Here is a 244620-nt window from a genome sequence, read left to right as displayed (position 1 = left end):
TTGCCCTGTCCATCATTCCTGATGACAGCTTCACATATTAAGTGTACACAAAGGTGTGATACTGTGTACTGTAAAGCCTGGCCCACGGCCATGGCCATCATGCCCACCCACAGCAGCTGTGCCTCTGGAGGTGATCTACACACTGGACAGTGTTTTCTGACACAATACTGACAGGCAACTTTTTACAAGCCACCTGTTTCCAGGAGTGTTGCCCTTGATCAAGACTTGATGAGTTTATTGGGAGCTGGGAGTGCTCCATGCTAAAGCAAACCACTCCACTTTGGGGGGGGGTACCAGTTCTAATGTTCTGTTAGTCATTTTGCTGGGGAGACTCAGCTAAGCTAACAGAGATGAAAATTAGAGCCTGGATCCCTGCAGCTTTGCACTCTGTCTTGCATGCCTCTGAATCCAATGGCTGTAACTCATCTGTAAGGCCAAGAAACAGGTGCTCCTAGGACATGACCTTGCTTAGCCCCAAGTAAAAGGCTGTAATGGGATGAGGAGTTGACAGCAGCTGCTCAGGTATCTCTATCCCACCCTTGCAGAGGCCCTGGCAGGGCGGCATGAGCACATGAGCTCTGCCTCTTGACAAATTCTAGCCATGGTCCCTGTATTACAGTAGCAGCAGAGACCAGGTTTTTAAGATGGGCACCAGTTCCCAAGCTGGTTCACGGGGCAGTACTCCTTTGCCTCCATGTTCTCTGCCCACCACCATCCATCCATCACTGGCAGATCCTGTGCTCCCCACTGTCCTTGCCATGGGCATGCTGGGGCCACCAGGATTCCATCACCAGGGCAGCTGGCACTGGCACTGGCACTGGAACAGGCCAGACACCCAGCTGGGCTTCCTGCCATGTGCCTGTGTGGAACGCAGCCCTGTGGCCTTTCTGAGAGCACAGCAGTGTCTCCCAAACCCCTTGGGAGGCAGGGAGCCCTATAACAGCCTCAAGCCACTGCTCATGCCCCTCACCCAAACACTTCCTTTTAATAGCTGATGTAGTGGGATTTGAGCTAAAATCGTAGTGGCCAAAGGCAGGGGTAAACTCACGAGCAAGTGACCAAGTGATGGAGACCAGAAAACACAGCCAGAGTGGCAGCACTCCGGGACAAGTCACCAGCAGCCCTACAAGGAGCTCTTTTACTCAACCAGGCAGCACCATCAACAACCCTGCCATGTTCCACACTCTCTGAAAAACAAACCTCTGCCAGGTGTCACAGCTCTGGGCTTTATTGGAGCATGCTGGTGCTGCCATGGGGGTTTCCCTTCCCTCGCCCCTCCCATGTCTCTGTGTCTGTCCCTCCCCAGCACCGCACACACCTGATCAGCACAGCAGCCCCAGTAGCCCCACCAGCCAGTCCAGCAGGTACCCACTGACTTCCCAGGCTGTTTGCAGCTTATCAGCAGCATGGCTCCTCACTTTTGGTAATTTCCAGCCTTTCAGCTTTGCAACATTATAAGCTGAGTCTGCCAGAGAGGCTGGTGATCAGTAAAAAGGACAGCTTTTATTGCATTTCTTCATCCTTTACTCATAAACACACTGCCTTTTCATCTTCTTGATGCACTGCTTGTCAAGTTGCTGGGGAAATGCCTTCTTAGATGTCAGAGATGGTGACATGTCTGTCAAACATGCAGTCAATTCAACATCACTGAGAATGTAGGCTGGCTGCAAAGACAGAGGGAAGTGTGGATGCATTGTGATAAAGGTAATATTTCATTAGTTTGGAGGGAAATGTTACATTGATTTAAATTATATTGAGTTGTGGAGGTGGTCTGTTGCCACTTATACTCACCATTCCTCATACTTTGTTCCAGTCCTTACCCCTTGCTGCAGCACTGAGGATCTCTGGTGGGGTCAGTGATTTCCCAGACAGGAATACAGATTTGCAAAGCATCTGTGCGGAGCCTGATCCGCTAACTTGCAGCAACACTTACTTGCTCTGTGTAGAGTCATAGAATGGTTTGGGTTGGAAGGTCACCTAGATCCCAAACCCCCAACTACACCTGGTTGCTCTGAGTTCCAGTTCTCCAGCCTGGCCTTCAACATTTCCAGGGATAGGGCATCCAGTTTTGCTGGGAAACCTGTTACCATGCTACATCACTTTAACTGTAAAGTATTATTTCCTAATATCTAATCTAAACCTACTCTCTTTTAGTTTGAATCCACTTCTCCTCATCCTGTAACTACATGCTGCTCTTGTAAAAAGGTCCCTGTATCCTTCCTTGTAGGCTTCCTTCATATCCACATCTGTAGGCTATCATAATCACATAGCCCATGAAGTATGAAGGGATCCAGGGGAGGAAATATGAGAAAACTGTACATGCTTTAAGGTTCCTTTTCTCTTCTTTGACAGTGTATAAAGTCATTAGTGTAAACACAAACCAGGCCAGCAGAAATTTCCTCAGCAGAAGTCTAATAGAACACTTCAATCAGACCCAGAAGAATATTTCAATCAGACCCAGAGCTACTCCTGAGCAATGGCTTCATGCCTTAGCTAACATGTGGCACTAAGCTAATGCAAGGTGTGCAATTACCCTCCAGATGGTTGCCACTGAACTGAGGGATTGTACAGTGATACCTTTCATGGCTAATAACTGAGAATAGAATCAAACCTCACATGAACTGTGTAAATGTACACTATTTAAAATTAACTTCTATTACATGGTAGGATGGGTTATATTTACACCACAGAAGCAGACACCAAGCATAATTATTACTGTAATTATTTAGATTACATTGCCTAGAAAATGATGTTTTAATTCTTTCTTCTTCTAATTCTTTTTGAAATACATAAGGATACAGAAAAAATGCATAAAAAGAAGAAATGTGCCTTTTTAAATGAATGCACATTGACCATCATGAATGCTCAGTAAGATTCTTACCATGTAATGTCGGACATGAAAGTTAGTTATCAATTTGCAGCCTCTTAAACATGTCTGTAATATTCAGACAGCCAAGATACAGCAATCTCTATGTATGATAGCATAGTGTAGATGATCCTCTCCCATGTCTTTCCACATGCTGATCAAATGATGTTCACTGTCCTGGAACTAGATTTCATCCCCATGTTCCCTCCATCCATACCCACTTTTTCCAAGAAAAACAACAGAGAGCTCCACGTGGCTATATTAACAGTGAGAAAGTGATGACTGGCTACATGAGTCTGGACTTGCACTGGCTCACAGCTGGCCAAACAAACCTCCCTGCATGCTGTAGCCCGCTCTCCTATTGATGAATCACAAGCAGAAGTTGAAGCACTTAAAACCAATAAACCAGTTTCTACTAGCCTTCATTTCAACCTGCGATTTTAAGGGGAATATGTTGGAATGGGTAAAGTAGCTTGTGCCCTCCTTCTCCTTTCATTAACTCTGGCTAGTATCAGGTGATTTGTCCATGGCTTCAGGGCTGACAAGCTTTTCTATTTCTGTCTGAACTGCATCCTGAATGTATTTTCCCCTTCAGTAGTCACAGAACTTGTTGGCTGATTTGAACGAAATTTGACAACCTTTGGATATATTGTTCCTGCAAAGTTCCTGCAAGGGTCACAAGAATAGAGCTGGAGGGGCCTATGAGTGAGGCTCAGACCTTCAGAAACTCTTGAGTATTAGCTGTAGAAAGGAAGAGAAAGTCAGACAAAAGAAATGAGTACAGAACATCAAGTCAGTCTTCTTACAGAGATGAATCTCTTGGCTGATTTAAAAAAAACAATATTAAGATTTTCTGTCCCCTCTCCTTGTACTTTTTAACCTTTCAGTTCACCTCCAGAATAATGTCCTACCAGTAAAAACCTTTGAGGATTTCATTCATGTCTTGAATTCGCTTCAAATCAAGGAGAAGGTTCAAAAGACAGAGTATATGCATACAGCTCAGTTAGATACAGCCCACATTAAAAAAAAAAAAGGCTAAAAATGTGACTGACAGAAACATGCCAGTAGTTTTTGGATAACTCCCAAGGGTTTGGGTTGGGGTTTTTTTCTTCTCACTGAATAACTTCATTTGCAATTTTGTCAAAACTTAGGTATTTCTCATGGGCAGCTTATAGAAGTGACCATATACTGAACATAATTTTAGGTTTCTTCTTCTGACATGGCCTTTCTCTGTTTCTTTCTTACCCAGCTGTAAATTTCTGAAAACTTTAATCTCCAAGTTCACAGAAAGACTACCATGCATAAACTCATAGTTGTTTGCTAGTCCTGGGATAGGCTCCTCACACGGTGCAAAGGGGAGCCCTGCGAACAACAGTGGATTACAGCAGAAGGGAAGAAATTGATGGAGTGCTATGACAACCAGGCCAGAACTGTATTCCAAATCTATTTACAGACAGGAATCTGAGTACTTTCACTTAGTATTCCCAGGCTTTCATTTACATTAGAAAGGCTGTCAGTGCTCTTCCTTCAAACATACTGAGTGGACATTAAACTTTTCTTCAATACCATGACTGATGCTGGCATTTATCTGGCTGTAAAATGCTTTTTTAACTAGTGCTCAGAGGAGTGCCTGAAGCAAAGAGTTCTTCCTCTGAAGTTTAAATTCCCCCAGGCAAAGAAAGGACAGTTGAACCTTTGTCAACTGACCACAACTCAAAAGGACATTTTAACCCTTTACCAGAAACATAAAGTTGTTTTTCTCATCCAGCTATGTTTCAAATTACATTTTGAATTCAGTGTGGTCACATTGGGATATTTTTGGAATTCCAGCTGGATTAAGTTATTAAAGGGAGATGAGCAGAAAGAGTTCAATTTTCTTGACTCTGATAGGGAAGAGAAATGAGATGGGCTTTAAGTTGCTCATCTCTACCAGGGGACTAGCATGAGGAGTTTGGGCATTGTCAGGGTGGGCTAATGGCTGAGAAATACTTCGTGTGACTTTGTTTTCAAAGTTTATTGAGGTAGTGATGTTCCCTTAGTGGCCAAGAGAATGGTTTGAATTTCTGCATGACCCAAAGGCTATAGTTATAATAAGTGTTGGTTATAAGTGCTTCAGATGTTTGGAGAAAAAGCTCTGTACCAGGTGCAAAAAAAAAACTCCACCAAGTACTGAACCCTGAAGACCCTTGACAGTGAGGAATTCCAGCCTGCAAACTACAATCTTTGCTGAAGATAAAGGAAAAAAAAAAACTAGAAAACCTCAAGATCCTGCTTGACTATCTTTAGGAGAAAAACTTTTCCCACCCCAAATCTGGTTATTGCTGTGACCCTGAGCACCAGGGAAAGATACACAGATTGCTGAGAATGTTTAGCACCTTCTGCCAGTGGTCTACCCTGTCATTGTCCTGCTTCTAACTGGTGACCGGTTCTGACACCTCAGAAAGTGGTAGGTGGATAGAAAAATAATCAAAATATATCTTGGAGGCCGGGAGAAGGAATCCTTTCATAGCCTGAAGGCAATCATGTGAGGTACTCACTACTGATTGCAGGCTTCTATTTGGAATTTCTTCCACTAAAGGACATTTATCAGTGATTGGATCTTGTCACAGTCTTTGTCAGTAAAAGTTTAAAAGCTCTCTATTCTCAGATATTCAGCCTGTGGGCTAACACTTGTACAAAACACCCAAACCACTTCATATTTCTTTTTTTGGAATAAATTTTGGTCATTATGTTTCCCCTCCTACAGTCTGTTTGGCAACCCACAATCCAGCTTTGTGGCTCCCCTTTGAAACCTCTGCACTCTTTACTCAGCCTCCCTTGACAGCAGGGACCAGAAGGGCAGCCCAGCACACAGCAGTGGTTAACTAATGCCATACTCCTCTGCTTCTGCTTTCTAAATAGCTGTTCAGCACTTTTGACAGAGCACTTAAAGCACTTACTGAAGGTAGCAGCAATAGTGTTCCTGAAGGTAAAACTTCACTGCACTCCCAGCTGCTCACTCAGAATTCAGGAGGTATCAGGGTTTAGACACTGTGTTTGGCACCAGCCCTTTGGGCAATCTTAAGAAATTAATTTGACCTTCCTGTGCTGCCGTCATTGTTACCTCATTCCCATTTCTGTAGGACATGTGCAATTCTTGCACTGCACCTTTCCCACCTGGTGTATCTGCAGGCTCATCTGCTCAGGTAGCTCTGCCTTCCCTGAGTCACAGGAGTGAAAGCCTTCTCAGGCTGGAAGCTGTTAGGACCTGTTGCTGAGGCTGTGCCCATGCTAGTTTTTCCTGCTTCCCTATGGAGAAAAGAGGCATGTCAAGGAGTTGAATCTACTGTTGTAAATATGGAGTCCTGGTGCTGAAGCAGTCTCAAGTCTCACATTTTTCCTGTCCAGGATCTGATTCTGTCCCAGCTACAGTGAAGCACCAGACCTCTCATATGCCATCCCTTGCCCTACAGTTGCAAGCTTTTAGCTTGCAGTGAGTTTAATCTGAAGTACTGTATAGAGTGAGACTTTAAACTTACTATTAATTTTATGAGCAATTGGTAGTGTTGTGGATTTTTTATAGCTGGGTAATAAAATTATTATTGCCAGATTGAAAATCCTAAAGCCTTTGTCTTTAATAAAAATAATAAAAAATTACATAGTGAGCTACAAGTCCCCTTTCTCCCTATCACCATTAAAGGTGAGCAGTGCTAAATTTATGACTGTAACTTCACAAATGTTAAAATGATAGCTAATCCTCTTGACACATATGATATAAATTAGCCATTTGAGATTCGCAATATTTTTTCAAAGTATGGGCAAATCCAGACACTTTTGCTGGAATCATGTAATGCTCCCTATGGCTTGCTGTGAGTTCCCTATAGGCTTGCTGTGTGGGCTTTTGTGGTAGCATTCCAGCAGTGTTGCATCCCTACAGCAAAGGGGATGATAATTAAAATGGTAAACTGGTGAAGGAATGTGTAAACTAGTAACATTCTAGGGAGAAGGTTTTGGTATTGTTTCTGAAGCAGGACCTAAGCTCGTTTATTCCTTTGTTTATCAATTTAACAATTTATTTTTTAACATTTAAGCCTGGGGTTTTCTTGTTTAATTCCTCTGAATAGTCAGCCACCAAACAGTCTCTGTGATGCTTGTTCTTGCAAATATATGTCTAGACATAATTTAGATTAATTCTCCATAATGAAGCTGTCAGTTTGAATATATTACAATGTAAGTGCTTAATGTGCAGCTGAAATGAGAACTCCAAACAAGCTTTGCTCTGGCTTACCTGGTGTGTCTTAATATACTGCAATTATTCTAGTAGGACAAAAAACAGGGAACATGTCTCTTCCTCAGTAAAAAGGGGAAGTTTTACAAAGTTGTGTGGAATTCAATGAATTCAGATTGCATATATTCCCCTCTGAAGACAATTTACTTGCCATACAGCTAGAGAATGTGTTCCTCCCCGCTACATGTGCAAGACACATTTATTGAAGAGACAATGACAGTCCTTTGTAGGAAGAGAAAATGGGACTTTCTAGAACTTGCTGCCCCAGGCAATTCATCACATGTCAAACACTGTCCACAACAAAGATTCATGGTCCTTGCACCTCTTGAAAGCTGTGAGAGAAGGAAACAGATATTAAGAAGAGCACAGTCACCTTCAACTGGGGTGGAAAGTCAGACCTTATTGCAAGAATTCAGGAAAGCTGTCCTGGAAATGGAGGGCAGGGAAAGGGCTGGCTGCTCTTTACTCCTACTGTACTTAAGAGGATAAACTCCAGATACCTTCACTGACAGTGGCTGGGATTGCAAAGGGAAATGTCTGATTTACATAGCCATTTTAACCCATAGCTAAAACCATTCTGCCCCAATTTTATATTGTAGAATCACAGAATGATTTGGGTTTATCAGGCTAATTGACTTATATCTGTGTATATGTATATATGTATGTGTGCATATGCATCTACACTGACTCTGCGCTATAGTATGATTTAATTCTCTAGGTTTCATGAGAGATTTTCAGTTCTCTCTACTGGCACTTCAGTTACTTGGAATATGTGGCTTGGCAGCTCCCAGAGCTGTGTCATCTCAACCTACACCTTAGGAACTGATAATTTGAAAGTGTGATAGAAGCAGAGATTAAATGAAACTCCCAGCCACCTTTTGTCCATCCTATGTGCCATGTCCTAGAGTAAAAATAAGTTTTCATATCAGCTACCTATTTGGGAGATGGACAAATTTCAGAATTTCAGAGAAAATTAATTCAAGGCACATAAAAAATGAGATGACAAGCCCCAGGCCCCATAGGATGTCTGTACTGTTTACAAAGAATCTAGGATTTAGGAATCTGGTCTTGCACTTTGACCAAAGTCCTTCAATGTCTTTATATCATCCTCCTCAGAAGCATATGGTTCAAAAGGTATGAAGGTCAAAGAAAGAACAAGTATAACCTGCACCAGGGGGGCTTCTCAAAATTTCTCTCTCTATTTTTCCTCCTTGGAAAAAGCAATGAATTCTGTTTCAAATTCATTCTGATGGCATGAAATCACTACCGGCTTTGCAGGTATGAATCTAAATAAGCAATGCATGCCAACCCTGCAGTACTGCAGCCTTCTCACATGCCTGTCTACGTAAAACCCTGCAGGTAAAAGAACTACATTACCCAGAACATTTTTTAAGCCATTAATCTAACTTATCCTTGCAAGAGAGGTTAATCTTACAAATACTTTTCCCCTCAGCTTCCAACAATGAGCAAATCACCCTAATAAGTAGCTTGCTTTCAGGTTTTCATAGATCCCTTAAACATTTTAATTGAACATCTCAAAAATACTGCCTAGTGTTTGATCAGTTGTCTTCAGCTTTTTGCTCCAAGTATTCCAGTAATTGTGGAATCACAGTAACATGAGTGCATTAGAAATTCTACAGGAAATCAAAGAGCTGTGTTATATTAGACATAAAGTGAAGGTCTAATCAGATTACCACAGAGACATTTATTTATAAGTTTTTTGGTGTTTTTTTTGAGACAGAGCGCTATCACTGTCTAAATCATACAGAATACTCCTAAGCAGTCGAAATTCTAATCCTGTAGATCACTTCTGAGAAATTATTTTAGTTAAGTACATTTTAACATGAAATGTCATAAAAGCCTTCTTTGGTTCGAAATGAGAAATAGGGAATTTTTTAGAGGTGCTTACTGACATGAGGAGGTACGGGTATCCATGAGGTCCAGGGATGGATCTGTAGTCGACTAATGCATTATGTAAATGTGCAGCCCTCTCTTATCAAATTCGAGTTTGCAGAGAAAAAAAAAAAAATGAATAAATGGCATTAAAAGAGTTTTTGGGATTTTTATTTTTAGTCTATTCTTTTTAAGTTCTCAGATACCTGGCAAGCAACATCAGAAGTTAAATTTTCGCACAATTCCTTTTCTAGGCATTTCCTTCACCAGGCCAATTTTACACTCAAAATGAAATATATCATATCAACTCTGGTCCTTTCTACAGCTATGCAATTACTGAACAACAAGCTCAAAGATTATTTGCAAGAACAACAGTCCTTGCCTGGTTTTCCACAGCTGTTCTGCTCTTGCCTCCCATAAGACACTTGGCAGAATAATTACCAAGCATGACAGTATATCAGCTTGATATTCAGACGACTTTTACATCTCTTGGCATGCCAATTCAAGACAAGATGCACTGGTAGCCAGAGCGGGACCTCCCATAGACAGAGTTTGTCCCAGGACACTGAAAGAGTTAAAAACCACATGGTAATCTTTCCATACTATCACAGGCAGTTAATCTTGAAGGAACACATTTTGCCTGTAGACATCATAGCCCCGGGGTGTGAGCAGGAGAGGGGTGAGGGGGCAGAACAGGGCTGGCCGAAGGGCACAAGGAAAATGGCTGGGAGAGAGCTGCCAGCTGCCTCCCCAGGCACCCAGCCCACGTGTGACCTCCTTTTCCAGGTAAGGACAGGAGCGCCTGACTCTGTCCCCGCATACCTCTCCCCCACCCCTGCACAATGCAAATGAAGCCATTCCCCAGCTGGATTGCTGCGGGAACAGCTGTCAAAATGCCCAGCGGCTTCAGTGAGACCAATATTCACTAGTATTTCTCAAAGAGGAGAGATGTCGTCCACTGCAGTGAAACGATGTTGATCCCTCCTGGCAATTGTTTAAAGCCCCCTCCCCCGGTCCTGCCCTGCAACCTTTCTTTGCTGATACAAGAACTATGTATGTATGCTTCGATGCCTTCAAAGCACACACGAGTATTACAGAGAGATTTAATTCTGTAGAAGGTGATTGTGAAGTACTTGCTAATTATAGGAACTGCATTAAAACGTTCCCAAAGAATATATCAGCCTAAGGGCAGACAGAACTATTCCCAAGAAATAACATATTAGGCTACTGGTTTTTTTTTTCTGCTCACTGAACATCCTCCAGCAATATGCATTTACTTTAAAATTATTTATCTGAATGCATTTGAATTGATTATTGTCACTATCCTTCCATCACAGGGAATTATGGTGCATAATTGTAACTGAAGATGTGCTGTCTGGTTGGAAGTGGTCACACAAGATGCAGATTTTATTCCCTGAGTGAAGAATGCAAGTATTTCCACAGCAAAGTATTCATGTTTAAAGTCTCCTTGAGTGTGGGTGTTTATAATTCCAGATTCCTTTAGAGCAAATATTTGTGTCTATAAAATTCATTTGGAAAAGATTTGACAGGATGTGTGGATGTGTACAGAAAATAAAGGTCAAAACCATAAAAGTGTACTGAAAAGGATGAAAGCAAAGTCCTTGAAGTATGGTGTGTGTCGGTATGCATGTGCTAAAGGTAAGAGCCATTTTAAACAAAATATCCATACCTGTGTAGATGTAAATGTGCAGTTAAAAAATACATGCATTGTAGGTTGCTGTTTCTGTACCCCACAAAGAGATTGTGTGTGTGTGTGTGTGTGTGTGTGTGTGTGTGTGTGTGTGTGTGCGTGAAGGAAAGGGAGAAAGAAAATGAGGGGGAGAGTGGGAGAAAGATAGGTACGGAGCCAGAATTATTTTTCTTTCCTCCCATCAAGATGATTATAGTGTCTTTAGAAATGAGAGTGCTATACCAAAGATTTTCAACTTCAAAGAAAAGTTCTCAATGAAAGCTCATCCTCTCCATCTCTCATTATTAGTCAGAAAAGCCTTTAACATAATCTAACATAGAAAAGCAGAAGAGTGTATTTCCTTCCCAAGTCAAGCAAAACATTTCACAGACATGTGATTGTCTGAAGTTAAAGAAGTAAAAGAAGCAGTAAGATTTTTAGATGACTATGAATACAAATTTGAAACTATTAATGCAACTTGGAGCTATTTAGGGGTAACCTTTGATATAAACTCCTGTGGTAGCTTCATTTCTCATGTCAGTGTTCTATTTTTTCTATCAAATTTGGGTTGGATTTTTTTTTTAATCTGCATTTTATTTCCCCAAATAGACTGTGTGTGTGTGCAAGAGGGAAAAATCTCTTTTACTTGCCTGTGTCTAGTTGTGGACAATGGCTCCATGTGTTCTGTCATGCCCCAGAAGCTCCCAGCCATCTGCTGAACATGCCTGCAGCTTTGGCACGAAGTCGGCAGTTGCAGGTGTGCACTGAGGCAGATCTCATGGCTGCCCACTGTTATCTGTGCAATCTGGCTTGAATCCATCCTGCACACCCAGTGTGCAGCGAGGAGGAGGATGAATGTCTTAGCAGCTGAAAAGAAACACAAAAATCACTAAGCTCCAGCTTATCAAATCACATCCAGCAGCTCTCAATTCACAGTATTTATGAATGGGTCCTGTTTCAAATTAAATTAACCATGTTGAATAATATTACCATAATTTAAAAATTCCTATGCATTTAGGGCCAAACCATAACTTAAGAAGTTTACTTTGTTCAGTACATCAGATCCTAGAGAATTTCCATGGCATCTTGCATCATAGAACATCTTGGGTTGGTAGAGACTTTTATAGGTTACCTAGTTCCAACACCCCTGCAATGTGCAGGGACATCTTCAGCTGGATCAGGTTGCTCTATGCCCCATCCAGTCTGGCTTTGCACCAGGGATGAGTCATGAACATCTTCTCTGTGCAGTATGTTCCAGTGTGCCATCACCCTCTCCTAGTGAAGCATTTTTTCCTACTCTCTAACCTAAACTTAAGCTCTTGGAGTTTAAAGCCATTTCCCCTAGTTCTGTCACTTCATGTCCTTGTGAAAAGTCCCTCTCCAGCCTTCTTGTAGGCCCTCTTTAGGTATCAGAAGGCCACAATGAGGTCTTGTTGGAGCCTTCTCTTCTCCAGGCTGAGCAAACCCGTCTCTCCCCTTTCCTCAAAGGAGAGCTACTCCATCCCCCAGTTATCATCATGGCCCTCCTTTGCTCCTGCATCAACAAATCCATGTTCTTCTTATATTGGTGGCTCCAGTGCTGGACACAGCACTCCATGTGGGGTCTCACCAGAGTGGAGCAGAGGTGAAGAATCCCCTCCCTCACCCTGATGGCCACACAGTTTTTAAAGCAGCCCAGGACAGGGTTGCCCTTCCGGGCTGCAAGTGCACATTGCCAGCTCATGTGTACCTCTTCAAACAGCAGTACTCCTAATCCTTTTCATCAGGGCTACTCTCAATTGCTTCATATCCCACATATGTGATACTGGAGGTTGCCCTGACCCATTTGCAGGGCCCTTACTTGGCTTTGTTGAGCCTCATGAGATCCATGAGGACCCACTTCTCAAGGGTCTTCTCTAAGAGATTCCAGTGGTCAAGTTTTATTAATTTCTCCAGTTGCACTTTTATTTTTCTTTCCATATGCTGTTCAAATGGATTTTGTGGCAGCTTTCTTTTCAGCACTGAGTATTTTACAATCCTTTGATTTAATTACCTGCATTCCCATATTATTATCTGGAGGTAGAAGCTACTATTTAATGACATCAAAAATAAAGGCTAAAGGAAGTAAAAAAACCCCAAACCTTCCATATTCTTCTCCTCCTTCAAGGAAGACTCATCTAGCACAAATGGAATTTGGAGGTCTATTTGCTGCCAGAGCCAAAAGCACAAATCAGACACTGATGCTGTCATAATGAGCAATTCTGTATGCCTGGGAAACTATCATAAAACTAGTTTGCCTTACAAAAGATTCAAAGATATTTAATGGACAAATACAGGTCTAGAGATACTAGGTCTAAGGCACTACTAATCTGTGTCAAGTATGAAATCGACTGTCTAATATTAGATGGCAAGTCTTCTGGCTTAAAGCAGTGTGCATATGAATAAATTCTTTTCCCTGTTTTTCAATATCATCCTTGTGATTGCCAAAATATATAGGAACTCAAGAAAATTTGTGCCAGAAAAAAAGAATGAGGAGTGGCAGGCTGATATACTGTTTGTAGTAAGTTAGCAGCTCTATAGAATAAACTTTTTATGAAATATAACCAGAAAAATACATGATGTAATTTTTACAAAGACATGTGCTTAGTAAGCATGCTAGGACTTCCAGTCTATACTGCTCCAGCTTTTGCAGCACTTTTGCCAATCACCTCACAAATATAAGCTGCATAATTACTTGCTTTTAGTAGTTAGTATCTGAAATGCTGTGAGAGTAGAACAGTAGCAATTTACATCTCTTTTAGCTCAAATACAAAACTATAAGGACCAAAAAACTAAAACCAAAACCAAACCCTCTGACCTGAACACCTTAAATACTATATAAGACCTTTACTGCATTTGCAGTTTGTATAAAAATGCAACTTTTTCTTGTAAGGCCATAAAGAAACAATATTTTCTTTGATTTCACTGTGGTACATGAGAACTCCTCAGTGTCAGTCATACCCAGAGTGAGATTGTCCATAGGTAAATTGTTGAGTATTCTGTCACTCACCATTAGCAATTATCTCAGTATGTTTACAGTATAGTAATACAGCAATTCTGCTGTAGGCTAGAAGAGATAAATGCAGCTCATTCAACAGTTCTTTCTTGTAATAAATTACTGGCACTTAACACTTCCCAAAATATTCCTTAAAGGCTGATGAAATAAATTTTTAAAAAATATAAGTCATCCTAATTCTTCAGAAGTCATCACTCAGGACTGATAGGACACTATACATCTATTTAATTTCAAGTCTACAAATTGAATAGTAGGGCTGGCAGAATGGAAAAGGATTTTTTTGAAAAACATTCCATAACAAAGGTATTCATTTGAAATTAATCAATTACTGCAGCACTGCAATGTCCTGTTTCACTTGTTATCATTGGGCAACTTTTCAAAAAATAGTGGAAAAATTTAAAGTTATGGTGTATAAAGCCAAAAAGAAAACACAATAAAATACAAACAAGTTTTTTTTTTCTTTTTAATGTGTACTTTTTTATTTCACTTGGTGCTACATAAGATGGCGTAAAATAGGAGGAGGAGAGGCATTAAGTTCTTTCCTGCCAAAATAATTCAATATGACATAAGCACTGAAATTAGGATTTTTTAAATTGCAACCAAAGATCCCTCAGAAAAGGTAACCCTAGCCCAAACCTTTCAAAAGCTGGGCAGTGGCTAGGGGAGGGGATCCTGGAGGTAAGGGGATGCTTGGTACCAGGCCAGCATGCACCATGGAGGCAGTGAGCACCCGGAGCACACCTACCCTTCCTTTCAGCTGTGCTGCTCAGTACTCTGAGCACTCACTCTCACAAGCTCCTTCATTCCCTCTTGTGTGACCTTCTCCGGGTTCAGCTCATGTTTGCTTGCGAATTTCCATGTAGCTCCAGGGGGAGTGTCTGAAATTGACATTGAAGCTAAATACATGAGATTAAAAGGAACAGCTGTATGTAATAAGTCCCGAGTCACATTGTTGTATCATCAGAAGAACATTCTGAAAACAAGAAATCTCTTCTGAACTCTGAAGAGTTTTGTGGCTCAGTATTTATCATCACTAAGTCAAATTTCCATGCATAATGACAGGAAACAGTCAAATCAGCCTATTTCACCCAGTCACAGATAGAATTTGGATTCTACTAAACATTACGCAGCATAACATAATGTCTGTTCTGGAGGCTGTATCTGAAGCCTGAAGAGATACTGACATTACTGATATATACTGCTATTGCTTTTGTGATCTTTATGGTTTCTGCTTGTCCTCACATCTAGATCTGTATCGGGTGGAAAACTCCTTTTTAATTTCAAAGTTGGTCTGGCTTTAACTGATCCAAAATTTGAATTCATGGTCCTGAGGTGGGTGGCATAAGGTTTTACCTTTTAACAGTGAGCACCGTCTAATGCTAGAGGGTCATACAGCATTAACCTCAAATACACCAAACCTTCTTACCTCTTGACTCTGTATGTCAGAGGAGGCAGTACTGAGAAAAGATGAAGCCAATCTGTGTCAAAATTGGGGGGTAGAAAGTGGATGACAACTTCCAGTCAGAATTCACCCTCTCTGCTTCAACATGTTTCAAGTGGGCAATCTTGGATAGTGATGCAGAGATGTGCATGCTAAGCCTCTAACATGCTACACCTCCTGTTATGCTATATGCTTGATACAATTTTCTCCTATTTAACATAACCTCAGAGGTTATGTTAAAGGCAAAACCCTTGTAAGAGAGGAATCTGTGTTGACAGCAATTTGAGTGTAAGGGTGCAAAATCTCATCTCCTGTAATAGCACGTTGCCTGCGAGGTGAGCCACGGTATGTGCTAAGGCTACAAAGCTGAAGACGTCTGCCTTTGGATTTAGTTGTTAATGTGTTGCTGCTGACTGAGCTGCTAAATTATTGTTGTCTTTAAATCTGTCATGAAGATGCCTTTGTAGCTATGTGTTCTTCTTTAAATGCGGTTCCATACCATTAAAATGTTCCAATAAGGTAAGAATCAATGTATTTTGCTTTTATTTTTTGCCTTATTTCCGAGGTGGTTAGACAGGGAATATTAAAAGCAGCAATTACAGAGATGAAGAAGGCATTAGAATATTTTTGGCCACAAAGTGGATGCTTGCCATCTGAAGGAAGCTTTTGTGGTGCCCTTCTCTAGGAAACAGCAGACTGAAAGTGTGAGTCTTTTTAGATAGAGCCATTCCTTTTCTGAAGAATTAAGTTAAGAATATGGTGTATTAAGAGTCCAGGTGGTATTCAGGACAGTTCAGGGTCCCGCTACAGGTTATCAGATAATGAAGTGGATGGCTGTTCTTTTAATGACAGATTAAACAACTGTTCCATTTCCTTCTTGCATATGCTACACAATCTATGGGTTGTAGTTGGCTTATATCTAGTTTCTTTTTCAGAAAAGTGAAGCAAGGTAGGGGCTGACTGGGTTTTGGTTTATCCTGTGTGCTGGCTGCCAGAGTCTGAGCACCTGCATTAACTTGGACATGAACATCCCCCACAGTTATACCTCATCCCATGTCCTAACTACCCTTCCCTTGTCCATCCACACTCAGAAGAGATGAAAGTCATCAGTAACTGATTTTGCTAATAGTTCCCATCAGTTCTCACAGTGCTAAGAGAGCATTTCTCTCCCTCAGAAGAGCCTTGAAGGGAGATTTGAAAGGTTATTTAGTGTGGTGGAATATTTTCTATGCCACCCTAACTCAAGCCTGCCCAGATCCTGCAGAAAACTCTATCAATTTGCTTATTTGGAGATAAAGTCCGAAGTTTCCGATTTGTGTCATTGAAACAGACCTTGGTCCAAGTCAAAGGTTAATTCAGCTAAGTGTAGACATCAGCAGAATTTGTCAGCAACTGACAAGGTGACCCTAACTGGTTCTTTGATGATTTGAAGCCTTTGTTCCTTTCCTTGCTAGATGCCTGAGAGGATCAGAGTTTGCCCTAAAAGCATAATTGTGTGGCATTGTGACCTCTTAACTGTCCTGTTGAAAATGCATAAGAGTCTTACTCATTAATAAGTGATAGATATGTATCAGTATGTTAATGATTCCTGGCTCCATGTCCATCTGCTCTGAGCCATGCTATACACCAAAACTGAGTGACTGGTACCTGCACAGATTCAGTGACTGTCCTGCCAGCAATAATTAGCTGATAAACAGATTAAGATGGAGTTACATTACAACTGTCAAGAGTTTCACTGTGCCACTGGCCCAGAGGCACCAGCCATTTGAATCTGGTTCTCTTATGACAGGGAGTGCTTGTCTGGAGTAAAACAAATGTGGAACATCCATCCATGGAGCCCAAAACCAAGATGTAGCATTGGATAACAGTACTAGTCCAGGGCCTCCGAGTGGTTGTGTCTTGCCTCAACACACAGCACAGCTGTTGCCTCACTCTTGGTCAAAAATCTTAGTCACTTTGGGAACAGGCAGCTCTCCTGCTCATGACAAAATCCTGCAAAATTGTAGCTGATACAGCAGATGGCTGCCTCTGATTCTAGTGTCAGTCGTGCGTTGAAGAGTGCTTTTATGCTTAGGTTTGGTTTATAATAAGGATCTGTGTGAAGGTCAAAGTTTTGCTTTCATCATGTAGTCCCTGCACTGATTCCAGAGCTGTTACTGAAGAGGCAGTTTCTTTTTGGCCATGCCAACAGTGTAGTCTTAACTAAAAGCATCCAGTTAAGCACTGAGTAGGTGAGAAGCCCAGATTTGCTGTTCTGCTAAACGTGATATGAATTTTAACATTCCTCCTAGCATGTGAGGGAGAAGAGGTCAAAAAGTAATATATTTAATGGTTTTTTTTTGGTAGGAAAATCAGTCAATTACTTGTGGTTCTAAATTAATTTATTTAAGATCAAAGGAATGACATTTAAAAAAACATGGAACCAGCAACAGAACTGTATAACAGAAAATCAAAGGATTTGCACATGAAATACACACTCATGGACCCCTCGTCTATTGCTGGATGATAAAGAAAAGCCTCACATCACACAATAACTGTTTTCATAATGTAATAAAGTCTAAGGAGAAAAAAAAAGTGTGAAATGTTAACCATTTTAAACTAACATCTGCCTGAAAAGAAATTCTAAAAAAAATATGCCCTCAAATAAAGAATTTGTAAGTTTGGATTGGTTTCACAACACTGACATTGTCTTATGACTCCTAACTTAAATGAATGGTACAGTATGCTGAGATAATCAAATGTTGACATCGGTGCATGAAAAGCAGGTCTCTGATCTATAGAAATTCTTGAGATTTCAAAGTTCAGTCAGGACAAAAAGAAATGGAAAACAAATTCTGAGTGATGCTATAATAATGAAAGAGACTGTTTTAATCAAAACATTATTTTTTCCTGATAACTGACTTTTATTTTTTGAACTTTTTCATGATACAATAATGAAAATTGCTGCAGAAAAAAAAATAATCTAATGTCAGAAGAGAAGACTTTTGCTTTAAAGAACCAAAAAAAGGTATTTTGACAACTTCAAATTTAAATTATCCTGGGATTTACTAAAACCAACCATCTTCTGTGAATAGCTTCAGTTTTGACATATGGAACTTTGTAATGAAAAGTGCTTTTTACTGGAAATGTTCTAATTAGTTTTATCTTTCTTTCTTTTCATGGCAATGTCTGACATATGACATTGTAATATAATAAGAATTCTCTTTAGATTCCTGAAGTATAATCTGAATAATTTTCCACATGTTAGTTTTGTTTATGATATATTAAAATCAAATTTACTAATTATATTTTTCCAGCATCATTAGATGTCTCTACATTTGATCAAGAATGCAGTTGGACGTAATCCATTATGGTATGTATTTCAGCACTAATGTTATTTGTTAATGGATATTTTTGACATTATCTGAACCAAGACATTTATTATAACTGATAAAGGATTTCTTTAGCCTACCTGGTACTTCAAGACACACTGAAAGATGCTGATGTATTTTCTCTAAATTCAGCCTCTACATATGCTCAATTACTGAAATTTCAAGGTGATAAATATAAGACTAATGAAGAACCTTCAGAGTAAAACACAAATCACAAGAAGAAATATGAAGACAGATTTTTAATGACATCAGACTTCCATCATTGATATTTTCAAAAGATTGCAAGTCCTATGTAAGGATGAACAGACTTTTAGAAGTACCAGTTTCTCTAGTTGAGAACACTGAGATCTAAAATAGAGACATATTTTGTTCAGCACAGAACTCAAATATTTAGAAGTGAATGCCTGTGTCACATGGACAATTTATAACACCAGTAGCAGAACATGTCTTTAGTATCTATAAAATGGAAGCACAGGGAAAGCCTCTACATAATCCAGGTTAAAATGGTTCCACTTTTCAATGGTTCATATAGTAGCTTTCCCACCCAGAGATATGTCACACCTAAAAATTCATTAGTAATGCCAGCTAAGTGCTAAAGGACATTACTGCTGAGGCCCACAACTGTTACTCAAAAGAATTCAAGCCTTACTTGAAAGAATGTTTAATATGAAAAGGCTGAAGTCATCTGGCAAAACAGCTTTATCTAGGGTGTTAATTTGCTCATATCTTGAAAACCTGTTTCATTTTCAGAAAAGGATGCCCTGAAAGTAGCCTGACACATTTTCTTCACGCTTTCAGACTACAGAGAGTTTATCTTGAGGAAATTGAATACTTCTCACTCCAGTGATGTGAATATTCACTACACAGTTCAATCCTGATATCAGTGACATGGAAACAACACCCTTGTCTCAGCTGCCAGTCCCCTGCTTTGGGCCTCAATTGCACATTGTTGTCAGTCATTTCATGCCCATATCTGTTGACATCAATTACAAATACTTTTTCCTTCACTGTAAAATATGTTATTACCCTAGGGTTTCTAAGGAACTAAAGGGGTAGAATTGCTCCCCTCCTATTCCACCTGATAGCTACAATATGCCTTTGTAATAGGAGAGGACACTGGAAAACTGTAAAGGAAGCAGAAGTGATAAACATCAGCTCATTACTATGTATTATTCTATGAAGCTTTCAGACCTGTAGGCACTGGACATAGAAATGCAAGAAAACTGGATTTCTACAAACAATTCAGAGTCCTAAACCACTCTTTCACCAGTACAAACGTAGGAGAAATATCAACAACTATAACATTCAAAGTTATGCCAATAACCACCTGGAGGTGATCTTCATGGATGAGCGTGAAGCAAAATATATTACAGTGGGGAGAAGGTCATGAAGAGTGTCATTCATGTATTTAATTACCTTGGGAACAAGTTTGTGAAGGTCTTTTCAATGATGCTTTCTCATTTCAAATGCTCAGTGCAGGGATGCTCACACTTTGTAGGCAATTACTAAATAAACTCCAGTAGGAAGTCATGGAAACAATTTCTGGAAGGGAAGAGTGGCTTTCTGTTACAGGAAAAGCACTAGAGGACATGTCAAGTGCAGAATACTTTCAAGTAAAGTAAAAAGTATGAGTTGGTGTTTCCCTTGGGATTCTGCACAGAGCAGTCAGGACTTACCAGGCTATCCAAAACACTGCATTTCTGTTAGTTTTCCCCACTAAAGAAGAGTGTTTCCATTGAGTTTGCCCAAAATTTCAGAATTAGGCAATATGAACCACAGTTCTGGAAGCCTAAAGATGTGTGATTACACAATGCTAGTCAAGAAATATGAAAATTACTGCAGACACAGACAGTATGAAAATACTGCAGAAGCCTCAGAAAATGGAAAAAATTTTCTGCTAGAACAATTACAGTGTAATCAAAGTTTCATTATAAATGAAACTGCAATTCCCACATTGAACATATGAAACAATTAGTGACTTTAATTTTCCTTGCTCTAAAGGGAGTTTTGCTATAGCAGAGTTTACTGTGAAAATAGAATTGAGTAATTCAGTCATAACATTATCTGAATGTTTTCAAATGGCCTGTACACAAATATTTTCTGATACAAGCCTCTTTTGTCTTCAAACCACCAAAAGCACAGTTTTCTGGATGGGCAACTTGTCTCCCTTCCTCCTGAGAATGTGTCACATGCTCTTTTTGACCCTGCTGCTTCTTAGCCCAGGTCTTACAAGCAGGCAGAGATTGTTTGGCAGCTCTGGAGCTATAATGCAAAAATCAGACATCCTCAGTTGCCCTTTTGCAGGGATGGATGATGATGTGTCTTATCAGAATGTGTCAGTGTTACACTGCCTTGGAGAAATAGCACTTGCAAACACTCCTACACAGACAGCTCATACCTTGGGTTTGATGGGAAATGGTGGAGCTGCAAGTTTGGGACAGAAGCAATAGAGACTGAGTGGATCTTGGCTCTGTCTCCCCTGCATGACAGCTACTGTAACTGTACCACATGTGGGTTGCTGAAATTGTTAGATATTATGAGCCAGCATTAATAAGCTTTTTCTCTGAGTCCCTCTCCCCAACCAACTGAAGGAGAGAATGAGTAATTGTGACTCATCTGATACTTTTGAGAGATCAGGTTTCTTCAGAATATTTCTATGTTGATGTTGGTAACATCAGAATCTTTTTCTCATCTCTGTGCCAGAGAGTCATAAGCCAGCCCCTTTTAGATGGACTATATACTATTGTCTACAAAATGTTGATTTTGTACCATCATGTCTTCTGCTTCTACCTGGCAAGGCAGAGTGAAATAAAGGAATTTCAGGTGCCAAATTAAATGCAGTTATTTACTGGACTGAAATAGCTGAAAAACTTCCATTCTACTGGATTGATTTCTTAAAGAAACAGAGGGAAATTGCTATCGTTTAGGGAGCGTGGAGGCCCTGACCTACAATAGGTGAAGAGGAATAAAAAAGGGGACATCTAGAGGTACTCCAACAAGGGCCAGCTGGCTAGGGAGAGGGAGAAAAAGCTGAGGGTGGCAATCACTTGGTTTCCTTAGGCAATCCAGTACAATTTGTGTCTAATGGCTCTGTGATATGAGTGAAAAAGGCAGCTGAGATAAAACAACATCCTGGAAAGTATGTAGATATTAATAGTAGCTGATCTGCAGACAAAAAGAATTCCTCCAAAAGTGAAGGACAATGAAATCTCACACCTAACTGCTGTGACAACAAATAGATTTTTTTTTTTTTTTTTTTTTTTTGCCTGGAGGGATGGTAGCTGTAATTCATTTCCTCACCTGCTAGTCAGAGAGAGCAGATTTCCACAGCATGAGAACTCAAGCGCACATGCTGAGCCTGCTGAGGAAAATGAACAGTATCTCCACCCTGACAGCAGTGGCAAATGTCCTAGAGAAGTGTGTGTCCTAGATGTGATTGTTTTTACTTTTTTTTTTTTAAATGTGCGTATTTGAATGAACCTGCAGTAGGAACCTTAGACTACCAAATCCTTACAAAATGATGACATCCTCCACAAAGCATGCTTATTTGTAATGTCATCTAAACCCAATAATGAGTTGTCAGTGGTGGAGGATTGAGTTGAAGCCTTCTGTGGGTAGCTAGGTATTATTAGTGATTTTCAGTCCTGGATTTTGGTCCACGGCAGCTGCTAACCCACTCTCAAAACACCATGGATTTGTTTAAATCTGTCCCAGCTTGGACCTTTACCAATTTCTGTCTGCTCAGAAGCTGTATGGTTCAAAAATCCCCATCCCTGTAAATATTATGCCACAGCCCTATCTTGGTGGATAGCAAGAGAAGTACGTGTAGGTGAAATATTCTCATGGTAAGATCTTTTTTCAGTTTTAATGGTTTTTATATTTGTCATTTGTGAAGGTATTTTGCAGGGGATTTACTTCCCTGCAGGCTTCCTTCTACCCGACAAGCTCTGCCTGTTGCCCAGGATAGCACACGCAGCAGCAGCTTGCGGGCAGCTGGGAAAATCCCAGTGCTGCTGGGCTGTGGCACAGGAGTGCTGTGCTGAGCCTGGGTGCCCTGGCTGAAGCAGGGAGAGCTGCAGGGGCACAGAGAGCTCACTCAGCCTTGGCTCCAGCTCTGGGAGACACTGCCATGAGGGCACTGCTGGGCTTGGAGGGATGTTTTACTTTGTGAATGGCTTCAAGCAGAAGCAAAAGAAGCCAGGGAAAATTATTATCTTGATAGGGTTTCCATAAAATTCGATTTTCCCCCTAATGTTTTTGGCTCCCTATCTCTAAAAACCTTACAGATCAATCAAGATACAGTTAGGAAATCTAATTTAGGATCTACAGTAATAATGATGACCTTCCTCTATCCTGTTTTCTTTTTTTTCTATATTGGACTTCTCTGGGAAAAACAGAGTCCTGGCATAAACAAAAGCATCTCTGTCTATTCCAGTGAAATTTTGCTTGCTTTGGAACCAGCTCTCCTCTCTCTCTCTTTTGTGAATGTTAGTTCTATTTCATTTCACGGTTTCATGTATCATTTTATTTTCATTCCTCCTCTAAGTAATACTCGAGAAAATGAGATGCCTGAAATAATCAAATAGTGAAAGTCAAGTCTGCAAAAATTAAACTCACTTAGGCACTTTAGCTAAGCTGACTGATCTTGGACATGGAAATTTTCACAGTTTGAATTCTGCTCAGGTCAGCAGCAAGCAAAGTTCATTATTTTCTGGTGATTGTTTTGTGGCCTATAGGATGTAGAATGATGTTTTCTTCCTGTGGAATAGGCTTTATATCCCCATCTCTCTGTAGGCTAAAAATGGGAACTACATATAGCTGGACAGAAGGGGATTTCAGCTCCCCTATGAAATATGGAACAATTGCTTCCAGGCCTGGAAGGATTTCAGACCATCAGATATTGTGTATGAATAGAAAGTGTTGTAAGCCATTTTTAAGAAGTTTGAAATGCTGGGGAGGAGTTAGATTTCCTTTTCTATTCAACCAGCACAAGCTGTGAAAGACTGGCATAATCAACTGGGTCAGGTGAAGGAAGGACTGGAGTGCTCTGGCAGGGCCCAACTCAGGACCTCTGGCTGTGCCATATTTCTGGACAGGACTGTACAGAAGGATCTTCATCCTTCATTTCTCCCAGCTGAGGAAACACCCCCACCCATTTTCTTCAGTCTTCCTTGAATACCATGAGTGTTATCTTACTGCAGAAAAGTACCATGACTTCCCTAGGATCCTAACCTTAGTTTTTCCCTAAAAAAAACTAGTACTAATTTTGAGCAATCTTCCAAAGTGCTTAAATGCTTTTCTTTCTTCCCAACAATTTTATTGATGTTAGTCTTTTATTGCTAGGCATTGTATCTCCAGCTTTAACTTCTGGTGTGTGAATGTGGAGGCTCTTTGTTGGGGTTGTTGCCGTGTCACTCAGTGCCCCATTCCTCACAGTGACTGGGAGAGCATATGGAGCAAGCACAGAGGAAGAATGGTGGGAAAATTTGCCTGACAAGCTGCACCATGCACTCCATGAGGTCTTGAGCTGCATATGATCAGGGGCAGGGATGTCAAATACAAGTAGAAACTGGGGAACAAGTGATGCTTGTGAGCAATACAAGATGAAGAACACGTGAGAGCTGGCCTAAGAGCAGCGTCCACACAACAAGACCAAAGCTAGAGGAGCAACCACAGAAGTGTCAAGAGCTGCTCTAAGGCAGAGCTGAGATGAAAGCCATATGGACATTCAACTAGACATTTCTGGACATAGAAGATGTTCAAACACCCATTCTGCTCTCTTCAGTTGTTGTTCTTACTTTCTGAGCTGGTCCTGGTGTACTCTGATAAACGAGCTGTGCCTTTCTTTATCATTGCATACCAGAGTAAAATATCAGTCATGGGTGCTGGAAACTATCCACCTTTCCCTGCCCACAAAGGAAGTGAAGGAAGCAGCACTCACAGACTTAGCAGCTGTGTAAGAACCCATAACATTCTAGAGATGATTTGCCACATGTGGTTTTGGCCCCTGCCAGAGATGTAAGCAACTTTGAAAGCACAGCAAAGGGAACTGCAAAAAAGGGCTGTGATACTAAAAACTGTGACTTCATACTGAGCATTCTTCTCAGTCAGTGGGAGAAAAAGATTTAGTCTGTTAAGGTCGTAGCTAATTAAACTTGTCAATGTAATCTACTTGTTCTATGATAAACCCTGGATTGATTTACCACCTGTTATCTGTGACATTGCACTTGTAAGCATTTAAAAGCAAGGCAAATTATTGGTATCTGTGTTCATAAGAGGCACAACAAGAGAATGAGAATTCTGGCCCAGGCTTAGTGCCCCTTGCATACTACGTCAGTCAAAAGTTATGTTATTTCTTCAAGAAGATCTTCAAGAAAAACACCTTCATGCTCTCCCTGCAGGGCTGTCTCACAGGAATTCAAATGCTACCATGTGTTTTGCAGCTCTCTGAAATTCTGTAGCTATGATACATGTGTATTTCTCTCCTGACTGCCCTAATGAAAAACTTATTTTATCATTGCGGAGTATATGACAATTTAATGGGAACCGCTAAAGGGTGTTAAAGCATGCAGTACCTGTAGGACTTGTTTAAAGTGTTTGGTATATCTGGCAGTCCACCAGGCTGATGAAAGCCCTTGATGTTTTGTGACAATCACAATAAAGCACAGCTGAGTGTGTTGTCCTGGCTGAAATTCTTATTTTCCTACTCAATTTTTATGCCTTTTTACTGAAGTTAAATGCAGTGAACATGGATTTTTATGCTCATTTAAGGTTTAATTATGAAGCCATGCTTTTGGCATCATAAAAAAAAGTGAAACATTTTTTCTAGTAAAAATATCTCTGGCTTTAAATATTTGGCTTCTGGTGTAAAAACAAATATGTGGTGTTCCCTTTTTCCTCCTATTTTATATTTTTGATCTCCAATGCTAGATATAAGCTCTGCAGGCACTGAGTTGCACTCTGATTGATACTGTATTAAAAAAAAAAAAAATGTTTGGAAATAAACTCCTTGGAGGCCACAGAGTCAATGAGATTCCAGCTGAGAAGAATTCCAGTCAAAATATAGATATCCTGAGGAGGCCAAGGAGAGCTCTGTGTGATTCAGGGATAGTGTCCTAGGCCATTCCCCTTGCAGCAATGCACCTGCATCAAAAAATAACTCCTACAGTACTTTAAAACTATCACTATCAGGCTACTTAAAAAGCAGCTGGAGTTTTTTCTCTCTAATGGAAATTAACTTAAGGGCATAGTTTGTTCAGCTGAAAAGAGGCAAGCACCCAAACAAAGTAAACAGCCAAAAAGGTCTGGGGCCAAGGCCCTTGCACCAGGACTCATGAGATATCTTCGCAGCAGCAGTCTCCACCCCCAGCAGCCTACAGGGTGCTGGGTTTAGGAGGCTTGAAGGAGAATGGTGTTTCAATCAGCAGGCTGGAAATCTTATGGAGAAGGTAGAGACAACACAAATGCTTTTGTGAAAGAGAAGGCAGTGCCTGCAGGAGAAATATCTGAGGCTGAGAGACAGATCAAAGCTGTGGCTGAATAGATCAAAGATCTCAAAAATAAATGTACGTGCATAGCAAGCTGCCTGGTTTGCCCGAGAGAAAGTCATTCTTTTGACAATCATTTTCTTGCATTTCAGATTAGCCAACAAAGCACGTGGTGCTCAGAATAGTGAGAGACACCACCAGTAGAAATTGGGCACTCGCCATTGTCTACAGCTCTATCTGTAAGCACCAGAATATAGCTCTGACAGCTCTAAAGCACAGCAAAAGATTATGAGAGATCAATAAGACTGAGGGATTGGCTGCAAGGTGGAGGAGGGTGGTGCTCACTTCAGGGAAGACTTGCTGATGCATATTGAGAATTCCGTATTTTCTAAAAACCTCCCCAATGTCCCTCTAGCTGGGCACTCTGAATTTCTGATCAGTTTTTAAGGGCCGGGCTGAATTGCTCCTTGGCAAAATCCACTAGCCCCAGACAGAGCAGCAGAGTGGAAAATTCCCTCTGTCCTTGCTTCAGTGACAATTAGTTATATAAAGTGAAACAATTCTGATGAGATATTGGCTTTTAATCTCCTTGCTTCAGACAGTCCTGTAAGAACATCCAAAATCAAGATTATGTCTTTTGTGCTGCTTGGACATTGAACTGTAGCTTCCCAATGAGTGTTCTCATTTGTGACCTGGGATCAGGCTGTACCTTCCCCTCATAATTTTGACCAGAATTTTTAACCTGAGCTCAAGAAATATTTCTCAGAGTATTATCGTGACTACTGAAATTAAATACAAAGAGGAAAGACAGGAAAAGGATGGGAAAGGATGGGAAAAGAAAAGGGAAAAAATGGCGAAATAGGTATGAGGAAAAGAGGTTTTGAATGAATGTTGTGGTACTACATCCTTAAGAAATTTGAAGTCTAGGATGAGTGCAGCCAAATTGTTTATAAACAGTGATGGAGAGCTAAAGGTACAAAGTTGGGAAATACATGTTGTTGACTTGTAAAAAAGGTCATAGCCTACAATCTGCTCAGCCTGGAGTCTCCAGTGAGTTGCGCAGGTCCAAAGACCTGTGGGATTCTCTATGTTCATAGTTTTACCTCTCTACATGCAATAAGGGGAACCTTGCACTTGAATAGGATATACAGCTCTTATTATCAAAGGATCTTCAAAAGAGGGGATAAAAGGGGCAAGGAAGAGTGACACAATATCTTCAAAGACTACTTAAAATTACTTCCACTGAAAAATGTGAAATGCTCAGTTTATTTACCTAAACATAGATATGATTTAAATTAGACAAGTATCCTCATATCCTCATATATATATATATATATATATAAAAAATACTTTATATTACAGGGCTGACCAATCTTGGAAGTTTTGGCTCGAGCGAGAAGCCAGATCAGTATTAGAAATTAGAAATTAGGTCCTTTCTTGAAACTGAGGTTTATTAACCTGGAACATAGGCTGATAGGAGGTCATGAAAACCCTATTTTATTTTCCAAACCTTTCTGGAAAATGTAACTTAATTAAGGTAGACTTTACAGTTCAGTTAAACACATATTATTGGATTCACTGGACTTGGTGACATTTAACTCAATTGAATTTAATAAAAAGGAAGTTTAAAAAGGTGCCTTTTCAAGATTCTTTCAGTCCTATTTCTAATGAAAAACCCTTTGGGTTTCAAAGATATATATCTATGTTTCTATGGAAATATCTGGACAAATGTGTCTGTGTCTGCTTGGGTCACATTTATCTGCACCACATATAAGAAATGTACTTTATAGGAACTGTGGGTTTCCTTTAAACTCATTGAACTATCTACAGCATGTCCTGTCACGTAACCCAGTATGACATTGATCATTGGATGGGCTTTTTTCCAAAGTAACACTGTTTAAATCAGAACATAAGAAAAACATTTTTTTTAATTGACCTGTGTTTCTTTTCTTCTTACTCAAAGACTGTTCACCTATAAAATGACAGCTACCTCTGTCACTATCCCAGGGGAAAGATATTGCCTTTCAGCACTTCTTTCCCTGAGCCTTCCTACTATCCTTTGTATGGTTGTGTTTGGCTGCTCTGCCTGTGCATCTCTCCCTCGCTCTCTCTCTCCTTCCCCCCCTTCCCTTCCCTTCCCTTCCCTCCCTCCCTCCCTCCCTGTCTCCCTCCCTCTCTCTCTCTCTGCTATTACTGAACTGCAGCTCCCACTGAAATTTGCACAATCAAAACCAGCTCTCATCTCAAACAGCAGTGAATTGCACCACCTGAAGAAGGAAAATAGCAAATTAAGCACGGTATCCTCTATGCTTATACAGCATGTGGTACCAGTAAATCTCACAGGATGGATGGACCCGGGTTTATGTGAGACCCACTTAGCCTGAGGTCTGCTGCCTCTGATCTGAGAGCTGTCACAGGATTTTACAGGAGGACATGTATTTAGGGGATGGTTTTAAGAAGCTAATAGAGAGCTGCATGTGAGAGCTGCTGCTGCCACTGTGCTGCTGCTGCAGTAGCTGGTGCAGCAGGATGAATGTGTAAAGGACAGCTGCCTGAGCCATGCCGGTGAGTCTCCTGCCCTGCTCTGTCTTCATTAGCTGAAAGAATACAGAGGAAAACAGATGCACTAACAAGTGCCACACTGGCACACTGGATCTATCACTGTGTACCCTTCACTGTGGAAAATGGTCAACAAAGACATGAATGGATTTCCAGTCAAGAAGTGCTCAGCCTTTCAGTTTTTTAAAAAGAGGGTAAGATTTTCCAGATTTTCCTTTAATTCTTTTTTTCTTTTTTTCTTTTCTTTTATTATTGCTGCATTTCTTACTCAGCCAGAGTAGAGAGAAAGTCATTGAAGAATGAAAGTGCTTTATGTTGGTCTTCTACTTTATGGAGCCCATGGCATGGGCAGTTCTACTGAACACCAAGGGTAATAGCAGTGTAGGTGAAGAGGAGCAGGGCAGGGGGACAAGGCTGGGGGCTCCAAAGGCATTACATCAGCACTCTTTGCTGTGGAATGTGTATCTCTGTCACGGCTGACCCCAGGGCTTGACGCAATACAGGCAGCTATTCTGGCTGGGATAATGCACTCCAAAGCAGAGTGCAGGGATGTTGCAGCTTGCCTCTGACTCGCTGCTCCACATCCACCTAGGGTTATGACTCCCTCCACACCTTCCATTTACTTTCCTGAAGTGTAGCATTACCCTCATCCATTCATCATCTCACAAAGTAGGGGGAAAAAGAGAACAAAGAAGCATTTGTAAGCTCAGGAAAATACTTCACAGTTTCTAATTTGACTGTAATCATAATTCATGCAGGAGAAAAGAGTAAGACTGAGCTACACCTGGATTTGATTTTCTTTTATATTCTTTAACATAGATACATCAGGATTCAGAAAATATTTGCTATGCATTTTATTCTGTTTTTCTCCAAGAAATGCAGGTGTAACTCTATCTCGTTGCTTTAGCTAAGTCCTTTCTGTTTCTTTGACTCTTTTCTAGTGACAATACTGCACACTCTTTATTTACTTGAGAAGCAGTCATTTCCATGTGGCATCAGGACAGGTATTCTGAATAAATCTGGGTAGACCCAGACAGCAGAAGCAAAGCATCAGAAAGAGATTGTTAGCAGGGACTACACTGTGGAAAGGATTTCCTGAGTGATTAAAACGACAACCCTCTCTTTAAACAGACTGGAGTAGGAGCAGATAAGCTGCTCCATTCACTCATTAGTTCATTCATTCATTCATCCTCATTCATTCACTCTCCCTCCATTATGCCAAGAATATGGTCAGTTCTTTTAACCCTTCAGGCAAAAAAAATGAAGCCTACACCAGTAACTAATTTGTAAGCTGGGGTCAAACCCTTTCAGGCACCAAGATGCCACATTTAAGGGCAGATATAGAAAATACTAGCTGGGTCACTCAGAGGAAAAAAATGCAGTGTTAGCCAACAATTGTTGTTTCCAAGGCAGTTTGTAGAAGCCTCAGACTGATAACTCAAACAGCACATAAATTCAGCCCCTAAAAATGGTTGTCATCCCAACATGCTTCTCATTTAAGTACATTACTATTGGCACATGTTTACCTGATACTCAGCTTACCAGCAAGGTTATCTGTTGTTTTTCTTTTAACTGCTTGAAGATTTTAATATAATTGTATTATTAAAGAGGAAAGTAACTGTCTTGCAATTCCTGTATAAGGTTCCTGTATTGTCAACTGTCTTCTATCTGTTTAGAGCCACTGAGAAGTTATCACTGGAAACCTCTACCTAATTTTGTTCTATAAGAAGGGAAAATTGTGATTTCTGGGTTTTTTCAGACCTACACTGGTAATCCATGAATTTACAGTTGAAAGAGATTGTTAATTGTAGTCATAATTGAGGAAACTGTCATACTGATACAGTCCTGGACAGTGGAACAGGACAAATAGCTGCCTTTGGTTTCTGAATGTTTTCATTTTAACAGATGCTGCCTTTTTGCTATTGTGATGAAGATAGATGAAATCAGTAAAACCAATTTAGAGACACAAAGAAGGGAATTCTCTCCCTATACTTTTCTGTTAATAGATATATGTGTTCATTGATGTTTCTCTTACCCCTCTTACCTTCCTTGCAGAAAATCCCCATTGTCCAATGCCAGTGTTTGAAACACACACAAACAAAAATAGCTATATGCTCATAATGTGTTGCTGGCTCCCAGAAATATATCTTGCATTTGCTGGACTGGTGATGTGTCACATGTTAACTACTGTGAGAACAAGGAGAGATGGTTCAAGAGTTTATTTGGTCTCCTGCCAGTGATCTGGACACTCTGGCTGAACCACCAGAATCCTGGTGTATAGAAGCACATTTGTGAGCTTTCTTGGTCTGAGTGTAGTGTGTGGTAGAGCTGTTTGACAGTTTGCATCCCCACAGCACCAGTGCACCATAACCAGCAACCCAGGGGATGCATCCTCCATCCAGAGTGGGAGGCAGGAATTGCACTGCAGAGCCTGGCACTCCTGGCTGCTCGGTGAGGTTACTGCTATCCCTCTTTACTGAAAGATGCCTGACACACAGAGAAGGTCATTTGTTATCTGGGTACTGAGCAGGCTTGTCCAGATCACCAGCAGGGTCTATGATGAAACAAGGGCTGGGGCTTCAATCTCTCCAGTTTGAAATCACTGCGTCTATCTCCTCAAAAGCACATATTTCTAGTAGAGGTGCTTTCCAAGTCTAATTCTAGAAAATCCAAATCAATGTAGAGTAAAACACATTAAATTTTTGAAATGCTGCTATTTTTTCAACACGGATTTTTTTTATGGAAGAAAGTGCCAGATGTATTTTCATTGTTATCATTTCTCCTTGAGCCTTATGCTCTCATTAAATTGAAACCCTGTTTGTTGCTGCGTCCAAGAGTACAGAAAGGGCTGGCAGAGCTCTGTGAATTTAGACCCATCTGAAAGTGCATTCAAACATTGACTTGAATTTGAGGAACAGATTTTTTTTAAGCCTGGCTTATTCTCTGATGACAAAGTACTGACCCTCTGGGATGCTGCCTGCTGTTGTCAGATGATTCAGGGTATGGGCTAATCATATCCAGAGGTCAGAGAACAGGAAGAAAAGGCTGAAATTAAAGGGCAGGACACTTAATTAAAATAAAGGGGGAAATAGAAACTATTTGTTTTGCAGAATAGAAAATATTTTTTTTGCAGAATAGCCTGCAGCACTCATTTCTGGTGGGATTAGAACAACAAAATAGGGACTTCATCCACTTAAAATGGGTGCAGCTTGGAGAAAACCAATTGATTTACAATGCCTATATTTTTTTCATTGCAAGAGATGTAACAAGTAATTGTGCTTAGAATCCGAGGTTTTAATGGTTAAATATTGGGTTTTAATTAAAGATGACTCAAATCTAAAAAGATAAGGGGAAAGAAGAAAGTGGGTCATATATAGGTACAAGGGGAAAATCTGAAGTCAATCCAATGAAGATAAATTATAACAACATACCTCCTGACAAGGCTGGGAATTTAAAATATATTGTCATCTGATGGCACACAATTACCTTCATTTTGGCTACTATCCTTTTCCTTATCCACTGATATTGCATACTGGATACCGATATAAATAGCCCATTAAACAGCTTTGGCTATAAATGGATGGGAAATCTCTCTTTTTCACATACCAGCAGAAGTTTGACTTTCCCAAAGTTAAATAAAAATGGTTTGTTAATTGGCAGAAGTCACATCCATCTGTTGTGAGGGGTTTGCAGGCCTCATCCTTCAGAGCTGTGCAGGACACTCCCAATTCAAAAGATCATTGAATGTGGAAAACCTACAAATTCCTCTTTGGCCAATGAATAGGATATCCCAGGGCAGAGGAGCCTTTCATTTTCACCTACTGCCATCCCTGCCAGATGTTTTTTTGGCAAGTGGATGTTTGTGGTACTTGCACTGCCTCTTCTGTTGCATTGGCCTACCTTATGAAGATTTTGGATAATATTTTACAGTATACGACCTCCTTCATATCAAAATAACATGTCATGTCATATATCACAGCACAAACCAACACAGCTAAACCAGGGTGAGAGATGATGAACTGTCCCTGCCACTTAAATACTGTTCTTGTGATATGGTAACCTCAGTGAATATGAAAATTCATTATCCGCTTAGGTCTGGACCAAGACCAAATACAAATTTATTCAGAATGTGAAGAAGATATGATAAATGGGAAAATAAATAGCTGTGTTCCATAAAAGGAAAAAAAAAAAGAAACAGGGCATGTCTTAGAGAAGAAGTTTGTTGCAGGGATTAAGGACTTGCTTGTCTGAAACCTGATAAGGGAAAGAATATCCATAATCCTTTTTCTCTGAGAAAATTTACATTAATTAGCAATTTAGGTCAAGCCAAAGTGAATGCGCAAGTATGAAGAGGAAATAGCAGCCTTTGTTTCTGTGCAGTTTTTCAAACAAGCAGTTTGTGGAAGCCATGTCCTTCTCCTTTCTATGTTGATATTTTACGGCACTATATACCAGCAGTTTTCTCCATATATGAGCTGAAAGGACTAACCCGTAAACATCATCATGCATGAAGATGACAGCTCAGGCTGCATTAGAGCTCAAGGCGATATATGGCTGAGGGGACTGCAGAAATACCTGAATGACATTTTTAGGACTACAGTAATTTAGTAATACAGAAAGCCCTTGAACACAGTACTTCCAGCTGAGTTCCTACAGATTATGGTCCCTCTGGTAGATTGTGCTGTGGGAGGATTGCTCTCTGCTCTGCCACTTTTACAAGTCTAGAAATTAATTTCAGGGCTGGAGATACCTTTTATTTAGGGTAACTGGGAACTTACCTAGAAGAAAATGAGAGACAAGACATCTATAAAATGGGAAAATCTCATCTTTATATGGGATGACTGATTATACTGCTGCTTTTCTTTCCTGCTTGGGCCAATGTCACAAAAGTACATAAATTTTAAAGCTGATTTCCAGACACAAGGACCCTGGGTCATTGCAAGTAAGGCAAAGACTTGCAGCAGAGAATTTTTTCCCATCTCACTTGTTCTGTGTAAAGAGGTGCTGGGCATCTGTGGCTCTTCTTAGCATTAGCCAAAGCTGTAAGCACTCAGCCTTGCCCACCACAGCCCCAAATACCTTCATCAGTTTATAACCTGAGCATTGCAGACCACAACTACATGGGGCTTTAAGGTAACTGAAATGAACCTGGTCCTATATCTCTATCAGGCTTCAAACCTGCTGCAAACAGTCAATGAGCTGAACAATAGTTCTCTCATCTTCTGCCTATCAACTGTTTCCTGAAAAAGCCTATTAAGTAAACACATGGGATGAAACATGAGAATGGGTGAGAAACCATGTAAGGCCCCAGTACAAGTTTTCCATAAAAAAAAAAAAAACAACTTTGTCTTGTTCTGTCTTCCCATTAAACCAAGATGAGCTTTGGGTTGGGTTCACTGCTAATATTTTGTTTTTTAGCTAGCATACATGAAAAGATTTATAAGACAAAACTGGCATCATCTAAGAAAGTACCTATGAGTCCCTTGTTCAAAACCAAAATATGAAAGTATTGTTAAAACTAAAGTATAATACCTTGGGATTAAATTAATAAAAGGAAAAAGAAATAGGGAAGCATAGAAGAAGGACAGCAGAATGAGAGAAAAGGAAAGAAAGAAAAAAGATCAAGAGAGAGGAGTCTTATTATTTCTTATTCTGTTCTCCTTCCTCTAACCTCTTCAATTCTCTTTCATAAAAAAAATAATACTAGAAAACACCTCCATATTCCTTAATTATTGAACTTTCCTAAACACATCTCATAATTCCTACCAGAAATTTGTCAAGCTAGTGCTTGAAGCTGCCCAGTTCTTTTCCAGTTTTGGAATAATCCCCCTGCTTGAAAATTTAGAAATCCTCCTTTCATTTTCAGCCTAGTTTTACGCATGACCAATTTATTCCCATTTAGTCTTTTACTAACACAAAGCAATAACTTATATAAATCATGCCCTTCCCTCATATATACAACTACTGATGTATTTATAGAGAGCAGTCATTTCTTTCAGCTGTATTTGTCTAGGCTAAAGAAGACAACTTCCTTTAGACACTTCCTTTAGAGTAGACTTTCCATTGCCCAGTAACTCCAGCAGACAGAGTCAGCTGTCATATTTGCAGGCCATGAGATCTCTTTGGGGTTACCAAAACATCCATATAGTCCTCTTTCAAGGTTCTTTCTCATGGACTCTGTTACACACTTCTAACCTCCACCCCACTCTTCTCCCCCACTCTAGTCCTCTTTTGCTAAGTAGATCTGTGTGTCACTGGCAAATTTTCTGAACACAAGCCTAGGTTCTGTATCAAACCCATCTCCAGTAGCAACATTCCTCTTGACAGCACACTTTTTGCTTGCTCCTTTATCTCATGATTATATTTGTAAGACTATTCTTATTCTCCATTTTAACTTATTTCCCCTGTGTTATCTCTGTTACTGAGTTACCAAAGACCGTATGGATTAGATTATCCACATTTGCCTCATCAAAGGAAGACATCAGGCAAGTTTGGCATATTGGTAAATGCATGTTGCATGTTATCTCATTTTCTACTGAACTCTTTGAAATTTGCTCTCCCTTCAGATGTGATAGTTTTGTTTCTGTTCACATAGTGCCGTAAGTTTTTTTCTTCTATGCTGTACAACACTGTCCTGGAAAACTCAGAGCACAGAATTAATCTAAATATTTACTTTTTATCTCATCTCACTCTTTCTGAGAAATGGACTTTATTTTTTTTAATTTCAGATTCTGACTGGATTTTCCCAAACATGCTCTCAGCCCTTTTACCACTTTCAGGTCCTCATTACCCACCATCACTAAAATCAAATAGCAGTGGGGGGAGGTTCCTTTGAGAGCCTGCTCTGGCTCATTCCTTTCAAGATCAGATTAGATATTGCTTGAGCCTGGAGAGTGCTTTGGTCTGCCTTCATTACATACCTTCAGAGCTGAGCATGGCTTCTGTTTGGGGAAGGGCCAGCTGTGAGATCTCCCAGTCTTCTGCCAAGTGCATATTAACTATGTTTTAAATGCCACAGAGTGTGGAGTCAAAATTTTAGAGCAATTCTACCCCAGACACAATGTTGTCACTGCTATCGTAACTCAGCTCAGCAGCCTCAGTATCATTTACCCTTAGTCTAAACATCCAAATTGTCTGAAAAAACATTGTGATGCAAGAAAATGTCAGCAAGAAGAATAGCACAGAGGGTTTTGGACACCCTTAGCTGTGTGGTAACTGGTGATGCAAACTGAGATACTAAGAAAGCACACAGCTGTGTCTGCCAAAAAATCAATGTGATTCCTCTGCCAAATGGGGAGATTGATAAATATGATCTGCAGGGAGTGGGAAGGACTGTGAGTTTGGAGCAACTCTGGGGATACGTTACCCTATCTGTTAATTAAAACAAGGCTTTGATGAAGGTTACAGGCTCAGGGGAGGTCAAGGGTTGTGTCCATAGAAAAAGGAATCAGAGAATTGAAAGCAAGGAGAAAGCTTATATCTCTCTAACAAATTGGCTGATGTGAAGGAGAAGCAAACAGGACAGGAACTATCGCTGCAGAGAAACATGTAAATGGAGATGCTAAAGCAGTGGAAAACCAAGCAAAACCTAAGCCCATGAAACAGTGTTGCAAAATCAAATCAATAACACAGAATGGAGTTTTTTCTGAACAGCATATTATCACAAACTAGTGGTTGTTATTTGCAACAGTCACTTTTATAGCAAGACGATTAAAAACAGGGAGTTTGAAAACAATAGCTCCAAAAGCTATAAATCTTAATGTTTATTGAAGACTGCACTGAAGAGATTTCCAGATCAGCTCACAAGCAATTAACCAAGACTCAAAATATCCTTACAAGGTAGAATAATCATACCCATTTCACAGACAAGTGCACAAAGAGAAAATAGGTAACTCAGTCAGTTAGACAAATTCATATACAAGACAGTAGTTATTCTTTCTTTCCTGACCCTTACTCTAAGTTTCCACCACTAAAATAAAAAATTCCTTTGCTTGAAAGAGCAGCAGCAGACATCTGCTTGGGTTTGTGTGGCTGAAATTTATGCAGGCATTTTAAGCAGCTTAACAGCAGCAGCACCAAAATAATTTTTTTTCAAGTGGTCAGAAGTGTTTAATACAGTCTTGCTGACATGGCAGTGGCATCAGAAGATGCTAGATACTGTGTAAAGTTGAAAAGCTATTATTTCCAGTCTACTCAGCTCATTAAAAGATTGCAAAAGTAAAAAGCACAAATTGAGATTCTGCTGCCGTGCAATGTCAAGAGTGCCAAGGGGCATGTTTGTCTTGTAAGTGTCTTCCAGCGTGACCCAGCCTGTTCCCGTACTGTGGCACATCAGGAAATGGCTGAAGAGGTGTCAGCCTGAGACTGGAGCCTGCTGTGCTCCATAATCCAGTGCTTATTTCATTCACTGCTTTTGTGTCTCCCACAAGCAAAGCCCAATAACCAAGTTTCTGTATAACATCAGTAACACGGATGGTGAGCTGTGCAAGGCACGGGACAGCCTCTTTTTGCTGTAGGTGTGCACAGATGTTGGTTTGGTGTCCACCACCAGCAGCAGCAAACCTTTAATGTCCCAGCTCCAGTGAAGGAGGAGCTGTGTGTACAGTCAGACGCTGCAGCTCAGTTGTCAAGGGGCTGCTTTTTCAGATGCCAACAATATGTCTGCTTGTTCTCTTCAGGGCCATGCACATATCTGTACACTGTACAAACCATGCCATGGGTGTTCAGCTGTCTTCTGAAAAGATCCAGAGGACTACACAGGGAAAAAATCCCTATCAGTCAGGCAGTACACATTAGGACTTTTCTGAAAACAGTCAATATTCAAAAGAAAGAATGGGAACCCTGCATCCACTGCCCCACTGCAAGCTGACTACAGGTGTGTTATGGGGATGTTCCTATTCTGGGGTTCCTATTCTGGAAAGGCTCAATTCATACCTATCCACATCAACACTCTTTCAGCATCCCTGTGGGGTGGGACTTTTTCAGAAGGTGTTTTAAGGAGCTACCTTGCAACAGTACTGGGTGCTAAAAGAGTATGCAGGAAAACAAACTCATTGCAACTCAGACTCCTGTGTAATATTTGACCCTGGGAATTTACGTCAACTCTCCTAAGAAGCATTGTTTGGCCAGCTGTCCAGATTGCAAGCACTTCAGGGTAGAGAAAAAGAGAATGACAGCACCTAAATAGTTCAGGTTCAAATATCAATTGAGACTTCATGGACACAAATAATATAATCAAAATCACTAGCTACTGTTGCCAACAAAATTATTTTTATATGACTGATGGGGATTTTTATACTTGTATATGAGAAATATATATTTTATTTTATTTTGTGTTCTGTTTTTATTAGATATTTGTCTTGCTTCAGTCAGTTCATATGTATGCTTTTTACTGGGGCTGTGAAAAGTTTTCAAGTATATAGCAGAAATAATGCAAAAAGTTACGAAGAAAAATGCTTGAACTGTAGGTCAATACAAATTTAGATGCATTGCAAAAATTTACCCAAGAATAGGTCCATAAAATTGCTTGAAATTCTTTCCATGCTAATTAAGATTAGTGAAAGAAATATACCGTTCTTTCAGTATATTTTGTTTTCTGAAAAGATCCCTGCATTATTCTAATGGAAGACTGTTAAGCTTTGATGGCCTAAACTGTAGGTAGGTTGGAATTTGAATAATGATAATTTATTTATATTTATTAAAATTAATGACATTTTGAAGCACATTGACATTGTTTGACACATGCAGATTCACGCAAAACTTTGGATCCCACATTCCTTAAGGGTCAACTCAAAGGAGGGCTCCATGGCTCAATGCAAGGACAGGCATTGTAACATCAACTCTTTTGGTTGGAGTGTGGGATTAAATCTCTGTGCTCTGGGAACAAAGTGACTGTGGGAATCCTCTGTGTAAAACCTTTCTGACTGTTTGGCTGAGATACAAAGAATAACTGTAAGAAAATTCATGTGCAGAGAAGATAAGGGAAGGTAATGTTGGAGGAGGACAGCCGTGAAACACAAACCAAAGCAACCTTTAGCTCTGTAGTGTGACCTTTTCTTCTTATGCCAACAGACTGGAGGTGTGATTAAAACCACAGCTGCTGCGCCTCCAGGTTTTGTGTTCAGTTTACATCCTGGCTCCATATTATCTTCTCTTCTGCTCCATGGGCACCCTAACTCTTTATACAGTGATATCACTGACTTCAGGCTGATTTCTTGTTCATGTCAGAAACTGGTAGACAAAGTTAATTAATAACCAAGCCTTTTTATTTAGCACTACTAGTCAGGGATGGTCTTGAACTCCAAAAAAAAAAAGATGAACATAAATGCTGTTTAATGCTTAGCAGCTCTGTAGATGGTCATCCTAAAGCTGCAGCCACCATCCAGGGGTATCTTTAACACTATCGAGACCTTTAGAGAGGTGGAGAGGCAAGAAGAAACACAGTCATCAGGATGGAATCTAGAGTGTATCTTCATTATCTTGGCCCTGACACTTCTCTTTTAATTCCTGCATTTCAGTTTGACAGTGTGTAACATCAAGACTTATGATGTACATGCTAGAGATGGGAGATGCAAATTTTTGATAAGGAAATTGTGAGATTTGATTCACCCTGTCAGAAAGTAGCATTCATTAGTATCCATTCTTTCCTAAGCCTATGGTGTCCATGCATGCACCTTCCATCAATTCCCTGTGAGAGGAAGAGGTCTCATTTCAGATTCAAAAGTTCCTTTAGTTTTTATTTCTCTTTTTTTGTGCTGCCTTTTTTTTTTTTTTTTTTTTTTTGGTACAGTGATAAGAGAACAAAGGTGACTGCTCTGGGATATCTTGATTGGACTAAATAAATTATTTCCTTCTCTATTTAAGATTAATTAAGAAATGTTGAAGGGAAAAAAGGTCAGAGCTCTGAGATTGTTCATTCCATTCCCCAATTATTCCATATATACTAAGCCTGAAAGAGCTGTAATTAGATATGAGACAAGCCTCATGAGGTTCTCTTTCTGTGCAGTTCCAAGCACACTGGCAGTCATCCAGAAGTTAAATATGTAAATAAATCATCTTCTTTTCAACAAATTTCTTCTGTTCATCATACTTCTCTCTTTTTTCTCTCCAAGGGCTAACCAGCCTGGACCTCTCCCATATAGCAGCCTGCATACTGAATAGGCCCATACAGAGCTGAAGGGAAAGTGCTGCTTCTCCATTGCAAGCTGCTAGAGAGTCCAGCCTAGCTGTCTGCTTTATGAAGCTCTTGGAGTAACTTGTGTGAGCCTTGGAAAACTCCAGCAGCTTCTGCACCCTAATATCTTTGCACATTTGTGTGTTTATAGGGGATCCAGACAACCTGACTGGGTTTCTCCAGTGTATGTGTGCCACCTAAAAACTGGTTCACTTGCCCTAGCAGGTGAATCAAAAGCTGGTGTGCCATATGCCCAGGTACTCTGTCAGTGAGAGATATTATTTGCAAGGATGGAAAGGAGCTGAGATTGGTGCATTTGCTGTTTTTCCAAATGTTGTCTTTAGTGAATAAGTTACCAGCCAAGTCCAAAATGCTAAACCATCATTTGATTTCCCTTATTTCATGGTCACAGTACTAGGAAAACTATTTAGTCCATTTAAAACCTAGCTGTCTCAGGTATTATCTCCTTCTACTTGCCTTCTTCAATTTCTGATTGCTTTCTCCATTTCACTTATTCTCTGACACAATGATTTATATTGGTGACTAGCAGTCCTGTAAAAGGATTTGCACACCAAATTGAAACCATGTCATTATCCTACCTGCAGGGTATTTTTAATATTTTCTCTGATGTCATAATTATTTAACCTCTTTGGCATTGAAACCTCAAAAAATGTTGGCATTCTCAGTGGAAAAATATGTTAGCTTTCAGTAGCTTTTGCCCAAAATAACTTCAGAATATTTATGTTTTATTTGTAAGAGTTAAGCAAATGAAAATCCACACATAACAAACCATATGGAAGAAGAGACTGAGGACAAGCTGCCTCAGTCAGTCTTCCCAAAACCAACAACCTACACATGTGGGAGACTCCAACCCACAACCTGATAAGTCAGCATTGGTGACTTACACTTCAGCTCGTGTTTCTAAAACAAAGCTCTTTATTGCTGTCATCTTGTAAATAAAGTGAAGACCACAAGGAATAAATGCTTGGTAATATATTTCTGGTGTGTGTGAATGTGGCCCTGGAAAAATACTAAGCTAAGAAAGGAAATAATTTAAACGGCAGAAAGAAAGCCTCCCTTGTTTCATACTTCTTGAGTGTGTCTGGTTTGCATCTGTTACTATGTTTTTTTCACTTAAGAACACATTTCTTTAATACATATGAATAACTGGTTTTGACTGGCAGTTTGAAAATGTGGTTTTTCTCTGATTAACTGTACTTTTTGTCTGTACTTAGCCCCTTTTTAAAACCATATTTCTCAAGCTATATTAAAACAGGAGTAAAAACAACACATGGAACAATTTATTGAAATGCCAGGCAGGTTTGACAGGTGCAGGAGAAATTGCTTAGTTTCACAAATTGAAACAGCTGCAGTTTTATAGGTGATGAAATTGCATTGGGATGGGGTTTCAGATTTGTTAGTTCATCTTGTGTTTGCTGTTTTGTTTGTGAAGCATTGAGTCATTTACCCCTCTCCAAGGAGGACTCATTTCTCAAAAGGAGGAGGCATCTAGTCATCACAGAGGGATGAGAAGCTTTGTGAAATTCAAGCAGATTTCAGAGTAGATTGAAATGCAACTAGAAAATAATAGTTTTCTCCTCATGGGATTACAAATAAACATTGCTGGCAGCTTTTGGAGCAGGAAATGCTATAAACATTTGGTCTACCTTTCAGATAGTTGGAGCTAAGATTTTATTACATATCTCTAAAGAATATCATGCACAGAAAATTTTGAATCATTAATCAACAAATTTTAACCTCAAGAGTCTCTTGTATCAAGGACGTTTGCTTTCAGTCTGTGCAATTGCTAGACAACGATGTATACTTTATTTGCAAATTATTCAGGACCATATGTTCTCCTACAGTGACAGAGTATGTATCAAGTGGTCTGCTTTCCATAAGTTCATTTTCTCATCCTAGTGGGGAAAAAAAGCAGTGATGAAAATCAGTGAATGATCTTATAAGAATTGGTCACATTTGACAATGAATTAATTTGTCAAAACACTTAAATCCTCCTCCTAGTTTAAATCCCTGCTGATGATGGTGTTTTAAGTCATAAGTTCTTGTATAGTTTGGAATAAAATAATTTTTTAGATCCTGATGGAAATTTATTGGTGTTTTGCACACTGCATCTCAGCTGGGATGTCGTTTAGAAATGTTAAATTTGAGTGCTGTGAAATTTCTGCTTCTTCTCAAACACTGTTCTTAGCAAAGGCAAATTGGTCACTAGAAAAAGCTAGGAGAAGAAATGGTGGCTATTTTCCTGAAAGATATGCTTTTGAGAAACACTTTGCAAGGGTCTTCAAGCAACCTAGTCAAGTGGAGGGTGTCCCTGCCCATGGCAGAGGGCTGAGAAGTAGAGGATCTTTAAATTTTGTTCCAACCCAAACCTATTCTATGATTCTATTATTCAATATCTCCTTTGACTTGGAACAAAAAGGCAGAGACATTTGCCTTGTCTGTGTTACCCAGTCTGATAGATTACAGGACCACCCCAGAGCACTCAGGTGGGGCTTGACCAAGACTGTGGCAGCCTCCCTCATGGCACTGCCATGCCACTCTACACATGGTTCTGCACAAGCTGCTGGAGTCTCTGCTGCCAGATCCCAGCCCAGCCTTGTCTGGCAAAGGAGCTGATCTGTAAAAAATTACTGTCATCTTTCACCAGGAGCCCCTCTGGGAATACTGCAGCTTTCTAAGGTGTATGGTCCATCCCACAGCTCTGTTAATGTTTTGGTATGTCTCTCTCACAGGGCCAGAAAGACCAGGCACCCTAAATCAGCTTGTCTAGTGGTCCTGGTCACTTTAAAGATTGACAAAGAATTAGGATGCTGTGCAAAGTTATACAACAAATTAGAAGGGTGACCTTCTGCCAAATGTAAAGCAGATTAGTGAAGTGTAGATCTAGGCTCAAATTTGAAACAGGAAAGTTATTAATTTCAGGCCACACAAAATATGCTTCCCTTCTCTGACAGTGTGAAGCTTTTGAATAGTTAAGGATAACTATTGAATGGGACTTGGTGCTGTAATCAGTCATCCATAATGTTCTGCCACTGCAGTAATTTTTCTTTCACTGCAGTTAAACTCTATAATGCTGGGCTACTTCAGCCCAGATTACTGAAGGATGCAAAATAACTGTTGCATCAGGAAACTGAGATGGACAAAATGTACACTGAGGTATCTTTGTTTTGCCTGGATTTTTTTTCATTCACCTACCTTTGCTGCCATTCACATCCAAGCATGAATTCCCTGGCTCCCTTGCCTGGATCAGATGCTCACAGTATCCTGCTGACTGATTTGAAGCTTTAACTAATAGATATGGGATGTGGTGTTTATTAAATCAGGAGTTAAAATAAATGTTGCCTAGGTTTACTGACACTGGCATTGCTCACATAAAACAGAATAAAGAAGATAAGGTACTGGTGAGCACCCTCAGACTATTTGGATAGGATTTCGGGTTGTATTGTTCATGTTGTTTTTATTTTATCTAGATGAAAAGCACTTTTAACTTGGTAGCCTGGAAAGATTACACTTGCACATACACAATAAACCCCATTTTGTTTTGTTTTCCTCTTTGACATAATATGCAGAGGGTGTTTATACACCAGAATGGACAATGAATCTGTTGTCCCATCTCGTGTAGTAACAAGTCCCATCAGTGCTTGCAATTGATCCAAGAGCGTTTACCTGATTCCAACACATCAGTTATTTATTTATTCACAGAGAAAAGAATCCCATGACACTAACAATTGTTATCAAGGACAACATGGGAGGAAGCAAGAGAGGAAAATCCTAAGTGGTGCCTATTCACTTTAGATTTTTTTGATGCCACATTACAAAAAATCAGTGTGAGGGCATAGCAAAAGTTAATTTAGCTATTAATGTGAGATGTAGGTTTTACAAACTTTCTCCTGCACTATTTGAGTTGGCAAGAGCTTTCCCATTTACTGGAACAGGAAAATCAACCAGGCAGTTTGCTGTGTGCCCATTAACACTAGTTATTTGCAATACTGGTGTGCCTAAATTTTTTGCTGCTCTTCATGCCTTGACTTACATGATTTACAACTTCTTCAGCAGAAATATTTAAACTCATATTTAGAGGATTCCAGATTCCTCGAGTCATTTTTGTACCCATCAGCTTTTGGGATTAGTGCCTGAACGCAGTCATATGTTGACATATTTTTTTTTTAAGAATATGCCTTTGCTAACTTTCTTCTGTGGCCTAGAGACATGTCATTCACACTTAAGATCATAAAAATCTGCCTTATTTACTTGATGTGTTAACATTGCAAGCGATGACAACAATAAGTACTGAAAAATTTGCCATGCCTTCCCTCGCATAGATCCCATTTCTGCTAGATGCTGCATATTCCCCTGCAATACCGAAGTGTGATGGGGCTCCTGTGAAGAACTCCCTGCATTTCTCCACCCCAAGTTGTGGCCTATTTGTCCTTCCCCAGATCCCCCTCACATGCAGGTAACCTTTCTCCTGGCACAGCTGGAGGACTAAATTCTCCATGAATCTGGGGCATGTACATCCAGACTTGAACAGAAATAAGGTGTTCTGCTACTTGGCCTCCATCTGCTTTTTCGTGAGCAGCTTCTCAGCTTTGCAGGGAAAGAAACAAGTGATGACTATGCAGCGAATTGCCCTTCACGTTCCCTTTTAAAATAAAACGTGGTTATTAATCAACAAAGTGGCATGTTTCAGGGATTTGCAGGGGAAAAAAAACCTCGAGGTGATTTGACAAACTGATTCTTTTGCTGTGCCGCATTTCCCATGGGACATGACAAATTAAATGTCAGAGTCAGCTAGAGAGTAGTGCTAGATCTCAGTCGGGGCTTTAATCAGCCTGCCTCTCCTTTACCACTTTCCACTTAAGTAGATGGCTGTGTACAGTTTGAACAATGGAGCTTTTCATTTCCTAATCCACCTAATTGTAATTTAAATAGGTTTCCTGACAGTCGTCCTCAAGACTGCAGGGGAGATGATTCCAAGAGCTCCGTGTCCACCTCGGGTTTACATAATGGATGAAAATTCAAATCCTTGTCCAGGGTGCAATTAGATAATGTCAGGAAAAGGAAAGAAGGGATCAGATAAACAGCAACTGGAAAAGGAGGAATGTACATTTGATATCAGAAGGAGGCAGAACTCAAACACAGGCACATACACTGACCTAGATCACACTCGAGGTGTTTGGTACTGGCCGGTAGGGAAAATAATACCCAGAGACTTTGAAATTCAACATGCAGAGTAAAGGAGCTGACTAAGAGCCAAAATAACCCATAACTGATGCAAACAAATTTTCATGAAGAATTGACATTTAAGTGCGGAAAAGTTCAAGGGCACAGAGTGGCTTATTCCCACTTCCCACAAAAAATATGAAAAAAAAGCCTGTCCAAAGTTTTGGAGGGAGAAAATGCTGCTGTAGAGAGCACAGGGTTGTGCAGGCTGTCAGTTTACATTTGATACTATCGTGTTGATGGGTGTGATGTTTCATTGAGAACTGCATGATAATACTGGACCTCCAAGCAGTTTTTTTCCACAGTTTTTCTCAAGCCATTCCATCATCCAGTTTATGCTCAGTCCTCAGCAAATGTCTGCAATTTTAAACATCTAATGACCTATCAAATTTGTCTACAATCTTATGCCATTTTTCTTTTGCACAAGTATTACTCCAGGATGTGTATCCTCCACCCTATTGCCAAATCCTACTAAAATCCATGGTCAAAATCCATATCAGATGCTGGGGCTTAGTGCAGTGAACTGTCACACCCACAAAGGGCCTAATCTTGCAAGACATTATGTCCCTGCATAACCTTCCTTTTCTTTTCCTGTGTATTCCTAAGTTTTGAAGGTCAAGTGATCAGCTGTGAAGCCAGGAAAGAAGCTCATCTTGTCCTGAGAGGCACCAAGTTTATCAGAGCCTTCACAGATAGGGAGGATGCTCCAGGATGGTCACAGGTGCCACTGGCACCTTTTTTCCTCTGAGCAAGAGCCACAGCTGCATTGGTAGAGACTCCAGAGAACAGGCTGGTGTTTCTCTCATGGAAAATATTCCTCATGATTGCAGTGATGGGGACTGACATATGGATGACCAATTTAAGTGTAAAATGTGCTGACTGAGTGGACTGATGCCACTGACAACTGAGCCATATGAAATTAAAAGCTTTATCTGTTTGCTATTGCATAACAGGAAAAGCTAGGAGTGAAAAAAGCCCTGGAACTCGGCAAATCTCATTTAATCACATCTGGCAATTTTCAAGTCTAAGATTATCACTGTTGGATATCATGTTTTTAGAAAGTAAAGCAAATAAGGAAACTTGAGAAAACAAGGCTCAGAAAATGAAGAATCTTTAAAAAATACTTATGCACCTTTCAGCAATGCTATAGGCCATGCTTGGGAAAATGCTATTTAGAGCTGTTCTCTAACAACAGTTACATTTCAGTTTCTTTTGGGATTAGTGAAACATGTCTACATATTAGGAGGGTGCTCCTTTGAACTCACTTTTCTTGAAATAATTAATTTTTCTTGAAAATTTTCATCAATTTTGTTTGCTGTCATTGCAAGAAATGCCAGAAATGCCAAACAACTTCGACTAGTTCCAGAGCTCCTTTGGTGGTCCAACAAAACCACTAATAGAAAAAAATATTAAAATGTTGCAGCGTGGAGAAGTGTTTACTCCCAGTCATGAAAGTCTGTGAGTATGAAGCTGCCTATATTTGTTCCAAATAATTTGTTCTATCTCAAATAATAGTAAAAAGAAAGTAAAAATGTCATTTGACTTGAAAATGGGAAATTTTTTATTTTGGAAAAGTTGAAATTATTTACTTTGACAACCACAAAACTCATAATTTTTAGAAATTATTCAGATGAGTAGTTATATTAAAGCTGATTATCTCAGTCTGCTGTTTATACTCTATAATGGTGGATGAAATTGCTGGACAAAATTAAGGGGGCTTGCCTTGGAAACAAAAGTATAGAAGCTGTCAGAGGAAGTTTAGAGAAGGATTGCTTCCCACAGTTAGGAGCAGGCTTTAGGTTATTAATGGTAGTGGATATCTTGATAAGAATAAAAAATAATAATGTGTTTGAATAATAAAATACTCCTTACAGTGCCACAAAGAATTATGCACCTAGCACATTGGTATTTGAGCTCTGGGTAGACCTTAGAGCATCTTCAAGCACCTGAAGGGGCCTTACAGGAAGTCTAAGGAAAGACTTACAAGGGCATGTAGTGACAGGAGAAGGAGCGAATTTGAGCAGCAAGATGTTTAAATTAGGTATTAGCAAGAAAATTTTCAGCATGACAGTGGTGAAGCTCTGGAACAGATTGTCCAGAGAAGTTATGAATGCCCCATCCCTGGAAGTGTTCAAGGCCAGGCTGGATGGGGCCTGGAGCAACCTTGTCTTACAGAAGGTGTCCCTGCTCACAGCAGGGTGATTGGGACTAGATGACCTTTAAGGTCCCTTCCAATCCATATTGTTCCATGATTCTATGATCACATAATGCCCTAAATAGCAAACTATCATCTGTTGCTATTGGACATGAAATGAGTATACAGAAGCTTGGTAAGTTCAAAAAAATAAAAGCCCCTGTTCTATTCAAACATCTGGTATTTATAGAATTCTAAAGGTAACCATGGATTGGAGAATGGAATTACCACCTCTCCAACCACACTGATTTTAAATCAATCCATCATTTCTCTCCACCTACAGAGAAATATGTAAACTATTCTATTTATACATGAAATTGTGTGGAACTCTGACTCTCAAATATGTAAACATTATTAGAAGGCTAAAGAAGTTTTATGAAGACTTTAAAACTTTCAAAAGAACTATAGAAGAAAACATAACACTTTTTAAAATTAAAACAACAATCATCTGCTACTTGTTAATCTTAATTCGTCAAATCAGGGGAGAAACTCTGAGAAATTTCTTTAAATTTCTTTTTAGTTTTGTGCAATCCAGTGTAGGAGTTTTTTTGGTGGAAGTGAATTAAAAAGAAATGAAACTTTGCACTTTGAATCCCTTAGTGACATTTAAGATAGCCCAAGTCAAACAGAGCTATAGATCTAAGGCACTTGTCTAATGTAAATGCAAATATTAAAACCTCAAAAAGTCTTTGAAGTCTATTAAGGTTAAAGCTTAAAGACAAAAGCCTATAGTGGAGACTTAAAATTCAGTGACTAATGCATATACATAACATTTCAATAAACTTAACAGAGGGTCTCTGAAAAGTAATATATAATCTACAAGCATCAGTAGAAACCCAAGACCTGAATAGCAATGGCCAGGGAAATTGGTTTTCTTCCACAGTCTGATCTTTACCTTGCTGCTATGAAGTTGCTGCCAGTTTCTATTTTCAATTACTTTGAACATGGATATATGTTGAAAGTCAGTGGTGAATCATTGGATTTTCTACACTCTTCTGTGCATTTTACTCAGTGTTTCCTATGATTTTCAAAATTAAATGTAGGGTTGGTCTGCAAAGGGATTCTGAGGGTCATTAGTCTGAATTAGCTGAAGAAGTGAAATTAGAGGAGTTTAGAGTCAAGTCCTCCTGAACCTCTTAATTCAGAATAAAACCTGAAATTTTAACTCCGATAAATGGAGTAAACAGCTGCAGAATGTACTAAACCCAGCACAAATCTGAACCAAGCTGTCCACGCAAGGGCTGGATGTGCGTGACCGTACCTTGTGACCGGAGAGCAGACTTTAGCACACCCATGAAGGCAAGCCCTAGAAGCAGCCCGGCGTGCCAGGCGTTGGCAGAGCTCCTTGGCAGCCGGCGCAGCCCAGCCCCGGCGCGGCTCCCGCGGGCGGCTGCCGGGCAGGTCTGGGCGCGTGGGCAGCACCAAGCACCCGGCTCGGAAAGAAAAACAACTTCCCCAGGCTCAGCTATGCGGGCCTTGGGTTTCTATTGACGTTTGTGGATTATATATTACTTTTCAGAGTGACTCAGTTAAGTTTATTGAAATGTTACATGACTCTTGCTGAGTCAGCACGGCGTTCTGGACAGGATGTACATGAACCTGGACTTTGTCCGACCTAATGAAGAAAAACTACTTTTAAACCTCTCCCCTGACAGCGCATTTGTGGGTGTGCTAACCTATTGGAACTTTTTACAACCATTAAAAAAAAACAAAAAACAAACCAACAATCGTGTTGGTTCATTCAATCTCAAAGCTGGATTCTCCTGAAATTTTTATGCTTTAGTTTCCCCAAAACTCTGCTTCATTTAACAGAATAACAGTATGACCAGAGCAGTGTTAATGATCATGCTTGTTTTTTATCTCTCAGTACAGGCTATAGTGTATAAATAATATGGAGTTATCATGTGGAAACTTTGGTTTAGCCCAACATTTTAAAAAAGCAATAAGTATCCATAAAAAAAGATGTGTATCTGGCTTAAAATCAGGAGTCATCTTGGAATAAATAGTAAATAAAGAAAAATTATTCAGAATTTAATGTGAACTAAGGAACCACTTGCTGATGCTAGAGAGAGAAATGCCATCTACATTCTGCTGCGTGCAGCTTCATAAAATGCATTCAATCTGTCTTACTTTCCCTCATCATTAAAACACAATTTTTAATTTATGATCATTATACTGCAGAATGTATATTTCATTGCCATTAAAAAGTACAGCTACAAGATCATTCAATACCAACAGATTTCAGTGTATCAGAAGAACCCAGGTCATATTTTGAATGCTTTTTCATATACAGGAAGGCTAGAGATATGTAAATGGAAAGACAAGAGAGTGAAAAAAACAGGTGAAGTTACAATAGAAATGATTGTTTAACTGTATCACTGCACATGTAATGAATTTGATATCACAAAACCAAATATCATAGGGTCTTAATGAAAACTTAGATCCACATTTACATGTGAATTCCATATGCAATTGAGAAGTCTCAAGCAAAAGACTGGCCTATGATTCCTGAATTCTTAAGGAAGACTGAACCTGCAGCTCATTGCTGCCCCGGTCCTTTTCTGCTGTCAGTTTGGTTCTTTATTCATGCACATTTCTACACACTGTGTGCACCCATAGTGAAATGCCTGAAGCTGCAGGATGTTGAGGAAGAAAGCCAGAACCAGGTCAGAAAATACTTGACTGACTACCAGGAATATCTTAAAAAGGACAAATTCAACAGACATTTACTTCTTTCAGAATCACATTAAATATATTGAATGTTTCTTGTAATAAAACTACACTGGGAAATCAAGCATGGGTTGGTTTTTTTTTTTTCCACTTATACAATTGTTATTTTTAACACGCCAAAATCTGAAATTAGATCAAGACAAATAACATTGTATTTATTTGGAGAGAATAATATATTTAATGATGTTCTTAACAATCATAGAATCAATTATGCTTAGCAAAAATATTTTTTTTAAATCTGCCTGAGTTAAAAGATTAGTTTCAATATATATTTGTTGAAATTAAATCTGAAAAAAAAAATAAGCCCTCCCCCCTACAACTTCAACCCATCAACCTGAAGCTAAAGCAGTCTGGATATTTTGTGGGGATGCTCCAGAGCATGGACGTAGAGGGTAATATTATCCATGTGAACTGACACTAAAAAATATATGGGCAATGCACTGGAAAGTGGCTCATTTGCCCACAGAAGGAAATCTATTTGCTTGGTTTCTATAGAGAGGAAAGAGAAATTTTCCTAATCTTGAGATTTCCAGCAGGTCAGCAGAGCAGGCTCTTTGTTCATGGAGGAGTCACCAGCAGAAGGCCAGTTAGAGATGTCTCATTCTGTTTGTTTATCATACACGATCCTGGTTACCAGTTGCTGTGATATAAGATTTCCACTGTTAATCAGGCTCTTGCTATCCTGCTCATGGCTATAGTGAGATAAAATGGTTTTTTTTTCTTGATGTAAAGAATCCTCTAATGACAAATATCTCCTAATGAAGAATGGAGATGCTGAGGCCAGGGACACAAAGATCACAGAGCAAAGATACAGCATCCTGTCAATAGTGCTGTCAGCCCTGGTTGTCTCAGCCTTCTCCCTCCAGGCTGAAAGAGTTTGTCCTGAGACATCCATCCTTTGCATCCAAACGACAGAGTTCTGATCAGATTCAGTGTAAATATACCACAGCTCACATAGTGGTCTATTTGATTTTGCAGTGGAAAGTAACTTGGAAAAGAGCTCAGAAGGTCTCTCACTCCTCACTTAATGCCTCAGAAAATCCAATACAGTTGATTCACATCAAAGAGACAGTCACAGAAGTGAAAGGAAGAGCAAACAAAGTGCACAAGGCTGACACCATGCCCTGCCAGCACAGTGCATTATGCTCGTAACCAGTGTCCTTCCTACTGCAGTGCACTGGTTCCTAGCTGGGAAGCTGCAGAGATGAGAAGGCAGGGGAAGGCTAGAGGGGTCAGGGTCAAAATTTGGGGCAGGTCAGCAAGAGAAACTGACTCTTGAATGGAGTGATAGGAGGCACAGAAAAGGCAGAGGTAGTTTATAAAGTCAGAGATGATACAGGAGATACTGCTGTTGAAAGAAAGGACTGCAGAAAGCAAGTCTTACAATTCTATTCCTGCAAAACCAGTCTGCTTTTTCTCATGGTGAAATTGAGCTGTTTAGACTGGAAGTACTTGCTTTGGGTAGTTATCGCTCGCTTTTCAGCAGTCTACCATGTACTTCAATATATTTATAAAGCCTTTATTTTGTAGATAAACTTACGTCAGACTTGCACAAAACAGCAAATAATTCTCAGCATTAAGAGCCTGGCTATGATGATGTGTGTTCACCCTGACTTCGCCTGGTATTTTTTCCTTCAGAAAATTGATTCTGATTATTTTCCCCAATCTGTGCTACTGTCCTAATAGGAAACTGTGTTGTACCATCCCAACTGCTATAGAGCAAAGAGAATCCATAATCTGCTTATGTGTTGGCAGGTACGAAGGTGGATTAAGAGCCCGATGGTGAACGTTGAAAAGCATCCGCATGCCAGCATCAAATACCCGGGGTCCACTGTGATGAGTTTACCTGCAGGGGATTCAGAGCTCGAGCCTCCCTTCTGCCAGACCTGCCTGAGTGATCATCCTTTCCAGCGAGGGATTGCTCCTCAGGAGGCCGAGTCCTGCTCCTGGGAGAGCCAGAGAAACAGCAAAGTAAGCCACTCTTTCCTCCCCACAAACTTTGTTTACATGTTTTTTACTGATAACAGGTCTGTACTTACAATGGACCTGTATTTAAGAGATTGTGTGCCCCCGGAAGGGAACGCATGTTTCAAAACCTTTAACTCTACTGACCAAGGCTGTTGTGTACATCTGAGCTCTGCTTTCTACCTTGAAATTTGGTACGCATGGAAAACAAAAGAATATTCACTAAAATGCTGTGATGTACTCTCCTAGTATTTGAGCAGATTAGCAGTAATAATAAATATTATTTCCCCGTTTCACAGAAACTAAGGTGAGGGGGATATGTGATACTATCTTTCCAAGATAATGAAAAATACACAGACTTGCTTATTTTTTCCCTTCTGTCCAACAAGTACAAACCCACCCTTCATCCCCTCTACCCTCCAAACCATATCTAGCTTTCTTTTTAGAAATCAGAATTTGGCTCAGGAAGTTTTCCCAAACAGGAGATGAGCTATTCAGGGGGTCTTCTAGGAGGAGAAGGGAAACCCTGTTTTGCCTCAAGTCATGTTAGTATGTTATAGATTACACCACTCCTCATCTAGTGCTGGGCAGGTGCACACAGATGCGCAGATGGCAAAACTGAGAGGGCTGAGATGAAATGGTTGAGAAGGGGCTTTTCTGAGGCAGACTTTGGACCTTTTTTTTCATTGTTCAGCTCCATATTATCCCTGTGGAGAAAAGCCAAATGCAGAGCAGAAAGTTTTCCACAGAGTCTGGCATCCCTGACAGAATAATCTCTTGACTGGAAATGGTGTGCAAAAAAGAGAGAGAGTTGTAGAAACATAAAAGCAAACAAATAAGAATCTTTCCAAGTACAAAGCAGAGCAAATGTGACAAGGCATTTATCAGAGCCTTAGCATACAGCTCACAGCAGAAACATTTTTTTCAAATACATTTGCTGCATTTTTAAACAGGGAAATCCATGCAGCAGGTAAAAAAGGAAGTCCTGTACACTTTTGAAACCCAGCAAAGGCATTGTGGTTAAACATGTGCAAGTGAAGGAGCTAATTACTCCTCCATTTTACTTCATTAAGAAGATTAATTTTGCTCAGGCTGAAGTATTAAAAAAATGAAAGCACCAAAGATGCAGGATTCTGCAAATCCTTTGCCTTGGTGTAATCACATGTACTCCTGTAGAGCTGTAGGGCCTCACAACTGATTTCCATTAGGTTTCACATGCATATGGGGTAGATTTGGCTGAATGCAGATTCCCCTGGACCTCTCTCGCTGCCTCCTTTCTGCAGGCAGTGGAGAAGCTGCTTACTCAGCATCTGGAGTCTGCAGCAAGGGAGATATTTTGCACGCTGCTTTAAAAACATCATTATCTGGTAAAAGACTTCTTGGATAAAGCTATCCTGCATAAGGACTCTTTTAAGTAAGTTAAAGCACAGAGTCCTTGATGTGATTAAATGTAAGGTCACTGCCTTTTTCTCTACAGTAGAAGCAGGCAGGAAGCTTTTAATAATAAAGGGTGAAGGAGTTCTGTGTGTGACCTTTTCCAGGTTTAAAGAGAGTTTCTGGGTGAGATTCTCTTCGAGGGTTACAAGTGTCACAAGCTGCATTAAGTGTGAAATAACTCCCCTCACTTTAAACCAATGAACTCGAACAGACAGTTCTGTATTTCAAGGAGAAGACAACGTGATCTCTGTTAAATCAGCAGGGAGCTTTGATTGTTCCAGTCATCTCTTCTGGATAACTCTTGGTTCTTTTTCTCCACTTCTCTTCCTTCACTGTTTTTCAGTACTCAACCAGGTACTGGTATCATGATGATAGCTCCTTTGTGCTGTGCTCAACACCAACTCATACAGGGGTCCTCCTGACCCTGTTCTTTTGTTCAAGGGCAAATTAACTCAAAAACAAATCAGCTGTGAAATATTATTAAAGACTTACTTATTCTAGGCAACATGTTTTCTTCTGACAGGCTTCAGGCTATTCTGATCAGTTTGAAAAAAGCCTTATAAAAACCAACCTGATTAAAACACATCATCCGAGGGAACACGTGTCTGTATTCCTATTCTTATTTCCAGTACAGAACAAGGAAAAAAAAAATCATTACTGCTTGTTTACTGTGATTGTAATTATGTAGTGGGGTCTTTAAAAATTGACTTAGGGTAAATAATATTATTTTGAAACTAAAATTATTTTAAATAATGATGGCTTTTTCTTAATACATGCCCACATTTCCACTTCCCCAGACTTTTCTTTTAAGGCATATGTCAGCTGGAATTGATAAAAATTATTTCTGATGTAACCTCTATTAAGTCTCCTCTGTTATTTGTACAATAGTGTATAATCTCTGCATTTTTATTACTTTTTTTTCTGCTTTACTTACAGTGGACTAGATAATTATCAAGCATTGCCAGAAAATCATGCTAATTTTCACATGACTGGCTTACACAGGTATACTATTGTTTTTTGTAACTGATATGAATTAGTTATATGGGAGCTTATATCTGCTGTACCAGTGTAACAGCTGAAGCCCTGAGAGCTTGGACCACTGCCAGGGTAGTGATTTACAAAAACCAAACTTCGGTTTTCCATGTCTATCTGCATAGTTCAGGTTGCACATAACTCACTGGCTTGATGAGGAGGGTAAATTTGCTTTCAAAACAAATTACCGTGCTGTGTAATGAATACCTCCTGTGAATAAGCTAGTTTTGAAAGAGCAGGCAACCCACCTCTTAGAGTTGCATTGCAGTTTGCTAAATAGGGAGAGGCAAACATGGTGAAAATTGGGTGTGATTTAAATCTCTCAGGTGAGGGTTTACCAAACTGGGTTATAAGAAGCAAATCATACTCACGTGCACACACACACACACACATATAAAATTCTTTCATGCTCTGCATGACCTGTGTATTCCTCTTGCACTGTATTGTTATGTCCTTGTTTCAAACCTTTCTCTAAATATATGCAAAAGATAGGACCTTGTTAGTGAGCTCAAAATATCTATCTTTTTTTTCTTTTTTTTTTTTTTTCTCAGAGCCAAGAGCTAGGTTCAAGGCTTGTTCTGTTCTTTCCACTTTGTCTAAAAAAACTCCTGCTGCCCTCTCCATCTGCTGGCATCTGTCCTGAAGCACCACAGACACATCTCTATCTAGTAGACCAAAGCCTTAAATGTCTAGAGCTCTTTTCTTTCCACAGCTAAACAAAAGCCCTGTGCAGCCCCTAGCTAAGGGGTGGGAGGAGTGAAAGGGCGAGCTAAGCCTTTACTCCACTTCCATTTCAAGACAAGGTGCCTTCAGCTGGCTGGGAGCGTGTCCAGCACAGCCACACTGCGTGGTGGGGCACTGGGGGTGCCGAGCAAGATGCTCAGCCCCAGCAACCCCAGGAGGGGCCTGTCCCCACATCAGGGGTCCATCCTCACATCAGGGGCCACATGGCACATTTGGATCTCTTCACCCTCTCCTATCACGTCTGTGGGGCAGGTGATGGGAAAGAGATGGAGGCTTCTGAGGCAGTTGCCTTGTCTTCTTCCACCCATGGCAGTCCATCCAAGCCCAGTGTCTTCTGTGAAGGAGCACCAGGGAAATCTTAATTAGGGCTGCAGGGAATTCAGTGCTGCCACCTTTTTGGATAAGTCCTTTGCAGCTTAGTGGAAGATAATTGCTCTCACAGACACTTTTGGATCTTGTTATTACATTCATAGCAAGAAATTTTTTTGCTATTGAAGGTCTTTCAAGGCTCCTGTGTATAGAAGAGCTCTTGAATTCAGTCAGATTTCATTACTTTACCATATTTCAAGTCTTGCTTCAGAGAGGAGGAATGCTGAAAGAAATGTACCAAAGGGCAATTATTTGAGATAGTTCTACTTACAAATCTCTCCTACAAATAACTTACAGCTTCTAGAAATTTACATTTGAGATGGGGTAAGAATATGCTTCGGATTAAATATTTTGCAAAAAGGGGCATCATAAAAATTAATGCCTTTTAATGTGGAGATGAAAAAAATCAGACTAGCTCTCCATAATGAAAGAGTTTGGTGACAGATCTGAGTGGGATTTTTAGGGAAATATGGTTTTCTCACACATTTTAGATAAATAACCCTCCTACATTTAATGATCCAGTTTGGTAATGAGGCACCCTGTGATTTACACCCTGGTAAGTGCTAGATAATACACTAACATATGCACATACACAACAGAGGAAATGAAAATCCTGAAAACCCAGTACAGGACAAAAACATTCCTAGAACCAATATATGTAAAAAGTGCTGCAATAAAAGACAATTTGGAAAAGTAGACTAAAAAAAAGGAAGTTTGGATAACAGAATTACAGAATTGTTCAGTGAAATCAAGTCTGGAGAGGACTGTGAGAAGCTCTAGCAAATTCAGGCAAATTAATAACCTGATGGCAGATTACACTTGATAGAGACAAAAACACAGTAATACACTTTGATGGAATAATTATAACTACTCAGTACACCCTGTAGGGTCTTGAATTAAGTGTGATTATTCTAGAAGGCAGCCTGGATGCCACAGAAAGTAGCTTGGCTCAGGTCAGTTCCACACTCAGCAAAGCAGATGCTCTGTGCTTACATTTAGGAGTACAGCCCTCCATCCACTGAGTCTACTTCTGTCCCATGTGGAGTGACATGGGGAAGGATGTGAAATAGATATATCAACTGTGGGTGAGAGCAGCAGTACCAGGGCAACACATGGCTCTGAGAGGCTTTGCAGAGCAAATTGTATCTTTTGTTTCTTCATTTATATAATGAAATCCACTTTGGAGTGTCAGTCAGAGACCAGTGTAAGTAGGATCCTTTTGAAAGTTGGGGAGCAAAGGACAGATAAAGAGGCAAATGGTCCCTCAACCTATAGCTCAGACTGACATTGGTGTGAGCTTTGTTGTCTTGATGGCATGCCCCATGCAGGGATTTAGAAAAGACTTATGAAGATTATCTCAATGAATTTTGGTTTCTCTTTTGTCCCTTCTTGTTCTTCTTCCAGGAAAAGGAGCTGGCAGAAAAAAAAATATTGTTAACATAATTCCAGAAAAATTATGGTGCTTTATTTTCCAGCTCCATGGTAATATTGAAAAGTAGAAATGGGTCTGGAAAGAGAAAATTAAAAACAATGGAAAAATTCCCATTTAAGCAGAGAAACAAGAAGAAAACCTTGTATAAAAAGATTGTGCTATAAAAGACAACATTATAAGCAGACTTTAAATATAAGAGCTACAAGGATATGCAACTGTCTTTCAAAACAGAAGAGTTAAACTTAGTGACATCTGGCTGAAGTTTAATATATTCATGCATAGAATATTCCTGCCCTTACAGTGGGTTACTCCAGATGCCAGGGTATGTTTTACTATGGCCCCTAGGACTTGAAGGTGGAAGCTTATCTCACTGAGCTGGGAAACTTCCCCTTGTGTTCATAAAAGTGACATACAGAGAGATAATCTATCAGATAACCCTTTTTCAGTGCTCCATGTTATACTGAGGATACTTGCAACATAATCCTAAGGAAGAAAATGTTAAAACAAGTAAATAGTTCTATACTGCATGTAATTTAACTTCAGAATCCACAACCACTGTAACTCCACAGATTCTCTCACCATATTTCATTTACAAGTAAATCCAGACATGATACACTGCTCCAGTAATGTATTACAGCACTGTCTGAAGATTAAAGAGAGTTTTAGAGAAGAAAGTGATTCAAGATGAGCAATTAGAACAGTAAAGAAGGTATTTTGTATCTCTCTTCATTCTGCAGTTTCTGCTTGTAGAAAGTCTGTCTTTTCTGGATCATCACAACTCAAAGCTGTAGCTTAATCCTGTGAGTTGACAGTCTCTAATGAAAAAGCCATTTTTCATCAGCAGAGCTTATAGCTATTTCCTAAATAGTTGTTTCTAGCTGACTACACTAAAGCTCTTTCAGCTAATGACATAAATGTGTCGCTAATGAGGTTTTGATGGAATTTGGAACTGAGTACGTTTGAACACTTACCTCCACCCATAAGTACAGGCTTATTTACCTGCCAGTAGGTCTCTGTGCTTTTGGAATTTGATTGTCTATACATATGAAGACCAGGCACTCAAACATTATTTTATTGCAGATCCTATAGCTTTAGCAAAATGAAACAATCACAGATTTCTCTGTTGCTCAGATTTCTCTGCAGCTGTGAGTATCAGCTGTGAAAGCAACACATGAGTGAGGTGGGAACAGGCTTTGTTTCAGGGATTAAATCTAAATGCAGTACATAGTTACATGGGTTTGTAATGGATTGATATAGGGTTATTATGGATAATATTTATTTAGACAAGTCAAAAATGTTTAACACAAAGGCATTTTCAAATGGAAATGGCAAAGCATAGTTTGCAAATGCACAGGCTAAAATTATGTGTAATTTCAGTGAATGGGAAAGACTGAATAGCAGACAATTGCCTGTGGGGGGTTTTACAGTCCCAATTGACAAAGAGAATGTCTATACAGCACAGAGCATATAAATCAGCTCCATGGCTCAAAGAAATTATGGGATACATCAATCATCTGCTTTACAAATATGCAGTGAGGCACTCAGTCATTTGTACATCCATCACAGGTCTGCTCAAGTGCCACAGACTTAGTAAATTAATTGGAGAAGTCAATATCAAATCTAAAAACATGTTCTCCTCCTTTTTGAATGCTGGTTCAACACTACTGAAGATAATTAAAATATTTCATATTTTAAAGAAACTGTCAAGTGTTTTCCCTGAGGATAGCTAAAGCTGGAAAATGATTTATTATTCATTCCATGGGGTTTCCATAATACCTGAACTGGCAATGACATACTTTTCTCTCTCTTTCTAAAGTTATTTTTTCTTTTAATATGGTTTTTATATAGCACCTTTTTGAGTCAGAGATTCAAATGGCTTTGCTGACAGTCAACGAGATGAAATAAAAGTATTCCTTCCTCCATTGGTGGTAGTAACCCAAAAATACACAGCAGAGTGGGTATGAGGAATCTGGGCCAAACACAATAGACCAAATTTCTGTTTAATTTTGTTCTGTCCAAGACAGACAAAAAGCTCATTTTTTTTTTTGAATATAAAAATAATTGACCATATCAATTGATCAGCCACATGAGGCCAAGAGATTTTCCCCACTAGAATAGCAGAATGTTCTGCATTTCTCCAGAATCCAGTTTCTGGTAATATTTAGTACCTGATATCAAAGAATACAGTGAACAAGACCAGTAAAAAAAGCTGTTAGTTTGAAAGAAGTTTTGTTGTTGTTATTTTTTTTTTTTCCTCAGTCAAATGCTGTGCTAGATTCCTTTGGTCTACAAAGGTTCTATTTAGCTGGAGCAACTGGAGTTGGTCTCCTCAACTACAGTTTGATTTTAATCTGTTTATTGCCCGTTTTATAATCATTGCTTCAGCTCATTTTGAAGATAATTCCCTGCTTCACAGTAGATAAGCAAAGGGGTCTGTTGCATTGTGTGACAAGGTCATAAAAACAATGTGACAGGCAATTGATACTTCCCTCTTAAAGAGTAACAGCATACAGATAAAACAACCTCTTTCATATATGTGTTGTTAAGACCACATAAAGACAGCTAAAGATTAGATCTGCAATGTAGCTGAGTGCATCCTCTGACCAGTTTGTGCCCACCACTCCCCACCATAAGACATTGCACAGCCTGCCTAGACTGTGCTTTTGAGTATTGACAAGGGCTGGTCTCGCATGTCCTTTCTCTCTAGAGAAATTAATCCCTGACCCCAAAACATATTTCTTTAAAAAACTTTGTTTCTTCCTCTGGCTACTCTGTATGCGCTGTGTGTCTACCCCTGGAAGTCTCAGACCAGACAAGACACCCAAAGTGCCTTGGTCAGTGCTAGTAACACAGTGGACAATTTTTTTTCCTCATCTTAGCACTGGAGATGTTGCATTCCTTTGCAGTTTATAAATAGATATCACTATTTTTCTGGCTAGAAGTTCCAGATAGCCTCTTATGTACAATTTTCCTCTTTGCACAAAGAGCTTATAATTGGCAAAAAACTCCATTGTAAACTCATGTATTCTGTAAATCATATTATATTAGTCAATACAGTGCCTGCTGCTCATTTAAGGTAGTTTAATGGAATCCACACCCCAGGACTCCTCAGTGTCTCTTCTCTTAATACAGTGTTCTTGCTATATGTCTAATTATAGAGTTTCCATTTTGTGAAATCTTTTCATCCTTCTGAACAGTTAGCTCAGGATCTTCTAGAAGATTTTCTGTGATGCACTCTCTAGATTTGACAGATGCATGATAAATCATCTTTTCCAACATTTGCATTAATGGAAATATAATTATTTCCAAAGCAGCAGTGCAGCTGCACAAAGTCTTTGTTTGGCCTATACTGTATGACACCATATTAACATTTACCTTTAAAACAAAAAGAAACTCTGCTCAGGCTCAAAACAGTCACTATCTCTCTAAATTATTTTGGAGTCTTACTGGAAAAGGCATTCTTGTTTTTAACAACCTGTGGTAGTTTTGCATAAGTTGAAGAATTAATTTCATGGGCAAAAAAAGTCAAATTTTCCTGAGACAGAGCTCAATGGGATTGTGGGGTGGGTGTCATCTCATCTAATGCCTATAAAAGGCAAATTAGTCTGGAAGAAGGAGTCAGGCCCATGGGACTTCCATTGATTAGAAATGCCAGTTTAAAATAACTTAAAATTAATCTAACCCTTCTAATTAAGAAATCCTTAAGTGTGAGCTGTCACGTGAAACCATGTGGGGTTTTGTTTTCCTGAGAAACTAAGAATTTCTTTGCAGATAAGTGGACTTACAGTCAGAAGTAAAACCAAAACAACATACAAATGTTTAAATTCCAATAAACATTTACAAATGTTTAAATTCCAATAAACATTTGACAAGTGGTGTGGTAGCACCTGATAACCTCTTCCTTCTGGAGCAGAATCTATTGCCTGTAGTTACATGATTAAATTCTGCACAGACACAAGTGTTTCAGGATAGTGCTAAGCAAGCAAATAGAAAAGACAAAAAAGAGGTTAGATTTAATTCTCTAAGTCATGAAGAAGGATTAAGAATGGTCTTGAAGAGGATGTGGTAGGATCCATTCTTGCCCTTGAAGGATAAGACAAGCTGATGAGAGGGGATACCTCCCACGTATTATTACTGCAAGTGTGAAGATATGAGGATACGATTTAGATAACTGCCAAATCTGCTAGGTGGGGAAGACAAACACCTCTCTACTCCCAAAGCATCTTCTAACTACTCGTCGGTAATAATCTGTCCGGGTGAAAATGGAGGATGCTGTGAATGCCTCCTTTTGAAGCTGCAACACCTTGTAAGAGCACACACAAAAACTTGTAGCTTGCTTGAACCCTGGGCAGCCTTCCTGAAACCCCTTCTTTGGGTATTAAGGGGTTGCGGGATGAAGTGCAGGTGGGAAGGAAAGCTACGGTTCCTGCCCGCTTCCTAAAGGTCTCATTCTTGAGAGGCCAAGTTTTGCCATCAGCGATTCAGCTCTATTTCAAGCAGATTCACGGAAAGCAGGAGAAACAGATCTGATTTCTATAGGTTGGAAGGACCTGTCAAAACTGGAGCATTTGTTGACAGGCTTGGTCTATTAGATAGAAACAAGGATTGATGCTCTTGAGAAGTTTTTCAAAAGCCACTCTTAAAAGTGGAGTTAGATAGCTGATGCTAACATTTCTCCCTCGATTGTCAAGATATTGGTTATTGTTACTGTGAAGCACCTAGTGCTGCTGAAGAGGTACCTGCAGAGGTTCTATACACCTAGAGTTACAGATTATGTCCTAGAAGGTTGATGTCTAAAAGCTAGCTTTCACTAAGAGTATGATTTTGGTTTCTTAAGGATTTTTGGGGGTTTTTTTTGGGTTGTTTTTGTTGTTGTTTTTTTTTTTTTTTGGTTTGGGTTTTTGTTTAGGTTTTTTTTTTTTTTTTTTTAATCTAGCCCGCAGGAATTTAAGCTCTTTGAAAGATAAATATATTTTGGCTTAAAAAGCTGTCCTTTCATCAAAACAATTCCCCAAGCCTCAAGATACACTTACTGAAAGAAAAGCATAGCTACATGCAAAGCCAAATGCATACAGATGCATGCAACACAATCCCTTTTTTTTACGTAATAAATGACAGCTACTGAGGGAATGGCTACAGATGAAAAGGACAAACTAGCTTTCTTTTCAAAGCACCAAAGGGAAACACATGGAACAATGAAACTGTTGAGTAAACTCTGTCAAGATAAATATCGTATATCTGTAAAGAAAAGTACCTTTAAAATCCGATTACTTTAACTGGAAGAATTTCAGACATCTGTGTACTTCAATCACCAGGATTTTTTTTGTCAAATTTGGAAGTTCAGGGTTTTTCTGTTTAGTTTTGCTTTCATATGCATCACTGAAATCTTATTAGGTTTTTTAGTTCCAGCTGTCTCTGAGGATGGCTTTTGTTTTTCAAATTCAGCATGTCAGCTAACTATGCTTATTATATTCCTAATGTGTCAAACCAGCATTTAATATCAATCTTTGGATTGATTCTGAACATTGATACTGCCGAAGTTCCACCCTGATAAAGCACTGCTTAATACTTTCCACACTCTATAGCGTTGAGTGGACTTTGAAGATCAGGATGTGGGAATTCATCCCTAGAAGGCGTAGATACACTGTAAAAGATTTTTATGCTCAGGTAGTTCCTCCATCACAATGTGCCTCTTCTAGGTCTTGCATTATAGGCACATCTGGAAGACAAAACTCAACTGCAAATCTGCCATTTCCTGCACTAGGTACAGCCACTGCCACCGTTCAGTCCAAGGCTTTGTATTTGTTGGGGCATTTCACACCCAATTCAGAAGACAATCTAATCACAGATCTGACTCCTCCTTGTCCTCTCAGGCTTGCCTGTGGTGGCAATGTTTGAAATCTTTGGCCCCTTTGTCCTGTTAAAGCTATGGAATTGCTGCAGTAGACTGTGAATCTGTGTTTTTACCACATTAGCATATGCTGAAATCTGTACTGAACCTATGCTTACCCCAGTCTATAAGTGCAGAAGCACAGGAAAAAGGCAATTTGGACACTCTCCAAGCATATTGCTGTAAAACTCAGATTGTATCACTGCCATGGATGCCATTAGCAGCCTGATTCTTCCTTATGTTTCATTCCAGCAATACTGAGAAGAGTGGAAATAAGACCTGTAGGAATATTTGTGGATATATAAGTCTATACAACTTCCTTTATGAACTGCCAGCAGATCTTCAGAGGACATTGTTCCTTTAAGTTTTGTAAAGAGTTTTAGTGGGGGAAAAAAGGTCTGGTGCCTTCATAGAACATTTGTCAATATTATTTTTCTTCCGGTGAAACTGCTGTGTATGGTTAGTTTTGAACTTTCAGTGTCTTGGCAGCAGTCTTGTGGTGAGGCTGATAGTAACAGACTTGCTCAATTCTGTCACAGCCTCAAAATCTGTTTGGCTCTAACGTGATTGTTGCCAGTTTTGGGTGGGTTGGAATCATTTGCTATCATTTCAATAAGAATGCTGCTTCAATTTATTTGAGGGAGAACCATAGGTTCTTCTTGGACCAAAGCCACAATTCAATCCTGCAGATGGTCTTAATGATAAAGATGGACCACTGCTTATGTTACATCTGCTTTAAAGTTTTGTGGGCAGCTGGAAAGGAAAAGACCTACATACTGAATAAATCTTTTGGAGGAATGGAAAAACTGAACCTCTGATTCTTCTAACAAGTAGGAATTTTCTTCAGAGAGATCTGTAGCTATAAGCCAGCATTCCCACATCTCATAAGGTAACGGCATGCAAGCAAATACTTGTAGTTTGAAAGTAGGAACAACTATTTTTCAGAGTTACAGTGACTGATGATGCTTAGAGGTGTGTTAAATATTTTCCTATTTAACAAATCCCATTTTTCTTGATGCTATAATTAAAGTGAATCGGAAGAGGAAGTATTAACACATCCAGAAATCCTCTTTTGGTGCCTTTATGATTAGAAATTAGCAGTGAAATAAACCTTGTTCTTTCCTTACTCCTCAAAACACATGGCTAGAGACAGTTCACAGCAGCAGAGGCTAAGGACCAACCACATGCTTAGTGGACATGCAAGTAGTTGAATGTCTTACGTTGAAATTTTGGCCAAACCTTTTGTGCACAATCAAGTCTTGTTAATGATGACAGCATCAAATATCAAACTGTCAAATGTTCAGAAAAAACACTGTCAGCAATTGCACAGCCAGACTGCAAGGACCATGCAGGCTCTATTCATTTCTTCCTTAGAACCTGTATTGTGAATTGCAAAATTTGGTTTAAATCTGATTTAAGCCAGGCTTCAGCCAAACTGGATATTGCTACATGGCTGACCAGTGTAAAATGCATCCATCCAGATAAGAATGATGTTCATACAGAACTTTATGGCTTAAGTCCCTCAATTTATTTTTTGGGTAGAATGAAGATTTAGAACTTCATTCTACCCAATGAGCTGCACAAGTGATCCAGCCACTTTTGTCTCCTGTCAGGAGAGCCAGAAGAAACCTGCTGATAAGAGCTAATCACAGCCCGACATAGCAGTAGCCTATTCATTTAAGTAATTTCAGTGTCTACACCTGTTTCTAAATGGCAAATAACAATCACTGCTGTCATTAGCAGGCCAGCATCACTCCACCACCACCACCTCTTGCAAAATATGAGTGTAGAATAACATGGGCTTTTCATAGTTGCATAAGATTCCATTTCAAGTTTTGCACTCACACAGCATACAACAGTAGCATTATTTAGACATCCATTTACATCACCTATACAGCTTTACTTCATTTCTTCCTCTGAGCACTTATGCAACAACCACTGGAATCATAAATTAACCTAAATAAAAAGGTACAGATTTTGCTAATTTACTTTCTTTCCCTGCAGATATTTGTAACAGAGGCCTCACTCCTGAAAGTAGAGTGAGATTTTTTTCATTTTTTTTTTAACAGAGAACAATGCTATTTCTTCACTATGTCACTGAGTTATCAGAAATTAATGGAAATACGATTTCAAGTAGAGCACGGGTAGACAATGACTCTCCAAAACCATTTTGCTTCTAACCAGCCTCATTTCCTTTCCATTTTCAGGTTAAGTGATTCCTTAGCAGGGAATAAGAATGGAGAATGATCAGGCACTTTAAAAATAAAGGGTCAAACCTAAGTACAGTAGACAATCTTTTCTGGTAATAATATGTTCTTGACCTTGCTGTCACAGGACTGAAATGCAGTATTATGAAAATATCAACACTTCCCAGTCAGCAGGAGATTGAAGCTGTCCCTAGAGGAAGCAATATTTGGCTTCCTCAGGATATGTACATCTCAGGCCATGGAAATGCAGCAGGACAGTTGGTGAGTGCATCATGCACTTGCTGTTGGTGGATCCTGTTTAATTTCAGCTTCTCCTGCAAGCTCACCTTCTGTTCTTCAGTCAAGAATATCTGCCCTGTATGAATAAGTTTGTGTTCCAGACAAGATTAAAGGATGTGCCAGCCATCATCTTTATTCACAAGGACAGAGATAGACACTTCACAGGGCTAGGGGACGTAAGAGGGCTCAGGCTATGGTGGCATTTGGGATGTAAAAAGAAATCTGGTGAATAACAGGGAGATTTACAGGTCTCACAGAATCCCTCAGGTAAATTGCTTCTGATTTTTTCAATGGCTGTAAATCTCAGCTGACTCAGTGTGGACCCTGTACACATCAGAGCCATTATCCTTTACCTCCTCTCACCAAGCTGCCAAGGCCTGGAGCTGTGCTACAACAAAACTAATTATCCAGGAACAAATTTAGCCCTTTTCCTGAGTAATTCACCCCTGTTCCTGAGCAAATCCTATATACATGAAGTTTGAGGTCTTGTCAGTCCTACTGGCAGGACTTCAGATCCAGTAAGTTTCAGTCCCTTTGTATCTGAATACATGGCAGAATTACAAACCCTGGAAAAAGGGTCCCCAGGGGCTTTATGAGCATCAAGAAAATACGCAGAAAAAAAGGGCTTCTCCATTGGTATAAACCCCACTGTATGTGTAAGCTGATTGTCATCCTTATGTAAGAATGTATTGGGGGATATCACTTAATCATGAAAATGAATTGGAGGATTGGAAAATAAAGCCTATTCCAGATTCTTTGAACTGAGATTTGAGTCTGAACAAATCTTCAAACACTTTGTTACTTAGATTTTTCCATCTGTAAAATTGAGATAATTATCCAATTATTCCTTAGGCTCAGTATTTTAAGATGCCACATATTATCAATTTTCCCTGCCTCATGGAAAGCATACATCATTTCATGAGTAGTCACTGCTTTTATTTCTTCCCACATACAGAAAAATACAGAACAAAACAGTATTGCAACTAGTTTTCCATACTCTTTTCCATACTCTGCCTAGGACAGAGTGAAGCTATAGTCTTGAAGGTCTGCAAACTGCTTACATGATAAGCACTCTTAGTATCTGAAGCAAAATCCAGTCATATCTTCTCCCTTGCAATAGGTGCTATATGACTGAACAGCCAGAGAACAATTATCACTGTGGGCAGATGTGATTGTCGCTGAGACATCTCACTTGCTCATCCATGAAAAAAATGCTCCTTGTTCAGGCCAGAAGCAATTGAGAGAAAGCTGGAAGCATGCAAAGTTCATTGATTATTTCTGAGGGTTTATAACCCATGGCAGAGAATTAGTTCAGGCAGAGTGGGGAACTGACTACAACACTTGCCCAAATCTTTAGGCAAACCTGCAGTGAATTCAGTTAACATTCACTTTCCTGCATTAACTGTTTGTAAATGAGAGTGAGATAATGTACAAGTGAATGACTTTGCTCTGGTTAGAGATGGTGAGGACCAGAAAATACAGTCTTATGACACTTTCAGTCTGATTCCTGGGGAACAAGGAAGTATAGCCTTGGAAGGTATCCACAGCTCTGAGGGGCCCTGTAAGCATGTGGGAGCTCTGCCTATGCAACATACCTTGCTCATTGTGAGTGTTGTGTCAGCTCCACATGCAGATATATATATTTTACACTGCTTACTTAAAAGTTAAATTCCATGCTCAAAATTATTTTAGGTGCATTTTATAATTTTTATTATAGGTACAAAGCATTAGTTTCTTTGTGATAAATTGTTAAAAAGTTATTGTGATAAATAGTATCACAATAACTTGTGTTAAAAAGTAATTGTGATAAAGGTTAAATTATAGTCTTTAGTTTGGCCTCCTTAAGTCTACATAAAAAGAGAAAAATGGCAGTAAGTCCCAATTTTGGATAGTCTAGACATGATCTCTGTTTCTATTACACCTTGTCTTATTTTGGAAAATACAAGCAATGTTAATTAAATGGTAGGGTTTTTTTTCTGAAATTGATTTAGGATATAGGTGCATATTATTGTGAGTCAACTGAAAGGGCTCAGATTTATAGCTCTGTTTGCTACTTTGTAGGAACTGTGTGTATTTCTCCCTTGTGTCAAATGAAAGATTATTTAACCCTGGCTGAGAGGACCACAATGACTTCATAAAAAATTAATTTGAGAGGCAACTTGACCATGGCCTACAAATATCTTCCCAGTGGAACAGCTACTTGTAACACAAAGCTCTTCAAAGAAAAGATATAAAAGCATCTCGTGACTGGAAGATCAAGCAAAAGCAATCAATAAGAAAAAAAGGTGAAAAAAATGTTGAACAAATAACTCATATAAGGAAAGGTAGATTTTACATCACTGGAAATCCTGAAGTCCAAACCAGGCATAAAAGGTCAGAGGAGAGCGGGGTGAGGTAGCAATAAACTTGACAAGATTCTGTAGCCACATTTTGCAGAATATCAGACAAGATCGTTGTATCATCTACTTCTGACTCTACAGTTAGGTACCTGAATTTCCACTCTATTCAGCATTGTCTGGTCTCAAGATTACTTTTCAGTCCCATGGAACAAAACACCAATATGAATCTGAACCCAAAGTCAAACTCTTTCAAAATCTCAGGCTAGAAACCTTGGATCTCGTATCTTGGCTTTAATGAATTTTTAAACTAAGAGAGAAAAAAGTAGCTTTTAAAAAATGTTCTGTTCAATACTTTTATTTCCACCATCTGACATAAATAAATAAATATGTTAGCTGCTTTATAACGATTAATCAAAATAAGATTTATATGCATTGTTTGGACCAGTGTAATTCTACTGTAGAAAAAGCTGGTGAAATTTCATCTAAGTGTAGGTAAGAAAAATGCTGATTTTCACTGCTGCTTGTACCTTGACTTTGTTTTCCCAAGAGGAAGGATTCTTTGATTGACTGGTAGCTACAGCATGCTGTACATTCATAATGAATTGATGTCTGATGCAGCATTTACATTGCACTGCAGGTTTGCAGTTTCATTGTTCCCAGCACCCTGTCCTGTGAACCACAGCACAGTCCTTCCTCCTGTTATACCAACCAGTCCCATTCAAACTGATCTGGTTCCAAATATCATCAAATTCAGCTCTGATTTGCCCTGTTGAAGGCAATGAGTCACAACACCTCTGACTCACAGAATGTTGTTCAGTTATGATCCTGAGCTTGGCTTTAGGCTGGGATAAGGTCCTTAGTGAAAAACACAGTTAACCAAATACCAAATTCAGTTTTCCCAGTCTGTTCTTCTGCAGGAAAATGCATCTTCTTTCCCCTGACAATGGTCAAGCAACCTCTGGAAGGTTCCCTTGTGAGGTACAAAACAAAAACATACATGGTTGTGTTTTTGCAGGTTAGATGTGAGCTACTTCAAATAGCTTGGATTTATACAGGTTAGCTGCAAGTCTTACAAGAAATGAGTTTTTAGTCCACCAATATCTGCTTTCCCTTCCCTGATAATCTTAATTGAACAAAATATTGCCACAAATAATAAGGTTTCTCACAATTTGACAACTGTCAAGGCAAAAACATGATATTTATTGAAAGTAAAAGTTGAAGTCGGAATAAAATATTGCTTTAATGAAATGAGGACACTTTCCCCAATAACTAACAGCAATGCTCAATGCTTTTTTGTTATACAGCAAAGATATTACAGGAATATGTTTGAAAAAATCAGCAACACAGTTGAAGAACATTATTGTTTTCAGTCTTGGTGATTCTTCATGGAAGCCCATCCTTCAGATCCCACTGGGGTATCTGTATTGTAGCTGTCCCACAAAAAAAAGTATTTTGCACAACTAGAAAACTCTCTTCTCTTGAGACACAATAAAGACACTTCCTACTTTTGCTGCTCTGTGCTGTGTGTTTATGGTAGCAATAGCCCAGGGAGCTGTGCTGGCAGCTATGGGCACCTGCAGCCCATTGTTCCCAGGACTGGCACCCTTTGCAGAGGTGCGGTGCAAGGATGCATCACTGTGTGGAGAAACACAGAGCTTGGAGCATTGCAGCACATGAAATGGCTTCCTCTCAGCTTTGCAGCTCACTTAATTATGGGCCTTTTGATGCAGCACTATCAAACACAGTCCAAGTCATGGCCAGTTTATGGAAATCTGCATCACTGCTTTTTCCACCCAGGGGAAGAACTTAGACTTCTCACATTTTTTTCAAACAGCTATGTAAACTTCTGAACATTCTTTCATAGGTAGGCTGGGAGAATCTGCCAGTAAGAAGCAGCACCTGTAGCCATGTTCTGGTCTAGGCAACTTCAAATTCCAGACTCACCAGGGGCTCTTGCTTTGGACACCAGCACAGGAACATCAGGTCTATTCTCATTGCAGACGCTGCAGATGACTGTGGTCACCAGCAGTAGTGACAGCCCTTCCTAGGCACTAGACTAGTGGTGGTGGCCTTGGCAGATGTTTTGGACTTTCAGTCAGACAACTCCACTGAGACTTCAGCAGCACTGAAGCAGCCATGCCAAAAGAAGTGTGGTTGGCTCCCATTCATTCCAATGGATAACTGGCTGTTATGTTTGACTGCAGAAGTTTTAGCCACTAACTTTACAAATCTTCACAAACACAATCCACAGACCTAATGCACAATCAGCCCTGTCACATTCTGATATTGTCCTCACTGGAAGATCGTCTACAGGAATGAAGATGTAAATCCAAACATGTTAACTTCCATAATGAATTCAGTGACTTATTTGTATAATTTGGAACCTCAAGCAAAACCAGGATATTCACTGTCATCCCAGTGGCAAAAATATGCTGGATCCTGAGGCTGTGTCTTCTGAATAAGGTAAAATCTACAGGACTCCAGAAAACAGCAGTGAAAACAGACAGTTTAATAAGTGAGTATCATTTTGTATCAATGAGCAACATCTTTTCTTTCTAATACAAAGTGGTTGTGGTATTTAGTCTAGATAATAGATTCTGCTTCCTCTGCTGGTATTGATGTTCTTTCAAGTGAACAGAATATGCAGCCAATAATGAGCTCTTGCTGTTGAGATGTTCAGCAATGAAATAATTAACAATGTTGATGTGTAAATTAGGCTTCAGAGTTTAAATTGCTTTTGCAAACCACATTTCTCTGGCTCTTGGTTCAGCAGAGCAGGTGAGGACTGGCTGAAAGCTAAGCAGCAGTAATCCCTCTACAAGCACATGCATTCAAGTCGCAGGTCACTTCTAGACCAGCAGTGCTACCTGCCTTGCCATTGTTATTCAAAGAGTAACATGTCTTCTTTAAACCATCTTATTTCTCATTTTTTTGGTAGTCTCCACCCCTGGTACCTTGCTGTGTGCAGTGAAGAAATGTGGACCCCACATCACAGCAAAGAAGGAAGCAATTTTCCCATGTCTCGGCTCCTTTGGGGCTCCCACAATCACAGAATCATAGGATGATTTGGGCTTGAAGGGACCTTAAAAGATCATTTAGTTCCAACTTCCCTGCAATCAGGGGGCACTTTCCACCAGACCAGATTTCTTGGGCACCCAGCCAAACTGGTCTTGAACTCTTCAAGGGATTTGGCATCCACAGCTTCTCCGGGCTACTTGTTGTCATGTCTCAACATCCCCACAGTAAAGAATTTCTTGATACTATCCAACTGAATATACCCTCCTTCAGTTTAAAGCCATTCCCTCTTGTCTTACTATATGCCTTGCAAAATGTCCCTCTCCAGCCTTCCTCTTGGGCCCCTTTAAGTACTGAAAGCTGCTATAAAGTTCCCTCAGAGCTTTCTCTTCTCCAGACTGAGCAACTATATCTACCCATAGAGATGCTTGTATGAATGTATGGATGCCCTCAACCTTTCCCACACTGGCTGCCATGAGAAAGATGAGTTTATCAGAGTATCTCATGAAGTATTTGGATTTCACCAGGCTTTCCTATTCCTTTTCCTACATCACGAATGGGTAGCTAGTTTGCCTACCCTGTCTCTTTCCCAGCCTTTATTTTAGGGATGGTCTCCAGGCTGAGGACACACTAAGAGCCATTACAGCTGAAAATAACTGTGCGCCTAGGTCAAAAGGAGCAGAGAAGGAAGTGATGTAGTTTCTATTTTATAAAGCATTTATAAAGACTGATGTCCTTCTCCTTTCTAAAACAAGAAAAAGGAGGATCATGCAATTAATGGCATATTTGCCCAAAATATATAAAGCACTGAATATTAGCCAAAATCAAGTTCAAGTTAATTAACTTCAAATTAAGTGTTACTTGCTCTGACATAAGAACTTCTGACTTCTCTTTACTTTCTTCCAATGACACTGAGATTGGAAGATTCTAGTGTACTAGACGACACTCAAAATATAGTCTAGTACTGTTCAACTCTGCTTCAGAGAAAGAGTTTCCAACATAGCTTACCTCTTGCAAACCAAAGGATGTCATTTTCCACAGCTGATTCCTAGGACAAGGCTTAGTGGGAGCAGTCCCTCTTACCTGGGCAGTTGGTCTTTCAGGGTCCTATTTTTGGAGTACAAGAAGTGTGGGAAGAGAGATGTTGTACTTTGTGGCATGAAAAGACTTGATGGCTTATATACTGTATTGTATGGATATTGTTTTAAAATATTTGACCTGCTGAGGTCAGTGTATTTGTACTCAGCTAGCACAAAGACCTGGCCACTCACACTAAATTATTTGTCTCCTTTCCCCTCATTGAACTTTAGGCTTGAGCAACGTCAGCTAGGAAACAGACTTAGTCCAGCATTTTACAAGCACTATGGTAAGCATTTCACTGCCACAAATGAAAATAAAAACTTCTTCAGCCCAACTGTTATAGAATTGAACTACTGAATTCATAGTATGTGAACATAATCCAGGAAAGCACACAGAAGAAACATTATGCGTATAATAACAAAGAGGCTCTTCTCAGGGCAACCACAGGTTTTAAGAACCTCAGCTGAAATTAAAGCACAGACATAAAAATGGAAGGTGTGATTCAAGTGTCATTGTACATACAGATAATTCTGAGAAAATTAAAGGAGGAAAAAAGTAAATTAACAAAATTATTGAAATTGGTGTATTTGTTAGCAATATCATACATAATTAAAGTGGGTACACTTAGTGCTAAAGGAGTTCCACAAGCTATTTCAAACTAGGTTTCCTACCCATTCATGTCACTTCTGTACCTGGTGTTCTCTGTGTTTCACAAGAGTTTTACAGTAGCCAGAACAGTGACTGTCCTGAATGCCTATTTCTTCCATACTATTAGTCATGTACTTATATGAATAAAGATAATAAGAAATATGCAATCAGAAGAGCGAGCCACTTTTTCAATGTTTTGCAATCCTGTGCATCTTCCGGACACCTTCATGCCTGTTTAGAGTGTGTGTAATGTGGGTGAAGTGCCATTTGAGTTGGGACTCTTTTGAATGAAAGTATTTCTAAAACTAACAACACAAAGTATAGCACAATTGAAAACTCTACATAAGCAGCCCACCAGAACTCCAGACCCATGGTGATAAATTACTCAATCTGTCAGGACTGCAGACTTTAAGGAAACTGAATTTGTATGAAGAAGTATTTAGGTTTTGATGCTAGCAAGAAAATTTCTCCTGTATTTGGACACCAGAATTCTTTACTAAAAGCCAAAATTCCAGTGAGAATTCTTTACCTTGTTCTTCTGCAGCACCTTATTTGCTGTTTGACTGATGCTTCCCATACTAGTGGTGGATGCAGTGTTTCAGTAGGATGGAGAGCCTGAGAAGTACTTTGGGGCAGATAGGGTTAGCAATGGTGGGTGTAATCCTGCTGACTGGCTTCACCCTCACACTCAAGCTATCACCCAGAAACAGCACCACTGAGGTCAGAGTTTTTATCAAAGTGGTGACAGAGCATAGTCACACTCCTAGTTCTCTAAATTCTTCCACAACTCTGATTGAAATCTCATGTGTGAGTATGAAAGGTCTAGAGGGCAAGCAGCTAGAGGCACTGCAATAGCAGGGATGAGGATGAAGTGTTAATCAGGAAGGAGATGTGTCTGCTGCTCCCACACTGGCAATATCCCAAGGATATGTGAAAGGATTGCACCTGTGCACCCCCTACACCAAATCCCACCCTTGCTAAGGTTGTCCCTGCTGTGAAAGAAAGCGGGCAAAGTAGCTCTCTGCAAACAGTTCCACACCAGGAGACAGACCCTCTGGGACCCTGCCCACCATTTCCTTTCCCTTCCTCTACCTATGCAGGGCCAAGGCAGGAGAATGGGGCTGGACCATCTGGTCCACAGTGCAAAATCAACACACACACTTTGAATGGAAAAATGCAATTTAAAATACAGTGACTCACAGGGCCCTTTTATTTTCTGAAAGATCACAGTACCTCACACTTCATAACTTTGCGCCTGATTATAGAAACAGCTGGATATAGGCCTTGCACTGCCGCCTGAAATACACACTTTAGATGGAAAACAATTTTGGTCTCAAGTTTTGTAAAGCAAAACCCACCTCAATAGAAAGACCTCATGTATTCTCTCTGTGTTTTTCAGATGAAGGACCCCCAGGACAAAGGAGATTCGCTGCCCAAACCGGAGCCCAGGGCCCTCTGGGGCGGTGAGGACACAGGTACAGCGGTGTGCCGCAGGGCGGGCAGTGGGGCTGAGCGGGCAGCGCTCTCTGCTTCTGGTGCACCTTGGCTCTGGGCTAAGTGCTTTGTCTCCAGGCCAAGCCTGACTGAGGGATGTTTTTCTTGTCAAAATGAGATGCAGGCTCTCACCCACTGAGCGTTTGCTGGGCAAAAAAACAACTGCCTCACTTGTGTGCATGGCTGCAGCGCACAATGCGCAGCACTCAGGTTCCAGAGGAATTATGCCATGACACAATGAGGAGGAACAACAGAATTCCAGTAGATCTGTTTAATGAGCTGTCAGACACGTTTCAGCATTGACCCGTGGTGTGAGCAGAGCTCTCGTTAGCTGTGGCAAGAGTCCTGTGAATGCATCTGAGGGCAAAAGTGGCCACTAGAGACCCCTGGTCTGTGTGCAGGAGAACTGAGCTGTGCACAAAGAGAAGCCTCAGTAGTTTTGGCATAGACAGAATAAATTATGCTGAGCTCACATGCATTCTTCTTACTCTGTCTCCTTTATGTTTTGGAGTTCTGCTTTTTTGGAGGGATAGGGAATTTTTCAAGTGTATTTTGTTTGTCTTTATTTCCCTTTGCCTAATCATAAGCTTAGATATTGTTTACAAATGGAAAGTATACCAGATTAACTTGGTTTGTTGGTGCTGTGGTTAGATGACATATCAGAACTGCATTTAAGCCAAGAACAAAAATTACCCCTAAAAACGCTGTGTCTACACAGTGCAAGTGTCCCAGTAAACATAAACTGCTCCTAACATGACAGTAGATGTCTGATCCTGAGGCAGATTTCACTTGGATGTTTGAGGATTTTCTTCCTGCTTCCTTTGCCATTTTTGCAACTGTCCCCCTGGGAAAAATCCCAGAAGCCTCTGTCCCCATTAGGAGGAAATCTTTCACTTCCTTGCTTTGATTCTGAATGCTTAATGCTCTTGGTTAATTCCCCTGACCTATAACCAGTCTTGGCTTCTATGCATAGATATTAAATCCTGATCTAGATGATAAACTTCTATGAAACAAGTTTAGAAATACATTTAATTAGCTCAGTCAGTCATGAGATCTCACAGTAGTGTGTGAATGTTGCAAATTACACTTCCTAAGCAGTGGTAGCTATAGCTATAATAATTTTTTTTTTTTTCAAAAACATAGGACTCCACATAGGGAAGCTGATTTAACTAATTTGAGTGGTGTTTCTTCTGCCTGAAGTGCACTAAGCCAGTGATTACCCCACTATGAGCTACGAGTGCAGTGGGAGAGCTCTTAATGTCCTTTTGCTCGCTCCTGCTCTCTCTTCACTACCAAGTTATTAATAGTCTTCTCAGTTAAGTCCACAGCTGGCAACACGTGAAACCACATCTGGGGAATGACCCAGTTAAAAATACAGTATTTAGGCACCACTTCTTGGTAGTGGTGATGAGATGGGGATGCTGGCTGTTATTTTTCTTGCCCATGTTAATTGGGTATCCAGGCTAATTTCAGTTAAAGCAGAAAAAGTGCTCACGGCTTACTAACCTGGGACCTCATCCCAGAGTAGTTGAAGTTTAGGGGCTCTTCTGCCAGGACACAACTGCCAGTTGTAAAGATTACAATTTCATGCCCATGGCACTTCTCAGTTTAATGAAACATCAGCTTTTTTCCTACTTTTCCCTCATCTTTTCCAATAAAGCCCTATTTTATGACAAAAAAAACCTAGCTCAATTAAAAATGTGATGAAAGTGGTCTAAAGCACAGCTTGAAATTCAGCTTTGAAACTTAGAGAATGATTTTACATTTGATTTTTTTCTTTTAATGCTTTAATTTATACACTACAACATGGTAGCAGATCAAAGGTCTAATAAAGCTTAATTGCAGTTAATATACCTGTCTCTCTATGCGTCATATTGAACTTGCACTAAAAAAGAAATGTAACAGTTTGGATTGAAGACATGGGAAGTCCTTTCAGATTTATCTGCAGGACAACCTTGAGCTGATCCTTCAGCCACTGGTTTCAGGCAGGAAACAGAACTCCATGGAGATTCAGATGCAGCAATATGGAAGATCAGTGATGACTTCACATTCTAAATTATTTTGTGAAAATTTGTTGTTCCAGTACTTGTAGCTCTGAAGAATTTTTACCAAAACCATAATTTCCTCTGACTTCAGATCTCTGCAAAAGGGGTCGTGCTGTCACAGTTGTTACTGTTTTTTTGTGACAAAGAACAAACACCATTCTTCTGACTTACAGGAGAACTGGCTGAGGAGGAGAAGAATCAGGCCCTATCTGTGTCCTTTTCTCTCTGTTGACTATGAAGGAAGGTTGGATGAGCTGGGTTTAACTTATTCTTGGAGATATTCAGTAGTGGGGAATCCTCGATGTCCATTTTCTTGGACAGCCCAAGCTTTTGCAGATATAACACAGAACTGAGTATTTGTGGGGTTTAACACTTTATTTGCTTTTAATTTGCATCTTTTCTTGTTGATTTATAAATCTGACACCTGACCTGCCATACCATATGGGAAAGGACGTCAGCATTAAATTGGCCAAACCAGAGCCCTGGATGATTTCTTTCAGAGCGTGGCATTAGGTGAGGTTTCCAGAGGATCTGCCACATTGCTGCAGTTGAGGGGGATGAAGGCAAGGGAAGGCAGGAGGATGAAAAAGATATCACTGGAGAAAATAGCAGGGTGATGAGGAGATACCATATCCAGATCTGACCTTTTCTCTTGCCCTAACATTTCCTTCACAGTATCCCTTCCAGACAGTATGCAAACTATGTCTTTATTATGTTTGAGGTCCTGTTTCCCCAGAAGGAATCTACATTTTGGCAAGACCTTCAGGCCTTATAGAAGAGTATCATATGTTTGAAAAGCAGTACGGGGCCATGATCTACAAGCTGTTTGTGTGTTATGGACACAGCTAAACAATAAATCACACAAATGCATTGCAAGATTAATAGGGTGAAGCTCTAGGAAAATGCGGCACAGAACAGAAGCCGAGTGTCAGGGGTATCCTGGTTGTTAATTTCTATTGATTGGCCCAAGGAGAACTATTGCTTTGAATTTTACAGATATTGAAATAAGCTAATTAAAAAGGTAATCTTGAATGAAGATCCCACAGGAAAAGTTGCTATAATATCCTCTATTATTTTATGTTGCTTGTAGAAGTGACCTTGACAGTCGGCATGTGCTTATGTAGCTTCCTTACAGGGAAAAAATACAATTCTTTTCTTTAGTAGTGGTAGCCCAAAGTTTCTCTGTATTATATTTTTCTGCAATACATTTTGCAAGAGAAATCGGTGTGGCAGCAATTATGAAAGGGTGAGTGAGGTTTGTCCAGGAAAGAGTAACCCTAACCAAGGCAGAATACAGTGTAGCAGCATGCTGGAATCCATCAGCCCTTGGGACCACAAAGCACAAACGGATCAGGAACAGAACAGCCTGACTGGGGAGACTTTTCATCCTTTTCACACAATGCAAGTGCCCTGAGGTAAATGTGTTTCAGAAGAGAGAAGGGCTAACTAGGGCTTGCTAAGCACTAGCCCCTAATTCCCTCTCAAGGCCCTAGGCAGAGGGCAGGCTGTCCCCAGATTGCCTCAGGAAAGAGTTGAAAGCTTCTTCAAGTACAATCTGAGACTTCTGTTCATGTGGAGAAGAAACTATGTTTTAAACTGTTCCATGTAAACTGTAGCAATGACGGATGTCTAAGACTGTTGGAAAACCTCAAAAATCTCCCCACTTCTCAGGAATTTGTGGACTAAGGGGTGTGATTTCAGTCACTGGCATAGATTCATTTTAAATTGTGCCAACAATCACAATGCTCTTTGATACCCTCTGTAGTCTCAAGCAGATACTTGATATATGCTTTGTCACTGTACTTCTCAGAAGGCGATTTGAAAATGTGTTCAGTGGTGAGGGAAATGAATTAAAATCCTTTTATTATAATCAGAATTTAATACAGTCTATCAAATTGCTTAGTTTACCAGAGATATGCTATCATTTTCATTTAGTCTATCACATAATTCAAACTGCATTTTCTTGAAATAATTATTGAAGAAGACAAGTTCTTGTCGGTGTAAAACACAGCAGCATAAACTCATTTACTGCAAATTAAAACAGATGGAAAATTGCTGCTGCTTTTAATATGGCTGGACAAAAAAAAATAATGTTGCAAATATGTTAAAAGAAAATGCAAAACTGTGGCTTACAACATAAACAAAGTATTTACAGCATCTCAGTAAAAAATAAGTGAATTTATTCATACCAAGGAATTAGAAACTTTAAAAGAAACACCTCTCCATAAAAAAGACATTGGATGCCTGTAGACAGCCCCAGGGAAAAAAAAAAAAATTGAACAAAGATTTCCTTAGAATAACTTAGAGAAAAGACACAAATATTGAAACAACAAATAAAGAAGCTTCTTTCTAGAAGCACACCTATACATCACTATGTGGATGAGAATCATCCCACTAAAACTAAGAAGGCTACTTATCCATCTAAAAATAAAAAGCAGTGTTTGTACCAGTTTGTAGAAGTGAGAGTATACATTCTAAACCAGAGTGACCTATCATAGCCTGGGCTCTATAAATACCCTTTATGTTCAAGACCAGCCTGGTTGGGAGACAGAGTTATCTCTTCATGCACACAAACTTTTTCCTCCTAGATCTGTTAGTACATAACAGATGTATCAGAATTCCAACACAGTTTTAACAACAGAAAGTACAGGTTCTGCTCTGCTAGGCATGTTGCTTGGGCTCTCAGCATTGTGCTCTGCCTGCACAAATGTAGTTTTGAAAGGGAGTAAAAACTGAAGGCACAGTATCTGCATGAGATGTATTTAATTTAAAGAAAAAGTTAGAGGTATTTTCCTTATTATCAGAATTACCATAGCTGTTCTAGTTGGTTTATATGATCCTTCCTTAAAAAAACAAACAAGCAAACAAACAAAAAAAAAAAAAAAAAGAAAAAATATATTCTTCTTCCCATTCATTGCCTAAACAAGGGACAACATGAAGAACTCTAAGTGTTTTGTGGGGACAAATACATGTTTTTGATGTTATAGTGTCTTTTAAAGGGGCCCTATAGATCATTCATCCCAATCCAAGGCCTGGCTATGATCAGTGCTGGGGCAGGTCAATGTGGATTTTGTCTGGTCAAGCCTTGGAAACCTCCAGGGACAGAGTTTCCTCCAGCTCTTAAAGCAACCTGTACCCAGGCTGCTCTATGCTCCAAGTGGGGCTTTTGTTTCCTAATGGCCAAGCTGAACACTCATCTTGCTGCATTACTCCCTCTTGCACCTTCTGTCACCACTGGGAAGAGTTTGGTTCTGGCATCATTGTAGCTCTTGATCTTGAAATCATAGGTTGCTGTTCAACTGCCTTTGCCATCCTCTTCATCAGATGCTCAGTCACATGCTCAGATGCTCCTCTTCATCAGATGCATCAAGCTCAGTTCTTCAGCCTCTCCTCAGTGGTCCTACGTACTGAACCTTGAAAGCCTTTCACTCTGGCTCCCTCCAGTTTCTTGACATTTTTCATGAGGTGGGTGGCCAAACTCATCCCATTTTCCACATCCTACTTGACTTCTCCCTGTGAAATAAAAACATGAGAAATGGTCTCAAATTATTTTGAAGATGACATTGTACTCATGATGTTCCACTGAAGGTGACTGTAGCTGATGATGTTATTTTCATAGTTGAGCTGGCTTCAGCTTGAAGCAGCCAGGAAGAAAGGCCTGAGAGAGAAAAGAAGTCAAAATAAAGAAGCAGATTAAGGCAAAAGTATCACTCCAAGGAGTAGTGGAAAGGTTGGAAAGAAGACAGAGGACAAAAACAAAGCTGAAAAAGAAGATATAACAAAGACCAAAGGGAGCAGTATAGGAAATTACACCATGACACTTCTGTTACACTGTGATCCAGACAAATGCAGACTAATGTGATCTACTTAGCAAATAGGGATGGGTCAAGTTCGAAATCATTTAAGCTAAGAAGTTTCCTTCTCCAGAGAGGGGAAAGCCTCTCTTGCAAAAACGGTCCTCCAAATAATTGTCTCGCTCTATATCAATGAGCATGTTTCTGAGGAGCTTTATGATGACAGCCTTTGAAATATATCTTTCATTTATTTCAGTCCCTTTATAAGTCTGCAGGAGAATTACATTCCTGTTTTGGAGTGGAAGGTCCAAAATATCTTCTCATAGGGATTTTGTCTCAGCTTTTTGTGCTGCTCACTTGCACCAGCATACCCAAGTTTGCCTCTGCCAGCTGACTGAAGAATGACTTAATAAGGAGAATCAAATCTGGAATTTGAATTGGCCCTTATGGAAATCCTATTTGAAGTCTTTCAAAACAATGAACAAATTGTCCATACAAGGACTTCCTCTAAAAATTACTTCATTGCATTGAGGGTAGTACACTACCTTCCTCACAGCTCTGCAAACATCTGACTAACAGCAATTTGCTCAAGAGTAAATGAATAAGCAAAACTTCACTTTACACAAGAAGAACTGTCACATTTTTGGACTTTTTCCTGGGTTCTGGAAAAAAAAATCACATGACAAAACCAAAGGAATGAAAAGCCCTGACATCATGAGGATTGGCAGTGTACTCCAGGCTAGATAATGTTTACAGAAAGATGAGGGCTAAATCTCTATCCTGTCAAATCCGTGCATGGTAAAGAAATGCCTTGGCAGGCAGGATAAGAAAGGGCTTTCATCATGCTCGCACCTTGCTGCCATGCATATTTCTCTGGAGTTTTTGTAGCACATATGTATCCCAGAGTTTTTGAAGGTAAAAGAGAACAAATTCCTCTCAGAAAATACAGCCTGGAAATAGCTTTATCTTTTTATAGAAGTCAGAGCATTGTTTGTTGATTCTTGCAGCCCAGAATGGCTCTACAACACTGCTGTTTCCGTGGGATGTTGTGTTTGTGCGACCTGCCTTCAGCTGTTGTGCCGTGTTGCTATGTGCAAAGGCTGACAGCTGGTGTGTTTCGCTCCAAATTAGTGCCTGCCTTTCACTCCGGAGTGAAGTAATACCTAAACGCAGGGCCAGATTCCAGTTCTCTATGGAAATGCCCCCAAAACAAGTGAAAATACTACCAAAACACATGCTTTGTACCCATTTCCTGATAAGTCACACAATACTTCCTCTTTCTATATGGAGTTCCCCACACACTCCCACATTAGTTCCCCTTTTTTTTTTTTTTTTTTTCCATTCTTAGCAGTCTAAACATTTCGCATTGTGAAAAGAATTCAACATCTCAGCAGTTCCACATTTCTTGTAAGCTGGCCCCACAGAAGTGTCAGGATGCTGAGCCATGCTTGTGGATGATGGCATATAGCCTGGAAGCCTGCATTTCTTCCTGTGCAGCCAATTCAGAGTAAAATGGGATTTTGAAATCTATTTCAAATCTCCTGTGAAAAGAACTATGTCTTACAAAACAGGACCTTTTACAAGTTGATAGCTGAAATATATTGATAAAATAGTTTTAAATAAGTTTAACATTCTTAAATTGCTTAAAGAGCTTTTGAAATGCATCTTTGTTACAAGCAAAGGTTCTCATGGTCCAGGACCTCATCTCCAGTAATAGTTCACGTTAGATACCATTCAGAGGTGTCTTCAACAGTGCTAGAACATCAGTTCGTAACCTAAAACAATAGCTGCAATTTTTTTCTAAGTAATCAGGAAAGCAAAAGAAACATAGAAATAAATGAAATAATATTCTCAAAAAACTCTTGATAAAGGCAAGTGAGTGACTGCCTAAAGATTAGCTTCATTATCTGTTTTTTTGTGAATTTGAATATTATAGCTATACTGCACAAGGTGGTCCATTGATAGTTTTGCAAAAAACTAAGTAATCCCTGAATTAACAGGGATTAGGACCTGAGAGACACTGTTAAAGGCACAAGATTCTGAGAAATATGCAGAGAAGTTTATGCCCTTTCCTGACAGCCACAAATAGGCTTATACAACAATGTGGGACCTGATGTATCAGTCTAATAATATTCTTCAATATTTAAAACCACCACATCTGAGAATAAAAATGCGTATAAAGAGAAAACACTCATTACATTAATGAAATAGTGTTGGTTCTCACAGTTTCTAACCTTGTAATAGACTTTGCCCCACTCCAAGAACAAAACACATTTTCTTGTTAAGCTGTTTTTAACAAATATGTTCACTAGTTCATTAGTCATTACTGTGCATAGAAGTATGTTTCAGTGAGCACAAATGCATGAATAGGAGTAATTTTATATTATTCTATGATTCAACTCACACAGCCAAAGTGGCTTGGAAGTTCACTAGTTCTGGTTGCAGCACGTAAAGACAAACATACTTGAAATAATCAAGGCTAATGCTCTGGGGTTTCAGTACTTAACAGACCTTTCATCAGTGTGACCTGAGACTAGATGAGAGTTGAAAATTCTGTGTATGGTGTTCAACAGAGAACAAGATAGAATAAATATGTATTAAATGCTCAATCACAGATATCTATCTATATATATAGATATAAAATACTAAATATGAGAAAACTGTGGTCTGTAAAAAGTACTTCACAATGCTATTTCCAGATAAAGCTGAGCATACTTAACTATCCTGTACTATCCATATTGAAACAGATATAGTGAAATCAAAATAGGATTAGGCAGATATAGAGTTACTACTCGTCTGAATCTGGCATATGCATATCATTGCGTATTTCATACTTTCATATTTCAAACACTGCCACTAACACTTTTTCTTCCTTTCTGAGAAATGTCTTTCCTTTCTGCGGCCCTTGTCTGCCACTAAGCACTAAGGAACTCAAAACTGTTAATCAGGTAAAAAAAAGAGTGCTACTTTCAGACCTCATGACACTTGGGAGAAGACAGAATTTGACTTTGATCCCGAGTTCAATAGTTGTGATTTAAACCACTTTTTTGAGTCAGTCAGTCTGGGTCAGTCACCAAAGGAGCAAAACTGCTGTCTAGTTTTGCTTTGTAGGAAGTGGGCTATATGTCCAATTAGTTGAGCATGGGATTGAAAGTCACAAGCCTCACAAATTGTTTATTCTATTTCAAACTCATCATATGACAGTGACCCAAGTCATCCAACTTCCCCATCTCCTCATTCTTTAAAATATTGCTGTTAATATTTGTTGGTTTGAAGGTTTAAAGGGCTCAGGATAAAAGCATGCATAAGTGAAAAATCTTTGCTGAGTGAAAATCATGAATAACAGCACTGGTAAGAGAGTTTCCCATAACTACAGAGAAATCTACAAGCTTTGCAAGTGACTAAATGCTGCCATTGGCAACTAAATTATGCTTGGCCTTTCTGCATTCAAGCTTTATATTTGCCCTCAGTGGTTCATCTGTCTACACTAGTGTGAACACCAAAGGCAGAAAGTCTTGTTTTCCACCTCCTATCTCATTGGACAGTACTTTGCTTAATCTCTTTATGATTTAATTTCTTCACCTGGCACTTTATCTGTTTTTCTAAAGAACTCCACTGTCAACAAAATACAGACTGCTTAGTAATGTTTCCTGTATTGCAGCAAGCTAAGGCATGTTCACAAGTCAGAGTTCCAGGACTCAATTTTTCTGATACTCTATTAAAAATATGTAGAGATAGTTGATTCTCTTTCTCATGTTCTTTCTTTTATAAAAAAAACCTAAAATAAAATTCTGTAGTGTTATTAAGCCCATCTTGTGTGAAAGACTGAGGTATTATATTCAGCTAGGCAGAGAGGTGCTGTGGTCATCTCACTGAGAGTATAGAGATTAGTGTCACACTGAGTATTATGTATCAGCCACATTCACCAGCAATCCAATCAGATAGACCTGCTCTTCCCCATTCCTGCATGCAAGCATTTTCTGAAAAAAGAAAAAATCATATTATAAGGTTTTGACAGGAGCATTACAGAAGTATCACAATTACTTGGACGCTTGCAAATCTGTATTCCTTTTTTGTTTTTTACAAGTTAATAAAAACAATGCAATGACACTATGCCTTGCCCACTAAGTGGGCTGGGACACGTCTTCTTCCAGCTTCAGCTGTGCCCACTGAAGAGGCTGTGCCCAGCTGCTCATCTCCTGGCTGATGAGAGCTCCCACAGGGAGATCTGACAGCTGATCCAAGGGTTGGTAACACCCACCATGTGGGTGCTGATGAGCAGATGCAGATGCATGGGGGTGGTGCAGATGTCTTTGCTGAAGGCTGGAAAGGTCATATACTCACAGCCTGTGGTCCACTGCATGACTGTGCATGGGTGAGTGTCTGTGCTTATCAAACCTCCTGATTCTTATCCTTGAACTGGATAAAAATTTGGAGATAGTCAAGAATGAGTTAAGAGGAAGAGACAAGAAATCTCAGAGGTAATGTTGGGCCTGATATACATAGCAGCAAATGCAAGAGTTGTTACACAGAGAGCCAGGTTATAGGTTCCAGCATCTTCTTTTGGTCTTGTAGCCTAGTAAATCTATGGACAAAACACTTGAGCTTTTCTTTGTGGAGTCACGCAAAGCAATTACAAAAAACTAAAGGCAACTTCTAGCAAAGTAAATAAAATATGTAGGAAAGGTTTCCAATACACTTTTTGGCTTAAGGTGTTTAAAAAAATGGACTAACTGAAACACTATAAAGAGATTCAGTGTATGACTGAGTGCAGTGAATGACTGAACAAGTTTGAAAATGGCATCTGGAAATGAAAAAGATAAATTAATGTTGAGAATGTTTGTGGCTTTTTTCTTCTGTGCCTGCCTACGAAACACCTGTGGGACTTCTTTGTCTTACTGCAATATTCTATGTGGTGATCGTGTGCTGTGGGAAGAGCACTTTCCTGGCATTTCCAACATGTTGGATGGTGGCAATCACCAGTTCAGTGTGAATACTTCCTTCCTTCCCCACAAATCTAGATTCAAGTCCTTCCTGGAATAACAGCCTTTTAGGTGCCAGTGTTCCAAGTCCCTAATTTTTCACTGGGATGGATGGCTCCTGCTGGGAAGGGAACCAGGGCTATAGCAATATCAGATATCTCAGTAGCATTTCTCAAAGGTACAGCAATGCCTGCAGTGCCTGCTCTGGCATCTAAAACTTGTCTGTTTACAATTAATGTAATTACACAAATAGGGTTGGCAGATATGGAATATATATTGCTGTAATCTTAATCCAGATACTAGCATGGGAGAAAGTTAGCTCTGCATTTAATTTTTGGTTCTGCCACGGATCTCCCTCAGATGAGACACATTGTCTACCTTGTGGTTCAATTCCCACCTCTGTAAAATAGAACAAATATTTTCACATCTCTCTGAGATTATATCAGACATAGTGCAAGGCAAGATAATGTCAATTAATTTCAAGAAAACTGGTATGTCTTGTCTATCCACAGCAGCACACAACCACACAGGGTTGCTAGCTGGAAGACAACATGTATAACTGAACCTTGAGGAGCACTATGGAGAGTTATAACAATGTTAAAAGTATTCTTTCAGGTCCATGACTAAACTGGACTAAGGCTGGGGATCTCTGGCTCACATATATGGTGTTTTCCACTTGCCACAGGCTTTTTTCTTTCACGTAAATGCCCACAGATCAGGAATAAAATTACCAGTTCTCTCAGCATATGTTGACAAAATGATTCTCTGAAGTGATTCCACATCTTTTACATATAAAAATGCAGAAATGAGAAAAAAAAAAATCTGTAATTCAAATCATCCTCTACTTATCTGTGGGTTTCAAGAACAAACTCCTTCAACTAAACAGTAGACACTTCCTGATTCAGGCCACAGATGTGCTGAGTTGCTTTCAGGATGCTTATTTGTCTCTTCTGACCAAGGAAGGTACATTTGATGACTATGTGGCTAATTTGAGTACCAAAACCTAAGGAAAGTAAATATATTATGAATGAATATATAAATATTTTTACTCCATTTTGGACCCATTACCTAGGCCAAAATTAACACTTCTTCCCTTGCTCCCTATCTTAGACTAATTAATCTACACTCAGAAATACATAATAACCCCACATTTATCAGGGTTCTGCAAGGGACACAATATCTCCTAAAGTTATAAATCACTAAACACAAATCACTATAGATAAAACCTATCCAGCATGCATATTTTGCATACTTTTGCCTGGGACTCATTTTAACACTTGAAAGAAAATGTCCTACAAATAATAAGGAATATTGAAACTCAGTGTAATGGCAAGAGACAGGATGGTATCACCAAGAGGAAAATCATTGACACCTGGCAGTATGCATCTTCTTTTATCAGGCCTCTGCTTTCACATTGCCAAGAACTGAACTTGTTTTGAGTTAGGACCCAGCTGAACTTCTCTCTAGTATAAACTCCTCTCTTTGACAAATTCTCTCACTGTTTGCATCATTTAGTACCTTATCTCCAATGTTGCTGGAGGATTTACAGGCTTAAAGAGATCTTTTCTTTTAAGATAATGAACTGATGATGATGACAATCATGATGATCGGGGTTTTGTAATACACATAAAGGACATTGAGATATCATGGTAGCCAACATCTAGTGGAACACTAGATGAAGAGATAAGAGAAAAAGAGATGACCCCATAGCTAGGTTAGTTCAGTTGACATTTGTATTTCAGCACATTATTTCATCCAAGATGTGCAAGGAAAGTTGTTCAGATTATGTCCTTGATAGAAAATGCTTAAATGCCCTTCTGCTATTATCCTTTAAAAACTAAAGTTTAGGAAGAAAAAGTCAGAGTGTAGGAGTCAGCTGACAGTATATGCTTACACTGTTCATTCTGGAGCTCCTCACATAAGGCTGCCTCGTGACCAAAAGAAACCAGCAGACTGAACTCATAGAATCACTAAGAAACTTCATTTTCCTCATGACTCGTTTTTCATCACTTTTCCATCGTATGTTTTCACCTCCTTTTCTATATTAGCACTATTCAGTTCTGATAAGACCGGATTCTATGCAGTCACAGCACATTAAATTTCATAATATCAATAATAAATTTAAGTATCTGTCATCCAGTACAGTTTTATGAGGACTCTAACCTAGACAGACTATACAATATTGCAAAGACTTTTACTAACCTTGGGGTGGCACACTCTCAGGAAGACATGCTCAGAGGAAGGCATACAAACATGGTTTTTCTGCAGTCATCTCTGACTGCTACAGGCTGAAATACCTGCAACATTTACTTATAAAGTCACAGTGACAACAACTGCGTTAGACTCAAATCCATGTGCTGGAACTAAAATAGAGGTCAGGGTATTGTTTATCAGCTATTTTAACTAGAGGTCAGTTCATCTAAAGAATGCTGTAATTTTCCACTGGTTTCTACAAGGATGGGAATTACTTTTTTTTCTCAGCACAGCCCTGCATCACTCTGTGATCCTGTGAGCATAATCCCTTGGCACTAAAGCCTCTTATGACAATGCAGTAAATCTGCTCCGTAAGCATCAGAAAAGGGAAATAAAAGATGTTCCAAATTTGTATTTCATAAAATATGACACTGAAATCAATTAAGATTTTTTCAGACCAGTAGGGGCTTCAGTCAACACAATGTCTTCCTGTCAACACAATGTCTAGCAGACCTGTTGACAGCATTTGAAAGCTCCTGATTTAAAATCTCTGTTGGGTTGTTATTAAAGTTGTTACTCAGTTCCTTATCTGTTTGCTACTACTGGTAGACACCATTTGTGGGGCAGCCTGAAGGTCTTGACTGAAAGTTTGGGTTATTGCACATAAAACTTAATTACAAGGTTGAAGACTTCAGTTCAGGATTTACAGGAGGAAAATAAAAGCTTATGATATTTTGCTTCGGAAGACAGATGCTGTTAAGGAGTGCCATTGTCTTTTGTAGTTAGGGGCTGTGTCATTCCTGCAGTTCAAACCCTGAACTTCATTTAATTAACCCAAAGCCAAATACTGGTGAAAATATTTGCAGAATTTGAAGAAGTTTCCTTCCAGAGTCAGCCAAATAATTCTAGGAACCTGCTGCATCCTTAGGTCTTGATTCAGCAAGATAAGCAAGCAGGAATTCATTTATTCAGCATTGAATTAATTCCGAAACTGAAGTTCAGAAGCTATCAGAGAATCGAATTCCTGAAGGACTGAGGCACTGAGTTCCACATCAGACAACGAGGAGCAGTACAGAATCAGAAGGGAGCTCACAGGTCCCAGTTACCATGTGGGCTGCTGAAGCCTCTGGTCTTCCTGAAGGGCAAGAGGGAAAAGTTTCTGTGTGCCCTGAAAGTAGTGTTGGGCAGGATTAACACCTACCTGCCCACCACAGATTAATAAACCCTCCAAACAGTGAAGCTTTTCTAGGGAGAATTTACACAGCTCAACTACTACTGAATGTGCTTTGAAGTGCTTTGAGCAATACAGGCCCACGCTAGTGATGAGCTGCTGTTTGTTCTTTAAGATAAATCAATTCACATCCCTCCTGGCTTTACTTCAGGTATGTCCCAATCTCTGAGTCAGCAGGACCCTGGGGTGACCCATGCCAGTAAGCCAGCATGTTGTGTTTTGTTCCAGCAGAGTCGGTGTCTTTCTGCATCTCTCACAGCCTGGATGCAGGGCCCTGTTTTGAATGCTGTCATGGTGAAGAGCTTGATTAGCATCTGTTTACCTAGTGCTACTTTTACATGGAATACAAGTACTTGGTAGAGCCAAATGTTTCAAATTAGGTTACAAATCTAATCAGTTCTCTTCCTTCTTGCCAGTGAGCAGCCGTTCCTGGAGTTTTCTCGTGCTAATAAAACAGTATCATGCCACTCAGAAGTGCAGTATAAGATTGTCAGAATGTCAGTATGGGCCCAAAGTCCATGCAGGTCAGTCCAGGTTACCAGGTTAGCTGGTCAGTTATCATTATCTAATATTGCAATATTACCTGAGAAGGAAAAAACAGGCAACTATTCAGGGATATGCTTCAAGCCATCCCTGGCTTCCAAGGATTTGTGATACAGGAACATTTTAGGTCAGACATGCTGCCTGTGTACTTAAATATTGGGTGTTTCTTCCCTATTGATCTGTCCATCCGTTCTTGATCTCACCCATTCTTTTGGAGTGTGCACATCCTGGGGCAAAGAGTATTGTGTGTATTAGTATTAGTATTATGTGTGTGGAGTTTCCCTTTCTTTCTTTATCATTATTCATTTTGCTTTGAAAATCACTTAATTTAGAATTTCAGGACAGTTTGTCAATTTTTTTAGGCTGAGGTAGAAGATTAACATGAGTGTGGAACATCACTGTGATTCTTTGATTATTTTCTTGCATTTACTTTTTAGCTGTACAACCCTACACCATTGTCAATACAATTTTTTGATGCAGTTATTGAGATATTCATGGTGTCTGATGCTTTTCAATAAGACTTGGCACCTGAGAAAGGGGATCTTTTATTACTTGTTCCTTTCTTGTGTTCTCTCATGCCTTTTAACTCTTGAGGCTTGCTGCTGTCACTGTAAGGAGTTTAAAAACGCAGCTTAGGACACCCCGGGCTTTGGAGAACCCAGTTCATCAGCTTAAAACGCCGCATTAATTTTAACTAATAACATAATAATTCGTCCCTTGGGTGGCATTCCTCCCTTCCACGTTAAGCGCATCGCTGCTACGAGGCAGGAGCACGGGGAGGGGGCGAGGGCCCGGCCGGGCGCAGGTGGGTGCCGCACGGAGGGACAGCGGCTTCCCGCGGCGGGGCGCGGCCGGGGGAGCGCGGCGCCGGCCCGGGCGGCGGCGGGGCAGCGGTGCCGCGCGGCCGGGGCGCGCCGCCGGGGCGCTGCCGGCGGAAGGCGCAGGGTGCCAGGTCGGAGCGGGGCGCCGGTCCCGCCCCGGCGCTATCCGGCCGCCGGGGAAGCCCGGCCGGTGGCCGCAGCTCCGGGCCCCCCTCGGGCAGCAGCGCAGCGGCCCCCGCCCCGCCTCTGCCCGTGCCGGGGCGGAGGGGAGGGGGCGCAGGACCCGTGCCGTGGGTGCGCGGCCGCTCGCACCGCGCCCTGGCCGGGGCAGCGTGGGCAGCGCAAGCTTCCGTGGGGCAGGGCCGGCCGCGGCCGGCAGGTCAGGGAGGGCCGGAGCGGCCCCCCCGCCCCGCTCCGCCCGTGCGTGTGTTTGTGTGTGCGCGCTGATTACAGTAATTTTGAGGGTGATGTTGCAACGGGGCAGAGTGTGCGGGGCGGCCCGTGCTGAACTTTATAACGCTCCCGCATGTCAGCCGCCCTCGATAGTGCGTCCATAAAGGGGTCAGCGGGAGCGCCGGCCGGCCTCGCCGCCCTCGCCGCCTCCCTCCTGCCTGCGGGCCGCCCGGCCAGGAAGGGGAGTTATTCGGGATTGCAGCAGCGGCCGGGAGCGGGAGCCCAGGCACAGCCTCCGCGCCGCCGCGCCGCGCCCGCGGTCCCGGCAGGCAGCAAGATGAGGGGCAAAGAGGAGAAGTCGTCGCTGAAAGGTGAGTTCACCGCTCCGCCCTGCCAGGAGAACTGTTCTCCACGGGGAAAAGAGCCCTTCCAGCAGCGGGGTCCCCGCGCAGCGATGCACCGGGGGATACAGGCGGGTGCGTGTGGGAGACAGCCGAGGCAGCGCTTGGCACGAACAGAGGCCAGGTGACTTGGCGAGAGCAGCGGAGTTCTTGCAAAAAGACCGACGCAGAGCGGGGGCGAGGGCGCCGGTGTAGCCGGCTGGAGCGGAGGCGCTTGCGGGCGGCGTGGGGGCCCGCGGCTGAGCCGGGAGGACGACAGTGGGTGTCAGCCTCTGGCAAGCTGTGCAGAACTGCGGGTGGGTTCTGCCCGGAGACTGCCCGGGGGCTGGGAGCTGCTTGCCTCTGTGCACAGCCGACTGGAAAGTGCCGGGGGCTATCGTCGTGTAGCCTGGAGATGCCAGGGGGCAGAGGGCAGTGACACTGGTAACCCTCCAAACTGAATCTCGAGTGTTTTTTAACAGCAGTACTCTGAAAACAGTACGAAGGGGCAGAGAAAACGGTCTACGTCTCTTTCAATCTATCAATAGGAGTTTTTTGAGGATAGTTTTAAATTCCAAATTTTGTTGTGGGGATTTTTTTTTTTTGTTCTCCACTTATATCAATGAGAGTGGCAATTTCTGTGTGTAACAGAGTGTGGAAAGCCACAAGTGGGAGAACCTAGAGCCCCGCCAGCTGTAGTCTGCATTTCCTTGCTTCTCCCGTCGCCGCTTCCTTCCCTGGCGCCGTCTCCCTTCCACTTCCCCGAACCGGGACGGCGGGGCCGGGCAAGGGCCCCTTGCTCCGGGAAGGACACCGGAGGCTGGGAGCGGAGCCGGCAATCCTCCCTCTTTGCTTTTTCCCTATAACGCCTTTGCAGCACCTTTGTAAGACCTGTGCCCATTTCGCAGGGGTCTCTCTCCCCTCCGAGCCATCCATCTTGCTGTTCAAGGTGAGCTGCTGCCTTTGGCGGCTGTCGTGCTGCGGTTCTTGCCATCCCCGCGAGCGGAGGGCGCAGGCGGCTGCCGAGGGATGCCACCCAGCGGCCGGCAGTGGTTGTGGGGGGAGGCAGCAGCAGCGGCTGCAGAGAAAAAAAAAAAAAAAGAAAATAAAGAGTAAAAAGACGGTCTCCGGGCGGGGGGAGGACGGGGGCAGGTTGCAGCTGGAGCCGCTGGCCGCAACCCAGCGCCCTTCTTTCAGACAGCGAGGCGAAACACGCGCATGAACAACACCCCGTCGGGTGGAAACTTCCAGCCGCCTGTAGGGCGCAGGAGCTCGGCAGCCCCCAGACGCGCCTGATCCGTGCCAGGGCTGCGGGCGGGATAAGCCCCGGCGGAGGAGCCTGGCGGGAGGCCGTGGTACTGCTCGCCGCCCCTTCCCGCGTCCCCCGGGAGGAGGGTCCCGGCTACATCCTTTCACCTTGGGCGCCGTGCATGCACCAGCGCTCCTGGTGTGCCCCAGGGAAGCGACCGAGCCATTAAATCCCGGGTACACGGTGTTCCCAAGTGACCGTATACAGTAAAAACAAAATCTGCAGAGAGGGGCTGTTTCCCTTTTTCTCCCCCCATCCCCCATTACTGCACTTGTCCAGCCCTTGGTCATCTCCCCAGCTTTTCTAGAAGCAGATTTCTGTGCTCTCCTCCAAGTTCAGGGAACGGATTATTTTTTCCCCGTTGTTTCCCTTTTTGGCATTAAAAAATACTTTTTTTTCCTTTTCCTTTTAGTTGTGTCCCAGCCAGGATAAGGGCAGTGCACAGAAGGGACATTTGTTTGTTTTATTGAAAACCGGGCAGGAAATTTTGTTCTTCTGAGTCACTGCGGCTCCTTCAGGGAAACGTCGGCGTCCCTTATCGCCGCTCAGCCGGTGCGGCGGGACCGGGAGCGGACGCAGGCTGCGGGGTGGTGGTGGGAGGGACACCTACACTTTCCAGAAGAGGTGGTCGTCCTAAAGACAGAGCCAGATTTCAACTTTATATAACTGAAATAAGTGGGGCCGGATCAAAAGAGAGGAGGGGGAGCGAGAGCGCACCGGGGTTACGGGAGTTTGCTGTCAAGCAGAAAAAAAAGGGATTTGATTCCTTTGCCTGTGGATGCTCGGCATCCTGGGGCAAGCTCCTGCGGGGGTGCTGTGTGGGGGCTCCCCTGAGGGTTGCGCTCAAGGTAGGGCGGTGGTAAAGGCAGCGACGATTGCCTTACCCTCCCACCCTCGACATCCCCCGAGGCGGCCGCTGGCCGCCCCGCAAAGGACGTCGAGGGGGGCGCGATCGTCGCCGCCCCGCCCCGGTCCCGCCCATCACCGCCGCCACTTAAACGGCGTCGGGTGCTTCGCCAAGGCAGTGCGGTGCTGGGAGCTGGTGGTGCTCGGCTCTTGCTGTGGAGCCCCCTCTCGCTTGAAAATGACCGTGAAAGCAGCCGAGGCGTCTGGTCCTACCTTAACTTACTCGAAGATGAGGGGGATGGTGGCTATCCTCATCGGTGAGCAGCGCGAGGTCTTCTTCCAAGATGCTCAAGAGGCTGTGAATTTTCTGTCAGGGTGGCTTAACGATTTTGTTTCTCCTTTTACTTTTATAGCTTTCATGAAGCAGAGAAGAATGGGTCTAAACGATTTCATTCAGAAGATAGCCACCAACTCCTATGCATGCAAGCAGTAAGTATCAGAAATTTTGGGGGACTTTCAGTCACAAATATCACTAGATTTTGCGAGATCTAGTTTAAAAATTATGTTTGCTTACTGTAATTCCTCTGGCATTACTGTTGCGGAAGACTCTATTTGTCTTGTTGAGGTGTTAGTCACTTTGCAACAATTTCCATGAGCTGGGTTTGGAACGAATAAGTCGGAGTTTTCTAGTGACCCGTTCCTATTTTGTGTTTTACTTGGAGTATATATAAATTTCTTTGCATGATGGAACTTACTGTCAATCGAAAAATTTACTCTTTGAATCGAATAGATTGTTTTCGATTGGCTTCTGTAGTAGGCTCAAGCAGAACTGTTCCACGATACGTGCTTGCCCTCTGGTGGAAAGATCTGCCTGCACTGCTCCTGGTAACTCCTAATCGTGTGTACTCTTATCCTTGCAGCCCTGAAGTTCAGTCTATCTTGAAAATCTCTCAGCCTCAAGAGCCTGAACTTATGAATGCTAATCCTTCTCCTCCAGTAAGTAGATTTTACTCAGTGTGACGTTTTTAGAACATCAATTCGGTCACTAGTAGGAGTGTAGCAAAATCAGCATAATGAGTATTGCATTAGTGCAAACTCATAGCACACTAATGTAAACAAAAAAGAATAATTAGGTTAGACTGAAACACTCTGTTTCAAACATAAAGAAAAAATGTTTAAAAAGTATTATGAGTTATTTCATTATGGAATGTGTCTTAAAACTTCAACAAGCACTTTTAATTATGCTATGGTTGTTAGACTTTTCTTAGGCAGTACCTGTTAGTTTATCTGTTAGACATCAAGTTTTAGTGGCAATAAGAGTGTTAATCTTTATTTTCAAGGTCATTTCATTTACATTTTTTAAAATTATAAATTGTTGGTACTCTCACTGCTGAACTGTTTTAATGAACGTGGTTTCTGTTTTTTAGCCCAGTCCTTCACAGCAGATCAATCTCGGCCCATCATCCAACCCACATGCCAAACCATCAGACTTTCATTTCTTAAAAGTGATTGGAAAAGGCAGTTTTGGGAAGGTAAGTGTAACTTTATTTTTATTTAAATTTATTTACTCTCAAGCTCTTCTATGGCCTACTGGAGAGTAGGGTTTGTACTGCCTTTGGTGAATGGTTGTCCCTTTAACCAAACCTGAGCACATCCAGTGCAGGGAGAGGGAGCAGGAAGAGCAGGGACACTACATTTGAATGAGTCATAAAAGAGCCAGGGAATTCAGTCCACTAGTGCTGTGAAGAATAGATGTACTTTGCTTTTGGAAGAGAAAGAAACTAGATGTAGTATCTTTGGGCTAGATTATTCTGCCAGAATGGTAAGTGTCAGGCATTTCCAGCAAAGGGTTTGCACACTGAACCAGAGAGATGTGGCGCAGTGCTCAGCAGCTAACTTAAAAGCTTGTTGCTGGTTCTGTTTAAAAGTTTTCTGTATTCCAGTATTGCTCAGTTCTGCAATTTTATGCACTTTCAGGTCCTTCTTGCACGGCATAAGGCAGAAGAGCAGTTCTATGCTGTTAAAGTCCTGCAGAAAAAAGCAATCCTGAAGAAGAAGGAGGTAAGCTGCCCTTCACAATGCCATTGAAATGCCCATCAAAAACATTTTTACTGCTACTACCACTGTAAGCAGGTGTACTAAATATTAATGGATTTCTGATGTTTTCAGGAGAAGCACATTATGTCAGAGCGCAATGTCTTGCTGAAAAATGTGAAACACCCCTTCCTGGTCGGGCTTCACTTTTCCTTCCAAACTGCAGACAAATTGTATTTTGTCCTGGATTACATCAATGGTGGAGAGGTAAGCAGTAAGAAAATTATTAGTATTTCCTATCTTGTGCGTGGTGGTAGGGTAGACATTTTCACCTTTCCTTTTAAATACAAAAAAAGTTGCAAGGGGAAAAGTCGTGGGGGAGAAGTTACTAGATTCAATGTTTCTGCCTGCCAAGTTTTGAACTAGCGAAGGATCTTAGGCCATTTCCTGCTATTGTTCTCCCTTGCTATATATGTTGAGTCTAATTAAGTGCATTGTTAACAGGCTTTGGCGCCGTTTACACAACTTTGTTCTCTCTGTCTCCTGTAGTTGTTCTACCATCTCCAGAGGGAGCGTTGCTTCCTGGAGCCGAGAGCACGATTTTATGCTGCTGAAATTGCCAGTGCACTGGGCTACTTGCACTCCCTGAACATCGTTTATCGGTGAGCAGCCCTGTTCATTTTGTTGTACAGAAAAAAACACGTGCTTTGTTAAATAGGCATTGAAAAGTTCAGTTCAGTAGGAGCTTGGAATTGCTTTTAATATTTTGTGGTGACTTAGATGTTGCTTTTTAGAGAAGTTTACTAAAATATTCTCACTGCACCTTCTCTAACTTTCATTATATCTTTTAATTTTTTCCTTTAGAGACTTGAAGCCAGAGAACATCCTGCTTGATTCACAGGGGCACATTGTCTTGACTGACTTTGGACTCTGCAAAGAAAACATAGAGCACAATGGCACGACCTCCACCTTCTGCGGCACACCAGAGGTACGGCCAGCCCATAACTTTTAGAGCGACAGCAAGAGCTGTTCTTATCAGAGAAAACTGACTTCTCCCATGTGTATGTAAGGCTCATTACGTGAGCAGGGGGTATTATGGGCCTTCTAATAATAGGGCTGCCAGTGAGGACGTGTAGGACACATGGAGCTTGCTGAGTAGGAGAGAGCAGCTCTCAAGCCATCTGCCTGTTTGTAAAAATATTATAGCTTACCTTCAGCTTAGATATTGCTTGCATTCAGTAAGCTGCTTTCATTCATGAATGGAGGGGCTTTCTTGATTGTAAAGATCCCTATGGCTCACGTGGCTCTTTCCCTTCTTTTACACAGTATCTTGCTCCTGAAGTTCTGCATAAGCAGCCCTATGACCGGACTGTGGACTGGTGGTGCCTTGGAGCAGTCCTGTACGAGATGCTTTATGGCTTGGTAAGCAACAAATCCATGACGGATCAAACTAGCTTACTCAACATTTTCCCACAAGAAAGTCCGTGCCTACCTGTCAGCCTCATTAACTCCTCCTTTTTTTGCTTTGCACAGCCACCCTTCTACAGCAGGAACACCGCAGAAATGTACGACAATATCTTGAACAAACCTTTGCAGCTGAAGCCAAATATTACCAACTCAGCTAGACATCTTCTGGAAGGCCTCTTGCAGAAGGACAGGACAAAGAGACTTGGTGCCAAGGAGGACTTTGTAAGTGCAAGCTGGCCAGTGCCCACATGCAGTGTGGGAGGATGATTGGGCCATACTGTTTACATTAGCTTGGGTCTGAATTAATCTATTTTTTTCTCTCTTAACAGATGGAGATTAAGAATCACATCTTCTTCTCCCCAATTAACTGGGATGATCTCATTAATAAGAAGATTACACCCCCTTTTAACCCAAATGTGGTACGTATCACTTCTAATTATAGAGCGCATGGAGAGTGTCTTTTTACTAGTTGTCTTTGTGGGGTGCCCAGGGGCAAGTGGCCGGATGGCTGTGTTTAGGGAATGCAACTTTCCTTCCCCTGTGTCTGTCCAAACAAAGTTAAAAATAGGTGGTAATTGACTTTTTGCTGATGGTCCATCTAAATTTGGTTGTTTTTTTTGTTTTCTCACATGCTTCATTTGCATGGCAATTTTGAAATGATGCCCAGCCTCCCCATTTTACCAAAGGGAAAGTTGAGGTGTAGGGAGCAAGTAGCTTCCCTGTGGCAGATTACAATTTGCTTGTCAGATACTAATGTGTAAAGTGAGGGATCGGGTTGTGGAGGTTGTTCTCCATCCTTTCCTGGGCATTTTATAAACTTTATTTAATAGCTAGAAGATCAAAGTCCTGCACTGCAAACTGCTGTGTGGCAGAGTAGCATGTTTGCATTTAGTTTCTGTTGCATGAGCTTAGTGGGAGTGTAGCCATACTAAACTGAATAATCTTGTTTTTAGTGAGACAATGTCTCACTAAAGGTCAAACTAAAACTGTCAAAGGCTGCTAAACAGTGGGCCTGAGGTGATAATACTGAGTCTCAGTACAAGGGTGCTTGTCTCTATATTGAATTGAATTGCACACTCACAAAATCTTTGGGTCTAAATTCCTTTTCTGCCCTTTCCACAGAGCGGCCCCAGTGACCTGCGACACTTTGATCCAGAGTTTACAGATGAGCCAGTCCCTAACTCCATTGGCCAGTCCCCAGACAGCATCCTCATCACTGCCAGCGTCAAAGAAGCTGCTGAGGCTTTTTTGGGCTTCTCGTATGCCCCACCCGTGGACTCTTTCTTGTGAACATTTTTCTTTTGTTATTTTTTTAATAATAATAACAATTATTATTTTTATTTTTTGTTTGGCCTTCTGGTGGAACTGCCAGTTGACCAGTCACCTTGAAAGAGAATTTGCACATTTCCACCATGGCAGCTTTGCAGCCTTAATTTCAACTACACTGTTTGCTGGAAGCTTTTTTGAAGAGCACATCACTCTCTAAATGAGCTTTACAGGCTTTTCATTTCCATTTGTTCTTCCCCCAAAGTGGTGCTGTCTCCTTGGGAAAGAAAAAATAAAATTACTGCTGTCATAGACTGCTACAGCAGATCGTAGGAGTAAGAACAAGCTGTTTTGTAATTGTGCTTGAAAAGCCTTGCCTGAAGATCTATCTGAACGTGATAAGGATTTTATGAAATGTGCCTTTTTTCTGATGAGATCTTGTGAGCTCCAAAGCTTTCCCTGTTGCAGAGTGTGTTTCTCAGTTAATTTATGTGGGTTTACTATGTGAACAAATGGTATGTGTGTGGTCTGCGTACTACAGATGGACTTAGTTTAAAGCATCAGTGTGACACTTGCAGGATACCACAATGTGGGGCATTGTTTGTTTCTTCCATATTTGGAAGATAAATTAAGTGTAATTTTGAAATTTCTTTTGTAAATCTATACTGTCAACTAAAATTATTGAAATGGGCTCACAATTACTTGTATCCAAATGCTTGAAGAAAGCATTGCTGCTATGAAAAGAGATTTCTATTTTTAGAAAGGGTTTTTATGGACCAAAATGCCCCAGCTGCAGTCGGTCAAAGCTGTTGGTTTCTTTTTTTTCTCTCTCTTTTTAGTTTAAACTATATCATCTGTAAAATGGGCATTATTTATGGTCTTGGGGTTTGAGGGATTTTCATTCCTGATTGTATGTATTGTAAAGATCTGTACATTCAGTTGTAACTCTAGATGTATATTTAAACTTACAGACTTACTTGTAATGTATACCATCATTGTAATGTAATATAATTAACATGGTTATATGTATCATATTTTTTTGTGACCAGACCCATAGGTTTGCAGTAAAATCCTGAAAAATACTTCCATGAACTCTGTCTTATTTTAATTTAACCTTATTTAAAGTTTTTAGCAAGATTTTAAAAAATTAAAAATAAGCCCAAGTTGGCAATCGGCTAAGATAATTTGGCTTAGGTGTGTGATGCTTATTCCATCAAACTGCACTCATAGAAGTCTTACCGTGGATACAGCTGGGCAAAGTACATGGATATGACTTGGTCTTCCAACTGTGTGTGTTGAGAGTGGTTGTGTATCAGTGTGGGTGTTCTTTCATGGTACAAGTGCTCCCATTTCCCCAGAGTTAGTTTCTCTGCCTCAAGCAAAGTGAAGGTACTACTCTCTGGTGTGGACAAGGCACAGCTACACTTTAATTATGTCCTTAGGTAACAAAGACGAGATGTTTTAGCACAGCATTGCAGACATACACTAGAAACAGACTATCATGGGATGATGGAAATAGCTCCTGTTGGGAGTCCGGCCTGGAGAATCTAACCTTGCCACTGTGATGTGGGGCAGTGCACTGTACCCCGAGTTTACCAGTGTTCCAAAATCTATTCAGGAGCTGTTTACCTAAAACTGTTAAATAGTTTTTTATTACTGAGTACTGCTACCAGATGGCCTGCAAGAGGGACTTCTGGCCAAGAAGCAAGATAACCACTTCTGGGGTGATCCTATTCAGTTTCTTTTTGTGTGGTGATGGATGGCTTTTTTCTCTGAGGAACTGAGCATCTGCACCTTCTTTACAGCTCCCATTATCCACTGGGTACTTCAGCTGTTGGTCTTAGCAATTCTGAGAATCCAGAGGAGCAGTTCCTGTGAAAAGTTGGACAGTCAAATGTTGCTCAGGCTGCTGCGATAACAGCAGTGTAAGCAATTTGCTAATAGGGGTGGTACTTCTATTCGTTATGTTTGTAAGATAAAAGCCTGCAGTAATTTTCCAGCTTTTATTGTTCAATGTAGGAACAGAAAAATGTGTATGGCTTTAGCTATAAACTGTTTCTGGGAGACCACACTCAGAGCCAAAAATGCTAATTTATAGCAGCCAAGAAACCTTTCAGATCCCGTTATTATCTGAAAGAGATGCAGTCACCTCCCCCTCAAACTCCCAACAAACTCTCAAATTCATGCATTCAAAAACTCTTTGAATAGTGCACTGACAGGCTCTGCAAAGTCTTCCACTGCTATAACGTTCCTGAAACATCTTTTGTGCCGATGACTTTGTAGGCTAGGGATGTTAAAATATATAGTGCTAATTTGTTTCTATAGAAAATGAAACTGTACTTGCCAAGCAACGAAGCTGTGCATACACATTATCTTTGCCTCACATTTCCCAGTCATGAGCAAGGTGCTGCGTGCAGATACGCGAGCAGAGAACTGCAGCTCCAGGGTAACAGAACACTAAATATGGCCTATCGTTTTCAAGGAAAAAACCCACTGGAGCAATTAATAACAAAGAAGTATAAAACTTCAGTGACTCAGAGGTGTACATCATGTGCTTTTCATCTCTGCCAAGATGTAGGGTATTATTTTAATGGGTTCCTTTTAAAAAACAATGTCTGATTGTAATTCTAAATGTGCTACCATGCGTAGGCTTATTATGCTGCTGCTGCTTTCTGCAAAAGTCTGCAACTGCTAGCAATGAATATTCAACACATGCTGCCTCAATTGTTTGTTGTAGAAAAGGGGAAAAACTTGTCCATGATTTTAATCTTGCTGATTTTGATGTATCACAGTCATGCCTGCAGGAAGAATCTGTGGAAGTCACCTGGGTTTGTTGTTGTGTTTGTTTTATGGAATTCTGTGTCTATAAGGTCTGTATATCCTTTAGAGAAAAGTCTCTGCACTGAGAAGCAAAGGGCTAGGATTCCTCAAATCACAGGTGACATAGGTGTTATAAGCTATTTTGACTAAGACCTGAATCTGTAGTTTAATTTCACTCATTTGTGAAATGTAAAATGGAAGTAGTCATCCACACTTTCTGCTGGTGGCAGTGCGGTAACCACCACCTGCTTGGATAATTTTATTTAGCAGACTGGTCAATGCAACTTAGCTTGGAACACTGACTATATTGTACTCTGCGTAGCAAGCATAGCATGCTTGGGCTTTCATATGCTCTTTGGGTGGAGTGTACTGATAATACATGCAAAGAAATTTAAATACGTAAATGCAGACATCTCACGTGGTTTAGTATGCGCTACTTATCTCCGTGTACCAAAAGCCATGAACCGTTTTATGAGCCTTAGGGAGATAAGAGAAAACTCTTAGTAACTATTTTCCTTGTGCTCCTTATACTCAGCAGACTGGAGGACAGACTGGATCATAAGCAAATTAAGCAGGAGGTTCCTGTCTCTCCCTCAAAAAAGTCTTAAAAAGTAGTTTATGCCCACCCTCTGTAGACTTATAATGAGCCTGGAGAAATTAATGGAAAAAACTCTAGAAATGAAAAAGACTCTAGTACAGCCTTGCATCTCTAGTGAAGTATTTCTACAGACAGATGTTAGAAATGAGGGATGATGCTCAGAAAAGAGCTTTGGCTAGTGGCCCTTATTCAGCATCTTACCTAGGGTACTTAAAGGTAGGTGAGATGAATCTGGGCCCATCTGGGCACTTCTAAGAAGAGAAATTAAATATTGCACAACATTATGCTCCTATTTAACTGCAGTACCAGATGTACAGATATTTATGTGATACCTGTGGCTGTAGTTACCCTGGTAGGGCTGGTAAAACAGCCTACAGTAAAAATGCTTTCTGATGCTCCCCACAGTAGCAGTTTCTGCTGATGAAGGCCTACATTTCAATAATGGGATAAAATTTTCCATGCTGGCTAGGCCTGACTATGGAAAATTTCTGCAAAAATGCTTCTAAAACATTCCAATAATGAGGCGGAGGAAAAAAAAAATTCCTATCTGAAATAGAACGCTTCGAACAATTAATACAGATATGTACAGAGACAATTTGTCCAGCAATTGCTTGAGAGTCAGGCCGGGCTCTGAAAGGTCGGGCTCTTCTTTGAGAGACTGAAATGCGGTAGCTCCCGGCTTTCCGGCACAGGCGCGGGGCCGCTGCAGTGCCCGCGGGGCCGCTGCAGTGCCCGCGGGGCCGCTGCAGTGCCCGCGGGGCCGCTGCAGTGCCCGCGGGGCCGCTGCAGTGCCCGCGGGGCCGCTGCAGTGCCGCGGGGCCGCTGCAGTGCCCGCGGGGCCGCTGCTGCAGTGCCGCGGGGCCGCTGCAGTGCCGCGGGGCCGCTGCAGTGCCCGCGGGGCCGCCGCTGCAGTGCCCGCGGGGCCGCTGCAGTGCCCGCCGGTCCCCGGCGCGGCTGTGCGGAGCCAGCCCGCGGCCCCGCTCCGCAGCCCCGGGGCGGCGGGGCCGCGCTGCCCGCGCCGAGGGCGACGCCCCGCGGAGCCGCCGGGCAGCGCTCGGCCCCGCCGGGACAGCGGCACGGGCGCTGCGGGCCGGCGGCGCGCCGGAGCCCGGCAACGGGAGGGGAGCGAGAAATGGGAAATGGCGCCCTCCTCCCGCACCTGCGGAGAGAGGGGCAGGAGCCGTTCCACAGCTCCGGTTGCGTTCCTGGAGCTGTGCGGGCCTTACTTGTCAGATTTAGCCTTCCCTGTAACATCCCCATCTGGACTCATCTGCCTCTGAGAAGCACCAGGTGAACGCAAGAGTTCACTCCTGAGTAATTTCTAGATTGCCTAGATTGCCAGCTGCTACAATGGGTGCTGCCTCTCTCCTCCTCCGGCAGGAGGGATAAGCAGCACCAGGCAAGAACAGCAGGGCTGTGTGTCCATGGCTCCTTCAGCAGTTCCTTATTTGGAAAGGTTGGACTGTTTAGGAAGTGATCCACAGCCTTGGCCTGTTTACTTGGTAGGGATCTGTTCACTGAATTATCTCTTCCCATGAGTGAGGATGTGAAGAACTCAATACTCTATGGAGTGTCTCTTGCGTGTTGATGAGGAAGAGATATCTCACAGTTCAGGCCATCTTTTATGAATGTAGTATATGAAGCACACAAATAAGTGGTTTATAGGATAAGGCCTAAGCCTTCTTAGACTTTATCCTGCTTTCTCAGTTCTTGTAAACATCCTTCCCTCTGCACTATTTAGTTATGATTGGTCTCTAGTGGTTTGGTATTGAGTATTTCTACGCTGGTATAGAAAATCCATATACTTAGTTTCCAAATCTATAGAAAGAAATAGTTTTGTAAAGAAGTAATATTCTTTATAGTCTACCAGAGAATAGAACTCTAGCACACAGTCCTATCTTCAAAAATATATTGTAAGTCAGTCAGTTACCGTTTTTGCTTTTCTTAGGGAAATAAATTTATTAGTTCAGGTAAATGTAGTACTGGTCTGAAGACAGCTGTACAGCTAATGTCTCCCCAGGTACAAAGTATATGCCATACAGAGTAGCTTCCTCCTGAGAACTGTTCTGTATCAATTATAGATGAAAAAAAATAGCCTTTGTATGGATTTGAACAGATGTAATATATATACCATACAACTGCAGTTAATGACTAATCGTGGTGAAGTGAACACTGAAGTAAAAAATAAGAATGATGTGTGGATATACAGGGACCTAGCTTTTCTGAAGGGACAAAATAATCCATATACTTCTTTTAAGTAATGATCATGAGACGATGGGACATGCTTTATTGGCTAATGCAAAAGAGGGTCTCAAATGGGACTCATGTTTCCAGATTTGGGTCCAAAGTTTCTTTGTATTCCAGGATCACTTTGGCTTCCAGACATCAGGCTGCCACTAAGGTTATATTTTACTGATGTGCTGTGAATGATAAATTTGCAGACTTGTAAGAACCATTCCTGCTTAATAAGAGATTATCCAGTTATTAATTTTTCAGTTCTGAGTATGGAATATAATCTCACTGAGATACACTGGGCCACATGTCAGTTAAAAATCTATGGCTAAATTAATGAAATCATACCTCTTGATCAGTATGGGTCAGACCTGAGCATGCAACATAGTCTCTCTTTACACTGACTTTCCAGGCACCCAGAGAGAGAAAGTGATCTCACCTTAAACAGACATGTTGGGTGCTCTGGAGGAGATGGTTTATTTCTATTGCCTATAAATGGAGTTTTCACTGATTTGTAAATGCACTTGCTTAAAACAGATTCCTCCTCCCTCTCAGATGATCATTCAGCATGTGCATATTTTGTTTACCATCTATGTGTGTTTAGCAGATCACATTCTAGGCACATGGGATTGATATCAAAAGACATGGAACTAACTGGAAATGATGCAGCTCACTAGGGAGTTGAAGTATTTTATCTCTGCAGATGCTGATGCAAGCAATTAAAAACACTTAGTAGAGAAAAACTGTATTTGTTTAAAACATGACTGCAAGCCAGAAGAAGGCTTAACAGATTTGACAACCAGCTTCCAAAGCATGTATTTTTAAATTAAGGTTTACAGATGACTAGTGATATACTGCTCCTTATTTTGTGGCCACTACAAAGTAGTATTTCAGCAACTGACAACAAGGACATGAGAAGTAGAACAAGCAGCCTATAAAATGGAAAGTGCTGGAAACAAATATGAAAAGGAAAAAAAAAATATTATTTCTAAAATACTTATCACTTTAGATATCTGCCCTGTTATATATTAACAATTATTAATGTGACATTGCATCCCTTGGCATGTTCCCATCATGAACAGTATTATGACAGGTAATGGCGAAGAGCTGAAAATAGGTAAGACACTGAGACACTCCATTAAAAAATCAGGAGAGTAGTTCTTGTGTGAAACGCTGCTAAAATCTACAGGGAGTTATACTAAACATATAAACCTGTAAACTATTTTTTCATGTAACATGAGAGCATCATTAGCAGAGCCATTCAGCTGGCATGAGTCAAACAAAATGTTTGATGGTGGCCTGTTACCATCTGGGTCAAAAATAATTCACCAACTGTTCATGCTAAAATACTGTGGTTAGTCATTCTGAGCCAGATTTTAGAGCCTTACAACAAGCAAAGCCCACAGCATATTCACTCCACTGGAACTATTTACATAAATAAAAGTTAATGCTGGTAACTACCTACTCTACTGCTGTATATACTACAACTCTTGCTGATACATTCTGATATGTATTTTTCATATAATTATAGAATCACACAATGCTTTGGGTTAGAAGGGAACTTAAAGATCATCTAGTTCCAACCCTCCTGCCATGGGCAGGGACACCTTCCACTGGACCAAGTTACTCGGGGCCCTATCCAACATGACTGTGAACACTTTCAGGGATGGGGCATCCACAGTTTCTCTGGGCAACTCTCGTGAGAGTTTCCTCCAGTGTCTTCCCACCCTTGTAGTAAAGAGTTATGTATTTACTTTTTTCCTTCACTCTAACTGTGCAGCTTCTGTTGCAGTGGATAGGCCAGATGTAAAATGTTTATTGGTTTCCATATTGGAAACCAATTGGAACAGCCTGGTAAGAAAAACTGCTAACAGTGCTCCTGAATTCCCTCCCTTGCTTTATGGAGCCATTGCTGAGGTGGCTTTTGCCCCTGCTGGAGGCTGTAAAGTAAAATAGGGTCAAGCTACTTAGGTGCTGTTTTACTTCACAGCTGGCTCAGACCAGCAGTGCTGATGTCTTTCCACAGACCATTGGGTCAAAATAGCAGTTCATTTAAACAAAAGAGAAGGGTCCCATAACACCCCTCCTTTTCCTTATTATGGCACAGAATAATGGTCCAGCACAGGGGTGGAGTTGTAAAGGGGAGCAGAACAGTTGTATTTTGGTAAAAGTGAGACACTGTCTCAGCACTCTGAGTTAAAGCCACTGATGGTCACCCAGCTGGGTATAGCAACTCAATCCCTTTGACTCATGTGATTGCAACTAGAGGTTAGAGATGCTGACCTGAGGCTGCAGGCTTTTGGCTGTTGGCAGCAGGAGCTCTGCTGTTGTTTTTTCTGTTTACAGCCCTATGTGTCAGGGCCCAAGGCTATGGTCCACAACAGCCATGTTCCAGCCTGCACTGGGAATGTTCATGGATTGTGCAACCTTTTGAAATAGTTCCTGTTTCAATGATAGTGTGCACATGAAGGCTCTGAGAGAAACAGTGTCATCTTCCACATAAGCATAGGCTGAAGATAATCTTCTCCTAAAGATGTTCATGCATCCAAGCTTTTCTTCTTCCCATTATGTAGTCATGTTTCCAGTCATTTCATAACTCCAAGAATGCTCATCTTGACTGTCTGAATGCCCCTCACATATTTTTACTTGATAAGTTTAATAAATATAAACTGCTAAAATTATTTTGGGAACATCACTGATTGTGAAGTAAGAAAAAACAGGGCGAGCTTGATTTTTCACCTCTCTTTTTGTCAGTTTGGTTCTGGCACTAGATTGACTTTATGGAAATTAGTCTGAGCTTCCTGTGCAATTAAAAAAATTTGGTCCCACAACCACTTGAAAAATACAAGCAGGTTTTTATAATGAAAATATTTTTTGACGATATATACTTACCATTTTTCTGTTAGGGACAGCTTTATAAGACAGTTCTAAATTAGACAAACCGCAAATATCTACCAAGTGTGAGAAATTACAAACAGATTACTTGCATCTATCTTCTAGCATTTTATGGATGCACGTGAACCAAGCAGTGGTTATTTTTCCCACGTGTAGCCAAGTATTTGGTCTCTATTCAGTGTTTTCATTTCAGCTAAGCTCTTTCATCTGTTTGCAGCAAATATACCTTAATGTTATCATATCATCCTGAGAGTCCTCTTCAAGTAAAGAAAAAAAAATTGCAGCATCAGTTCCAGAATTGATTTTGAATAGGCTATTTAAAAAAAGATATTGATATATTTCCTTGGATGAGAATTCAAGAACTCAGTTTTCAGTGCTCTTGTTCTACTGGAACAGTGTTCACTGCTGATGGATGACACTTGGGTATACTGTATTAGTCATACAGGCACATGCAGTACCCAAATCTATGACACGTGGAGATAAGATACACATTGCTTACAGTTTAGAATCCAATAGCTACTTGTGTAACCTCATATTAAAAGTAGGATCTATTGTACCTCTCTATTTATCCAATATTGGGTAGCAAATTGTAATTAGAATTTGGTTTCACAAAGATGACACCTGAAAACCTGTCACCCCAGTTGCCTGTGACCCCCTCTATTTGTCTGCCCTTTGTCGCACCCTCATCTCTGAGTCCTTCTCAGATTCAGACACATTTTCTCTGCAACAAAGAAATCTCATACCTTCTCTATTCCATCCAGAGATTGTAGCTTAATGTTCTGTAGTGCACATTTGACAGCTTTTTCTGATTCTTTTGATTCAGGCTCTGCCCAGATCAAGGCATAGCAAGCCTCTGCAATTTGACCAAAATTTTTAAAAATTATAAACATCTCTAACAATATCTTGTCAGATCTAAAAAATAAGGCCTTGCACATCTCAGCTTTTCCTGACTTTATTGCCCAGTTTTTATTACCAGGAAAACTTTTGTTCTGAGATTTTTAATTCATAGACTCACAAACAACTTGTTGCAGAATAATTAGGTTCCAAATTAGTCCCAGAGGCTCTAAATCCAAATAGAAATTTATTATAATCTGAAAGACTGAAAATGTGGTTTAAATCTTTTTTGAACAGGTCAGTTTTCAAAGAAGGTAATATTTTAAATAATTAAAAAAGTAAAAAGGAGAAAAATCTGCTGTTATTTATGTCAACGTAAGTTACAGTAAGACTGAAGTGTCCTATGGGTTTTCACAGTTAGAACTGAAAGCAAAATTTGGCCATCATGGTTGTTATCATGACAACCTGAGTTGTCATGATAAAGCTAGCTAAAGCATGAGTCCTGCGTTAAGAACTGATATGCCTGGCAGTTCCCACAATGCTATTAGCTCTGAGTACAATGCTTTCTGTTACCTTTCTAAATTTAGGTTGTCAGTCCTTACAATTTTAGATTCTCCCCTTATGTTCACCATAAATCAGGAGTCTTTTTCAACCAACCTAAATAAGGTGAAGCACTAATGCCAAATTACTTGCTGGCTAAAGACAAAAATACACTGATTAAATCTTCAGGATATAAAAAGGATGTTAAGAAGCTTGTGAATTCAATTGTGGCATTTCCAGGAAGCTTAGTGCTCTATAAATGTTGTTTTTTTTTATTTTATTACTGAAAGCTGCACTTTGAAAAGGCAGCAGGAAAAGCACCGTTACTAAAATGAAGAATCAATTCAGAACCTAGCTGATCACATCAAGTGCAAAATCTAATCCCCTTCCCTCCTTTGAATATAATGTCAGTTTGCCAATGTCTTTCAGAGCTAGGATTATAGAACTTTTCTAAACTTTTCATCAAAGAGCATTTTAATTGCATTTATTTTAAATATTCTGTACTGATTTTCCACAAATAAACTTATCAATGACATATCCTTAATGATTTGTATGATAAGTTAATTTACACTCCAAATATAATAAAAGAGAATGTATAGAAGCACAAACACAAACACTGTTAGCAGCTGCATCTTGAAATCAGCATAGGTATACCCTGATATTTTCTCACTCTGTGGATACTACTTCTGTCTTAATCCTTTTTACTTCAATGGCATGAAGAGCACAATAGGTCAGGCTTTCTACCCTCTGTGTAAATGATATAAGAAGCTTTTCTCATTTGGGTTAATCGAAAATCACATGACAAAAGCACCATTTTGCCGTGCTTAGGAGCAGGCATGGTATTGCATGTCAGCAGTAGGAAATCCTCTTTCCCAAAGTGTAGGTTGAACCGGCCCCTGGGAGGGTGTACACCTTGTAACCAGAGCTTGCCTGCATGAATGCACAGGCAGCCTTGAGCTAAATTTAAGGTACCTGTAAGCTGCTCTGCCAAAGGAGATGATGTGAACATCCCCAACCCTAGGCAGGGAGCTGCTAGCAGGGAGCTTGACAGGTCAAGTACTTACTGTGCTTCTTTGCTGGTTTTGACAGCCTGCACTCAACTCTGCTGCAGGGACATCATTAGCTTGATGGATGTTTACCCTGGTCAGCTCTGACAGCAACAGTGAGTAAGGTGAGACAGCCAGGCTTTCCTCTCAGCTCTGCAGGCCCACAGGGGACATACGGTGCTCACTTCAGCAGTGAGCTTGTGCAGAAACCACAGAAAATGTTCTTCGCTACCTCCTCACCAGGTTAAGTATCAACAAAGTGCATTTCCCTGTCCTGTCATCACACCTTCTTACGGCAAGAGATTTCTCACATTTCCTGATGTGAGAGAAAAGTGTCCAGTCGAACACCACAGGTCATGTCTTGCCTGTCAGTTTCTACTGTGGGAGGACAGCCATGGTGCTTGACTGTGTCTGTGAACTATCTCTTCTTCCAGATCTCTTTTCTACCTCTCTTTTCCTTGATGAAGTAGAATTACTGTGTTAAGACAACAGTGAATGATCAATCCGTGTTCGCCCTGTCCATGCCACTTCTGATTTATACTCAAGGAGAGCAAAAGTAAGGGAGCTGAACATCCATGAAAGGCTAACTTTATTCCATCCAGGAGCCTTACTTAAGCTGTGAACATTAGTTCTTTGACCCTGAACAAGAAAGGGCAAAATTAATGTTAGCAATGACCAAGAGGAGAGCTAGGGAAGCACCGTGTTCTTCCCAAACCACACAGACTTCATTGCAGTGACAATGCTACTGAGAGGCATTAGCTGCCATGAAATAAAGACAGCCAATGTTTGTGTAAGTGCAGAATAAAATTGGTCACATATACAGTGGCCTAGATGTTCCTTCCAAAATCATAGTTCACAGTGGAGCACTGGAAAGGATCTGCTTCAGTTCTTGCTCCAGCCACCCCAAACATGAATGGCCGAGCTAAGCAGGTGAGGATATTGCTGTCTCTGATACCTCTACACCACTCCTTGTGCCAGAAACACTAGGAGGTTGCAGCTACCTTCTCTATCTCTCTGCCTGTTCCTCTCACAACTGGGTGTTGCAAGGAGCAGCATTTTGGTAAGCACTCAAAAAGCCCAGAAACAATACAGCCAACACATTTAATGCTCTGTCATTAATTGTGCCCTGCCTGACACCTACTGCTCTTTCACAAGCAGAAGTTGTACTGCTCCGTTGCTGGTGGGGATTGTGGGGCCTCTGAGTTTCATGCAGGAGGATGGTCCCTTGTCTCCTGACCTCCTTCGGTGGAATGCAGACAATGTGATTTCCATGGAGGGGTGAGGTTACCAATGTGGTAGACCCAGAAGTGGACAAGAAAACAAGGAGATAACTGGGGTAAGGCTTTGAAAATTGTTGGGGCCAGAACAGAGAAGGGGAAAGTTTCTGCAAAGGCACATATGAACTCATGAAATGGTTTATATGTTTATATGCTCCATTGCTCGTGGAGCTGCACAATGTTTGGCAGCTGTATTTGCCATTGATATCTGGCAATTCATGAACAAGGCATGATTTTCTGGGAAGAGATGCTTAGTTTCCTGTTGCCTGGCCCCTGACCTGGTCTGTCAGCAAAGGTGAAGTTCCTTTTGGTATGCTATGGGCTGTGCACCATGAACTGGGCTATTGTGCACCCTTATCTCCTGTAGCAGCAGGATGTGTGATGGCCCTGCTCCCCTCTGGAAAAGCATGCTGAGGCCTGTGATTGCATTTTCAGTGGAAAAATACAACCTGGACCAATACAGATAGGCTGTGGCTCTGCTATAGAGGACCTGACCTGATCCTTTCTAAAGGATGAGGTGTCAAGGCAAGGCCATGCTAAGGCCTTGTGGTAACAGGTTAAGCAGGGCTTCAACTTGACACTGCTGCAATGACATGGAGAGAGAAAACTGCACAGAGCAGCTCAGGGGGAAGAAAAGTGGATGCAACATTGCTGCAGGGAAGCAAGAGGGGAGCTGTGAGAAGCCTTAGATTGCTGCAGTTGAAGGCCACTTTTGGTGCTCTCCTTGGAATACTCCTATCTCCAGATATGTAAGGGACAGAGAACCAATTTAGTAACTGTTGCTGCCACCCTTGGCTCTGATGAGGGTGTTGTATAACTTATCACATCGTGATTCCACTCACGATGGAGATGTGACAACTGCTTGCTGAGCTCAGCTCCAAGCCCCCAGGGAGAGGCAAGGTAGCTGAGAGCACAGCACTGCAGCAAAGGCAGTACCTGACCTGAATGTGTTTCACCTGAGTTAAATTGTTGCTGTGACCCCAGACTAGGTCCACATATGGCTGCAATGAGGAGGCAGCAGAAGTGCCACAGGTAGGGCTGTCAGCCAGCCTACTGCAAAGTGTTACAGACTCTGGAGTAACCAAAGCACTAGTCTCAACTCTGGGTTAATATATCTTGACATAAAATATCCTCTCTGGTCCTCATTTACTGAGCTGGCTAAGGAGGAGCACAGAATCTAATTTTAAATCCTTATTTTAATTTACACTGATGTTAGCAAGTATTCCCCTTTATAGTTGTGGCCTCAGCACTTTGAAATAACTGCTCAGTGCACTTATTTTGGTAAGATCTAACTTTTCTAAACCATCCTTCATGGTGTGAACAAGGTAAAAAAGTTAAAGTGCTGGAGTTTTGTTGGTTTGTTGGTTGTTTGAGGGGTGGGGTTTTTTTGTTTGTTTGTTTGTTGTTTTTTTTAATTTTTTTTTTATTTGTGGTTTGATTTAATTTGGTTTGGTTTGTTCCCCAGAAAAATTATCAGCTACCAAAGCAGAAAACTGTGAGATAGTTCTAAAAAGTAGTTTCCTACAGCTATTCTGGAATGATTAGCCAGTCGAATACATCACATTGTTAAGTTCCAAGTGAGGTTCTTGAAGTAAAATTATCTTGCTCTTTCCTGCAGTATTCTTTGAAAACTATAGTGCTGGTGACCTCTAGTGGAGTAAAAACAGGGTTTTTTTTTAAGATCGCTCAAAAAAATCCCCATTAAAAGCAGTGGATTTTCTCCCCTCCAAACTGTATTAAACAGTAACCCATAAAACAGAAGCTTATTTTGCTTGTCTATGTTCAAGAAGCTGAAAGCAACCATACAAAATCTGTTTCTGTGAGCTCACAGTTCTGATGGATTTATATAATGCGAAGATTATTATACAATTCTGATAAAGAAGGCACATGACATTGGTGTCATGCATTTAGCTGTGGATTTTGAGAAAAGGCGAAGAACTTGTAATGGATAATTCCCTCCAAACCTCTTATGAATTCTGTGTCAGCTCTCCTGTTCTTCCTGTCACCAGAGGGTGAAGAATATAAAAGGCAATTGGTTTCTTAGACCCTCAGTGGACACCAATGAGCTTGGCAGTTAGTCTTTGTGCCAAGAATGCTTTCCTCTTCCTGAAAAACCCCTAGATTTGGTTAAATTAGGAGTTAGGACATGTACAGGCTTGCTAGAGCTTAAAAGCTGAAGTCTCTGAAGGTGCTGTATTCAGGGAGTGTGTCATGTCCTTGATTCCCAGCTCCTGATGCCCAAGAAGCTGCACCTTGCCCTTCACTCTCCTCAGGAAGAGAGAGTTGCCCCCATCCAGCTGCTCCAGGGAGTTTTGAACTGAAGAGCGTGAAGAAAATTGCCCCATGGTGGAGGTAGATGAAAATAGAGCTCCAACCTTTGCCTATTTGGCACCTGATTCTAGGGAAGTCACACCAGACTTTCCAAGTCAGTTTGTTCGTTGGTAGATGCCTTGTTTATTACATGCGTGGAAAATAATTGCAGTAGGGACACTACAATTATTTGTCATTAATTTTTAATAAATATGAAGAATTATTAGCAAGTAATTGTCAAGTTGGAGAAAAATCTATGCTTGCTTCTACAGTGGTCTCTCCTGGGTTTACTTCTTTTCTCTTGGTTTCTCTTCCATCACTCATGTCATCAGTAGATGTGTGTATTAACATTGTGTGGGAGACCACAAACAACACCCAGCTGGGAGGGGAGCTGCAGGCACACAGGAGGGCAGAAGACTGACAAATTATTATAGAGAGTTTTAAAAGTGTGAGCAATAAGTCAGACCACAACATTATGCATTTAAGTAAGAGTAATTTATTACATAATTATGAAATGGGATGTGGCAGGCTGGCTAATAGTTCTTCGGAAAAGGAACTGAGGTTGTAGCATACCCCATGTTATTAATGAGCAATAATGTTGACACTGTTGGGCAGAAATGTGAGGATCATGTCTGTGACATATGAGCAGAAAAAGTAACATGTAAGAGTTATGAAGAAGTTTTTCTGCCTCACTCAGCAGCTTGGAGGCATCCACTGGTTTTTCATGTGCCATTCTGGGCAACATTCCCCAAAGAGGGTGTGATTCAGTGAGGACCCTTGTCAGAGTCCGTGGAAGATATCCAGCATCTTCAAAGGGCAGACAAATATACAGTTCTTCATGTCCCTTTGGGACAAAGCAAGGAAAGATGGACTAGCACTAAGATAAACATGAGTCTAACAACGAGCCTAATTAGGCACTGGAAAAGACCTGCCTCAAAAGACAGTGAAATCTCTGTACTTAGGTATTGTTAAAGAGCAGGTTAGACAGGAAAAAATTAGCAATAAAGATAACCAGCGAAGACTCAGATAGCTGACCTTTTGTTAGGGCAGGAAGATGGACTATATGGCCTACAGGGGACGCTGTCAGACTTATTTTTCCCCTTAGCATCTGAAATGATTAAGCTTTATTTTCATCTGTGTTCCAGACTCCCAAGCGTGAACAAAGTGAATGGTAACTGCCTTTATATGTTTTAAGGCTTGGTTAGTACTAAATCACAAGGACAGAGCCTAGGTTTCCCAAACTGGGTGTCCAAACAAAAAGGATGTTTTTGGCTTTTAAATGACACATCTTTGTTCCTCAACTCCAATGCAGAGTTAATGCTATCCATTCATCTTTTTGTCATATTGTAAAGGTGGACTAATTCAATCTTATGAAATTTTTATCTATTACTGTACCATCTAGCATTTTATGGGGAAACTGTTAACTATATTTCCATGACGGATTATCTCCATTCCCAAGGTTAATACCACAGGCTGGAAATAAACAAACATCGTAATGCTCAGTATCACTGTAGGTTATAAAGGAAGCAGCAAGGGCTGTAGTTTTGCAGATTGAATTCTGATGTACCACAGACCTCCACAATATTATTATCTAATAATTATATTCTTTGTGTACTGAACAAGGTGAGGGTGTGTGAAAAAACACATATGCAGTACAGATTTTAAACAATCTGTTGTGTATGTGCACAAAAGTGCAGAGTAACAGAAACACAAATACCCTCTGCTTTTGGGATTTACCAGTTTGTGCACAGCTGCCTTTCGTAATATTGTTTCCGGGTGCCCTCATGCATGAAATCAACCTATGCAGTACTCAAACATGAAGAACAAATTTATAGAATCCTGAGATTGGCTCAGCTGGGCAGAGTGATGGGTTTGATCCCCATATGGGCCATTTACTTTAGAGTTGGACTTAATGATCCTTGTGGTTCCCTTTCAACTCAGAATATCCGTGATTATCTGTGATATGACTTGTTGAGACAAACCTGTGTTGTCTTCAAGAAGAAGATGTTTGGTTCCTTTCCCTGCTCAGTTAAGCAGGGAGGCACAGCACAAGTTGTTGCTGAGATAGTTGTGAGTTGCTCTCCAGCTTCCTCTTTCCCAGAGTGGCACAGTCCAAGCAGGAGCTCCATCTACAGGGAACCAAGCATCCCCTGGCCTGCTGGGCTGCCCAGAAATCTCTCCTGTTTAAACGCATAGCAACCTACAGAGATCAAACCTCAGTTTGGTCGGGCAGTCACTTGGAAATGAAGTTGGAGGGATGGAATTATGTGGGAAGTCTCTGAAAGCTGTCTGAAAGCAGACTTGCCAAATCTGAGAGCAGCCTTGCAGCTCCAGCAAACTGCAGTCCATGCAGTAGGTGCAAATCCGTCTGTTGGCTGCAAGCACCTGGCCAGCTGCAGTTACTATGTAGAACAGTAACACTTATCCTTTTTCTCCAAAATGTTCCTTCCAAATCATACTTGCTCTGTGACACTCATTATCTTTGACCAAACTAGGATCTGATAAAGAGGTGGAGACTTTGATAAGTTGCTCTGCTCTTGCCTCAGCCTCCCAACACCTGCAAAAAGACCTAGGCAAATAGTTAAGGGGAATTCCACTGCAGCTGTGTTGCCCAGACCTCACTGCTCTAGCTTGCTACTGGCACAGGTGTTTCCCTTGGCAGGGAGGATTTCAGGTAAATGAAGCATTTGTAGGCTGTACTCAGGCCCTCCCTTTTAAGTGGCAATTGAAAACTTGCCTTTTAGAGGTGTTGTGGTTTAACCTCAGACAGCAATTAAGTACTGTGCAGCCTCCCATTCACTCCCCTAGCATGTCCCAGTATGGTGAGGACAAGAATAGGGGAAAAAACGTAAAACTCATGGGTTGAGATATGAGTAGTTTAATAACTGAAACAAAGTAAATAATAATCATCATCATCATCAAATGAGATAGGGAGATAAAACCTAAATGCCCCAAGTGATGCACAATACTACTGCTCATCTTCCACTGACTGATGCCCAGCCTATTCCTGAGAGTGATCAGTGCCTCCCAGCCAACTCTATCCTAGCCAAAACTGGGACCAGGAGTGTGTTGCTGCACATCTGAGCACTGTCCTTAGGGTATCTGTCCACTACTGCCCCATCCATATCAATGGTGCAAGGACTGAACTCTTCCAATTATCCTGCAATCATATACCTGAAGGATTAAATGTCTTCTATCCATAAAACTGATTCTTCTCAGTTTTAATGTCATGCATGTTCAAGATGAAGATAAAATGTTAAACACGTCAATGTTAAGCCTTTCAGAACATAATACTGTCTTAAAAAACATGACTTTTAGAAACTAAAAAAATGCTGAGTTGTTTCATTCATGTTCTCACTCTTGAGTTTCTATGAATGATGTTTATCTAACTCCGGCTTTTAAGTTTTTACAGCTAAGAGAGTGAGTTGTGTAGATGTGATAATCATAAAATTCCAGGAATTAGGCACTTTAATATGTTGCCTCTGATTTCCATGGCATATGTCTAAGAGATTGAGAGCTAGCACAAGTGTATTAGCTTCTAGAATTGGCAAGGGATCCAAACCCCAGCGGTAAACATGGATATATATGTCTAAACTTGTTAGTCAGAAAAACATCTCTAAATCACACAGAAAGACATTTTGAAGTCAGATGTCTTGCAATGAACTGGGTACTGAAGGCCTGATTTTCTTTTTCTTTTTTTTCTTTTTTCTTTTTTTACAGCTACTGCTGTAGCTGCTTTGCCCCTTTGGATGGCTCAGGTAGAGGAGAGGACACGGTAAAAGAGCTTGGAGTAAGAAACAACAAGTGTGTATGTGGTAGATAGTGTTAGGTTATATTCATTGAGTACAACTGAAATTTCAGAGCTGCTATCTGGAAGGAGCAGATACCCACTGCAAAAAGCTAAGAGGCAGTTCAGGTAAGTCACAGACCAGGAAGGAGAGAGTTTCCTTTGAGAGGTGGATATGAATAACTACCTAGGAGAAGATTTGGAGAAGAAGGTGAAGCATGAGAGATGTGTTCAAAGATCCCAGTCTGAAGGAGGAGAAGTTGAAGGCAGTACCAAAACTCACCAGCTTTTCCAAAAATTAGTGAGATGAGGTTGGAGAAGGATAAAGGGTCTTTCACTTTCCCACAGGAGCCAGGAATAGACTTGCAAGTTGTTGCAAGTCATAAGAGTAGCTGCAAGTAAGCAGCAACTCTAGTGCTGCCCTGGAGTTTCTGATTACTTTTTGTGGTGTGAAATTAACCTTCAGCCAAGCCAGCAACTTTCTGCCTATTGACTCCACATATCCAAAAATATTCCTCATTCACTATGTAGGTAGGAAAATCCTTTCAAAGAGTCAAACTTTATCAGAGCTAACTACAAAACTATGGTTTTTTCTCTCTTGTTTGACAAGACCTGCTGAAGTTAGAAGCTGTACTGGAAGGCTAAGCTTTGTGTGCACCCTGTTGGCTGTGAATCCAATCTAAGACATTCTTTCCTTGGGCTATTCCTGCTCAGAGGCAGTGCAGTGCCCTTCAGGACACTGTGAGTCCCCAGCACAGCACATGCTGTACCACTGAAAGTCCCTTGGGCTTTGCCAGCACCTATTTCATCAGTGTGAATTTAAACAACTAATGCCTCAGTGATTAGTCTGCAACAGGGATGTTTAAGCCAAGCTGAGCAGCACAGAGTCTGAATGTGAATGAGAAGGGAGGGAGGGAGGAGGGTGTCTGCTGAGCTGAGTCGCTCATAGGCTGGCAGCCCCTGCCATGTAGGAGGCAAATGAGTGCACCAGGACTTCTGTAGTCTGCAGAGAGGCCCAAGTCCTGACACTAAAGTCTTTTGTTGCACAGAAGTAAATCAGCCAAGCAGCTGTGTTGGGATGACAGGGACCTTGGTGACAGGTGGCAGCTGCCTTCTTGCGAGGCTGTCTGCCTTCACCAGGGGCACTGAGGGAGGCAGCAGCAGGCCCTGCAGTTCTCAGCTGCTCAGGGAGCTCCTTCAATACAAATCATGCTGGTAAACTAAACAGAAAATTACAAGAGAGGGTTTGCTTCACAAAATCAGCTTTGCCAGAGTGATATGCATCTTGGTCTTTAAAAAAATAACCAAATAAAAACTCAAATGCCAGAAAAGCAAACACCAGCCCCTGAATTGCAGCAGGCTGCAATCCCCACCAATGCTTTTGGAGGATGTGTGTCGGGGATCCTCTCTGAGGCCACAGCCCAAGTGAGGGTTTCTTTCCTGATGAGGTTCCCTGGGGAACTATGTTGGATAACCAGGCAGCCCACACAGGCACAGCCTGCCTCCAGGAGCTACACCACATGGTGTGACAGCCAGAGACCTGGTGCCTAAAGGGCATTCACTCCCTTCTCATGGTGATCATGAGAAAAGGTCATTTAAGTGAGAAGTAAATAAGCTGTTTTCTCCCTGACCTCTCTCTGCCAGCAAAGTGCCTACCTGTGCCTCCAGGACATACAGCGGAGAAAGGAAACTGTCTCCTCCCTGTGCTGCCAGCACAGCACTTCCCCTACTTGTGTTTCAAAAGATGGGATTTTGGTGTGTGCAGAGGAAAGTATTCTGGGGCAGAAAATCTCCATATTTTCCAAAGAGCGTCTCCTGTATTGTCCTTGGTTCTAGCAGAACCTACTGAGCTTTCAGTAGCTCCATCTCTGAAGGGGAATGGTAGTTTCAAAATAAATTTGAGACACCTCCAGATGCACAGTGTCCACTGAAGACTGCCTTTGCTACCTGTTAATGGACTCAGGTGCTGGGGAACAGGTGACCTGAAGCATTTATTGCATTGCAGGAGCGTCCACTGCTCATTTCTTCAGGGCTGCTGGGTGAACACAAGTTGACCTGTGCTTTGGAGACTGGTTTCATTTCCTGCTTGCCTGCAATGACTTGAAAATTTTGATGGACTTTGGAAAGCTTTAGTCAGACATTTGGTTTTAATGAATGCATATAAAACTGTTTTCAGATTGCCAGCTGCAGTCAAAAACCAGCAAGAAGGCGAAGCACAGCATTAATGACATTTAATTGTTTATTTTTGCAACAATAAGATTTTCAGGAGAAAACAAAACACTTTGTCAGTGGAAATAATTAAAACCATGAAAATGACTGCATTTCCTGTGTGACTGACATATTCCATGTGGGAGAAAATGTTTCCCAGCAACAAGAAAAAAATACATTTCAGCAACTCAAACTTTTCTTAGCAATATATACCTCTTTCCTTAACTGGAATATGCAAAGGAAATTTCAGCTTACACATTTTTAATAATTCATCACAAGAGTAAAGAACAAACTCCTCTTTCCACTGTACAATGATCTTAAAGGATTCAATTTTTGGCACTTTTTTGGAAATTCCTAGAAACCACCTGATATCAAGCCATGGGTGACATTACTAACTGGCTTCCCCTGGCTCAGTCCTTGCGCTGGGAATGTGCACGGCCTCCCAGTTTTATTTCAGATGAACAATTTTCTTTCAAATGTGAGGGCTACGGTTTCTATGATTTGTTAAAATAGAAAAGGTAAATATGAAATACCTGAAGCAAACAGGAAAGAACAGTGTGTGATGACAAACAGTGGACATGTTATTCAGCAACAAAGTAGAAGTGGCCAATTTGGATTACTCAGAAGCTAAAAGACCTTTCTTTTTACTTGTTGGAAATGCTATACAGCCATGAATGTGGAAACTTGAACTAAAATTTGTATTTTATTTTGCTTTCTCATCTCAATTCTATTTGTATTGTATTTTCCAGTCTTCAGTTCGTACCTTCAGTTGGATTTCAAGTTTCTGCCAAAACATAACTCTTAGAGTGTCCAAGGCCACACTGTGCTTCTAAAGAGTACTTTTAAAGTACTAACAGAAGACCAAAAGATTAAATATTTGTGCCATGAGTCAGTGGGACTCTGCAGGGAGTCATGAAGTATGATGAGCTCTGGACTATGTCTATGATTGAGTTTTTTAAAGCCAGATAAAAATATATTGGTATAAATCATTGTCTCTGAGTATGAGTAAGAACATAACAGAAAGAGCATGACTTAGTAAGAAACCACAGGACTTAAAATGAAAAAAACTTGTGTTCTCAGTTGTCATGAATTTTCTACCTATATACACAAATGGCATAGCCTAAACATTGTGTTTCTGAAATATACCCTACATTTATAAAAAGGATGTTTACGAAACTGACTGATGAATTGTAATTCTTTTGCCACATAAGAGTAATAACAATTATCTTTATATTCAAAGTTCCTGAAGGATGGATTGTTTCGCTTTCTTGAAGCAGCTCTTGTTTTTTGCTTTTTTTTAATCCAGTAACTGGAATTTTGGTGTATTTTCCTCCCAATTAAATATGTGGGTATCAATGTGTCAACACTAATGGTAAAGGCTACTCATGCTTTTCTAGATGGATACCTTTGGGTTTTTTTAATAAATAGTATGGTTTTCTTTTGTTTTTTCTCCATTTCTTCCTTGTCTCTCCCTTCCATATCACTTTTATTTTTTCATCCTCCCAGCCTTCCTCCTGTTGTTCCAAGCCAGCTGTCTCATTAACATATTCTGAAAATGGCAAATTATTTGTTCTGAGAACAAATCTCAACAATCAAAAATGAAGGCAAAGTAACTTAAGCTGGTATGTCAGGAAAATGCTCTCCACAGTTTGCTGAAAAGCTTTGCTTCTACATTTTAAAATCAATTAATTGGGAGAATTCCACTGTCTTCTTTTTAAGAATCATGAAATCGACAGAGAAATAAGATGACCTTCTTTACCCCAACTCTGATAAAAGTGATCTATGAAAACTGATTCAGAAAACTCTTCAACTCTTAATTAAATTTCTATTGGCTTATCACCAACTTCCCTGTCTCTCCACAGTCCCAAATTTGAGTAATTAGATCACCAGAAATAAAAATACAAAGCACAACCAGAGATTTTAGAAGAAAACCCCACATCAGTCTCACAGATTTTCCAGACAGATTATTCAGCAATTTAATATGACTATCTTATCTTCTTTTTCTAGCCTAATCACGTTTCTAGTACTAAATTATTTGTCTGATTTTGAAAGCAAGGAACTGAGAAGAAAGCAGAAAAGGTGATTTCTTGCCAACTGCATGTGGATAAAACCAACAGGGGAATCTCATGAGAGTGTTGCACTCATACCCCTTGCCTACCTCCTGACCCTCTCCTGCTTTGAGCTTTTAAATCTTTCCCACTCTTGTTTCCCACTCCTGAAGGGTTTGACCTTCTGCCCAGCCTCCCACAGCACAGCTAGGAAACCAGGGCTCCCACTCTTCAGAGCAGCGTTGAGCTGTTGCCCATCCCAGCATTTTGGATGTATTGTCTTCTGGCAACATTGCTCCCTGCCCTTTGGCTCCCTTCCTGGACGGCCCGGGGAGGGGCAGAGCAGGTGCAGTCCTGTCCTAGCCTGCCTCCCTGGCAGGCTCCTGGCCCAGCTCCGGGGGACACCTTGCTCCCGGCACAGAGCCCAGCCAAGCGATTGTTTTGAGCACTGCGCACAGGCAAGGCAGTAGCGGGAAGACAACGGAGACCTCAAAAGCATCAAAGCACACTTCTTTTTCTTCCTTCTTATCCCAGTCATGTCTGTTGTACCAGAGTTTTTCTGGCTTGCTTGGCTGTTTATTTCTGGTGGGAAGCAGAGGGGGTTGTGGGACCAGGACCCTGTGGCCACCAGCAAGGGCTTCAGTCGCTGCATTTCACACTGTCCCTCTACAACTGGCTTGACTGCAGAACCAGCACAGGCTGTTTGTTTTCTCTCTTTATTTCTCTCTCTTTCATTGGCTGCAATCAGCTTTTTTACAGTTCTTTCATTTTCTGGGTTCCCAGTTAGCACTAGTAAACACCAATAACATCAATGCCTCAGATTTTTGCCACAGTTGTGATAAGACATCCTCACACCGGCTGAGCTGTGGCTTTTCACTGTCAGCTGAAACTGATGACACTGCAGCCCATCCCTCATAACAATACCATGCAAACGGCAGATCTCAGACTAAAATATTTCATATTTCCACTTACTGGGAACATTTTTTTCCAAAGACCATATTACACTGAAACAGTTTTTGCAGGCATAGGGTCTAACTGAGGGAGCAGGTCAAAGCCCAGGAACCTTCCTGGCGCTTCAGCAGCACCCACAGCTCAGCATGGCAAGGGTGCATTGTCCTTTGGGCAGCCCAAACACAAGCCCTCAGAATGTGTTCCTTCATATTTTCTCTGGCCATTATAGTTTGTACTGTGTCTGCTGGCTGTGTTACCCTCTGTGCAAGCTAGGTACATACCTTCTGAGATTACCCCAGGAGGCAAAGTTAAACTATTGCTGTGTTGCAGCTGGCAATGAAATAAAAGCAGAACTAGAAAGGAAAAATGGTTTATTTGACTGCATTTCTTAGTAAACAAGGAGGTAAATATTTAAAATAACTCTAGGCTCTGGCTTTTGAGGGGACTGAACTCTAGGTGTAAACATAGTTAAAAGAAATCCTACTGTTTGTCTAAAATACCTTTTTCTTCCTATTAAAAAAAGGGAAATTCACTATTGTATTCACTTAACATTCATTTCATTAAATCTATTCATCCTAAGATTTAAGAACTCACTGTAATGCAGTCTTTTTATTACTTATTCCTGGGGGTACTATGGTTCTTGTTCAGGGGAAGGTGCAGTTCCAGACAAGTTTTTAAATCCTCCTTAAGTCTGTATGTGCCATCAGCTGTGTATAATCAACATATTTAGTCAGAGGATGGCATTTAGTTTAGGAGTTTTTTTGAACAGTTGCGTTACCTCTCTTAACTTCCATCAAAATCACTGACACGCTATGGCTGACGAGTGATTTAGCAGGAGGAGTGAACCCCAAAACATCCTCTAGGGCCTCATGTTTGGGAGCAAAACTTTCCTCCATGTCAAGTTGCCATAGGCACCTCTGGCATTCTCTGACACCTCCAGGACCATTACATGTAAAGGCACTTGGGATGTGGGAACAGCTGTGCACCTATGGAGCCAGCTGAGTTTCCAGAGAGCTTGCATTGACCTGAGCTGTGGGTTATATGAGTGTGGGTAGTTAGAGGAGGTTGATTACACACCACATTATCACAGAGCAATCTTATCACAGCTGAGTTTGATCTGTGAAAACATTTCCTTTCCTTCCCCAGCCTAAACAGCCTCTCTCTCTCTTTTTTTTTTTTTCCCAAAACATACAAATATGTTTCTTTAAAAGTTAACATTATTTTTTGCACATAAACCATGAAGAAACAACACCTCTTTGGATGTGTCAAGAAATTGTTAACAGCACCAACAGCATCCTGTATGGATTGACATGTGGACATTTTACAAGGAAAGTATGTAGCATGTGAGAGCAGAGTTAGGCTGACTTGTTTAAGTACATGTAAAAGGCACTGCCAAAACCCAAATTCCCCAATGGTAGCACGTCCCCCTGGCATCCTTGGTAGTCCAGTTTCTGAAGCTGACAGTGAGGCAGCTGTCAGATGGAGCAGTTACAATGTCTTTCATCACATCTTTCTTGCTAAGCAAACATCGATAAAAGACTTACTATTATGCCTGCTCTACATAAGGAGAAAATGGAATTTTTAGGAATTCTCCTGTTTAGGAATTCTCCTGTCTGGAAATACTGCAAACCTACCGAGTTTCTATGTCTACCTTTCCCTCCCATGCTATCTGCAGGCATTAGTGTATTACAACAAAAACAAACATGCAAGCAATCAATCAGAGAGCACAAACACGAAGCCTGCAGCCCTGCCAGATTATACAACAGTGATTCCCACTGGGGGTAACTTGGACAACTTGCCTTATGGAGGCAAGGGGTCTGCTGAGAGTGCTGGGAGGCTCTCCCACCAGGACTGGGACAGAGCAGGGCAGGCAGCTTCTCTAGGCAGCTCACCTGCACCCAGGGCAAAATTTCCCTCCTGCTGCCATCCAACCCCTGGCCACTGCTGCCATAGAAGCGAATAAGGATGGAGTGATTGCCAGTGATCAAAATCAAGTCTTTGACTCAGTATAGCTGAGTCTCCATTTTTCTACAAATAATTGTCATGGAAAAGAGGGTGGCTTGCTTGTAAAATATCACATTCATATTTTCCATGTAAAGTCCTGGTTCCTACTATCACAGGCTGCAAGGGGCTGCCATGGTTGTTTTCCTCTCCACTCCTTCTGACCATAATTTGCTCATAAAGTTACAAGAACACAGCGATGCCGTGTGTGTGCGCAGTGCCCTAACTTTAGCTGACAGAGCAAACCCTCCCTTTCAGAGTGCCTTCTCTGCTAAAAACCTGTGCGTATGAACACAGGGAGTGGAGGAAAACAGAGACAGGAAAAAGAGAGAGAGACCCTGTAAGTGAATGGGTAAGGAATGTGCATGGAGCTGTGCATGGATAGATGTCTGGTGTCTCAACTATTTGTTAAAAGGCAAAAGCAATACTTCCGACAGACGGCCCTCCCCTCGCCTGCAATAGGCTCCCCAGAATAGCAACAGCCTGTGTCACTGCAAAGGGCAAAGCCTTCTGAAATAGCAACAAAGTTGTTCACGAACCACTTTGTGGTTTGCCTTTGGTTTCAGCCAGCTTCAGGAACTTGTTGCCATGAGGAAAACAACCTGCCCTTTCCTGGCCGGCAGGGGAAGGAGCACGGCGCTGTGAGCGCTCCCGGCCGAGGTGCGAAGGGGCAGGGATGGTGGCTGGGCAGAGCACGGAGGACCTCAGCCAGCAGAGCCGGACGATGGGAGCAGGGCAGGATGCGGAGCGCGGCCGGGGCTGCCGCCGCTCCCGGCTCCCGGCTGCAGCAGGTAAGCCCGCAGGAGCCGGGTGCCCCGCACAGCGAATGCTCGGGGCACTTCGGGGGAGAGCGGCCCCGCAAAGCCACGGCACTCTTGGGACGTGCCTTCTCAGTTTCTAAAAGTGCAAGAGGGGAACGTGTGAGCAAGGAAGGGGACTGCCAGCTTGAATTTTGAATGAAGATGTGTGTGATGCTTTCCCTGAAGGGCCTCGGTTCTGCTGCTCGTGTGGGTGCTGTCTGTTGTGTAAATTCTTTTCCTTTATGAAGATCAGCCATCTGAAAGATGGGAGAACCTGCTGCCCTCTAACAACAGTGATCTGGTCCTTGCACACTCGGGGGCAGTTCAGCCCTTTCACCGGAGTGAGTCTGGGCAAGCACTGCACCTGTCCATGCAGGAGAGCAGTTCAGGGACAGGGTCTCCCTCCCATTTTTACTTCCCTAGCATTTCAGGAAGAAACAGGGTTTCTGTGCTGGTACTCTCAAAAATCAGCTGTAACATTTGTTCTGCACTAAGTTTTTAAGTGCAAAAACTGAATTTCATAGCTCTTCATCTTTGCTGTCCTACCCAGTCAGTTTTTGTCAGTTGCAGCATAGTTTTGCATTTCAAACTCTTTTCCAGATGATAAGATGAAGGAGATAATGCCCCACAATCATGATTATTTCTCAGCCACAAGGCTTATTATGCCTTATTATAAGCTGTACCCAAACAGGACATCATGGTCATAAGCCAGAAATTACAATGTCCCAGTCAGATTTTGTTCACTTCGAGCTGAATGAACTGATTAATGCAGGAATATTCAGAAACCATATGGACAAATGCTTTGTGGAGTGTAATAGTCAGTCCTCTGTCAAGCAATGTCTCCTGATACTGGAATCAGAGGTTAGCCAAGAACAGAAAGTCAGTAGGTGCACTGACACATTTAACATTGCCTTAGGGACTGAGGAGAGCAGTACAGATGGTTATGGGATAGCAATAAACAGATAGCAAAGTTTCTGCAGCACATGGGTTAAGATTAGAAGAGTAAGTGCTAATTGCACATCTGTCCTTATCCTCAAAAATTAAAGCAGTAGCCTGAGGAATATATATATATATATATATATATATATATATATATATTACATAGTTAGAAATTAAAAGAATGTGTTGATTCTTACTAGAAACTAACAAAACAAAACGCATATGCCATTTCATGTAATGAGGGGATAGGCTGCCTGTTGACATAGTGCAATTACATAACAGAGGAGTAAGAGAGGACATGGCCATAGTGGGTCTTTCTGGGATCTGCATTCCTTGTCTTTCCATCTTTGTCAGGGGGCTTTTGTTAATGAAATTTGAATATTGTTTACAAAGTGCATTAATTTGGCTTATACTATACAAAATATTCAGTGCTTCCCACCACTGGAGGAGTTTAGATGAGAGGTACATTACTTTCCTTCCACCTTCTCTTTTAGTCGAATTTACAAAGTATTTGCTTAGGGTTTGCCTTTCACACTTGGGTGGGAGGAGCCCCATTTGTCAAATGATTGTGATTCCACACGGCCCTGACATTATTTTTAGTTAAGTTAGTATTTTCTGAGATTTTCCAGCTCTGTTTGCAATATAGCTTTGTCCCAAAGCTGTCATTTATTTCATCTTGTAGGATCTTGTTGGGTAACTGTTTCAGATCTCATGCCAGACTCCTAGAGGGACAGAGAGATCACATGTATTGTAGCTAATAGGAGAAATGCACCTACTGAGCAGTTACTGGATCTAAAGAAACCTCAGGTGTTGGAATAGAGCAACTGGGTAACATATATCTCTTTATTCTAGACAATTGGATGAGATAAAGTGACTGTGGCAGCATAGCAAAGAACATGATAACATGAAAATGGCAGAATTACCTTTGAAAAATGTAATTTAGAAGCAAAACCATTATTTAATTATGCAGCAATTCCCAATACATGCCATTAAACATTTATCCTAAAAAAAAAAATCTTCATATATACACTTCAGCAAAATATTCTTTAATGACAATTTGGAAAATTTAAATACTATATCCCTTGAAAGACACACTTTTTGTATGTCAGCACTCAGATGGAGAAGAAATATGTTATTAGAGACAGCTTAAAATTTTCAAGTACAGATGCTGTAGTTTTAAAATTTACTGTACATAAAAGTAGATACCATTCTATTGAAAAAAAAGGATCGATTCTGTGCTGTGGATTTATATCTAGGCAATGCATTCATTAGGGTTTTCTAACCTGCGCTTATTAACCAATAATTGACAGAACTTGCATTCACTTTCCAAAGGTCTAAATAGATCAAAGAAACTGCAAGGATTTAAAGAACTTTCCTGACAGGAAAATACTTTCCTTCCCTTCCAAATGGAGACATTTCTCATCTCAGATTAAATAAAAGTAAACAGAAGTACCATGGTGGAAGAGATTGTCGAGTCCCCTCCTATCAAAATAGATATATTTGCACAGGTTACATAAAGTAATCTCCCTTCCCCCTTCCCAGTAATTTTTTATATGCACCCTGAATGATCTCTTGGGAGAAAGCAAAGAAAAACTACATCAGAGAAATCTCAGTGTCTGGACTAACATGGAGCATGGTACTGCCAAACTGAGCTGGAAAGAGCCCCTTTCCCATATCTCTCCCTCCCACTAGGTGGGTGAAGAGTGGTAGCTCCCAAATCAGCCTGCTTGCAGATCTTCCCTGGCACTGATAATTTATCCATAATGCCTATAAAATACATGCACAGACCAAATGCTGTGCCTTTGGAATGAATGTATTTTCCCAAATAAGTGCTTGAAAATAAGTAAAGGGGCAGATCCTTAGTACTTGGCCCCATCCAGCCTCATCGTCAGTACACTGTGCTGCTGTGCTACAACTGCAGTTGGTCTCCTTTTCAGGAACCAAGCAGAAACAATTCCAACAAATGTTCTTAAAGATAGGTTTGTTTGCCAAGTAGGGCTGCTTTTGACTTGAACAGCAGTTGTGGGAAACCACTTTGTTTACATGGGAAACTAGAGAATAGACTTTCCAATCACTTGTCACATACCAGCCCTACACTCATTAGCCATGGTGTTAGTGGCATACAGAAGGAGAAAATTCTCTGGTAGCTATCATTAAAATATTCCTCTGGTCTGTATGCTGCCATATGTTCTGTTGGCATCTCATAAAAATAAGAGAAATATATGTGTATATATATATATATATAAAGAAACTTTTTGTAAAAAAAGGAATGCCTAAGAACTGCCAGCAGCATCATTAGAAGTGACACTTAAAAGGATTGTGAGCACAACTACTGCAACATTCTTTATCTGAAAATGTTAAAGCAAAACATATGCTGAAGTCAGAGGGAATTTTGCCCAGAGGAAGGTCATGAAGGGAAACTGAGCAGAGATTTCAAGGTTTAACTCAGCAGGCAGTTATGAGCAGGCAAGTTTTGGGTACACGAGTTAAAACAAAACCTCATGGTGATATAACAATGTTTTTCAGTAGAATAGTGCCTGTGAGGGACAAGAGACACCAAGTTAACTAGTGGCTTTGTTGCTGCTAATCAAAAGGACAATGTATCTCCCTCTGCATCATGTCAAGATCTGCTTTTCATTTGGGGGTGCTCTAGTTACAGCCCTCCACTATTTCTGTACAACTGTGGGTATGTGTCACTGGACACATGAAGAAGGATACAAGCTGACCCAGTAAAAACAAACAAAATAAACATGAAGATATTGATCAAGTTGCTCTACTTGGAGAAGCAAGAAATATATGGGCTTAAATGCTTCCCAATCAATTCCCAGGTGTCCAGGCTCTACATCCAGCTTGTACAGACTCTCAGAGTGAAAATAAGTAACCATCTCAGTTTCTCTATCTAAGGACCACAGGCTGATGTGCACACAGTCTGGATTGCAAAGTATAGTGCTGGTGGTGAACTCCATCTAAAGATATTTGACTTGACGCTCTCCTTCAGAAACTGAAACCATACAAAAATGACACTCCAACAGTTTAATAATTAAGAACTATGTAGGACACAGATTTCAAAGTATCAATAGGGTACAGTGTTGTACCCTACTGCTGTGTTTCTGCTGGACAGCCTTAAACTCAGTTTTTGCCCCTCTGTTACTGTTACTGTTCTTGGTTTCTTGGAAGAAAATAATAACAGTGATAAAGCTGATGGGTGATCAAAAAATGTGATATGTCATTGGCTGAACAGAATTTGGATGCCTTGGCCTGCTGACTGCAAGTGAATGTGCTGTCTGGGTTTCCTCTCTGCTAACTTTAGACATCTGCATCTGAGCGAGACACAGTTTCCTTTTATAGGCAATGTAGGGAAGTGGGCAACAGACCTAATTCAGACATCTAGAAGTGCCTATTTTTCTCGAGTGGTTACAAGAGAAATCTAGAGATGATGTAGATGTCTCACAGGTAAGTTGAACCCATCCTATATATTTTAATACAGACAAACATAATGTGGTTTGCATTCCTCAATAAGATGCAATGAGGCAGGCCATATTTAAAGGCAAGGCAGTGCCTTGGAAAGAATCCAGTCAGAGAAAAAGTAAGTTTCCCTGAAGGATAACCAGAAGATAAGTTTCTATATTTGTTTCTGAGAATCCTTGGACAAATAGAAAGGGAAGTGTTCACCAGGACTAGAAAAATAATGTCAAGTTTCTCTTTGGCACTGTGTAATCACTGCAGGAACACTAGGTCCAGATCACAATTTACTGACAAAGTTGATGGTCTGAAAAAGTTCAGAGAACAGAGGTTTGAATACTTCAGGCATTGGTAAACTTGTAAAGCCTCACAGGGTAAGTAGCTAAAAAAGATGTCTTTTTTGTGAGATGCCCCAATGACAGGCTATACTTAGTGAACACAGTTAAGGGTGGGGAAATGGAGAATGGAATGATGGCTGGAAGCTGAAGTTGCAGAAATTAAGTCAAGAAATAATTTACAGATAACTTTCAGTGAAAGTAATTAACCATTGACTTAAAGCCATTGGTTTTTGGTCACTAGCCATTTTAAAATCAAAGCTGAATGTTTTAAATTGCCCAGTTCAGACCAAACGTAATTGAAGTGTCTCTGAAGGATCATGTTTTGCTGTTCGTGAGTGTCAGACTGGATGAACACAATGTTCTCCAGTCCATAATATATAAATTGAGATAAAGTCCTCCATTAAATATATGTGGCTCAATGATATAAAATACAGAGATACTCAAGAAAGCACAAATATCAGGACTGAACAATAGTTTAGGCAGAGCACTGCAATCAAATTAGCAGTTTCATTTTTGATAATGCTCATTCCATCAGCACAACACTGTGTTGTTATCAGCCCAGATTTCCAGCCAGGATTCATTGGAAGGGTATATTCTCCAGATATAATAATATACAGCAAGCGGGCAACTCAAAAGTATAAATGGCAAGGAGAAATTATGTTTTGCAATGATAAAACAAGTATTGCATGTGTGCTTGCAGGATGCAGCACAAAGCAGCTTAGCTGTAGTCAGCAGTACTTCCACTGAAGTACTTCCACTGAAGTACTGCTCAGTGGGTGAATGAAGTGCAGCAGGACCTAACCCAGGCTTCTATTTAAAATAAGTGAAATGGTCTCAGATACTGCAGATATAAAGTAGAAAAAGCTTTAGAAGTATTAACAGGTATCTACAACAACAATACAGAAAAGATTGTTCCATCACTGGAGCATTTTGCATATTTGTTTCTGTTATTTTCTTCAAGATGTTCCATCTCCATTCCCAATAAATCTACCACCTGCCCCACCTTCTGAAAGACTTTTCACAATAATCCCATTCCCCCTGTGTCCTTATGGCCCATCAAGACAAAACCATGTGCTTCTCCCCTATCTCTTATCTATCTCTGGTTTGCCAGCCACACCAGCTCAGCAGCTGAGTGAGTTGAGGTGCATTTGGTGCATGCAGTAACTCAGGGCTGCTGCTGTTTGGCTCAAGTTAGGAGAGCTAATAGGTGATACTTATCTTAATAGACTTAATGGGCTTACACATCTCCCCTGAGCCCTGAGGCATGGCTTATATTCACAGTTGTACTGCACTACCCTCCATAATAACCTGTCTGCCTGTGAAGTGGCTGCAGGGTGGGATGGTGGAACTGTTTGATTCTGGGAGTTGTTAGGAGAACACAGGGTGGCTTGGGCTGCAAATGTGCCAGGGATCCTGCCAGCAATTTAGTAGGGTATGTGGCCACATGCCAAGGTCTGGCCCTAGGCTCTGGCACTATTTACTTTAGCAGTGCAGATGTACTGCTAGGGCTGCTCTCCTTCTCTCTATTCAAGATTTGCTTTTGAAATGTAATATCCTCTGTCAAATGGGACTGATCCTCACCAATGTGCTCAAAAAGTATTGGCAAGGAACTCTGAGCAGTCAGCGTGATCAAAGAGCCTTAATGCCTTAGGAAAATGAGCTAAAAATAAACAAACTCTGTGTATCATTTCCAATTAGGCCATATACCACTCATTCCAGGAGAATTAACTAAATACAGACTATATTATGCTGCAAAAGCCATTTCTCCTTCAACATGTCCCATTTCTCTAACTAACTGCAAAATCAGAAGTCAATTTACTCTTTTCCTAGCTGTGTGGGAGCCAATATCGTGATGCGAGAAAAATCATGCTGGGAGAAAGAATGAGACCAAAAATAACAAATAGATATATTCCTCAAGGTTTAGGGTGCAAAAGGCTTCACAGTTAGTAGAATATGATCAGTCAAATCTATCTTGTAACAATAAACAAGGAATCACAATTGTATAAAATAAGTTTGTTTTAAAGTGGATATTCAAAGGCATATAATCTGCATTGTTTTCATAATCTGTTTCTTGTTCCTGACATTATGGCTGTCAAAAGCAATGCAAAATATTTGATCAAGATATTCCAAAGAATCTGCGTTTAGATGTGAGTAAAGCACAGAAAGTTCATGAGTTTGCCTCAAAGATCAGTTTCCCTAGAATATCCCAGATATCTGCATCAGCTCACTGAATAAGTCTCCAATCTGACAAAATAGAAACAATGGTACCAGCAGCCTTCATGTCATCCTCAGATGAAACAAAGGAAATAATAAGTGTTGAGGGAAAACTTGTTACTTATTTGAGTCAAGGTTGAAGCAGTTTGGCTAAGAATGCTTTCCTTGCTCATGGTACTCTAGTTGGGTGGACGAGACTTTTTCAGTTTAGGGAAAACACTGAAAGATCTCAAGGCAAAAATTGCTTTCTCACTGTTTCTTTTTGCAATAATATTCTGAAGCAGAAGGTTTAATTATTTAGGACCTGATCAAAACCTTATTGACTTGTGATCAGAAAGATAAGGGATACAAAAGCATTAAAACATTTTATATTCATTACTTTTTTTTTTTCAGAAATAGCTTTTTCTGTAAATAGCTTTTATGTCACGACTGCTCCTGGATGTGTATTGTACCTAATTGCTTTGCCTAAAAGCTACAGAGAAATTTTTTTAACTGGAAGATCAAATAAACTTATTATTAATTGTCAGAATTTTGCAGAAATCACTCTTTCAAGGTTTTATGTTTTATCCTCTTTTTTCAGGTTGTGGAACATTCACCTTTCTATCTTCTGCCATTGCTGCCATAAGTGGACTTCTGATGGGCTATGAGTTGGGCCTTATCTCTGGAGCTCTTCTTCAGATGAGCAGCATTTTAAAACTCTCTTGCAAAGAGCAGGAAGTCATTGTAAGTTCCCTGCTTTTTGGGGCCTTATTTGCATCCCTTACTGGTGGATTTCTTATAGACAGATTTGGAAGGAGACTTGCTATTATTATTGCATCTTCTTTACTTGTGCTGGGGAGCCTGATTTTGCTGCCCTATGAATCATACGAGATACTCATTGTGGGCCGGATTGCCATAGGTATTTCCATATCATTATCATCAATTGCAACATGTGTGTATATCGCTGAAATCGCCCCACAGCACAGAAGAGGCCTCCTTGTGTCATTAAATGAACTCATGATTGTGATAGGCATTCTCTTTGCCTATATTTCAAATTATGCATTTGCCAGCATATCTCATGGCTGGAAGTATATGTTTGGCCTCGTGATTCCATTAGGTACTCTGCAGGCTATTGCCATGTACTTCCTTCCTCCAAGCCCTCGGTTCCTTGTGATGAAAAATAACGATGAAGCGGCAAGAAAAGTACTGGAGAGGCTACGGGAAACATCAGATGCTACTAAAGAGCTTACTGTGATTAAGTCTTCCCTGAAAGATGAACATCAGTATAGTTTCTTGGACCTGTTTCGCTCAAAAAACAACATGAGGGCCCGAATGCTGGTAGGACTCACTCTAGTGTTTTTTGTGCAAACAACGGGGCAGCCCAACATTTTATTTTATGCATCGACTGTTTTGAAGTCAGTTGGGTTCCAGAGCAATGAAGCTGCCAGCTTGGCTTCCACTGGAGTTGGAGTGGTTAAAGTGGTCAGCACAGTCCCAGCTACGTTTTTTGTGGATCAAGTTGGAAGTAAAACTTTTCTGTGTATTGGCTCTTCTGTTATGGCAATATCATTGGTCACTATGGGCTTAGTGAACCGTAACATACATGTGAATTTCACCAAGGTCTGCAGAAGCCAGTCTCCAGAGGATTTCTCTCTCCAGAGACCAGGAAACTTTACTGTCGCCAATGCGAGTCTCAAGGACCTCTTTGCTAGCGTGGCTTCAGCAGAAAGATTGTCATTTGATGTACAAAGCCCAGATGTTGCCAGGACAGGAGAACTGAACAGGACTGCCCTGGCAGGAGGCAAAAGCACAACAGGGTCTCACATGGAAAGTGGGGAGGTTCCTGTTGTCCTGAAATGGCTCTCACTGGCCAGCCTGCTTGTCTATGTTGCTGCATTTTCCATAGGTCTTGGACCAAGTAAGTGTTTAATTTTTCTGTTTGTAACTTACATTATCAAGTGCTGGGATGACATGCCCGGCTTGGCATTAGGCAGTTCCTAAGTTGGGCAAAGCAGCGTTGTCTGCCAATATGCACTGGTATTGTCACACACCATCCTGGTAGGCCTGGCATGTACTTTGGAGGAAGATGTCCTGCCCCTTAAGGTCAATGACCTGATCTCCCTTCTGTTCAGTGCAATTGACTGGTCCCTTTTCAGTTAAGAGCTGCTGTTAGCTTTGTACAGCAAAATTATGGATCCCCTGGCTATCTTTCACCTTTCTAGTCTATTGTGTCATTACACTGGGAAGGTTAGGATATAGGCTTTTGCTGCTGCTAGCTCCTAAACCCAAGATGATGATAAGCTCTGGACCTCTGTATGGTATGACACTGTCAAATCCACAAAATATGAACCTGCCTGAGTCCCGCCAAGGATCTGTCCCTCTGACTGTGTAATAGTCTTCAGATGTAGAATACACATTCAAGGTACCATAATTCATGAGCAAGCTGTAGTACCATTGCCACTGCTTGGGCAAAGTAAAATTCAACAACAACACAAGTAGGAGGACACAAAGGTGTGACACTGTACAGCTGACTCTGTACTGCTGCATCTGCCATCACACTTGCATCACTCTCTTCTGAGGAGAACGTCTGTCATTCCAATGGACTAGAAATTAAATTTCTCTATTTTGTTTGGTTTCAGTGGCACTTGCATAATGTTGTACTTTGAAGGGGTTGACTTTTTAAGTCACTCTGCAAAACCCACATGCCAAGTCCATTATTTATTAACAGACTTTATGTGCTTTTGCACTCTGGCTCAAACTTGCATTGCAAACAAACTGTACTCCCCTGTACTATTATGATAAAAAGCTTGCCACGAGGATACAACCCAACAATTGCACTAACAACAACTCCCCTGCAGTATTTATTTATTTTAAACGTTGCTCACAGGGAGAGCAGTGTGAGATAAGCATTCATTGCCAGGGTTGCAAGCTTGATGGTGTTATTACAGCATTATTCCTTCCCTTGAAGATTGTCTTGGGGCTGGATTCAGCTTTCTGTGACTTAGGTTCAAAAACAGGGGTGAAACCCTGAAAAGAAAATGTTACTTGAACTTTTATTTGGGCGTTTCAAACATATATTTTATGACCCTTAGAGTGGGGTCACATGTTCAGTCTTGGCCTCCTGCTGAAATCTGCTTTCCTGGTGACCTGGCTGTAAATGGGTTCTTCGTCATTTGAGTTGGCCTAGTGTACAGTTAATGAGAACAATGTCTATTTTCTTGAAGGCTACAAAAACTGATGTGTTTTCCAGGCTGATCTGAGAAGTCTCTGAGGCCAGTGCTTGTTTTTTGACCTCTTTCCTGACTTGAGAGCTCAAATGCTTTCAAACAAAAAATGAAAGAACAGGCACCCTCTCAGCTCCATCATGGAGAAATCATGTATAAAGCCATTGTGAGGCGATTTATACTGACAGATGCATTTGCCTAGCAAGTGAAGGCCAGGTCTAGCAGAGATACAGGCATTTGAAATTGCAGCTAGGTCCTTTCAAGACGTTTTCCTGCCTTTTAAAGTGCACTATTCAGTTAAAATTTCAGTTAAAAAGTATAGAAGATGCAAGGGTTGGAGAACCAGGAGGTTGTTGAAATCTGCAAAGGATCTATCATGCTTGAATAGTCTGTATTGGGATGCAAGGTTATAATTTGTGTCTCATATACAGCCTACATCATCTCCTGTTTGGAGCCCTAATCCCTGAATGTGTTTTCAAAACCTAGCTATCTTACCCTCAGTGGACCTTTCTTAGTGTAAAGGAAAAAAATGAGCCCCTCTGCTTCTGTAAAGTAAATAGTTTTAAAATGTTTATGTTATGCATCTTTAACTCTGGCCTGTGGTCTGGACCATACTGTTCTCCGTTGTCTACTCATCAGTGGGAAGGAGGCATCGAGGCTGCACTTGTTGGCTGCTGTGTCCAGGCTGTGCCTGGGGCACCTGGGACAAGAGCACTGTAACACCTGAACCACTGTATTTTCAGTGGGAAACTCTCATGCTCCATGCAATGGTTAGCTAAGGTGAAGGTGGTGTTAAGGATGCCTCTCTTTGTAGATCATATCGACATCTTTTGGCCAAAGAGCAGAGAAGATCTCGCTCTTTTCCTTCCTCACCAGAAGGCCATTTCTGGAATAAATTCACCCACTTTAATTTGAATCCATGCTTCACTATGTTCTGTGGGGATAAAGGAAACTTTATGTAGGACCATTAAGAGATGATACACTCTTCACAGGACAGATCACACAGTCTGAGCTCTATAATCTTCTTTTTAACTCCTTTGTACTTTTTTTTTTCACTTTTTTTTTTTTTTATTCTGGTCAAAGAGATAGTTACAATCCAGATTAGTGTAGCAGACATTTATAAATTACTTCTCTTTTGTTGCCAAATTACATAAAGTAGATTGATTTTTTTAATGAACTAAGCATATGCTAAATATATTTATTGCCTTTTATCAAAACACATGGGCAGCAGAGTGATGAGCACTGAAAAATAGACAGTGAGAGATAAAAGTAATTTTTGCATTACAAAAGAATTCATAGTCTAGCAAGCATCTGCTTAGTCAATTTTTTGATTCTGGGGTGCTCTGTATTTATATCATCAACCCTTACACAAGATAAAAGGAGTATTTCTGCTGCTGTGTTTCAGTTTAATTAAGTTTGATGACTGCAGTTCAAATGCTTGTTCACACTCAATTTCACACAATTATGAGGATGTTTTTTAGATGCAACAAATCAGTGTTGCATCACACCACAGAACAGCACATGCTATTTCTCTTGGGGTGCTCACAGAGGCGTTTCAAGGCATTCAGTCATTAGCTAAGGGGGCTTGCTTGACACCCATGTCTTGGGTTACCCTTTGTCTGTGTGTCAGAAAGGACAAACAAAGATCAGCCATTTTCATGAGGGAATGATGCCTGCAGAGCCCTAAAGAAACTACTCTTGGCTGCCATGTGAAGGGTGAGGAGTGTGAGAGGGGTTCCATGTTGTTTGCAGCACTTGTTTGTGAAGAGAAGCATTGGAACTTGCTGTATCTGGACAGGGGAGGGACAGGAGAAGTCTGAGCCTGGCAGGAGCACTGCTATGCCTTTCACAGGGGTCAGTGACTGCAGGTTCATGAGATGCGTGTGGTGTGGAAGGAGATCATGGATTCATAACCTAAGCTAATATGCGATCACTCAATGTGACCTTGGAAATTAATTTAACACAAAGGACACACAGAAGTAATCTAGTCAGGGCTAGGACTATGCATGACCACTTACTAAATGGCACAGAATTAACTGAAATAGTTTCAGGGCATCGCATTTGTCAATTGCTCTGTTCAAACCATCTGAGGGTGCAAAAGCTAGAGGTCATTTGTCATAAAGAGGTGTCAGTTCCTTCATTCACCACTGTGTGTGGTACAACATGTTGGGATGCCAGAACGAGGAAAGCCATGCTCCTGGGATATCAGGCTTATTTTCCAAAATAAGCCTCTAAGTATAGGATTCCTATGTTTGGATAGAGCCTGTGCAAGAGAATTCTCTTGGTTAGCAACTGTAGGGCAGCTATAGCCTCTCTGAAACAGTGTGGGTGCCCCGAGCTCTGCTGCTCTCCTTATAGACTTAATGAACGAAATTCAGATGTCAGATTGCAGCTATTACCAAAGATCTGCTTTCCTGCCTTTACCATCTGCTTTTGCACGATTTATGATCAAATACTAACTAGGGACAACTTCTCCCTATATTTCCTGCATATCCCCCTGTGTCAGATGATCTTATCAGTAAGTAGCTGGAAGAAATATAGTAGCACCACACACAGGTATGCAGGGATGCGATGGGGTCTAGAGGCAATGCTCTTTATCAAAAAGATGTCAGAGTGGCTCCAAGAAATCCTAGGCTGAGAAGCAAGTAATGCAGACTCTGGACCAAACAGAGTGTCTGTTTTCCCAGTCTGAATTTGTTCTTGCAAATTAAAGGCAAGTGAACAAAAACAGGGCACATACTATGAGAGTTAAGTTCAAGGGAATCTATTTAACATGTCAGGGATTTTTTGGTGTGGAATGAGGAACACCTTTAATGAGGGAGGGATGTCAAATGAATGCATTTGGACAGCATGTATGGCCTTGGTGCCTTGTACAAGAGCTCTTCATCTGTGAGTCCTTTAAACACATTTCTGTGTAACTGCAAAAGCATTTAGGCAGTTGGCCAATAAACTTTGGGATAATCTGCTGGAGCAAATCACATCAACTCTGCTGGCTTCATGGCATTTCATGCTGAGCATGCAGATGAAAATCCACAAAAACACCTACAAATGAGAGTGAGGGGCAATTTCATGGCATGAATCATCCTCAAAACTCCAAAATCTAGCTGTATAAAGTCCAAAGGTACATATGTGTCTGCCAACCTGGGATAAGGATTTTCAATTACTTCATGTCCTGGATCAGCTGCCAGCCTTGTGTGGCTCTTCAAAGCCAAGGAATAAACTCTAGAGCTATTTTCTTGGAGACAAACTCCTCTTTCTGGTGACAACTCAGAGCTTGCAGGGATTCCTCAGACCCAAGCACTTAGAACCTTCTTTACACACAGATTGCTGTGGCCACAACCCACCAAAGACAACTCAGCGTCTGCAGCTGGAGAAGTGTTTCCTGGGTTTCAGGGTTTGGCACAAAGAAATACATCTGCCTATCCATGTAGATATAAACATCAAAATATATTTTCAACATGCTTACAGTCAACATATTAAGTGCATAACCAGGTCTTGGAGGAGGGGTTTAGAGCTTACTACAAACCCTGATTTTCCACGGTGCTGTTCCAGTCACATTGAATTGTAGCTCCCATGAGTAGGTGCTTGTAGGGTTGACAGTACTTTGGTTTTGCTAAATACCTGTTAAAGATTGAAATTAAACATCCACAGGAAGCCTTCTCAGGCTGGGGCATAATGGCCTCTGCAGCCATCTGCTAGCCACCAGGTAAATATTTCTGATTGGAAAACTGGAAAAAAATGACATGCTCATCACTCTTTCTTCTTGGCTTCTGAAGTGAGCACATTACCTACAAAGCGGGAGACCAGCTGACTGCTGGGAGCAACACACCAGTGCCCAGGGCTGTGAGGTCCAGACTGTCAGTGGATGCAAAGCAAGTCTGCAGACCATGTACGAGGGAAGGGCGAGCACAGGACCCACAAAATGGGGACATGGCAGTTTTGGGGTCAGCACTTTGCCCCAGGATGGTTCTCTGATGGACTCTTAGCCACTCATGCGCATCTACCTCAGACTAAAGTTCCTCTTGCATTTGGTGATCACTAATATCTCCCTTCTCTCCCTGTGTGGATGCAGAGGCACTTAGAGCAGGCAGATTCAAAGTTGTTGGAGCAGGCTTTTTCCTAAGAGAGGATGGACACAGGTGAGCAAACCAGGTCACTACAGTCACTCCCTTTATCTTTATCCTAATGCAGGGAAGGCTGGCAGGCCACCAAGCCCGCCTTTGTGTTTTACTAGTTTCACATTGGTTAAATTCCTCCCACATGAAAGACCCAGGATTGTGGCTTTGTGCCCCCCAGGCTGGGTTCCCCTAAGAAGGTGCAGGAACTGTTGTCTCCAGCAAGCCTTACTGTGATGCACTATCTTGCTGCTGTGGGAGCTCTCTGTGTGGATCATCAGTCCTGGGAGGAGCAAAACCTGTGTAGAGAAGTTGGTAACGACAAGCCCCTAGAGAGGGCACACCTTAAGAGGAAATTTTTACTGATGAAAGTGTAGTTTAGCATGATAGATGTCCATTTCTTGTTTAAATCTAGGCAGATTTGCCATATTGAGTCTATCTGAGTTAAATTTATATCAGCTTGAATGAATACTTTAAAACTGAGATAATTTGTACCTAAAGTGGAACAGATGTTTCAATGTGTTTGGGAATCCAACTGATGCAGGAGCCAGACTCAGATTATCAACAAAGATTAATATTTTCTCCACCAATGGGGGGCTTTCAGATCCCTGCTCTCTTACTCAGGGCTTGGTGTGAATAAAACCAAGCTTGTGGGTTCAATCCCTGTTCAATCCTGGTATGGGCCACTCACTTAAAACGTTGTACTTGATGATCCTTGTGGGTCCCTTCTAACTCAGCATATTCTGTGAAACCTGTGAAATCTGTGACCTTTCCTTTGGCACAATGTTCCTTTCCTTACTGGCTGTTAAAAGAACTCCAGGATGACCAGGAAACTAAATTAGACAGCATTCCACACATAGTATGCTTTAACTTTTTGTAAACCCTGAAGTGGTCATGCAGTTGGACTAGATGACCATTGTATGTCCCTTTGTACTGAGTTTATTCTATTCTATTCTATTCTATTCTATTCTATTCTATTCTATTCCCATGTAAAAACTCACTTGTTTTCTCTACATCTTATTGTGAGCTATTGAAGTAATTTAAATTCAGCTTTAAATCAGTGTTGGAGAAAGCGGGGAAGAAGGAAGAAGGATCAGGCAAGAAAGATCAGGGAGGCTGGAAGAAAGCTGAAGGGTTCACAGGAAAAGTGAAATCCATAGAGGTGAAGAGGGAAGTAAATCCATCCTCAATCCATCACTGTCTTTCTTATACAATCTTGAGTAGTTTGTGGTGGTCTCTCTTTGTGTGTTTTATTGGATTAATCAAGGCAAGACCCAGAGCTGGAACACTGCCATAAAGCTCAGACAACTGTACTGGAGGCAACTATAGTCCCTTTGACTTTGGTCCTGTGATTGTTAGATTAACTGGCTACCTAAGTAGCATGAGTAGCATAGTTAAACCTTTTACATGTCTTTCACCTCAGTCACTAAATGCATCTGTAACAAAACCCAGAACAGCTGGTTTGACACATGATGCTGTACAGCCCAGGGACTTGATCACATAGGTCGTATCTCTTGCCATCCTGACAATTCAGATTGCATAGGATGCTTTTTCTCTGCCCCTTAATGCTCTTGGGCTTAATCTTGGCCACCAAATGCCTGACCTGAAATTGAAAAATCTTGTTGGACTGAGAACTGTTGGTGTGGAAATTCTGAACCCTCCATGGATTTAGTTGGCTATTCCTGTGTTTTGAAATATTGTAAGCTTAATTGTTTTACACTGTCTTGGAAAACACTGCTAAAAAAATCAGATACCTAGAATCCACCTCAGTATCTCCTGCATTAAAGCAGTATTTCAGGCTTCTAAAAGCAGGTGGTTAGCGTATTTATTCCTGTAGTGCACAGGAATCTGATGTTAACAGACATTCATGCTCAACATTGCCTTGCATGACATTCGTTTACAATGTTTTATTTTTGAGTTTCTACATTTTCCCAGCAGCTGTGGCCTGACCTTAAAATTCACAGAAATTAGAAACATCAACTTTATGATTTTTTTTGGTTTATTCTGGTAAATGGAATAGTGGTGGGGACTAAATCAAGTACTCAAAACCAATCAAGTGCTTAAATGCTATGTTGGAATTTAATGAAGATAACAAACCTTGGGAATATGCATGTCCCACTGAGAAACAATACAGAAAGTCTTATTTCAGATAATAAAAAAAATTATCTTGGATTCTTTGTTTTATAACAAGATTCCTATCACTGTTTATTTGTACTGAATAGTCTTTTAATGCATGCATCTATGTGGTTTGAATATGACACTCCACATGCTTATCTAGTTCATCATTCCTGTGCTATTCAAATGCTGCCTCACATGGCCTTTATTTCACACTGTGTCTGTACTACCAAGCTGCAGTAGAAAGACAAGGCATACCAAAATGAAAAATAAAGCAAGGGTTGTAAATTGCCCACTTCTCCCTATTTCCTTGCCCCAGATAAAGATTATCTGAAGCCTCTTGTTAATTTAACACATGAAGCTATCCCAGGAACAGGTTTACCTTTTCAAAGGCTGACTGGCAGTTGTGAAGTGCAAGCAAATTTAAAGTATTTTTGGATACCTGTATATTAATTTCAGGATTTCAAATTGTAGAAGGTGTGTTGCCTTCAGGGGAAGGCAAGGCGACCTGGTTTCAAGGAACAGCACGGCAGCCCAGTCTCCCCTGGGCCACTCGGGCCAACGACACACGCAGGCACCAGTGTGGTGGACGGTCGAAAGCCTTTATTATCTTATCTCATGGGTTTAAATAGTCTTGGGGGACTCTGCTACGTCAGGGGGGGTTGGTAGGGTCTCTAGGGTTAGTCAGGAGTGGAAAACTACTGGGTTAGGTGTGGTTACATTCTTTGGGGTAAATGGATAACATGCTGCAGGGTGAGAGGGGGAAGGGGTCTTTCTTTCCGTCACATCCCGAAATCTTCCGTTCGCCTGTCCCTATCTACTACATCTCCCCCCTCCTTTTCATAGGTAACATGAGGTAGTCGTAGATATAGGCACTGGAGTGAGGTACAAACTTGTAACTTGGTAAGGAAAAAAGGGTTTTTGGTAAACCTGAGTAAATCTCGCAAGGTGAGTTTTGAAGGCTTTTGCAGCTGATTGTATTCGCAGTTTTTGGTTCACAGCATTTGTTGTTGGCCCACGAACAGAATGTTTGCCCGTTCTAGACGGGCCTGAACAAACGAGACTAGCTTGTTCAGCAGGCATGGTCCTATGGTAACAGCTAAAAGCAGTATTGCCAGTGGACCTACTAGGGCAGAAATTAAAGTGGTGAGCCAAGGTGATTGATTGAACCAGGATTCGAACCAGCTCTGCTGGGTTTCCTTGTCTCTCTTTCTTTGAGCCAGTCTATCTCGGAGTTCTGCCATGGAGTCTTTAACGACTCCTGTATGATCTGCATAAAAGCAGCATTCCTCTTTCAAAGCTGCACACAGTCCTCCTTGTTGCATGAACAAGAGGTCCAGTCCTCGCCTATTCTGTAAAACTACTTCTGAAAGCGAAGAGACTGATTTCTCTAGATAGGAGATGGATTTCTCGATCCTCTGCAGGTCTTCATCGATGGTCATTTGCAGCTGAGAGAGTCCGTGCTGTTGGGTTGCAATGGCTGAGACACCTGTGGCTGTACCAGCTGCTCCCAGGCCGAGCAGCATTGCGATAGTTATACCTGTGATTATTTCTCTTTTGTGCAGTCTGTCAGGTTCTTCGAAAAGGTGGTACACTTCTTCATCTGAGTGGTATAGGACCCTAGGAACAATCAGAACTTGGACACAGAAGTCAATAGAGTCATTAAATTTGGCAAGGAACACACAAGGACTCACTCCGGATCGCTGGCAAACCCACATCCCAGATGCGGATGGGACCACCCACTTACCGATCTTTCTGTTGGGCTTGACAACTTTAGTGCAGAAGTTGCCTTTCTGCTTTGCTAAAGTTGCATTACCAAAACATTTGCCTTGTCCTGTGATTTGACTCAGGGTGATTCCTCTGCGGGGAGTGTCCCATCTGCACTGCTGGGGGGCACTGGCTGTGGAGTAACTGAAGGGGGTGTCTAAAGCGATGCCTTCGTAGAAAGGGGGTTTAACATCATAACAAAGCCAACAGGAGTTAGTCAGGTTCGGTTTGGTTTCGTTTAGGGTTAGAAAGGTAGCTTCTAGCATACGAAAAATTGGGTTTGGATCGGACTCGGCTGTGCGGCTTATCTGGAATACATCTGCATGGCCAGCCAGGGTGTCGGTGACTTTTGGGGGCAAGGTTTTGGGGTGGGTTGTGTTTTTCCCTTTGAGCACATTCCTGATAACTTTATTGGGTCCTACTGGTCGAGGTGCTGGTGGTTGGAGTTTGATAATTCGTACATTCACCCACCTTCTCGGTCCTCTGAGGACCACTGTCCACGTTCTACCCGTGGTCCAACTAGGGTGGTCTGGCTGTAAAACGGTCATGTTATAACTTACACATCCCCGATATCTAGGCTGTGCATTGTGATCTCCGCAGCCAAAGGGTGCCCAGGTGAACTGTAAGAATTTGTCGGGCTCCTGTGGTTGCCACCCATCTCCCCATGGTCTGGCATCTGTAACAATGGTTTCGCAGCCCCAATATCCGCAATGTCCCCACCCCGGGTAGTCACAGTACCTTTTCCCTGGGTTGGACGCTGGGCACCAGTAGGCTGTGTACATGAGTACGATACGTGGGTTTATGGGCCGTTGTTTTGGTTGTCCTGGAAACAGATCGGCTATGTGGAACACGAAGGATGGGGTGTTTGCTGTGGTGACCTCTTTGAACACCTTGTCACTTGAGAGATGTTGCATCACCCACCTGAATGGTTGATGAGGGTAGTGGCCTGGGTTGGCTTGCCCCCCGGCCACAAGCCCCAACAGCAAAATCGCACAAAGACACTGTGCATGTCTGGGTCTCACCGGTGTGGGACTCTTGGGTTTTGTCTGGCAGCTTGTTGGTCCGTCATCTCCCTCTGGAACAGGGGTGTACACATCACGGGGACGGTCCACGAGCATGTCCTGCAAGTAGAAACTCACAGTTTTTCATTAGCTTCATTCTGAAAGGTCAGGTTTGATTGACCTGAGTGGACACCATTTGGTTTTGCCCTCTTTTTTGACTGCCGCGTACCCTCGTCCCGTAAGCACCAGTCTCCAGCCCCGTTCCCATTCACCTAGCTCGTTTCTGATCATGACCTGCGGGCCCTCCTCTAGTGTCTGGGTGGCCCAGTGCTTTCGTATGGGACTGTTTGTCTCATCTCCCCTAGGGAATTGGTTCAGTGCTAGCAATGCGGTTGCCAGCATACGCGTTTGGTCTTTTGAGGGAATGGAATTGGCAAAGCCCTCTGCCTTTGCCAATACTTCTAACTTGGCTTTTAGGGTTTGGTTTGCTCGCTCAACAATGGCCTGTCCGGTGCTGTTATATGGGATTCCCTGTACTAAGGTGATGCCCCACACCGAGGCGAATTCCTGCACTGATTTGGAGATAAAATTGGAAGCATTGTCAGTTTTAATTTGCTTGGGGATACCAAGCCATGCCATAACTGTCAGCCAGTGCTGGATTGTGGCCTTAGAGTTGGATTTGAGGTGCTGTGTTGCTATGATCACTCCACTGTAAGTGTCTACTGTCACTGCAAGCCATGCTCGGGGCTTCAGCAGTTCGCAGAGAGTGAAGTCTGACTGCCAGATTTCTGAGGCCTTGAGACCTCTCGGGTTGACCCCACCAGTCCATAGGGGTGATTTCTGGCAGTGAGGGCAAGTGGCCACTACGTGTCTCGCGTCTGCTGTCGAGATCCCACATCTCTTTGCCAGTGCTTTGGCTCCGATGTGGAGTGACTCGTGTAGTTGACGAGCTTCCTGCAATGTCCACACTCCCTTCGCCGCGGCATCTGCTTTGTCATTTCCAGTCTGGAAGAAGCCCTTGACTGGGTTATGGCTGTTGATGTGAATGACAGACACAGTGCCCTGTCGTGAGGAGAGTGCCTCTTCAAGCATCGAGGCCGCTGTAGATGTTGACACACCTGGTCTTGACATGGCTAGGCAAAGCTTTGCCACGAATATAGAGTCTGTTACGATGTTGAGGTGTTCATCTTGGAAGAGTCCGCATGCCAAGACCACTGCTGCTGCTTCTAGCTGTTGCACTGACAGCGTGGGGTCACAAGTTTTGACGCAATGCCATGTTTCTTCTGCCTGCCACACCGCTGCTGCAGTAGAAGTCGTGGAGGAGGCGTCTGTAAAAACCGTCGGTCCTGGCTGTGGTCTGTCTATGACCTTTGGTGGCACGTCTACGTCGACAATGGTCAGTAGCTGGGTCCAAGGTGGTCTGGTGGCGTAGGAGACTTCTCCTCCGAAGCCAGTGAGAGCGAGGGCCAGGTGCTCCGATATCGCAGTTGACTCTACAGTCGGTTGCTTGCGGAAGGGGAGATGGATCCTTGCCGGCTCGGTCCCCAGGTGTCTCAGGGCGAGCTTCCTGCCTTTCATGATGAGGTTAGCAACGCATTCGACTCCTGGGGAAAACGCTCGAGTTGGTCTTCCGAGGACCACCCATTGGATCGGCTGGGATTTTTCGGAAGGTCCTTGGGCCAGTGCTCCCACTCCTCCTTTCTGCGTGAAGTGGACATATAAATCTAGCGGTACACTTGGGTTCCACCTGGCAAGCATGCCAGTGGACATCTGATGTTCTATGAAGTTGAGGGATTTCGTTGCTTGTGGTGTCAGCTCCTTGGGGTCCCAGGGGTGTTTTCCTTTCAGGAGGTCATATAAGGGGTCCATGACCTCTGGAGGAACTAGGATGATGTTGCGGAGCCACTGTAGAGATCCCACAAGGCGCTGCATGTCATGGAGGGTCTTGATGTCTCGGCGGACCTTCATCCTGGGTGGAGTCACGTAGGAACTTGTGACCCCCACTCCCAGGAAGGTCACGCACGGTCCTCTCTTGATCTTTGTGTTCGCGATCTCAAAGCCGTTGGCCTGGAGAGTTTCTGTGATCGTGGACACTAGGTGGTCCACTTGGCTTGCTGATGGTGCAGCGACGAGGATGTCGTCCATGTACTGAATGATGGTTGCAGCAGGGTGGGAGTGTCGGACTGGCATCAGTGCCCTGTCTACGGTGATTTGGCATATGGTTGGGCTGTCTACGAGACCTTGTGGTAGCACCTTCCATTGGAAGCGGAGGTTGGGTCGCTCGCCATTTGGGAACACGATGGAAAAGGCAAATCGTTCTTTGTCCTCAGCATGCAGGGGTATTGAAAAGAAACAGTCTTTGATGTCCAGCACTGCGCATGGCTGCCCTTCGGGGATGGCTGAGTTCGCGGGCAGCAGTGTTTGAACTGGACCCATGGGCTGGATTGTCTTGTTCACCTCCCTCAGGTCGTGGATGAGACGATAACCTTCTCCAGATCTCTTGGGGATTACAAACACGGGGGTGTTCCACGGGCTGGTGGAGGGCTCTATGTGACCCTTTTGCAGCTCGCGGTCGACCAGTTCTAGCAAGGCTGCCATTCGAGGCTTTGACAGGGGCCACTGCTCGACCCATACGGGGTCTGGTGATTTCCAAGTCAGTTTGATTGGCAGCAGTGGGTGTACGGCAGTGGCCCTTATTATAAATTTGTAATCCTGACTCCTAACATAGCAAGGATGTCCCTTCCTATCAGGGGTGGAGAGTTTTGCAAAATGTAGGGGTGGATTGCTACTGTTTGTTCTGGTCCCTTTTTTGTATGAAGCGTTATGGCTACTAATTGGGTGCTTTTCCAAGCTCGGGACGGCCCTCCCACTCCGTTCACTGGGGGGACTTTTTTGCATTGCCAGTGTCGGGGCCACAGTGCTTGGGGAAAAATCGAGCAGTCTGCTCCTGTGTCTGCCCAAAACCGAAGCCCTATGACATGGGGGTCCTGACTGCCATAAAGGCGGCACGTCCCCCACACCTTCGGTGGCTCCTTCCCTATTTTCATGGCCAGGGCCACCCAGGGGTCCCGTTCTGGGGCGTCCCCTGCTGACCCTGCGGCACAGGCGCTGCTTGCGGCGGTAGTGGGTACGAAGGTACCGCAGGCTGTGTTGCGAAATTTGCTGGCGAGGGTACGAAGCTGGCTGTCTCCTGTGGGGGTATGGGGTATAAGGGCGCCCCGTCCCACTGGGGGTTGGCATAGATGGGCTGCCTTGCATTTGCAGCGGGAGGAGGCTGGGTGCAGCCCGCACGCCCCCTCCCTCTCCCGTTTCCCTGGGGCCGGGACCTGCATTCCTTGGCCAGATGCCCCTTCCTCCCGCAGCTCCAACAGGCTCCTCTCTGGCGTGTTTGGGGTGGAGGCGCCGCGGCGGGCTGCCGTGTCGGCTGGGGACAGCTCACCGCGATGTGACCTGCCTCACCACACTTGAAACACGCCATGGCACTGGTCAGGGTGTGGACGGCTGCCTGAATGGGTGTCAGGTGTTCTTCCCTCACTACATGTCTGATCATGTCAGCCAGGCTGGCTCCGGCTGACAGGGAACGTAAGATATCTTTGGTGACAGAGTTGCACTGCTGGCGCAAGCAGTCAGCTACCACGGGGCCCTTTGCCTCTGCCGGCAGGGTAGAGGAGTCTATTGCTGCCTGCAGGCGATCCACAAACTGCGTGAAGCTTTCGCTCTCTGCCTGCCTCACGGTGGACCACGGCGATGGCTTGGCCACGACCCGAGAGGCTGCACGAATAGCCTCCCTAGCAGCCTGAGTGGTCGCCCTGACCTCCTCAGCCCGCATCTGCGTGGCTTGTTGCTGAGGCGTGATCATATCATTGTGCTTTCCCATAAGCCTGGATAGAGTCGATCTGTGTAGTGGCTGCCTCGCGCCAGATGCTTGGGCTAATAGCTTTGTACAATTATCCTCCCATTCTTGTCTAAATACAATCATTCCCGCGCCATCAAGTATCATACGACCTATTCGCTCGATATCAAAGGGAAGCAGGTCGTCATTACTAAAAAGACCATCAATTAGTGTAGAGACCATGGCCGAATTGATTCCTTTTTCTGCAATGGCTTTGACAATTGATTGTACATCTTTTGGGTTTACCGGGGCATATACCCTCTGCTGGTTCCCTTCCGGGCCGGTGATCCTCACCGGGAAGGCTTGTACGGCGGCCGCTGGGGACCATTCAGCACAGGCTATTTTTATTTCTCCCCAGTCGGTAAACTGGGCTGGTTCGTATTGTGGCTGCTTTTCGGTGCGGCTTAAAGCTTTACTTGGTTTTGTTTTAAATTGCATTGGCTCTATTCTCTTCGTCTCAGAGTCCCAGCCGGCTCCCGGCAGCTCTTCCGAGCTGCCGGAGCTGCTGCCGGACTCCGAGTCGGAAGTCGAGTGCCAGCGCACTTCCGGGGCTCGGTGCCGTTTTGTGCGGCTCCGACCCCGCTCCTCCCCCCGGGGGTGGCGCCGCTGCCACCCCCCGGGCTCGCCCTGCCTCCTGCAGGGGTGGGTTTCTCCCTTATATGGTGGCAGCGTCAGGCGCGGCTGCCGATCGGCTCCGAGCCCTCTGCCGCTCTCCTCCTCTTTCTCCCGCACACGCGCATTAGCGAAACTCCGCGCCTCTGGGCTCTTCGCGCCGAGACTGCCCGCGCCCCGCCCCTCCCCTTGGCTGCCGGCGCCATTTTCAAAGGCGTATGGAGGCGGCGTGGGCAAGATCTCCTCCCGAGCCGCGGCTCCCGCGGCTCTGGCTTCCCCCGCCAGTCCCTGCCAACAGAGCTCTGCGCGCTGCTGCACCTCCGGTACCGGGTCACCGACCGGCGGTGGCGGGGCGGATGGGGAAGCCGCGGATTTTTGGGAGGTTTCCGCGGGGGGTCCCGGGCCCCCGCCCGGGGAGGGGGGCGACGCGCCGGCCCCCCCCGGATCCCCGCTCCCGGGCGGGTCACCCTCAGGGGTAGTTTGCGTTGCCGCTCCTACCCCTAGCTTGGGTGTAACCAATAAACACGTACGCGCTGCGCTCCATGTCTCCTGCTCTTCTATTGCTCTGCGCAGGGCTTTCTCTACTTTTCCCCACGCCTTAAGGCATTTGCCGCTGCCTGAGGATTTCGTGTCCTCGGCCAGCGCGGCTGTGCATTTTTCCCATATCTCCGGATGTAAAACATCCACAGGGCGTTCAATTGCCCCAAGCTCAAGCAGCCTTGCTATAGCAAGATAAAAGTCTTTGAGCTTACACTCAATTCCCCATTGCTTATGAACTTCACTTACGACCCTGGCAATGGCATCCATGATGATCGCGGGTCCTGGGACGTCTCCCTTGCCGAGAACACGGTTCCACCGGTCCGGCCGCTGCTCTTGTCCAGGCGACACCCGCTGCCCGAGCGAATTATTCCCGGGTTTCGGCACCAGTTATGTTGCCTTCAGGGGAAGGCAAGGCGACCTGGTTTCAAGGAACAGCACGGCAGCCCAGTCTCCCCTGGGCCACTCGGGCCAACGACACACGCAGGCACCAGTGTGGTGGACGGTCGAAAGCCTTTATTATCTTATCTCATGGGTTTAAATAGTCTTGGGGGACTCTGCTACGTCAGGGGGGGTTGGTAGGGTCTCTAGGGTTAGTCAGGAGTGGAAAACTACTGGGTTAGGTGTGGTTACATTCTTTGGGGTAAATGGATAACATGCTGCAGGGTGAGAGGGGGAAGGGGTCTTTCTTTCCGTCACATCCCGAAATCTTCCGTTCGCCTGTCCCTATCTACTACAAAGGTGCATTCTAAAATATCAGATGAATAGGTCTGCCTTATCTCACTTGGTAAAACCTACAAATTTGGGGGCTTTTGTAAGTGACAAAAAGGTCATAAGAAGCAAAAATTGCTTATGTGATTATGAGACATGAGAATGTCAGTGGGAGCTTCTTAATTGTTTTATTATGTTATTCTATTTCAACCCCAAGACTGCATTTAAACTGTATATTGAAATGCACCTGAAATCAGAGAGTTGATTTTTCACTGACATTTGTGTTCCTTTTTGTAACTCTAATATGTTAATGAGGGAAAGTCTTGGTGGATCAGGCCAAAGGCTTTGCCTGCTGAGAGACAGAGCCTTGGCTACTGTGAAAAGAGGGAGAGACCACAACAACCATGCCCCAGCCACTCTTCTTATGTCTCTGCAATGACAGTGGTTCAATCTGCTGTTGAAAAGGTAGGTGACTTCCTGTGGTTTGGCATTTTATGCTCCACTTAAAGAGGGATCTGAGTCAGTATCCTGAGCTTGGTGCTCTGTGTATTGCAAATATCTCTTTACTCATTCTGTGTTAGTAGACCCATTGGCACAAAGGTATTGCATAAAGGAAATTGAGCCTGTGCTTAAAATTATGCACAGTTTTAAAGTTTAGCTCATATTGGTTTCCTTAACCATGTTCTAGGGGACAAGACCATTGTGATACTGATATCTGTAAAATGTTTGCAGGTCATCTGTCAGGCTTCATAAAATCCAGTTTCCTTTAGGAAAGAGGGCTGGGGAAGAATTTTTTAGAGGCAAGCTGTTCTTGGGCCAGCGTTGTGCAGAAACTGTCAGTAGGACTTCAAGTGCACAGTCAGTATTTTATTTCACTTGTAAAGTTCATGGAACTAAAACAGTTATTATAAAGTATTAGAAAACAGTTATGCTGAAAAGGTAAAAATGTGTAATCAATCACATAACTTACTGGCTCTTCTGAGGAAGGTGAGACTCTCAGCCAAAGCACAGAGAGCATGGTAAGTCAGTGCATGAAGTCAGGAGACTGTTTCTCTTGTGACATCCAAGTTCCTGTACCACACTGAGCTCTGGGAGGAAAGCCAGGAAGATTTTCTCAAAGGGAAAGGGCGTGCAGGAGGGCACCCAGCTTCTGCTGCCTTAGAAAATCAACCCTAAGTGCAGAAAACTCTTAGGAAGAAACAGAACTAAAAAACACTTTGTGGTTGTTAAACCTAGAGCCTTCACACCTTCCTTCCCACTGCCTTCCTCCATCAGCAACCAAAGCATGAGCAGCCATTTCAGGCTTCTCACTAAATAAGTCACTGTTGTAAAATGTTGCTTATCCTTTCTATTTGGAGTTTTGTGAGGCATGCACACAAAATCTGTTGTTCAAGAGCAAAGGCCTAAATTGTTCTCAAATGCTGTGTCACAACAGGTTTTTTTCTGCTGTGCAACCCCTCAAGGACCACCAGTAGCTCTTGCGTACTGGAAAAACAGGTTCACTTATCCCACCCAAGTGGATAATTTCTCCTCTACATTCTACTTTGTAGGAGAGAAATATGTGATAAGCCAAACTAATTCACACTGAACTTCCTCATGAGTTAGGACTTCTGGCTCCTGCAGTCATTCCTCTGCAAATCCCTCAAAGGATTATCCTGCATTCAATATTCTGAACAAATAAACACCCACAAACAGGAATACATATTTCAGGTTTTAATTAAAATGCCTTTTCTTGGACTGCAGTATGTGTTTTATTATAGTAAGCATATTCTCCCTTGAAAGCTTATTTAATTTTTTTCCTTTTTCTCTCTTTTTTTTTCTTTTCTGCCACTCTGTACTTTCTGTCTTGATGGGAGAATTTGAGTGTCTGCATAACAAAGGATGAGAGAAACGGTGACTGTGATATCCAGTTGCAAACAGAATTGTCATCTCACACATCAGTTCAAAACAACTTTTCTTGGTGTACCTGAAAAGAGGTACAGACTATTACCATATCTGCCAACAGGAAGGCTATGATGCATTCTTCTTTTTAACTCCAGCTGGCAACTAAATACCTCATTGCTGCTTGCTCACGCTTTCCCCTGTCCCTTGCCCACTAGGGAGGAGAATTTGAAAACAAAAAGTTAAACCTCATGAGTTAAGAGCAGTTTAATAATTGAAATAAACAAACAAAAATAATAATTCTAATTATGATAATTATTATAACAATAATACCAATAAGTGTGATGAAAAGGGAAGAAGCAGAGAGAGGAATAAAAAACCAAGAGAAACAAATGATACCAACACAATTACTCACCTCCCACTGACTGATGGCCAGATTTTTCCTGAGCAGTGATCAGTGGTTCCTGGGCAGCTCTTCCCAGTTGATAATCTGGGCATGATGCTTTATAGACTAGAATACCCCTTTGTCCTGGCCGTGCTCCCTCCCACTTTGTTGTGCACCTGCTCAATGGGAATGGAAAACTGGGCATGGGAAACTGAAATGTCTTTGATTTGGGTAAGCACTGCTTAGCAGCAACTAAAACATCAGCATGTCATCAACATTGTTCTCGTACTAAATCCAAAACATGGCACTGTACCAGCTTCTCAAAAGAAAATGGACTCTACCAGCTGAAACAGGACAATTCTACTGATAGATTTTCTGCTTTTATTGGGCACTTTTATTGGGCAAGGTGGTCTACAAATCACATTAACTAAGAGAATTCTACTATTTCTAGATCCTTATGTATCTATCACTACTTGCCCAGTAATCCTTCAGATGGGGATAATCTCCTCTAAGAAAGCTCATTTGTGACTATTTTTTCCAGATGAAAATGGACAGTAACTGAGGATCACTGACAACAGATTTAAGAATATATTGAACACCTTGCATTTAAAAGGAAAGCCCATACAATCCATAGCATTTCTTTCGAGTTCATGGAGATGAAAATTTGAATAGTAAAAAAAAAAAAAAAAAACAACAAACCATTAAAATGCAGGCCTACAGTGTTGAGAAGGTTAAGGGAGGAAGGACCATTAGGAAAATCAGATGTGAATTGCATCTCACTGCCCTCCTGCTCAAGTGGCCCAGAGCACAGATGATGGAGGTAATGCTTTGGAATCAAACCCTTCCTGCTGCCGTATCATAAGCTAGAGGAGGCGTGAGTGATTTCAATGGTCCACCACAAGGTTCCTTAAAAAACCACATGGGAGTGCTCAGCCTGTCTACTAGATAGTGATGCTAATAGTACAAACAGTGGACAACAATTTTTATGTACTCTGATACAGCCTCAGAGAAAAAAAAAAGGATTAAATCCCACTTGTCCTAATAATGTTACTGAAAGGAGTAAGCCTAAAGGATTAACCATTAGAAACAGAATTGTGATGCACCAGAAGAAAAGAAAAAGAATTTAGATTTGCCACACCATCTCAGCTACTTCTGGATCATCAGTGACATCAAGTATCTTACAACCAGTAGTCTGCTGCTTGGAGAGAAGCACCTTGGCAGCCATAGAATTAAAGTACATGTTTATAGCCTTCATCTGCAGAGATCAGGATGCAGCCAGAAGCATGAGATTAGCTGAGGCTTCTCCTGACCCATCTCTCAGCAAAACAGCAATTCCATTCCTTTTAATGGGCACACACAGGGTAGGACTTAACCCTTTCAGGCTAGCTCTCTGCTGGCAGCTTACATGCTCTCCAAAGAGATTCAGCTGCACATTTGCTTTATATTTTCCAATTATTAATTTTGAGCAGCCACTTCAGTTTCATATTATGGGGCAGAGCCAGCAAGAAAGATGTCTCTTGTTAAGCAAAATCATAGATTTTTAATGCCAGTCACAATCATCTACTTTGTCCTGTTGCACAAAACTGTGGGCAGAGTTTAAGTCCACTTTTTGTAGACTTTATCTCCTTTATCTGCTTTGGAAAATGACCAACTCCCTCCCACCCTCTCTCTTTCCAGTTTAAGCATCCCTCACTTTTCCCAGCCCCCCAGATGACTTTCACTGGATGTTCTGTGAAAGCCTTTGCCAGAGTTACAGATGTGGGTGCTTGGAGCTGTGCTGGGACAGTGCTGGTGTGTGACAGTACATGTGTCCCCCGAGCCCAGCTCTGTCCCAGTGTCCCCACACCTCACCACCCCTGCACACTCTGAAGGCTCCTGCCATCCCCTCTGATGGCACAATGTGCCCTTTGAAATCGAGATCAGCTACTGCTGAACCTGGCCTTTAGTGGGAAGTAGTTTGCCACCTGGTTATTTCTGATAATACCCAGCAAAGCCAGAAGCCAGGAAAATGAAAAATCTATTGGGTTTAATAAGCCTGGAATTTATATCTGTTCTTGGCAAAGCCAGTCATTAGCTGAGTCCTGCCATCTCATGGCAGCTTTGCAGTGACTTGTTTGCCTCCTTCCCCAGCACTGATCATTTGTTAGATGGTCTATCTATGTTACTTCATGGGGTAATCCCTTCCTTATCTTCTCTTGGACCTTGTTTTGTTAATAACCCAGTCCACCTTTTCAAAATCTAAAGTACTTCTGTCCATTTCCCTCCTAAGCTGTAAGTCCAATTAATTGCTTTCCAGAGTTTATACCTCAGAAACCTGAATTCTTTCGAGTATTGCAATGGCCATTTTCTGAATCTCACTATAAAGAATTTGATCTCACACAATGCAAGTACAGGCAAAAAAAAAGCTAAGCAACAAATGAATACCAGGGGAATCTAATATTTCACTAATAAGAGCTGCTGAGCAGCTTCCAATTTGCTTCTACCTCCTGGCAGGAAAAGGTCAAAACAAGGACATTTTTTATTCATGTACCTCACTTGAATGTTGAGCACCCTCAAGCTCATGGTATTTCTCAGTTATTCTCATATTTTTCTGCTTCTCTGATGCATGTTAATTTCACTTTTTAAAATTTATTTACTGCATAGCAGTAAAGTAAGGAAGTAAGGAAGTAAAGAAGTAAGGAAGTACGGAAATAAAGAAGTAAGGAAGTAAGTAAGGAAGGTGTCACATGAAGTTTGTGACATTTCTTTGCTTACAGCCCAGGTATAAAGTTCATTAGTTTGGCCATGTTGGCTGAAACAAAAAGTCCACTTAATCAGTGTGTTATCTTGTCTCCAGCCATATAACCTCCAGCCCATAACAAGCTGAGAAACAATGCAGAATAAGAGGCCCATGCAGCATGCAGTTGTCCTTCTGCCTTCTGTAGTTTAGAAAACTTCAAGAAAAATACTGAGGAATTATTTTTACTATTGTGAACAATAGTTCTGGGTGGATCTTTTTTCGCACATATGGAGAAATAAAGTTTTGACACCCAGCATTTAATGATTTAACTGATCAATATTTTTCATATTGAAATTATCTTGTGACAGTGAGTTCCATGACTGAAATACAAATTGTGTGAAAAAGCATATCCTTCTGCCTCACCTAGCTGTTGTATCTGGTAATTTCACTTGGATTCTCTTGGTTTATATCTTTTAGAATGTGACTAAACCTACTGCTCTTCTATCCCACAACATTTAATCTAAGCTCTTTGATACTGAAAAGCAGTGTCTCATTTGTTTCTAACCCTGAGTTACTTAACTCTTTCAAAATGATATGGTTTTCCTTAGGACTCTTCTTCAAGACACTGTACCCATCCCCCTTGATGCTAGTCAGCTTTATCCTTGCTCCAGCTAGGAGCTTGGTAGAGTCTAGCAGGGTGATCCCTTCCTGCATCCCAGTGGAATATTTTCTTTAATACTGGGATGTCACTGCCTCTGTCCCTGGCCTCTCATCCTTTCAGTGAGCACACTCAAAACACTTGGCTGCCTGATGATGATATTGCAAGTAACATTTCAGCGAGCATACTGTTTTATCTTTGTCTGGGTACAATGTACACCTTTTCTAAAGGCACTTCCCTATTTCTAACAGTTTTCTTCATTCAGTAGTTTATCTGTGCTGAGCTATTTCTCATTCATTTGGTTGTATGTATATTTTAAACCTTCAACCACATAGTTTAAACATCCTCTGGAGCACCACTGAAGCCTTTACCCTGATCTTTATATAAAGGAGGCTTATGTTAATATTGTTCTCAATTCAAAACAAAATGTCGTAGGCTCTAGGTGTTTCCCTTTCTACAAGACTTGAACTACCCAGGCTCAGCACTGAAGTATTATTTGCCTTTTTTTCTCTCATTAAATATCCAACAAAGTGCTTAAAAGAACCATCATCTCTGGTATGTAAAATGTACTCCCAGCCCTGTGCTCAATTATGCATGATTTATTCAGTCATTATGGAACTAGCTGAAATCTTCCACTACTATTCTGCTTCCTGCTTGTGCAGCCCCTGTGACTTTGTTTAGAGGTGGATGTCACCATCCTGGTCATGGGGCTGTTTATTATATCTGGATCCTCTGCTCTTTCCACTTGGGCAAGGAATATCAGACCATCTAGTTTCTGTGATATTTAATGAAACAGTTAAGCTTTCTAAGCCAGTGCAATATTTCTGTCTGCATTTGCAGTGTGTGCTCTTTCCTCTATATTGTACCATAATAAAGGACCATTAAACTGCACAGTTTTTCTTAACTGCTGTTAACACACAGCACACTGTGGGTCAGCAAAGGTGAGTTACTTACTGCCTGCAGTAACAAATCCCGCAGTTGTCGAATCGAGCACAGAGAACCATGCCCAGCCCTTTGCCTCATCTCTTTCCTACATCTCACCGGGGATCACCAGCTCTTTTCCCATCCATTCCACTGACACCAGCCAGGGGTGGCCGGAGCAGACACTGAAACCTACAGAGTGTGTGCAGTGGGATTGCTGTGGCAGTATCCTTTGGAAATACTGCTGGATTACACAGCAGATGGAGGGGTGGGAGGTGTAGGGTGGTATTTGGAGGCTCTTTTCAAGGACAGGCTGATTTCCCTTGTGGAATGCCACTGCTTAGGCTGGTGAAGGCAATGACTTCGGGAGCATGAAGGTTAAATGTCCACAGTGCTGTGTGCACAGTGCAGAAGGCAGCAGCAGTCATTGTGAATGGGAGCCTGAACCTAGCTGCTGCCTTCCCCAGAGCAAGTCACATCCCTGCCATACCTACAGCAGCTGCTGCTTTTTGGCAAAGGTACAAATAGTAAACACAATCCCAGAGAGGTGCTAAAAGCAAAGAATCGATGGTTATTGCTGCTTCAGCTTGGGGAAAGGAGTAAACAGACTGTAGTGCCAGATTTCTACAACTGCTCTTTCCCCCCGGGGGAATGAGCCTATCCACTCCTTGCCAGCTAAGCAGAGGTCAGGGCCATGCCAGCGGGTGTAGCTACCATCAGCAGACATGAAAAACAGTCCTGGCGTTTTGGTGGCATCTGTCTAAACTAAATAAGTGGTTGCAATAAAAGCAGCTAACCACTATTACAGCTTGATGCAGATCCTCAAGTATTTTGGTTTCTTAACAGGAAAACAACATGATTCAAACCTCCAGACAAATGCTCGGTTAGGCTGAAAGGGTCAGTCTGTTGTTGGCAAACTGCATGGTATTGGAGGTGCCACAGTGCCACACACTTCAGCGGCAGCATGAGCCATCCTCCAGTGCCCAGAACACTGCTTTGTTCCTGGAGGTTGGTTTATGCCCAGCAGAAAGTGGGTTTCGATTCTTTCAACCTTTATGTTAACTCTAATGTGACAGTAAATATCCCTTTTGCCAGTTTTTGATGTGTAACACTTTTTGCAGCCGAGCTTGTGTGCTGGCTGGCAGAATGTCCCATGAAGATGAACTGCAGGCTCCTTTGCCTCTTGCTTACTTGCTGTTTTGCTTTTCAGGTTCTGAAGTGTTGTGACTAGCAATACTAGTGCCTGAGAAGTCAGTTTGCTTCTTCTTTGCTCCTGCCTTGTCTGTAGGCACACCACAGAACACAGAAAAGGTGCTTCTTTACAGCAATGTTTGTCTTGTCAGTAGCGTGTTAAAGCTTGATGTGATACATATCATTAAAAAAAAAAAAAAAAGAAACAAAAGCCTCTCTGTGGTTCCTGTTAGACATGGAGGCTGTGTTATGGCCACTTGACTATACCCAACAGGGTTAGGCCATTATGAAATGTGGTTTTGATTCTCTGTAATAAAATTATCATTCTTCTGAATCACTCCCATGGTGGGAGTGAAGCTTTTAAAATTTCTCTTTAAGAAATACAAAAAACTGGGCCAAGTCCACAAAAAAAAATTATTTCAAATCGATGGTACTAAGAAGTCTAGAATTTGCTGAAATCTGCACTGTTGACGCTAAACTTGGGGGGATTTTCCCCATTTAATCTAGTTCTTTTTAGTTTCCTCTTGGAGCACCATTTTTTTCCTACCTTCACCAGTGAACCACACTTGGACATACAGGAGCTTGGTTTTAAAATGTATCTTTTAGACTGCCCAGTGCAAGTGTTCTGGGTAAACTCCTATCTGTCATTTTGCAGACAAAACATCATAGATGAGCAATTTATAATCGCCAAGGGTCTGAAGACACAGCTCATCTATGTGTACCTTGCTGCTCTTGTACCAGACATGTGCTAACCCACAACCTCTCCACACAGCAACCTCTTGCTAATGCATCTTGCTTGCCAACAAAAGGAGAGGGTGGAGCAGATTTTTGGCTGGGCCTTGGTTTTGTTTGTATATGGGTTTTTGTTAATTTGTTTTCTGAAAATCAGGAACAGTAAAAAATGTGTCTTTTTTTTTTGTTTGGTTTTTTTTTTTGCTCTTGCTATCAAGGTTTGCTTTTGGGAGCTAGCAGCACCAGTATTTAGATCACCTGTGACATGGTGTGGCGTGACATGAACGAGTCAAAAATCAGTCTCCAAAATCACTCTCTCTTCATTTATACCTTAGCAATCTCATTTATGTGGGGCAGAGAGCTGGAACTGCAAACATAGTTCAGTGTGGTAGGTTGATTTATAAGAAACACACAGTGCCCCTCTGAGGCTGAAGACTGCTTTGGGTTGCTGCCCCACTTCCATTAGTGCTATGTCACTCAAGAGTTATTTAGTCAGAACTCGCTTTCATACCCAGATGTGCAGTCAGAGCTCACCTCCCCAGTCCATTGCCACCTGTCACTGGCTCAGGCACCCACTGGGCAGGGATGAAGGGATGATGACCTGAGGTGATGCTGATTGCTGCACATGCTGCCTAACCCCCTATTCTTTCAGGTGGCCTCACCTGAATCCATGGTCTACCTAGACTTACAGCAAGGAGAGCCATCCTTCCAAATAAACATTTTTTTCCTTGTATTTCAGTGTCCTGGTTGGTCCTGAGTGAAATTTTCCCTGGTGGGATCAGAGGACGGGCCATGGCTTTGACATCTAGCATGAACTGGGGTATAAATCTCCTCATCTCCTTGACGTTTTTGACTGTAACTGGTAAGATTTCTCCATGTACTTGCAAGTTGATATTCTCCTAGTGGGCAAATTAAGTCTTTCTTATACAAAAGTATTGCTAAAATTGCAGCTGTGAAAGCCCAGGAGACAAGGTCTCTGTTTAGGTGCTGGTGTAACTTCACCATTCCCACCACATCTTTCCTTGTGCCAGTAACTTCAGCCCCACAGAGCTGGCTGTCAGACCTTGCATATCCACGCCACAGGCTGTGTCTTAAAACGCCATTGCCTTGGTAGGCTAAAAATACACAGTGTTTAGGATTAAGTCCTGCATCTTTTGAAATCAATGCAAGTTCTGTTCTAGATCAGACGACAGCTTTTCTGATCAGACATAAACACAATCCCATTTAATTAATTCCTTTTCACAGGAATGTCTTGGCTTTCAGAAAACTTTCTTTAGAAAAAAATTATCTTTGTGAGGTAAAAGCCTTTTACATTTGAATGTAAGAAAGTACATGCCTACCATGTATGACTTCTAATGATAATCAAAGGGGAAGGTTAAATGCTGATGCTGAAATTTATTGGTTAGCAAATTTATTTTTCTAATTTTATATTATATGAGGCTTTGAAAATTTTAGTTTTCAGTCTTATTGTGAGGAAAATATGTGCTAAAAATCAAAATATATAAGAAAGCTGAAATTCCAGGTTTTCCTTACATCTACATTACTCTCCACCAGAAGCAGACAATCAACTCACAAAAAGTCAAGGTAGTTTTCACCCATTAGATGTTTTTCGAGACAGATTTGAAAATGAATGTGATCTGTAATTAAAATGGGTTTCACATTTGCATTTTCTCCACCCCCCCCCTAAAAAAAAAAAAAAAACCAACAAAAAACCAAAAAATAAAACAAGAGAGAGAGAGATAGAAAAAACACATTCTCCTTCCTGAGTACTATCTTGATTAAAGCTAGGAAAAATATGACAGGTAAAGTTCACTGTGGTCACACTCTCAATTTAATTGGATCAAGGGTCTTCTTCAAAAGGAAACCATCCAGTTACTCCCACTCGCTGCCCATCAGTTTGTGTCACAGGACTGCACTCCTGAACCGCACAAGCTTTTGGGCAAAACCAAATGAGAAAATGCATATTGTAGGCAGACCGGCTGCCAACACTTGCTCAGTCCTTGGACCAGACCTGAGTTATTCCTAAGGAAATGTCCCCAAAACCACCTAGTGCAGACCTCAGGTGTTCAGTGTCAGCTGTTTCACCGGGAGGTCCCCACTTGTCATGCAGTGCTACTTGTTAATGCGCATCTTGCTGTTATCCTGGTCTCAGTTTCAAAGTCTGTAAAGCCCCAGTAACTCCCTTGGCTTAACTGGGTCTAATCTGGATTTATGAAAGTGCAAGTACAAGAAAATATGCATTCCTAGTCTATGGTGGAAAGGCAGGATTGGGAATTCTGTTGTCAAATGAATACATATGGTGGTCAGAGTAGCCAGCAGCATCTGCACGTAGCTGCTGGTGCAGAGGTACCAGCTGGATCAGAAGCTTCATCTACAATTTTCAGCTCATGACACAACTGACAAATGTCTCAACTGTCCAGGTTTATGTTAGCAGGGAAAAGGGCTAAGGGGGCTGCAGCACACTGTTGGGTTTGTACAAAATTTAATTTTCAGGGGCTGCAGAGTGCATCCCTTGGCCAGAGGTCTACCTGCCCCTGGGCTGTAGGCTCAGAAAACCACTAATTCTTGGATGCTCCATTAAGAGTTCACTCTTGGATCACTTTCTGGCACAGCACCCGTGACTCGCAGTGGAAATGCTGGGCACTGACAGGTGGGGAGGATTAGCTGGAGACAACTGTAATAGTGTGAAAAATGCTTGGATTTACTCCAAGAAAGAATGTGCACCAAAACCAGACACAGGCAAAAATCCAAGGCATTCATGATCCCCCCTGCCTTCCCACAAACCAGTAACAATGGCTACTCACTGTTTTCATCCAGAGTGATTGCAAATAAAATAAACCAATAGGTTCATGCTAAGTGGACCAATATGAACTCATTATTTTCTTTCATAAGGACTATTAGAAAAAGCAAAGCCACTCTTATTTTTCAATATATGTGAGCTAAGAATAGCAGCCTGGCTTCTTTCTAACTTCTCCTGTGCATTAGGGGCCTTATAAAATACATCAACAGGAAGAAAAATTGCAGTATTTGAAAATTTAAAAAGACATGTTTTCTTCCTTTGTAGAGCTCATTGGCTTGTCCTGGGTGTGCTTCATTTACACAGCAATGAGTCTAGCATCACTGGCTTTTGTTATCATGTTTATACCAGAGACAAAAGGATGCTCCTTGGAGCAAATATCCATGGAACTAGCTAAACAGTAAGTACCAAGCATGTGTCTGCATCCCCCAAGTGTCAGAGGGACAAAGCCTTTCAGCATCACATATTAAAACAAAAAAAAAGAAAAAGAAACTATTGAAAAAAATGAAACTATTGGGGAAAAAGGAAACTAAAGGAAAATTCTGATTGTCTCAAGGCTTGAGCTTGCACATGTTGATCTCAGCAGCCAACCAAACATTTTGTTGGTGCTGAAGGACTGGCCCTAAAGGCAAGGTATTTTTTGAGCACCCCTTTGAGGACCTGCAGCCAAGCCTGGCTCCCCAACACTTTTGCTGTCCTGGATGGGAGGGTGACCCTGATCTTGCATTTAGGACTGTGTGTTTTGGGTTGCATGCAGAAAATGGGAGGGCAAGACCCTGTATTTCAAATTGGCTTGTTCTGGATGTCACTTCATGGCTCCATATGGATTTTGATAGCTGCTGTTAAATGAGCTTTTCTTATGTCTTTACTGAATGCTGTAGACAGGTGAGGGTCAGTCTCTTCTCCCAAGCAACAAGTGACAGGACAAGAAGGTCTCAAATTGCATCAGGGGAGGATTAGATTGGATATTAGGAAAGAATTCTTTACTGAAGGGGTGGTAAGGTGTTGGAAGAGGCTTCCCTGGGAAGTGGTGGAATCATCACCACTGGAGACGTTAAAAAATTATCTAGATCTGGTACTTGGGGACATGGTATCATGGTGAAGATAGCAGTGTTCAGTTAAGAGCTGGACTTGATTACTTTAGAGGCCTTTTTTGACCTCCAAAATAAAAAAAAATAATAAAGTAACCTACACGTCTAGATACTTTATTTTGGCAGTTAAAGTAATTATTATGTGAACATCTTACTATCATCCTGTATTTGTATTTTTTAGATTACAGGAGAATATTTGCAGCCAGGCTTGAAGGAGCTTGTTTATAGACCAATTAGTGCACGGACTAAGCACTGTGCTGCCGGTGCCCCTCGGGCTGTCCCTTCCCCTCCTCTTAGGGATCCATCCCTGCCGGGCGGAGCGTGCGGCGGGGCCGCCCCCGCGCGGCAGGCGGGGGAGCGCCGGCACCGCCGGAGCATCCCGGGGCGTCCCGGAGCATCCCGGGGCAGCCCGGGGCGTCCCGGAGCATCCCGGAGCGTCCCGGGGCGTCCCGGAGCGTCCCGGAGCGTCCCGGGGCGTCCCGGAGCATCCCGGAGCGTCCCGGGGCGTCCCGGGGCATCCCGGGTGCCGGGGTGGCTCTGAGGGATGCGCTCTCCCGTCCTGCCGGGCCCCGATCCCCGCGCTCAGTGTGTGCCGCAGGGAGAGCGCGCTGCCGGCCGCCTGCAGTGGCCAACGTGTGCGGGGTTTTGTGCTTCTGCAGGAAATACGTGAGGACGCCCTTGTGCGGGGTGAGCCAGCGCAGAGAGAAACTGGTGGAACTTGCCGAGAGAGAAAAAGAGCAACTCTACTAGACGCGGGGCAAGCAAAGCAGCCTTCACCAAGAGACTGATTAAACAAAACGAAGATGCTTTGTGATGCTCACACTCTTATGGGGCATGTGGTATCGTTATTATACACAAGATATTATCTCTTTTATTTCTTGGTAGTACTTCTTTTAGCGGCAGTTTACAGCCAACATTAAAGAATGTTACAGTTTATGACTAACTGGAAATCTAGACTCTGTTTTAAACCAACATCCCTCAGATCCCCTGAGGTTACTCACCTCTTGCATACAGGAGGTGAATGGAAATTGGAATATTGCACACAAATCTCCTATTCATATTCAACTACAGTTCAGTCTGGAAGAAGTGCAAAGAAGAATCGGGATGCCAGGAAGAAGAAAGAGTCTCAACAGGAGGAGCCTACCAAAGACAGGTCTGTTTAGGCTAGCAAAAATGGGGCTGAAAAGGGTTAACTGTTGGCAAGTTAGGGAAAACAATGCTATGGAAAAAATGCTATGTTCAATGCTATGTCCAAAAAATGGACAACTATGGAATGCAAAAGATGACATTAGTGCAGAACTACTGGATATAAACTTTTTATAAATTAATTTAGGATTCAGCTTAACAAGATCTGAAAAAGGATCTTGTTCAGATGAACTTAATTATTTATAACGCAGAGCACAGTCAACTTGTAAGAGGAATTTTACATAAATTTTCTCAGTAGGGCCAGGATTCAGTGACCTCAGGAATACCCTTCAGAAAGCATTGTCAGATTGTTTAATGTGGGACACTAAATGTGTCACTCTCTACAACTCTCTTAACTAACCAGGTGGGGGTAGGCCTGTTCTTCCAGGCAATCAGTGACAGACTGAGAGGAACTGGCCTCAAGTTGCACCAGGTGAGGTCCAGGCTGGGTATCTGGAAGATTTTTTTCACTGAAAGGGCAGTTAAGCACTGGAATGGGCTTCCCAGTGAGGTGGTGGAGTCATCCTCTCTAGAAGTGTTCCAGAATCAACTGGATGTGGCACTTAGTGCTGTGGTTTAGTTGGCATGGTGGTATTTAGTCAAAGACTGAACTCAATGATATTTGAGCTCATTTCCAACCTTATGGATTCTATAATAAAGTAATCTAAACTGATGATGGCCTTACAGAAGAGAAAAGAGGATTTCTTTGGCCTCTCATTTCCAGGAAAGTTGGAAACTGAAGGTACCAGAGTTGATGTCAAAATAAACAGGACACACTAGACTGACTTTTGGATTCAGAAAGTGAGAATTGTGGTACATGGCAGCACACAGAGAATTCAAGAAGGAAATGTAATCACTGCAGATCATAAATTATGTCCAGTTCTTGGTTATTGCTTAGCAAGTGTATCCTAAAGTATTCAACAAGTCTCTACAAAGGGTTATTCATATGGCTCCCATAAAAGAACATTGGTATTTTTTTCTTAGTGGGTTAATAGATGTTGTTAGAGTGATCAGTAGATAAATATATATTAGCAGATAAATAAATGGTTCCTTGTTTAAAGAAAAAAAAAACCCAAAACAGAGCATGCTTTAAAAGCATGTTGGCTGTCTCTGTAGCCACAAAGTGGCATTTCTTCCAGCATTTCTTTGAGGCAGCTGGAAGACTGACAGAGTCAGCTGGAGTGCAGATACTAGTGTGAACTAAGCACGTGATCCCACTTTATTTGCTGTCTCATAGCATTAAAACCACCTGACTATGTTCTGCACTAAAGGAAAAGTGACTTACTGGCACAAATAAAGTTTTACTTCTGAGCAAAGCAGATCAGTTCCAATCAGATTCTCACACGGTTGCATTTCTAGATACTGACATCACAGACTTGTATGCACAAGTCTAGTCAAGACAGTGAGCTCATGTTCAAGACCTGAAAACAAACTATTGAAGCCAAGGCCATTATTTGCCTGAAGTCACAAAACATTTAGCTACCTCAGGATGAGAGCCTTAATTTTATAGCACTGATGTCTATGAAAATCTCTTCACTTGCTTCGTGTTTATGCTGGAAGACAGTTATCAGCATTATGCATTCTACTGAGTCAACTTCAGAAACAGAAATACAAAGGTGACTCTGGGTAGTCTTCCAAATATGCTGCCAACATTATTATTATACTAACAAGTGCCTGGGATTAAATCCAGTAATATTCAGTGTTACTGTATTTTAAGACTATATGGCAGGAAATTAATCAATTTCCTGATCCTGGACTTTACCAGGTAGTGGACTATTTGCATTTCCTTTTGTGTCCCCATTTGCTCTGGCTGGTACTCTTTTCTGATAGCTGCCTCCAGATAGCAGATGTTTGCACATACAATCCAAGTCTGTACTGGCTTTTAATTGCTATTACATTGTATTTAGTGAAAGGGGCTTCTGCAAAATCCTTCTCAGCATTGCAGCTTTCCAGACACCTCTGCTGTAATAAATTTTCTGAATGTTCTTACAGAAACAAATTTAACTTAGAACATACCATAGAAATTGTCTCCCCAGTTTACAAGTTTTGGGCTCATTGCAAGCTCTTCTAATTTTTTTCCATGCACACCTATTTAGTGCAGAAACAAATAAATAAAAATGCCATATTCCTGAAGAAGGGATAGTTTCAATACTGGTTTTACTGATGAGACAGTGATAGACCTTCAGATAACTCCTACAAGTCATGATGTTGTAGTCAAGGATTTTAAAAATTATTATAGCTACAGTCTCAATTGTAGTCTTACAGACTTAGCCTTATATAGCCTGTAAATGTAGCCATAATTGTACAGTCTTTTATAACAAAGCCTGCATATCTGATGACACAGAGCTGGCACTCACCATCTCATCAACTATGAAAATACAAGAGAAAAAAGGATACATTTTACAAATCACATCCCTGGATCTCTGAAGCACTCCAAAAAGAAATTTGTCCCAGATCTAAAATTATTCAGTACCTTCATCAATGGACTGGATTACAGAACAGAATATGCTTATTAAATATGCAGGCAACACTAAGCTGGGAAAGACTGGGTTGGAATTCAAAACTTTGCAAATACGTGAAAAAAAGCAGCATACAATTCTGATAACGAAAGCACAAATTTCCCTGGTAACACTAACTTCAAGTCTGAGAATGATAAAATGGTGCTAGAAATTGCAGGAAAAGTTCCAGTAGCTGTGACAACCCACAAGCCAGCAATGAGTCAGAGTTATCAATCTACTACCCTTAGTGGGGTGTATAAATAGAATCAACCCTTCTCTGTAAAGAATGTGAAATGAACTTTTTATGGCACTGCCAGTGCTACAGCCGAGCACTGTAGGGAGTTTTGCATGGGATCCACCTGGAGAAATCAGGGACAGATGAACAGTGCTCTAGGAAACTTGGTCACTGAGGAAGGAATGACTGACAGGTAAGTTTATCCAAAGCATTGCTTCCCACACTGGAGGTGAGAGCCAACATGCTGGGACACACTGGCCTGGATCTTCTATTGAGCATGCAGGAGTTAGTAGTGAGAACCTGGGTGGAGGCAGCACAACAAAGCAAAGGCAAAAATGCTAACTGGTGATGATGGGAAAGGGGAGCTGTGTGTGCACACAGGAGAAAGCATCAGCAGCAGGTCCTATTCCAAACTGAGGTGGGGACCTACCTATTTAGAGCAGTAGGAAAAGGAGTGATAGCTCTCAGAATAAGCATACACCAGCTGATGCCCTCCATCATATGTTTTATAATGTAGTTTTCATAGTTTGAGGCTCCCTTAGAGCGCTAGAAGGACAGGTGGGCATACATTTCAAGGGATTTCTTATTTGCTATTATTCTTTTCAGTATTACCCTGCAAATTTGGTAGTGTGCTTTTTGGCTCTGTTATGGATTGTTACAAAGGCTTCAAGCTGCTAGCATGGATCTAGGAAGCACTTCAAAAGAACCAGTGCCCATTTTAATACATTGCAGCTCATTATTAGCTTTCATTTTTATTCTAAGAGACAGATTTCACACTACGTGACAGTACTAACAAAGCAAAATGTTCCTCTTTCTCCACAGATAAATTTAGGAGACACATATGCTTCATAAAAGCTCCAGATATTCACTGGTAGCACTCAAGAGCTTTGTAATTTGATTTGAAGAGGCAAGCCTAATCTATGACAGCTATTGTAGCTGTAATGGCCAAATCCTCATTCATCAGTTTGGGACTACACTTTGTCCCTAAAACCCATTACAATTTTGATCATTGTTCAAATACCTTCCGATTTTCCCTTTTTAAAATTGTAGTAATAATAACTAGTGTTCCCTAATGGTGGTTTGTTCATTGCTCTTTGACTATGTACAAAATCCTTATTTACGTCACGAGTGCCAAGGTCCACATTATTTGACACAAACTGGAAAACTTAGGTGTACCAAGCTTTCCTACACATAGCATGCTATATTGAATTCCCTGACTATTTAACACAACTTCATAATTTCATAGTTATAAGCCCTCTTAGAAGCTCAAGAAGTGGGCCCATGCAAATCTCATGTGCAAGGCCAAGTGCAGGATGCTGCATGTTGGTCCAGGCAACCCCTTGTATCAACACAGGCTGGGAATGAACAGACCGAGAGCAGCCATGCCCAGAAGGACTTGGGAGTTCTGGTGGATGAGAGGCTGGACATGACCCAGCAATGTGCACTTGGATCCCAAAGAGCCAATTCTATCCTGGGCTGCATCCAAAGCAACATGGCCAGCAGGATGAGGGAGGGGATTCTGTCCCTCTGCTCCGGTGAGACCCCACCTGCTGTGCTGCATCCAGCTCTGGATGGACCTGCTGGAATCAGTCCAGAGGAGGCCACCAAGGTGATGAGAGGGATGGAACCCATATCCTTTGAGGAAAGGCTGAGAGAATTGGAATTGTTATCTGGAAACAAAGAAAGAGAAGACCTGTGACTTGCCACTACCTGAAGGTAACCTGTAAGAACCATGGAGAGGGCATGTAGTGACAGGACAAGGAGGAGGAGCTTTAAACTAAAAGAAGGTAAGTTTAGATTAGGTATAAGGAAGAAATTCTTTACTGTGAAGATAGTGAACACTGGAACAGGTTGCCTGGAGTCGTGGCTGCTCCATCCTTGGATGTGTTAATGGCCAGGTTGGATGGAGCTCTGAGCAATCTGTTCTAGTGGAAGGTGTCCCTGCCCACAGCAGGGGGGTTGGAACTAGATGATCTTGAAGGTCCCTTCTAACCCAAAACATTCTCTGACACCTACACAGAGTTCTAAAAGGCCTTTATGAACGTACCACTTACAACTTACAGCAAAGTTTTCTTTTGTTTTGTTCTGAGGGATCTGGTGAAGCATTTCCCATACTACTCCTTCCTTCACATACTTTCTGCACAGTCACTATGGACAGCCTCAAGTTCCACGCCACCCCCTCAGGCAGATGAAATCCGTCATGCCAGGCCTTTGCTTCCTCCAGCTGTTCTTCCACCTTTCTTTGGAAGCTGTGATTTCTAGTACAGTAACAGCTCAGTTTACTATTTTTAGCACCCCCTAGGACTGAATGTTACCTGCAGCACACAAGAGCAGTATTACATTTCTCTTCAGTGAGATAGGGAAAAAAGACGTACATGCATTTATACATATTTATTGTATCTTTTTAAAAGTAGCATTTGCAGTTACTTTTAAGCATTCACCTCTCTTCTGCTTCAAATGTGCACTTACTGAAAGAAACATCTACTGGCTTCCAAGTCCAAGATTAATACCAATAATAATACATGCCAGAATCAAGCTTCACTGCTTGTTGGCAGCTCCTGTCATCAAAACAGCATACAGTAAGAAGAGTGTAGAAAAGGTCTGTGTTAATCATTCAGCAATAGGCTGGGGCTGGATTAGTGACCACAACATCTTCTCCAGTTGAAGCACAACAATTTTCCTGAAGTTCACATTTAATTTTTTTTCTTTTGCATTGAGTAGGTGGACAAGGCAGTTGTTTTTTCTACAGTAGCTTCGTAAGTTGATAATGTAATTAAGCTATCAGAAAGCGTCCAAGGTAGGGCCACAAGGATGGTGAAGGGTCTGGAGGGGAAGCCTTATGAGGGGCTGAGGTCACTTGGTTTGTTCAGCTTGGAGGAGACTGAGGAGAGACCTCATTGTGGTCTTCAACATCCTCACGAGGGGAAGCAGAAGGGCAGGTACCGATCTCTTCACTCTCGTGACCAGTGAGAGGACTTGAGGAAACAGCGTGAAGCTGAGTCAGAGGAGGTTTAGGATTGGTATCAGGAAAAAGTTTTTCACCCAGAGGGTGGTTGGGCACAGGAACAGGCTCCCCTGGGAAGTGGTGACAGCACCAGCCTGACAGAGTTCGAGAAGCGTTTGGACACTGCTCTCAGGCACAGGGTGTGACTCTTGGGGTGTCATGTACAGGGCCAGGAGTTGGACTCGGTGATCCTGATGGCTTCCTTCCAACTCAGCGCATTCTGCAATTCATCTACAGAAAAACACTTGCTACAGACATTTATATTTAGAAATGTCTTCTCTTCATGTAACAACAAGAAAATACTTGAAGTCTGGCATGTAGTTAAGAGAACTGGGAACAAACCAAATTTCATTGTCAGATAAACATACGTTAACTACTATAGATTTCAATCTAGCCCAAGCACGAAGTTTTACACATACTACAAACAGAAACAGAAGGTATCAGCAAAAGACTATTCTTACATTGTTTCAAATTAATTTGCAACTATACAATTTTAATTGTAATATAAAAAGGGAAGGAATATAACAGAACAGGTATGAAGAGAAATATTTTCCAAATTTTTATTTGTGCACATTCATCAGGTGAAAAAGATAACTTTTACAGCTTCTTTGGTGCCCAATATTCAGCATACAAAAATGTAAAAGACTATTCACAAATAAAACACAAGCTCAAGCTAAAAAAAAAGTCTTAAAGGTAGTGCACATCGTGACAGCTTTGCTTATGAATACACAGAAATTACTGCAAAAATAAATAGAATGTCTTTTTAAAAGCAGCAATTTCATAACTTGTAAACTTCTGTTTTTACAATACAGCACTGTTAAGAGTAAAATCCAAAAGAACTGGAGTCTATACTGTGGCCATGAGCAAGTAGGAGTCTGTATTCCTCTGCTGTAGTTGGTCCAGTTTTCCTTTTTGCTTTTAGTCCAATGTGCAGCAGTCTTTGAAGGTGCTTGGTTAGGGAACCTAACCATCAAGTGGTGAATTAAAAATTTATTTCCTGCTTTCAAACACGAATGGATAAATCTGTTCCACAGCACTGGCAACAGCCTTTACGTTTGGCCCTGAGACACAGTTTAAAAAAAGAAAAAAAAGAAGGCAGTAGGAAGAGAAAATTCAAGGAATCAGAAATTAAAACAACAGTACCTTTAAAAAAAGCTTAATATTATTAACAATCACAACTTCATACAACAGACAATAACAAGTTCTCCCCAATTTCTCCTAACTTAAGAGTTTTTCTCTGAACACTTTTCATGTGAAAATCTTTTCTTGTAAATCTGCAAGATGTTCTACATTTGTCAATGGATAGATTACAATTAAATAATACTGTAATTTAATTTCATAACAGCTTGGCTGATTTTCAATTTACTGGTTTAAATAGCCCAGAGAAGAGACTGAGTGGCTGAGGTAAAATAAGTTCTTTTACTTATGTCAACCTTCTAGGAATTTATTTCTTCAAGCCTAGCCACTTACTGCTCTTGTTTTAAAAACCTACCAACAAAGCTACTGTTAAATAATGCTGGATTTAACTGAAGTACATTTCAAGCGAGATTATTTTAGGTTTGAAAATTATAGACTTGCAAATAGCTTCATCACTGATCTCAGGACAAAACCTGCAAGTCAGAGAATGGTTTGATCATCTCAGGAAGAAGGTTATCTAACATGATCTGTGAGCATCCAGGCAAAGAAAAGGAAAAATGACCTAGCAATGCTTGCTGGTGGTACTAGATCACTTTACGCAATGATAAAGTAAGATTGCAAATAAGTGAACAGTAACAGGGTGGAAGATATTAATTCTGGATAGAAGCTTGGTGAAGCAGGTAAAGGAGAACAGCAATTTCTCATATGCTCTGATGAGTAGGAACTCAAAGTTTTTGTAACTCCACTTCAGACTTCAAAAGTTTCTTCCAAGTATAGAGAACTGTTCAAAATTACTCCCAAAAACAATAACTTAGGCATAAGTTACTTAACTAATTATTGTTTTACATGCTCAGTCAGAAAGCAAATGGACAAGAATAGGATTCTTCCTGTATTTTCCAACGGGTTGAGTGAAGCATTCAGCTACAACAAGCCTGGTGAAAGATACCCGTCTTCTGGGCAGATACTGTACCCTCCTTAAATTTGGCTGCTATTAGAAAAGAAAGTTCTCAGGAAAGGAGAAGCCTTCAAAAAGTGAAAATATGAGTAGGCAAATAGTTCCAGCAAAAAAATGCCACTCTCTCTAGGGCTGAAGAGATGTAAAATCTGGATCACCATTCTAGGGCATATAAGAGAAGGAAAAAACAAAACAAAACAACACAACTGCCCTCATTTTTCATTCCAGAGTCAAAGAAACAATAGTTCTCTCTATTACATGCTAGTGATTTTTATTATCTTTTACGAAAGTAAAAAAATCTTCTTATACTTGTCTCATGGAAAGAACTCACCTTCATGGGTTTTTTGTAACATTTCTAATTATGTATCTCAAAATTCTCTGAGGAAGAGGTATTACAAGTACTAGTACTACAGAAACATGAATCTTTAAAAGAAAGTTCATCTGAACACACTTGAGAAGGAGTGCACTATGGCTGAAAAGTAATTTAAATAATTTTTAGAATAAGAAGCATAATGCTCAGGACATTTTTTTCCTCTAGAAGAGACGCAAAGCAGAAGCCTAGAAAATCAATAGAGGTCCGAGTTAATTTTTCAAACTCACTGCTACAACTAAACTAGAAGGATGCAAAACTTCTATGTTTACCATATTTACCTTCCTATTTGAAAGGAAAATTCTAAAAATATGGAAGTGATTTTCTAAGCAATGAAGTAATAAGAATCTTACAGAGAAGCTGAATCTCGTTAGGAGGCTGACAAGATATGCTGCGAACTTTTTATTACTGCAGTGATACTAAGGCTTCTTATTTATTTTAAATCTAGTTTACTAGTTTTGTCTAAACCAGTTGCACTGTTCTGAACATATACTGCAATCCTGAAATATTTTTTAGCTCTTCATTTTTAGATTACTGAACCTGATGTAAGTTTATCTTCTTTAGAAAACACTGCTTCCAGTATCTTGTTGGAAATGTTCTGCATAAACATAGGCATTTGTTAAGCAATTAAGATGTGAAAATAAAAAAAACCTTACCCAGCTTCTGAACCAGTAGCTGAGCTCTAACAACTGCAAGACATAATTGTTGCTAAAGTGATACAAAATGATTTTCTTTGGTTTTGTAGCATTTTAACATATATTCTCTGAAAACCTGACTTCTTGTACATGGACACTGGTGGTGGACATCTCACAAGCAAACAGAAAACAAAATGAAAAATGAAAATGATGAAGAAAGAAGAAAAAAAATGGCTGGCCTCTCCAAGACCCAGGACAACCATGTCTCTGACTACATGGGAAAAATCACTAGTGCCTGTGATTGAGTGGTGGTTCTCTTAGCTGAGCTTTAATAGAAGAGAGCACAAGTCTGTAGAACTACAAATATTGGTCAGGTTCATTTATGACAAAAAGCTATACTATCCTATGAGTTTCCATAAATCTGAAGTTTGGAAATATGTATATATGAAACAGATGTTAATGCTAAATGCAGTGTAGTTAACATCTCTAAAAATGGAAGAAAAAAGGAGGAAAATTGAAATATTTAAATAAAAAATAATTACCTGCATTCTTAAGTGCTATCTTACTTTTGGTTTCATTAAAAAAAAAACAGACTGTGTACATCCAGTCTAACTAATTTTTTGAACCGCCCAATAATAACACTTTCCCTACAACTCTTCTGGCACTTTCACTCAAAAACAAACTAGGTGCTAGCACAGGGAAGCTAAATCCTTTCAACATTATCTTTTGACTGTTTTAAACATCTTGCTTTCCCAAACCTACTGGATCTAAAGGTTAATTATTCCCAACAAGTTAAATATTTATTTTTTGACATTAAAATACCTGTAACTGTGATACTGCCTGTGGAAAAAATCTGTAAGGTAGCTCTGAGAGATTTTATTCTGTAACACACGGCAGGATGAAGTTCTGGTTCATAACTAGAAAACAAAATGAAAAGTAAAAAAGAGAGATCTAGAACTGAAAAATAAAAGCTTAAGAAGTATTCCAGAACTAAAATTCTTTAAAATCCTACATACCTCGCATGAGGTCTGTTATTCTTTGTAAATTCTGGCAATCTGATCTCAAAGGGCATGTTGCACACTGCTAAAACATTCACAACTTTAAAATCTGTGAAAATTACCTTTTCAAAAGAGATGGAAAAAAAGACATTAGAAATTTACAGCAAGTCAGATGCATGGGTTGCAAAAAAAAAAAAAAATAGAAGACAAGGCTACTACTTAGAATATTTTGATGACTCAAAATTAGAATCTTAAGACTGATGCTTTTCTAATAGGCATTTAAAGAGTACTTAATGGACTCAGAATATTTATATTATCCATCTGTGGTGGAGTATCTGCTGAACTGAGTTGCATCATGGTCACTACAGCAGTATGGTTATAGTACAGTTTAAGGATGAGACACAGAAACAACTCAAACTGCTGTATTAAACACCTGCCCACTGAAAAGAAACTAAATTTAAGAGCTCATGGAACATCAAAGTAAGCAGAGAAAAGGCTTAAATATTGTTGTGAACTTCTTTAACGCCTTGTTGCTACATACCATTTGTATTAAAGCTAAGAATAAGGAAAAAGGTGACAACAGTTTTGCTTTAAATGTCCAGTGGCCAGTAGCAAACTGGTTTCCAACTCTGTAACTTTCTGAAATCCAACTTAAACGATTTCAATAACTTTTCAGTTATTCTATATCACAGATACCATAGATGACAACAAAACAGCCAACAGACAACTGCTATACAAAGAATCTGCACTGCTGACATAACAGCATTGGCAATGTCACTAGAGAAACTTTCGCACATTTTCTGAGGTTGCCTAAACTTTAAATGGCTGCTCTTCTTCAATCTACACTTTTTAGAAAGATATTAGAAAGATAATTGGAAAGATAGTTAGAAAGATAACTAGAAACATAACTAGAAAGAAGCAACTTAGCCTTAAATCAACTTAATCTTCAAAATATAAACTGCTCACTTTATGACAAAACTTGGTGTGTCCATCCTGGAAGTACTGTGCACCTCATTGACTTAACATTCCATTCCAACTTAAAAGGACTGGGTCCAAAGTACACATTTGTGACAGTAGGAGTGTCACACTTATGCTGCAGTCTGATGCAGCATTACCAGCACAGGCTGTCACCACTGCCTTTATGCACTATAATCAAAAGTAGTCTTTCTCTGAAAATGACAGCTACAGTGTCTATTTAATTGTCTGTCCATAAATTGAACCTGTGTGTAAACAGCACAATAGACTATCAGGAAGTTTTAGAGCACCAAGTGGTGTAATTTTAAGTGGTTCATGTTGCTGTTTTTCAACCCTTACTATGAAACGCAAGTGGTGTTTCTGACTGGTAATGTTAACCCAAAACCAGATAAAAGAGGGAGTTCCCTGTCCTAAGTTTGTTATTGGCATATTTCCAGCTGTGCAACATGACAGCACAGAAGCACTTTTCTTCCTTTTTATTTAAGAAGCTTAAACTTGCCCTTATTCAGATGGAAATGTATCCGCTATTCCATTAGAAATTAATGAAAATTATGTTCAAATTACAATATTTGAACATTACAACATTTTCCAAAGAAATTTTTTGAGATATTGTAAATTCTAAGACATATCTGTTCATATCTTAAACAAATTATGCTGCTCATTATCCAGTGAAGAAGCACTGCTCTGAGCTGCCAAGCAAAACTCAAATCCACAAAACAGAACAGCTTCTCTTTAACCAGCATCTGGAAAATGTATTTGGACACAAAAGGGCTATTTGCGTGAAAACACGTTAACTACTAAACCATTATGCTCCCTCTTCTTTGTTTCTTTCTAAAAAATGAACTATCAGCATTGCTTGAGTCATGCAAGTCCCTTCTCATCAGAGTTACCTGAAAACCTAGTTTCTGTAGACTACGAGCTAGTCGTCTGGCACCAAATTTAGCTTCTTCTTCACTATAAAGAAAGAAAAGGATCTAGTGTTAGCTAGATTGTGCACACACACACACACACACCACAATAGCTACTCAGACTAAAAAAGGAACCATTATATAATGTAGCACATCAACCATGATCTCATGGACAGCCTTCACTCCATCCTGCTCTAAGTATTAGATTTTAACTAGATAGACATTCCAATGGAGTCCTTCATGCCCTGTTTGCAGAGTATCTTGGCACTTGGCTCAAGCTGAAGTGAGAGACATGTTTTAATCATACATCATTTTAAGTACCCTTAACAGATAAATAAGATCATGGGTAGTCTGGAGTTAACATCCGGAACAATCCTCTTTAATTTTGGAACACAGATCAGACACAGAAAGTATGCAAATTTACTATTTTGCCTTACCTTTCCCTTACTTTGAAATGCAGACATATCTTAAAGGAATTCAGCTCTTAAGAGTTTAGTGAGTGTCAGATGTCTCTGAACTGAGAGTCTGCTTTTGCATCTTTCCAGACCCTCAACACTGTAAAACTTGATTAAATTCAGGTGGGGTTTTGTGAAAAAATAAGGAGATATCCTTAGGAAAGGTCATCCCTTCCCAAGTCTTAACTTCCAGCTAAACACACAGAATTCTTAAAGGCTTCTCAAATCTCTTTAGGATTTTTTTAACAAGGCAGTTTTCCCTGCTGCTCTCCCAAGAAGGCTAAACTGATGTTGATCAAGATTTCAAAAGTCTCACACAAACACTTCACATAGAAAACTTCCTCCCAAATACATAGCTGGACAAAGATCTACATGTGATCCAGTGTGAACCAATTTAAGCAGCAGCAAGTACCACCTCTTCTTCATTTACAATGCAGTATTTTAAAATACACAAGGATTTAGAGCTAGAGAAAGAATCTTCATGAACTCACCTTGTGGCTCCTGTGCAAATAACTTTTCCTGAGGACCAAATTGTGGCCGTAATCCTAGGTTTCCTAAGCTTCATTAAAACCTTCTAAAAAAGAAAAGTAGAAAAATTGGAAATTAGCAGTAAGTCAATTTCATACTAGAAAAAAAAATTACGTGTTACCCAAATCAACTAAAGTTACACTAAAACTCCCTTTAGTTTTGATAGGCTTGAACTGCTCCTTCATCTCTTTCAATAATTAAAAAGCCTAGCTCCTGAGAAGAGCAAAATAACCATGAAATAGCCAATGATTCAGTGTACACAAAATAGATTAAATTAAGGTATTTTTCACTAAATAAAAAGCTGAAGACTACAAGCACCATGCTGATTTTTTTTTTTTTCTTATTACAGTGATTTGACATTGCTGACTCCGTATCAAGATATATTTTCTTGAAACAGTCATCAAATTTTGGGAGCCAAAACAGACCCTGAGGTATAACAGGCCTCATCACAAACCTTGTACCCAATATTCACCTCACCAAGTGCTGTCTCCTGAGACAGCATTTCATCACTTCCATTTCTGTACAAGTAATGTAGTAGTAAATAAATACCTACAGCAAGAGAAATAGAGAAAGGAAATTCTGCTTTTCTCTATCCACCATACACAGGTATTAGGCTGAAGAATGTTTAGCTTAAGGAACATTTCTAAAAACAGATAATTGAGGTATGCTGAATCTCTTACCCCAACATCACGCTTGTATATCACATTTGCTCCCTCTAATGCAATCTTCCTCAAGTTTAAATGACATCTTGTTCTAAAAACACACACTACATTTGTGATTAAAATGTCCAGTGCAACATCACTGTCCGCATCCATTGGGGTGATTTACAACTCAGTTTTCCCACCAGCTCACCACGAAGATCACATCCTGAGAAGCAAAAATGATAAAATTAAACATACAAATCGAAAATTGCCTCTTAATGCCATTGTATACATTTGCCCCTTAAAAGATACAAGAAGCAGAAATTCACTACACTCTGACTCATTTAACAATGTGAGGGGAGGGGGAGGTCTGCATCCTTTGTGCCAGAAAATAGGACGTAACTTGTTCAAAGCTGTGTTAACAGTAATGAAGTGCATATACATACATATATATGAGTATTTTAAATTGCCAGTTAAATATGGTACAAGTCTCACTAAGTATATTAAGACACTGTAAAGATTAGTGAAACTTCTTCCATAGCTCCAGTGGATAATCTTTCCTCAGCTTGTTTGAGGATGTCATTAGACACCTCAGGAAAATACATTTCTCTGACTGCTGAAGCAGATAATTCTGAACAGTTTGACATTTGTGTTGGAATGGATGAGCCTATGAATAACTTTGAACTAACACTGGTCACACAAACTGCAGTCTGTAGACAGCCTGCTACCACAGCTTTCCCATCTTCATCCAGCACTCTTGGTCTATCTCTCCCAGTAACAGTTCAAACCAAACTACACAAAATGACCTGGTGGCAGCAGCAGCCTGGGCTGACTATCTGCACTGCAGGCATTGTACGGGCAGAGTGAGATGGAATGTTCCTGAGGAAAAGCACAGGTAAATCTGATGGCACACATGCATTGCAAACCTAAGGCACCCAGGAAGCATCCAGGCTGCCTGTGCTCATCCTCACACACACCTCAGCTGGGAAAGAGAATCCTAAAACCAGCAGCTGGGCTACCACTCATCCCAGCCCAAGAACACACGACATCTCTTCTGTAACCACACAAAGCCAAGACAGCAGGCATCTCAAATAGATCTCAGGTGAAGAAATGAGAGGGGAACAAGAGCAAGATCATTGGTATACAGTGAAAAGGACTTACATAAACCTTTTAGCAATATTTCATCCAAAATAAAAAGGGAAGCAAAAAACAAAATCAAAGAAAAACGGTCACATATGTGCAATGCTCCACATGGTCATTGCCATGAAGAAGCAGGACACTATGCATCAAGACCAATAACATACCTATCAGACTATGATTTATTTATATCACTTTCAATGTTTTTGCCTTATGTTCTATATTATAAATCTTCAAGATATAATAACATTAATGCTATTCTCAGTATTTTCACCTGACTATGCCTTCCTAAACATCATGACATAGTCTGTAATGAAGAACTCAAGGTACATCTTTGACTACCACTCACTGACAACACAGAAGTAACAAACTACATGGCAGATGTGCACAACTTACTGCATCAGTTACTGTGGTGGTTACTGCTTACTCTGCAGCGTGTTCCATGCTGAAAGAATTATTCTGTAATTGTTGGCTTGTCCAATATAAGAGAAGGCAAGATGGATGATAACACAGAAAAGAGATGAAGAAACAGCAAGAGGAAAACAGAAAAACCAAAGGTTACATGTGGGGGTGGAGGGAATGCAGGCAAAGAAGAGAACAAACAGTAACTAATTAGTACTCCCAGATCCTTTTGTAAATCTTTTTTATTGAAACAAAAATTACATGAATCCTCAAAGTTAGATATTACTTATCCCATCTGGTTTTGATGGACTACTACAGATTGGGAAAGTAATTTATGGCACCAGATCCAAAGATAGCACATGTGTAGATTTTGAATGGCATGCAGGCAGGGCCAGAACGGAGCTGGAACCCGTGGCATCTTCAGAGTGACATTTGTTTTCTACCCTGGCTCCAACTCCTGACTCTTACTGGAACCCAGGAAAGATTGTCAACAAGATACCTCTAATCAGCAGCATCTCCCAATTATCAGCATGCATCCTCTGGCACACTTAGCCTCTACATTCTGAAACACCAGAGTTGTGCATAACACCACTGAAAGGCTGCTAACACCTAAGCAACCATAGGATTGTATGGTAATGTCCCCATAAAACATGGCTTATCTTTAAAAGATCCAGGGAGAAAAGTCACATGCTCATTCAGAACAAAGGAAAAAGTTGTTGAAAAGGGAGGAAAATTACAATTTAAATGGAAAAGATCTATTATTAAGGCAAAAAGGCGGCTGTGGAGCTGTCAGTAAGGATGTTTTCAGCTATTACAATGTATCTTGGTTAGAAGTACAACCTACTTGCATAGATACTAAGAGAAGAAAAATTACAGAGATTACAGTGGTGTGTCTCCATTTTAATTGGCCATGCTCTGAAAGCTCAAGACAACAGATACTAAGTGAGGGGCTTTTAAAATTTGAAATTGTATGTAATATGTCAGTGGTTTTGAACACAGCCATTTCTATTAAATATGAATAAATAAATAAATAAATAAATAAATATAAATACAATGTTAAAACTCTTCCAAGGTATGGTTTGGAAAGATTGGGTAAACCAAAAGGTTTCTAGGCTTGGATACTTGTGATCAAGCAGTAAGCAAGCATTAACATATCACAATCTTTGACTTAAGCATTAATTTTAATGTCTCACACCTTACTTACAACAAAGGAAAAAATAATCTACAGAGAAGATGTCATGTTACCTTCCTGTCAGAAGCCTTAAACAACTTCAAATTCAGAGGAACCATGAGAAGAAAAGCAACTTAAACTTTCTTAAAAAATAAAAATACATGGATCACATAAAAAAAAATCTAACATATTTGCAAAAAAGGTCTAACAATGTCTAAGAAAGAAAGATGTTGCTCTTATTTACACATATCTCCAGCAAGCATGACCAGCTGGAACATTCTGATCCTCCTCTTTCCCAGCTGTCTCTTGTATTCTCTGCTATTCATACACACTACAGTAGCACTGTCTGTTATTTCCCAAAACCTGAATTTCTGTATTTCCATATCTTTTATGCAAAATCGGGAAAATAGTGCTCCTTACTTATAAGACTATTTATATTCCATACTTATGCAGTTCACTTGCAGAACAGAGGTTGAGTAGAAACCAAACATCAGGTTCTTTCCAGTTCTGGATTTGCAAATGCTTAAGTTGATTTTATTGAGCTCAGCATAGGTTTTGTTGATTAATTTTGCCCTTCAAGTTGTCTCATCTGAACTGTAGAATTTTGGCACTCTAGATCTCATTTCTAAAATGATGTTTAGCCAGCTAATGCTAATTTAATAATTCAATAATAAATTTGAAAATAATTTGCCTACATGTACAGCATTTCTTTTAGATTATGTACTTCATTTGTCTTTCTCCAACAGAAGAAACTAGCTAACGTTGATTTCAAACTGTTTTGTGCCAGCTTAATACAATCTACCCTGGCAGAGGAAACAAGCTGAAATACATCTCTGTAGAAGTTTGAATTATTTTGTATCAGGGAAATTTTAGAGCATTGTTCTTTCTTTTCAACATAGATTTCAGGGATGTATCTGGAATATTACCCCAAGAGAAAAAAAAAAAAAAAGGAAAAAAGAGTAAATAGATTAAGCATGATAACACAAAAATAAAAACAACAGTAAAAGCTAATGCAAGGATATTTGACACTGTAATGTAGCCTAACTGAAACCAGAAAAACTCCACAGAATAAGAAATACTTCAGAGGGAGGAATGAACACGCAAGTTCTTAAAGCATTACCTCTATATCCACTGTTAGAATCACAGACGTACTATTTTAGATACTCTATAAACACACGTGAAGACAAAACACCCTGCACGGAAATCTTACAATCTTAAAAAAAGCCAGCAGTCTGTCTTCAGAAAGTTCCAAACCAACCATGCACCATCATCAAAGAAAAAGGAAAGGCACTTGGGATGGGGTATATAAACAAAGTATTATTTTAAGCTCTTGACTACCTTTGATCCAAGAAACTCAGAGCTATAAAGGTAGATGGGGGATATGTAACAATGGTTATGTTAATGTCAGAACAGTTTAATAAACACCTTTATCACCATCAGCCTAAGTATAAGCAACTTTTACTGGTTATTTTTAACCTTTCTCCAAAGCAGTTCACAGAGTGACCAACTTCACAAACAATTCCACCAGCCCAGCTGAAAGGATACCGGTCACTGCTGTGTCAGTGGACATTTGTCAAACTAAGGCCTGAAAGGCATTTTTGAAGAAGTTAACATGAACCTCTACAGGACGTTTCCATATGAGAATGGAGAATAAATAAAGCCTGCCAGGAATGGAGAGAGATGATTACATCCTTCCACTGAAGATGTACTTTTAAAGATTTTTGTTCAGCCCCTCAGGAAACAGGTCCATATGAAATGCTGGAGGTGACACACCTCTGAAATCTGCTTGAATCCTTAGACACAGTAAGGTCACAGTGGCTGCTGAATGACTCCCTGAAAACAAGAGCAACATAGTGACTATTGTCTGTGCAGAACATCCTCTGCTCCAAACAACTTTCTTAGTTCCAGCCATTGTGCTGGTGGTGCATGCTTTTACTTTCAGTTGCAATGGCAAGTTAAACTGTGCCTAAAGCAAAAGGCCATCTTGAAGCTACTATTCTCACCTTTCAGGATTTGCAGTCATGACTATATTTTGGGGAAGAAAATTTTCAAATATGTGCAAAACCATTGTCAAAGCAGGGATTTGTTCAATTAGATCCATGCACTGAATGATAATACCAGCTATATCATAAGCAAGTAGCACATCAGTCCTGCTCTTGGATAAGCCTACTGTACCTCCGTAGGGTCATCCAACATAAATAAATCCATTTGCAAGAATAAAACCAAAGAGCATATAGAGCAAGACAAGAAAGCATATTTTAAATAATTAATTGCACGCCATTTCCCTCAGATCTTTCTCTCATCAAAAGGCCCATTCATATTCAAAGCAAGATGCAGCTGAACTCAAGTTTGTGCCACCTTTCCTTTAGAACATCCAGGAATGCCAAGCACTAAGAAGAATCATTTCTGTCTTTATAATTCGTGGAAAAATCATCCTAAGTACGACAAAAGTCTGAACCAACAAGTTCGGTGGCCATTCCAACATGATGAAATGTCCCAAGAAAAGTAAAAATGTTTAGCTGCAACAAAATATTTTAAGGCAACGGGTAAGCCTCTCACTCCCTCCCAGTCAAACATTTTTACCATTTGCGCGTCCCAGCGGAGAAGCACGAGTACCCTTCCTATTCCCTCTGCTGGGAATCTCACCCAAAGCCCTATATGCGCCATCGTCACAACGCTCTGGTCAACAGCCATTTCTTCTCCCCCCTCAACCCCAGCCCGAAACTTGCGCGGCCAGCACGGCACAAACAAAGCGCAGGCAGCGAGGCGGCCTGGCCACGCCGAGCTCCGCCGCTCGGCAGCGCCGGCCGGTGCGGGCACGGGCCGCCACAAAGCCCTCGGGGCCGGGCGCGGGCCGGCCGGGCTGCTCCCGTTCCCCCGGAGGATGCCCTGCCCCTTCCTCCCTCTGCCTGCCCCGCGGCCCCGGCCGCGCACGCCCTGCCGCCCGGGCGCGACCGGCACCGCGGCGGGAGGCACCGGCAGGGCCGCGGCCAGGCCCCGCGCCGCCTCCCTCACCTCGGCCGGGCAGGGGCGGCGGCGAGGGGACGGGACGCGGGGCTCAGCGGCGGCGGCTCCGGCCGGGCCCGCGGAGCCGAGACGGCGGCGAGGGGGAGGAGGAGGAGGAGGAGGAGCGCGGCCCGTCGGCGGGCGGCGGCCGTTACCGTGCGGGCGGGCGGCGGTCGGGGCGGGGCAGGGCGCAGCGCTGTGGCGGTCAGTGGGTGCCGGTCGCCCGGCGGCGTTCCGGGTGTTGGGCCGACTCCCCGCGACAATAAACATCCCCCAGCGCCGCGGGCATAGACGCGGCGCGGCAGAGCGGCCGCCGGAAGTGGCGGCGGCGGGAGGGAGGAGGAGGGGACTGAGGGGCCGCGCTTGCAGCGCTTCCGCTGTCGTCCGCCGCCCCCGGAGCCGCGGAACGCCCCGGGACGGGCCCGCGCCGAGTCGGAAAGGAGCGCAGCGGGTTGTCTGCTCCGACCGCCCTGCTCACGCAGGGCCGCCCGGAGCACCCGGCACAGCACTGTGTCCAGCCGGTTCTTGAGTGTCTCCGGTGAGGGAGGCTCCACAACCTCCTCGGACAGTGTTCCAGTGCGCGGTCAGCCGCACAATAAAGAAGTTCTTCCTCGTGTTCAGCTAGAGCTGCCTGTGCATCGGTTTCTGCCATTGTCTCGTGTCCTAAAGGTTGTAAAACTGATAACAGGCTCCAGCTCGACCCCGCCCGAGGCAGCGCGTTTGCCGGCGAAGCCGCCGGGGAGCCGATGCGGTGTTCGGCTCAGGTGCTGTGAACACTGGCCCGCCAGTCTCTGTGGGTGCTGCCCTTGGCCCCTTCAGCTTGCTGCAGCTGCGCCAAGTCCCTTTTGCTTTCTGCCTGGCGGCTCCACACACGCTCTGGCTGAACCGAGCGGTCAGCCGAGGTCTGACGGAGCCAGCAGCTGCCAGTATTGCAGCTCCGTACGTGCATGTTGCACTGCAGCAGGACTGGTCACTGCGTGGTGCACGCTGAGAGGGCAGACAGGACTGGACATGAGGACACAGTGTGAGTGCCTGGATGACACTGGTTGTCGGTTCTGACAGTCCTTTAAATCTGGCACTGTTCCACCTGTGCTGTCTGTAGGCAGTAGAGCCTGTGATGAACTACCTTTCAGCTACGCTTACATTTTCTCTTGGGAAAGCTGTTGCGCTTTGCATGGGAGCCCAGGAATGTGCCTGCAGTGTGGCCCATTAAGGACTCACCACCCAGACTGATAAATGAAACAGATGTCAAGTGGACTTCAAATTTAGAAAGAATATCGGTCTTTATATGAAAATTATATAATTGTATATTTATATGGGTATTCACTGAATTCAGCGTATTCACTGAATTGAAAATTTCCTGAAATTGAGGTTCTGTAACTATGTACTCTGCTTATGTGACGTGGTAGCAAAATAGCTTTAATTAGGATAGAATGAACAGTATGAAATTTAAATTTTGAATTCTTTAGAGTTGGTGTGTTCTGCTAGATTCAGTTTAATACTTGAAATGCATGACTAGGTTCGCTTGTCAAAAATAAATATTTCAAGTTCTCTCTTCAAATCATCTGCGAGGACATGGTTTGGCTCTCCTGTTCCCAGGCTAGTTGCACGCCGGCGTGGGGCAGCGCTGCCACCCTGTGGCTTCTTGCAGACACTGATCTCCCGCCTTCGGCTGGGCACAGGCAAGCAAGGCATGGTTTTGGAAAACAGGATTCTGAATTTACCGTAGTTCAGCGACTCTGCACAGTATCTCCAGCATTTTTACAGAGTGCCTTAAGGCTGGTTTTGTTCTTTATGGGCTTCAGGCTCTGAGTCATTACAATTACACAGCCGAAGTGGGGTAGAGTGCTGTGATGTCTTCACTCTGACAGTTCTTTCAGATTCTGGATGGCTGTATCACAACAGATGCTGATTTATTTTTTTCTGAATAGCTGATCACATTGGCGAGTTATGAAGGAAATCTTTATAAACCCTGATTTTGCTTGAATTTTGATTAAGCTTATGTTTTTTTTCAGCATAACCTTAAAGGTCTACAGAAATTCAAAACAAAATGTCTGCAAGCACACACTACCTCTGTCTCCACACGCTTGCTCTTTTCTGGGTATAACTTTTTCTAGCACATATTCCTCACAATAGTGCAGTCATTCATGGATGTTAAGAAAATTATTTTTGCTGGTGAAGAGATGAACCCTAATAATTTCAAAGCTTTGACTGCTTTGTCAGCCTGAGCTTTTCCTGTTTAGACTAGCATGTGTTTAGAAGATTGCATCTTTAGATATAAATTTTGAAAATGTGCAAATATAAGCAAGTAGCTATGATCACATAAACGTGGAATGCAAATAAGGTGATTTGGCACCTACTGAATTTGACTTGGAAGTTTATCAGTTTTGCTGCAATTTTATTCTATACCTATATAGTTTACAAAACTGGTTGTCCTCTCCTTGCCTTCTTTTCCTGGTCTCCATTCCTCCATGCAACTCTAACTTGGCTGCATGTCTTCCTCCACCAGTATGACTGAGATGCCAAGGATCTGGATCTTCATGAGGTTCTAACTTACCAGATGCTGTATGACATCAGACAGGGAAGGCAAAGAGGCCATTTCTGATGCTGTCACTTCCTTACTACGTGATTTAATTCCCCTGTGTCTTTATTTTGCAATCACTTGTTTGGGAAATAAAGAGGAGATGGAGATGTGGGGAGGGTGTTTCCTGCGTTTGGACATTCTGCAGCATGGAATCGTGGGCTACTTGGGGCTATCAGTAAGAGTGCAGTAAAAACAAGGTAACTGAACTTTATTTAGGACACTGCACATGTTTTTTGTTCCGTAATTACAGCAGTGAGACATACACTTTCACTATGTGGTTATTCAGCTGTATCTTCAGGTTTCTGTAAAAGGAAATCACTCTTCAGACTGAAGCAAATGCTTGGTTATCTGTTTTTTTTTCTATTTTTACAGGATTAACATTCAATCATATAAGATCCTGTGCAAGGCAGACTATGGGAAAGTGTAGGGGGAAGAGAAGAAAGCTGGATGACCCCCTGAGGCAGCCCACAATGAAGGCTGGCTGGAGAGTTTTATGCAGCTATGTTGTAAATGCTGTGGTGTCTGGAGTGGAAGACTGCATTAAAGTATTCGTGTTTGAAAAGGAAGTATCCGGGAGCAACCAGTGTCATGGATATTCTGTGGAAATGACCTTGTGTGAAATGGTCATCAGCTGTAAACATGATACTGCATGTTAATTATGAGACATCTCTAGCTGGCAGCCATCGGGGAATGTGCAAGATGTCAGTCAGGGAGGGAATCCTTTGCTCCAGGGCTTAGTTTATCAGGTGAAACAGTAAACTCAGCTGTGCCTTCTCACACCTCTCTGATGATGTACAGTATGATAACTCATGCCAGCTCTGTTGAACAGTTACCTCCCTGCTGTAAGTGGCACTTGTACCAGCTCCACAATATTCAAATGTTGTTTAATTTTACAATATGTATTATTTTTTATGTTTGTTTATAGAAGATATAAATATAGCTACTACACAGTATGTAAATATTTATGTTACATTTTTATATCGTGTATATATTTATTGCATAGTGCGTATATCTGTGTATTGCATAATATATATTGCTAGGTATACTTCTAAATATAAAATAAGCATATTAAGAAAATGGCAATGAAGTACCTCAACATAAAAGTCAAACTATCAGAATGAGACTTCTCTTTAGTAAACTTTACAATAATTTAATACATATCTGTAGTTTCAGCCTCTATGACTAAATGGTATTTACAGATTATGCATGCTGACTTCTGTTGGCAGTAAGAGAGAAGCGTGGTGGAAGTGGAATCAGAAGACTGAGTGTGAGGGAAATGAGGAAGAAAAATTTGTGGGAATATAGTAACATTGGTTCCTCAGCAACTTCTCTGTAGTGCTGTGTCTATCTGTAGCCCTCTATCTGAGAGTGCTGGCCTCTGCTCCCCCTGTCCAGCTTGCTTCTTACCCCAGCAGAACAATGTTAAGTACACCTACTGCTGTCTGAATTCTTCCCATGGATTTAAGTAGAGGAATATCTCAATTCCAGATCTTGGAATGATGTTAACTTCATGCTAATTAGCAATGGTGAGAAAGAGATACTATGATGGCATATATTCAAATGTTGATGTCAGGCAAATCACAACTCAGGTAGAAAAGGTACTGCAGAGTTAGGTAACAAATGAACAGAGGTTTTCAATGTTGTAATTTAGGGTATAATATTGTTTAAATCTCATGTTATGTTTGTTCTTGAACTTGGTCTCTTGCTCCTAGTGATCTTTAGTCTTCATATATATTAGTTATGAGATTCAAGTAACAAAGAAGGTCCCCATGAAGAATTTTTGGCCCATAAAAGAAGAAAGCAGTTTGATCTAGAAAACAAGTGAGAAGAGCATGAGACTGAGGTGAGACAAAGGCATCAAGTATCTCAATTGCTGTAGCTTCTAAGGCTGCAGTGACACTGATAAATAAAACAAGGCTGAGGCTTATCTTTCTTTGTGCTTCGGTTTTAGCAAGGTCCTTGCTATGCCTTTGGCCTGTCTGACTTTTTCTCAGAAAGTATCCAAGCATGGTTTTGGGGTATCATATGCTGGGGACTGGTCTTCACCTTTGGTGAGTAGAATAAAACTCAGTTCTCAGTGAATGTGTCCCCAGCCACAGCACTGGCTGTTGGAGGCAGAGCATGGTCCCTAGCCTGGTTTATCTATTCTAGTAAGTGATACAGATATAGATATCCAGCCTGAGAGGATTACTCCCCACACCTTACTGATTTCTATCTTTGTACTGAGTTCAAAGAGCAAACGTCCCTGCTGATTTCAGTGTGCCTAGGAGAACAGCCCACGGGTTTGTGCACCAGAAAAGCTGGTGCAAGCCTATTCAAAGTTCAGTGTGAGCCTTCAGCCAGTCATTTGTCATCTCTTTTTCTTCCCATCTGTATAATGATAGCAGCCTCCTGTAGAAAAACATTTGGTCATGAGGGGACAGCCAAATGCTGCAAGATGACTCCTGTCTTCTGTGTACTGTGTGTATGGACTCTGAGATGCCAAGAGCGTAAAAATCCCTATGTAAGAAAAAAACAACATGTTATCAGCGAGGAAGAATTGTTCCCATTCTGTTCACTTTGGCCATCAAAAAGCATCACAGGAAACAGGATGCTACAGTAAGAGGCCGTGCTGACACTTCGATTGCCTGTCCCACATGATGGTCTTTGCCTCTTCCCTGACAGGGGAGGGAAGTGCTGCTGGAGCAGCCTGGGAAACCATCCAGGGACAGTTATCTGTGTGAGCACATCCCTGGGAACGGTCTCTGCCTGTGCCCACTCCTCCTCCCCTGCTGCTGCCGTGCAGGCTCTCACAGATGTTCCTCCCAGGAAAAGGCAGCTGCAGCTCTCAACCTCCTGGTTTCCATCTCCCCGGTGGTCTGGCTCCACCCGTCTGTGATGGAGCTGCTGATAGTACCTCCCTTCCTGAACCCATCCTGCTGCAAAGACAGAGCTGTAGTGATCAGAAGGAGTTGTGCTATGCCTTTTTCTCACTTTCTTCATGTATCCTGGCTTTGTAGCTATACCCTTGCTTTCCTTCCGTAGTGTTTCTGATCCTTGTTTCTTAAACAACTTGTAAACAACCAAGAGAAGACTCAAGACTGTAGATAATCCATATTTACAGTTGGATATGGTCTAATAATTTACACAACAGCCTGAGGTCTAAATAAGGATTGGGGTTTTTTCTTTGCTGAAAGAAACGACCTCTTAAAATTTAAAGTGAAGGAAGGATTTGCACTGGTTTTTATTTTCTTGCTTTTGTTATGAACTTTTCTTTCCTTGCAAGGAGGCTTTGAGGATGGTGTAATTGAGTGTACGCATGTGCGTTGGCTTAAAAACGCATTTCATCTGTTTACAAGTTTCAGTTTAAGGGCAAAACCCTAAGGCAAGAAAATGCGTCATGCCTGGACTGTTGTGACCCTAGGGTATGTCCGTGCCACATTTGGGAAATGGGATGGACCTACTCAAAGTCAGTTTTATACTCCGAGACACCAGTGTCTGAAGTGAAACCAGTTACTTGCAGAACTTTGCTGGTTTTGCAGTCTGCTAGCAACACTCCTGTCAAATGTAACACATGGCTTTTCCCCATCCTTCCTGGAGATAACTTTTAGGTCGAACTTGTGGCATCTCAGAATTGCAGAAATTCCCCCAGTCATAACACATCAGTAGCTTTGCAGCGCGAGTGAGAGAAAAATGCCATTATTACTGGTTGTGCCACTTCCCATCCATGAACTATGCTGGGCTGAAGAGCATGAAACAATCTGTGGCTGAATAGTGAGCACAAGATGGTATTTACCCTGTGGGCCTGCATTTGGTAGCACAGTCTTAATATGGGAATAGTCAGCTCTACATGGGCCAGCAATGAACACAAACAATTTGAATCTGACTGTTGGGAGAAATTCTGTATGGAAGATTTTTCAGGTGTATATATACATGGTAATTACAAAATGCTTGGTTGTTTACTGCTACAAATTTCAATTTCATTGAAATAAAAATTTGTGTCAATGTAATTGAAATTTCTTTTGTAATCCTGTCCCTTTGGGAGACCATGAGTGCTAATCTGCATTCAGATATTCAGACAAAAATTAAAATATCCATCAATTTTATCAGATTATACCCTCCACTTGTACATCAGATATGTGTAAGTTTTGTTCTCTTTTAGGAAGTTTATAACTTGCAATTAGCTAATGTATTTTGCATATTTTATTTTTTTTAACTACAAATTATAATGAGAGCAAATGACAAGAGGGCTTTGGCAAAATTTGCCTTTTGAAAAATATATGTGATTGTGTGTGAGGCAAGTTTTTCAGGCAAACGCAACTGAGGAGTTACAAATACATCAAGCAAAACTGTGCTTATCATTATGTCCAGGATTCAAACCAGCTTCCCTACAGAAGAAACCACACAGATTTTCTGTGTCTTTTATTTTCTGAGGTGAGCTGTGAATTTTGACCTCGGAGTCACTTTAAAGAATAGCTATCTTGCACATGTTCTCCTTATGCACCTTGATGTTTGAGGGCACGACCAGCACTGTGGCCTCACTGCCCCAGTCAGCACCCAGAGCAGCATGGCATTTTGCAGGTGTCTGCAAAGTGGATTTCTTACTATACCGATGCTTCAAGCTGGCAGATTTCCATCCCAGTGAGAGAACAAGATAAGCCTAAAAGGTATTTTCTTTAAGATCTTACAGACTGTGAAACTTCTGCGAAGGAGCACAATGTCAGTATCAAACCCAGAAGCCTGAGCACTGAGTCAGCACTGCAAATAAAGGATTTGCTAGTCTCTAGCTGAATTGAAAAACGGTCATGAAGTAGCTGGGTTGAAACTGGTTTCTTTACAAAGAAACAAAGAAACAAATACTAGTATTAAAATCAAATGGAACTAAACTGCTTTTATAGAGGTCTTATCTTAAAACATGTAGGTCCATAAGCAAGTTTTCTATGAACTTGTGTCCTGTGACTGAAGGAGCATTTGGAGCTGCATCTACAGCTGACACTCTGCTCTATATGCTCTGTTATCCAATAAAGGCTGAGCTCATGTTGAAACCCTTCCTTCAGCTGCAAAATTTATAGACTTCTTCTTTACTCAGCTGCCTGCTTTCACACACACAGAGAAATATTAAAAATTATAGTAACTTATCTTTGAGACCTCTGTCAAATCTAGCTGAAATCAGGCAATGAGTTCAAACATTACTAGGAGGGAATGTATACAGACACTCACACAGCTGCATCTACATCCCTGTAGATACAAAAAGATAAACCAAGTCAACCTTTTTTTTCCACACGAAAAAGGGGTATAAGTATATTTTGGTAAATAATAAAATGCATCACTTTGTACAGAAAAGCAAGAAAGCAAACAAAATATTTCCTTAAAGTCATTGACATCAATATTTAAACCTGTTCCCTCTTTTCCTTAGCACATTTGCAAGTTCCTGTCAAAAGTACAAATGGCTTCAGTCAGACTAAACATACATTTTCTGTTTGCAAATATTTTGCGGTATAATTGCACTCAGCAGCAGGGTAGAATAATTTCATTCACCATTCTCTTGAAGTGCGTAGTAGAACTCTTAATTCTAAGAAACTTGGGCTGTTGAAGCCAGCTGCCAGCACTGTTCCATTGCTGTCAGGTCAGTGGACCAGGAGTTCCCAGCCACACAAATTACTCTGGAAAATATGTTCGTTATCTTCAAAATTGCGATAAAGCCACTAATTGTTTTACAGTCAGAATAAAGTCATTATTTACCTTTCTCTATGCTGCTGGTTGCTTTTGTTAGTTTCTTGCTGCTTTTTGTTTCCTTGTTGGTGAACTGTTGCTCAGAGGCAAGGGCTGAGGAAGGTGCAGGATACTCGAGGAATAGTTTAGTCCCCAAGAGACTTGCAATGAAGATTGCTAGATAAAACGAACAGCAGTACGAGCAATGGTGTCTACTGCTGGTATGTGCACGGTAAGCATCTTCAGCACTTACTGTTCCTGCAGCTTTTGGCACATGGTTACAGCTGTGTTCCTCACTTTTCACGGGGTACCATTATATGCCTCCCTTCACTTTCTTCAGTGTTGTATTTCAAGTGACAAATGAATACTGCATATGGTTAATTAGCTGAGTGCAGTTAGCAAGAATTGCAAGACAGGGTGGTAAAGAAGTGTGTGTTAGAATATTCAGAATTTAACTCAACTTTATGCATATCTCAGATGCGTGTCAATTTCTGGTTTTTAGAACTAAATCAGCACCTTGCTATGAGTCTTGACCAGGCATTAGTTAGTATGGATTTAAGTTGAGATTTTGAGTAGTTAAATCCAATGGTTAGTGCCAATTCAGTGGGTAAATTTAGAAGTTTAAATATGCATTTGCTGTATCAGTGACCTGCACGCAATTTAAGGCCGGAGACATCTATTCTGTCACCCTTTAACAGACCAGCAATTCTCACTGAATTTTCCAGTGCCTGTGGCAAAGAAATCAGCAAATCAGTCTGTTCAGCTGTGGTTACCAGAGCAGCTCATCTCTTGAGCAAAAGCTGTGGCTGTTCAGCGTCTGTGTGTGGCTGCGAAGTCGGTCAAGGAAGTGTGTGTAAGTGCGCATCTCACTTGGCACAATCCTGTCCACAACAGTGAGGTTGTGCACGGTTAGGCTGGGCACAGAGGTCCGCTCTTAACTGTGTGCCATGGAGATAAAGCTGCACAAAAGTGAAATTAAACAGCTCTCCCCTTCACAACCATTAGGATGATACAGCATGTCCTGGCCCTTTTCATAATGAGGGCCGAGATGTTTGCACAGCCCTCGGTTCACAGCGAGTTGCTTTAATTAAAGCTAACCTAGCCCACGCATGAACCCGACTGGTGAATTTGGGTCGCCTGGAGGACGCGCCACCTCGTCCAGTTATCTCGGGGGAAAGTGGGGGATGAGAATTAACACAATCCAGGCTGCACGGATGCCCGAGGCAGCTCAAAACCGGCCTGCGGGGATACCCAGAGGAGGGTGGTCCCCGCGCTGCCTCTGGCCGTGCCCCAGGCCCTGCCGCCGGCCCCCTCAACTAGCGGGGACGGAGGGCTTGGTCCGGGGGACGGCCCTGCAGCCCCTGCCGCCCCTCTCCTGCTTTCGACAAGAAAGTACCCAGGTATCAAACGGAACCGAGGGTTGGTATTGAAAGAGCAAGTGAGACGGAAATTTAAAGCCCCTGTGCTAATAATAACAGTATAAATAACCGAAGACATCTTGTAAACAGTGCGGTCATAACCCTGAAACATTAAACAGCGCGGTGGGATCTGGCGCATCAGCTGCCGGCGTCCGCTGCCGGTGCAGGGGGAGCGCCCCGCACTCCTGTTTATCTCAGCCTCATCTCCCACGGGTGCGCTGATCGATAGAGAGGAGATGTTTAAGTTAAAAATTCCCGGCGCTGAGGACCGACTGTACTTCATCAATAGATCACTGTTCCTGTCCCCGCGGAGCGGAGCGGCCAGAGCGGCGGGGGCGGCTCCCGCAGCGCCCGGGCACCGGGCTGCGGAGCCGGGCCGGGCTCCCGCGGCGAGCTGCGGACCCAGTCTCTCCCTCCCCCAGGGCTGTGCTCCAGGTCTTTAGCTCCGGGGAAGCAGACCTCCTGTGACCCGGGGCAGAGAGGCGGGATCCCCGCAGCGCGGCCGCTTCGTGGAGCGGCGAGCCGGCGGAGGCTCAGTCCTTCCCCCGCCGAGCCCGAGAGCCTCAAACCAACACTTAACACCGCTCCGTGTTCAGTACAAAGGAAGGTTTATTCACAGAAATAGAGCAGAATCTGATTGAAGAAAATATATCTATATATCTTTAGGGTGAATTACTTCATAGAGATGACTGTCAAAGTCAGTTTTTCTAGGCATCTACATATTTCACAGGTCTCAGACAAAAGATACACGCGGGGTAGGTTTTGTTTGATCTCTGTCTTTTCTCTAGTAGCTCTTGAACCAGCAAGGCTGTGGTTGCAGGACACTCGACTGTACACGCATTTAATAAAGTTAAATAGAGTCGGGATCTCTCGGGGTGGATGGAGTCTTTGCTAGGGCATATTTGGTCTCCTCTGCGCCGGGAAAGCGGGTCTCCCCGTGGCTCTGCCCGGGGCCCGGGGCAGCGGCGGGGCCGCGGCGGGTCCCTGGCCGCGCCGCCGCCCGCTCCACGGCCGCGCCGGGACGGACGCTGCTGGCCCGGCCGCGGGGCTCAGGATGCCGTCGGGCCGCACAAGCGGTTTGTGTTCACCACTTCTTTCAGGTCACTCTCGGGTTTGCCGGCTACCATAAAAGGCCAAGTCTGTAGCCAGGAAAAGACACGAGTGGGAAGGAGGTTACACATGGAGAAATGCACATTGCAACGCTCACAGCGCCAGCGGGTTCGGCTCGGGAGCGTCCGAGGGGACCGAGCCCGGCATTCCCCACCGGAGTCTGCTTCGGGCAGCGTTCAGCGGGGCTCAGGCGGGGGAAGTTGCCGCTGGCTTCGGCAAGGACCCTTTTGCTTTTCCCCGGCAGCTGATGCCGCTTTGCCTCACAGCCCCGGCGGTCCCCACCGGGCGTCCTCGGGGCGGCGAAGCCCGTCTGATACGCGGCAGAAGGGAAAAAGGAGCCGCCTGGCTCCGGTACATTTGTATGCCCCCGACATAATCGCCGCGGGCACCCCTCGCGTTTGGTCGAGACCGACGTGGGGGCTCCGACCCGCGGGAGCCGCCTCACGCCTCGCTGCGCTACCCCGGGCGCAGGAGATGCCTGGGGCCCCCGCAGCCCCCGGCCGCTCTCCCTGGCCTCCCGTGGCTTGGGGAGCATGTTTTGGTGTGCCTCTGTGCAGAAGAGGAGGGAGGTTATATCTATATTGGGTGCTGGTTTTGTTTTATTTGTTTTCCTATGTTGTTGCGCTGAGGATCTTGTTTTTTATCAAAAATTATCTCCCAGGCCCTTAGCAGCTGACACAGCGGGTAACGTACTTTCCCCCAGCATCCAGAGCTCAAAAGCAGAGCCTGACCTCAGTGAAATGTCCCCAGCTCCCCTCTGTGATCCATTTATGAGTCAGGGTCTGCACGTGTGGGCAGTGTAAAGGCTGTATGTCTAAAAAGAGCCCTGGCAGATCTTGATTACCCCTGGTTTACATAATTCGTATATATTTTTATATATAAAAATATGGAAACTGGATATTTCTGGTGGCCGGGTATGGTCGGGAGATCCAGGGCTGCTTGAGAAAACTTTATGTGGTGGGAGAAGCAGGAGGGACACCACGCAGCCCAAGGAGAAGCATTGTGGAGTGTGCCTGGGGCAAACACTCTCTCTGGGGAGTCTGCATTGGTACTTATTTCTCCTCTGCCAGTTTACAGGTATAGGAGAAATTTTCTGGACTTGGAAAACCTGAGTGGTTGAGCACAGAACCCCAAAAGTCCTATCTTTAAAAAGCTAGGGCTTGGGGACAGTATTGTGTCAGGAGACATTGGGGTAGAGACACAGGATAAGAATAAATCCTGGGTCCTTCCTCAAACACACTTTTTTCTACCCAAATTCCTATACCTGCCCACTTGCAGGTAGAAAGCTGCCATCAACCCTCTGTGGTTTCTCAGTTGTTTTTGGGGCAGTAAAGTTTAAAGCCTGCCCCTGCTTATTTGTAGCCAGCGTGGCTGCCTGTCTCCTGGGAGGGATTGCTAGGAACAGCAGAGGGGGCCTAGGAGGCTTGTTGCTCAAGGCACAGGGCAGCAGGGCAGCTGTGAGCCTGTCCCCTTGTACAGCACCACTTTCCACCCCGCTGGCACCAGGCTCTCTGTGAGAAGCACAGCAAAGGTTTGTCCCCACACATGCCCCGTGCCAGCTCCTCGCCCACCTCTCCCCATGCACACCCACAGTGCCTGTCCTCGGCGGACTCTGACTTACCAAGTTGACTGGGTGGATGTAGCCGTTCTCATACTTGTCATTGGCCAGGATCTGCCTCAGGTGAGCAATGTAGCTGGAGGCCAACCTCAAGGTGTCCAGTTTGGAAAGTTTGGTGTCTGGGGGCACCCAGGGTAGGGTGGTCTTAAGCCTGGAGAAGGCTTTGCTAAGAACTCTCATCCTCGCCCTCTCCCTGGCGTTGGCAGCATTTCTCTGTACCTGCTTTCCCTCCTGGCTCACTCCATTTAAAGGGCTCTTCTTGGGGGGAGCTTTTTTCCTCTTGCCCGAGGCCCCTCTCCCCTTCTGAGGGGAACCATTCTCGCCATTGGATCCCTCCTCGTTGCTCTCGGTGGACGCCCCAAACTCTTTGTTGGTATCCATTTTCAGGCCATCGCACTCCAGCATCTCCACCTCCTGCAGATCTTCCACATCACTGAGGGACCCAGTGGACATGGTCTGGAAGATGCCAAATGACCAGCAGGAAAGGGGGGAGGGGGGGAAAGACGGGCAGCTCCTCAAATCTATTTCAAGGCGGCGGAGGAGAGAAAGGGTGCCAGTATTTTCCTCCTCTTCCCTCCCCGCCCAGGACTAAGGCACAATACCAGTCCAGAGAGGATCCCCGCCCTCCCGCCCCCCAACCCCGCTTTGCCTGTGTTTGAGGGAGGGAGTGAGATTGTGTGAGAGAGGGAGAGAGAGAGGGAGAGAGAAAGCCGAGGAATTTAGTGAGGACACTAGTAATTTATCTGGGGGATAAGAGAGGCGGATCCAGCCCAGGGGAGGGGCCCTGCCCACTGAGCACACCACATCCCCAATCACAGACCTTTGCACAGGACAGGGAATGAGGTATCCCAGCAAGCCTTTGCCAAGAGCTCGGAACTGGGATTCAAATCTTCACAACTGGACTAAAACAACTTACTAACTCTCTCTCCCTGTGCTCTGCCTTTCTATCCTCCCCCTTCCTCCTCCTCCTTCTCCTTCTCCTCCTCTTCTCCTTCCCCACTTCCCTTTACAGCCCAGGGTTGCTCTCCCCCTCTCTGCCTCCTAGATGACCCAGGCAGCTGGTGTCATGATTCTTGATGAAAGCCAAAATGGGTCATGAGCAGAGAGAGCAGCAGATCCACCAGCCAAGCCTTCCAGGGAGCTTTGTAATGCGTGCCGTCAAAATGCTGTCCTGTAACCTAATCTGGGGGAGATTTGTGGATGATTATATTTGCGAATGCATCCTGTCCAGCTAGTTGCATATTCCAGGAAGGGAGTGCTCCACTGCCTGGCCAGCAGCGTGGACCTTGCCGTCACAGCCCAGGGGCTGGAGGCAGGAGGATCTGACTTCTTCCAGCCTTCCGGGGTGACGTCCGACAAGTCCCGGTCCCTGTCGGTCTTTGAGTCCTCCCAGCTGTGAATTTTGCAGAGGCTTCCTGGTCCACAGGTGCGACAAGTGGCCAAGATCCCAGCACTCTGTGAGCCTCACTGAGCGGAGGGAGAGTGTTGTTCTGCTGGGGAGGGTCTTTGTGGCTGTGGATAGAGCAGCAAGGGTGTGCATGAAATGGGAAGAGGGGTGTTACTGGATGGTGGAGTTCCCACAGAAAAGAAACCTTTACTTGGTGTGCAGAGCAGATGTCAGCAGTTCATTCCTCTGTACCTGTGGACTGTTTTGTCTGCTGATTCATGCATGCTCAAAAGTTGGGGGTTTTACCTCAATGAAGAAGCAAGATAAGGGATAAGGCTCCTCCGGTAGGACTGAGGGCACTAGGCTGGGCTCTGCAACCCCTGAAGCCAAACATTCCCAGGTTTTACCACAAGTGTGAGTGAGTGGGTTGCTGTGCAGCTTGAATGAAAAGGCTTATGCTGCTGTTACAAACTTATGCACTTGTGTATTCAGCCTCAGCAGAACAGGCTTTTTAAAACAGTTAACTTTGTGCTATCACTTCTTCCCCTCCATGTAAAATAGTCTCCTAAATCCACATTTGGAGGCCAAAGAGGCCAGTGAATCAGGAACTTGTTCCCATAGCTCCTTCCCTACTCACTGCAGGTTGCACTGCAGGTTGCCCTGCAGTCTAGGTTTTGAACACAAGGGGCTAAAGAACTGCACACAGGGACTGCTCTTATTGCAGGAGCAATTCCACTTATTCAGCTGCTTATCTGAGGATTTGCATAGCTCCAAAAAAAAATGTGCAGCCTCAGATGTCACTTGTGGCTTCATAGTTAATCCAAAGTCACTGCAGCCATAGGAAAAGGCTCTTGCTGATCTGTGTAAGCATCACATAGAGTTTTCTCAATGCACTAAAAAACCCAACAAAAACTGTGGAGGGCCAAGCTGGTATGTCTGCCGAGTGCTGTGTACTGTCTGCAGATTGCATTTTCAGTAGGAGGCAGAGTGTCATTTTTGATAGTCAGCAAGGAAGTCTTGCCTATCTCTTGATCCATCTTTCTTCCTTGGCTCATGTAAGCCAGAAGAAAAAAACTGTAGATCTAAACTTTAAACCACCTCTTTATCATTTGTCTGGAAGATAACACCTTCCCCCTCACAATAGGATAAGTACATTAAGATATCATATCTCCAAGCCCTAAGCTCTCGGGAATTCAGTAATTTCTAAATTCATGTTGTGTTAACTGTGCCTTGTTTGTGTTTTCTCTGTATATAAACTAAACTAAACAGATTGTCAGCATATCAATCCTAATTAATGAATTACTTTTTTTTTTTTAAATAACATTTCTATTGCAAATCCAAAATATCAATAAGAACCAGTGTGGAGATTTATGAGCCTCCTTATTTTCTAGGCCTGATTGTTGTTTGTGCAGGTGGAGATTTAAATGGCCATATCCATTGCAGAGATTTATAGTCCAAGTGATTGATGTAACAATTGAGCTAAAAGACTCTTATTGGAGCAAGGATGACAGAAAACCAAGTTGAAGTTGCTTGTCTCTAAGCATGAGTGACCATAGAGGACAAAAGTCCATTAAAACTTTAGCATCAGAAATTCCCAGATGACAAAACAACTAAAACAATATTTACTTATAACCTTTCCATTTTTAACTTTATGTTGGTACTTCCTAAACTTTTGTTGTATAAAGCAGAAGGAATGATATGTCTCTTTACAAATGCCTTTAGTATGCTGCTACATATACATTTTGAATATCAAGGTATGCATACATGTGTGCCATGAGCCTTTAGAATTTCCACACATTTGTAGTTTTTACTTCTTTACATTTTTAAATACTCAGGATCATTAAAGTTGACTTAATAAAGACCACCCACATTTGAAGACACACAGGGCATATTTTTTCTGTGTTCATTTTGTGAAGATTATTGCATGTATACTCACATACATATTATACATATATATGTATGCTATACATATAGTATAATGTCCTTTGGGTTCTTTATGCATACAAACTATTATACACTCTTAACACATTTATCCATTATTCCCTCTCCAAGGGGGGCAGCATGGGCAGAGTTAAAAAAAACAACATGCCTTCTAATCTACTTCCTTATTTGTTTGTTACATGACTTGAACCTCAGCTTTTCCAGCCTTCCTGCTTTTTATGTCTCATCGGCAAACCCAGAGGGCTTGTACCCCTAATCTGACTCCCAGTTTTGATCCTTTTTCCCTCACCTTTAGCCCAGTCCTCCTGCTTTTCTGAACAGCACCTGATTTGGAATAGAGACTGACAGGGTGGAAACCAGCCCAGCCTGGTGGGAAGGGTAAGACTGGGATGGCTGCAGCTACCCAGATAATGGTGGACACCCTTGTTCTCCAAGGTAGAAAGCACATGAAAAGTTAAATGAAAAGGAGCTGTTTAGAAAATTCAGCAGGTACAAAGCCTTGTTCAACCACATGTGAAGTGTTGCCTCTGCCTTGGTATTACACTGGCCACTGACTTAATAACTGGCTGGGAAAGACAGATGGAGCTAAAGTCCTTTTGGCCTTTCCACTGCATTTGTGCCTTCATTCATGTTTTTAAAAGGAAGTTGAAATGCTAGCATGAGGAACATCAGTGGAAATCTGTGGATTTACCCTGTAGATTACTTTTTCCTCTGCAGTGCTCTGGTCATGCAGGACCATGCATCTCTCTTACTCCTAAGTAATAGACCCACTAAGACAAGCCATTTACAATATACTGGGGGTGCCAGGGACAGAGGTTTGGGATGTCTGGTCTGAAGGGTGTCAGATGAGGGACACATCTCACACAGGCTTATGCTGGTCTATGCCAGGTTACAAATTTCCCTCTAGAAAGGATGTCCCACTTTTTAGCCTCCAGTCTTCTTTTTCTTGTGCTGGAGTAACATGGTAATTTAAGAACAACTCTGGGACTTGAGGCCAAGATTTCTGCAAATATTTAATGATTTTGCATGGCACAACTTGGTTTATTTTCTGATTTTCTGTGTCATTTATCAAGTCACCATATTTTCACTACATATTAAACAGTCACCCAAGAACAAACTCAGACCACCCAGACCTGAGGAAAACATAATCAGTTGCTGGTTTTGAAATTATTTGCCCAAGTACAATACAGGTGTATTCTTTGGAGAATAACCGAGGAAGTCACCCACAGGCAGCCAGCTGATCATTAATTATGTTCAGTCAGGTTTCAGAATAATCAATAAGAAAAGTACAACTGTATTAGTGTTTTTAAGTAACCACTTTAAAAAGAAAACATGGTTGCACTGAGATTTCTCCTGGTTACTCTTGGTCTCACCCAGAAACCAAGTGAAATGGTAAAAGGACTTTAGAATCATACTTTAACATACCTTAAGTGAAATAATGCCATAATATTATATAAACAAATAACTAACACTACTAGTATTAATTATATAAGGTATTGTAGAGTATGGACTGTGCTAGGGAAATTCATCAAAATTGTTTGTAACAGTGGAATAGCTAGTGAGAAGGGTCTGAAACCCTTTCACATCTAATTTCAAGTGCTGTGTATATGTTTCTGGTCACAGTTTTAGTTTGAAAGGTAAAAGACATTGTGAAAAATAACATAAAACAATAGACAAGTAAAAATAATGTTGTTGCCAAAAAAGTAAAAGGGATGTCCAGGAGAACTGGCCCAAGGGGCACATATTGGTATGTGACATCAGCATCACTGTCCCTCCCCAAGAAATCCCAGTCTCTTCCTTCAGACCCCTGAAAAATCAGAGCTTCTTGAGAAAGTCTTCTCTGGAGTAGTTCATTGTGAAGGAAAAACCCCAACCCAACAATATTTGGGTTCATTTTAATGAAAGGTTTTGTGGATACCTAGAATGGAAAAGTTTCAGTCTTATTGATTAGAAAATTTAAAAGGGAATAGGCTGTAGTTCCAAGGAAATTTATGTAGAAAATTATGCTGGAGCCACTGTTCCATTTCATGTGATTTTTTTTAAACCTTGAAGTATCACAAGGCCATTGAAACTCTGGGAAATGGTGTTCAAGACAAATTTCTTCAGTGGATATTGAAAAAACACTTTGCGAAACTCAAAATACCTAATTTCAGATTTAATATTTTAATATTTTTTTGTCACATTGATGACAAAATCTGTGACAAATGTAAGCAGTGCTTTTGTGAGTTCATGTAGTAACTGGATAAGTTTTGCATCCCAGCCTTATTCCACCCAGTACCTTTTCCTTGAGTGGCTCCTCAGAAATCAGCTGCACTGCTCACAGGATAAACCAGTGTGCATGAACAAGAATAGCAAAAACTGCCTCTACAGAAGAAAAGGCATGATTAAATATCCTAATGCCTAAGAGAGATACCTACAACAAGGTCAGTGTTTTAATCAGGAGTTAAGACAAGTCTTAATCATCAGTTCATCAAATCCTGGTGTGACTCATATCCTCCTCCTATTCCAGATCTATGGTGAGGGCTTCGGGTCTGCTGCTGTGTTAAGCAATGTTTTGCTGTGATTTAGAACCTGAGTACACCACAAACAAGAGGCATGTCAGATATAGATGTTACCAAATCAGAAACAGGACAGCTAATCCTTGACACAAGTGCTCAGCCCTAGCTTTCAGTGAACTGTTCACAGATGTGCTAGTGAATCTCCTTTGGCAGGATGCTTGTATGAAACAAACCTAGGAGAAATTAGCTCAGTTGGTCAGAGGATGGAACTAATAATGCCAAGGTCATGGGTTTGATCCCTGTATGGGCCATTCACTGAAGAGTTGGACTTTATGATCCTTGGGGTCCTTTCCAACTCAGAATATTCTGTGAAACCGAAGTGGCTGTGTCATGTTTATTTTATTAGTTATTCCTCTACAAATTTATTCCTATATTATTTGTTCCTCACAGACAATGAGGAGAGGTATCCTCTTCCATCTCTACTGCAGAGACCATTACTAGGTATTGCTTCCAGAATGCATCTCCAAAATATTTTTACATTGTAAACTACAGACTCTTTTAAGAGAAATATGCAAAAAAGCCAATATATCTTATGTAAAATAGTGATTGAAGGATTAAAATGCAGGCAGAACTGTTTTGTTTTGAATATCTCTTTTTGTGATGTTTCTTTATTGCCTAATCCTTTGTGTTTTTGTGACTTTAGAACATGAAATTTGTTGATAAGAAATAAGTTCTCTTTTCCTTCCAGTTATTAGCACATTGGATCAAGTTTTGGAAAACAAAATACTTTTTTCAGAGGAAAGTTTGGAAAAGAACTCTTTGTAGAGGAGTGGCAGGAAGAATGTCAGCTATTCTGGTAAGATTTCATTACTCGCTTGGTTTATGGCATGATATGTGTGTGCATAGACACAGATTTTCTGGAATTCCTATTCACTTAAAGTGCTCACAGTTTCTGAAAATTGGATTCCCACAGCATCCATCATTAAACCCGGTAGGTTGGGCTATGTTCTCTGTTCCCATCCAAGTGAAACATCACATTCTGGAACCCACTCTTTGCGGTCTGCTTTACTTAAGGTTGGCAACAATTTGTGCTATTGGACTCCCCTGAGCTCCATTTGTCACAGAGGCTTTGCATTTTACCATAGGTGGCCACATTAAGCTTTTAAAAACACATGCTGAACTGCAGTGACATAGCTGCAAAACTATTTTGGCTAAAAATACTGATATAATAAACCAGCAAACTGGTGATACTCAGCTAACCATGTGTGTGATCATACATAGGGGTTCAACCAATTCAGCAGTCAGCTGAAAAGCGTATGCACTGTGGATGAGTCTGAAATGGGAGTGTTAGCTGGAAAGACAAAGGAGAAAGAAGATTACACATCCTACTCAAGTGACACAGAAAGACCAGTCACTGTGCATTTCTTTTGACTGTAATAGGCCTTATGCATGCCTCACAAACTGTGACTCTCGAGCTCCTGGAACATCCCCAAAGTGGGGTCATGGCACTTTGCCACAGTGCAGTCCTCTGATTTTATGGTGCGTATCGTAGTTCATAATACGTATAGAAAATGGTGCTGTTTCAGAAAGTGGTATTGCAAAAGCACATAACAAAAGTCTATTTAAGTATTTTGGAGGGAAAAAATAGTTTTGACAATGAACCAGGGATAGCATAGAAAGAAGACCATAAACATGTGTTGCAGTGGAGTCCCACAAGGCTGAGAAAGGACCAAAGAACTGAAAGTACAGAAGTGAGGCATGAGAAAAAGCCTCAAGTACTGACTTTGAAGGTAGGCTGGCTCTCTTTCTCTCCCTGCTTTTCTTTTTTTCTTTTGTGTGTACAGATCCAGGGTGATGCTCAGATTCCCTAGTATGCAGTTCTTAACTGAGGGTGTGACTAACCAGAAGGAAAGCTGGTTAAAGGAGGAAAACAGAGAGATGAGTCATAAGACTTGCTGTTAGCCAGGTCCAGCACACTTGTGCAGTTCAGTAAAGGCCAATACAAAACAACATCTAAGAGCTTCTCTCAGTCTATCCAAAGCAGAAAATGCAAGTTTTTTAAAACTGCCAGGAAATTAAGGCACCTGTTCCAAGGGATTAAAGCAGCCCTGTTTTTTTTTAGAAAGAACAGAATGGGACTCAGATATGTACTTGCTGATTTTTTAAAATCAGATGAGATGATGGTTGAGGCTAGTCTGGAGAAGTATGTCAGCCAGGATCTGATTTTAAACAGTAAGGAAGGATTTTGATGCCTTATTTCACTTTCCTTATCATTTCAGGTTGTTCCACCCTGAAAATAGACCTCTGTTTGCCAAATTTTGCACTGAAATAATACACGTCTCTCATTCTCATGCAGGCTTTTTGGATTACATAGCAAATTTACCAGATATCACATATAATCCCATTTAATATATACCAAAATTTGCTGGCAGAAGTATCTTGATGTGTATTCTGTAAGGCCTGAACAAAGATGTACATCAGTAGGAGCTGGACTAACTCAAATTTCCACAGGGTGGAAAAGATATGTAACATTGCACCCACAAGTTTTCTTTTAACACTGTGAATTAATTCCTCAAAAAGGTTTTCCATGTATGCAAAACCCTCAATCAGGAGCTGCTCAGCCAGTCTGAGCACAGGGTCTTTAAGGGGAGTCAGTGCAAACTTCCATGGGGTGCCAATGCACACTGGATGTCTGGGGCCATCTTGGGCTCTCCAGGGTGAGAGCTGTGTTTTGTCCTGAAGAACTGGCAGTCCCAGATGCAGCACCCATAGTGATATAACACATCATCTGTCTGTTTCTCTTCCTCCCATGCCCTGACTCACTGTAGTCTTTCATCTCTCCTTGGCAGTGTGTAGCCAGAGCCCTCCTTGAAGTTCAAGCCCTGGATTGCTCCTGCATTTCTAAGTGTTGGTGGAATTAGTCTTATAGCTAAGATATGGCTCAGTGACATGTCTAACACAACCTTGCTTCTACAATTTATGGTGCAAATTAACCAAGTGCAAACTCAGGCTAATTTAAGAGACAAGCTCTTTTTTGATTAAGACTCTAGCCAGAAACCTGGCACATGTGCATTGATTTTGTCCTATGTTACAGGCTTTCTAAGTATCCACAAATGTGGGATCCTCTCTGCTCCAATCTCTCAGTGGTAAAACAGGGATGAGAACACTTCCCTGCCCTACAGAAACATTATGAGGGGCTTAGGCACTATGGTAATGGATACAGAGGGTAGCTAAGATAAATAACCTGATAGATGCAAGAAAATGATTGATGTTAGAATACTACAAATATGTTGAAAGCCTAAAATATCTTTGTGATGTCTCCTCATTTCTTGAAATGCCAATTAACATTTTTCACTCAGATACCTGATGTTTACATTGGCACATTTTTATGCTCACGTGTCTTACAAAATGGATACTTGCCTCACTTTGATTTTAGATGAAAGCACTCATCTCTCAACCCCATAGTAATTCTGAAAGATAGAAAAGTTTCTTTCATAGGAAGAAAAACAATGAGTAGTGATGAGTGACAAGCCAGAAGTTTAATAAACAGACCAGGAGTACCATCATTGGTAACACTATAGCACAAGTAGCAAATCACCATTGACCAAATTACTCCAAAGTCCCCAAGCTCTCTGTGAAGAAAAATAAAGTGTTACTTTGGTTTCCTGTAATCCTTCCCCAGTAAAAACACAGAATTCCCTTAGGAGAGTTAAAATCCATTACTAGGCTTCTTTATGCCTTTTTGTAACTAATTGTCTCTTCCATGAAGGGTCTAACATCCTTGAACCATGAGCTAATGCAGACTCTTAGGGTGCAGTGGGGCTGTAGAGAACTCAGCTTTTATGCCCATCTTCTTCCTGAGTGATTTTTTTTTAGTTTCCCCACTCCACCTCACAGCTTTCTAAGACTTTCCTGTTACTTACCTGTGAAGTGGCCATTCCATGTGCAGGATAATGTGCTCTGAAGCATCTCTTTGCAGGAAGCAGCCAGGCAGGAATAGCACCCAAAGCAGAGCACTTTGTACCACAAGCAGAATGAAGCTGGCTTTGTTAGAAGGAAGAATAGAGCTTCCTTTTCTTCCCTGACAGCTGAGCATGCCCTCAGCTCATCAGAGCAAGCCTAGATGTTTTCTTCTCACCCCAGGTACTGCTTTTTCCTACAATAAAATATCATAACTACTTTTGTTTCCCATCTTTGTATGCCACTCTTTCCCTTTTCAGACTGCTTGTGTCACAGCAAATTTATAAATTTTGCAGCTTGTTCTGTCTGGCTGTGTTTCTCAGCAACTTAAATAACTTATCTGACTGAAGCTGCTAAAGAAACTTCTCAAATAATATTCTCTAATTTCCGCACTTTGGATGGTCAAAGGACACATTTATAACTCCATAAGCTAAATATGAGCTGAGTTTGAGCTCCTCAGTATACAAAAATGAATGCAAATTTTTATGAATAGGTAAATGCATTTATGAGCACAGTTGTAGAAGCTGGGTCCTGTAATATATCACGAGGCCTTTTGATACTAAACTTAGTTGTACATATGGCATGTAGTGATACAAGTGACATGATGTGCAAGCAATTATAATAGTCAAGTAATTTCTTTATCAATTTGTCCCCTTCAATTCTGAACTATTGTTACTACAGGAAAGTTGTATCTTGCTACTTGAATTTTTTGTTTTCTTTTGAAGAAATGGATGAGAAAAGCTAAACAGCTCCAGAATATACAACCCTATACAAGGTGTTGGAGAGGGGGTAGGGTGGCTCAGTGATGAATGACCCATCGTTCAATTGTTTTCTTTCTTGCAGAAATCAGAGACAGAGTACAGTTTATCTTACCCTGACTTTTAGCAAGACAGATTGCCAGGGAAAACCTCTGGGTTGAAGTCATCCAACCACCAAGTAGAGTAAAGAGACCACTGCTGTTACCTTTACAAGACTGACCCCCACCCTCAGTGCCTTTTAAAAATGGTGTTTCTTTCTAAGATTCTAATATGAACTTTACCTACTTTCACACCATTTTTTTATGCTGAACACAATATGCAATGGTTTATTTGGGATCCAAACACTCCACTGTTATACAGACTGAGACTAACTCATCCGTGTGCATCTCTTGCAAATGCCAGTCCCTGGTGCAGAATTCCCCATCACACTGTGTTTAATCCTCCCCTGTACTTTATTTCAGCTGCCACTGAACTTGTTTAGCTCTAGTTTGAATGTTTCAGGCCTGTGCTACTACAACAACATCGGTCAAACCTCTCTTTCACCTCATGGGTGTGAATGGGGAGGAGAACTGTTTGCTGAGAGGTGAAAATCCCTAAGTAGTGGCAAGATAATTCCAAGACAGGCTGTCATTGTCCCAGATTTTTCCCTGCACTTCCCTTTAGTTATGTTTTTCTTACCGACTCCATTCTAGTAATTTGGAACGATATTTCTGGATGTGGCATTCTGAATTTATTTTGTCCACATCTGAGAGGGAACATAGTTCTTAAGTGGCCTTAATCATGTTCTGAAGGTGACAACTATATTTCCCTGTGACAACTATAAATGAATCAGTAGCTTAAGTCAGCCAAAAAGAAACTGGGCCAATATGCACTTTATCAAATAGTTTAATAAAATTAGAGGAGTGCAAAAGGCAGGACAGACAGAAAGAGTTGAAAGGGAAAAATGGTTGCACTTGCAGTATCTATTTTTTGCAAGAGACCATAATGTGTTTATACAGCTCTTAGCCAGGCTAGCAGATAATTAAAGGAAAGGACTGACACTAGACACTACTCCACCTTATACACTATGGTGTGGGGAAAGTCACACAAGTGGGACTGTAAGAAAACAGCAGCAAGTTCCCTTCTTTTCTTTTTGACAAGCTCAATCTCTTCTGTTTTGCAATTAGAAGGACGCCTGACTTAGTCCACCCTGGTGAGAGGGTGTTAAAATACACTAAGTTAGGCTCCAAGTTGATATTTCAGCATTACGATCAAGTATTTTATAAATTCTGACCTCAGCAGGACAAACACTCTTCCTTATGGTCCAGTTCAGTAGGATGTACCCTCAACAGCATAAATCCGTCTCATTATCTCCTATTCCTACAGCTATAGACCATACTTTCATCTCAGTGAGATCAAGCATAGAGCTGAGTTCTTGTCTAAGCTCAAATAACCAGAGTCTGGGTGGGGACAGAAGGCTTTGTAACGATGTGATTTCAGTGCATGTTTGTGATCAGGGGAGTAATTACCTGTTCTCTGGCCATGTGAGGGGTCAAAGAAGACTATTCTCTTTCTGGACTGCCCAGACCACTTGACCAATTTGTCAAGAATCCCATAGGATAAATATCTGTCTCCAGAGACCTTTATAGTGACAAATCCAAATAAATCAGAGTCACTTGTACTGAGCACTTCAGCAGACAGCTCAGATTTAATGAATCAGCCTTCAGACCCCCAAGGAAGATTTTCTTTCCTAAGCCCAAGCAGAACAAATATTCAACAAAAATTTTTGTTGAATTGCCTGCAGGATAAAATTCTATCAGTCCATTTAGTAACATATTGTGATTGCAGTTAGCAATACCACTAACAGTGTTTGAAAAACACTGTGAATGTAGCAAAGAGCTCTGAGGATCAGCTTTATGATCAGTGTGTCCTGTGCAGAGAAAAGAAGGCTGTGATAGATCAGATGATTTTCCTCATCACTGATTGATGGTGGACTTTGCATTCTTTTACTGGTTCCCTTCTGCAGTCTTGGTTGGAATTCCCCACCAACAATAAAAAAAAATAGGGGAAAAAAAAAGGAAAAAAGAAATCAAACATAACCCCCCATATCACCAAAAGTCATCATGTGGATAAAGCCTTGCAAGTTAGTTGTTGTGGGTCATTCGAACAGTTTTAAGGCTTAACATCTTGATCCCCTCTAAAAACTTCCATCTCCATTTCCTTCCCCCCTTTGGGATCCATCCAGATGCCTGCTCAAATACCTGCTGGCGCCAGAGGAAATTCTCCTGTAACGGATACCCTGCGATGTAAAACCAATATTTTGTTTCCAGGGTCATCCCTTTCACACTCTCAGAGATCCTCTTGCTTCACCAACCTGCCTCTTGGTCAAGCCAAAACATGAGAAATTGTGAATCCAAAGGGTGGGATTTTGAAGCAGTTTAATAGGCTTGGTGATTGCTAACCCACACATTTCCTCGGCTTCCTCCTCCTGTTGTGGTGGCCCTGTCTGATAACTTATGTCAGGTTAACAGTCTGCTGGGCAGATACCTCTGCTCACGGTTCAGCAAAGGGAGACAAAGGGAGCAATTTAACCTGACCCAAAGTGCTCATGATGATCAGAATGGTAACACCTATTCAGATAGCCTTGTATATAATACAAAGGCCTAATAAGAGACATCCTTCAGTGTTAGGATGTGAGTGGGTCCATCAGGATTCACTGCCAGGTAAGACAGTTAAACAAAAAACATTCTCAGTGTCATTCATATGCAAACAAAAAAGCAGAAACGTTTAATTTGTAATGGTTCCCCATCTCCTGTTTAGGGAATCAGGCTGGCAATAAGAAGTGGATCAGTGGAATTTGGTATTTGGTTAGGAACTTCTTGGTTTGACATTATCCCATTCTACTTGTGGGTTTTGTTTGTGCTCTCTGGATTTTTACAGATTTACATGATAATCAGCAAATTGCAATATAAGGAGCTTTGTTAATGGTCATATGGGATATGTGAGAAGGAGTTCTTCAGAAGGGACCAGAAATAAGCACATTTAAAGTGACATTTCAGGTGCTTATTTCCTCATTTAATCTTATAATAAATAGCACACATTATCTCCAGGATTATAATTGAAGAAAACATTTGAAGTTATTTAGTTAAATAAAATAAATAATCCTACTCTTTATGTAGCATTAATGAAGTAAAAATACAAGGATACAATAACAAGGATTCATTTCAGACTCTCTAGTTGGATTGCAAATAAATTTTATTAAAAAACTTTGTCATTTCAATTTTTTCTCATGGAGGAAACAAGCAGAATAGATTACTTTTTTCCTAATTTCCAACTTTTAAATGAAAAATAATATAGCAAGAATGTCAGGAATCAAATATTTATTTGCCCATGCATGAAAAAACAGAATCCATAACAGAAACTTTTGCAAAATGGCTGCATGTAAAAATTTGACACAAAGTGGGCAATTTATTACACTAGAAATTTGTCATGGAATATATCAGAATGCTTGTTCATTCCTAAAAAGAAGTCTCTTCAATTCTGATATAATATATTGCATAAAGTGCAGAAGAACAAGAGTAAAAGTGTGTTTTTTTAATGATTAAGGACTGATCTTGTTCCAATTTGAGTCAGTGGCAAAACTCCACAGAATTGAGCTGAATATATGGGTGTAGATAAGATGTTGTTTACTGTGCTTTTGCTTTTTCTGAGAGCAAAATGTAAATGAAATATATTCCTTGTACAAATTAGATTATCCTTAGTCATCTGCTGACTCCTACTTAAAACAGAGTACAGGGATCTCTCCACGTTCTCCAGGAGCTGCAAACCCGAGTATCTATGCAGCCTTAAGGACACTCTTGCCACTGTGTGAATTGGCTGCTGCATCAAAAATGGAATGAACACAGTCATGGAACAAAAGTTCATGAGATTCTGCTCGTATATATAAAAGAATGTAACATTAATAAATTCTCCCAGCCCTCTTTCAGCTGCAGTTACAATTTGTTTTAAATGTATCACAAATCTTTGTGCAGCGTCTTGCCTGGTTTTTGTACAGTTTGAACAGGGAGAGAGTAAGTTGTTCCTCCATTGTGCCACATTTGAACAGAACAGAGGGAGCACAACCTGTATGACTGGTGCTGCAGCAACTGCATGGGCAGTGGCCAGAAAAAAAGAGGGAGAAATAAAAACAACCTTAAGTAGTATTCTGCCAACATCAACCAGGTAACATGTGGTAGAAATGGATAGAGATTATGCCAGTGGTGGAAATTATTCCTTGCAAGAAAGGAAACAGGAACATAGAAATCACTCTGCTAGTTTTGATTTTCCTGAAGCACTTATTTTGGGATGCAAAATTGCCAGTTTGCACGTTTTAAGTTGAGACCCAACCAGTCCCTCGTAAGATGAAAAAGAACTATTTGCCAAGAGTGCTCTCATTTTTGTTAACAAAATATTTGAAAGAAAAACAGTCTGACAAACTCTACCTAATTTCTTCAGTGGCACAAATCACTGGTCAGCTTGTGTAATGCAGAGATGGAGCTGCATGAAAAAACTAATTCCCTCTGAAACAGGAGGTAGGGAAGAGTGCTAGAAATGCTGCAGAGTAATGTTATTAGGAAATGTGAAGGAGGAGTAGGGAGTTGTTTACAATAAACTGACCTAATGATTCCTAAGTCATTGGCCATAGAATTCATCTGTCCTCAGGTAAAAGTTGCAAGGCAAAATGTATCAATATGGTTACCCCCTTCCTTCCCTGGCCCATCCTGGTGGGTGATAGAGCATAACAATGTTGGTTTTGACATTATTAGGTTATCCTGAAAATAAATCACTTTTGAAAAGGTGAATAATTGGACAGACCTTAGTGCTGACAAGCAAAAGGTTGGAGGCTGGGAGGAACGCAGTGGTGAGGGGGAGAGGGAAGGGGGGCTGTGGTGTCGCATATGCAAACCCATTACAGAAGACCACCAGCATGTGAGGAGCTGCAAGTCTCATTCCGGTTTCCATTTTGGCAAATGAGTGCAGTTTTTCATCTGATAAATATCATATTGTATTTACAGTTTCTGAAACTATTTTTGATCCAGCAGAGAAATAAGATGTACCTTTTCATGTAATAGAAACTCTGAGAGCTGTGCCCCTGCCCAGTAAAATTAAAAAGCAGGAAATTTTGTCCCTGTAAAAAGAAATTCCCAGTTTTCCCAACATTTAGCTAATCTTTGGAGTTCCCACTGCCATAAATGGTCATCAAGATAATATATTGTGTCTGGACTCTAAAAAAGTTGGATAAGTTTATCACCATCAGCAACATCTGTAACTATGCAAGTGAAGATCATGATAATTGCAGTCCAAACTTATATTTTACAGCATAAAATAAACCCCCTTGGGGACATAGGAAAGACTGGAAAGTTGACTGTTTATCCAATAGGTTGTTTTAATCCTTATTCTGACGCATAAGAGACAGAGCACCATTAGGCACAACGTACCAGATTACTTGCTTCTGTCTACTCGCACCAAAGACTGTGGCAGTATTTCAAGTGTTTGCTGTGAACTCAAACTTCACGTAGAGATATCTGAAAGTTTGGTGCTGATAGTGGGCTGTAGTTCTTAATTTAGATGAAAATTTAACAAGGCCATCCTATCATTCCGGAAAGTTTTCTGAATGTGAGTGCTATGGTTCTGGGACAATGTTGGCATTTAAGGAATAGAGGTTCACATCCTAATGCCCAAATGTTTGCAATATGACCACAAGTGTATCATGCATTGCTGCATTAGACATTCACTTACCCACTCCAAATGAGTGATTTTCTTTCATTCAGTGTCTTTCTGTCTCATCTGTTCTATCTTAGGTTGTCTGGATGAGGACTCTTACATCAATTTTATGCAGTATCTGACAAAAATACACAGTTTGCATCCTGAATGGAATTTACTGAGGCAAAACCAACTGTTGCAGAAAATAGACTTAATTTTGATCTTTAAAAAACTTTCAGAGGTACACACAGCCTGTTTGTGGCACCAATCTATTAAATGTCGCCACTGCTTGAGGAATAGACTCTTTTGGGATTGAAATAATGAAAAGGATTCTGAAAATGCAATTCCAAGTAGCATAAAATTCTGTCTCTTTCTGCCTTCTTCTTATCTCCTGGCAGGTACTTACTTGACTTTCAGAAATCTGACTTCCAAGAACTTCTCTTCCTAAACATCCCTGTAAATGTCGCAGCTCTGTGTGGTGCATGCTGGTGGTATGGAAATGTGAACACAACAGAATAACAAGAATTGTCAGAGAGTTGGGCAAAATTTTGCATGTTCCCTCAGACTTTTTAATATTTTTGAGAATCTACTTTTCATTCAGAAAATTCATATTGAGAAATTTATGATGGGAAAACACCAACACATGAAATGGGCCATAAGTCATCAGCTTTTAGGGCCCCATGAAAGTCCAAAATAAGCCCTACTCTGAGGGAACCCTCATAAAGCAGTGCATTTTTCCATCCTGGACATGGTTTTTCTACAGGCCAAACCCTGCAATCACAGACCCTCTTGAAGAGATTCTCATCACCCTCTTTGCCTTTGCTGCTTCTTCCTGTCCTCTTCCTCTTGATGCTGGAGTTCACAGTCTGCTCTGCTGTGATGACTCAACTGTTTGGCTGGCTATGCTCCCAAGCAGATTTGTCATAGTGCCTGCTTTTGAAACAGATATCTATTTTCTTCCTTTTTCTTTTAAAACCGGACCATTCCCCAGGTCTGGTTCGGAGTTCAGCCATCAAATTGTCACATCCAAGAGGAGGGAACTCCTATCAAGCAAGGAAGGAATCTCTTAACACTTCTCTTCTCTGCTTTTAAAGAATTTGTGCCCTGGAAAAACACCCTGCTGTTAGATAAGAGGCAACCCAGAAAAGTTGCCATCCATGAAAAGGGGAGGGATATTTCAGGCCACACTGCTCTTCTAATAGAACTATTCAAATTCATTATCACTACATGATACAATCAGTCCTATATAGTTATCGGGTTCTGGGGCTGTTTTCTTTTTCTGCCACTGACAAATAGGCCAAAGTAAAGCAGGTCACTGATAAGACAGACCCCTGGGAAGATGCTCTGCCACCCTTGATGCATGGATAGGGATTTTTGTTCATCACTCACATGACTTTGTCTTGCAGCATCTGTTTATTTTTCTTCTCCTTTCATTGCCCAAGTTTGAAAGCAGCCTGAAATAGAATAGGATTTATGCTACAATCTGCAAACCCTGAACTTTTTATTTAGGAGATTCAAAGACTATAAGGCTGAGAGAGGCCTCGTCTGACCTCTGCTACAACTGAGGCCATTAGCTTTCTCTGACTTAATTCTTGTTTGGTCTATCTACTGGAAAAACATCCAATCCTGATTTAGGAATTGCAAGTGGTGGAGAGAATTCATCACAACTCTCCATGAACTGTTCTTATGGTCAATTACCCCATCTGTTAAAAAATTTCCATTGTACTTCAGTTTAGATTTGCTGAGCTTCAATTCCCAGACGTTGGCTCTTCTCCTTGCTGTGTTTCTGTAATCCTAGATTTCCATCCAGAGTCAGCTCAGAAAATGGGATGGTAATTAGGCACATATATATACACCACTTAGAGATATTTTCAGTTATTATTGCCTCCTGAGCAGAAATGGAGTCTGAACGGAGTCAGGAGGTTTTCTGAGAAACGGATTAAAACGGATTAAAATTTTTTATAATTCTAAATATTTACATTTGTGGCATTTGAATTACAGGCATATGATTTTCCAGTACCTGTGGAAATGTAACTCCCACTAGATGATTTTAAGGATGACTGGGTACATTTTCAAAAGAGAAATGGCCTCTTACCCAGAATTGCAGATGATCTACTTTTGTCACTGTTGTCAGCTGAATCAAATCAATGCATTTTATTTGCAAAGCAAATTCAGCACATATAAGAGGTCAAAGTGAATTCAGATATCATAGTTTTGATGGTACACACTTATGAAGTAGAACTGATAAATGGACTTGAGATCTGTTTCTGAAAGGTGCTGTCATGTTATTGCAAGATGTTTCTATTATGTGATGACCCCTTCCCTTCCCTTCCTTCAGGATGCTCTGACAAATGCTGTTCAGACCAAGATGGCAGAGCTAGATTGGAGTGATAAGGCACAGCCAAGGCCTTACAATTTGCCTTTTTAATTGTTCCTTCTGACAGTATTATGTAACTCCCCCCTTTCTAGGGCAACATCCACGGAACCACATTTACTTCAGACGATGCCTCCAGATTGTATTACATGTAGAATTTTCATGAGAGCTGTCGGTGATCAGTTGCCTCACCCCGGTCGCTGGACTCTGGGGTACCTGGGGCACAGGGTGGAGTGGATGTTTCCTAATAAATGCAGGAATAGGAATTTAATTCTGTGCATAATTGTCCGCAAGCACAAACAACTTTCTGCTTTGCTTTCTGCACAAAGCTTTCTGCTTTGCTCTCTTGTGCTGCTTAGTTCTGCAAACTCATAAGGCTGGGACAGATTGTGATTTGGATCAGGGATGTTTTTTCCAGTGAATTATGCCACCAGCCAGTGAAGAACTGGCAAAGGCATGAGGAAATGTCCTGCGCCATGTGTCCACACCCACACAGAGAAGGAGAATAGCTGGTCTAGGAGGAAGCTGTGGTGGGTTGATGCCAGCTGGGAGTTTTCCTTTGCAGATGATGACTCTCGGTAGCTGTTAAAGATTAGCCCACACAGGGGGCAGTAAGGGGGGAACCTGGCCCACAGGTAGATCATGCTGACACTTCCACGAGGCTGAACTGGCTGCCTGAACTGAACCAGAGCCAATTCAGCAGCGCAGGTCAGCAGACAGGCTGGGGAAAAGAACTAAATCCACATCTAAGAGAGGACAGCAGTAAAAGTCTCTTGCCAATTTTGCTACTCTTATTTGGTCCCCCCACTCTAACAGCTATCACCGTTTTTTTTATTTCAGTGCCATTTGACAACAGTGTGGTACTGGGAAGGAGAGCATTTTAATAACAATAAAATTGAAATTTAGTTAATTTGCAGTGAGACCCTCTAGTTGTTCTAATAAATTATGCTAGATTGTCATGTGATAAGTATGCAGGAACAGCTTACCCCTTGAAGCAGCAATTGGTTTGCGGGGTTTTTGTCGGTAGTAGGAATTAATACTACACGTGAATGAATAAGAATAATAATTATGCTCTGCAGTTAGAAGTTCCAGTGTTTTTTGTTTATTTAATAATTTTCTGGAATAGATCACAGACATTGGCGCCCATTGTTCAAATACTTCATTTAGATTCCATGTTATAGCTGTCCTGTAACTGGTCATCTGCCTGAAACCAGAAGGCAGCCAATTAAATTCACAGGAAAACATTAATCTGAGCTGAAGAATTCATAGCACATGTGTGCAATCATTCCTCCTTTTACGTATGCTTTCTGTTCTTCCTCTGGTCCTGCTCCCCCAGCTGCCACCCCCCCGCTTCTTACTTCAGGGGTGGAAGGAGAGCGTGCCAACTCTAACAGCACTGTCCGAGGGAAAGGAAAATTAACACCAGTTTTGCTTTTATGTGTTCAGGACTCAGGCCAAGAAGGCCACTAGAGCGAGTGTTGGGTTTTTCCCCGGCTTTCACCAGGCCTGGGATCTGGCCCAAACGTTGTGCTGCCGGCATGCATCAGCGCACGGGGTGCGAGGACAGAGGCGGCAGCAGCCAGGGTGTGGGTGGCAATGAATGAGCCGCGGGCTGGAAGGCAAGAGTGAGATGGAGAGGGAGGGCTTGCAGGAGCTGAGGAGGAGGAAGCGGAAAGTTGGGCGTGCTGGGAGCAGGAGCAGAGCTCTGGGATCATCAGGACATGCTCTCCCTGGGCCTGGGAGCTGAGCCTAGTCTCCTTACTTCTCTCCTGTCAGTGAACATCTGTGAACAAATGCTGGCCCTGTGTGTTTATTGTCTCCTTCTCCCTTCTGTGTCATTTTGCAGGAAGTGACCCAGCTCTGCTGTGAACTTCAGCAGGAGAGAGGTGTGCTGTGGCTGCAGGGAGGTCATGCTCTTCCAGCCAGCCAGCCTGGAGTCACCGTGATTCCGCCTCCATCTCGGGACAAAAAAGGAAGATCATGTTTTTCCAAGGAAAGGATTGCATCACAAAACAAACAGTTCAGCATTTATCATCTGGGAAATAAGGGCAAAACTGGTATTTGTACTCTCTCAGTGAATGATAGTTTTATAGCACAAGAGGGAAATAATCTCCAGAACTACTTGCTTAGGTGTAGTGGAAGGTGGTAAATGAAGTGGAAGAAGATTGGGTTAAGGTGCCTATCTAATGTTCATGGCTAAGATTATTCTACCCATTGTCTATGTCGCGATGCTCCTAAACAATGTAGAGTCCTGGGTTTCCAAAATTGAGAAAGTAGCTGTTAAATAGATAATTATGTATTCTCCCATTAGCTGGGGTGCCTCACATGGTTCCTGGGCTAGACTTTCACAAGTGCACAGGTGTTATCAATAGACATTATTTGAGATTAAGAGACACTACAAAAATGCTCCACACATTGGAGAATCAGATCCTGGTTGTTGCGGGGCTTGCTGTTCTCTGGGCATTCAGATTCTCCTGTTTAACTGTGAAGAGTTACACTGCTTACAGGCAGTGAGTTTCACAGTATGGCAGTGCAGCATCTCTCAGGTCAGAAGGGATCTGTACACACATGGAATGCTGTTTGAGTGTAGTAAAGTGCACAGATATCTCGATAAATACATATATATGCACCTCATATATTATTCATGAACACTGGATGAGAGATAGCAGAAAAGCTATACTATCCTATACTATCCATAAGGGTCTATGTGAATAATAACTCTGCCATAATAAATCCATTTAGCGGTTTTAAACATCCTCATTGATGGATATGAAAAAATAGGGTTGAATGGGGAAATACTTTATCTTCTCAACACCAGAGGGAGCCCACCTGGGATATAATCCACTTATTGGCATAGGGAGTGTGTTCTTTTCTGAATGTTGTTCCAAATATTTTTTTTTGTCCCTGTCTTGCATTCAAGTGTGTGCACACACAAGAACATCAAGGTTATATCCATTCACAACAGATCCATGCCACTTACACACATGTGTATATGTGTGTGCATAACCAAGATACATGATGTAGTGTGCTGTATGCTTTTTGTTTTGATTTGGTTATTTAATTCATAATTCAGTTGAGATCTGAGATACAAATGCTAAGTAGTTTTTTGGCTTGATGTCATACAAAGTTTTAACACAATGCTTTTGCTCATGGCCTCTGGCCAATGTGTATGCCTTGCACGTCATTTGTGGATGCTCTCAGGAAAGAATGTGCAGAATTGCATTTATTTTTTGGCATTATGAGTTGCATGAAAGCTACTTTAATGCTTATTCTAGTCTGGCTATTCAAAAAAATGTAATGCTACTTGAATTCTATAAACAAAAGTTTAAACAGGGCTGGTTTATGTTATTGTTACTTACATTTTACAATGAAGAGGAAAATCTGATTATCAGAAGTCAAACACTTTGTTTGCTTCCTAACAAATGCATAAGTTACAGGTATGTTGAAAACTTTTCTTACTCTTGTGCCCAATTGTTTCTGACAGAAAACACACAAACTGCAGATAGATTTCAACTCTCATTTAGTTAGAAGTTTTGGTGCTGGTTTCAAAGGAAGCAGGAGGAAATGCAAATATGAAGGATTGTTCATAGGGCAAAATCTACGTAGATTGTAAGAAAGTGTTCTGCAGGCATGGACTTCATTTTCACTCTATAGATGTGAAATGCCAGTCAGTAAAAACTTTCTGACTGGTACTCTCTGCAATATTCTATGAAAAAAAAAATGGGCTTAGCCATTGTTCTTTCTAGATAAAAAAATCTATGTTACAGCAGTTCCAAAGGGAGATGGGTGGAGAGGTAGATGCCTTGGCTGCATGGTTTGTACAACAAATCTTATCCATGGTCAACCCCTGAAAACTAGTGTTTAGAAGGTGAGATGTGGACCTCAGTCTGGATATACCTTCTCCATTTCAGCAGCATTCCCAAAGTGCATATCAGCTGCTGACCTGTTCCTGCAGTTCTAGGTCCCATAACAACTGATGGCATCATGACTGCAATAATTTCTGGGAAATGTCACAGCAGATGCTAGAAAGAGAGGGAATTACCAGGTGAAACGTACATTCATTGATTTGTTCCTGACAGCTTTGTCCTGGCAATCTCTTGTCTAGAATGAAGGGAAAAAAATCTTTGCTGAAAATCTTCGGGTTTAAGGTCTGTGATGCCCCTTTATGCACAACACAAAGTGAGCAGCACTTTTGGCTTGCTCAGATTCATATTTCTGTAAAATGTAACAGAGGCTACTCTAATTTACAGCTGTCTGCACACTTCCTAGCAACCATCAGGCAGGACTGCTAGCTTTCCCATATGTTTTTCTTCCTCCTTGCAGTCCAGCCCTTGGCAGAAACTAAGGCTTAAAGGAAAGAAAGGGAATGGCTTGGAGCGATCCTATTCATAGTCAGTTTGCTTCCCCTCAAGCCAGCCTAGAAAGCTCAAAGCAGAAAGGAAGGCTAATAACAGTAATAACTTGGTCTGGTGACATTGGTGTGATAAATACCTGCAAAATTGCAGTGAATACTAAGAGCCAAGAAATATAGTGCTGATGTTGTACAAAATGAAGAATCCTTCGGACATAGGGAGTGATGGAAGCACAGGAGACTGTGGACCATTTTGTTTGGAGAGGAACAAATCATGTATTAAATATCTACTAGATATAAACTCTAGCAACAGTTTTAAAATGTCAGCTATTCAATGATTTTGTAGTGACTTTCAATGTGAGTATAATTAGTTCTGTAAGAAGAGAAAATGATGTAAGGAAACATGCTGAAGTACAGCCTTCAGTGACTGGGGCTGGATACCTCTGCTAACTCAAGGTTATTGGTTTAGAAACAAATACATCTTTAGATTTTCCTCTGAACAGAATACATCTTTAGATTTTCCTTTTTCACTCCTCTCAACTGAAAAAATCAGCTACAAATGATTGAAATTTATTTTGTGTAGTGTGAAAAGGACAAAAAACTTATTTTTCACTTTAAAACATCCCTGACTTCAGGAACTTTTGTATTGATTACTTCAGGTGAAGTTGATTTTATTATAGTTGAATATGAAGATTGCTGAAAGAAATCTTAATTGTCTAACCATCTAAGTACTTTTAATCCAAGCAGTCTGGAGTCAAATAAGCAGCAAAAAATTTATGTGCTTCCTCTGACTTTTCAAGTTGAGTATTCCTGATATTTTGTGGAATATTATTACATTTATATTCTTTTTAATATTTAATGGTTTTACAGTTTCCCAGCTTTCTGTACTTCAGACTTCTTTTCTAAGCAGCTCTTGCTGCTGTCTACTTTAACAAAAAATTGTAGGAGTGAGCAAGTTAAAATCTCTCTATCAAATGCAAAGCTAAACACTGCAATCTATTTCAAGAAAATGAGAGAATTCCATAAGGGATCTTCATCAGTAATGGTTTTTAAGGATCTTGTTGAACAAGCAAGTGTAGAATGAAAAAAATGTAAATTAACCTGTACTTAGGGAGTGGTGCAGATGATCTCTGAAGAACCCTTTGATTATTTAAATAATTTTAATAATTCTAAAAAATAAATAGAGAATTAAGTTTCATTAATTTAATTAAATTTTAAATTTTTTTTAAAGTATAATAAATTCTAGGGTTTGGTAGCATAGGTAGAAATCTGTTTGGAACACACATCATGCTGCTATATTGAATGTGGTTTTTGATTTTTTGGAATAGCTGCGGAAAATAACTTTTCACTTGACGTTTTATATAATGACTCTGTTGCCACCTTTGTTAAGTTCTCTGGCACTTTTCCAAAGGATTAACCAATGGTAATCAAACACAAATCAGTAGAGGTCTTGCTATCACTCAGGCTTTGCTGCTCCTTACCAGGTGCTTGCAAGATGAATAGTGTTGCAACACGGTCTGAGAGAGTCTCAAAGCCTCTCAATTTTGAATATAGAAACTGTGCTAAAACAGAATTTTAGAGAATTTTATATGCCATAATAGCAAGTGAACAGCCATCAGCATTTTTGTGTGAGAGTTCAAGTCATATCAAATCAGAGGAGCCATTGAGAGAGGATGCATTGGCTATTAGCAAAAGGGAGTTAACAAGTGATGAAGTCAGGAATGTGCTGATGCCTTTAAGCTGAATGAGGAGGATAAAGTGTGGGAAGTCACAGCTTTCTAGAGACAAAGCCACTGTTGGGTTAATTAATTGGGGTGGGACGTCGGTGCATTGCAGGGAGGAAAGGAGCTTCATTTGGTACATGTTCTAAGTTTTGAGCAGCAGTTACAAAGGACTGTGGAGCTAGGGGAATAAGTGTTTGGTACAGCTCAAACTGACAGGAAGCCAAAAAGAATTGTCAGATATTTGTGAAAATAAGTTGCAGCTGCTAGGGCTAGGAGTGCTTCATGGTGTAAGCAGCACTCTGGGACTTAGAGAGACCCCACGCTGACTGTCCCCACAATTTCTGACAATGCTCTGTCTGCCACACATCGAATTTCACAAGTGGGAACTGGCTTCCCACAGTGTGGCATCTCCTTCTGGCCTGACAGTGCCAGGTGAAGGATTTGGATTTCTTTTGAAGACAAAGTGTATGTGCCTGTTCCTCTGTACTTGTAGAATGTGTATCTTCTCCCTGATATTTGACTCTACAGCAACATCCAAGCAAGCGGTTTCCCATTAATGGCAAATCAAAAGAGTTAATGTCATTGCAAGCAATTTGCCCTGATACCAAGAAGTAGTGGCCATTCAACTTGCAGTCAAGAAATTTTAAAAGGTTTGGTGCTTGTTTTTCTTTCAGTGCCATACTTTTTCTCATTCCTACTCTTCCCTTGTTCCTTTGTAAACTTTACACTGATAAACTTTATCCCAGAGCTTAATTTTCCTGCTAACTTTGGGGGAGGATAAGATAGTATTTCCAAAACTAATTTCTCTGACTACCTAAATACATATTTTAAAACTTACCTGTCCGCAGGATTGATCAGATTAACCATCCTAAATATATTCTGTACTCTCCAACTCCAGAAAGAATACTCTTATGTTTTGGGGAAAAGGATAATTTCAGGAAACAAGACCAAAAGTCACCAAGATTTTGAGGTAGGGGATGTGTGTGTTCAGCTTGCATTATATCTGTTAAGCAAAAGACTTACTAATGGCATGATTTTGAATTTTAATATGTATAACTTTTCATGTTCTTTTTTTTTTTTTGTATTTTTAGTTGCTTTAAGATGAAAATAATTGTTTTGTGGAAGTTCATTGTGTTGTCCTGGCCCCAGGTAAGCACCACTACAGCATAGGCTTTAGCCTTTCTCCTCTCAAAAATGCCTGTTTGTTTTTAAGAGGAAGAAGGAAAAAAAAGAAAGAGCAATGGTTTACTTTTGTTGTTTTACCCTCATCTTAGTCTACAATATTAAAGTAAAACAGTATCATGTCTATAGAAGTGTTGGTATCTGTATGCAACTTTCATAGGTTGTGCAAGGCTGGAGTCAGTGTTTATGATAATGGCTATGCCCATCCTAAGGCTTTCCATCATCCTGTGGAATTGCAACAAAGTGTGCTGAAGGTAAAGTATCCTCTTTTCCTGCTTTAAAATACAGAACAAGCACAAAATGAATCAAAGGGACGGCTGCAGTTCACTGTTCTGTTCACTGTTTTTCAGTGCTCACATGTTGCAACTATGCATTAACACTTTATAATATCCTAAATATAAGTCAGGAACTTTACAGGCTGTGGAGATGAATCCTCATACTGGTGCCTCAGCTGGAATGTATCACAATACCTGATTTACACCAGCTGAAGGTCCCTAGTTTTGGATGAGGCTCAGATGTTTCACCTCAACCCTGTGTTTGGCCCTGAGAGCTACTTTGTAAATTTATAAACTTATCTAAATGCGACTAATGACATTTCCACATGCCAGTCAATGCATGTTTTCCTTCTCTCTTTCAAACCTGCTTAAAGTGAGAGACAAAAATCCAGGAGAATGGCTGCCTGCTTTTTTTATCTAGCCTGCCAAGGGGCACAGACAGAGAATGTAGATGGAGCTCCTCCTCTCACTGTCAGGACAGAAAACTAAGGCAGATCTAGATGGAGAAGCAGAAGAAGGTGAAAAGCTTTTTTCCTTCCCTCCTTTACTTACTACTACTGTTCCCTTTTTTAAACATCTAGTCTCCTTGAACTGAAGGACTGATGTTTTTATCTCCATTTTTTCCTCCACTCCATCATGCAAAGAGTTATTCCAAAATCACTTGGCAGCTGTAAGACAAGCTATTTCCTAACCCTCAAAATAACTTTTGTTTTGAATAGTTCCCAACTCCTTAAAAATGCATCCACATGTATGCGTGTTCTGCATGGGAAAGAAAAGTTATAGAAGTAAATATTCATGGTTAATGACTGTTAAAATTCTGCTACAATCATTATTAAATTAGGGCTCATTCTGTTTGGAAAGTTCTGGGTATTAATCAGTATGATTTTGTGACGTAAACTATGCAAGCACCAAGGAAAAAGGCAGTCCTAACCCCAAATTTCTGCCATCTAGACTGAAAGGGTGAATCTGTTAGACCCCCAAGCTCGAAACAGGGAAGGGAAATTTTCATTGCTACAGTCTGAAAAGGCCTTTTAAATAATTTTTGGCTACCAGCCACATAAACAGAAATACCAAGGCTGGCATACACAATACAAAATAAAACCATGGGGGTGCAATTTGCCCAGTTTTGTTTGACAGCCTCACTTCACTAACTAGCTGAGGGTCAGTGCATGTTGTTGAGCATTTCTGTTACCTTTCATCTGCTCACAGGCTGCTTGAGCACAGACTTGCCAGGACTTTTCTTCCTAGCAGTAGTCCACAGTAAGCTCAGTAACTTCCTTTACACTGTGGTTGTAACCAATCCTTGCCACTTTCATAAAAACAGAGACAACTTTGGTATTCCTCTCTGAATAGAGGCATTACAGCAGGAGAAATGATACCGGTAAAATAGACCTTGGAAAAGAAAAGACATATATACTTGGTGAAAACTAGGGATTAGCAAATAAGGCTGGCCTTTTCTTGCATCTAGACATAGCATTTCTTGTCTTTTCCAAAGCACAAAGACGTATGGATAAGCCTACCAACATTTCCATAGTAGAAAGTGTCTCTCCTCTTCAGGGCATTAAGTGGAGAGATTTTTTGCAGGATAATGAATGATGCAATGATTAAAAAAAAAAAAAAAAAAAGGAAATTTGCTTATTTCTCAACCGTTATAACCGTTATCATATTTTTCTTCTTAAAGTAACTCTTCCTGCCTAAAGAGACCCTGGGGATTCCCAGTCTTCCTTCCACTTCGAAATGGAGCTGTGAAAAGCTGTTGTTTCTCTCCTTCCCCTGAGTTTCTTAATGTCTGAGGCCTATCACCCTCTTCCCTCTTGTGAAAGCTGAAGAATTTGAAAAACTCCACACTAGACAAGGAAAGAGAGAGGCTTCCACGTGTATCAGGGTTCTCTTCACAAGCATATTTTAAAAATTGCCTTTATTGCTGATTTCAGCAGCTCTCCAGCCTACAGATCATTTGTTTCTAATTAGTTCTTCCCAGTTCACTAATAAATAAAATGTACTCCTGTTATGCAAATGCTAATGATGTGATAAGGCCAGTTCAAAGTAAAAAACAATAGAAGGTAGAGTTCACTAAGAAAATACAAGGCCAGGAAAAAGAGTAAAGAGGTCAGCAAGTATTTGACTGTCATGCATCATTAGACTGGAAAAGTTGAACTATTTAATCTCTGGAGGATTTTTCCAAAATTAATTTAATGCATGATCCTAAAAATATTGGACTTTCTCATCCTGCAACATTGCCTCCAAAATAAAATGCCTATTTAATGTCTTTTTTTTCCCTGTAGTTCTCAGAAGTCAGCACCTCTGCTTGCTCTTTTTTTGTCTTTCCAGGCCTGGAATTACAGCAATAAAACCATTCCCCTCTCTGCACATAACTTGGGCAAAGATTGGATACTTAAGGAAGATAACAGATTTGATGAAGAAATTCAGAAACGCAAAACTGACAAATGAAATAAACAAGTTTATCATATTTCCTGTATGAAAGCATAAAGGGGAAAGTTTCAAAGGAAACAACTTTCAAGTGACAGAACATGTAAGAACATGTGATTTAAATGAGTTGACTAAGTAATATTTAAATACAGGCTTTTAACTTGGCTGGATGATCTCTACTCAGTTCTTTAAAGATTCTGAATTGTTTTATTCTATGACAGAAATGATTTAACTTTATTAATAACTTTATTATGTTACTTAAAGAAACCGAAACATAATGAAATAGATAAAAAAGAACAAAAAGAAAACCTCAACAACTTACATCCATCAACACCCAGCAAAAAAGCCCCAGATTATCACTCAGTCTGTGTCATTAAAATTAACATCAAAATAAATTAGGAATTAAGCAATGCAGCTATCAAATTAAGACCAGGCCTCCCTTCTCTGAACTCCCTTTTGGTTATGATGATTTTGCCTCCTGGAACTGCATCAAGCAGTGGGATCACACAACAGACACCAGGAGAGCACTCTTGACAAGCCAATTGTGGTAACTTGCCTTTTGTAGAAACTGTCTTTTCAGAGCTCCATGGTCTATTAATGCAAACCATAAAACCGGTCCTATTTCAGCCCTTCTTAATTTGTTACATGTAACTCACTGAAGAGAAAGGACCACAAAGCTCAAAAGATGCAGCATGAGAAGGTAACAGCACATTGTGAGAAACAGGCTGACTTTTCATTCTCTAGTGAATGTTTAGGATTATTTCAAATAGGGGAATGTTTTGGCTGTCATTGGTCCTTTCCAGTTATGTTAGGGCAGGTGGGATCTGCCCTTGCTGTTCCCCAGCTGCTTGTCAGCATTCTTCTTCCAGTATGTGGGCTTCTTTCAGGTGTTCTGGTGGCTCATCGTGGTGAGCACTTGCCATGAAATGGGCTAAATAAGCAATCACACAGATGTGAAACTGCCCATTTTATTCTGGCTGTCTGAAGGAGTTCTGGGTGAGGAAAGGGCCCTGGACTGTTTGCCGTTCCTTGTGTACGACTGAGCACTGGTAGCAGTGGGGTGATGGCCAGGATTTGGGACTAGGCTGGAACTGTCATGTATGTAGTGAACAGCTGAAGCTGTTCTGAAGATGGAGTGTCTACAGTATTATCTGTTATGATGGGGAATTTGACTGACCCTCATACAGACCTGTAGCAATTCCAAAACGAAAATTTAAGTATTTCAAAAGACTGGGAGATTTCCCAGCTAGAGATAAATCACCAGCTAAAAAGAAATCCAGAAGACAAAACAAAAAAGAAGGAAAAAGAAAAATATGCAGTTCATGAACTCTAGCTTTCACAGCCATTGAAATTATTTTAGACTATATCTTGGAATTCTATTCAAAAAAGAGACAGTGCTTGCAAGTTCTTTCTACTCGTGGACATGCCATGAGTTAAGAAAGCTTTGGCAGATGTAGGCACAGTCTCTTTAGTGACATCTTGAACTTCCTTTCCCCAGGAGACCCCTGGAGAGATAGAGTGACACCAAAACTCCTGACTAAGGGGCTCCTTGGTCTCTCCTTAATCTCTTGCAATCGACTCTCATCGTGCTTGGTCATATCTGCCTCCAGACCTATGAACAATGCGCAAGCTATGCAACTTCCTCTAGTTGGCTTCAATGTGGTTCCCTTGGTTATTGCCTATTTTGGGCAAATTTCTACTTAACCAAAACTTTGGAAGATTTCCTGTTTTTGTATTAGAGCATATATGTCTGGGATCTTCTCTTCCAAACAGCAGAAATTTCAACACAGAACACCCGCATTCCTGTAGAAGCCAAGATGGCTTTATCTAGTGACAAGGTCCAGGGATGATAGTATGTTGCCAGGTTATGTAAGGTCCAGTGCACATATCCAATTAAAAAGAGGGTTTTTGTCAACAACTGAGCACTTAATGTTCATTTATCAGTGAAGATAAAAATTAATGAACCAGAGAGCTGCCAATCATCTTTCCATTTGGAAGGCATGTTGCACTGGACAGCCGTTCTTCCGGAATCTGTCTCAGTACAGAAATGCTACTTTAAAATTTCTGAGATGAAATGCAGTTAAGCAGTAAATTTATCTCACCCTGGTGTATCATTGCTCTCACCATGTGTAATGTTCATTTCCTCTCCTGGAACCCTGATGTGCAGCAGCAGGTTACACAGCCCTGGCTTCTGTGAACCCATTGGCTTCACTTAGGATACATGTCTTCATTTTCAACAATATTGTCATGTTTCTTCCTAATCCAGGCCACTGTGTCTGCTTATTAACTAACAGGAGGTATTTCCTCAGGACAGTTCTTGTCTTCATTAGTATGTTTGCTGGTTTATCTCAGACCTGCCAAAATAAAGAATGCATAATAAATTTCAGAATAAAAGCCCTGGACTTTTAAAAACTGCATTGTTACAATGAAGAAGTAATATCCAAGTTTTTGACCTCTTCTGTTTCCTTTTGGAGACACAGTTTGAACATGCCAAGAACTGGAACCAAAACAGTCATTAACTAATTAAGATTTATTAGCTACAGTCCATGAATGAGCTCAGAATAGACAACTCTTGTGTCTGTCTTCCCCTCCAGGTGCCACACTTCTGTTGTGAGCCGAAAAGCTGAATGAGTCAGGGCAAAATTCAGCCCTCAGCAGTCTCAGTAAAGGGGCGAGTCCCAACACCAGTGTGAATAGCACTACAGCCAGCATTCAGTCTTTCAAATGCTAAAGCTGTAATAGTCACATCATGTCATAAAAAACTCTGCTAAAACAAGCTAAAAACCCTCAATGGGAAAGCACAGGAAATGGGACATCAAGGGTTTTAAGGAGAAATTTTTAAAATAAGCCATAGCAGCTCAGTCCTGTAGTCCTTTTCTAGAAGCCACTCATCTCATAGCCAACAGAAATGTCTCCTGAGGAGGGACTGTACACTCCAGTCTGACATCAGCAGTGTTCTTGATATTTATAATCCTGCAAATTATGGATATGCAGCCATTTATCTTTCCTGGGGTAGATTCAAACCTAGTGTGAGCTCACTGGGATTACAGCTGGGTAGACTTGGCCCTTTTTCTCTTACACAGATCTACTCCAGAAAAGCACGTAACTCTTAGGGTTAAAAAGAAAATAATCTGATTAGTTGTGCTGGAACCTTCATGTTTGAATTTAGGCATGTATTAGATTTAAAGGAACCTCAGCAGGGTTGTGATTTGTCAGCTTACTCTCACTGGTGAATAAAAAAATATTTTTTCCTAATTGCATCTGAAACTTTCAGCTTTGTATACAACCATTTTTTTTTCTGCTTTCTACTGATACTAGCATGCAAGGGCAGCTAGATGTCTCACTAGAACAAACTTTTCCTTTCCCAACCAAGATCTCCTTGTTACTAACTGTATTTTCTCCTCAATTCACACTTTCAAGCTTCAGAATGTATTAGAAAAAAGTCACAGAGAGAGAGCTTCTTGAATAGCATCACAAATAAGTGACATTGCTCCTCCTCTGTGTAGCTTGTTCTGAAAAAATATACATAGGGAAAAAACACCTATTACCATTTGCATTTTTTGATTATTTCAGTCCATTTTGTACAGCATTTACCACAAGAAAGTGAAAATCTCTTGGAACAGAGGGCAGTCACTATTTTATGTGAAGTTCCACACACTCATGATTTTTCTTATAATATCTTCACTGAAAAAGGACTGGCATTTTCCATCTTTCTATTGACTATAATCAGTGTTGCATCAGGTTTTACTAGTGGGTGCAATTATGTTACTTCTTTACAAGCCAGCCAGCATGATCTTATTGACCTTTAAGAAATATATATGTGAGCATTAAACAGCCTAACAACCCTGAGAAGTGGTTTCACCCCCAGAGAGTCACGCTCTAGGATGGATAATGAATAAAGAGCTTATCAGAATCTTTGTAATATATTAGAAACATTCTCCAGATTACCCATAAAATTCATTAGAGACTAGTGACCCGTGCTGAAGTCTGATAAGACAGAAGTGCAGGAAAGAGTTGAGAAAAACATGATCCATCAGAGTCATGGAAATCAAGGGTTTGGAGTAGAAGTATATAAGTCTAAGTATATAGATAGGGAACATTGCTATTTGGAAAAGATAATGAAAGGGGAAAAAAAGGAGCAGGAAAAAAAATCTTAGTTCTTAATGCTGCAAATATCCAAGGTGAGAGCTTCAGCACAGAATTGTATAGCTCATTGGCCATATCTTTGCTGATAAGTAAAAGAGGGTCAGGAATACAAGCATTATGTACAGACTTGTGTCTGCCCTGCTCAGGGCTCACTTGCTGTGGAGTGATGGACACACAGCATAACAGTTCTGTGAATCCCCTATGGCCCTAAAAGACAAACATCCTTTTCTAAATGCTTTTTCATTTCAGGTGTCCAAAATATTGTCATGGATACCTAACTGGTGCTTTAGAGCATGAAAGGGAGGGCCCCTGGAGTGAGGAGGTGGCAAAATGTACCAGTGCACAGCCCAGGAGAAAGATCTCTGGGGCAGTTTAAAACCAAAATGAGGGAATGAGAGGACAATTAGTCAGTATGTATGATCAAGGGCCAGTCTTGGCCTTGTGTCCAGTTTATGTGTTCATCAGCCGGTGTGTACATGAGTGGGACTGCCCTGGGATCAATGGGAATATAGCATTTTTGCATGGCATATTAGGTGTAGACCTAAATATTGGGCAGATGGTCAAGGCAGAGGGCAAGACTTCCCCCTAAAAATAAAGAGAGGGAATTCATAAGTCTTGGGCAGGAGCTCTTAAAAGAAATTCAATATCTCTCTGTGATGTCAGTGGAAGATGAAAAAATTATTAGCATTGGTTATAGAAGTGTATGTCTAGAAGCATATGTAAATGCCAAGAAAGAAAGCTTGTAATTGTAAAATGCATGAAAAAGTAGAACCTGCAATGAGATCATTAAAAGCACAAAATGATACTGTTTATATATAACTGTAAAATAAACATAAAAGTGTCTAACTATAGGATTTAAAATTATCAACTGCAAAAGGAAGAGTTATTTTCCTGCTTTGTATTTAAGTTAGGAAGAAAATCTATCTTGGAATCATTAGTGGTGGTTAGAGTTGCTGTATTTTGTAGGGAATTGTCAGCTGTAATAACCAGATGGCATTGCCTTATATGCTTTGAGGCCTCTGAGCTTCAAAAATACATTTGACTTACAAATCAATCTTTGTCACTGTAAGAATCATTTTGGTTATCTATCATTAATGAAAACTGTTCTTATTACAAGCTGTTCTTATTACCTCTAGAATTGGGATTTTGATAACAATGTCAACTTTACGTCCCTTCTCTGGATTTGCTCCAAGAGGTCCATGACCTTCTTATGCTGGGGACATCAGAACTGTATACAGTACCCCAGGTATATCAGCTTGAGGTTTATCAGAGAGAAATTTATCAGCTTGAGAGAGGAACCAGGGATATTTATCACCTGAAAAAAAGCTATTTGGCTAAATTTATATCTCTAAGCTAAATTCAGGCTGTAATGTAAGGAAAGATATTGGCTAATTGATTTTATATTTCTTACATTGCTCAGGTTTTGGTTTACAAAATATGGTTTACTGATGTTGAAAGAAACAAAGTACATAGTTTTTAGTTCATAATTGTCTGGTTCTTGTTTTGGCATAAACACTAGTAAAAAAAGGTATTATATAACACAATATAATATAAATATACTGGCCAAACCATGCATGGCTTTCTTAAATTGGAGTTCCTTATGTGAATCCCTATCCACTAACAGAAATGGGAGGAATCTTTTTACTAGAAGAGAGACAGAACTTATTCCTGATATTCTTAAATTATTATTCGTATGAACAGATGAAATGTGACCTTTAAAATGTTTTAATTATCAGGGCATTAATACTGCAGTTTTTGAATCTGCTTTGTGTCCAGATTTCAGAGTCTGAATCCTGCTAAAATTTCATGGCATGCAGATAGCAAACGGCCAGGACCCAGCCCCTGGGTTCAATCTCTATAGCAGGTTATCCCACACACAGCTGCACTGACACAGCAGTAAGAGTTCCAAATCCTAATCCAAATAAGATTTCTGGATATTTTATGGGCATTAACTAATTTGATCCTCCCATTTCTTTCATTGTTTCCAAATTTAAAGGATATATTTGTGCTCATTTCACTCTTAAAAGCTCTTTTCTGGGAATTGGGAATTGTGTTTTTTGAACTCTTGCAGAGATTTTTAAGTCTTTCAAAAAACTGCCAGAACCCTAACTCTAACTTCCCCCATGGCACAGCTGCATACCGTGTCTTCATGGCAATCCAGCCCGTTTTCAGGCTGAGAGCGTAACGTAACGCTGACAGACATTTTGCTAGAAGTTAACCTCTCTTTCCCCAGTACCCCTGGCATTCATTCCAGATGATAGACAGATGCAAAATGGCTTTAAGCTTGTTTTATTCTCAATCACTGGAGGACAATTCTTGGGATTTGCACGGATGATCTGTCTTGGGTTAAGAACATCTGAGGTCCAAACCCACTGCAATAGCCAAGGACAGGCTTTTGACCTTTGCTGAAGAATACTGAGGACTTTTCTGAACACCTTTTACACCAGGTGCTGTAGACCCTCCATCTGGCTACAAAAGAACTGTTACATCACCCAGAGCAGTTCAGGTGCTGTACAGTAACCTCATCAGGTGAGGTCCATGAAGAATATATTTAACTCCAATGGCATGATCTGTTTAGAGCCCTAAAAGATGCAGCAGTTCTGGAATTAGTACAAATAAACTCTAGGGCATCTCTCTATTGACTGTATGAGGAGCAGAGAGCCTTAACTTTTTCTTTTGCTAAGTATAAAGCAAATTATAAACAATAAAGGGATATTGAGGTACTTGCATAAGTGAGAAACTCATTAGTCTCAAGAGTCACTGAGTCCTGATGCAAATGTACATCACTCTCTGCAATCTGCTGCCCCTGCAGCACGGCCACTTGATCCAGCCCATCACAAACGTATGCTTAACTCTGAGAAACTGTGAAGTTGGCATATTGTTTTTGTGCTTGTTGCAGGAGTTGCAAGACAATGATTTAATAAAACAACTGATTTGTGCTCTCTAAAAGGCCGTTTTTTAGCCTCTGTTCTTTAAAGGGCATGACCACACCTGAGCCTGATGTCATGCATGACCTGTCGTGTGAGAACATACTGGTGAACTCACTTCAAAATTCAGACAATAAATGTCATATTTTTTGAAAAATTTACCTCTATTTTGGTCTAGATATTTTTTAGTAACCTGTTTTTTGGGCAATAACAAGCATGAGATTGGTAGCAGAGATTTTTCTGAGGTCCCAGCCACTTGCAAAGTTTTCTCGCAGTTCTCTCCAATATGCCATGAACTATCTTTTTTTTCTGTCACATATACTCAGCCACATTTACATTTGGGTACAGCACAGGCCAGTATTCTAACAAAAGTAATTTCAAATTAAGTCTCTCAGTATTTTCTGGCTCTATAGTATAAGTTTCAATGCAAAATGTACAGAACACCCACGTAACCCATGGCTTTTAGATCTCAAAGTAAATGTTTTCACATAATCATGGATTGCATCCAAGCAAATGTCTGTAAGATGACATTTTTGGAAGCTTTTGCATCTTTACATTATATTTAGTTTACACAATATACTGTACAACTGGAAAAAGTGGCCATATGAGCCAGACCAACATCTGACCTCTTGTAGAGTGCCTTTGAGAACAGGCTATTTCTCTACCCTCCACTATGCTAACACCTTTTACATCAGACAATTTCCAAATCAGGAATTTCTTTGAAGTTTCTGGTCTTTCTTCCATAGTTTACTTTTCAAAACATCACAAGGCTAGTGGAATTCATGTATTCATATGCTGGGGGCCCCCATGCAACCCAGCCTGGATCTGAGCTACCCTCTCTTCTTTATACCCACCTTCTTTTTCTCTTTTAGTGAAACAGTCCCATCCCAGTCTGATTCACTGGAAATCCTCAGAGTTTGTGGGTGGAGTTGAAATTTGGATCTCCTGGCCCTATCATCATGCAGCCTTTGTCCTTCAGGCACCATCCACTGTTTCTCAACAGAGCTCAGCGCAGCCATTGTGCTGGAGCACCTTTGGTGTTAAGGGAGAGGCTTGTCCCTGTAAAGGCCCACAGAGTTACATAAAATTGATCCAAAAACATTTAGGGGAAAGGAACCAACACATTTCTACTGGAAATGTATCAAAGGACAAAACTCAGTGCCTTCTATCATCTGGCTTTCTTATACTATACATTCTGTTTCCAGGGCTTCTGTGAAAATAGTCACTGAGCTGTGCTCTCTCTGGGAATGGCTGCAAGGAGGGCATAACAGGGGAAAATAATTTCCTTTGGAGAGCTTTCGAGTATCCCATGGAGCCTGATCCAAACCCCACTGCAGGCATTGGCAGGCCTGCCAGAGAGACTTTAATACTCTTTGCATCAGGCTTCAGCCTATTCACACATCAGCAAATTTTTTTTTCATGTTGCTAGTTTTACAGAAACTGCTGTGGTACCATCTGGGAATGAGGAGAATAAATGTTTTCATTTCCTGAGCATAGGTAAAGGGATTTTTTTTCTTTTTTTGCTTGTTTAAGATGCTGTGAAATCCAAAGATGCAAGAAGAACCACTTTTCTCTCTGCACAGATAACTGAAGCCACAGCTTAAGTTTTAAACTTTTATCTTTTGTTTTTCATTTTTCCCATATTTCTCAAATATATCATTTGGTGAGAAGAATCAAAGAGATAGGGCAGAGATCTCTGTCATTTTTAGTTGTTTGGGGTTTTTTCAGTGCATTACTCCCTGGCTTGCAGAAAACAAAATGTCTGTCTGATGGGAACTGTGACTTCTTTAGATTAAAGGAAGGAGAAACATAAAAGATGGATGAGATAGCAAATAGCAGATATGAGAAGGTGAGCGACAAGCAAAGAAGTTAGCTTTCTAAGGAATGAGCTGACTATAGTGCTTCTCAGAAGAAGATTATGAGGGTGGCATGCAAAATATTTTTTCTTGGTTTCTGTATCAGATATTCATGCATGTAACATTTGTTTATGCCTGCAAACTGATTATTCTTAAAACAAAAATTACTTTCCAGTGTCAGTCCTTATTTTTTCCTCTGTCTTTTCAGTGCCAGTCTTAGCTACTCCCTACAGAATGTTTTGTGGGACAAGGTCCCAGGTACCAAGGTGTCAATTGTCCCTGGAATGGCTCACATCAGGAAGATTTGTGCTTTGAAGCAGGTTTTTTGATGTCTCATAAATATAAGGCATCAGCCTCCTCCTCAGAAACAGCATAATACAATTTATTTTCTCAACCCAATGAGCTATTTCCATGAAAGATGATTGTGTGTGTGTGTGCGTGTGTGTGTGTGTGTGAGGCTTCTGCTTGTTCTGTGTTTGTAACAGTTGAGCAAGGGGTTCAGAAGCTAAGGGCATGGGCAGAGACAAACTCACATGCATCCACAGAGGTGTTTTAAGGTTAGGCTGGACAGGTCTTTGAGCAACCTAGGCTGGTGGAAGGTGTCCCTGTCCATGGCAGGAGGTTGGAACTTGATAATCTTTAAGGTCCCTTCCAACCCAAATGTTCTATGATACTATGATTTACAGAAAAGTAATATGTGATGTTGTAAAACTTCATATTAGAAAAACTGGCAAAAAATGGATTTTGTTGCCCATAGCTAGAGATCTGGTACAGCTTACATTGAATAACTTCACTCTAGCAAGAAGAGTAGAATCTGACAAGAATTATGCTGTGTTTCTTCTTCAGTAAACATCTAAATTTAAAAATTGTAAAAAAAATATAGGTATGCAAACCAGAAAATATTTCAAACACCACTAAGCAATGTCTTTCTCAGGACAGGGCTTTTAAGAAGAGGGAGTATTTATAAAGTGTCCTATATACTGATAAGGCTGTATGATTTCTTGTACAATAACTGCTCTATGCTATATCACTATTACCAGAGTGGGGGATGTGGGGCTTCTCATCAAATCATTTTATGTAAGTGTACATCTAACAGGAAAATAAGATAGTTAACAACCTTTAAAAGAGTCTTAAGTATGGTAAAGTAATGTGTGTCTTTAAAAACTTCAGGAGTGAGTTCTTTATGGGAGACTCAGAATTTAAAAAAATGTTTGGATTAAAGTCAAAATATTATGAGCAGTGCTCTGCACTAATGACACATATCAGCAGTATTTGTAACCAGAAGAACAATGTGATAAATTTTAATCGCTAGGGACCAGGCTTTGTGGGAAGTGCTTAATACACAGGCATCCTTTATAGGTTTCCAGTTATGACCTATGTCTGAAAGACATTTTAATGATAACTACGGAAAGTAGATGGATTGTCTTCCCAGAGTGTTGAAGGTCCTGTTTGTTGTCATCCGCAGCTTCTATAAAGACCAGAGATTTTCAAAGGTACTCTTCTGTCCTGCTATCAGCACGCAATACCACAAGGATGGGACTATCTAAGATAAAACATGCCAGAGACATGTAGTCCTCAGGATTTCCTGTGGGAGTCTGACCAAAAGAAGGCAATATTAATAAATATAAATTCTGGAACATTATTATCACCAGAGCCGTGTCATGCGATTTACCCTTGAATTCTTATAACCCCTCTAGTTTTCTCAGGCAGTTCAAGTATTTAACTGCAACTGGTCAGAGTGTTAGACCTCCCCACTGGGACAATTGTTTTCAATTACATTAAAGGCTCAAAGCCTTTGATAGACATGCCAAAGCAAGGAGTTTAGCTTGCTGAACATTTTAACTCTTTGAACTAATGTGGGATCTGGGAGTCCCCATACTCTTGGACCTTGAAAATGCTTAAAAAATAGATGCAATCTGGAAGAAGATTAGTGCCAAAAATCTGTAATAGTCCTCCCTTTGAGGATGCTGTTGCCTCTTTTTATTTTCATTTTCTTGGAAATGGTAGTTAGAGGGAGTATAACAAACAAATAGTTTTTCTTGAGGAGGATGAATTATACCAGTGAAGTCCCAGTCAACCAAAACCTTCTTTAAATATCTAAAGTGATTTCACCTATTTTTTGAAATCCTAAGAACTATTTTTTGTTTTCTGTGCTCCTCACCAGGGCATTTCTTAGCAGAGAAGTAAGTATACCAGTGCTTGGTGGTTAGACTCCTGCTCCTAGAAGGAAAAAAAACCAAACTAAGGCTAAGGCAAAAAAGGCTTAAAATACACTGATCTTGTGGGATATACATATATATATATTTTTATTTTTTTTTTTTTTTGCCAAATCCTGGTACACTATTCAGCATAGGGTATAATACCATTTTACTTACAGGAACCTCTGGAACACCTTTTTTCAAGTTTTACTTTTCAGAAATTCCTCTCAGTCATTCAGATTGCACAACCCTTTGGGCATCTCTGCTTCTATAGATTAACACTCATCTTTTTCTGAAGAGACAGTTATATCAGAAACTCAGGCAAACATTAGCTCTGTTACAATCCTGCCTTATATGTTGAGTTCTTATTAACATCTGGGCAGAGGCAGTACTGTGACCTCAAATGCTTCAGGATGGTTTCCACTGACTCCCACTATCTCCACTTCCCTTATAATGCAGAACAAATCAGGAAAGGCAAGAAACTAAAGGTAGTCCACATCAAGTCATGCTGCTTCAGTGGAACAGTAGCTCCTCAAAAGAAAACATGGCTTAAAAGACAGCTGTGAGTGGGTGGATCACACTCTAATGTTGTATCTCAGCTTTGATGAGAATATCTTTCTTCATAACTTACTAGAAAAGAGCTGATTAAATCTCTGCACAAATATATTTGCAACAGACTTTGTCCTACTCATTACAAATGGGAAGCTAGATCCTTCCTTTCAGACAGTGTGATGTTTTTGCTGTTCAAATCAGAATATGATATTCTTTCTGATGAAAAGAGCAGTGGAAAGCAACTAAAAGCCTCGCTCTAAAATAAATACAATACACATCAATGCTTTCAGAAATGAGCTTTCATGGTTTTTGCTTTGACAAAGATCCTATGAACTCTACAAAACATAAACAATACCTCATCATGAAACACTGTTATTTCTAAGTTGACATCACATCTGACTCAAAGTGTGATTTTTTGATTGGGATTAAATTCAGTTTATTTAAAAGTTTTAGAATAACTCCTTTGTTATCTAGAATACAAGATAAACATAACAGACATAACATTTATCTTACAAATAAAAAGGCTGATAAATTAGATAGTTAAGAAATTTCTTTCTCTTTCTTTCTTTCTCTTTCTTTCTTTCTTTCTTTCTTTCTTTCTTTCTTTCTTTCTCTCTTTCTTTCTTTCTCTCTTTCTCTCTTTCTTTCTCTCCTTCTTTCTCTCTCTCTTTCTCTCTTTCTTTCTTTCTTTCTTTCTTTCTTTCTTTCTTTCTTTCTTTCTTTCTTTCTTTCTTTCTTTCTTTCTTTCTTTCTTTCTTTCTTTCTTTCTTTCTTTTTCTTTCTCCATATGGGAGCATTTTATGCATGGAATTTTCACTATTAGGCATGTCAAGTCCTGCTTATATTCATACATGGATTTACCCTGCAAATTAGAAGTGTGGGCAAAAAGAACTCCTCATAACCTACACATTAAGCAAATGTGTGAGTCTTTATACAACGAGGAGCAAAAGCTACCACCTATGGGGCTAGCTTTGTGTATCTGGATTTGTTTAAGGCTTCTTAATCTGTGCTATGGAATCCTAGCACTGACAAAAACCAAAAATAAATGTACAATATGAAATAATAAGACTCAGAAAATTGGGATAACATGAACACTGCACCCAAAAATTAATCACTTTCACATGTGGTATGACATGATGGTAAAGATTTCCAAATTACATAAGTAGCATACCCCAGGAATCCTCATCTAATTAGTTAAATGCTATGTTAATCAATTATCAGTGTGTGTTTGCTGTAGTCTCTGAGTTACTAATAAAATCCTTAGAATAAAGCAAGAATGATGTGAGGTCAATGCTTTATAGCCATACATGAAATGTTTACTGCACTGTTAGCTTGGACAGTTAAAAGTTGTTCAATCCCAGGTTGCCTCAAAGAAGCATTCAAATGGTTCCACCCAGGAAAGAGTCTAACAGGACCTAAATTGCCTAGGGAAACCTCAAAAGAGATGTATATTCTAAGTATATTCTAATGACTGTCTATTTTTTCCTTGGTAAATCTGTAGCTAAGAGAAAGAAGGGAAGAAATTTTAAAGCACATAAGCAGCATATTGATACTAAGAAATTGAATTAGTGATAATCTCAAGCAGCCAAATCTATGGTTTAGTTCCCCTGGTTTTGAGAGCATTACCAGCCTGTGAGTAAACACTGGCTAATTTAGCACCCAGTTCTCATGCTCGTGATTCAGATTGAAGTTAATTTTTTCTGTGCCAAGATATACTGGTTTTTTCTTTCTATAAATACTAAAAATTGAGAAGAAAGAGGCTATACTTTCAGGGTATTTTAAAAAGATTGTAATTCAGATAAGACAACTCATAACAACACATAGGTCTACCTTTCTCCTCTTTGTTCACACTGAAGTATGGAGCTAGACAATGAGGGGTTAAATTACTATTTGATGGTGGTGCAGATGCAGCTGGACCATGTTACACTAAAAGGACCAACTAATGGGCATAAAGGAGGATTAGAAAAAGGAAATAGATGAAACAGTATTGAGTGCTGGCAGGGAGAGTCTGGATTTTTGTTTAGGGGCAGGGATGCTTGTTTAGGCTTTTTTATGAACCTCAGATAATAAAGGGAGTTTGCATTTGTTTATTGGCTGCTCTCTGTGCTTATTTTTTTTTTTCAAATATTTTTAAATTCCAGAAGATTATAAGAAATAGAATTGTGAAGGTTTATTAACAAATAGATACTGAAGTGTTTAAATATGAAGATGCATCTTTGTATGTAGGGTTTCCTGAGTCAAAGGGGTTAGTTTGATGGAATATTATACTAGCCTAGAGTTGACATATCCTTCACCAGAAAAATGGTGGAGAAAGAAAATGGAAGATATCCAGAGTAGAATTATGCTTGTAGGAGGTTCAAGCTCTTGATCTCTTTTCTGTGTCCTTTCTTGCACCTGACAGGTTTTAACAGCATTCTACCTTCTCAGATATCTCATATATTCAAGGCCAATCTGCCCTGGAACTTTCATGGGGAAAACTTAGCAAGCAGTTGGGTCAAAGAATCCCTGCATCATGCTCTCCTTTTCCATGGGAAAGAAGAAGCCTGATGGGAACATGTATCTTCATTAGTTTACACAGTCACATAATCACAGAATTGTCTGCATTGGAAGGGACACAGAAGTATCATTGGGTCCAACTCTTAAGTGAATTCAGTTTTTATTTGGATGGAGGGAGAAATGGGAAGAAAGCTAACATGTGGATACATAAAAATTATTTCAGGTATCTGCTCATCCAAAGTCATATAATCATTCTTATAAGTGTAAACGGGTTTGAAGAAACCCAGAGCTGTTGGCATATCAGTACAACAGTGGATGGAGATGCCCTTAACCTATTTTGATCCTGGCTAGCTCAGGCCCTACTAGCTGCTCACAAGGGGACTAGTTCCAGCTTCTGTGTACATGCTTCTACTCAGCTGGGCTTTGCAGTCATTTCTTTGTGGATCTAACTAGACTTGCTGGCTGGAGGAAGTCAGACTTGCTGTCCACCTAAAAGTGGTGCCTGATTATGGTGTTCTTGCCCATCCTGCTATTCCTGAGATTTAAAGTAATGCTGTGTTGCTGGCTTTTTTTTTTTTTTTTTCAAAGATAGTTCTGTATCAGATTTACCAGCATGAAAACATTTGCAGGTGTTTCAACATCCTCAAAAAAACAAAGAAACCACACCAAACCCTCAAACTCCAGGTGGAATTTCTTCTCTTGCCCTATGGCTTTCATCACAAAGAGGAATAATCTCTACATTCTTGTTGAGGTTAATATCACTTTTAGACCAGTATTCATAATGCCTTATCTCCTAGAGAGTTTCTGACTGTGCATGTGCAGACAGATAATAAGTGTGCAAATCCAGTCCTTGGGAATGGGTCCTACAAGGTGTTGAACTTCATCCACCACCACCATCCCCTCCAGGGTGGCTGGGAGTGCTCTCCAACATAATGGCTTCCAAGTAATCGCCAAAATGAGAGAAAAGGAGTAACTTATGTGTCAGGCCCCTGCATATAGCCTGGGACAGAAAACAGATCAGACTCTGGTTTGCAGGAATGGTGTGTGGCATTGATTTACTGACTCAGATATGGCCACACAGCTGGGGACACAGTGCAGAGTGTCCTCATGCCCTTTATTTGTATAGCTCTGGCATCCCATACTCTGCATGGGCATGTAATTTGGGGCAAGAAAATTCAGTGTAAGTGAGACTGACTTGCCTTAGCCTCTCCCTTGCAGCAGAAACAGCATCTGCCATTGCTCTATGCTTTAAAATTCTGGATTGATGGATGCTATCTTTGGCAAGGTCACTGAGATTGAAGGGACTGAGACAGACCAAGCATCTGCAGGCAACTACCTGCTTGTGGCAGACTAACATGAACAGTTACAGCTGACTGAAGTCCTGGGCTTATGCACATTGGCTTATTTCACAGTTTGTGAGAGGTGAGAGTAATGAGCCTTTGCTTTAAATCCATCTGGAGTTTATATCCAAATTCCCTCTTGCTCTGATAACTCAGTATTTATTACAGTCCTAACAGACCTCCTGTTCTGGGGCTTCTTCCTGGAAGATCATGAGTCTACAAAATGTTGCTGTCAGGGGGATGTTCACCTCCTCTACCTCTGTTACTCTCAGCTATTTTCTAGCTCACTCTTTGGGACTGCACTTACCGTTTTCCCACAGGACAGCATTTAATTGCTCCTTGATTGACCTTATGCCTTGTCCCAACAACTTTGCCCCTGAGGTCATTTTACCAATTCATTATTCTTGGTGGAGGAGAAAAAAAAGTCCTTCTTAATGTCTAAGCTTCTCTCCCTATTATTGCAGAGTTAATTACAAGAGCATGATTTAGAAGTATTTATGACCATCTTTTAAATATCAGGTAGCAAAGTGTTCCCTAACAATAATAGCTTGAGAATCCCTCCACTGCTTTTTGCTTAGAAACGCTATCTTTCATATCCAGAAATAGGTTAAAAGTGATTTTTGGATAGAGATTTGAATATTGTGCTGGATCATTCAGACTTTCCATTATCCCTATTGCTTCATTTGCTGTAAAAGCAACAGGTTAGAAGAGCCAATTCAAATCTGTGATCTTTGCATAAAAAACAATTGTGCTTTGTGGGACAACACATTTTAAAAGGTTCATAAAACCTGCTAATCAATCACACAGATGACTCATGCTTATAAGTACTCTCCTAAAATCAGGTGATGCTGATAAACATACTCTAAGAATGTTTATTAACAAGCCATTAAGGAAAAAAAATAATCCTGGCTAGAGAAATAATTTAATCATTTCCACATGAGTTATTCTCCATAAAACCAGAGTCACCTATCTTCCCTTTTCCTACACTCCAATCCTGTCCCGAAGCTTGGGGGTTTGGGGGGGAATTACACTGGCTTGCTTGTTCCAGTAGTCCATTAGCCCTTCATAAGACATTTATAAAAAAACCACAGAACTTTAAGTATGGTCAGAGAAAACCACCTGCAATATTTATATATTTTATGTGCAGTTTGTTTTATCCAGTGCTATTGTTCATTTGTCTAGTGGTTGGCACTCCTCTTTCATTTGAGGGAGATTCTTCTAACTTGGCTCATTTGTGCAGATTTCCTTTTACAAATAGTCACTTGTCGGAAGTTTCAAGGCAGTATTTGTAAAAGATCTTCCAAATAATGATGAATGGTTAAAATGAGCATTAAAAAATAAATAAGTTCAGTAACTATTTATCAAGATTACAAACTAGAAGTGCATTTCCTCCAGCTAATATGTGGAACACTTCACCCCGGCATAGATAAATCATGAATCAGCCAAGGGGTTAGTTAGGGCTTCCAGTTTCTGTTAGGTCAGCTTACTAAGGGTTGGCTTTCTGAAGAAGTAAGGGGTTATTTCTGTTTCAAGTTATAATAATTAACTCTGGGGTTGCATAAAGCAGCAGAAAAAAAAGTGTATTTTAACTTGTGTCCCAGTAAAACAGAATCTGAAACTATTCTTACAGAGTATTTTCTCTCCATTGGTGAGAAAAATAGAAGACCCACAAAAAGAAAGGAAGAAGGATTTCTCTCAAGTGCAGGGCTATGATTTGATTTCCTGTGAGCAAGTGAAGGGGGTGGAGATCTGCGCTTAAATAAACCACAAAGCCGGGTCTTGTGTTGGACGTACTGACAAGGTTGTGGGTGCTGGTTTTAAAATGTCTCATCCCCAGTATCCAGTGTCTCCCAGAAGGATGTGCAGTAGGAGGAAGTGAGGTTAAGAATTCAGGGAGATTAGATAGATAGTCGAAAGACTTGGGTAGACTGTCTGAAATTCATTATGAGAGCGTATCCCGGGGGTCACCACAAACATCCTATAAACATCAGTGAACTTTTCTGCAGTCCAGAGCTCCAGGAGCAAGGGTAGTGAGTCATGAGATGTCTCCTCCTCTGAACACATGTACCCAGGGGGACAAAGAAGGAGATAATGATGGGTGCTCTCTGAAGGAATTAGAATAATAGGTTTCTGATCTATTTTTAAATGCCTCCAAACTGACCAGCAAATATGATCTGACTTTCCAAATGTTGAGAGCACTCTTTAAATCATGCCTCTGGTAAGTCAGGCTGATGAATACCTCTCAAGATGAATAATCCACACTGAAATTTCTACACGTCTTGGTAATCTAGCAGAAATGCACTTCTATGTACACTGATACCCTTTTAATCATTAGGAGTGAGGGGAAACACACGAATTCAAAGAAATAAAAAAAAAATAATACTGGAGTAAAAGAAGGGTCATAGTAAAAAGTCAAAGTGAAATTATTTTGCACTTCAGTACATGCTTTAATTACCATGTCCTATCCTATTCAGAAGGATTTGCAGAGTGTCTCAGTGAAAAAGGAATTAGGTGCCTCAAGATCCTACAGTGAGGCTATCCAGTGGTGTAAGCTGACATCCTCTCAAGTAACAGAGTTTATGTGCAAATCCTGGATTGAGCATACACGACATCTTTGATTCTGAACACCTGTTTCAGCTTCCCTTCAAAGAGTTTTGGGTGGTTCAACTTTCTCTTGCCATTTTTTTGTAACATTTTTCATTTGCATAAGCATGTTACAAGTTTAAAAAAAACAGTTATGCCTCAGTGCTGTAGCAGCAAAAGAAATATAAATGGAAGAAATATATTCTAAAAATGTTCTGTAGTCCATGTTGAATATGAGCTTCAAGCCACTGAGCATTAGCCTTAAAGAACTTTGCATAAAATCAATTCTGCTGAGTGCAGTGGGACAACTTAATATCTGTATATGGTGTAAAATGTTTAGCAGGTGAGTAAGCGATTGTAGGGCTTGGGCCTAATATCAGAAACTCTTCTGCACCAATAAACCTGAAAAACTCTAGTAGAAAATAAGTTCATATTGCATTTGCTCAGGTCTGAATTGCATGCCACTTAGATTATTCCTCTTGCAACACTGCCAATTTGTTGTAATCTCGTACAGACTTTTCATCTGAAAGTTCATTTTTGCAAGTACAAGATGTGGGAGCTAAGATGATATATTGAGGCATATAAGTAATCAGGAAAAAATGCAGTTCAGCCCATGTATTCTTTGGAAATATGTATAAATATTTACAAATTACAGAGTTAAATCCAACTCATTTTGTAAATGAAGGGATATTCTGCTTTTTTATGGGAAACATCAAAATCCAGGAAACATGGGAGCATAAGACATAAAGTCTTTTCCAAGGGACATTCATAAACTCTCATAAAATCAAACATCATGCAGACTGCAGCCTTTCTCCTATTTTCATTGTGTGCACGCCTACGCATCCGTGCATTTGTGGAAGCAACTTTCATACAAGGATTTTTTTTCTTTTTCGTCTACCAATTACTTTGTAAACAGCTTAAAGAGATTGGTGAGGGATTGCTCTGTAAAAATGATAGCACATCTGCAGCACAGGCAGTTAAAGTCAACAATTAATTAATTGTTAAGGGCTCTGTTCATCCAAACGTTTGGCTCTGTATTTACTGGATGATTCATGGCTTGTGATCCCTAGTTTCCAGAGAACTCAGTCTGGTCCTCCTTTTCAACCCTTCCCCTGCTCCCCGTTTCACCCTTCCCTGCCCACACCCAAGGCAGAGAGCCACAAAGAGGATTCCTTACAGAACTAGCAGGGCTTTATGGCAAACCACTCGCCCAGAACTCCACCCACCAAGTGTGGTCAGCAGCCACAAGCACTGCTCTGCTGAAGCCTACCAAAGAGAGAGAGCTCTCCTTTCCTGGTGTCAGTAATTCCCTGGTAGTCACGTATTTACAAAACAAGGCACACACACAGAAGCACGTGGAGTCATCTTTTGTGTAGCTGGCTTTTGGTAGGTTAGACTTTAATCGTTCAGTGTAAAGCAGTGTCTGCCGGTTGTAGCAAACAGATTTTGTACCAACCTGTACGAAGCTGTGCTGTGGTCAAGAGAGGTTCTGGCAGTCTGGGAGGCACTTTTTGTCCCAGCTTGGTTCTTTGCCTCCAGATAAGGGATGTCATAGTGATTTGCTTGAGTTACCTCCCAGGGAAAGATCTGCTATCTTCCAGTGCATAAAGGACAAAGAGAGACCATTATGTTTACAGTGAACTGAATCTAAATCATCCAAAATCTGTAGTTCTTAGGTAAATTATTAAGGGAAGATGTTCCTCAAATAAGGAGTGCCAAAAAATTGCAACAAGAATAGATAGAGTTAAAAAGATATTTGCTCATTAGTATTTTTATTATTACTAACTTGCAAAGCTCCCCTGGAGTATAACAGCAGAGAATTAAACATGTCTAGCAAAATAACAAGCGCCTATCACTAAATAATTAAAGTTGTCACTGAAGAAACAAAATGTAAAACCATAAACAAGCCTTGAACAAACAAGAAATAATCAATGCATGATGATAAAGGGAACCAAAACATCTGGCATCTTTGCCAGAAAGCATCTACAGATGTGTTCTGATGTATGATAAGAAGAAATAACATTTTAGAGTCACAGGCCCTCAGTGAGGCTCCTGCCTTCCAGTGTGGTTAAGTCACAGGGAGGTGCAGCCAGCTTTGCTCCCGCTGTGGGTCTCAACAGACCTCCTGGTGAATTGTTCAGATTTTTGAAGGCTATTTCTGGTGTGTGGGACAGAATCTGATTCAGGTCCACAAATGAAGTGACAAAAGGAAAGCTGTGCTATTTTCTTCTCCCTTGAGGAGCTCCCTTTATTCTCATTTCCAGGCTGCAGCCATATCACAGAGCCCCAACTTTGCCTGAGTAATCCAGTTTAGACATCACTGATGGGCAGAGACTCATTGTTTTGTATCTTTTCATCTTGAATTTCTGAAAGGGACAGAGAGTTAAGTGAAAAGACAGATTAGTGCTATTTTGTAGATGTAGAAGTTATTCTCACCCTTTCTTCAGATATAGTCTTTTCGGCTCATCTTCCAGTTTACAGCTAGTTTACAGATTATCCACAGGTAATGGCCAGCTGCCATTAATCCAGGCATTTTAGTGAAAGATGCTGTAACTTAGCAATAGTCACTTCATAAGGCATTACCTAAATTCAAAATCTAATTGCTTCAGAATCAGATGGCAGGTTGGTAAGTAAGGATTCAATGCAATTACATTAAAAAAAATCAGGAAAAAAAAGGGTACGACATCTTGTTTGATTCATGAGACACTGATAGAGCTGACTATGGTTGTTCTATCTTTTCCACTGTATCTGCACAGTTTTCCTTATGGCAGGACACACAAGAAGTCACTTTAAAATAAAAAAATACCTGGCTGACTGCTGAAAAGATCATTTGTCAAGAGAAGAATGCTGTGGAGGGAAACTCTGACCTCTAAACCTGCAACAACAACAAAAGCCAGTGTTTTAAAAGTTATTTTGAAGCCTAAATAAACCTTGACAGACTCCCCTTAAACTTCTTTTACAGTGATTAATTTCCAGCTAGGGAAATATTGACTCTGAGAGAAAATGAAAATATTTCCATCTTCTTTCTAACACTGCATTATAAGATCATTTGACCTACTAGATAGAGTGGAAAATCACTATCTGTCTTGATGTTATTAGATGGATCAGGTTTCACATCTCTCCCCCTCTGTTTTCCTTTGCTTCCCCTGTATCAGCGTGTTGTCTTCCCGTCTCTGCCCTTCAGTCTGGCTTGAGGAGGCAGAGCCCTTGGTGCTTACGGGCAGGGTGGCTGCCTTTTTTGTGGGATGATTGTGAAGATACAAGGGGCAGTCAAAGGCTCAAGGAATTCCATGAGGTAAAAATCCACCTTGCCCAAAATATTGAATGTACATGGTTACTTACTTTTGTTCTGATTATGTTTCCTCTCCCTGTGCGGTGGAGTTGTCCTTTTCAAGAGTCAGAGCCATTTTTCACATCACCCACACACCCTCCCCATTTCCACACAGAACTCCTCTTACGGGTTTGGCTAGATGCTGTAACTGCCATAGGAATCTTCCAGAGGACTTTTGAGCATAATGCCTATGCATATATGTATAGTGCAGCTTCAGATTTATTAGAAGGGTAAATAAATGTTAGTCACCAACCCCAAAAATTCCTTTTTAACTGCCACTGATACCTTGAGATGTGACATGTACCCAATTAATTGCATGGCAATACTGCCTCCATCATACTCAGCTGGACCCTTAAGTGCTTTTGCTGACCTCTAAAAAGTGAGTGAAGGAGGAGCGGGGTGCACCAGCTGGAGAGAGAGACAGGAGCTGTGGCAGAAAAGCTCCATTGTTTGTTGTTTGCCACACTGAAAGTTTTCTTCATGAGGGAACTTACAATATATTTCTAAAGTGACTAAAGATATTGCTCCAAAAACTTTGGCAGCCTTTGTGCATATCCTATTACTTGCTTGGCTTCAGAGACAGCAGGACATAGAGCATCTTCTAGAAAAAAAATATATGTTTGATCCTAGCTGTTTCTAACAGAATTAGCCAATTCAAACAAGATGAATAATAATAATAAAAAAAATTCTAGCTCAGATCTCTGTGTCAAAAGAGACACAGAGAAAACATCAGTCAGCCCCATGGAATATCCTTCAAAGTGTCCTTGGAAGGATATGAAATGTATATTGCCCATAGTTCATTACTTTAATAAAAATGGCTGTAAACAACTGTGTGCCAGTGCCCTGGGGATTTGCCTTGCCATGCTTCCTTCCTGCAGCAAACAGAAAAGATGGAAAGAGTTATTTGATTTTTCATGAATCTGGAGAAAAACTGAACTTATAGATTCTTGTTAACACAGCAGACTGTAGTGCTTAGTACAGTGTACTTGCATAATACATTCACCCCTCCACAGCACCTAAAATTAGCACCCAACTGAATTAATGTGTAGGTAGGTACACAGAAAAAAAAATATTCTTCTGTTAGAAGGGTGAGGCACTGAGTTCTTTTCACAGCAAG

The 244620-nt window shown here is 41.3% G+C and overlaps 4 protein-coding genes and 2 long non-coding RNA genes across 18 annotated transcripts; 4 read left to right on the top strand and 2 right to left on the bottom strand.

The window, feature by feature from the left end:
• Positions 1–6629: 6629 nt before the first annotated feature.
• Positions 6630–27375, top strand: LOC146767904 (uncharacterized). Its single transcript, XR_014953768.1, has 4 exons — positions 6630–9812; positions 10364–10685; positions 18488–18543; positions 23906–27375. It is a non-coding gene; the product is annotated as an uncharacterized LOC146767904 (long non-coding RNA).
• Positions 27376–28288: 913 nt separating this feature from the next.
• Positions 28289–98266, top strand: SGK1 (serum/glucocorticoid regulated kinase 1). 4 transcript variants are annotated; one of them, XM_021540657.4, is made up of 14 exons: positions 28289–28802; positions 51705–51920; positions 73786–73861; positions 92831–92906; positions 93338–93413; positions 93845–93949; positions 94395–94478; positions 94587–94718; positions 95001–95113; positions 95316–95439; positions 95778–95873; positions 95985–96140; positions 96248–96337; positions 97041–98266. In XM_021540657.4, exons 1-14 carry the CDS (start codon positions 28734–28736, stop codon positions 97206–97208), a joined length of 1581 nt encoding a protein of 526 aa, XP_021396332.3. In that variant the 5' UTR covers positions 28289–28733; the 3' UTR covers positions 97209–98266. The 4 variants fall into 4 exon arrangements, with proteins under 4 accessions (XP_021396332.3, XP_021396333.1, XP_021396334.2 ...); XM_021540658.4 differs by lacking the exons at positions 28289–28802; positions 51705–51920; positions 73786–73861 and adding an exon at positions 89775–90253; XM_021540659.4 differs by lacking the exons at positions 28289–28802; positions 51705–51920; positions 73786–73861 and adding an exon at positions 92350–92734.
• A 24915-nt stretch (positions 98267–123181) lies between these two features.
• Positions 123182–163316, top strand: SLC2A12 (solute carrier family 2 member 12). Its single transcript, XM_021540661.4, has 5 exons — positions 123182–123522; positions 131065–132381; positions 157664–157786; positions 159989–160121; positions 161472–163316. The coding sequence occupies exons 1-5, from the start codon at positions 123408–123410 to the stop codon at positions 161560–161562; spliced, it is 1779 nt and encodes a 592-aa protein (XP_021396336.3). The 5' UTR covers positions 123182–123407; the 3' UTR covers positions 161563–163316.
• Positions 163317–167106: 3790 nt separating this feature from the next.
• On the bottom strand, positions 167107–181376 carry TBPL1 (TATA-box binding protein like 1). Of its 5 annotated transcripts, none has more exons than XM_085575225.1 (8): positions 181208–181376; positions 176870–176945; positions 175376–175562; positions 174659–174741; positions 173695–173758; positions 171848–171951; positions 171654–171748; positions 167107–168795 (listed from the first exon to the last, which is right to left on the bottom strand). In XM_085575225.1, the coding sequence occupies exons 3-8, from the start codon at positions 175508–175510 to the stop codon at positions 168725–168727; spliced, it is 552 nt and encodes a 183-aa protein (XP_085431351.1). In that variant the 5' UTR covers positions 175511–175562; positions 176870–176945; positions 181208–181376; the 3' UTR covers positions 167107–168724. The 5 variants fall into 5 exon arrangements, with proteins under 5 accessions (XP_085431351.1, XP_021396339.1, XP_021396342.1 ...); XM_021540664.3 differs by lacking the exon at positions 181208–181376 and adding an exon at positions 181062–181076; XM_021540667.3 differs by lacking the exon at positions 176870–176945 and having other exon boundaries at positions 181062–181376.
• Positions 181377–191336: 9960 nt separating this feature from the next.
• Positions 191337–193926, bottom strand: TCF21 (transcription factor 21). Its single transcript, XM_021540558.3, has 2 exons — positions 193477–193926; positions 191337–191884 (listed from the first exon to the last, which is right to left on the bottom strand). Exons 1-2 carry the CDS (start codon positions 193924–193926, stop codon positions 191795–191797), a joined length of 540 nt encoding a protein of 179 aa, XP_021396233.1. The 3' UTR covers positions 191337–191794.
• A 449-nt stretch (positions 193927–194375) lies between these two features.
• Positions 194376–244221, top strand: LOC146767903 (uncharacterized). 6 transcript variants are annotated; one of them, XR_014953761.1, is made up of 4 exons: positions 194376–197179; positions 200048–200155; positions 201003–201089; positions 213959–244221. It is a non-coding gene; the product is annotated as an uncharacterized LOC146767903 (long non-coding RNA). The 6 variants fall into 6 exon arrangements; XR_014953760.1 differs by lacking the exon at positions 201003–201089 and having other exon boundaries at positions 194779–194899; positions 213959–219157; positions 219279–244221; XR_014953757.1 differs by lacking the exon at positions 201003–201089 and having other exon boundaries at positions 194779–194899; positions 213959–219623; positions 221976–244221.
• The last annotated feature ends 399 nt before the right edge of the window (positions 244222–244620 follow it).

This window comes from Lonchura striata, chromosome 3 (genome assembly GCF_050655825.1).
Source record: "Lonchura striata isolate lonStrDom1 chromosome 3, ASM5065582v1, whole genome shotgun sequence".
In the NCBI taxonomy this organism is placed as follows: domain Eukaryota; kingdom Metazoa; phylum Chordata; class Aves; order Passeriformes; family Estrildidae; genus Lonchura; species Lonchura striata.
Note: the sequence above shows the minus strand (reverse complement) of the source record. Positions and strands in the feature narration are given on the sequence as shown.

Coding starts and splice junctions, on each gene's coding strand:
- SGK1 (XM_085575230.1), top strand. CDS start 92,350: ATGCTCGGCATCCTGGGGCAAGCTCCTGCGGGGGTGCTGTGTGGGGGC. Junction 93,414..93,844: donor ATGCTAATCCTTCTCCTCCA/GTAAGTAGATTT, acceptor TCTGTTTTTTAG/CCCAGTCCTTCACAGCAGAT. Junction 96,338..97,040: donor CCCCTTTTAACCCAAATGTG/GTACGTATCACT, acceptor CCCTTTCCACAG/AGCGGCCCCAGTGACCTGCG.
- SLC2A12 (XM_021540661.4), top strand. CDS start 123,408: ATGGTGGCTGGGCAGAGCACGGAGGACCTCAGCCAGCAGAGCCGGACG. Junction 157,787..159,988: donor GACGTTTTTGACTGTAACTG/GTAAGATTTCTC, acceptor CTTCCTTTGTAG/AGCTCATTGGCTTGTCCTGG. Junction 160,122..161,471: donor TCCATGGAACTAGCTAAACA/GTAAGTACCAAG, acceptor GTGCTTCTGCAG/GAAATACGTGAGGACGCCCT.
- TBPL1 (XM_021540667.3), bottom strand. CDS start 175,510: ATGGATGCGGACAGTGATGTTGCACTGGACATTTTAATCACAAATGTA. Junction 173,759..174,658: donor ATTTGCACAGGAGCCACAAG/GTGAGTTCATGA, acceptor CTTTCTTTATAG/TGAAGAAGAAGCTAAATTTG. Junction 168,796..171,653: donor AGGCAGTATCACAGTTACAG/GTATTTTAATGT, acceptor ACTGTGTCTCAG/GGCCAAACGTAAAGGCTGTT.
- TCF21 (XM_021540558.3), bottom strand. CDS start 193,926: ATGTCCACTGGGTCCCTCAGTGATGTGGAAGATCTGCAGGAGGTGGAG. Junction 191,885..193,476: donor ACATCCACCCAGTCAACTTG/GTAAGTCAGAGT, acceptor TCCTGGCTACAG/ACTTGGCCTTTTATGGTAGC.